This window comes from Molothrus aeneus, chromosome 6 (assembly GCF_037042795.1).
Source record: "Molothrus aeneus isolate 106 chromosome 6, BPBGC_Maene_1.0, whole genome shotgun sequence".
Classification (NCBI taxonomy): domain Eukaryota; kingdom Metazoa; phylum Chordata; class Aves; order Passeriformes; family Icteridae; genus Molothrus; species Molothrus aeneus.
This window is the reverse complement of record NC_089651.1, coordinates 4,358,787-4,617,157: the sequence shown is the minus strand read 5'-3', so window position 1 is coordinate 4,617,157 and position 258,371 is coordinate 4,358,787. Positions and strand designations below refer to the sequence as shown.

General features: G+C 41.2%; 3 protein-coding genes across 4 annotated transcripts; 2 read left to right on the top strand and 1 right to left on the bottom strand.

The window, feature by feature from the left end:
* The first annotated feature begins 37,496 nt into the window (after window positions 1-37,496).
* On the top strand, window positions 37,497-106,538 carry HIPK3 (homeodomain interacting protein kinase 3). Of its 2 annotated transcripts, none has more exons than XM_066551824.1 (16): window positions 37,497-37,623; window positions 52,444-53,530; window positions 83,819-83,942; window positions 86,762-86,881; window positions 89,132-89,218; window positions 90,092-90,276; window positions 91,045-91,204; window positions 91,610-91,733; window positions 94,054-94,175; window positions 94,310-94,434; window positions 94,534-94,695; window positions 96,199-96,477; window positions 98,615-98,755; window positions 100,204-100,439; window positions 100,708-100,835; window positions 102,485-106,538. In XM_066551824.1, exons 2-16 carry the CDS (start codon window positions 52,446-52,448, stop codon window positions 102,959-102,961), a joined length of 3,555 nt encoding a protein of 1,184 aa, XP_066407921.1. In that variant the 5' UTR covers window positions 37,497-37,623; window positions 52,444-52,445; the 3' UTR covers window positions 102,962-106,538. The 2 variants fall into 2 exon arrangements, with proteins under 2 accessions (XP_066407921.1, XP_066407920.1); XM_066551823.1 differs by having other exon boundaries at window positions 94,307-94,434.
* Window positions 106,539-108,967: 2,429 nt separating this feature from the next.
* KIAA1549L (KIAA1549 like) lies at window positions 108,968-242,631 on the top strand. The gene is made up of 22 exons (XM_066551595.1): window positions 108,968-109,043; window positions 109,964-110,947; window positions 169,393-169,725; window positions 172,575-173,189; window positions 174,504-174,616; window positions 177,312-177,531; window positions 179,073-179,206; window positions 181,453-181,615; window positions 184,520-184,579; window positions 186,069-186,220; window positions 187,623-187,794; window positions 191,001-191,164; window positions 197,049-197,239; window positions 200,913-201,040; window positions 210,172-210,350; window positions 212,277-212,494; window positions 217,011-217,140; window positions 223,285-223,632; window positions 230,496-230,593; window positions 231,409-231,554; window positions 235,327-235,475; window positions 238,974-242,631. The coding sequence occupies exons 1-22, from the start codon at window positions 108,968-108,970 to the stop codon at window positions 239,253-239,255; spliced, it is 5,055 nt and encodes a 1,684-aa protein (XP_066407692.1). The 3' UTR covers window positions 239,256-242,631.
* Window positions 242,632-249,822: 7,191 nt separating this feature from the next.
* On the bottom strand, window positions 249,823-252,390 carry C6H11orf91 (chromosome 6 C11orf91 homolog). The gene is made up of 2 exons (XM_066551330.1): window positions 252,036-252,390; window positions 249,823-249,890 (listed from the first exon to the last, which is right to left on the bottom strand). Exons 1-2 carry the CDS (start codon window positions 252,388-252,390, stop codon window positions 249,823-249,825), a joined length of 423 nt encoding a protein of 140 aa, XP_066407427.1.
* Window positions 252,391-258,371: the final 5,981 nt, after the last annotated feature.

Genomic DNA, 258,371 nt, shown 5'->3' with positions numbered 1-258,371 from the left:
TCGGTGACTTCCAGCGGCTCCTCGCCGGCGCTTTGCCTTCGCTGAGGCAGCGCCAGAGGCGGCTGCCAGCCGCAGGGCCGTCCCTTGCAACTCGCAAGAGCTTTTTCTAATCAAGTTCAAAACACAGGCTGAGATCGCGGTCACAAAAGATGTCAAGGGCACAGGAGGGAGCTCCCCCTAAAGCTACTTAGTTTTTGTGAAAAATGCCAATCACTTGTTTTTAAAATTTTAAAAGTTTAATAGTAATAAAAATGATATAAAAATAGTAATACAATTAGAGTAATCATAATTTGGACAATCTGAATTAGGACAATATGAGACAATAAATACAAAGAGTTACGGACGTCCAGGTACCTTTTTCTGGGCAGCACAAGCCCGAGAAAGGACCCACGTTAACAAAGGATTAACCCTTAAAAACAATGACCAGTTGCATATTCATACATTTCATCCATGATGCATAAATTCCATTCAAATACAGGATTCTGTCTGGTCATCTCTTCCTCCGAATCCTAACAGCACCTTCGAGGCAGGAAGAAGTTCGTTCCTTCTGATAATGGAGCAATAAATTCTCTTTCTCTGAAAGATTTAGGTGTCCTGTGTCTGCTATCTTGCTGCGAGTCCTTTCTTTAAAAAAGTATCCTACATAGCATCGTTTCTATTTTAACATTTTTATAACTATAAAATTAAACTTTAAAACTATATTTAACACAGTACTTAAGAGAATTAATACAGCATAACTTTGTAACATAACACATATAATATTCATTTTAATATTTGCAAAAAGCCAGTCATAAAATACACATTTTTCACAGTTTTGTTTACGAAATACCCACCAGCCAGAGAAAAGGGCCTTGAGGCAGCCACTGCAGGGAAACTCTGCTATATGAAAAAAATAAAAATCTTGGAGGAGGCTTGGCACATACCAAGGTGATTTAGCTGCCTTCACAACAGCAGTGTAAGTGATCTTGAAATTGTGTAATACAGAAATATATGAAGTAACTCGGTGTTAGTACTGGGGTTTCCTTTCTGCCTCATCTTGCAGAAGTCACTGTCTTAAACCACAGAAATGTGTGGCAATGGAACATAAGGAAAATATAATGTGCAACCTTCTGAAGCTTCACCTGGGAAAAATAAAGGGAGCAGAGAGTGGAGAGTTACTTGACTAATTGTGCAGTAACATTTCTCAGAATTTTGGTTCTTTAAAAGTGAAATACAAACGTGTCTTGGCTGATAAGCTGTGCTGTCCTTGGAGAACAGGGACTTTGTGATATGAGCCTCATCTGTTGAAAATATTTGAGAAATAAATACAACTCCTATTCAAAAACCCTGCAATTTTCCACGTAGTTCTTGTAATGTTTTTCCACTTCCTATACAGGAACTAATTCCTTCAAAGTAATTGCTTGAAGCAATGCTGGTAAAACTTCTAATTAGACAACACTTGTGTCATTCCAGGGCTGCAGTGTGTCAGCTGCCTCCCTGGCCTGGCTGAATTTCTTTTTTTTCTGGTTCTTCAGGTTCCCATTTTGTTGTGAACGCCAGGGCTCCCAGCCTGAGGTACCTGGGGCAGCGAGGACATGATGACAGGCCTGGCTGCTTGGCAGGGCTGCCCTTCAGCTTTGGGGTGGTTTGTGATATCCGAGCAAGAGCCTGTTGTTGATGCCTGCTGTGCTGTGGTGATTCATGCTCAGCTCAGTCACTGATGGGGAACTTCATGAATCAACAAGGAAACTCTGTGGGTTATAGTGCTCTGGGAGGGAATGGGGCAGAAACCAAAAATCCAGAGCTGCTCAGGAATTAAAGACTGCTGTACCTGCAAGGACTTGGAACTGGAAGAAAATGAGAACCTAGATAGATGTTGAACCTTATAAGGCTGCCAGGCCAGGATCTTGGTGAGCTGTAAGCAAAGCAAATTTGAAAGGAAGCTGCTTTCAGAGAGCTGGGGCAGTGGTTATCAAACAGACCTGACACACCTGCCTCCCAAGGCATTTTAGCAGCTAGTTATGAAATTATGGGTTCTGTGCAACTAAAACCACTAAAAACATTGTTTGCAACCTTATTCTCAGAAGGATTCAGTTACAGATGTAATTTTGTTGATTTTGTCTCCTCAGTGCTGGAGAGACAGTTTTAGCCCCTCAGATCTGAGCTGCCCTGTTAATTTCTGTGTGCCAGTGCTGAATCCCACCAGAGGGCAGAGGGTGCTAAAGATTGTCACCAGTGTCACCACACTTGTTGGAGGCTGTGGGCTGTCTCCCCTCCTCTGAGATGGATTTCAGACACAGGGTGAAGGTGAGAACCTGGAAACTGAGAGACCCCATCCTGCTCTTGGCCAGGGGTGTGGTGGGACCTGGTGTTTGCTCAGCTGAGACTTCTGCAGTGCCTGGGTGCCCTACAGAACCCATAATCACCCCTTTGGTGTTTTAAATTGACAACACCCTGGGGATTCTGTGAACTAAAGAGGAGAAAGCAGCCTAAACTTACATTCTCATAGATCATGATTAAGAATTAATCCTTCCATCTTCCTGCCAGACTGGTGTTGCTCCCCTTTTGACCTCCAGTGAGCTGTGTCTCACTAATCAGATGCATCAATGAGGGAGGAGGCAAATCCCAAACAGGCTTTGCTGAGTTTATTTTCTTGGGTTCTGCACTGGCACTGCTGGGCTTTGTAGTCAAGAAGGAAGGAAGCATCTGGGGGGGATTTGGGTGGTGAGGAGGAGAAGGCAGCAATAGGATTGAAAAGAGTTTGGGAATTTAGTGTATAAGCAAGAAAACAAAGCTGAATGGGCCAGCGAACAGCTAGGGTGATCAGTAAAAAATAATTACAGCAGATTACATAGTTGCAGTAATGTATTTTAATAGTGTAATAAGATGTTAAAATTCGGGGTTGAATTCTAGCCTCCTCACCATCAATTCATTTGCTTGAATTGCCTATCACTTAATGCTATTTATTACATTGTTGCCTCATTTATCTTTTGTAGGCAGCTTTTTTAGTTTTTCTAAGGAAAGTATAAATAATCATCATGTCAATAAAATCCTGTTCTGTTTTCAATGCAGAATTCTTTCCCAGTGCATGTAGTTGTTACCTTCCTATAACACTTCTTGCTGTTGTGGAGCATTATTAGTATTCATCAATGTTTATTTATATTGCCTTGTGGATTCTTTGGAAAATTTACCATAATGAAATTAAATCTGAAGCTGGATTTGTGTGCATCTCTCTCTCTCTGGTCAAAGGTATATTTTAAGGATGTAACACTAAGCAGTGAACATAGTGCAGTAAATTGTTTAAGCCAACACCTGGGTATCCTCATGGGCAGGGTTACATTGCTTTTTTCCCTTGAGATTTGTGGTCAGATATTTATGTATGTCAGATATTTACCCTTTATAGTGTACATACAGTGGGGTCTAACATGTCCCAAATGCTTTGGGTGCACAGTCTGTGAGCAGATCAGCTTCCCAGGATGGGCACAGTCAGCCCCCCATGCCCAGCAGCCATTCCTCTGGCATTCCTGCAACATTGTCCAAGGCTCTGAAAATCAGAGAGGCCGATACCCACCAGCTCTGCCCGGGCCAAATTCATAGGCAGAAAAAGAGTAGAAATCCAGAAAACCTCGAATTACACAAGGAAGTTAAAAAAACCAACACACAGAACATCCTGAACCAAAACAACAAAAACCACCAAGCCAATAACAACAACAACAACAACAAAAGAAAACCAACTGAAAAATGCTATTCTGGATGAAAGTGGAGCCCAAATGAAGCCTTGCAGCTGGAGGGAGAAAGATGAGGTAATGTACACAAATAGCAGCGCAGTTCACTGATTGCAATGTTCTCAAACTTTTGAGTGTTTGTAACCTAAGTATTTTTGAAGTCCTTAAGATGCTCCTAGCGACCACCGGCATGTTCACACGTGTCCCTGTGGCTTGTCGCTGTCCCGGCGCTGTGACTCACCCGGGAGGTGGCAGACAAACGCCGCCGGCTGGGCTGCAAGCGGGCGAGGGGACGAGCTGCACGTACCTGGCACCCGCCCAGCAGGGAGAATGGCACGGCACCAGCTCGGGGGGTTTTATGTCTGGATTACGGGATTTTTTTCCTGCCACATTGCTGTTGGACATCACGAGCGTCTTTCTGTGAATCCTGCTGTCGAGTCACAGCTTGCAAAGAGGAATTGTTTTGGAAGTGTTTTAACTTTACCTTATTTTAGGAAAAAGTCACGCACATTTTGGGTGTAAGGGTTTTAACAGTTAATAAGAAGGGCAGAAAGTAGGAGCATATGGAAGAAAAATAGAGTCATCAAGGGATGATTGGAAATCAAAGAGGGAACTTGCCAGTAGGCAGCATAGAGATCACCCAGCAAATAAAAGGAAGAACAAAATGAGGTGGGGCAGAACATACTTACTTGTAATTGGTTTTATGCTTTTGCATACAAGTATTTAGCCTCAGGTGTTTTCTAGTGTATACTTGCTTACTCTGGTTGCAAATACACAGACAAAGCCCTGTAAAAAACATAGTGGTGATTGCAGTTATTTCTCTCTTAAAGCCAGTGATACAAAATTTAGTGTTCATTGTGATTAGAGGATATAGTACTTCCAAAAATGCTAGTGATTAACAATAAATAATTGACTATCTAAGCATAATGTTGCTTGCACTCAAATGCCTTCTACTTAGCTGAATAATCCAATCATCATAAGATGATGTGTAAGAGTCAGTTTATAAGACATAACATGCTGTTCATTTTCATAATGTACTAGAGAACATGAACACAGAACATCACAGGTTTCCACCTCGGGGTGTTTTGGGCAGAACTCTTGTTTTCTTAAACACAAGTTGTCCACAGCCAGGAAGCTCACCCTGCCCACATAAATCCTACCTGTGCAAGCACCGTGTTTGTGCAGCCTGGAGAAACAGGAAAGGTGGAACTGGCCACCCGGTCCACCTGTAATGGGGGTGGGGAGGTTGCTATGCAACTTTAGTGTTTGATGTTTTGCTTGAAAGCTCAGCTCCAGGAAACAAGGGTTTACATAAGAATCAATCTTTCTTTCTTCTAAGTTTGTTTCCTTCTATTATGAAACAAAGCTTGTTTGTGTGATTCAAGTACATCACAAGCTTCCAGAAACCTAGAAGCAATGTGAAAGAAACCAAAGTTTGGGATTGTTTCAATCTCCTTGTTTTAAGGCAAACTTGATCTTCAAATCCTGGAAATGCCAGTATAATGGAATAGTAACCACCACCTCCTCCTGTATTCACGGTGTACAGCTTGATCCACAAGATACCCCTTGCTTCAGTTCACCTTCAAAACCCATGGTGACTGTGCTGTGTGTCCCACCTTACGCCACATTTATGTCTCTAATGCCATGATTGTTCCCAAAGCTAATTTTGATGAAATGACTGATGTTCCTGACCTGTGTGAACCTCCTGCACCGCTGATGTCACCTCGTCCAGACCTGCATGTGAAATCCCAGCCCCCTACGAGTTTGTGTGAATTTACCTTGACAGATTGCATGCACTTTGAATTAAGGACTGTGTTTTCATATTTATCTCTAAAGCATCTGGGTACCATGGTGACCACACCAGACAAGCAGACAGACACACTTGTGCTTAATGGTAAGTGCAGTGCTGGGGTCCTTTCCTGTAGGAAGCTGGGATTCATGTTAACAGAGCTGTCTTCTGTAGTTAAACCAGTGATTCCAAGTTTTCTTGTGTGCCATTTTTTAGTAAATTAATAAGGACACAAAGCTAAGGAGGTGTTATTATGTTCTCTTTACTGGCTAAGCTTATACTGCATTTGAACTTGTAATGATACCCCTGCCGAATCACCACATGCTATAGTAGAATTTGCTTTGTTGTTGCATTTCTGAAATAGTATAACACTGCACTTTGAAATCTCATTTAAGAGAAATGTTTCAGCCTAAATATAAGAAAAAGCACCCTTCAGGTCAACAGTCTGAAAAGTATTGCCTCTTCCAGGCAGCTCTAATTATGTATTGATTGTACTTAAATCTTGCATTACAGTTAATTTCATGTTACATGTTTGCATTTGTTATTTTTTTTCCTTGTGTTGTTTTGACAGTTTTTAAATAATAATACATGGGTGAGTGTTTACTCTGGAACAGCCATTTCATTTTATTAGCATACAGAGGTCAATGAGGCAGAAAAGGGAATGTAATGCTTATATATTAGTTAGTACTTGTTCCACATAGCATCTTTCCAAAGACTGGGGACAATTCCTGGGGAAATGACTCAAAATGTAATGATCCTGCAGTGATTTAACATGAAAAAAAATGAGGTGCCTTGGATTTTTATTATATTTGTTTGCTCCTTGACCAGAAATTATGTGTCTTTATTTCTCATCATTCAGGCTTTCTGTTGTCACTCTCATTGCAGTTGTTTGTCATGGGAGCAAAGAACTAGAGCTGCTGTATATCAGAAGTATGCATCCCTTATATGAAAAACAGACTTTCAATGTATGTTTGAAAAATGAATGAATCCCACAACTTTCATTTTTTTTTTTTTATGTTTCCCCCTTTTTTTCCCCTGCTGTAATTCGTTAGAAACCATGAGCACAGAAGGACGTGTGTATCCCAGCATAGTTTGGAAGTCCATCCACTCAGACATGACAGTAGGTTTGGGAACACTGTTAGCACTAATTACCTTGTAAATCCAGGCGCCAGTTGCTAGAACTGCAGCTTCCCCAGTTACAAACATATTGCCGGGAGATTTGGAGCAATTAAGCAGCAATTGTTCTCACAGAATGGGAGAAACAGGGCTCTGGGATGTAGTTTGGATGCTGCAAGGACCAGGGCACTTTCTCCCACAAGCTGTGGGTCTGCTGGTAGGTAAAACTAGCACTGGGAGATAAAAGAAACAATGGGAAGGATTCCACTGATTGATGAATGGAAAAGGATATTTGCTTTTACAAATGAACTTTAGGTTTGCTGATAAATGAAATTAGACATTGAGAGATGAAAGAAATAACGGGGAAGAAAAACCTCTAAATTCAGTAAGAATTAAAAATTTAAAGGGAGGGTTATACATTAGAGGGAAATCTTCTGTATCAGGGAGTCTGCACCTCTCAAGTACCTCAGCCAATGGGGAAAGAGAGAAGGGAAATGCAGCCGGGAAATTGGGATAAAAAGGAGGCTGCGTCCTCCAAAAATTTGAGAGATCCCAGGGGAATGCCCCATGGCCTCTCCCTTTATTCCAATAAAGTAAAAGCACTCCTCTGTCTCCTTTTTGGACATAAATCTCTGGTGTTTGTGGATTAATTTTCCTGACACTACCATTAAGAAATTCTTTTCAGGAGCCTCCTTTATTTAATAACCCCCGAGATGAATAAAATTATTCCTTAATTTCTTGAAGGTGCAGTCAAGAAACAACCGTGTGCTGCGGTGCTGTGTGAGCAGGAATTCTTGGGATACAGAGCCGGGCTGCTGTTTGTGTGTGTGAGATCAGGGCATGCCAGCAGCGTGGAAAGCAGCACCAGGGGTGTGGTGTTATCCAGGGATGTCCCAGCAGTGGTGAAAAACAGGGGCAAGTTACTGCTTGGTTCAGGTAATGAAGACAATGGTAAGGCAGTATGATAAGTGAGCTGATAACTGTGATAGACTGAAGGATGGCACCTTTCCAACCATTCCATATCTATACATGAAAACATACAATTCCAAAAATTTTTACCAAGCTCGAAAAAAAAATTAAATAATCTGTTTAGTTAACTAAACCTTACACCATTATAAAAAAAGAAACTTTAAAAAATAAACCACAATTATCATAGTATTTATATCTCATCTACTTCAAGTTGCTCCTTGGTTCAGGTAATGAAGACAATGCTAAGGCAGTATAAGTGAGCTGATGACTGTGGGCATGTGATAGACTGAAGCATGGCACCTTTCCAAGCATTCAGTATCTATTAATGAAAACATACAATTACAAAAAAAATTACCAAACTCAAAATGAAAAAAAATCATAATTAAATAATCTGTTTAGTTAACCAAACCATACACTATTATTTAAAAACTTTTAAAAAACCCCCATAATTATCATAGTATTTATATCTCATCTACTTCAAGTTACTGCTTGGTTCAGATAATGAAGACAATGTTAAGGCAGTATGATAAATGAGTTGATCACTGTGGGTGTGTGATGGACTGAAGGATGGCACCTTTCCAACCATTCAATATCTATACATGAAAACATACAACAATTACAAATATATATTACCAAACTGAAAAAAAAATTAAATAATCTGTTTAACTAAACCTTACACCATTATTAAAAAAACTTTAAAAAGTAAACCATAATTATCATAGTATTTATATCTCATCTACTTCAAGTTACTGCTTGGTTCAGATAATGAAGACAATGTTAAGGCAGTATGATAAGTGATCTGATCACCGTGGGCATGTGATGGACTGAAGGATGGTACCTTTCCAACCATTCCATATCTATACATGAAAACATACAAAAAAATATGACCAAACTCAAAATTAAAAAAAAAATTAGTTAAGTAAACCTTACACCATTATTTAAAAAACTTTAAAAAGTAAACCATAATTATCATAGTATTTATACCTCATCTACTTCAAGTTACTGCTTGGTTCAGATAATGAAGACAATGTTAAGGCAGTATGATAAGTGAGCTGATAACTGTGATAGACTGAAGGATGGCACCTTTCCAACCATTCAATATCTATACATGAAAACATACAACAATTACCAAAAAATATGACCAAACTCAAAATAAATTTAAAAAATCATAATTAAATAATCTGTTTAGTTAACTAAACCATACACTATTATTTAAAAAACTTTAAAAAGTAAACCACAATTATCATAGTATTTATACCTCATCTACTTCAAGTTACTTCTTGGTTCAGATAATGAAGAAAATGTTAAGGCAGTATAAGTGAGCTGATAACTGTGGGCATGTGATGGACTGAAGAATGGCAGCTTTCCAACCATTCACTATCTATAAATAAAAACATACAATTACAAAAAAAATATTACCAAACTCAAAATTAAAAAAAAAATCATAATTAAATAATTTGTTTAGTTAACCAAACCATACACTATTATTTAAAAAACTTTAAAAAATAAACCATGATTATAATAATATTTATACCTCATCTACTTCAATTACTGCTTGGTTCAGCTAATGAAGACAATGCTAAGGCAGTATGATAAGTGAGCTGTGTGTGACTGAAGGATGGCACTGAGATAACCTCTTGTGAGTGAGTTGCTCATCAAAGGCCGTAATTGTGTTTAGAAACGGAGAGCCAGCAGGTTGGGCTGGTTGTGCGCAGTGCTTACAGCACTGAGTGCATTGTGTGTGTTATCTAGCTCCATGTGCTTTTCCCCAGCCCTGTCTCTGTGCTCTCGCTGCCTTTTGTTTCAGCCTTTGCTGTGTGACTCATCTTCATAAGACGCATTTGCTACTATTATCTGCTGGGTTTCGTAATGAGTCCCACTCCTTCCTTTTGCCTCTCTTCTTTTCAGGCTTGCTTTCAGAATTCATGCTTATAAATTCACGAGGTTTTTTGGTTTTTTCTTCACAGGAGGTACCAGTTACCAGCGTTAAAGAACCACGCCTAAGCTATGTGCTAAATCATGACATATCTTTTATTTTCAGACCAAATTCAAGTCTGTAAGGAAAAGCACTGCTGTATGCACCAGAAAAGGGAGAACGCTGTGAGGAATGTTAATACCAAGCAATAATGAGGAAAAATGCCACTGTTTAAAATACAGTGGTAAATGACCCTTACAACTATGATAAATTTCAAACCCATATCTGCTCACATTTTCAAAGGCTTCAGAAGAATACTGTGGATTAAAAAACTGTTAATGATTGCTTTATCCCTCTCTTTTGTACTTAAAAGAAGAGCAGCTGTTACCAGCACTCACACAGAACCACTGCTATCTGAAAGAATTAACTGCTTACACTAAATACATTTAAAGTGTCACTACAGCTTTTTAAAATGCCTATGTCTATGTGCATTATATTAAATTGAGTAAACAGTTTCTCTTTCCCAGCTGAATTTAATTTGTTCTGAGTTTTGCCCTTAACTCTTCTTGAAAAGGACACCCAGCACAAGACAGTAACAGCATAGACAAAGGTATATAAAGGTTTATAAATAAAGGCATATAAAGGTTTATAAATAAACCCCAGACATAAGGTGTCTGTGTTGAAAGGCAATTTCAGTCCTGCATCTGGAAGTTCTGATTTTTTTTCTAAATCAATTTAAAATATTTCATATTATTCAAATACATCTTAGCTAAGAATGGCCTTAGGAGCTATTTTTTTTGGTGCTCTTGCATTGTATAGTCAGGGCATTGCTTATACATTTTTGTCATCTCTTGTGTGCTTGACATAGGGTTCTAGAACATGAACTGGATTGTTACCAAATGTAGGCCAAAAACTACATTTAGGGTGATAGAGTGTGTTGTCTGACAGCCATCTGACAGAGCTTTCTGGTGGCATTGCCATCTATTTCAGAAAAACATCCCAGTGACACAGAACAACAAATGACTGAGAAATTCCAGCAATGTAAGAAAGAGGAATGAAAAACAAGCAACTATCTTGAGAGGAGCTAATTTATCTTGTATTTTTGTGAATTCGGAAAAAATATTATTCCTAATGATTATCTTAATATATAAGATTCAATTCAATTAATTTGTTTTGTATTTTAGAAATATTTTGAATAAATACAGTTTCCCATTGTAAGCTGAGAATAAAAGGGTAAGTGAATACTTTAGGTGCTTGTAAAATGACAAAATTCAGAGAAACATTTGTGTTACTATTTTGTGGTCAGGTTTGAAACAATATTTAGAATGCAGTATCAAAATGTGTAAGAATTAAACCTGCCATAGACTAAAACAGATACCCAGAACTTGAGTTGGACAGAGTAAGAGAAGTGTAGTAGCCCTTGGCTTTCTCTTCAGCCAATTCTGTAAATAAAAAGTTGTAAGATACAGAGCTAAAATCTTCAAATCCTAAGCACCCTTGAATCAGCACTGAAATTTACTGTCAAGTTCATCTCCAAGGAGTAACGAATGCTTAATATTGGAGTGCATTTTGAAAGATACTATAAAAATAAAGAAAAAACAGACCTGGCTTCACTATTACTAAAGGAAGACCAAGTCCAAACATGCCATCTGGAGAGTTTTGTACTTCCCACATGGCTATCTTGGAACTTCATTTCTTCTCTTTAGATTGTTCTTGTCTTTGGATTAAATTCTGATCCTAGAGAAGGTAGTTGTAAAGCTCACAAAGACCTTATTATCTTCCTCTAAAGAATCATCACTTGCTGGAATTTGCAAAGGTTCAGCTCAAAATGTGGTACGTATTTGAGGTGGCCATCTCGTTTCCGAGTGCAATGCTGTTTTCTGCACATCAGCTGTGTCAGATCCTCTAGGCTGTTGCATTTGTCCCCTAATTGCAAGAATAATGTCTTGTCCCTAGCAATTACTATAAAAATGTGAAGAGGTGCTGTAGTTCCTGAGCAAATCGTTTCCTTGACACCTATTGACCCTTCAAATCCTTTTAGGAACTGGCTATCTTTGGGAAAAAAAAAAATCACAAAATCCTTATTGAATTTGCTCTTTGGCCTCTATCTTTTCTCTCTGCTTGTTTCCTGGCCAGAAAAGCAAAAAGGCATTAAAAAGAGGAGAGCTCAGTCCAGACTGGTCTGGCAACTCTAGGCTGTTTGAGTAGGGGAAAAGTAAACAGCCTTTATAAGAAAGATTACAATTGAAAAGAGTAAAAAGGTAAACCCAGAAGAAGACATATTAGCTTGTTTATTTGCTCACCATTTAAACTTTCCCTACCAGCTTTTGAGAACCCTGTCACATCCAGGTCTGCTATTCATAAAGCATCTGTCCTGCTTTTTTTCATTGCTGTTTCTGCTCCCAATGGTGTGCTTGGAGCTCATCAGCTCTCCTTTGTAGGAGGACACAGTATGGGTAATGTAGAATGTAATCTTATCCCCCAACGAGTTGCAGCTGGACCCTGTTACTAAAGATTAGGAGCAGGCTGGATGATAACAGGCAACACCTGTAGCCAATAAGAACTAATGGCATAAAAGAGTGGATTGGTGGGAAGAGGAGTCAGATGGCTGCTGCAAGGACTGGGAACAGTTAGTGCTTAGAGGAGCTGCCTGCGAGAAACTTCAAGGAGGTACGAAACGCTGAGGATATGAAATCCTTGCACCATAATGATAATAGCACTGTTGTAATATATAAGACAACACTCCTTTACTCTAGGCGAGCTCTCCTCCAGAGGCAGCATGTGAAATCCAGAACAGGGATTGGGTACTGTAAAGCATCTCTAATCTAATGGGTGCTGAGCTGGGATGTTTTCCTTACAGGGTCCAGGATCTTCCCTGTTCCATCTCTAGGCTAACACTTTTTTTTATTTGTTTGTTTTTTTCCCTTTTGTTTAATTTTTTGTTTCTCTATTCTTACAGAATATTTGGTTTAATAAATTGCATTCAGACAATGTTAACAAAAAAGGTAGAATGCTTTTAAGAAAGGACTGCAAACCCAGTATTTTGGTCATTTGTCTGGAATAACTTCTGCCAGTAACTGTGTCACATCCTTCTGCACAGCCCTGGGATTTGTCCATGTGTCATGGGTGACATAGTCTGCTTCATATTCTCTTGGAAAATCTGTCCTGCTGTTTTCATTGCTGTTCCTGCTATCAATGGTGTGCTTGCAACTCATCAGCTCTCCTTTACTCTAGGCTAGCTCCCTGCCAAAGGCAGCATGTGAAATCCAGAACAGGGTTTGGATACTGTAAAACACCTCTAATCTAGTGGGTGCTGAGCTGGGATATTCTCCTTACAGGGTCCAGGATCTTCCCTATTCCATCTCAAGGCTAACATTTTTTTTTTCCCCTTTCATTCAATTTTTTTATTTCTGCATTCTTACCGAATATTTGATTTAATAAATTGCATTCAGACAGGGTAAAAAAAAAGTAGAAAAAATTTGAGAAAAGACTGCAAACCCAGTATTTTGGCCATTTTTGTGGAATAGTTTGTGCCAGTAACTGTGTCACATCCCTCTGCACAGCCCTGGCATTTGTACATGTGTCATGGGTGACACAGTCTGCTTCATATTCTCTTGGAAAATGGGAAGGTAAGGAGTAACCTGGCTCGTCCCAGGCACTGCTGGAGTAGCTTTAGGACTGCAGAGTATGTGCCATGGTACTCATTAAGTTGTGCCTTGGTTTCCTCAAATGTCCCAGTGTAGGAGTTGTTACTGAGGCAATGCAGGGACTGCTGTGCAACTCCTGTGAAAACAAGTCACTGGGGCGTGTCAGGAGTCTACATGTACATACACAGGGCTCTGCATTAACATTTGCCTCCTTTGTTTATCCAAGTTAAGCAACTAAGAAAAGCAAATGGAGATGGAAATTGTAATTTAAACAGAATACTTGAAGGATTTTTCAGTATCTCGATTTTATGTTACTTTTCTGTGTTCAGCTTTGGGTAGGAGAGAACAAAAGTGCTGTTTGTTGGCTGACCTCAATCTTCGTGAGACAGATGGGTGGGTGGCTTTACCAAATGGCATTTGTCTTCTCTGTCAAGTCTAACCCTGAGGGTTGAGCAGAATCACTCTAGGTTGGACTGGGAAGAGTATTTTCTTCATTTGATATGGAGAGCTTTCTCCATGGGGTGTTTTGTCCATCGTGGCCACACCAAGGATGTGACTGTGTTGTTCTAAACAAGCGTGGCTGTGGTGGTTGGAGTGCTGTGCTGGAGCCACATCTTTTCCATTTGGCTGGAAATAGAAGGGGAGCAGGAACCTGTCCACTTAGCCCCAAAAGGGAGAACAGACCCTAGAGCCAGGCAGCAGACACAATTCTCTCACATTAAGTCACCAGTTGCATATAGTAATTTGCCTAACCTTTTTGGCCTTTTGTGTCTGTAGAGCAGATGCTAATGCACCCGAAAATAGAAAGTCTGAAAGTTATTTATTCACCCTTGTTTTGTATTTTAAAGCTTGTGTGTATATTTATATAGGTATGCATAAAAATATGTGTACAAATATGTCTGATAGGAGCCTTTCATGGTGATCCCTGACCTGCTCGTTTGCATCATGCATAGCTGGCCCCAGGGATCTCCAGAGCCCATCCAGCACGGGAACATCCATGCTGCTTTTGCTGCTAGGCTGAGCACAGACTGTTTCTGCAATTACAAGGCACTGGAAGGCTTCCTGCACGTGCCATCCCTTGAAATAAAACTCCTGTTTATTCCCATCCTCCCCCAAAAGCAGACTATGTGTAGATACTGTTCTGTGGTGGCCCTTTGGAAGTCCTCTTGAAAATCTTTGTCAAAGGCAGGCAAGCCTTGCAAGTAGTTGCCTAATACAGGTGTACTTCCAGCTGGGTTTTCTGCTCAAATCCTGCATTCTAGGGCATCTTTTTTTGTAATAGCTAAATGTCCTGATAAGGGGAAGATAGGTGGTGTGAGATCTTCATGTGGTGGTGCTTGTTGGGTTAGCTGATTTCAAAATTGCTTGTTTTGGCAAGCTGCTCCATGTTGCCTAACTCCTGTTCCACAGGTGCCACAAGCAGATCCCAGAAATGAAAGATTCCTTTGAAATCCACCCAGGGTTTTGTTAGGAGGATTTAGAGGAGTTTGGGAGTAGCTCAGTGTGTGGTGATGAAGTATAAGGGCATCTCTGAATTTAAGACTGGCTTGACAGACCTGGGAGGAAACATGTTTTACCGAGTGCTTTGACTGGTATAAATACCTGGTGGGAAAGGCCCATCCCAGGCTATTTTTCCACCTGCTGCTGGGTTTCCTTACCAGTTTAGTCAGGCAATTCACTTCAGACTGTAGCCAGATAATAAGATGGCATGTAAGCACTGTGATTGCAAAATCATGATTAATTTTTTTTTTGTTAAAGGGTGTGAAGTGCTAGAAAGTGGAGAAATCACTCTAAAGACTGAACTACTGATAGTCTTAAGACTAATTAGGCTGAAAATTACTTTCATGATCCTGAATGTATACTTAAGATACTGAGACCAGAAGAGCGTCAGGATACAGACCAGAAGAGTGTCAGGATACTGACACGTGTTGGCAGCATCCATGTGTTTGGAAAGGTTGTGCAGAAACAAAATGTACTCTACTCAGGAGAAAAGGAGCACAAATTAGGGCATTATCTTAGTGGGGTGTCCAAGACAAGTCTGTGCATCTCCTGAATTTTTCTGCATGGGTTTCCACATCCATTGATCTCTATGCACAGGTTTTATTGTACCAGCATGGAGGTACTGGGGAAAGATTAGCTCTGAAAAGCAAGTTTTAAAATAATTGCTTTAGAGCAATTTTGAAAGATGTTTTTTCTTTTATTCAACCATGAAATGGAAGTGTCCTGCTGATGGCTCCAGCATATTTTTTAATTGAATAATTAGCATGGATAATAGGCATTCAACAGCGTTTTTGTTGATAATCACTGGATTTACTAATCTCCCAGAAGGTGGGATGATTCAGAATCTTTTAATGCCCCAAAATAGAAGATAATTAAAACCCTACACACACAACTTGAAATAGAAATGAGTACAAATGGTGAAGAGAAATTAGAAAATGAGCTTGAGGGAAAAGGATGGTGGTGGTGGGGATAAGAGTCCTAAGTACTAAGAATAGTCAGGATAGTTATGGATTGACACATTTAGTACTTGGAGTTTTCCTTGCTGTGCCACATTTTGCTCTCAGGAAGGCTGGATACCATGGGGCTCAGCAGGGACTCAGAGGTCACACACATTCACAGGAGTGGGTATTTGTCTTGGTTTGAAAGGACAGGTGTCTGCTAAGGAAGGCAGGAGCCTCCCTTGAAATGGAAAATGTAAAACCCCCCTCCCTCTGAATTAATATAATTTGGAAATTAAGGGGCTCTCAGGCAAAGATAAGGGAGTAGGAATAACAGTTCTTTACCAGCAAAATTAAAAAGAAATACAAATGCAATAGTACAAAAAGAAGCAAACCACTGCCAGAGTCAGATCAGGCCCTGTCCCCCTGTGTGTCAGGGGGGTGGCACAGCCCCATCCCATGGGGGCTCAGCCCTCCTGCAGTGCCAGCTGTGGCTCTGCTGGAGCAGGGATCCTGCACAAGGGGGGAGTTTTCCTCTGCAGCTCCAGAGCTGCTGGAGATGGGCCTGGGCTCCCTCTGGCCATGCAGGGCAGCAGAAAGCTGCTCCTCTGGGAATGCAGTGGGCAAAGGCTGCTGTGCTGTCCCAGCACCTCAGATTGTATCCAGGTAGGAATGCTTGGCTCCTCCCCTGGGCGGAGCATCTCCCCATGGGATGCTGGAATTGGCTCAGCCATGCAGGGACACTCGCTGGCCACGGACAGAAGGAATCTCCTGGAGAGAGGGTTGGCTGTGGGAGAGATAAAGAAAAAACTGCCCAATGGACAGCAGAGAACTGCCCCAGCTCTGACAGATGGGAATTGAATACATACCCCCATTTCCAACCCAAGACAGTGTTGCACCACTCAGCTGCTGAAAATTGCATTTGCAATCATCTGTGGTGAGCTGGCCACAGTGAGAGGAAGCTGCAAGGGTTTTGTGGGGAGGGTTAGCTCATCTCATCACTGATATGTCCTTCCCAAAGAAAGTCCAGCAAGGAAGTGCCCACCCTGGCTGGACTCCTCGTGCCTCTGTGGGTGGGGACAGGAGCTGGAGCCCCAGAGGTGCAGGGGGAACATGCAGAGTGGCAGATTTAGGTTAGGCTTTGGTGTGAACAGTTTAGGTTAAGCTTGGTGTGACACATTTTCTTGCACTAACACCACTGTGCGTGTAGCCCAGTGCTCCTGTTCCGTGGATCACTTACCACATATCACTTACAGCCACTTAACAGCAGAGGGGCTGCTGTGTGCTCTTGGAATTAATTCTCACAGGAATGAAGAATTGACACAAAGTGGACCACTTTTTCTCTCACATGTGCAAGGGGTATTGATTTAACCTTAACGTTTCCTCCTCTGGAAGAGTTGGAAAAAAAACCCCTGCAGTGACAATCTGCCATTTACTTGACTAGATAGAGACAGTCATGCTGAGGTGACTGGGCATGGGATGGAACCCAAATGGAATAAGGGATTACTAATCTTATTTCCATAAAACAAGGCTATTAATTAACCTGTTTAATCAGTACTGTTTTTACAGAGGCACAGTGGATACTTGAGACTTGACTATTCACTTTAAAGAATGAGTGATCAAGTTCGTATTGGCACAAGCTGGGCAGGGCTGGATTTCTCTCCAGTGTGCTTCTCTGCCAAATTCTGTCTATTAAAATACATGAGTGTGAGTTTGAAACATCCTTTTCAGGATGTTTGGAAAAAAGATGCCATTCAAAGGCAAAGGTTTTTTGCTAATTTGGAGGCTCCCTTTGGTTTGTGGCAAGCATCTGTCATGAAATCGGGAATCTCTAGAGGGGCCTGGCCTGCTCCATGCAAAAATTTCTGCTCCAGAAATGTTTACAGTCCAAAAGACTGACACATGGGTGGAAGAGAGAAAAGAGCACAGCAGTGGGCAGGGCATTCCAGTGTAACCTTAAATTGCTCTGACCCTTCCCAGGCTGTGCTGCCTTCCCAGTGAAGACTCAACACAGACATTTGCTGCTCAAGGAGCAGTGAAAACTGAAGTCTCCTCCTGCCACTAACCAGTTCCACATCAGATAAAACAATGGATTTCATGGAGTAGCCCTGATACAATGGGAGGATATTTGCATTATTGTGCAGTGTGGCAGAGCAGCCTGCATGGGAGCTGTTTTGGTGACAAACCCACATCACTGTACCAGGATCATTTGGCAGCCCCTCTGAGTCAGCAATGCTGTGCACTGGCAGAACTTGGAGGAAAAATGAGGCTGTGGCTTTGGAATTCTGCTTGCCTCTAGCAAGTAGCATTGTTTTCAGTCATGTACCAGGACTCTGCTGCAGACAGATGAGCACCAAAATGAAGCGGATTTGGAGCATCGCTTTCCAAGAAAGGGCAGACTCTGCCTGCATTTTGTGTATCAGGCAGTGTAAGAGCCAACAAGAGCATCGTGTACCCTTCACACAGCAAGAAAGCAAAGAAAAATGTCATTTCTCCAGCTAAGTATGTCCACCTGGGGACAAATTTTGCCAGGAAGGGAATGGCCAAGAGGACCAAGATGATTTCATTCCTCATTAAATCTCTACAAGACACAGAAAGGAGCTGCAATGCCTTCTATTCAAGTGGCAGGTCTTAGGAGTCTCTCCTCATTTCAGTGTAGCTGGTTTGGTTTTGGTTTGGGTTTTTCTTTAAAATCCTGCTGGTCTTGAAAAATAAGTTCAGTTAATATAGATTTTCTTGAGAAACTGAGAACAAAAACAAAGTAGTGAGCTTTAAAAACACAAAGACTGGAATTTAAACGAACACAGTATTTATTTATTATTATTTTGAAGTCTTTAAGATGCCTGACTCTAGTTTATAGGTCTATATCATGCTTTCACACACATTATTGTACCAACTGTCTCTGGGAGTGCAGGTCTTGGTAGAAGCACAACTTTTGCCCCAAAACTCCATGGGGTACTATAGCATTTTACCACAGCAAGGCCAAGAGGGTTGGCATCTTCCTGAGTATAATATTCATTAAATACTTAAGAAAGGTTTGATACTACAAACTGGATCCCAGAAGATTATGTGGGGAATTACTAAGCAGTCATTATTCACATAACTAAAAGTTGTTAATGTAAAAACATTTTTACGGTAATAAAATCATGTAGCCTAAATATTGTAAGTTATTTGACACAGAGTTCTGAATTAAAACTGGGTTTTGTTGATAGAATACAGTTATAATCACTGCTGAGCCTTCCTCCAATGTCTTTTGTAAATTTCCACCCTCGTGTCTTTTCCTTCTTTCAAAAGCTGAAATCCTGGAATAGATGGTTTAGAAACTGAATTTTAAATTTCAGGCTTGTATAAACTAAGTGGTAGAGCTATTTCAGAAGCTTTGAATTCACTTTGGGTTGTTCTGTGCTCCAAATTTTGATTCATTTGGTGCTTTGAAGTACAACTGGGATCAGAGAACACATTGTCAATGTTAATAAAATCAAGAGACCTCAACATTATCCATCCAGTTTTGAAACAGAGGAGGGATGGTGCCTGTATTACTTCACATAATCAAAAGAATAGTTGTTGATTAGTAATTAAAATTTCCATTCCATACATGCAAAACAATGGAAATTTCAAAGATTTCCAAGATGCTTTTAATATACTGAGGGGTATTGTTTGTCCATGGGCTGGTAGAATTTTTGGGAATTCAAATCTCTGCTGGTGTACCAGAGTTCACTTTTCGTTGTAATCACAAGACATTGTTTATGGATGACAATCTGCTTTTTTTGCCTTTTTTTTTTTTTTTTTAGCTAGGTATTACTATTTTGAGCAGCTTGGGATTTAAGAAAACATTCTGTTTAATGTACATTGAATCTGTTCTCATTTTCAGAAGGCTGCTTGTCCCTTGTGTGGCTTATTATAGTCTTGATTGATTGAATGACATTGAATTGTCATCTGCTGTCTGAGCTGGCCTTCCTGTTCCAATGGCTCCTCACTTAAGCATCCAGAAATTTGGAGTGAAGATTGCATTAAAAGGTAATGCTGTCCTCTCCTTTGCATGTGCCAAAGATGCTGCTTGGGAGACAAAACTCTCCATGTATATCCCAAGAGTGAGTGCAAGGAAGGGAAAGGAAGTTGTGCCTTGGATTGTCCCATCTTCCAGCTCCCCTGGCAAAGTGAAAGAAGGAAGGTGGTGGGAATTTTCCTCTTCTCTTGTCCTGTGATTGGAGAAAAATGCAGATTAATCTTTAATCTAAAAGGTTATTTTCCTAAATAACCTTTGGGTAGGGTACTAAGCAGCATTTCCCTGTGGTTTGTTAAGGAGTCCATGATTGGAAAGAGAAGGAAGGTGGTGGGGACCCCCCCCATTACCATTGCTGGGAACTTTGTAGTGATGCTGCTCATTTTTTACTCAAACATTTTTTTTCCCTAATGAATTATTGCTTTGGTCAATATGAATTATTTCATGCTATTAGCAAATGCTGGTAAAAATATTTATCATATAAGAATGATAAATAGCTTATGCACAAGGTATCAGGTACAACTTAAATTGCCTGGATTATCCAAAGAAAAGAGTGAGTACAAGTGGTGATATGGCATCAGAGACTTGGCTTGCTGATAACTTTAAGTATCTCCTTCCACTTTCAAATATTAAAACTCAGGCTAAGAAAACCAGTATTAAATATTTCCTTTTGTTTAGTTGCCCTGGTTCACTTTGTGGTTTTTTTGCGAGTTATATATAAAGAAAAATCTATTTTAAAAGCTTTTTGAGAAGTCTTTGTCTTCCATCTGGCATGAAGAGCATTTCTGGAGGGGAGAGGAAAGAAACAGAGAACTGTCTGAGGTAAATTTGATAGTAGAAGATGGGATAAAACAAGTGGCACTTAGACTAATTTAATTAATGCCATGGTGGATTTAAGAATATGCTGTTCTCTACAAGCATAAACATAGATCAGTAGCTGAATTAAGGAAGCAGTATTAGACTGCACCTGTTGGGTTTCAAACTGAATTCAGACCTTGTTTCAGTATTGCAGTTGGGACTGGCAGTTGCTGAAGGGATTAAATTATTTAAAGCCTTCAGCTGGCTAGTGTAGGCTAGCAGTAGCTTATAAAACACTTAATCTATTTTTTTAATCTCTTCATATGTTTTCTTTACTTAGACAGTAAAACTATACATGACACACACCTGCCACACTCTGAAGAGTCTTTGTCAGACATTTTACATTTATCAATTAGAGCAGCCTTGAAACTGTGGCCATTTGGGTTTCACTGACAATACTCTTCTTGTTAGCCTGCAATTTTCTCTGGTGAACTCAAACCCAAACATGAAGTATGCAGACACAAAGTCCTTTTTCCACAATTTATTCTCAAAAAAGATGTTCCCTTCTAAAGGCAAATGCTGCTCTCCAAACAACTAATGCTTACTGTTACCTTTTGGGCTGCCATTTAAAAAAGAAACAAACACTTTGGAGCTCTGGAACTATTTTTGCAGTGCATTAGTTAACTGCTTACACGATAGTACAGTAAAGCAGTTCAAAAATAGGTGATACTGTTTAGCTTGTTATGTGATATGTCCCTTGTTTCTAGAAAGCCAAGAGTCAGTAAGGAATAGCAACAATATGGATTGGACAGAAAAGCCATTTGGATAGCTGAGCAACACAGGATTAATTAGGCAAATCCTCTTAGGTTTGATAAGCCATTGCTTAGATCTACAGTTTATTTTGTCACTGGTTGCTCCTATTAATGTCTTCTTTCTGTCAGAGTTTATTACTCTGATTGCAGTTTTGTATCATACCTTTTTGTGTCAAAGTGAAATGCCACTTCCAACCTTGTAAGTGCAAATTACAACCTTCAAAATAATAAGCAGAGAAATGCCTGGAGTCAATTCAAATCAATGCTGGCATCCTCTTCAGAGTCTTAAATAATGAACTTTTTATATGGATAATTTCTGTTCAGCAACTGGTGTATGACATCTTTTAGATTTGGCCTTCCATGTTAAGTTACAGGACAAGCAGGCATATGAGCCTGTTAATGAGGATGAGCAAGTGCTAATTCATGGAGATGAGTTGGTTTCTGCAGTATGCTCTTCATAAAAAGCATATGTTTTTGATATTTCTGGGCAGCCTTTAACTTTTTTCTTCTTTATGACATTGCAAAACCATAATTTCTGTAAAAGAGGTTTTCCTAGTACCATCAGGACAGAATAACTTCACTGCTTGAGCTCCACTAGGTTGGGGTTGTTTGTTTTTTTTTTTTGATAATGTGTAGAATATACTTGAAAAATATAAAGTACATACGTTAAAGTAATTTTACTAATTGGTGTTCACACTCTGTCTCAACCTTTTTTTTTAAACCGGAGAATGTGCTGTTTTTCAGAAATAAGAAAAACCAGCAATTTTACTGGAAATAAAAAGTCTTAAGCCCCTGCCTGAGAGACAGAGACTAACGAGCAGACACCTCAGGACTGCAGCAGGATGGCTCAGCCAGCTGGGTGGGGGGAAGATATGCAAAAAGGCACGGGGAGAATTGGGCATTTCAGTGGGTGGTAATCAGAGTTTCATCAGCACTGGGATTTCATTTTGTTAGACAATGCTTTGTACGTGTCAGGGCTCGTGGCTGCTGTGTGCAGGGAGCACAAAATGTGGGAGAACACTTTTCCCAGCTCTCCTTGTTAGGCAGAATTTTATTGCAAGTCTTTGTTCAGCAGTCACCTGAAAATGTTTTTTTTTTCTGTAAGAGAGGGTATTGCATCTGAAATTCTGTTCCACCTTGAATGAACTGGGAAGCTTTTCATGTATGATTCATCTGATGTGATCTGTGAATTAGGTTAACCTCTGTCATGGTCCCAGACCAAACCAAAATAAATCTGAATTACTGTAGAAATTTAACTGTGAGAATACAATAGCCTTTAATAGAAAATCAATTGAATATCACAGCTGCTTGTGAAGGAAAAAGGACAAACCAGGAAAAGACAAACCAGAACGCTGGCTGGAAAAGTGGGACTGAGTGATACCTTTGGGTTTTAGTCTATGGAAGATGAGAACTGGTCCAGTTTGCTCCTGTCTGACAAGCTCCCCAAGGCCATTCCAGCAGGGGATGGAATCCTGTGTGTGTGCCCTGGCACAGGTCTGGTGGCACAGGCACAAAACTCTGTCCCCAGAGCCAGCTGGAATTACAGCACAGGGGGAGAAAGGGAAGGGTCTGAGCCTCTGTGTGTGTGGGAGAGAGGGCTCTGGAAGTGGGAAAATAATCATACAGCCCAGGAAAAGCATGCTCTTAATGCAGGATAAAAAATTACTGAATGTGGTGGAATTTAATAATGTTAAATGTATATAATTGTCAGAACCAGGACATCCCTCTGGCTGTCCTGAGCAGCCAAGACCCATGCCAGGGGCTCAGAGACCCTGGCACAGAGCCCAAATGCCTGTGTGGTTTTGATTATGACCCATGGAGCAAATTACCAACCTCAGATGAAGATCTGCAAGCCATGACAAATTAAGTAGAATGATAGTGAATTTATCACAAGATGAAAAAGTAGATTTTGGGGTTTTTAGATGGGGGTTCAGGGGGCAAGAGGGAGGGATCTGGGCGTGTCCAGCCTTTCTCCTTCTTCTTGGCCTCCATCTTCTGCTGTGATGGTGGCACTTTTGGATTGGTTTAGAGTAGAGGCTCACTGTCTAACATAGGTGATAGGTGTTGGGAAGTAATTGTAAACATTTTATATGTAGTTTTTAGTATAAAGACATAACATTGCCCTGGGGCAGGCAGAATGCCTGGAACTGTCCTGCAGGATGGACCTCAGCAGGGCAGGAGAAAATTCTTTATAGATAAGAAACAATAAACAATTTTGAGACTGAGAAATGAAGAGCTCTGACTCCTTCTTCAAGCACTGGGCTGGGAAAAGAGCCTTTCTAACTCTTCTTAGGGTCACTCTGACAAGCTAAAGATCCCAACATATAACATTTATAACATTTAATACCGTCTCATTTGAAGAAAATGAAAACCTTGCTGATATTGCAGCTGATTTTGTACTTCCTCACAGAGCACTACCATTTCCCTCAGCTGGAAAGTGAATTTCTTGGAAAGGTTTGTGATGGCAAAAAGAATAATCTGATTTTAGCACTGTTTCCCTTTGATTCTTGGGCTGGTTTTCAGTCCTGCCCCATGTTTCTGGGACCATCAGGGGCATGCAGTGACACCATGGCTGCTGTGGACACCTCCATGGGTGCTTTAGCTCTGCATCAGGGAGAGGAAATTCTGCAGGGAGTCCCAGAGGTCTCAGGAGACAAACTCATCTCAAGGGCTTTAAAAATAAGGGAGTGATGATCAGTGGAAAAGGAAGCAGCTTAGCAACTTTAAAAAAAAAAAATTTTTTCTAAACCAAACCACACAGTTTGCAATAATTGTGTATTCCCAATGCCAGGATGGGGTTATATTGGTAAGGTTTTCTTTAAAAACAAAATATTCAGTGAGTTTCGTTTGAATTAATATCTAGATTAAGTTCAGCAATTTTGCAGTGGTAACCATTCTTTTCTGGGAAATGCTGATTAAATCTGGATCTCTACTAAGAAAGACTGATTTGACTCAATTGGAAGAATTCATGGAAGTGTAATTTTATAGATATCTGCAATAAATAATGCCAACATGTTGCAATGTAATCAAACTGTTGAATTTAAATCATGATTTTCTTGCAATGTAGTTCAGCTCAGTTCCTTCTGTGGGCTGTCTTGGTGTGTCTGATGTGGAAGAACCTCTCTACATTTGTCAAGGCAAACATTTTAGAGGATGTGTTATCCCTTATTTTACATACTCATTAGCAGCAATTAAGCAAGAATAGTATACAGAGAAGGATTATGGAGAGGCAAAATTATTTTAAAAGTGTCTGGGCAAAAAAACCCCCATGGATTTCTCATTCTGATTCGTGGAAATGAATTATTTTTAGGCAGCATTAGTGATATTCCCTGCAAAAGGTTACTTTTAATGGTGTAATATATGCTCTCTGGCTCAGACAGAATAATTTTCTGAGCTAATATTGATTTAGAATTAGAGTGAAAAATAGATCTCACTTTTTCATGTTAAACTAATTCCAAATTAAGATTTAAATTAAAAGGTTAGAAAGAGGTCTCAAAAATAAATCACTTTGGAGGCCCCACAACTCCATTATTGTTTGTCTAATAAACATCAAGCTTTAAAAATTATACTCTGAATAGAAATTAACTGAAAATTATGATTCAGAAAGGAGCTTTGCCAAAGATGTTTTAATGAGGAAGTTTGATTCCACAGTCACTTAGTGTAATAAGGTACAAAAGGCAATGTAAAGTTGTAAATAACATAAATGCAAATGATATTAGAAATGACAGAATTGAGTCTGCTGGAGCAGGAGGCATTTTGGAGGCTATGTGGAAAATGTGAGATACACTCACTGAAATGAAAGGGGCAAAGAATAAATGCCCAGGTTGTTGCCATCAAGACACTCCACCAGTGATCAGAAATAAAGTCAGGAAATGCACTTTTTGCTTAGGTATAAAGCTTAACTTAAGGGACATGAGTTAACCAGCTCATTTTTAAGTATGACTTAGTGCAAAAGCAACAGACAGTGATTAAATTAGTTTTCAGTACCTTCCACTAAGAAGTACATTGTTAAAGAACTAGATAGCTAGGCAATTTCCTATTGTGTTTTTAATTAAAGGTAATATTTTGTGCTTGGAAATGAAACACAAAGAAGTTAATTATTGAATTAAACTAGAGCTTTTCAGTATTGTCTGCTGAGTGGAATGATATTCTGCCTTAAAAGCCTCATATAAGCAGCTAAAGCAGTCTTTCACACATGTAACAGATACAACTATTTAATAAAAAATGAATGAGAAGCTACTCATACCCTGCTGTGAAATAGTTATTAGTTTCTGCTGTAATACATGAATTTGCTTCTCCTGAAGAAATGCATTTAAATGGTGAAGAGCAGTTGATGTCTGATTGTTACATTTCATGTGTTAAACCAAAAATATTTATACTGCTTTTAAGTTCAGGAGTTGAATAGCTGTCATCATGCCTGGCTATAAAAAGCTGATTTCCATGTCTTTATGATGGAATGTAATGATTAGTGGAACCACACTAACAATCCAGGTTTGTTTGGGGGGTTTTTAATACTTTTCTCATTCAATTGGCATCTCCAAGGGCTCACTTTTGAGGGGGGATGAATACATGTCTCAACAGTACTTGAAGAAATTGAAAATATCTGAGTAAAATCTTGATCCCAGCCATGCTACTGATGTACTTTTTGAAGATCTCAGTGGGACTTGCATTATATTTATTGGGCTTTACACAACACACAGGTTTTTGTCTTTCAGGAGAGAAAAAGTGTTGGCAGTCCTACAATAATGAATAAAAACTGGCACTGGCAGAATTTCTTCCTTCAGGAAATAAGGACTCCTGAGGCAGGTGGGCAGCTGGTGCACTGATATGATGTTCCCTACAGTGCTGGCCAAGGTTGTCTCCTCTTTCCTTGTACACTCCTCTTTTTCTCTCTGAATCCATCTGTTATCTCTTGTCTGATACTTGGATGGCAAGCTCTGGAAGATTTCATTTGGAAGCCATCTTTATTTATTGTATGTATTATATGTATTATGTTTATTATATGTATTATATTTATTGTAATATAAATATATTTATTATATAAATAAACATAAATATTTATTACATTTAAATACATTTTAAATAATATAAATATTTATTATATTTAAATTTATTTTATATTTTTTACTCCTGACCAGAAAATTCTGGTCCATAATTGAGGCTATTTTGTTAATACTGCTGTTTCTATATCTATTAAAATTAATACTGATATTCTGGGTATTTCCCCTAAATGTTCATTAGTAGTTTAATACAAGCATTGTGAGATTTTGATTGATTTTGATGTAGTTACAACACATGAAGCATCAGGAGATATTTCAATGAAAATGGAACTTCTGCTATTATTCCAGTATTAATCTTACACATAAGAAAATAAATAAAATACTCAGTGTGCAAATTTTCTTTTTGAGTATTCAGTAATTTCCTCTTCAGTTTCTCCAAGTAATGACACCACTTCCACATTCTGGGATGCTGCTTCCCAAGACCTGTGACATTTCCTTTCCCTGTTCTGTAATCTCTGCTTAAGCAGAAGTCATAAACAAGTGAATAAAAAGAGATATAAAATTGTCTGCACGTGTGTACGCAAAGCAGTGCTCAAAAACAAACAACTTAAAACACAATCAGTGTTTTAAAATGATGTGGCTTCTCCTCTGCACACTGGCTGCTTGAAAAGCCCATCCCTGTTGATTCAGTAATGCTTTTTCCTGCTCTTTTTCATGCCTTAATTTTGAGGTGTTTCAATCTGTGCCCTAACACTTGCCCTTTTAGCCATTGCCTTCTGCTGCTTCTTGGTATTTTTGTGGAATATTTTTGTGAAGTATTTTTGAGTGACAGGTGATACCTTTCCTCACAGGATGCACTTTTATCACATTTTGAGGATTGTCCAGAGTAAGAACTATCAATAACAGTGTCCCACATTTATGTAATTAAATAATAAATTAAATTGATTAATAAAGCATATGTTAAATGAAAATGTCTTTACTCTCAGATTTGTATTTTTTAATCTCTAAATTATTTTATTACATGCCTATAGAAAAATAATGAAGTCTATACAGATGCATTTTGTCATTGAGGTAGAAAAAGTATAATGTAATTTGGACATATTAAATTGTTGTTGTCAGGAATAGCTGTACAAATTTCCTTGGTAAGATATGGCACAAGAGGTATGAATGGAAGTACTTCAATCCCTGACACACGTAGTATTTATGTAACATGTACCACTTCATTATCTTATTCTGAGATATGCAGTTTGTATTTAAAAAAGAAAAATAAACCTAAAAATGATCTGCAGGTTCAGTGCATATATTAGACCTGTAGAAACTGTGCTTTTTAAGTCACAAGTCTATATTGACAAAAATAACTTAGTTACAGAAGGATCTCCAGTTTTCTTGAGAGCTCTATTGAAGGAGCATCTGAGCCTGGAGCCGTGGGCCTTTCCTTGTGCCTCTGTGTCCTGATGGCAATTCATCCCTTCCTTGTGCTCCCCTCTGTGGTATCTTCTGGGGTCCCCATTGTTGGAAGGAAAGCTAAATCTGACTCCATGTTCTTAGAAAGCTAATTTATTATTTTATGATGTTATATTATATTAAAGAATGCTATACTAAAACTATACTAAAGAATAGAGAAAGGATACAGACAGAAGGCTTAACAAGATCCTAATTAAAAACTCATGACCCTCTCCAGAGTCCGACACAGCCTGACCGTGATTGGTCATTAAATTAAAACAATTCACATGTTGGATAAAAAAATCTCCAAGCACATTCCAAAGCAGCAAAACACAGGAGAAGCAAATCAGATAATTATTGTTTTCCTTTTTCTCGGAGGCTTCTCAGCTTCCCAGGAGAAGAAATCCTGGCAAAGGTATTTTTCCATAAAATATGATAGCGACACCCCTCCAAGGGAAAATCCAGCAAAATCAGGGGTGCTGCTGCCAAGCTCTGAGGGTGCCATGAGAACCTTTGCATGTACATGATTTTGAGTCAAATCTCACCATGATCTCCCCAGGCTCAGTCCTCCTGGGCTATTGGCAGTGTCTTGTGCTCTGCAGTTTTTGTCCTTTTATTTTCTCACCTGTTGAATCTCATTGCTGCTCATTTGGGTGTTGAGTATGATGTGATGTTTATGACCATGTTTTTATTTATGACCATGTTTTTATTTATGACCATGTATTTTATTTTATTTTATAATATATATTTATTATATATATTTATAATAAATATTATTTATTTTATTATTTCACCCATTCTTTTCAACATCAGCCCATAAATGTGTAAGGCTGCACTCCCTGTTTCAGTAGCAGAGAGTGGTAATTATATCAAAATATGAGAAAGCCACAAAACCCCACTGATTTCATGTCTACCTTTGCACAAAATCTAATTAAAATGCCACGTGGGTACACATGATATTTTTGTGTATTTCACACCAAAACATTTTAAAATTAAATTTGTTTCATCAAGAGTGCCTGTGAGTCAGAAAACAACATGAGCTTTACGTCTAACTAGCAAAGAGGTGTTTAAAAAGTAAATTAAAATATTTATAGATAGAAATTTAAATATAAAACAAATATAAATATATAAATATATATAGATACATAAATATATAGCATATAAATATATAACTATATATAAAAATATATAAAATAGAAAATATATATTATAGAATATATTTGTATATAAATTATAAATATAATATATTTTTAAATATAATAATAATAGTAATAATAATAGTAATAATAATAGTAATAATAATAATAATAATAATAATAATAATAATAATAATAATAATAATAATAATAATAATAATATCATCATCAAAATTCTCATTAAATGAAAATGCTATAGGTCCAAGCACCACCACCAGCACCAAGTGCACATGCAGTTAGGTCAGAAGTGTTACCTGATCTTCCCCTGCATTGTCAGAGGAGAGATTGCTCCGAGGTGAAGGGGCTTTGAGGCCGTAGTGACAGCCTGCTGCCATTGTTCCTGCCATGTGACACTTTCTGCCGAGTGTCTCATTACCAGGAGGGGTCACCGTGTGTTTCACTGGGTCAAAACAATTCATTAAACTGCTCTCGAGCATCACCTTTTCCTTTGGAAAGGATTTGGGCTCTTACTGGTTTGGACAGGAAAATAAAAAATAAGCACGAGTTTTGTAACTTTTGTAAGAATCCTCTCAGAACACATGAACTCATTTATAGGGAAATACGTTCTTTACTAAAGAAGGAAATGTTTTTTTCTTTATAATGGTTTGATCTGTTTTCATAACTCATGTAATTAATGTGCCTTTTCTATTGTTCATTCTAGGAGGAGAGTCCTTAATGTGGTAATTTACACCTTTAGAAGATATTTTTAACTAGTTTTCCATTAAGGATGTCTCCTGGGGGATGGGGAGAAATAAGGCTATCTGCTTTTAAAAGGTAGGAAAACCCATGGAGAAGTTGCTGATGTATCAAACTGTTAAGGGAGGGTGCAGGTGGACATGGATTGGGGTAAAACTGCTTCTCAGGAGGGATTTGTGCCACAGACAGATTAGTGACAGGGCCTTACCCCAGTGCCACAAAAGGGGCTTTTTGTGCACTTCGGGTTTGTTTTTAGCTGGTGACAGCAAAGCCCTGGCTCAGTCCTCAAGTGCTTTCACAGTGAGGCTGGAGAGAGCCAGGTAAAGAGGTCATCTTCCATTTAATTCTAAAATAGGCTTGGCTGTGATTCAGTGCAGAGTTAAAGCAGGCTCCACTCCTGTGGGGCTGGCGGGGGAGGCTGACAAATCCTGCATGAGGATAAAACTTCTCTTTGCCATGGGAAAACATCAGCCTGGACCAGCAGCCAGCTAATCAGACTATTTACTTTGGAATATGCTGTGTGAAAAATGCCAATCTCTTGTATTTTTAAAATTTTAAGAGTTTAATAGTAATAGAATGGTTATGAAAATAGCAATATAATTAGAGTAATAATAATTTGGACAATTTGGATTAAGACAATGTGAGACAATAAAAACAAAGGGATGCCAGGTACCTTTTACCTTTTTCTGGGTAGCACAAGCCCGAAGAAGGACACACATTAACAGAGGATTAACCCTTAAAAACAACAGCCTGTTGCATATTCATACACTTCATACATCATGCATAAATTCCATTCAAACACAAGATTCTGTCTGGTCAGTGTCAGCTTCTTCCTCCTAATCCTGAGGCATCCTCATGCCTGAGCGAGGCAGGAAGAAATTAATTTCTCTTGATAAGGGAACAATAAATTCATTTTCTCTGTAAGATTTAGGTGTCCTGTGGCTGCTATGTCACTGTGAGTCCTTTATTTAAAAAAAGTATCTTACATAGCATAGTTTTTATTTTAACACTATGTTGTAACCTAAAACTATATTTAACACACTACTTAAGAGAATTAATACAGCATAACTTTCTTACATACCACATATAATATTCATTTTAATATGGCAAAAAGCCAGTCATGAAATACACATTTTTCACATGCTGCAAAAGCACAGCCCCAGAGACCTTTAGTGCTGTCAGTATTTTCCCTGCAGTCAGTAGACATTACTGCTAATAAGCACAGACCCACTGGAGTAATGCAGGATTGTGTTTGAATTCTGTCATTCCACTGCCTGACTGTGTTCAATGATGTTTATTTGAAGGAATGATGAATTTTGGAAAGTGAGGTCAGCTGGAAAATTTGTTGTGTTTTTCACCTTGATCTTGCAATGTATCAGTCACTGAAGATGGAAGTCATTACTCACCTGTAAAAATGAAATAATTCTAGTATTAGTGGGTGGTACCCTATGGATATTCTTAAATGTAGAGTCCTTATTGATGCTTATTTCAAAACAACAGGAAAAAATGGCAATATTTGCTATGAAAGCTTTTTAAAATTAGCACAATATCATTGGAATTTTAAGTTTAAATATGCTTTTTATTTTAAAGGTAATTTTTCTCCTCTGTAGAAAAAGTTTTTCAGAGTTTTTTTTTACTTTTAAGTAAAGTAAACATTTTTCCAGTGTTCGGATATCATTAAATTGGGAGTGGATTACCTAATTTTTTGTTGATTGCCTTGAATATTATCATTCTCAATTTATATCCAATTTTCTCTATTTTATGTTGTAATAGTCAGATATTGTAAAATATATTTGTCCTTGCCAAACACCTCAAAAATAGAAACATACTTTAGTTTTGTACACATTTAAAATTCATTAACCCTAACAGTCACTTCCAGCTCTTTTCCTGCTAAGAGAGAGTGAGCATTAAAATGTACTTATTAAATACACTTCTGTGAAAGGTACTCAGGCACCACAAAGGCTAATGACTACATGAAAACAGTAAAGAAAATGCAAGAAAATTTACAGTGTCAGACTAGAAATGCACATTATTGTGACGCATTTCCTGAAGACAAACCCTTTCCTTGTGGATCTCCTAAGGTACTTGAGTGAGGAGTGATCTATAGCTCTAACAAAGAGGAAAACCAGACTGAAAATGAAAATACAGCCTGAAAAATACAATACCATGATACCTTAGCATTTACGTGATCCAGTAAAGATATTTCAACTGCCCCAAAAATATTGCATTTCTTTAACTCTTTGTTAAAGAAAATATGTTAATATGAACAAGATCTTAGCATAGGTTAAAAGACAGCAATGAAGCATCTGTCAAATCTTCACCTATTGATGTAATATGAACACAAGCAGAGAAATAAATATCTCACAGTGTCCCTGAGCAAAATCATCTGTGACAATTAGCAGGGGGTCATATTTTTAAATTATAGTTGTCCCAGTTAGCTGTTTCAACAACTGTGGCACTGAAAAGAACAAGAAGGTTGAAAAGAAACAATTTTAAAAATTAAAAAAAAAAAGAGAGAGAGAAAAGTTCTGTAAAACCTAAATAGAACTAGTAGGTATTAATGTAATTTCAAGATAAATTAATTGTATTTTTCTACTTATGATTTTTTCCCTTTGCCTTGTACATAAACATCACTCTTCTATTAAAGGTTGGACTCGATGATCTTGGAGGTCTTTTCCAATCTAAATGATTCTACAGTGTAGTTATTCTGCCTTTCTCTGGTGTCAAAAGTTAGGGGATTCGTGTTTTAGTTTGGATGAAGAGTGCATTTCATCTCAAGTCAGCCAGCTTTTATCCACATGATAACCAAAAAGATTTTAGATTCCTTCTCACATTTTCTAAGAATTACCATTTTAGTCACCCTATCATTACCTTTAGATAGCAGACAAAATTATTTCCTAAGAGAAAATTCCATCATTACCTGGCAGAATTTGAAATAGCAATGTCAGGATGGTGCAGGAGGTTTCTTGGAGCTGGGCTTTAAAGGCTGAGGAAGGAACAAGTAGAAAGGGAGGCAATCTGAAGAATGCTTTAATCTGATTTTCTTCTTTGGAAGAGCCCCAGTGGATGGAGATGCAAGGGACCTGTGGTGTCTTTGTGAACAAACAAAGCCCCAGAAACTACCATGAGCCCATGGAAAGCATTTTCTGTCCCTGGCAGCTTTTAAATCTTTCCAGAGGAGCCAGGCTGTTGAATTTGTAAGTCAAACAGCAAACAACAAACAAACTTTCACCAACTTCTGCTCCACCCTGTCCTTTTTTTTATTTTTTAAATCTTTTTAGTCCTGCATTAAATCTGCAAATTTTATTTGTGCTTATTTTTGCAAATGTCTCAGTGGAAAATGCATAGAGAAACCTGTGTGGTTTTTAACTGAGGAAACACAGTGCTTCTCAACTGACCTTCCAGTTGTTGCAAAAGGAGCAAAGTGTATGTTTGCTTTAAATTTGAAAGTAGTTTTCCATTTACACCCAGCAACAGAAGGTTGGATTTTGGGTATATCTAGTAAACATATCTATGGGGAGGTGAGATGGGGAACTTTGAACTGTGCTTGGCTGAATATGATGGTAATCAGTGGGAAGTGTACATTTAAATTTTTATATTTTAAAAGAGCACTTTTTATCAGTTTAACTCTCAGTTACTTTATCAGTTTAACCCCTTTACATGTTTCCACAGGAATTTGGATCTTGAAAAATTTTGATCCAAATGCAGAATATCGAATGCTTGTTTCTCATAATACAAGTCATACTTAAGTGACCATAACATCACTTAAAAATGCTTTAGATAAGGAATTGTGAGGGAAAAAAATTACCTAATTTTGCCCTGTCTTATGTCTGATTGGGAAGGATAAATACTGTAAGCATAAAATACTACAGCCAGTTTGAAATACCACACAGCACATAGTACATACTACACAAAATACTACACAGTAAATACTGATTTCAAATCCTATAATTTGAATCCATGAATTAATTCTCTGCTTAACAAATTATTAAATACTGTGGGAAAGACTAAAGACTGCGGCCTGCAAGTTTAAAAAAAAGAAAAATTTAAGTGGGACCTTTGCTTGTTCCACGTGTGAAGGCCTGGACACCCGCAGGGGTCACAGCACCACATTGCCAAGCAGCTTCTGGGTTGTTTGGATTTCATAATTTCTGCTCAGGAAACTCAAGTCTCCCATCCAGGTGCCAAGGAAAAACCCTGCCATCCTCTTTGTGTCAGCTCTGACAGTCACTGAGTGTTTTCCTGACCCAAGGAAAGCCTTTTCTGCTGGGTGAGCTGAAGCTGCAGAATGGGATGTTCAGTGGAGAGCCAGCACTGGGGAAATGGAACTGCTGAGGAGAATTGTGAGAGGCCAGTTCTGTCCCTCTGCACTGGGACTGTGCCTTGCTGCTCCATGCAATTGCACCTTTGTTCTTGGTGTCATTCTGAGCCTTCTGGATGGAATTACAGCCCTGTGGTCTTGCCTTCTCCTGTGATGGCAGAGCCTCATTCAGGACTCCAAGCTTGTTCAAAAATTAAGAGTCCAGCTGATACAAGCGACCCATAAGCTGATATGAACAACTCATCCTGGCTGTAAAAAGTGTTTTGATGATACAGCTTATTGCAGTTTGAGGAGTAAAACAAATTGTTCTAGCCAAAGCATTTTCGGCCTGCATCTACACTTGAGATTTTGGTAACAAAAATAGCACAAAATGTCACTGGGAGGTGTTCTGCCAAAAGCTTCTAGCCTGTGTTTGTCCTCAGATCGTTTCTTTTTGCTGCATAATAGATTACATCTGTTGGAAATATCTTCTTCTTCTAACTTGTGGGTTTTATTTTCCACTCAGAGCACTCACACCTAACTAGTGCTTATCCTCTGCAAAGGCTTGCAGACAAGGAGGAACAGGAGCCCACGGGGGTGTGTGTTTCAGTGCTGAACTTCATAAATGAATCTAAATGACACAGAGCCTCCTTCCACCGAGTTACTTAAGCACTTTGAAACAAAACCCTCCCCTCCAAACGGTATCAGGAGCCCACAGCACTTACAGGTGTAACAAGAGTTTCCACATTAACCCCTCTGTTGCCTACCAGCACAAATGTACCTGCCAAGAGAAAATTAGGACAGGGAAGTGTTTGCTGTTTTCCAGGTGACAAAAAAAAAGTCATGTGAGGGCATCTCAGACACAGTCACAGATTTAACCTCTGATAGAAACGGTGATCAGAGCGTTTAAAGCTTGCTGATACATCTAATGTTGTTTTATTGTGCTTTGTGGGCACTTCAAAACTATTTTGTGGCCAAAGTCATCCCCAGGAGTCTCTGACAGAGGAGGTTCATCACTCCAGCACTCACTGAGGCGAGCCCTCAGCCCCAAGGCTGAGGAAAGCTTTAATTGAAACAGCTGCCAAAGAAGGCAGCTCCTTGAGGGGGCTTGAAAGGAAATAAGGACAAACAATGGATCTGCAGAGGGGTGCTGCGCTCCACAAAAGCAACTGAAGGAGTTTCAACGAGATTTGAGAGTTTGATTACACGCTGGTGATACTCCTGTTGCAAGGTGAGTGGGAGTCTAGCTTGATCTAATTAGCAAAAACTGGAACATGAGGAGAGAACTGACAGTGCTGGGATGTTTCAGGAGGTGCTGTCATTTAGCAAACGTGACCCACCCAAAACTCCAGTGAGAGAACAGCATGATAAGAGAGGTTAATGAGCCCAAAGTCACCCCTTCTTTTCTAAATCTAAATTCAAATCTGTTTCTCAAAGTTGGTTAAAATTGTGCAGATGTATCCGTGGAGCACTGGATTCATCATTTTGCCTGTTAGTAGAGGATTGGTAACATTCAAATTTACAACTGTATTTGGATTGTTTTGGTTATCAAATTGTAGAGAAGGTGCATGGTGAAACATGAGAAATTTGCTAGAAATAGATCCTAAAAAACAGCTGGAAAAAATATGTTGAGATTCACAATTTGGGATGATATACAATTTATACAATTGGAGTGATACACCAATTTAAGTTTGCAGATCAAGTATGGATTGAATCAGCATATATTTAATGTACTTTTTTTTTGTTAAGCCATTTTAGAGTTTGTATGGTTAAGTAATCAACAAGAATGTTTATCAACATTTACTGTCTATTTATATATTAATAAAATGTGTAGAAATAACTCTGTAGGATGTTATTTTTTAGGAGCTTGATTAATATTTCTAAAATTAGTAAGCAATAGATGTTATGAGCAGCTCTTGAGTGCTATAATTTACTACCATTGACACCCACCTATTTCTTCCCCAGCCCTAAATTATATGGCTCATTACTTACAAGACTGAAAATTGGTGGTGTTGTGGTAGTAAAACCAATGTTAGGTTTTAGCACTTCCGTACAATAAGTCTGGCTTCTCCAATTAATTAATTCAAATTCTGACTTCACATCCTAACAATCTTTATTACAAGGATTGGTCCTAAATAAAGGTTAAAATCAAGCAGACACGTGTTGAAAATACTGGAACAAGTAGTGAGAAAAAATAGCAGAGTACGTGTAGTTGTGCAAGTAAATAAAGAAATTCTTTGTTATTTTTGGCAAGAGGTGGAGAAGCATGTGATGTCCAGTTGTAGCTGTAGCCAAGGATTTATCTTGGGGCTAAATACTTTATAGGCAAACAGTAATTCCTTTTTTGCCCCACATCAGCTGAACACTATTTTGGGTCAAGAATGCTGTTTGCAGAAGCTGACCAGTCCTACAAACCACTAATATTTAAGTGATGTACAATATTAGGGACATGTTGTTACTGGGGGTGTATCCTGTTATTTTGTGAAGAGTTGAGCAAGGCAAAATGCTGAACTGTAATGCAGGATGCAAACTGGTCAATACATTTGCTCTGCCCTGCTACCTCTAAAGCTGGTGGTGTGTCTGAGGGGTTCCGGCTAGCGTGGCAAGGACTGCGAGCCAGGGAAGGATGTCAGACCAGATCTGGAAGGTTGGTGCTTCACAGTTGTTTTCAGGGCTGGCTAGGGAAGTCTCTTTGTCTTACGAGGCCAGAGCACTCATTTAAATGAGTTAGGAGTTGGTACGTTTATTCTCACCTTGTCATCTTCTAAGCTCCAGGTCCTGAGACTCAGGCCTTTGTCCTGGCACCAGTTTGCTCATCGTTAAGCACGTTGTGTGTGTGTGAATGAGTGTTATGGGAGTTGGCAGCTAATTGAGAGCTGGGAGGGAGAGCTCACCGATTCGGGGTGTGGTGATTGGGATGGCCAGCACCGGAGGATTATTGGGGGTTTTACAGGTGCTCCTGGCAGAGTCCCCACAAAGCACCAGGTTGCCTTCCTCCAGGTAGTGACAGACCAGGGCGGGCACAGAGGCGAATTCGCGGTAGGAGCATCTCAAGTTGTCGTCCCAGGGGAGACTTCCCGGGGGGACCATCACGGCAGTTCGCGGTAGGAGCATCTCAAGTTGTCCTCCCAGGGGGGACTTCCCGGGGGGACCGTCAGCTGGCGCTGAGGAGGCTCCGCCGCCGAGTTGCTGCCAGGGGTGGTGATGGCCGCACAGCAGCCTCGGCCGGTCGGTGCGGGAGAAGCGAGCGCGGAGCGGGGTCGGGGCGGCGGCGGTGGCTGCGTTGCGCGGCGGGGCCGGGCGGGGGCGCTGCCGGCGGGCCGGGCCGGGCGGAGCGGAGCGGCGGGCGGCGGGAGCGCCCCGCAGGCTGCGCCCCGCGGGCTGGGCGGGGGCCGGGGAGCGCCGGAGCGGGGTTGGCCGGCGCCCCCTCCGCAGCGCTCGGCGGGGCCGCGGCCCGCCGCTCCGGGGCGATGGGCGGCGGCGGGCGCCGCTAGGCCGCCGCGGGCAGGGCGGAGGCGGGAGGAGGCGGAGGCGGAGGAGGCGGCGGCCGGGGGCGGGTTGGGTCCCTCCCCGGGAAGATGAGGCGGAGGCCCGGTCTGTCGAGCGGGCTGAGCCGGGGCTCTTCCCTCGCAGCCGCCAGGACAAGATGGCAGCGGCCGAGGCGGCGGCGGCAGCAGCAGCGGCGGGGCTGAGCGGCTGAGCCCGGCCGGAGCGGCGCTTCCCGGAGCGCTCCCGGACATGCCCAGGGCGGCGGCGGCAGCTCCAGCGCGGACGCCAGCGCGGCCCGACCCGTGAAGGTGAGCGGCCGGCGGCGAGCGGGGCCGGCCCCGCGGGCGGCGAGCGGCGCCGCCTCTGCCTCCGCCGGCGGCGATCGCGCCCTGCCCGCGGGGTGCTCCGCGGCACACCCGACCCCCCTGCCCGGGGCAGCGCCGCCGGCCTGGCCGAGCGCGGCGGCGGCGAGCGGGCAGCGCCGCTTCCCCTTCCCGCTGCCCTCGACGGCGCCCGCCCCGCTGCGTCCCTGAAGTTTCCCGTTCCGCGGCGCGGCCCGGAGCCGCCCCGGGTGCCGAGCGAGGCCGCCGCCGCCCGGCGGGGGAGGTGTGGCCGCCCCTCGCCCGCTCCCGGCGCTGCCCCGCTCCCCTCCGGGCGCGCCGCCTCCCCCCGTGCCTTGTATGGAGCGCCGGGGCCGGCCGGGCTGCGGGGGGTCCCGGGGCGCGGCCGCGGCTCCTCCCGCTCCGGGTGCTGCTCGGCCGCCGGCGCGGCCGCTCCTGGCAGTCCCGGCGGGACGCGACCCTCGGCCCTGAGCCCCGAGGAGAGACCCGCGCTGGGGGGAAGCTGGGGCGGCAAATGGTGCCCGGGGCCGGCATCACTAACAGCAACTGGAAAGGAAGTGGACGCTTTAAAATTTGGTCAGTTCCCAAGAACGAGCTCTGTAAAAACAGAGGGGTTTGTGTGCCGGAGGCTTTGCCGTAATGGTTGCGGCAGGGATTGTGCGGGGTTTGTTCTGGATTCGTCGTGGTATCAATTGTAAAGCTGGCAGGTGCGTTTGCATGTGTTTAACGCTGTAGGAGATTGTGATGAGTGTGTAAAAATTATTTTTATTTAGATCGAGCCCTCGATCGTCAATGCTATGTGCTTACACGTATATAATAAAGAGCTTTCTTTTGAGGCTATACTTTTGTTACTAACTGTTGCATCTGACTGAAAATGTCAGAAACTGCGGTTGTTTGTTTCTTTGTTAACTTAGTTTTTGGCACTCCAGGGCTTGACTTGCTAGAAATTATGTGGCGCTCTGATGTTTTTGCATCTTCCTGCTTGTGTATTTCGCATCTCCCTACTTGTGTATTGCCTTGTTTATTTCAGTGTCTTGAAATTGTGGGAAAGTATGTTACTGGGAGCGACGATTACATTAGGTGAAGCTGTATAGTTGTCGATAACAATGCATGTTTGTGTGATTATTCATTTTCTACCCAGTATTACCTCTCCGTGACATCGTTTGCAAAAAGTTTAGGCTCTGATGATGTCGCACCGAGTAGGAAAGCTGGGATGGAGTGCGAGGACTGACATAATAATTCCGTAACAGACTTAATTTGCTAGAGCTTTCTATAAACTAAAGTTTAAAATACACACCAGTAACTGCCTAACAAGCGTGGCAGCCAGCAGAGAGATTAATTAAGCACCTGGAAAATAGGTCAATACTGTATTACGAAGCGGCATGGTGAGATGGCAAATAAATAGAGCAAAGTGTTAACGCGGACTTACCGGGGGAAAACTGATCCCGCTGGAGCCGTGGGGCGGCTTTATCTGCGGACCTTTTATGGTAGCACATGCTGAGAGCCCTCGGACTTTTCACTCCCTCCACGTCTTCCTGGGGGCTTCTCTGCTCGGAGCTCACTCAGGGTGTGGCACCGCTCGTGCTTGTTAATTAATTCATTTTTTTCATAGATAAATTTGGCTGGGTGTTCCAGTTCCGACTGCGGTGGTGGTGCGTGGCTCTCCGGGCTCGGGGGCGGTGTGGAACTGGATGGGTTCCATGAGCTGGAATAAAGTTTCATTGAAAAATTGCTCGGGAAGCTGCCCCTGCCCTGGGGTCTCTGCGGCGCTTGTGATTTTTCTTTGTTTCGGGCTTTTTTTTGTTGTGTTTGCGCGTTTCCTCCCTCGTCTCTTTCAAACAACTACCTATGGAAACAGGGAAATGAGACAGGCTCCTGCATAACAAGATAGCAGAGACAAAGACAGGGTGTGGGGAGGGAGACTGAGCTTGCAACTCATCTTTCAGAACTAACTGATAAAAAACCACTAGAATTTATTTGCATGTGCTGCTTTTCTGCTTGTGTCCTCCAGTTTGCAGCAGTTGCTTCAAAACAAATCGGTGATTTTTTTCCAAAAGCATCTGTGGGATTGATGGCATCTGTGCAAGGGGATGGGAGGCTGAGCAGCACTTTCAGAGGCAAAGGGTTGGTTAGCTCACCAGCCCCTGGGCGGAACAGAATTCACTGTACTAAATTCCTGTGGAAACACCAATCCAGAGGTGTAGCAATGTCAGGCTGTGTTTTCCCAAGCTCACGTGTTTAGGTGTGTGTAGCCCTCTCTGAAGGGATTGCACACTTCCTGTTTTTAGAGCAGTTTTCTTTTTACCTCTCTATAGGATCTCTTTCTTGTATTTTCCCTTTTGCCAGTGTGCTGATCACTGCAACAAAGGCCCTTTTGACAAAGCGGTGCCTTTGGAACGGGAATTTTGTGGTTGCCTTTCTTGTGTGTGAGGGGGGAGAAGAGCAGCGTTAGTAACGGGAACAGCACTGTCATTTGAGGCTGGACATGTATTTTGGAGGAATGTTAAATACAGAAGGAGAAACTGCTTTTAGTGGAGCTAAATTTCGCTGTTGCAGTGTGGGGTGTCGTGGCACTTACAGAGCAGTTCCTGCAGACAGTGCTGCTTTCTGCACAGAACTTTGGGGAGTAAAGCAGAGGACAGAGAGGCCTTCCTACATTTTTTTATTAGATCAGCCTCGACTTTTCTGAATATATGAAATAATTTCATCTGATCTGTAGAAGCATTAGAGCTGAATTAAACTGCTCTGACTGACAGAAGTACAGGTTTGGTAGAGCAGGCCTGATAATCACCTGGTGATCCTTGGTTGAGGGAAGAAGAAATGTGGAAGTGTCATGGTGGTGCTACCAACATTCCTCTGTCATGAGTTGGCTGTTGAATTTTGTGGAATAGCATCCACCTTTCAGACTTCAGAAAAGCTTGTTTGTACCATTTTGTATTTTCCAAGTTCCTAAGTCACTGAAATATTCTATTTCTTGAGATCCCTTCACTGACAATCAGAGGTGGAGTGGAAAATAATGAATTACTTTTAATAGGTCTTGAAAGAAAAGGTCTCCTCTTTCCTTTTAATACCAATTTATTTTGTAATTTGCAGAATTAGTTGGTATTTACAAGATCTTGGAAAACAATGGATTACTTTTAATAGGTCTTGAAAGAAAATAATTAATTACTTTTAATAGATCTTGAGTACAGGATGGGACTTCAAGTGTCTGAAACTGTGCTTCAGAACCGTGGCTGGGCTGAGCACAACATCAGACATGGGGAAAGGAGCCAGGATGAGCACTGAGCATGTTCCAGACCATGCTGTGAGTGCAGTGCACCTGAAATGACCATGTAACTCCATTTAAAGCAGCCTAAAATAACTGATGCTATGATATGGGTTAGTAATGGGTTACCTTTTCTGACTTCTACAGGCACTGAGCACCCTCTGTTTAACCTGAAATAACCTATAATGAAGGATAAAGCCTGGAAAATCCTGTTACCTGGTCTTGGCTTTGCCCATTCCCCCTTTAGAGAGTTTTAATTTAGAGCCTCTACCTCTTCTACAGAATTTTAGAGAAATTGTAGCTTTTTCTTCAGAGTTACTGTGCTTTGAGTGACAGGTGAGCAGGAGAACAACATGTAACTGTGAAAGTGGATTTTAGTTGGTGACTTTATTAGATAATGTATTTCCTACATGCTAGGTTCTTCCCCCTAGTTCTTCAGTTGTTTTATTTCAATATAGTGAATATTGAAAAAGATGGCAGGAGTTGGTGTGAGTCTTGGTTTTAGATGCAGTTTGGGGATAATCTTTGTAAAGCTTTGTAGTATTTTTTTCATTGCATATCACTTTTTTTTTCCATATAGCATTTTAATACTGCATTTTGGATAGTGGGTAACTTTCTAACAATCTCTGGTTTAGCAATTGGGCTTGGAAAAGGAAGAAGAGCCAAATAACAACTGTTTTTTAAACAAGTAGACTCAAGTAGTTTAGTTTTGTTTTTTTCCTTATGCTGAGACTTGGAGTCAGTGTAATTTCAAAATACCTCTCTGAATATTAACTGTACATATTTATTAATTCCAGCATTATGTAAACTTTTTGTACAGTATGTTATGTTTTTAGAAAAATATTAGGAAATTATTCCTTTTTGTAAGTAAGGAATATAATCCTTTTTTTCCCTTTTATCCAGCTTTCTTATGCTCTACAGTATTTGGGTATAACAGGAAAATGCAAAGTTCAAATTCCAAAACAGAGCAATAAAAGAAGATGCAGTCAAACATCCAAAGAGAAAATAGACATAAGAAATATTTTCCTATCTTTTAGGATGATCAAAGCTACAGCAACTCCCAATATTAAAAAGGTAATTGGATTCTTACATGCAGAGAACTCTTTTTGCATGTTAGGAGGGGCACTCCCATCAAAAAAGCTATCTTTAACACCAGTAATCTTAAACTCATGCTTTCCATTCTTGCTGAAATAATGTAACAGCTCTAGAAGACTTTTTAGTGCTTTTTAAAGCACATTACAAATGAAGTACCAATAAGGTTTTTAATGTAAAAAGTCAGCTTTTATTTGTATGATCACTTGCTGGATACATGTGGTGGTCCCATAAACACCCTGAAAAGAGGAGGTTTTGGAGATGATTGGAGATGCCCATGGCCACTTCTCCAGGCCTGTTGGATTTCATAATCCATTGGTCTGAGTGTGTCTTGTGCTCTCCTGTGTTCTGGAGGCTGCTCTGGGTCACCACACTCCACTGTCCTGCAGCTGTTCTTTGTGTCACCAGGACACCAAACCTCCAAGGAACTTAAATTACTGGGTGAGGCAAGATTTTTATCACCAAGCTTGGCTTGGCTGTTCGCTTGCCTTGGGGCAAGCAGCCACCAGTACCTGAGAAAACCTGCTTTGGGTTATTTTAGGGGTTTTCTCTAGTTTTACTTGGCTCTGAGCTGTGAGATGGGAGTGGATCTCTTTGCCTTGTGCTGACCTCATCTTGAGATGGCAAAACTGGTCCCTGGGCAGGAGAAAGTGCCAGGAGAGCAACTTCAGCTGGGGCTGCAATAAGTGTGCAGCTGTGCTTTGTGTGGGGCTGGAGTGTCCTCATTGCAGAGATGTTTGCTGCTTTTATTAGCGTGACCAGATCCCTGCAGGCCTGCTCCCTGCCTCTCTGGCTGTCAGCTGACACCTGAACCTCTCCCTCTTCCTGCTGGAATAGACTGAAACAATCTGATGCCTGCCTGCATCAGATGGGACCCCTAATGCATGCCCCCCTCAAGGGCTGCATGAGGAAGCTCACCTGTCAAGGCAAAATGCTGAGAGAAAAGGACCTCAATACTTTAGAAAGTTTTATAAGGGAGGAAAAGAAGTTTTTCTTACTGGTGATCTAAGCTCCCTTTGGAAGACATAAGTAACTACTAGTATCAGGTATCCATAAAAAGTGTTTATATACTCGTTTTTTCCTAAAGCTTTATTAATTCACTTTTGCAAAAGTAATTTACTTTTTCATATGTAGATAGAATAAATATTTCTTCTCTTGTGTTTCCACAGTCTCAACATGTTTACTGCTTTGTTTTGGTCCTTTGTCAGCATTAAAAAAAAAAAAAAAAAAGCTATTTAACTTTTACCAAATTCCACTAGTTTGAATAAAATATATTAATTTTTCCCCTCTTTCCTATGGTGCAGGTTTTTTTCTGTGTTGGCACAATTGGTGGAACTTACACAATTTCCAGGAGGATTTGTAGTTGTTTCTTGTAAGATGCCTTTCTGCCTTTTGGACTGAAGCTGTTGATGTCCATCATTGTCTTATCAACATCTTCCTTCTTGAGTTTTTCTTAGAAACTTTGGTCATCTGATACTTCTTACCCCTTTCCTTTCAATTCTTCTCTTTTTTTTTTTTCTTTTTAACTGTTAGACTTGGTTGCTTGTCTGCAGTCTGTATGTTCCAGTTGAGAAGTTTTTTCCACAGCTTCTCTTTGAAGATTATTAGGGATTGTATGTGGGTAGAAGAGGTACTCAGATAATCTTTATTTTTCAGCATTTCAATCTGTTAAGTATGGGAATTTTGGTGTTTGAGATCTTGTGAAGCCCTTTAGAAGGAACCAGATTTGTTCCTAAGAGGAGACCAAGTGCTTTTTTCCTTTTCATACCAACTTATTTTGTGATTTGCAGAATTAGTTGGTATTCAGCCTAATAGGAGCAGATTACTTTCATGAGATTGCTTTTCATAAAGACTGATTTTAATAACTTTTCTCTATGGTTTTTGTAATGATGCTGTGGGCTGGCTTCTTCCTTTGCACCGTGTCAGCTCTGAGCCCAGCAAGAGGCCATGGTGGGAAGTGTTCCCAAGAAATGCTTTGGGAGCTCTTTGTGACAAATGCTGCTCGAGACTAGATGTGTTTTTAAAACTCTGTCACAGAGGTGTCTAAACATTCTTGTGAAGATTAAAACAAGAGTGGCTGTTAAAGGTTTATTTATGCTACAAGTGGAAAGATTATTAAACATGGAAGGGAATACAACAGAGAAAAAATGTATGCACATTTAGCAGTATTATTATGTCCCCAGGTAGTGGGTTGTATGCTGCATATAATATTTCTTTTCACATGGTTTCTGTTTAGTTAAATCAGGAAGTTTCTTTGCACAGGGGAGGGAGAGACATTTCTTGCCCTGGTGGCTTTGGGAAGCATTATAATATGTGTTATAACAGTTACTGATTCATTAGGAGGCAGAAGGCTGATCCTTCTGTGAGAGAGAATGGATTTCTAGTGCACTGATATTTACCTGTAGGAAATACTGCATCTCTACATCCTTCGAAAGCTGAAAGTAGGTATAAACACCTTTTCCCTCTCTTTTTTTTTTTTTTTAACTGTTCTACAGTAGATGCTATGTCCACTTTATACAGCTGTTTTCTGCAAGCAACCAGTGCTATTTTCATGATGGTGTTGCTTACAAGGAAAGAAAAACACCTGTTATATAAAAGCAGAATATTCAAACCACTTTTAAATAACATTTTTTTATTATGGGAAGAATACTGGGACTTCACAGAGGTTTTTTTTTTTTTGTTTGTGTATGTGTAAAACTACCTTCCTGCTTAATGTGTGTGTGTATGTGTGTGTTTACCTCAGTCTGTATATGTTTGAGAGTTGTTACTAGATGTAGCTGGGACAACTGACCTGAAAACTGTAAAATAATCAAGGCAACTAATCCCACACACTTATCTTGATTGATCTTTTTCTGCTGCAGTTAAGTCAGTTTTAAAACAAATAAATGCTAACGTTCTATTTACTCTGACATTTTTGTTGCAGAGGAAGCTGAATGTGCTCTAGGTGTGTTTGGTTTCACAACTCAGTAACCACTTGATAATGACATTCTTGTTGGTCTTCTTGGAAGAGGGACTGATTTTTCCATGTATTTGGGCAAAGTTGTAACTCAAATATTGCTTACTACCAGGTGGTTCTCAATGTGTAGGAAAGTTTTATTCACCCCCTTGGTACAGGAGAGAGAGCCTGATTTGCACATTTTTGCATTGCATGTCATACAATGAGCTCAACAGGTTTTTTTGTGTGTGCTGCTCTAGACTTAATGTGCAGGTCCTGTGGGGAGAACAGGAATTTTGTGTTGTTGTTGTTTGGGCTTTTTTGTTTGCTTTGGTTTTTGTTGCTTGTTTGTTTTTGACCGGGTGAAAATCTTTTTTCCTGAGAGGGGGAAAGGTAATTTTGGATGAGTTTCCTCCTCACTGAGTAGTTGAGAGGACTTGATGAACTCTATGTAAGTAAGACCCCTTCCTGGGCATGCAGATGTGCTGCCTTACTTTCTGTGAAGTGGCAACAAACATTTAAATGAATATTCTTACAGGAGCTGCTTTTGGTATTGTCTAGAGCTATTTTAAAATGAAATTTCAAAATAAATTGCTTAAATGGGTTGATCCATTTCTAGTTCTAGCAAACACCCAGCATTCTAAAAAAATGCAAAATTGAGCAATTGCACAAAAATAAAATGACTGAAAATAAGAAAGGACTAAGAAGGAATTTTTTTTTTAAGTACAGTGGCATTTGAACATGTGATATACCAACATGCAGTTTGGGCTAATCCTCTCTATCAAATTTTATTTCTGCTTTAGGCAAGGTGGCAAAATCTTTTGGAAATACTTAGGGCAATGGAAGAAGTGCCCTGCCTCTCTGCTTGCCTTGGCCCTCCTGCTGCATCGAACGGTGGCAGACAGTGGTGGTTGGGATGGATCCTCCAGCACTTCTGTCCTGCAGAAAGTGTGGGCTCTCCTAATCCCCACTGCTAGAGACTTTTATTTGAGTGTGCCTGCTGTTTCCAGGTTCAAAAAGAATTAGTCTTCTAAAAGAAGAGATTAGGCTGGTGAAGCCCTGGCTGGTTGAAATGTGCTGTTTCTGTTGATGGTGGCACATTCTGATTTGGAGGGCATGTTCTCCCTGGGGCTGGTGGCCAAGGCTGCACTGCTTGTGCCTGCTTTCCAGCTTGCCCAGGAGAAAAAGAAATGCTTCCAGTACTGTTTCGTTTATCTTTTTAGCTATGATTGCAGTCATATTGGTATCACAAGATTTAGCTTTTGATATTGGTGGAAAATATGAATAAAGCAATTGTGTTCTTGAGGGCTGCTGCTGGTGCTATGGCAGTGTTGAGTCACAGCAGTTCACTCTGATATTTTATGTAAAATATGTTTGTGCTCAGTGTATGGTGTCAGTTCTGTTTCCAAGGATGGAGACAATGCTGCAATTGAGACTGGCTTGTATCACACTTAAACCAACTGATATTTTCAATTTCTGCTATCAGCGCAACATTGTGGTGTCTGATTAAAAATATCTCCGCTGTTGCACAGACCTTAATCAGCCCTGTAACATTTTTTTGGGTGGTTAGTAACTAAGTTCTACAAGGGCAGAATTGGATCATTGTATCCTTTGCTTCCCACTAAAACTTGGAGCCAACCTTTGGCCTTTCAGCCTGGACCTGTGCAGGACTGAGGTTTCATGTGGGGCAAAGGCTGTGTTGGCTCAGCTGAATGCTCCTGGTGAATGATGGGCCAACATCCCTGAGCTTTGGAATACATTTTTTAGTCAAGAATGGTAATGATTTCTTTTGTCATGAAATTGCATCTCTGGTTGCTGCCCCAGAGCTGGGTGTTGGTTTCTTTGGTGAGATATCATCAGCAGCTGCTCCTGCATCTCCTGGTTCTCTGTAGGGCAGTGTGTGTGCCTGTGCAGTTTGTGTCCAGAATTGCCTCTGTCATTGAGGAAACCATTTATAGGGCACAAGTTACCTGGAACACCTCAGTGCTTTCTGATTTGCTCTGCTCTCCCTTCTGTGGGTCACAGAGCTGGTTTTGAGGTGGCCAGAGGGTTGGGACTCCCTGGGCTTGTATTTCTGGAACTTTGCACTCTCTGTAGATATGTTTTCCTTTATAAATTACATGAAACCTCAATTGCCAGTGCTTTGTTATTAATTGTCCAGCTGGAGTGAGGGAATTCCTCAGGGTGAGCAGGTCATGGGGTATGAAAGTACTTGCATCAGTACAGCTTGTTCAGCTACATATCCAAAATAAACAGTAACGTAGCGGTGCTGCTACTACTGGTAATGGACTTTCATCTGTGCTGAAAGAGAGGGCAACTATTTCAGCTTTGTACTTGCTGAATAACTTGAGAAGTTGGGTGGCACCTAATATGAAAAGAACAATTGTTTTACCTGGAAAAAATGACAGTTAGTATCCTTACAGTGTTTCCAAAGTGATGCATGATGTAAACAAAACATTTCGTAAGTGCCACTGCTCCAATTGTGCATTTGCTGGAAGTTACTGAATGTTTAGAAAGCCTCCCTCGATGCCCAGCTGCACTGTGAAGAGGATGTGAGAGTTTTGGAGCTGGTTTTTGCCCATGGAGGCCTGAAAGAAGTTGGAAAACAAGTTTTCTTGGGTTACAGTTTAACTCTGTTATTAGGTGGCTGCCTCTGGCTGCTGGGAATTTACTACACCAGAAGCAGCAGGGTGATTGCAGTGCTGGGGGAAGGAGTTGTGCATTTCACAGACAAATGAAGAGAGCACTGTGGCAATTTCTCCTGAGCTCCCCTGCAGTGGCCTTATTAACCAGTTACTTTGCCACACTCCCCCCCAACTCAGCCATGTGGAAATGTCACTGTACAGTTAATTATTAATGGTGCTCAGGCCTGGAACAGCCTGTGCTGCTCCAGGTTGTCACAGTGTGCCAAGTGGGTTGTGCTGCTGAGTTTGCCTAGCCCCAGAAGGCTGCAGATGTAATTTTGAGAAGTAGAGAGCATTGTTACACCTAGGTGAACATTAGCAAGGTGTTAACCAGAGGTGCCTCGTTTTGCTGAGATGCATCTGCCTGGTTCCCTGCTCAGTTTCTGTACAGAGAAGTTTGGTTGTGGGGGGACAAACTGAGGTGCCTCCTGTCCACTGACATTACTTTGTGAAAATACACTTGTTAATTTATTTAAAGGAATAAACAATGAATTTACTTAGGTGAAATACATTTGCTTTGTTACTTTGTTCATACTTTTTTCAGAAGCCCAGAATTCACAGCCTCAACTCTGGTCAGAAGTCACATGTTTTGTCTAGTTTCATGTTTAACAAGCCAAATTTTCCTAGTTCTCTCTGCTTCCAACCAAGAGGACTGGTTCCTTTGAAGGAAGCCTTTCTAGAGGTGCTAACAGTTAGTAGGCTGTCCCAAAACTCCTTTCTTGTGCACATTCCCTGCACTATTCCCCAGCAGTGAGGTGGGATGCAGCAGCCTCCAGCTGGAGAACGCAAGCTGCAGAGCTCCAGAGCCAAATTCAGCTTGTGTGTACCACTGCCTTGGGGCAGGCACTGTGCTGAAGTGGCTACACTTGCTTTGCACTCAGTGAAGGAGAAGAGGACTTTAAAAATATGTGTGGAGCAATGGACTAAAACTGAAAGTCAAGTGGGAGGTTACTCTGAGGCTGCCTGTGGTACTGTCACCTGGAAATTGCACTTTTCAGACCTTCTGATGCTTTGGTTTGCATCCTGGGGGGCTCTTGTAGTGTGCAGTTTGGTTTTTATTTTAAATTAAATTTAATTAGGAGATGTGCACCAGCTCCTTATGTGTGTTCAGACTCGAGTAACTCCCTGAAATGAGCACAGATGATTTTTTCTTTCTTTTAGCACTTTTGGCTCTACACACCCCTCTCTTTTTCTGCAGCTGGGCTTGTTAATGTAGGTGCAGTCTGACCAGCTTCAGTTTGTATGAGGAAGCAGGAACAGTCTTATTAACAAGTATGCAGAAGGATGTATGAGCTCAGTGAAATGTTTTGTGACAGGGGAAGAGAATGATCCACTCTCTGCTAGGTGAAAATGTGATGTGTATTTTTTTCTTTTGCTGGGAGTCCTGGTTTAAAAAAAAAAAGGCAACAAAAAGCCTGCAGCACAGTAAGTCTATTCTTACAGGTGTAGCTATCCATAGGATTGTATTGTAATCCAAATACCTCAAAATAGTTTAAAAAAAAGCTTCTGAACCCCACAAACAAATCAACCCAGTAAGAAAAACAGAACCAAAAAACCAAACCATCCCCAACCACAAAAAAACCCATAACCCCAAACCAACAAAAAACCCCTTAAAACACAGCAGTGCTGTTACAGTAGAAGTGTTGTGGTATTTTCCCTTTCTCTTCAAGGTTTGTTGCGCAGCTTTGCTGTGTGTGGGGGTTTGTTTTCCTCTGGGTGGGGGGAAATCAGTTCTGTTTATCAACCTAGCTTCTCAAAGGCCTCCAACAGCTGCTTGTATTGGATAGGTCCATGCTGTTCTGGTGGGTTTCATTGCATGTAGGTTGGTTAGAGTGTGCTTCTGTGTGAAATGCCTTCTGAACACTGTGAGTGTGTGGCAGAGGTCTTTAAGCAGTCTCAGGTGTAGGATGCTGCAGGGTTTTATGTGCCTGTTTCACAGGATTCACTGGTTATGTGAAGATACTGTAGCTTCTCCAAATGACATTGGCATCTAGAAGTGTGTGTTTAGAAAAAGACAAGCAAAATGATGGGAGTTGTAAAGAAGTGTTTAGGGGAAGGTAAGAAATAAGATGATTGTACAAGTCTGTTTTTATTTGTGTGGAGTAAAATTTTATTTTATTAGTTCAGTCTGTAATGATTGTATCAAAGGCTGTTCTAGGATATGTTATCTGTTCCATTTAATGGTCAATTTTCTTTTTTTTAGTGGTTTTTTTTTTTTTTGAGTTGCTAAAAATGTTCTTGTAATAACTCAGTAAACACTTCTTATCTGTGAACAGAGCTGTTACTGTGGTTGGAGTTCAGGGTCGTGGAGTTAGTCCTGTAAGAAACACACTAACCCCAAAAGATGATAGTCTAGTTTTTCTTATCCAACTGAAATTAGTGTTGAAGAGAAAACTGGGACTGTGTTCCTCCAGACCTTCTGGACTGATTTGAACAGCATGAACTCTAGAAGATTTACACATTTTTAAATGCCAGTGGTGCTCACAGGCTCAGGTGGGGATTTGAGTGAGCCTCTGGTCCCTCTGGTTCTCCTTGTGCTGGACTGTCCTGTCTTCCAAAACCATCCTTAATTTCAGTGTAGCTTTTTCAAAGTACTTATAATCATCATCTAGTGCCCTCAGCTTTGGTGACATGCTTACACAGGAAAGTACCTTCTCCAGAAGTTCAGCGGAGCAGATTTTTGCTGTTAGGTAGATCCAGGGCAGACTGACCTTGTGGGACTGCTGCAGCTTGGCCAGATTGTCACCTGTGGGCCAGGTGTCCTCAGTCTCTCCTGCCTGGAGGTGCATGGGACCTGTTCTTGCCCTGGGGCTTCGTGGTGTGGCTGTGCCTGCCCAGCATTTGGGTTTGTCTGTGAGTCAGGAAAGTGATTCTGGTCATCTGAACCCCCCAGTCAGCAAACTGGGATAACACACTAGCGTGTCCTTGAGAAGTTTCTTTGCTTTGAAGTGTAAATGATTTTTGAGTTTGAATATCTTACTTGTTTCAAGCACACGTGTGTCAAAAAGTAAGAGGATTGTGATGAACAAGCAAGCAGATCATTTTGTAGTGGGAACCTCTGAAAGGTTTTAAGAAGAAAACCCCCAAGGGTTATTTTGATAATTTAGTGTCTTTGGCAGATGTGATATTTGAGTCATCCCAGAACTGGAGGAGTAGTAAGGTGCTGATAGAAGGTTTGGCTTGGCCTGAGCTGTGCAGGTGCCACTGGAAGCTCCAGAGGGGCCTTGGATGTATGTATTTTCTGGGGCAGGCACTGAGGCCTGAATTTTGGATATCGAAATAATATGATCAGGGTAAGTGATTTATTTAAATATAATTGTGTTAGAAAAGGCAGTAAGATCTCCTAGTCAACAGTAATGCTTATGCACCTTGTAATGGGGCATGTTATTTAGGAGAGAAGTCAAGAGCTTGAGGAGTTTTTTCCTGTGTTTTGAGGTTAATAGTTAGTGTTAAGTCCTTGGTGTGGAGCAGGAGGCCAGTGGCAGTTCCATCATGTTTGGTGGCAGAAGAGCCCAGCTGTTTCCTGGCTGTCTCCAGCTTTCTACATCATCTGGCTCTGAGAAAACAACTTTGGGAAGGAGAGAGCTTTGAAGTTTTCTTCTGCAGCTGGGACAAAACGCATTAGAGGATTCTAAACTGAGGTGTTGGTATGATTATTTTAATTGCTCTTAAGATATCTAAATGTTCATTTGCATAAATGAAATCACAGCTTCAGAATAATTACGCTGTGCTTTTGGTTAGTTTCATTTGATCAGAGTCACTGCAGTGTCTAGCTCAAGTTTTATGTGACTCATCTGCAATTTAAATACCTATTACCAGAATTTTCATGTGCTTGGTGTGATTAAGTGATCTAATTAAGGTATTATTGTATTGAATTTGTCTCTGGGAGCTGATCAGACTGGTATAAACCATAACTTCCCTGACACCTTGTAGTTCCACTGGGGTCCATCCAGAGCCTTTTTCTTAGTATTTAGCTTAACTACGTGACAGTTCAAGGCTGGTGTTTGGCAGGTCTGGAAGGGGACACTGGGTCAGTGCATAGAGGACACCTGGAAGGTAAATTCACTGCCTCTAGCCCCATGACTCTGTCACTGATACACGAATTTCTGTAGTGGGGTGAAGCAGAGCTCAAGGAAAGCACCTGCCTTTGGTGAATGGATTAGGTTACTGTACATGTAAGTTACTGGAACTTTGTCGTTGTTTATGTGTATATACCCATGCCCCCTGAGTTATTTTGGGCCCCAGCACATGGCTTGATCACTTTCATTTTCATCCCAGTGAAATTCTTTGGTCTGTGGCTGTTGTGACATTTGTCTGCTGTCAGAAGGTTGCTGGTGTTTACAGTGAATAGGTTGGATTCCTTGTGTAACGGGTAGCATTGACTCACAATTATCAACTCCTGAGTTATTTTTTGTCATGGTTGCTAAATATTTGAATTGGTTTTTCAGTTGTGTTACTGAGCACTGTGCTACTTTTGTGTGTAGAAATGGTGGGAGGTTTTAAATGAAAGTTGACTTTAACAGCACAAAGGTAGCACAAAAATGCCATGTGCTGCAGCCTGTCTCAGTCCTGTGCAACCAGCTCAAGCACTTAACTGCAGTAACCTGCTGCTGCTAAAGTCCTCCTGTGGGCACAGGCAAAGCGTGAGGGGCTTGTTCTGCCACAAGGAACTAAATATAAAACAACTTTAGACCAGCTCATTTGGAGAACATACTGGTGTCCTGATTTTTCTTTTAGAAGTTGCAGCGGCTGGAAAGCTTGGGAATGCGCACAATTTTCACTTGTTTTTTTCTTTTCCTTTCCCCCTGTAGGTATGGCCTCACAAGTCTTGGTCTATCCACCATATGTTTATCAAACCCAGTCAAGTGCCTTTTGTAGTGTGAAGAAACTCAAACTAGAACCAAGCAGTTGTGTGTACCACGAAAGAACCTACCCGCAAATCTATGTGAATGGTAAAAACTTTGGAATTTCTCCCCACAGGGTTAGTACTTTCTTTCAGACTAAAAACCCATTTGATAGACCTCGAGGACAGAGCTTTTGGTTGCAGTCAAATGCTGTTGCTTTAAAAAATACTGCAGGTGCTACAAAAGCGTTGGCAGCGTGGGTGCAGCAACCTCAGCCGGAGGGGGCCGGGACGCAGGGAAGCCGCTCGGATCTCCTGGAGGGAGCCCAGCGATGTGGATTGAAGCGTAAGAGTGAGGAGCTGGAGAACCAGAGCAGCACGATGCAGATCGTTGACGAGCTGTCCATCCTGCCTGCCATGCTGCAGAGCGGCGTGGCCAACCCGGTGACGGTGGTGGCCACGGCCGCCTCCAAGCAGGGCGGCACCGGCGGGGACGGGGATTACCAGCTGGTGCAGCACGAGGTGCTGTGCTCGGTGAAAAACACCTACGAGGTTCTCGATTTCCTGGGACGAGGGACCTTTGGACAAGTAGTCAAGTGCTGGAAAAGGGGGACGAACGAGATCGTGGCAATCAAAATCTTGAAGAATCATCCTTCGTATGTGCGCCAAGGGCAGATAGAAGTGAGCATCTTAGCGAGGCTGAGCACTGAAAATGCTGATGAATTTAACTTTGTGAGAGCCTACGAATGCTTTCAGCATCGTAACCACACCTGTCTGGTTTTTGAAATGTTGGAACAGAACTTGTACGACTTCCTGAAACAAAACAAATTCAGCCCTCTGCAACTGAAAGTAATAAGGCCTATTCTGCAACAGGTGGCCACTGCACTGAAAAAACTCAAAAGTCTGGGTTTAATCCATGCTGACCTCAAACCAGAGAACATTATGTTGGTGGATCCTGTTCGGCAGCCTTACCGGGTCAAAGTCATAGACTTTGGGTCTGCCAGTCATGTATCAAAGACTATTTGTTCAACTTATTTACAATCTCGGTATTACAGGTAGGTGTCTCCTACTTTGTTTTTTTTACCTGTTATGGAACAAGGTTTTAGCATTTCTTAAAGTTAATGGCTTAAATAATTGTTCCTCCAGGTAACTAGTAAGAATGATTTGAAACGGTAAAACCATCTAGGTATGTGAGAGTTCTGTAGTTGGTTGCCGTTTTGAATGTGAATACTTGCTTTGAATGTTTTGATAGTCTTGTCTTTTTCCTGGAAGTATGTTTTGTGTTGTTCTCTGAAGCCATCACTTACTGCTATTTTGAGACCTCTGAGACTGTTCAAAAGGAAAAGAAAAAAAATTATCTTTCACTTGCTTGTTTAGGATGTCTTTCCAGCCTTCCTAACATGATGGATTTTTTTTCCTGTAAGCAGCTGGACAGTGTCCTAAAGTGCCATGTTTCTATATCCTGTTGCCAAAGATTATGTAAATGCCTCTGTTTTTCTCCAGCACTTGTAAATATTTTCCCTAGTTCTTAGAAACTCCATTCTGTCTGAGTGCCTTCAGCAGCTGTGGAGTTCAGTAAACTTCTGGAGTTAGGGAGTGATAGGATGCTTAAATGTTGAGGGTGATAGCAAAAGGGTGTTTAAAGTGATTTTGGTATGTAGTTGCATTCTACTTTTGCCTGAAAATGGGTGTATGTTTTCGATAGTTTTGTTTGGTTATTTTTTTTAAGCTCTCTTTGAATAGTTACCCAATCTGCCTGGCATTTAAAAATTATCAATATTTAGTCCTTTTGTTTTCCTTATGAGCTAAACTTGTGTTGATTGAAGATCTTCCAGTTCTGCTTTGCATCACTGGCAGTAGTATGTGCTGTGTATTGCCCATCTGCTGGTTGAGTAAGAAGCTAGTAAACTAGGACAATGAGTACTTGGAAGAAAATTTTAAATATTTTACAGCTATTCATGCTGGAAAGGAAAACTTGTGCACTGCAATTCTAGGCTTGATGAAATTAGTGATTGGAGTTCATGCCAGAGGAATCTATTTTTTCACTGTAGCTTATAAACAAGAATGCTTCATGTACAGCGCTCACATAAAATATTCTAATTCATCACCTGCACTCTCTATTACTTAATTGCAAACTGCAGCAGAGGATTTTAAAACTTCATGAAGTTCATCAACAGAAAACTAAATAGGGAAATGTTATGGATTGATGCATGTTCACATTATACAAAAATATACATGAGAGGGAATAAAAAGTTAAATAACTTGGGAGTTCATTTTGGTGTAAAAGCTGTGATAAATTTTTATGTAAAATCAAAAGATACTGCGGTTTCGGGCCTCTCAGGACAGATCGGGCCAGGTTTGCAAAGATGGCAGGAGTTCTGAGAGGCTGTGGACAAGTGCAAAGGTCTTACCTTGAGTTGGTCTGTGCAGAATCAGAATCCAGCAGATACTCAAGATGCATGGTCTGAGAATGTTTCCCTACCTATTTTGGCTTTTTTATTTATTGAAGCAATTACAGATTATTGTGATCTATTGCCATTTTTCACTCCTTTCTCCCCAAGAACAGAGGGGAGACTGTGGACAGCCAGGCTGGGTGGTCTTATTGGAGTACTTCAGCCTCAACTAACTACTTTCAGCAGTTTTTTTTTTTTCTAGTTCAGATGGCTCAATAGACAAGATATTGTTGTTTTTCAGTTGCCTACATAAAAATGCAGTAGCTGTAGTTGTGTTTTACTTGGCTTGATGTTGCTCTGCAGCTCTCAATAGAATTCTGGCACACTTATGGGTTTGGGCAGGTCCATTGCTGGCAGGATCAGTGTGCAACTCCTTGGCATGTTGGATGCTTGCATTACACTCAAATGTGACTTAGTGGGGTTCCCTGTGGGTGTTAATTCAAATATATCATCCCCCAAGAATAAGATAAGATTTGTGGGTGCATATACTTGTCTTGCCTCAATGCTGTTGTTGAATGATATGGACTCATATGGTGTGTGCACCTAAAGTTTCCTAGTTATTAAGTTATGCTTAAGTGCTTTGTAAATATTCAGGTTTCAGTAGATCATATTCTTTGTTTGTTTTGTATAGTCTTATAACCCTACTATAAAGTAGCATCTAAGTCAGAAATGTTTTAAAATAAAAAGAAGAAAAAAGGTTAGGGTCCATCTACTTGAATTTTTCTTAATATCTAAATATTGGTTGAGATAATTTTGAAAAAAAAAAAAAAAACCAAAAAAACCCAAACCACCAAACAACTATACTTCAAAATTACTTTCAGCAGAAGTTTTTACTTCTGAACAGGTTTTCAACATACTGGATTTCATCATGGATGTGTAGCTCTCTACCAGTTGTGTGATTCAAACTAACTTTATGTAGATTGGCAGTTCGTCAAAATTTCTTTTTGTTCCATTGAAAGCACCAGACTAGTGCAAATAATAGCAGAAAATAGGGATTTGATTCAAAAACTTTAAAAATAGATGATGCTGGGGAAATTTGAAGTGAAAAGTCTTACAGAAGAATGTGAAGGGCCTTCAGAGAATATCTTATGTTGAGATGGCATTTGTTTTAAGAGAGGTTGTGCTTTTGGTCAATCAAATAAGGAGAAGTTATATATAAAATATAACTGTACTTAAATGCTTTTTGTATTAGAAGAACCTGGGAGTGATAGTGCAGGTTTCACCTGTTTGACTGTGACATGTCAAAACAAGTTTTACAAAACTGAGTAAAGAGAAAAAGTTGTTTGTTGGTGGTGCTTTTTGGTTTTGTTTTGTTGGGTTTTTTTCTCCCCTGGTCTGATCATTGCTTCTGTTTTTTTGTTCCTGGGACCAGAGTGAACTAATGATTGTGAGAATGGAGAATGCCCCAATTCCCAGAATTAAATAAATAATCCTATTTTATTTATATACAGCCTATATAAATAAAATAGACTGTTTCTTTTGAATTCTAGTGTCACTAATTTGCATCTGTAAGAGGAAGTGAGTAATGAGTTGGAAAAATGCGTAATAAGAGGATTAGGACTTAAGGAGGGGAACATTATGTAGCCAGGTGAATGGATAATGGGCTGGCTTACCTTGCCTATAGCAGCAGGAGAGGTGACCTAATGATAATTGGAAATATTAGGGTACTTTTGTATGAGGAGAGGTCCTAAACATGTGAGACTAACTGAATTTTAAAAGGGTATAAGCAAACACAAAAATGGAGACAAGACTGTATGGAGTGATAATGACTTGATGTTTTCCTGTTTCTGTTTCAGCTTTGACAAGCAAAGAGAAAATAAGAAAATGGTTAAAAGAAGTATGAAAAATAGATTTGACATTTTGTTACCTTTTGGAAGCTCCTGTTTGTTGTATTGCTAGAAATTGTTGAGTATGGGTATGAATAAATACTAGCTACGATTCGCTGTCTGAAGTCAGAGATGATTTTTATTTGTTTTAAAGATCTGATGTTATTCTCAATGCTCTTTCCCTGAAAGGCAGTGTCTGTGCTTACATGCTCTTTTTATGCTGGTCTGGATTTTAATAGCTGTGGACTAGAGAGATCTGGTATTTGAAGCCCTTTTCTGCTTCTGGCCTCACACATTAAGACTGCTGACCTTTTATGAGTGATCTAAGGAGGTAAATTGCTAAGCAGTGTGTACATTTTCAAAAGAAAATACCCTTACGTACAGCGTAGGTGATCAAGCTTTTGTCATTTATGGAAATGGTATGAGGAGTGTGTTGCTGTCCTTTTGGTCAACTGTGCCCCAAATCATGAGAAGGGGAGTGTTGCATCCCAAATGGAAAGCAGTGCAGGCTGTGGAGGAGGAGAATCAAAGCATCTGTTTCTAAGTCTGGTCTCTTGTGCTCATCTGGCAAGGCAGAAAGTTCTCCCAGGACATGGTTTCTCTCTGGAAATCATTTTCCTTTGTTTTTCCCTCTTTCCTGAGGTGAGATGCATTTGGGAAAGCAGGTATGAGAAGAGAGGCTTCAGAATGGCTGTCTGCAATTAGCAGTAGCCTCCAAGAGGAGTGGAGTGAAATGGTCAAGGTGGTGCTGCCCATCTGCTTCAGGGAGCCAGGTTACCTTCCTTTCTGTTGCCATGGGAAGCAGTGGCCCTCTCAGTGTATGGCACTCAGAGGTAACTCTTCAGGGAATTACTGCTCAGTTTTTTTTTCAAGGGGAATCACCTTCATATTGATTTAATTTGGGTTCCCTTCCTAAGGGGATTTTGAAATTGAGTCTTCAGTAAACCTCACCAAACTCATCATTCATAAAATCCCTGTCACACTGTGGATCTGACAGTAACCACTGAGTGTGCTACTTCATTGCAGGATCCTGCAGCACAGCCCCCAAAAGGAGTTCAACAGTGGCTCATCACCAGCCCCTGTGGCTGCCTCCATGCTTATTTCACCTCCTGTCTCCAAGGAAAACATCATCACCTTTGTGCTGTGTCAGATCATATTGCTGGTAGAATGCAGCTGGAAGCTTGACTGAAAATGTATTTTGAGGATAAATGATGCCTTGTGCAGGCTGCCCTAGAGCAGAGCTAAAGAATCAAGCAGGGATTGATTCAAAGCATCTCCTCCATGGATCCACCTTGGGCAGCACCAGAGCCCAGCCAGGCCTGCACCCAAGATGAACCAAAATGGCCCCAAAATGCACCAGCGCTCCCAGGCTCTCTCCCTTGGATCAGTTCTGCTCCATTTGCATCTTGCAGTTCATTGTCCCATTCCAGCTTTAGCCCCTGCAGTCCCACCCTGCTTGTTTTTCTCTCTCCAGCCCACGGTGTTTGTGCTCTGGGGCTGAGATTGGGATCATTTGTCCTTGGTGCCCAGCTGGAGCAGGAATTGTTTTGTCTCCCTGCTCTGTGCACAGAGCTCAGCATCCCCTGATGTGAAGCTTAGACCCACACACTAAAGCAGCACAGAATCTGAAAAATATAAAAGCTAAAACCTGAGGGATCATAAGCCCTTGGTTTCCTATCCAAAGGATGTTCCTTTTGGCATCCAGGGATCTGCAGGCAAACTTGTATTGCCAAATTCATTGGGAAAACAAAGTGAGTGGGAAGCAATATAAGTGATCTCCAGATTAAACTGGGCACCAGCTGGACCCTATAGGCTTCTGGGCAGCTGCAGTGGTGTGGCAGAATGGAAGGTGTCTGGTTAGTAAGAGATGCTCATAGCTCAGAAATGTTTTTCTGTTCCGCTGGTGACAGCAGTAAAATACGATCCTGGGTATTCAGCAGTGCACTCATAAGGAAAAGCAAGTGATGTGAGTAGATGCACTCAGTGCAGTCACCCCATTCCAGAGCTGGACAGTGATATTCTCCCTCCAGCCTTCCAACTAAGGGTAGTGCCTAATCAACAGACTCGTTCCAGACAAAATGCCAAATGTCAATAGTGTTGCAACGGAGCTCAGAGAGATGGAAAAATCGCTGTTGGATGTGTTCCTGGTAGCTGAGAGCAGGCTTTTCCCCCTCTCCTTCTCTTACCCTCCTCTCCCATGAAGATCAGAGAGGACAGAGGAAAAGCGATAATAATTGTGTTCTGTGGTCACGACACTATTTTCACTTGCCCAGTCAGTTCTGCTGCAGCTCAAAGAGTGATTTGGTCTGATATGGGCCCTTCTGTTTTAAAGAGTTTTGGAAGGAGAATAAAGTAGTTGAGCTGTGGGGTTTAATTACTACCCCTGAGCTGGGCTCAGTGAGGGCTCTGTGCGTGCTCTGAGGCCGTTGCAGCAGGACAGCTTTTTATTTATGACTTTTGCAGCTTCATGCTAAGTTTCAGAATAAACCACCCTCAGCTTAGGCTGGTTTTTTCTTCCCTCAACTTTATGTAATATACTTGACTTCTTGTTCTCCTTTCTTACATGCATTACTTCAAAATTAAAAAAAAATATTCTCATGGCCATAAATTCCCAGAGAGGCTTGTTTTCTCCCTGGCCTTTGTAACTTGGTCCTTGTCACTCCAGGGACTCCTGAGAACACAGAGTGACAGTGACTCTCCCTGGAGTGGGATTTGGAAATGGAATGTTTTCTCTCTGTAGGTTGGGCTTGTCAGCAGGATGGGTTGTTGTGGCTCGGTGACACAACCGTTACATCCATGCAGACGATTATCTTCCCCTAACGTCAGATCAGCATGCAACTTCTCTATGTTTCAAATAGCAGTTAAAAACCTATATACCAATAAACATATCTCTTAATACAGCTTTTCTTTAAAGCAGTGAGCAAGGGGAGAAACTGTGCAAAACTGACATCTCGGGAGGCAACTGCCTTTTCAAGTTCACCCATTGCTGTTGCATACTTGAAGCTTCTAAATGAGCTTTTTCTAGAGTGGGGTGTCTAAGGGTTTTGTCTCCTTTCACAATGCCTAAAATTCTTGCTCAGTGTTTATTAAATTTTGGGGTTGATATGTTTAAATTAGAAGCAAAGCTCTGTTAATCAATTGATTTTTCTGTCAGTTTGGGAAGCGCAGTGCGAGAACAAGCTAAAAATGCCTCTGTAAACAACTTCCACTTCAACATGCTAGCAGATGTTATTCTATCACTTTGAACTGTGCATCACTGAAGTGTATTGGGATGTCTTAAAATAGTCAGGGGTGGTGGCCAGGAACGGTAGACTTCTATAGATGGTGAGGCTGTTTCGCTGCTGCAGTGAAATAAGCCAGAAGTACATGCTGCTGAGGTCGTTGGCTTGCTCAAGGTCAGCCTGTTCAAAGTCAGCTGCTCTGCTGTGAGCATGCTTGCAGGCAGGGGTATATATAAGAGAGTCCTGATAATGTAAGGAATTGCTGTTACGAGTGAATTGGGACACTTCACAGTTTTTTTTCCCCCCCTCTTTAAAGTCGCAGAGCTGCGGCTGCTGGTTTATTTCCTTATCGGAGCAAACGGAACTTAATGTCAAGATAAGCCTTTGTGGCTTGTGTCTGTGAACAAATTGTTTTATTGATTTGGCAAGACTTTGTTTGTACTTTTTGCATACTGTTCATTAATTGTTTTATTGAATTCCCCTTTTAAACTTCATGATTAATAGGGCCGAACAAAAACCATTAAGAGTATCATCCAGGAGTGGCAATCTTAGCTCATCATGACTTCATGTTTATGTAGCTATTTGATAACAAATGTATTTTCAATTCTCTCATTATTTTCTAGTCAACATAACATGCTCTCTAATACCTTATTATTCTCTGTTCATAGAAGCAGAAAACCAGAGTAGATTTTTTGTAATGGTGTGGTTTTTTGGTTTCATGTTTGGGATTTTTTTTTTTTAATTCTGTAGAAAAGGGTGTCAGGGTTACTGTTATTTTGCAGGTTTTTTTTTTTTTAATCCTCTCTGAAGATCCATAGGAGAATCATGAGGATGGGAGTGGATGAAATGCCATCCAGCCTTCATGCTGGGTTTTTTCCCGAGCAAGAGATTCCCTGAGTAACATAAACTGGGATAACACATGGAGCATTTGAAGGTACCGTGTACCTGTTGGAGATTCTAGTAATGTCAGCCCAGATTTCAAGTTAATCATGATGACTGGAGCAGCAATGTGAATCAGAGTTCAGATGAGGGTTCTCTTAGTTCTTAGGTTGCTTCAGTTTAACAGAATGGAAATTCTTTCATGGTTTTCAAGGCAAAAGAGCTCTTGGTTCTTGCTATATTTAATTTTTGCTGAGCTTGAATGATAGACCTGTTTGCCCTGGCTAAAGTTTTGGGAAGCAGCTTTTATTTTTCACATATGAAAATAGATCTACTGAAATGTGATCCTTTTTTTTTTCACTGCACTGATATTTAAGTCCCAAAGATCTGTTCCTCATACGTGAGCGTGGCTATATCAGATATCTCACTTGCAGAAAATATCAGTGGTAGCTGCAGTGCTGCCATTTGTAAATGCTAATACTTGTAAATATTGTGACAAATTGCCCCCACTGTGGGGCTCCTGTGAGAATATGGCTTTCCTGGTGTAGCAGCAGGTAGTACTAGATGTGAACCAAGGTAGTGGAAAGCCAAGCCTCTGCTCCAGCCCATCTCCTCCACCTGACATCCTTGGCTTCAGGGGAGAGGTGTCCTGTGGGGGGAGGATCCTTCTGCATCCATGGCTTCCTCCAGGAGCGAAGAGGATGGAGCAGATGTGTTGGAAGTCTGTTGACTGGAAAATCAAGCAGCTTGAGCAAGTGCAGATGGATATGTGAGCATGTTTTACACTCACGTGGAGTCAGACCAAAACCAGCAATAAAATGCCAGGGAATTAAAAACCAAAACACTGACAAGAGAAGAAACCTCTTGTGAATTCAGGCACTGATTGGAAAGTAGTATTGGTGTCTAGGATAAAAAGAACTGTTTGGGATGTAATTAAGTAGAATTCAAGTTTGTATGAATATAAATGGCCTGAAATGCCTGGACTGTTAAATTTTACACTGTATATTTGAAAATTCTTGGTCCTACAGTGCTAGCTAATGTTTTCAAGGATTTTTTTTCTTTTTATTTGGATGTTAAAACAGCTTCTAACAAGTGAAATGGGATTAGAGGGCTGGGAGAAACAAGCCAAAAGCATTTCACAGATAAGATTTTCAAGCAGTTGCATTTTGAGACTATGGTGTTACCTTAAGAACATTTCCCCCTTTGTAAATACCAAGGATGTTTCAGTTGTCCCAGGCCAGTGCAGCAGTTTCTCTCAAAATATTATCTCTTTATGTGATTATTACCTTTTTTCAGAATTGCACTGTTGAATTTTCATTAGTATTTGAATGCTTTCTTGGAAGTTTTTGAGAATGATAGGGTCTTACCCTTGTAGTGAATCTTTAGGTATTCAAAATGTGAAAACCACCTAATACTTCACAATGAAATCTTTCACTAGAGTACACTTTGTTTCAAGTGTAGTGCACAAAACCTTTTTAAATGTTGAAGATTCAAAATTAGTGTGGATTTCAAATGTATTTTAATTGTCCCATATTGATTCCAGGAATTGAAATAAAACAGATTTTACCATTATTTTTGTTACTTTCTCTCAATAAAACTTAATTCTCTGATAACTTTCAAACATGTGCATTTCATGGCTTCTTTGAAAAACTGCAGGCACCACCTCACTTATGTAGAAGGCTTTTGTATAAATATAACACTATATGAAGCTTTTAAACTGCATATTACTGTTGTTTTATCAACTGAAAAACTCTTAGGGTGTGCTGTAGGTCATAGATCAGTACTGGCACTTGATACTTGCCAAAAAGATATGCTGGCAAAACCCAGCATATTTACACTAATAGTATTTGGATGTTGTTCTTCGTGCCTTTTTTTTGAACCCCAGTTAATGTTTAAATTTTTGAGCTCCTGATTTTCTCACTCTTTCACTGCTTGCCATCCAGCCAAGATCTAGTTGTTTTTTAAAATATAAATTATGCTTTATGTCTACACATATTTTGTTGAAATATCTTGAAGTATTCTTAAAGAATACAAAGATTACAATGTTTCCCCTGCACCTCTTCTCCAGGCTAAACACCCCCAGCTCTCTCAGCTGCTCCTCATAGGATTTATGTTCCAGGTCCTTCACCAGCTTTGTTGCTTTTCTCTGGACCAGCATTGTGTGGAGATGCAGCTGATTTTGGACATTTCACCTCCCTGGAAAAGTAGCTAGGAGTAGAGCAAAGGGCTTCAGCATTTTTGGTAACAAGAGCTGTAAAGCAGAACAGGAGGATGTAATTTGTAAATTATATGGTATGGCTGCTGACTGCTTTGGTTTTCATATAGCCTTGAATTATTTCAACAATTTCCAGTAAGAAAGTATTGTTAAATGGAAAGCTTTCCTGTGCACACAGAGGAGCTGGGACAGCTCTGGAGTTGATGTCTGACTATGCTGAGAGAGACACTAAAAAATGTGGAGTGCTTCACTGATTCTCAGCTTTATTTCTGCTGGTTTTTAACTGATCTCTTGGCCCTGCCATGAACTGGGAACCTTCTCTCACTGAGTTGACAGTGACCTGTTTTTTTCTGACCAACACCATTCACATCCCTAGTGTTTTCTTGCTTTATGTAATTTTCCTATTTGATGTAGTGTTTAATATAGACAGCAGTTGTTAAGCTGCTAAAAGCCTACAAAAAAAATAATGTTAGGAAACTAACTGATATTTAACAAGGGAAAAACCCTGCAACCCTGCAGGGTATTACATAGCAGGATAATTAGGAATTAGCTTGTGTCATTAGTGCCCCAGTACTCCACCCTGTCTGCAGAATGACTGTCTCACAGGGCTGGTTGCTTGTGGAATGCTGCCATGTGTCATTTGGGATATTCAATTTGTAGCCATGTAGTTGCCTTCCTGAAAGAGCAGCTTCAGGATTGCCAAAGACAAATTAGCACTAATTTTGTTCCATTTAATCTCTCTACACACCACTTCTTCTCAGGTTATGGTTATTAAGTATCTAGATATATAAAGCACCTTTTCTTCATGTGTCTGTCCCTAGAATCATTAGACTGTGTACAAAAATCATCAAATGACTCTCCACTGACTCTGGTCTAACATAGAGCTATCTGATATAAAATTAAAAGAGAAACATTGGAACCTGAAATACAAGGAATTCTTAGAACTTTGGGCTTGTAAGCCAAAGCTTAGAAGTAAACACAGGATTTGATTTGAGACCTTGGAAAAGGTTTCCAAACTTAGGTGTTAGAAGTGAGAATGTGAATTTATAGTTTGAAGTAGAGATACATTAAGTGGAGGAAAGTTTAGAGTTTTAGAGTTTAAAATAAAAGTAGTTGCAGAGGTAAACAAGGAGTTTAAAATGTAGCACTATAGGTTTGTGTGCCATAACATGATTGGTTAAGAAATCTTACACTGGAGTATGGGTCCGTAAGATGAAGTATTTAAGGATTGGGTCAAAACCATAAACATCCTTGTTGGCAGTGTTTTATTGGTCAATAAATCCTTAAATGTCTTGTAACTGAGGGTCTTGTGACCTTCTGAGCCATGCAGTGAAGATGTGAGCTGAACTCACCCTTCCTGACTATGCAGAAGATAAGAAAATAAACTGCACCATCTAAAAACTCAAAAGTCCTGTTTCTAACTCATTCAAAACTCCTTCAAAAATCCCCATAGAGAAACCTCCAAACTTAGTGTAATATTTAATTTACTAAATTGGATGGAGATCATGCCCATACGTGGTTTCCTGTTCTGCTGGTATTTTTTTAACACTTCAGCATTTTCATTCTCTGTGTATCCAGAGGACTGAAGTTATGTGAGACCACTGACTCTCTCCTGCAGGCCAGTATGAAATAATGCCAGTGAAATACCCCTTCGATCAGTTGTTAACCAATGTACATAGGTCACATTTCCCCAAATACAGAATCTGCATCAATGTCACCATTTCAAAGAAGGTGGTGTCATATGGATGTGGAATGCCAAATTCATAACAGCAACCTCAGCCCTTCCCTCTCCTTTACTGACACAACAAAAAGACTAATAGAAGTTAATCACTTTATAATTAGTGCTGTTCTCTCTCCAGACACAGGAGAGCTGCAATTTCCTGGTTTTGGCATGGCCTTTGTTTTGGGTTGCCATGTGTGTCTGATGGTGGGGGCCAGGCTGAGGGTGCTCAGGGGAGCAGAGACTGTGTGACAAAATGTGCACCTCTTGGAAAGCTGCTGTGTTCATTGGTGGTTGCTGAAGTGTGGCAGAAAGCTGCTTTACATGGTGGTGAGTTTATTTGTACATCCCACCACTGAGTATTGCACACATGCATGCTCTCAGTCCTTCTTGGTCATGAGTTGCATGGCTTTTGTATTTTAAATATGTATGAAATTGGATGTAACAACTCCTTTCTCCGTGCTGTTGTGCTTTGATTTTAGCTTTGCTTTCTAAGGTCAGAAAGATATTTTCAAATATTTTTCCCTTTTTTTTTCCTTGTGGCTGTGCCTTAAGAGAAAGCTCTTCCCTTTCTGAGACAAACCTAACATTTTGCCAAGCATGTGATTTACATGCTTTGAGGTGAAGGGCAGTACACAGGTCAGTGTGTTTTAGCAAATCAAAAAGTATGAGTGATTTAGTGGCAGTCATTGGAGTGGATTCATTCTGCAGTTTTTAAGTTACAGTGATGTAGGTGAATTTTTCTTCTGCGTGAGACAATGTCCATTTAGCTCATCTTAAAGATTCTTCAAATGTTTTGAGTTTTTCATGAGAGAATAGTTACAGATAAATTTCTGAAATGTCTCTGTTTATGTTGCACCTCTAACTTTCTAGTGGTTGAGCTGTGAGGACAAGCAAGAGCCCCTTTTGTGAAAATAGACTGTGATCAGCTTGTTGGAGGTGACACTTGGTGGCCTGCACTTGCACTTCTGAAATGGGTACTACAAGAAACTCCTGCAGTAAGAAATACTGTATTTTCTGGCTGGGTGTAATCTAGTGGGGATTTTTGGAAAAACTTGAGAGCTGACCTCTGAGCTTTTTTTGTCTGATTAATGTGCATAAAGTGTGCCTTTGTCCCAGTACCACTGAACCTTTGAGTACTTCAACCCAAATCTGACAGGAGATGAAAATCCCCAAGGTGCCAGTGCCAGAGGTACAAACAGCAGCTGCAGAGTAGAGAGAGGATTCAAAGTGACTCCTGCAGGGTGAAAAGGAAGAAGTTGGTAGTTGTCCTTGCTGTTTTGCAGTAGCTATTTGGCAGGTCACTGTGTGCATAGCTCTGGACTAACTCAATAACACGTGTGGTGCCTTTGTGTGCTATAGAAAACAAAACAGAGATTGAGGGTTGTTCATTGCTGTCTGGGGAGAGCAGTAGTGCAAATTTGAAGAAACAGCAACAGAGAAGTATAATTAAGTGCAGTGGTTGTTGATAGGTTTGTTTACATTTGTGTGGCATGACAGCAGATTCTCTTCTTCAGCAGAATGCGGCACAAGTGCGAGAGGCTTCCTGACTTCTGAAGTGGAAATAGTTTCCTGATGTTGACTAAGAGCCTGGGTTCTTAGTTCTCTCTCCAGCTCATTGCTCAACTCCTGCTTCTCATGGCACTGCCACTGCAAGAGGAACAAAAACTCTGCAGATAGAGCAGGGAACTTTATTTTAAAAAACAAAAAAATACAAGATAAAGCAGCCATACCCCCATACATACAAACAAAAAACCCTCCACCCAGCAACCAAACCAACCAAACAAAAAGCCACAAACCCCCAAAGCAAAAGACATCCCCACCCAAAAAATGTACTGGGGAATGGGAAGGGAGTGCATGCTCAGAGATAACTGTAGTGTATACACCTGTACTTCAAGGATTGCCTCCTCAGAGCAGTGTACTGCTGGATTTAATTTTTCTTCCCTTAGGTCCTTTGGTTGGGTTTTTAACCATCCTGTGAAGAAACAAATACTTTATAATGTCTTCCTTGCTTGAACTAGTATGTAGTATCTTATGCCAAACTTCTGTAGGTCTGAGCCTCTGAGTAAATAGCTGAAAAATTAAAATTAGCCCAGATTGTTCTAAAATACACTTCGATGCTTGACATCTGAAATATTGTAATGTGGGATTCCTCACATATTTCTCCTAAGCACTGTCCTGTAACTCTGCAGCAGCTTGAGCAGGAAGGAAAAGTACTTTGTGTCTGTAAATTACCTTCAGTGGGAGTCACATTGACCTTGTTGATAGAGCACAATTAGTTCTGTGCTTGGGGAATTCTTCCACCAGTTGGAATGGTGTGGGTCTAGCAGGAGTGGAGGCCAGTCCTGTTCTGCCTCCTGTTAAACACCCAGGGGTCAGCATCTCCCAGCTCAGTCCCTGGGCACAGAATGCACCTGGAGAGGCTGTGCAGGAGCAGCTCCCTGCTGCTCCAGGTCGGCAGCACTGTGCCTGGCTAATCTGTGTAATTATTTAGAGTGTTTAAGTATCTGCAGTTAAGCAGGCAGGCTTTGCTGCCTTAATAACATCTTACGCAATGGGACCCTTCCCACGCTCCTGGCGGCTCCAGGCTGGAATTTCAGAGTGCACCAGGGCTGGGAGTCACTGGAAATGGACTGTGTGCAATTAACAATATTTTCTTTTGCAAGTCAAAATATCTTTTTTTTTTTTCTCTAAAATCCCTTGTAAACAGTTATTCAATTTTTTTTTTTTTTTACATTGAATGAACTGTTACATTTTACTAGAGAACTGGTAGCTGAAAGGGATTAATACCCTAGGTGTTAATTTATGATGTGGTTTAATTTAACACAGCCTTTTTTATTTTTTGTCAAACTTAGCTTTTAATTTAAACTGGATTTTAAAGAAAATATTTTAATTTTCGTGCTTTCCATTTATAATCAGACTAAGTTTCCTATTTGTTTTTCTTTTTCATTAGCTATGGTTTTTTGCTTTATTGGACTCAGGTGTGGCTTGTCTAAGAAAAATGCAAAACATTTGTTGTGCTTTGAAATCTGATTTGTATAATTTGCGTAATTGACAACTGCATGCTTAGGGGTAATGGTTTTGATATATTTTAAAATAATAAAAATAAGTACTCGACACATGTCTGGGATCAACAAATGTATCTCAAGTAGACCTATATGTCATTACAATATAATTTCCCCTGTAAAGGGGGAATCTTCCTATGCTCAGTCTCATTATTTTTCCTGTGTCAAACACAGCCCATTCTGTAAAAGATGGGATGAGGCAGAGGGCTGTCTCTAATAACTTAGTGAAGAATGTAAACTCAAAGATGCAATCAGTGTCCAGCCTCTGTAGCACATTAAAGGTAGATTTTGCTGCTTCTTTTCTCTTCCTTTTTTTTTTTTTAATTAATTAATGACATACTACACTTCTGGCCAGTCCAGTTCTATTTTATGAAATAGGTTCTGTATTTGTTGTGTGAAAAGGTCCTGCTGAGGAGCAACAGGCAATTTATTGCATGAGTGACCAGTGCTTTGAAGTGTGATCAGTGGCTGCTGATGTTGCTGAGCCAGACAAGAGCCCAGGAAAACAGGGAGAATCGTGCTGGAAGGATGGGTGACATTTTCCAAGCAGCCCTGTGTCAGTACTGTGGGGTAGCACTTTTTGCCAGTGCAGAATGAGGAAACTGTAACTTGCTTTCCCAGGCCTTTGTGCAGCCAGCGCATCGGCCTGTCCATGTAACAAACGTGTTTTCTTTGGATTGTGTTCCCTGTGCACTTTAACCTTTCTGGTTATTCCCCTTTGGCCCTTCTGGGGGGTTTTGGGACCCTTCATTAGGAAGGCCTGTGCTCTGTCTCCCACCCAGCATTATCAACATCAGGAAACACAGAGTGGTGTTGGGAGATGAGGAAGGAAGGAAGTTAGACTTCAAAATTCCCCAGTTTGGAACCAGTTAGGTTTTTTTATTGTTTTTGTTCCTGTTGCTGAGCCTAACAACTTTAAAATAAATTCCCTTTATTTGAAGTACAGAAGTAACAAATGATGACACCACTTGCAGGGGTTTTTTTTCAGTTTCTTTCTGATTTTAGTTAGATGCTGCAAATGGAAATGAGATTTGAAAAAATGAGGGTTCTGCTTGTATTGACATTGTTGTTGACGATTCCATGAAAGCAGAGAGGTCAGAAGTTCCTTTTCCTTGTTTACCTCTGTGTTAGCATCCCACAGAAATGTGAGGGTGAGGGCTCTGCAGAGTTGAATGGAAAATGTGCCCCATTCTGTGCCAGTGGCATTACCCTGAATGCAACATCGTGCAGGAAAAGTTATCTTGGAGAAGGTTATTTCTGTTCTTTCCTATCTCACATCTCTGTGTAAAACCTGTGTATTGTGTGTGCTAAGAAATGGGTGGAGAAGTGAGTGTACATATCTGTGGGTTGCTTTTGATAAGAAAAAAAATGTAAACATTTTCATGAGAAGTATTTGCTGAGAATGCAGAGCTGGATTTGCTTTCCCTTGAAAACATCTGAGAGTTGATTTCCAGGCAGTAGTCAATTTTCACAGCATCAAAATTGAATCATCTTTAAACTAAAAAAAAATCACCAATGTTAAAATTCAGATGTTAGGTTCTTGGTTGGCTGCTAAATGTATTTAGCCTTCCAACCTGTGACTGATGTATGGTCTAATTTCATTAGAACAGGTAATCCTGTGTCATGCATCTCTTGAATGTTCTTTGCAGCAGTTTTTTTTAGAGTACTTTGGGAACAAATTCATGATGAGCTTGGTGTAATAGTTGCACACAGGATAAAGAAAATAGCTTATAGGTTTGTTCTGGAAATGATGACTTGACAGTAGCCTCTGGCAGTGGAATTTAGCTATCAATAGTGTGTTAATCCAGTTAAGTAGAGAGCCTTTCATAGGGAAATAAGAGTCATGTGTTCTAGCTAAATAATTACCTTTAAAGTAATCATGCAACTTGTAAACATTGCCTCGATATTTTTATGATTTCTTTTTTTGACACAGCTATGACACAGCAATAACTTCTTATTGAAGCAGTTGCACATGCAGAAGCTTTGGATGCTATTTATTTCAGAACATTCTTATCTAAAGCTGTGTTGATACGTGTAGGCACTGACTTCATCAGCTAGCTTTTGCCTGTTCCTGTTTACTGTTTAGAAAATACCAAATGTATGACAATTGTAATGACAACAGCTCTAAATCATAGCAAGCTTGTGTTGAGACACACTGCTGATTTGGAGTTTGTGAAGCCTGCTTTATGTGGTTAGTAGGTGTTCCCAGGGGTCAGTTTTCACCCCAGAGATCCCCCTGGATCCTCTTCCCCCTCTGGAGGTTGGGTGATGAAATCCCCTAGGAGGAAGAAGAGCCAGTTGAATGCATGATGAGTTCCTGCAGTTAACCCCTGCAGTGGAATTTTAATCACTCCATTAGTAGATTTTTAGCATAGTTTTGTTTTCTGTGCTGAACAGTGAAACAAAAACCACTATGATTTCACTTGTCTCTCATTTCAGTGGGTATAACTGGCACCAGTGGGGCATAAGAAATACACAACACAGTGAGGTATGTGCTTATTCTCTAGAACAAAGCCTATTTTTGGTAGTCAGCTTCAATTTGGTAGGCTTGATTTTTTTTTTTTTTTTTTTCTTTTTCTGCTGATGAAACTATAATCACTGAAAATTGAACACCCTCTCCCCCTGACCTTGGCAGATAAAGTCTAATGATGCTTGTTAGGTTGGTTTGTTGGTGTTCCTGGTAGTTCCATGCTGCTTTAAGGCTGGAAAGTTGATGGAATCTAGTGAGTGGAAGCCTGTCATCTGCATCCTGTCATCCACAGTTTGTAGGAACATAAAATGATATCAGGGATATGCATTTGAGTCTGTTTTTGTCAGGTTTAAAATCATAAAATTGATTTAGGAACAGGTCTGGCATCTTTGAGAAACCTTCACACCTATAGATTTATAAATCAGTCGACCTGTTTACATCAGGTTTAACTGCTGCAGCTCCATAAATATGTTGTGTAGTTACACTTTTAAATTGCAAAAATGATCACTTCTTACTCTATGGAGCTGTAACCACCTTGGGGAAAGCACCTAGTAATCATAATGCACTCTATTGCTACATGATAGTTAATAAGCCTTGAAGTGAATGCTGTAGGATTCCATTGGCCATCCTTAGAGGACCTGAAAAGGCAGCAGAATGTAATGTTCTCTGTTTTGTAACAAGGCCATCTTGCCTTTTATTTCCAGGGACACTTGTTTGAGGTCACTAAGGTAAAGGCCTGTTTCCTTGCTACCTCACCAAAGCAGCTTTCTGTCTTTAGGTACTTACAGTACCCTACAAGGCTTGATAAGTCAGTGCCATACTTTTTGTAAACTCCAGTGATTTTCACCTTCAGATGAAAATTTATTTCAAAAATGCATCTTTGGGGATTTTTTTGGATGTCTGATGCACTTCATGTCTTTCTCAGTTGGTTATTTCTGTTTATGTTTGTAAAAATATGTAATCTTAAATCATAGCATAAGCTGATTTGCCCTAAGGCCATTTCCAGTGTCAGAGACAGAAAATAATAATAAGAATATAGAGTTTGTCTAGTTCTGAAATGACTAATGAAAATACCTGCATTTATCGTTATGCTCTAATGGACTCTTCCTCTTAAGGTTATGTTACCAGGCTCTAATTCTCTTCTATTTTGATTTTGATGTAGATCTGATACTGTTCTTGTTTCCAGCTATTTATTCTCAAGGGTCTATTTCTGTAGAAGGCTTCAAGTATTCCAGCTTCTCAGCAATTGTCTGATAATGGATAATTTTGCTGCTCCTTTCCCAGCAGCATCATTAATGTATATGTTGTTTACAGAGCCATGACAAGGCTGGTTGACAGCACCTCTTCCTGGGTAATTGTAAACAAATTTGTAAGCCTGTCTTGGCAGTGGGATTACTGCCAAGGATTTATTTAGTATATTGGCCTGCTTGTGGTGGTTTATGCTACCCTATTCATGGATAATATAAATTCTTATTCTTATATAGTCAATACTGTTCACTGATGTCAATTTTAAAATTGCCATTTTGTGAGGAATTTGCCATTTTCCATTCAGGAAAACTGATTATGGGGAAAATTATGTTACATAGGAGTTCCACTGAGCTGATGATTTCACCTATAAACTTTGTAAGTGTCAGGGACCCAACAGAACTATAGCACCTTGATGAATCTAGAAGAAAACCACCGAGATTTCCCCCACTAATTGAGGTGTGTGTGTGTGTGTAGGGACTGCTCAGCCTGCAGGCAGCAAAGTAGGACATTGCTGAAATGGAGCTGGGGGTGGCTGCTTTTGGGAGGTGTTTTTTTCTTTCAATAAGACTTTTTTCCCCACCCCTCCCAATTTTAGCATATGCAGGTTACACTTATTTTTGTAGCTTGACTTCTTCCTAAAAGTGAAAAGCCCAATGTAAAACTGCTGGAAAACGAAATGAGCTTGACTCAAAAGGAAATATTAACTCTGTTAGCAAAGACACAGCAAGGCCAGTGCTAGGAGCTTTACTAAAAAGCAATGACATAATGCAGGGCTGGCCTTTGAAAGTTTGTCCTATCAATTTGTGGTGTGACAACATAATCTAAAAATAGTTCCTGGCACTAAGAAAAGGTAGTGCTTTGATTTGAGGATTTGTTTTTTCCCCCCATGGAAAATTCATATATGCTGGAAACAAACCAATGTGGAATTGTACAGATATCCAAGGAAATCACAGATACCTTTTAGTAGAGATTTGTCAACTGCACTTCAGTTTTCACCTTTTCAAGGAGCAGGAGCTCCTGGTAAATACTCCCAATGTGCAGACTCTCATAATCCCATAGCCTTTAGGGCAGTGTTCAGGGTTTGGCTATCACACACAAAATAATCCAACTTCACAATTATTTTATTTTTGCAAGTTTTGTTAGTTGTTGATGTTTTGAATAAATTTTTAGGTGGCATTGTCTTGGTTTTGTATTTTGGTACAAGTCATTTGAAAGCCGAACCCAGAATATCTCCCTGGCCTAGTATGGGACTTAAATGGATTGTGGGCTTTATGTAGTGTATATTTCTATTCTCTGTTGAGGACATATTTGAGATGTATGACATATTGATTTTATATTAATGCATGTTTATTAGTTCAAATGAAATGACAGTTGTGTTCTTGAAATAACTATTGCTGTTATTTTTTTAAGTCCAGGAAATGTTTATTGCCCCTCACATTTTTCCAGCAGAACTTGTGGGGGCCTTGTGAAATTCTGTGTAATTCTTTCTCAGCACTCTGAGAAGAGCAGGCAGTGAAGAAAACTTCCCTTTTATTTTCCTCTTGGAGACAAAAGTTCTTCAGCCCCAGCTCAGGGCACTGAGCAGTCCTTGTGCTTCAGCCCAATTTGAGCAGTAGCTCCTCTGTAAATGAGGGGAAAGTTCCTTGTCTGTTTGATCCTTGTTGCTTCTGTTATTATTGTCAACAAGTGTGCCTTTTCCTAACATGAGTGTCTGGCTATATTGGGAACAGAATGAAGTTTTTAGCCATAACTAATGAGCTACTTGTAATTATTAGTGTCCTGGACCAGACTCAGAGGGTTCACTCAGATGAAAGGCTCCCATTATTATCCATTTATTATCTAGATCTCAATTTTATATATTTTTTTTCCTTTAAACTGCATTACCTGTTTTTAACTTCCATTTGCTCACAGCAACATTTTAACATTCAGCACGATTAAAAAGAATTCTCAGTATAATCTGGTTACCCTGATTTCTTCCTCTAGTGTGGTGGTAGAGGGTCTGGGGTTTAATATTAGATATCAGGCAAGAACTGCTTTAAAAATATCACATTTATGTAGTGAGAAGAAGAAATGGAAAAAAATCCCTACCCAATGTTTTAATGTTTGGGTAGATCCATTTTTGAATGTAAATTTATTTCAAAAATCTTTGCAAAGCAGGGCTTGCAGAAATGCTGGGGCTCTTTGCTGTGGTCACATTCCTGTTGTAGCATGCTGGTAGGTCTGATGTGACATCAATTCTGAATGTAATAGATACATAGTTAAGCAGTTTATTTTGGGATCCAAAACTCTTCTAAGAATAGACAGGCTCTCCTTTCAACGGGAAAGGACAAATAAACTAAAATGGAATAACAGGGAAGGAAAAATAGGGGAAAAAAGCATTTAGGAGAACAATTAAAGAGGGTTTTTATTAGGGTTCAAGGCTGGGGTGAAACATTTGGAGGGACCATTGCAGCTGAATTCTTTCAGCAGGCTGTGGTGTAATGGGATGGGCTGGAAGGCCGAGCAGTCTAGCCTACCAAAATAGACTTGTGTAGTTTTCCTATTAGCACTCCCCAGGTTAAATTCATCAGGGAGGGGGAAAAAAATAACATTTAAATCTTCTATAGGAATTTTTTAGCTCTGTCAGGACATTACCAGGTGGTTTTTTGTCATGCCCCAAAGCTGAGTTGCTGCTGTGTTTCCCCATGGATGTGTCAGTGGGATTGCTAAGCCATGGGTAGGGATGAGACTTGTTCTGATGGTGTCATGTTTACACCACAGGTCTAATCATAGAAATTTTTATGGGAAAAACTCAGCCAGTCAGCCACTGAGTTCACTTGCCGGAGCATAAATAACTGCAGCAGAATTCCAATTAAAATTAAGGTTGTTAAGTGCTGGTGTGTACTGTGTGTTGGGTGTGTTTTTCTGCAGTGTTCTGTGGAAGTTACAGATTCCCACAGGACGTTGAGCCAGACATGTATGGGTATTAATACAACAGAACATTTAGTGACTAGAAACATTTAAAAATATTTTTATTCACCAAAAGGTCTCTACCTTGAGAAAACAGATTTCAGTGTAACCTTGAGAAAACAGATTTAATTTCACGTGTGTTAATTCATCTGCCCCAGTTGTTGCTCTGTAGGTTTTCTGTAATAACTTTCTTTTTTCTGACTACTCTTTCTAATTTTTTGTGTTTCATTTTGCAGCTGGCATAGGTACTAAGTGTCTAGATAACATTTTATATAGGGGAGTATCCACAGGGAAATGGATTCTGGTGTTCCATTTATGTAGTGAACAGGACATGGACTTCCAATGTGAAGCTGTGGCATCAATACATGACATTTTGCAAGACACTACTGATTAAATTGTATGTGCTTTGAATATTTGAATTCTAAGTGATCACATTGCTGTTAATAGATAATTTTTAACAAATGCTAGCTTCTCCTACAAGTCTGTTGCTTGTCTTTCAAAATTAAACAGTTTTAACAAGCCTACCATATCTCTTTATCCTGATGTCATGTTGTCAGTGTTGAATCTTGATTTGACAATGCTTTTATAATCTAGTGTCACTACATAAATCATCTGTAATGAAAATATAGATTTTTTTCTAAGATTACAATTTTTTTAAAACTTTTTTCACTTTTTTTGGTGAGCTTTCTATGACTTAAAATTTGAAGTCAAAATTTATCAGTCCGAGTTGCAAAATTTCACCAGAACACAACTTTGCATCACCAAGATGGGCAGGTATCAGCAGTTTAAAAAATCCTTTTCACAATGGACAAGGATGTGGGCAGATTTTCTTACTCTCTGCAGTTTTTTTGGGATGTGTTCATCTCCAGTGCAGAATTGCTGTGCAACAGCTTTGTGTTGGAAAATGATTTCAAATAGTTCAGTGGTTTCATGGTTTATTGAGCTCTTGGGCTGAGCTTGTTGCCCTGTGTTGGAGAGCAAATTCTGTTATAATTTTTGCTGAACAATCAAAGAAATTTTCCTTGGTGTTTTCAGGTTAGACTTTTCTTTGGTGTTGGGGATATTTTTGTGTGAGTGATTTTGGTTTTTTGAGGGGCGGATTGGTTGTTTTTTTTGTGTTTTGGTTTGGTTTTTTTTGTTTGTTTCTTAATAGCTGCCTAAAATAAAGTAATACGTTATGATACACTTGATTTCTTGATATAAGAGCAACATCCTTGTGTTTTCTTTTTTTTTTACATGAAATGTAAAAAAAAGCAGAGATACTTATGCTAATCAGTCATATTAGAAAATAATTCCTCTTTCCACTGCTGGGTTTTTTTACAGCAGGATCTGTCTGCTTGCTTCTTTAGCACCACCATACCTTTGTACCCTGAGCTCAGTTGTAGGACTGTTGTCATCAAGGGCTAAAACACAAAAAGCCCTTGCAGAAAACTGATTTACAAGGCCTTGGCATTCTTGACCAGGATGCTTAAAGCAAATATTGCTGTGCTTTTTATTCTTTTGTAGGAACTCTCAACCTGTTCTTCAGCTGATGTGTTTGAGCACTGCAAGTCCATAGGGTTAAGAAATTGTTATTCCCACAGAATCAACAATAACAAAGTAAAGTAGGGAGGGAATTAAACTCTGACATGTCTGAGCTGTGAGGCCTTGAAACATCCCACGCTGTGCTCTTCTCTTGTCCTCCTCCAGAGCTGGAAATGTGTGTTTGATCCTCTCCTTGGGTGGAGGTCAGCTCCTGGCTGCCAGCAGCCCCACAGCCCCTTGAGCTTGCCTTGACTGCAATCTCTGTTCCAGACAAGATCATTTCAAGTCTGGTTTTCTTCAGAAAGAATCTGGACAATTGAGCAGCTCATCTCAGAGCTTTGATGTGTACAAAAGCTCTGTGTGAGATTTTGGGTGTTCTCCTCTTCTGGGTAGAGGCAATGTCTGTGTGACCATCTCAGGGAAGGATAAAGCACTTGCAGGGTGGTCCCAGAGTTAGGAGTAAATCCTCCATCCACACAAACAGTACTGTCCAAATTCAATTATTGGTAAGTAACCTCATTTGACACTTAAAATATTGGCACTGCTATCTAAAATGTATTAAACAGCAGGCTTTATTTATCAATAAAGCATCTGAAGAGTTTATATCTATACCATTTTGTTCATTCTGTTGCTGCATCAGTATCTACTTTGCTTAATTTTCATGTAATTCAAAAACTGCTTAACCTATCAAGTGTATAAATAAACCACTCGGTAAGTCTTTTCAAGGAAAATCAAAATCATGAAAAGGCAGCAGCATAAACATCTGGTTTTAATAAAATCAACTCCTCCTTTCACAAGAGATGGTAGATAATTAGAAAAGAGCCTGCTGAAATCACTTGTTTTATTCTTATCTGAATAAATCAAAGAGGAATAACTAAATTATCTTCAGTATTTTTGGTATGTGGTTTGAGAAAGTATATTAGCTTAAAATTTGTGCTTGCTCTTTCAAAACAAAATTTTTTTCAGTATCAGGAAAAAGATCTAGGATAATTTATGTTTTTTTTATTATTTGAGGAAATTTCCTAGGATTTAATATTTTGTCTCATTTAATTTCTTGGTGAATTTTCTTTTCCCTGTTCAGTTATGAGCCGTAAGTTCTAAAGAATTTTTTTGCAGCGATTGCTTCTTTTTTTAAGTAGTCACATACATGGGCTGCTTTCTATATAAGAGTTTTAAATCCTTCTCTAGGGCAGATCAGGGTTCAAAGTTAAACTGGCAGCTGCATGTCAGTCTTGTATGTTATATATCTGTATATATATAGATAGATAGATAGAGATGTCACTGGGAGGCTCTGAGGGTAATTAGGTCTTTTCTAGTTGTTGAGCATGCATAGTCCCATGAAAATGTTTTATTAGGCAAAAATGAGGTTTTTCTGTAGAAAAACTTATCCTGTGGCCATAGGATTTTACGGGAGGTACAGAGACTGATTTGCCTTTGTCTTCACTACCACCTCCCATGCACCAAAGCTCTTAAGAGGAGGAATGATACTAGGAATGAGGGGGTAACTTCCCATATCAGCTTGAACATAATTATTTTCACCGTATTTTAAGGTACATGCCTTGAATTGCAGAGAGTGGTGAAATTGAGCCTTTGCTGCTACCTCAAAGACAAAGATACCCCTGTCCAGCTTAGCTAACGTTTCCTGAGTCTGTCTGAGCACTTATAGTTTTGATTTCCAAGTCCTCTTACATTCTTAGAATTTAAAAAATACCCCCCATCAGAGTCTGCTGCTTATGTACTTCCTAATGCCTAATCATGGAAGAGTTAAAAGAAGCCTACAAAATTATAGATTTATATTCACACTACTACAAAAGCCAGGAGTGTGAATGTAAATCTATAATTCAGTTTTTGATTTTTGATTTGCAGCAGTTTTCCTTCCAAAGAATGGGGAGGAAGGCTCGTTGTCTGGCATGGTGTACCATACTTGCATTTCTAAGATCAAATATATGTCAGCACATGACACTGCCAATCTGCCTCTGACATCTCAGCGCACTTAAAAGCAAGAGACAATAAATTCAACTATAAAAGTGTTCATAGGAAGTGCAGTTGAGTGGATTTTTAAAGTGTGTAACACAACTATTTTAAAGACACCTATAAATAATGTTGATAAAATTCTTATTTTAACAAAATGACATTACAAGTAACAATTATTCTGACCCTGAGGAAGATTGTCAAGACTAGAAGGTTGTACAGAAGCTTGTAGTTTGTGTCAAGGGATTTGCTTGGATAACTCATATATTTGTGCAAGAATAGTGATTTTAATATGTAGGAAATGTATGTTCTCAGATCAGCAGTCTATGTATCCTAGTCTTTTGTTGCTGCAGAAAATTTACTGTAGCACAAGGTTGCACTTCAGTGTCTTCTGATGCAGTTTTCTTACAGCTCTACACAGTTGATGGCTGTTCTTGTTCTACATGGATTCAACCCTTACTTGTGGATATTTTCCTGTCTATCCATTCTTAAATACTCCTAATATTTTTTATCTCAACAGTGACCTGTGATTTCGAGAGTAATTGCAATTCTGGCTTTAAAAATCCGCTTCTATGTTTACATCAGCCTTTATCTCAGAGTGGGTGGGGGATTCCTTGGTCTTCTAGAGTGAGGCAGGGCATTAGAAACACCTGTCTGCTTCTCTTCCCTTATTTATTATATAATTTGAGTAATGTTACTGATCATTCATTCTTCCTTGAAGCTTTATAGTTCTAACCAGGGTTTCTTCTTGTACCCAAATCTCTTCAAGTCTTTAATTTGTATTGTTCTTTTTTCTGCGTCTTTTCTATTTGATGTATCCTTTTTCAGATGGGGGTGACCAAAACTGAACCCAGAATTCAAAAGTGAACACACACTGTTCAAGGTGAGGGAATATCACTAGTTTTATATAAGGCATAATATTTTTTATATGTCTTTGTCCTTTAAAAATAAATACTGATATCCTGATTATTTTTGCTCCCAATTGTAAAATATTTTTCTTGAGTAATCTGTAAAGTTGTCTAGACTTTTCACTGAGAAGTTGGTTAATTTATAACATAATTTCTTCTGGGTAATTAATTAATGAATATGCTACATTGATTTTCACTATGGTTTACTATACACCACGTATGCTCTACTTCCTGTTGTTGTGTTGATGTAATTGCATATTTGAAATTCCTTCTGAAGACCATCACGAATCCACTGTAGAGCCAACTGATCTTTGTATCCTTCATCATTTCCAGGTTTTGTCATTACATGGTTCCTTCCCATTTCATTCTTCAGATTACTGAACTGTACTTGCCTAGGAGATTTTTCTGGGTGTTGCCACCTTGATTTTGATCCCTCCAGCCAAGAGTCTTTCCTGTCTTCTTGCAGATCTTGAAGTTTTGCATTCCTTCATGTACGTGGTAAAGACTGGTAGTTGAAGAGAGTGAATTGTACATAAGAAAACTCATCAGAATGCCCACTGCCATCTCTCATTAACTTACTCACTGCATCTGCTCCTTCTCCTAGGCCTCCTTTCTTTAGGAGAAGAATTGTGCATCTCACAACCCATGTGTGGTTATTCCTTTCAGGAGGGATATGTTTGCGTTGCGCTCACGATGGCAGCAGGGGCGAAGACTGGTTTTACTCAGGCTGGTAATCTGGTTTGACTTTAATTCTTGCAAACTGGATTCATTTACATGAGTGGTCCATACCAGGGCTTTCAACAGGTCATTAATAAAAAAAAATTATAAACATCCCGGCCTTTTGATGGCTTCCTTGTATTACTATTTCTTATCATTGTGTTGTGACCAGAGTAGGTAATTAATAGGCATTGTCAGCACAGTGGTAAATAGAGGTAGTAAAGTTTGGTAGTAAAGTTTGAGGGGAGGAAGGCTATTTCTAAACTGCCCACTCTGGAGAGCAGCAGGTAAATAACCAAGTTGATACATTGACCCTCCCACACTGCCAAAGAAATAGAAATAAAAATTACTCAATCTTTAGTCTCACTTCCTTGATCTCTGAGGGGGTATGTGTAGTGTGACTGTGTTATAGGACCTTCATTGGGAACATAGTTAAGAAATTATTCCTGCATTCAACTGAATTTTTCATGAAAGTGAAAAAGGGAAGCTGCTGTTGTCATTGTCTTCTGCTGTTCTTCAGTTGTTACTTTGTACAACGTCTTAGCTTTTTCATGTAACTTCTGTTCTAAATTGGATTTCTAACCAACCATTTCTAGGTGATGATCATCTGAAATGGTTTGACTTCTTACAGATTTTTTTTTATGACTTATTTTTGTAGTATGGGTAATTCTTGCTCTTCATTCTTTGTTCCCCCAGTTGTAAGGGTTGGAAGAAATTTTCTGTTACTATGCTGCAGTTTTGATTTTTTTTTAGCAAGTTTTTGCTTGGGGTTTGTTCATTTTTAATTTTTTTTTTAATCCTCCATCAAGGAATTATCTCATTTTCCTTCAAATTTGTTAATTTTGTTGCTTTATTCCAAGCTGGCTAACATGCTGAAGCTAAACTATTTTATGAAATATTCTGGTCTTTGAACAAGTTAATGGAACAAATTGTGTGATTTCTCATAAGCTTGCAAAAAAGTTATAGGATAGTATATGTATTTATGGTCTGTGATGTAATAAATGGAAATGTGACTATCCAAACAAGCAGCTGAAACAGGTATTCATTTGTCTTTCATCTTTTTAGATCTTTCTAATTGTAAAGTCTAAGCTGTGCTGTTTTATGATAACGTTTTAAATTAATGTTTAATTAACACTGGCAAGAAGGAAATAGGTCCTTTCTCTCTAAAATCTTGCTTTTAATTTAAGTACATTTAAGTAAGATTCAGTGTCCTTAAGAAGTTTAGAAAATTCTGGTGTTCTCCTTGATGTCTTGGTATGGGATAACAGGTGCTGTTTGCTCAGGTGGAGACTGTGGTGTCTTCCAGTGCATTGAACATCTTGTGATCTGCAGTAAAAACCAAGCAGGAGTGTGTGTGTGTGTGTGTGTATGTGTGTGGTGCTGTGTTGAGAGAGAGAAATACTCTAGTTACACTGTTTTTTGAGTAACCTGATATTAAAAGGACTGTTGGGACATCTGCAGTTCCTACCACTCTCATATCTATGCTTGTAGTTAGGAAAGGGAGTATCTTCCTTTTGAGGTGCATGGTGAAATATTCCTTATAGGAGAAAACAGCTGTGGGTCATCTTAAAAACAAAAATTGAAGAACAATTCTCTCCACTTTAACACTTTTCTCTCCAGCTCTCCAGACAGATTTTAACAGAAACTTTAAAAGAAGGAGAAACGGAAACTTTAAGAGAAGGAGAAGCAGGTGTTTTTGAGCATGACATTGACAAACTTCTGTTTAACAAAAATATTTGAGCTGGTTAAGACCACTCCAAACATAATCAAACTCAGTTACAGTTTTGCTGCAGCTTAATTTGCTGTGAGAGTTGCTCCATTTTAAGGATTAGCATGGTAGGTGCCATTGGCCCTGACAGAGCAGCAGCTCTTCATCTTCCTCTCTTCAAGCTGGCCTGAAAATATTTTTTTGTGGAAGGGTGCAGGTAGCTGTGCTCAAGAGCACATTTATTTCCTCTTCTTTCTGGATGGCAGGTCTGGTGTTGGCAAGTGAGGAGCGCTTCTCCTCTCCTGAAATACTTCCCTTTTCCTTTGACTTACTTATTACTGCTTTTCTAGTGGAAAAACTACCAGATTACTGTATTTTGAAACCCAGCAAGTATTCTGTCTTTTTTTTTTTTTTTTGGCATTGTATCTCCCCTCACAGTATCCCTCCTTTGGGATCCTGTCTCTCCACAGGGACAGCCAGACCGACGGCCTGTGGCTATTTTTGCACGGCGCACATATTAACCATTGAGTAAACCTAAGAGGTTTTACAGAGCTTATTTTAGCAGAAGCATTTGTTAAAGCCCCTGTATCCATAGGCTGTGTGTATATTCATTAACTATTCAGGGCTGTAACATAATACAACAAAAGGAAGTGTATTTTAGCAGAGATCTGTAACAACTATAGGCAGCCTGGCACCCAGCCAGGGGGAAAGGCAGACTCCTCTCGCTGCTATTTCTGTCTTGTGGCATCCAGAGATGTTGAATTGATTTCTTGGATAATGAAACTAGCTAAGACTTACTGCAGTGTCAGGATCCTGCATTGCAAAAATACATATGTTTGATCCCCAGAAGTTTATTGTAGTCAAATCTTTGGAGGCAGTGGAAAACTGAGCCTCTCCAGTTTCACTGCCAGCGTGACAAGATTTAGCCTTCATATAATCACATCCAAAATGGTTTGTGGCAAGGATAGGGAGAACTGAAGTGCCAGCATGAATGGAAAGTACGTAATTATTTGACAGAATATCCTGTCCTATAGATTCTCTCATCTAAAAAGTGTTGGATTTTCCCTGTGGCAGAAGCCCAAATTGTTTCACTGGTCAGAGATGGGGCAGAGCATTGGGAGTCCTTTCCCTGGCGGTGAACATTCACCCTTGGAGCTTGAAATGTGTCTGTGTACAGCTTCTACCAACTACCCCTTGTGAAAGGGGATGGAGATGCTTCAGCTCTTGGTCTGCTCTACAGCTACAAGATAGCTTCTCTGTCCCAATGTAGCATAAAAACAGGAATTTGTTCCCAATCCAGTACATGTCATTGATTTAAAGAATATTTTGATAAAGGCAAATGTCAGAGAAGAATGAGATGTGTAGGTATTTACTATGATCAGAGTCTGTTTTGTGTGTGGAATGTCAGTAGACTGTGTCAGGATGTCCTGAAGCATAAGATTTGTGAGCTTTTCCCCACGTGAGAGATCCCACATTTCCTGGTCAGTTGGATGCTCCCGTTCTGCCCAGCTGCATTGGGAATTACCCTCTTGGTTTTAACCACCTTCCTGCTCTCCTGTGACATGCTGAGCAAACAACAGCTTGTCTGCTTTAAAAGTGGATCCCTTCATAGTGTGATGCTTGAAATAATATTGTACATCTCCAGGCGTCTTTCCATGTTAGAATGCAGATATAGATCCATTCTTTTTCCTTTTGTTAATAGCTTGAATGAGCTGGGAGGGAAGGTTTTAAAAGGACAAATACAATGAAAATGGATATTTGTGAAATACTTGAGTTCCATTCCACATGAACAGAGATGTTAAAAGCCCCTTTAGCAGCTGTGTCAATACCAATTTTTCTGGTTCTTGAGTGGAGACATAAATTCAGATGGTGTTGGTTAAATAATTCACATTTGTTTTAGGTGAAAAATAACACCTGCTCTGTTTAGCAAATGCAATGCTTTCATTTAAGTGATTTAAAAATTGATCACATTCAACTGATTTGAGTTCATTAAGGGATTTGCAGTTAGATAATTAAATTGATATTTTAAATAGCTTTAACTGTACTGTACAGTTGAGAAGTGTGCAAGTGGATTTTCAGATAAAACTTCTAGTTGGGTTTTTTTTTGAGATGAAAGACTGATATGTTTGGAATATAGTTACATATAACACATTGAGTGGACAACTAATTTGAGACATACTGGAGGAATGGGAAAAGTTCTCAATCAGGGATATTCTGTTTTCTAGGCATATCAGTTATTTTCATGTACATAGCAAACTGGTATTTGTAGGGAAAAAAACATCTCAGAGCTGCAAAATACTAGCACAGGTTACTTAGATAAATAAAAATGCAATTTCTGATGCTGTGATTTTACTGAAATAATTATCAAGAAACATTGTTTTTTTAAATTTTTTTGTTTGTCATGTTGGATGTTGAATGAATTGTTCCTTCCCCAAGGAAAAAGCTTCAGTAACCATGTTTGATTTGCAGAGCACCAGAGATCATACTGGGATTGCCGTTTTGTGAAGCCATAGACATGTGGTCGTTAGGGTGTGTGATTGCAGAGCTCTTTCTTGGATGGCCACTGTACCCAGGAGCACTGGAATATGACCAGGTAGTAGAATAAATTTCACAAGCATATGTGCACTTTCCGCAGCTTAAGGCTTTCAGATCATTAAATACAGAATTTTTAATGCTAATAAATCCCCTATTATGTAGCATTTCTTCTAGTCTGTTCAATGCTTTTAGTTTAGCCTTATTGATTGTCCTAGAAACATAAATCCTGATTCTGACCCAGACTGTATATTGTGCTGCTTTTTTTGAATTAAGTTTCCATTTGTCCCCTCCATCTTATGAAATAGATGATGTTGGAAACCAAAGTTTGCAGCTACCATCACTGCATTATAATCTCTCTTTCATTTGCCACGAACAGGGTTGACTCTGGAATGTCTATTCAGATGTCAGGATTAATTGTGCTCTGAATACTTTCTGATGCTTTCTGGAAATCCAGCAAAGCTCGAAGATTTGAGAGCCTGTACTTCATGAGGAACAAGAAGGAACTGTCACAATCATTCTGTAGCTAGGCAGGGGTAAAGCTTGGAGCTCTTAAAGCTCTGCCCTTGCTTTGTTGGAGTTTTCAGTACTGACACCATGAGCATTAGTGAGCAAACTTAATAAAACTCCATGTTGTTTCTCATGAAAGATGTAGAACATTTTTATTTTAAACACTTAGAAGATAATGTGGAATTTGGGAGGAATGTAGTCAGCATCCTGAGCATGCCCACCTGGTTTTGAACTTTCTTGAAAACCCCATAAGGAGCAGCACTGGCTTCTTGCTAAGTTCTAGTCTTTGATTCAGCATTTAGTTCAGAGGATGTTGTTTAGGTTATTCAAGTCCTGCTCATGGAGTGGGCTTTTGGCTTCCTGATAGATCAGACCTACTTTTCTGAAAATCTGTTGGTTAGAACCATTTTCAGGGGATATATAAATTTTGTGTTGATGTTGGTAATGTTTCTATTTCAGTTTCCTTCATTTACACGAATCTCAGCATTTCACATGGGGAAGTGAGCTATGAATGGAATGTGGGTTGATGCGTTGATGCATTTAGAAGACCTTTTTGTAGACTATTGCTGTTAAAATGGAAAATAAAAGAGGAAACATCTAACAACCCATATAATTCACTGCACTTTTTAAGGATAAAGTGAAGGCATTTTGTTTTTTGGAAAGAATCTATAACGCTCTCTCAAAAATTTCCAAAAACACGGCAAATTTATTTACCTCTTACATATCATTCAAGTTTGCTGGAAGCCTCATCTAGCAACTTGCCTGATCCTTATGTTGGAGAAGTTGTGGTGGAAAAGGGGCTGCAACCTCCTCTGCACCATCAGGAATTGCCTTGTTGTAACTGTGCTCCAGCAGCCCTGCAAAACTCGCTTGGAGAAAATGGATTCAAGGTTTTTCTCAGTATCCATGAGTACAGCAGGAGCAGGCTTCCAAGGGAATTCCTGTCCTCCTGCTACGTGGTGTGTGTCACTGAGTAAACAAACAGGCTTTGTGCTGCATTTCCCCCCTGTCCCCTGGTGTGTGGCAGCCAACACACTGGCCCTTGAAAGGGGGCTCTTAGTTCTTCCATTCATTTGTGGTTAGAAGCAGTAACAGCTGTGTTTCTCAGTGGAAAACAGCCCTGTCTTCTGAGCTTTAATGCTCATTAGAAACAGGCACAGGCCCTTAACTGCTGAACTGTTGAATTAATGCACTGGCTTTTCCCCTCTACTTTTTAAGACTCTTTGTTTTCTGAGGACATTATAAATGATCTAGAAACATCTCTGGTCAGATGTTACTCCTTACTCCCTGAGGCTGGGAACTATGGAGGATACTAAACCCCAGAAGTTGTGTTTAGTTCCTCCCCACTTGGATGTCTCACTTTTCAGCAGAAGCCTCTCAGGTTCCTTTTACTCTTTACTGCCCATCAGTTTTTTTCTCCTCTCAGGTGCTCCCAGCTCTCAAGTCCTCTCTCTTCCATTGACTTTATCTTCTCATCTCTCAATTTCTGATTCGGTGTATTTGGCCACTCTCTCCTTTTGATTTTTTTCCCTTTCTTCTCTCTTATTCCCTGGCTGCTGCTCCTTTTCCAGGGGCTGGCTTACCCCAGCAGCCCCTGCCCTTCAGAAATTCAGTACCCTCTCCATCCCGACCTGCAGCAAGCTTGGTTTTCAATTATTGCCAATTCTACTTACAATTCCAAGGTGGTTTTTAATGATCACCAACTATGATAGATGATGCAAAATGCAAAGTAAATAATCTAAAATAAATGCATTTTGATCATTTCAGACCAAAGTTTCTTTCAGGCATAAAGCCAGTCTATTCAGTAGCAGATTTTCTTGGACAACAACACTACCTTTTGCTGCCTGGAGCTTGTACAGACACTCCCTTTCCACATGGAATGTTTCCTTGAAATGCAGGTGTGTCAGATGTGTAAAAGACTGATACACTGGAAACAGCAAATGGGAAGGATTTTTATCTAGTTACATAATGAGAACAGGCCAAAAAAAAAAAAAAAGGAAATTCTGTAAGCAAACAAAGCACTCCTACTGATTTTCCTGTTTAGAATTAAAAAAATACATTCAGGATTTGAGTGGGTTGAGGAGGTAATGACAGCCACTCTCCCCAGCTCCTCATTGCTGTGAAGCAACCTAAAAAGCTTGCTTATGTAGGTCACCTGAGAGGTTTGTTTGTGTGTGGCTTTCTCTAGAGATGGAGAGAGCAGTGCCAAGTGTTCAGGGTTAGGCTTCTCCCCTCTGTAAATGTAGCTAAGGATCTCTGAGCATGGTTCATTGTCATTTCTCAAATGAAATTACAAGTTTTTAACTGTGTGGGGATAACATTTTGAAAACAAGAGGTAAATGCTTTTCCCTGTTCTGTTTTTTTCCTCAGATTCGTTACATTTCACAGACTCAAGGTTTGCCAGGAGAGCAGTTGTTAAGCATGGGGACGAAAACTGCAAGATTTTTCTGTAGAGAAACAGATGCACCATATTCTAGTTGGAGATTAAAGGTAAACAGTGTAATGTAGTAAAAAACAGCACAATATTCTGTGAGAAGAGAAAGGAGAGAAGCCAAGATTCACTGCAAGACCATTACATCCCCGGTGCATCTCCTGTGGTTTTTAGCAGCTCCTGCTCTTTATCCCTTCCATTCTTTCTGTCCCCCAAGGTGCAGCTGCCAGGCTGTGCTGTGGCCAGTTGGGGAATTCAAATTAAGCCTTTTATCTCCAGAGGTGCTAAGCGGATGGTTTGTTTTCTTCTCTTTTTTGCTCTGTTACTGCTTTTCACTTCATGTAAGGAATTTGTCTCTGGGGCTCACACTGCTCTGACAACATTGGTCCAGAACTGGCTTCAGGATCAGAAGTTCCTAGGAGAAAAAGGAGATTAAGAAATAACATGGCTGTGTACAGCTCATTTCTTTTAGATCCTCTGCTAAAACAGCCTTTGTTGGCTGAAAGCTGCAATACAGTGAGCACAGACAAAGTTAAAATAAAATGTACTTTTGTGTTCTGCACACCTTGCTTCTCTCTAAGCAACATTATTGCACTGTGGCCATAAGCAGAGCCTTTGCTTCCCACGCAAATAATTTACTTTTTTTTAAAAATTGTGTTTCTCCATGGCCCAGCTTCCCTGGGTTTCCAGAGGGCTCAGGCAGCAGTTGGGGCTGACAGGGATCTCTGCAGTAACAAACAGCTGCCAGCTGCCAGCTCCCAGCACCAGTTGCATAAGATCCCCCCAGCAAGTTGGTAAATCCCCAGCAGCTCTGGGGTTATGTAACATTTCTGCAATTACACCCACACCTGGTTAATCCCTCCCTCTGCTTTCTCAAGCACTTGGGCTTTAGGTGACACTTTACATCTGCCTTCTCCATGTCAGAGCAAGTCCTTGGTGCAAACAGCCCTCCCCAGTTCCTGGAGCTCTTTGTTACCTTGCAGAGGTTAATTAGGGGTTTTGATATGGGCAATTGCTCATTACTTGCAGTTTTTGTCAAAGTTCATTTTGGAAGCTTTTCTGTAATCTGTGTGTTAAAAGCTTTTTTCCTGAAGTCCCACCTTGGCTCCAGGAGCACCAGCCTACAGGTGCTGTCTGTGTTGAGGAAGGAAAATTGTAACAGAAGGTACTATACCAACTCATAAACCACTCATTCTCTAGGGTGTTTTTGCTTCAAACTGAAGTATTTAAAATATTCACACTATTTGTTGTGTATGTGGAGGAAAAAAAACCCAAATAAATATAATATAAAAATGAATATAATAATATTAATAATAATAAAGAATGTAATAATAAAAATAGGAATAAGTATAATAATAAAAAAAGAGGAAACTAAGAAGTTGAACAGATACTGCCTGGTTTTTGGTTTATTTCTTTCACAGTGATGTGATATTGCTGCTACTCGAGGTTTAATGTCTGAGTTTGAGAAAATTGGTAAATTACAATAATAGAAAAGCTGTGATATATAAAAATACAGGAGTTTCATTAAACTGCTCTATGCTAGGCTTTCAGCACTTCTTGTGTGATTCATAAGCTATCTGTTGTAATCCAGTACTGATTTTTCAGATGTAAAACATTGTAGTTATTGTTTTTTGATTTAGAGAATGAAAGTAGCCAGTAAAGCAGCATACAAATATGTAACTGATATACTAATAATTTGGGAAAAAATAGTGTTTTTTGTTGTGTATGCAGAGGAATAAATATAATATTAAAAATAAATATACTATAAAATATAATATTAATAATATAATATAATAATAAAATTAGGAATAAGTATAATAATAAAAAAAAAAAAGAAAAGACTAAACCAAGAAGTTGAACGGATACTGCCTGGTTTTTGGTTTATTTCTTTCACAGTGATGTGATATTGCTGCTGCTTGGGGTTTAATGTCTGAGTTAGAGAAAATTGGTAAATTACAATAATAGAAATTGTGATATATATTTGATTAATAGAAATTTGTGATATATAAAAATACAGGAGTTTCATTAAACTGCTCTATGCTAGGCTTTCGGCACTTCTTGTGTGATTCATAAGCTATCTGTTGTAATCCAGTACTGATTTTTCAGATGTAAAACATTGTAGTTATTGTTTTTTGATTTAGAGAATGAAAGTAGCCAGTAAAGCAGGATACAAATATATAACTGATATACTAATAATTTTGGAAAAAATTAGTGGTTTTTAGGTCAATGAGTACATAAAGTCATTTTGTAGTTATAGGTGAACCTTTTTGACAGTTTCTAAACTAAGCTTTCCTTTTGTTTTTGTTGAGACATTGGAAGAACACGAGGCAGAAACAGGTATGAAGTCTAAAGAGGCCAGAAAGTATATTTTCAACAGTTTGGATGATATAGTGCACGTGAGTATTAAAGCCTCCTTCCTCTGCAGAAGGAATGTGTGGGAATGACTGGTGATTTTAAAACATTTTACTGGTTTGGAAAGAAATGCCTTTTAGAATATTATTTATTGTGCCTCAGTCATATTCAACTCTTCTCTGCTGCTCTGAGGAAAATGTCTGGCTCTGTCAGCCCTCTGAGCTTTTAGTAAAGATCTTCCTTTTCCATTGCTTGTGTTAAACAGTGAAATTTGGCCTTGTGGTGGGGAACCCTTGAATTTTGTGTAAATTGTATACTTTCTCTTCTACCTTATCTGCCACTGTGGCAAAGAATAAACAAAGAATGCATATGGAACCTGCTTTGTTTATTGTTTGATTTCCAGTATAATTCTGTTATCTTAACAATATAATTCTAAGTGTAGTTTTTAAAATTTTGTTTTTAAAAACATAACTGTTCCCTCACTTTTCTTTAGCTTTATGCCTCTCTAGTCAATAAGAAATGGCACTTTTTGTTGTCTTTCACATCCTAAAAAAAGGATCAAATCTTGTTGCAAGGTTGGCATTAATATGTACTTGAAATTGTTTTTTGAAGATCAGCTCTGTAGTTCGAGTTAGACCATAAAAAAATCTTTATTCGAAATCTTACTTCTTAAATTCCAAGTCCCAGACTGGAGTAAAGCCTTCAGCAGTTTTTAACTGGGGAGGTTGCAAGGGGGGAGTAGTGTGCATGCTTAAAAAAAGTCACCAATTCCAAGCCAGCTGTTTTGGGTTAAGACAAATCCACCGTACCCCACATGCTAAAAATGCTGACTATCAGTATTTTATAGCAGAAAACAGTACCAGAAAGAGTTAAATTAATATGCATATCTTCTATCTGACTGTTTTGTTCTGTGCCAGGTGAACATGGTGATGGATTTGGAAGGAAGTGACCTGTTGGCAGAGAAGGCAGATAGGAGGGAATTTGTCAGTCTGTTGAAGAAAATGTTGCTTATCGATGCTGATTTAAGAATCACTCCAGCTGAGACCCTGAACCATTCTTTTGTTACCATGAAGCACCTCCTTGATTTTCCTCATAGCAACCAGTATGTAACATAGAAATCTCTGTTGTTGCAATTCATTTGTATAAAAGTGTTGTTTTTTCTGCTATCAGAGAGAAAAAAACATCTTTCATCATTTCTGCAGTGTCTTAGAAAATTCTTTAAAGTGCTTGCAGTATTAGATACATCTCTTGGGTCAAGGAAACTGCTTGAATAACTGTGTTTTTCTCTGAAAGTAACAGTTAGGGCAATAGATTCCTAAGTTGGTTTTAGGTATGATTGTTAAAATTCCAGCACTGCAGAAACTTGGGTGTGATTTTTGGAAGCATGAGGAGCCCTAATTCCTGTCAGTCATTGAGGGCTAGGGTAGGCATTTCCTCTTGAGGTTAGCATCTCAGATACTTCCTTTCATGTATTGATTAATGTGGAATATATGGAAACTTTTCTTGCAGTTCTGGAGTTGTATATTTCACCGTGGATTTCCTAAAGTTGCAAACATTTCACTGAAAGAGCAAGCTTTTCCCATCTATTAAATTTCCTATCTTTCCTGTTTGTAAACAGCTGTTAGAAAATGGTGTTAGATGGAAAGAGAAAGAAACAGCACTATTTTTCTTGAATATGCATCAGAGAGCTTTGATGTGACCATAGTAACAACAGTGTTTCTGGTTTTCTACCTGTGTGGATGATCCCGTTCTGTGAAACTGGGAAATGGGGGGTTTGAACTAATTTTTTTCCCCTTATTTTGGGGAATTGTTTTTTACCTTCAACGGCATGCAATGGTGATTGAAGCAATTTATTTTCTGGTTTTGATAGAGTGAAGTCCTGCTTTCATATCATGGATATTTGCAAATGCCGATCAAACCTGTATGACTTAAGCAATTGCAATAAAACATCACTCATGAGATCAGTTGCCTCAGGCAGTGCAGCCAACCTGACTGCAAGCTTTACCAAAATTGGTCCAGTAAGAAGTCAGGTAAAATCAATGGTTCATGTTTTTCTTGCTTTGGTTTTGTTTTATTTTGTTTTGTTTTTATTATAAGTTCAATTAATGTAGTTTTTCTAATTAATTTAATAATTGAAAAAATTGCATCTGTTAGGTGGTAAAATCTTCTGTCTTTTACTTTGTTTTTTCCCTAATGTTTTCTTAGACAAGTAATTTAGAATATGTTCCAAATTAAGTTACAAGCTGGTGTTGCTAGTGCTGTATTCTGGTGCCCTCCAGTGGCCCAGTGTGATGGCTTCCTGTGAAATGGATCTGAAACGTTCATTTTTATTAGTTTGTTTTAGTTATTTGCTGTATAAAGTGGTGGGACAAGTGTGTGAGAGATGTAGTTTCACAGTTATAATAACCTTGCCTGTGTTGAATCTGTTCCCATAGGCATTAACTGCATCTGCCCACTCAGTTCTGCACCAAGGGATTCCACTGCAGGCAGGAACTGCTCAGTTTGGTTGCAGTGATGTTTTCCAGCAAGCATTGATTATATGTCCTCCAGCTATTCAAGGTATATTTATCTATAATTGTCACAGTTCCTAGAATATGACTGTTACTGCCTGGCTGTCAGCAATATTTGAGTTTTCTGTTATATCCACTTAAGGTTTATATTTAAACCAACTTAATTATGCCATTAAAATCAGCGTGTGAGTCAGATGCAGATTCATTACACCTTTCTGAAAAAAACAGCAAATCAGCACCTGCAAAAAATGATTTAAACAATCCAGAGCCCACCTTCATATATTACACACACGCAGAGATAAATTTATGTCTTTGATAAAATAGGAGAAAAAAGTGTGAAAGGGGAAGCAATAAAAGGAGGGTGTCCTGAAGTAAAATTGGAGAGGAAACAGGAAAGATGGAGTGAGTATCAGTGTCTTATCCTAGTAATAGTCATTTATGGAAATGGGAAGGCAGTTTATATTGTTTGCTTATTATAGTTTTTCTTCCAAAGATGTAATTTATTTATCTTGGTGATGTTCAGCATTGTGTTGAGATCAGGTCTTGAAGTTATGGAATTTATAGGGAGTAGTTTTTTTTTAAGAATGACCTTAGTTTCGCTTCTGCATTTTAAAGCTTCAGAAACCACCCTAGATGCACTCTGAAATGAAACAAACCAGAAATATTCAACCTAAACTTAAAGCCCAGGAAGTCTTAATCTCTATAGATAAAGACAGATGCAGCAGACTTTATCAATAATATTTTTTGTGGCAGCTGCATTTACCTTGGGTTCCAGAAACTTGAGAAAGGTCTGACTATTCACAGGCTGCTTCACACAGATTTCCTTCTGAGCAGTTAATTGTTTAAATTGTGTATGTTCTTTACACAATGACATACTCCATAATAAAAAAACCCCACTATTGTTTTCATTATTCCCAGATGAATAAAGTGATTTATAGAAAAGGAAACAGCACAGGCAGACACTTTATCTGTGATTTGTATACTGTATTCTTAATATGATGATAACTTTCCAAATTTAATTTCTGCTACAGTTGAAGTGGAGGGGATATATTGTTTTCATCACATAGGTGACGAGTTGCTGGCACAGATGAAAAGGGATATTAATGGTATCTGGCACTGCTTCAAAGTTTCCCAGCTTGGCTGCTCTGTGGAGTATCTGAAGTGCTAAAACTCTCTACTTCTGTCAGAGTTAAGATGCTTCTCTTCTAGATGGCTGTGGGGAAAAAAATCAGTCAAGTGCATTTCAAAATGAAAAGCTTTGAAGTGCGTGGTTATAACCGAGTATTGTGTTATGACATGAGAGAATTACATCAGATGAAAACTTTCTTTCATCCTCTACTGTAAAGTTTAAAAAAAACCCAGCCAAAGCACTTACAAACCTCAGTGTAGTAATTCTTTAGTAGTTACCTGTGAACACCAGTGCTTAATCTTTGAGTAAAGCACGAGGCACGAAGTGCAGTTAGAAGATGAGATCAGGGGTATCTTTTCCTATTTCCTAGCCAGTGTTTTCTTCAAGCATGGCTGTTCTGTTGCAATGTCTGTTAAGAAAAATTCCTCTTTCATTATAGTTTGGCATTATTGTGTAAAAAAAAAATGTTATTGTAGTAAACATTGCAGCATTGCTATACTTGTGTTAGTTTCCTGTAACAATAATGAAATCTATACAAGACATGAGATGCATCTGTTTTGTATTATGCTCTGGTTTGCATATTGTATATTGTACATTATATACAATATTATTATTTATTATAGAATATATTATAGTTTACTATAGTTTGCATTATTTTGATGAAGAGAGGAATAGGAGTATGGATTCTACTGCAAATATTTGATGAGGTAGACAGAAGATTTTACATTGTTTCCCACCAAAGAGATGGTAGCAAAGAGGGACATTATACATGTGGCATTGCCAGCTATAGAAGTTAAGAAGAATGTGTTTCAGCCTGCTGGAAATACAGAGCATGAGGTGTGCAGGAGTCCATTCTGAGAAGCTTTGAAATGCCGTTCTGCTTACTTTTGCCTGTTTCCTTTCAAATTCTTTTAATGTAGTTTGTGATAAGGAGTAAATGCTTAGCTCTGCAGAACTTTCTGCCAAAGTCATTCCTCTTTCTAGTAGTCTGTTTCCAACTAGTAGCTATTGGCAGTTTTTTCTGGAAACTACAGCTCAAATATTTGTGCAGATAAGTTATGGCACAAAAATCTTTTAGGTGTTAATTTGTTTGGCTTGGAAGTCTAAATTATGGAATCAGATCATAAACACATTTTAAAAATGGTAAAATGTTTTAAAATTGTCCTCTATGTTTGCTTACAAAATACATGCAAGACTGCTGTTTGCCTAAAGCTTGTGTATGTGTTTTTCTCCCTGCCAGGAATTCCTACAAGCCACAGCAAACCCACCAGTTTCTCCCTGAGGGTGGATAATGCAGTCCCACTGGTGACCCAAGCCCACGCAATTCAACCACTACAGATTCGAGCAGGAATCCTTTCTCAGGTTGGCCTACTTTAAAGCAAAACTCTTACTTATTGAGTTAGGGAATGTTTTGAACTGGTCTGTGCTGAGCTCCAAGCAGCAAGTGTAGCTTCAGGGAATTACCTGTGCCATAAAAGCTCTGTGCTCCCCAGCAGGCGTGGTCCAACCAGACGCAGCAGATCCTGGTTCCTGCATGGCAGCAGGTAGCACCAGTAGCAGCTCCACCAACATCTCTGCCCTCTGATCCTGTGGCTGGCCCACAGAGGCTTGGAGAATGGGGGTAAGTCCTACTTTTGTGCCAAGTGGCTGGGATTTAACAAGGAATGGGGGCGCTGGTGAGAAAGACCTGCAGTATAAACCTGCCTTTCCTTTTCCTCAGGAAGATGATTACCCAGGGCACCCGCTACAGCTCAATGATACCACAGCCTCTCTTAACACATCAGATAACCTTGTCTGCCCCTCAGCCAATTAGTGTGGGCATTGCACACGTTGTCTGGCCTCAGCCTGCAGCTACCAAGAGGAACAAACTGTGCCAGAACAGGTCAGTAGAATATTTCTAAGACAGAACATTCAAAGACAGTGTATCACTGGCAGGGTTCTGTGTACAAATCACCAACAGGACAGGACTGCTGGGAACGTGCCTTGAGCTGGTTTATTTTCCAGCATCAGCCTCATTACGTGGTTATGGCAATGGGAAGATGCCAGCAGCTCACATCCCAGGCAGCAGACCAAGAACTTACAAAGTTTAAAAGTTTATAAGTTTTTTGCCCAATCACACAAAGCAAAAGCACATTGACAGTAGTTCCATCCAACCACTGTAAGCAGATGTATCTTTGGTTAAAACAATGCCTGCTTATTGCAAACACGATACCTGCATGTAAGCCTTGAAACACAACGCACAGAGCTCCATTATTAAGCTTAGAACTTCCTAATATCTCGCAAGATAAACTTTTCTGTAGCTTAGGGAGTTATTCTAGACCAGCGTTAATACACAGACCATTGTTCTATTTGTCTTTACTTTTCTACTTTTTACATAATTTTTCTGCTGACCTATCTCATGGCTACTGCTTAGCTCTAATCACAGTTCTGTTGTCTCTGAGGCCTGCCTTTTGCAGCTTTCCCACACAGGTGGGATTCCCACACCTGTTATTGCTGTTTTGTGGGCAAGGGAACAACTTGTAGAAGTGATATCTTTGTTGGACACAATTCCTCTTAGTCTTTTGGGAAAATGTGTCCTTTCTCTTTAAGTTATTTTGGCAGTAGACTAGATGGAACAATACTTGCAATGCTAATTAGTTTTAATTATTTTTGATTAGTATGTGCCTATCATGGTAGAATGTTGTCTTTGCAGGCTTTGGGAAAGTGTAAGAATGTCCTGAGGTAGCTCTAATGAGATATTCCTAAGTTTACATGAAGGAGGATATGTGAGGTTTAGACAACTAAAAATAAAGAGAGGCTGTGTAACAGGGTTGCTGTGTGCCTTACAGTCACCTTTCACTGATAGCCAAAAATACTTCAGCTGCTTGCTGAAGAAAATATGCCCCAGTGCCATGCAAAAGATGCTCCATAAGTGGGAAAGTGTGTGGGTTATGTGGGCAGTGTCAGCAGTCTTGTATTAAGCAAGGGGTTCATCTGGAGGCTACCAGCTTTTGTTTTCAAGGAGAATCCTTGCAGGAAATCCAGCTGGATTTTATTTGCTGGTTTTTCACCCACATGGGATTTTCATTTGTTTTTACCTTTATGAGAACGTGGCGTTTTCAGTATACTGTATTCAATGTTAATGTCTTTAATATTACATACTTGGTATCTTTTTTGTCTGAAACTGTCCATGCCAAGTATTTTTGCCTGTGTTTATTGTTCTGTGTTTTTCTAAATTGGTGGTTTAGCCTACATTGCCTGCTTTTTTAAAAATTGGTGACTTAGCCTACGTTGCCTGCTTTTTTTAAAAATAGGTGACTTAGCCTACATTGCCTACTTTGGTTTCATTGAAAACAGCCCAGGCTGAGATTCACTAAATGCCAAATTGTTGTTTTTTCCTCCTCAGGAGCAACATGCTACAAAACACCAATATCCACAACTCAGCCTTTATCTCTCCAAAGATCCTCAACCTGAAGGCTGTCAAGAGGATAAGTTGTATAGAAGCACAGGACAATCTCAACTCGGAGGGGCAGGAGGCCTCTCTCAGGCTGGCCCCCGAGCCCCCTGTCCCCAGCAGCCCCCGCCAGGCGCTGTTCCTGGGCAGCTCCCCCAGCCCCGTCAGCGTCATCACCATCAGCAGTGACACCGACGAGGACGACGTGGCACGGACGCACTCGCTGAGGGAGTGAGCATCTGCCTTGGGTTTTGTTAGGCTTGACTTAGATGCAGCTGTCCCAGCCATTCAGCTTTTCTGTTTTTCCCATTCTGTGCTGCTTTAGTGTGTGGGTCTGGGCTTCACATCAGGGGATGGTGAGCTCTGTGCACAGAGCAGGGAGACAAAACAATTCCTGCTCCAGCTGGGCACCAAGGACAAATGATCCCAATCTCAGCCCCAGAGCACAAACCCCGTGGGCTGGAGAGAGAAAAACAAGCAGGGTGGGACTGCAGGGGCTAAAGCTGGAATGGGACAATGAACTGCAAGATGCAAATGGAGCAGAACTGATCCAAGGGAGAGAGCCCGGGAGCGCTGGTGCATTTTGGGGCCATTTTGGTTCATCTTGGGTGCAGGCCTGGCTGGGCTCTGGTGCTGCCCAAGGTGGATCCATGGAGGAGATGCTTTGAATCAATCCCTGCTTGATTCTTTAGCTCTGCCCAGCCTCTGCTCTAGGGCAGCCTTCTCAAAGCATCATTAGCACTGATGCCTTCAGGTTTAGATTTCATATTTTAGATTTTCATTAAATCTAAACCTGAAGGCATCAGTGCTAATGATGCTTTGTATTGCTTTAGTATGTAATTCTGAACTTCATATAAAGTGTTAGCAAGTTCTCTTCACAGTCTAGTTAGACAAAACAATCCTTTTCCAGCCCAAGGACACCATTGCAGCTTCAGGCCCAAAAAGTGTAAAACAGCCATGAATTGAGGAGAGGAAACTGGGAGGATGGGACTTCGTAACCTGAAGCTGTAATTGGACAATTAACCCCAATATTTAAATGGACCAAAACTTATAAAAAGTGTGAAAACTTGGGGTGACTTGGGGTCCATCTTGGGTGTAGCCCTGGCCAGGCTCTTGTACTGCCCAAGGTGTACCCCTTGAAGGCCTATTAAAAAATCCCTGCTTTATTCTTTAACTCTGTCTAGCCTCTGTCCCAGGTAGCCTCTCTAGGCACCAGCGCAGCTAATGAATCTGAGTTAAAAAAGGACAAACATTTTGCTCCTAATCAAGTTTCAGCAGAAAGTTAACTCTGTAGCACTCTGTTACTGAAAGGGAACAACACTGTCAAAAATCTACCACATTAATCTCTATGTGTTATGCCTTTTCAAACCATAGTTTTTTTAGGGCTTTTTTCATAATGCCATGCCCTATTTATTTGTTAAAGAACAGTATTCTTGCTGTATATACTCAACGTTACCATTCTAGTAGTAGCACCCACTAGATACTATTGCATACCTGTGGGTAGAAAGTACTTCTCTAACAGTGTGAAAAGGTGAACCTTTGGGTGCAAAAGCAGGTGCTGGGTATTGTCCTCCAGTGGAGTTTTCTTTCACAGAGCCATCACAGAAGCATGCAAGGCTTAAAAGTCTAATGTTTGTTTGACTTCCTGCTTACTTGTAATAATTCTGAGCTGGAGGAACATGCATTTAAAATCTGAGCTTTGTCAAAAGTTTCAAGGCTCTGAACTGCTGTAGTAGAACATTTTAATCTACTTGTTTTAGTATTGATTCAGTTAAAAAAAATTACCCATTTAGTAGGTTTCAAAAAAGAATACTGTAAAGGTTTAAAGCCTGGTTTGGATGTAACAGAAGGAAGGAATTGGATACTAGTTTACATTTAAGGGGTCTTTTGTAATGATGGGCTGTGACGGTGTTCGCAGGGGTCTCAGATTGAGGGAAGAGACTAGGATCTGACTCTGTGTTTCAGAAGGCTTGGTTTATTATTTTATAATATATATTACATTAAAACTATACTAAGAGAATAGAAGAAAAAGTTTCATTAGAAGGCTAGCTAAACTAAGAATAAAATAAGAAAAAATGATAACAAAGGCAGCTGTCTCGGACTCTCTCTGAGCCAGCTGTGCTGTGATTGGCCATTAATTACAAACAAGCACATGAGACTAATCACAGATCTACTTGTTGCACTCTACAGCAGCAAATAACCATTGTTTACATTTTGTTCCTGAGGCTTCTCAGCTTCTCAGGAGGAAAAATCCTAAGGAAAGGATTTTTCATAAAAAGATGTCTGCGACAATGGGCCCTTTTTAATTGCACAGTTTTACCTAGGTGAGTGGTGAATGTGTGTTTGCTGACTGTGTTTTTGTGTGCAGGTGTAAGGGGAGCCTGGAGTGTGAAGCCTGCCAGAACACCCTGAACATGGACCGTGTGTGCTCCCTGAGCAGCCCCGACAGCACGCTCAGCACCAGCTCCTCGGAGCACTCCAGCCCCTCTCCTTGCAAGAGATCCAACAGGTGAAAACTCAGCCTCCTTGCAGCAAAAAGAAAGATCTTGGTATACAGCAGGCCCAGTTGATACTAAAAAATGCACAGGTTTTGTTATGTTGCCAGCTGGTGAGGGTAAATGATCTGTTTAAAAATTGATTTGCTGGCCTGCAGTTGCACAGCACATACTGCTCTGTTCTTGTTCCTAACAGATCTGTCTTGCTGCAGTGGAAGCTTTCAGAATACTGAATGAATGGTGCTCACACAGAAAATATAAACATGTTGCATGCAGCTTCCTTTGGAATAAAAATCTTCTAGAGTTGCAGGATTAAATAAGCCTAAATAGTACGTGACAGATTTGGTCACCACGTATTTTTTAATTTTTGCAGTCTCTGATTTTTCCATTGTGTATCTTGTAATCTTTCATGAAATTGATGCCTTTTTTCTTCTATAAAAGTAAGGCTCACTTAGGGTGAACACTGTTGCTGTGAACAGCTTTGAAATGTTTTTATCTTCACTGCCTCATGTCTAGCTTGAGCCTTCAGCAGTTTCATGGTGAAAAATGAATTCTAATTAAGGTCCTAACGAAAAAAGTTTGTTTAGAATAATGAAAGATTCTATCAGAGCATGTATTGACAAGGAGGTGGAACTCTGAGTCTGCATCAGGTAGTCTTACTGGTTGGTAGTTAACACTGTCAGTCTTTTGATATTCTTTAATATCAAAACATTCAAAAATTCAGCTAAGTTTTTATAAAGTCCTACTTGATTTTAGGGTATTTTCTTTGAATTGTAAGGAGCTTACCTGTAATTTACTTCCTCTTGCTAATTCAACTTTGTCAATAGCAGAGGAGTGTGTTGGATTCTGGTTTCAGTAGCATTCTACAAAGTCATATAATTAGCAACTCTAATAAAAAGTTAATGATATAGAAGTACAATTAATTGCTCAGTAGTTGTCACATTATCACTGTTTGTTACTTGAAAAAACTACTCAGAATTACCTGATTCTGTTGGTTAAATCTTCAGACTTTTGTGGTGGCCCTCATAGTGTCAAAGTACTTTTCACAAAAAGTAATCTTCATAAGTGGTTTTATTTGTGATGTCCTATTTTAAGCAGCATGCAATTAGGACATGTTGCATGAGCTCTAAAATCACTAAAGGACTTGACCATGCATTTAAGCATTAGTGAATTCACTGCTGTTTCTTGTATGCTTAAAGTTAATCATGTATTCCATCAATTTTTAATTTAAAGGAGTTATCTCTTTTCTTTAAGCCTTGCAATATACGGGTAGGATGAGTTTGAATATATGTGCCTGTGTAATTACAATGCATCATTTTTATCCACCTTTGAGCAATTTCTATATATAATTTAACTTTAAATTATAGTAATTTCACTAGAAATTTAATGTGTTAATTTAAGAAAATGTACCTCTATCATGAAAATCCCTCTGCTTCATTGCAATACTTTTATTTTTTGACAGTATGTCAGATGATGAACAGGAGAGTGGATGTGATACAGTGGATGGTTCCCCAAGCTCAGATTCCTCAGGACATGACAGCCCCTTTGTGGAAAATGGTTTTGTGGACAATAACAATAAAAATAAGGAAGCAAGAGCCTCAGTTAACCCTGAAACCAAATCAACTGTTTGCACAGTAGTGGTACCACCCATGAGACTTGAAAACAGGTTACATCTTGAGGAACAGATGGTGAATACAGGTAAGTTAGTTCAGGTGTTTTTCTATGCCAGTAGATAAGAATAGATGTTTCAGTATTTATTTATTCAATATACATGAAGATTTTGATCTACTCATATAACTGCTAATCTGTAGTAACCACTCCTAAACAGTGCTAGGGTTTGACAAATAATTGGTGTATTGTATTATTATTTTCCCTGCATGCTTAAGCAAATGAAGCCTTGTCTAACTTTTGCCAGAAGAGAATAGTGACAACAAAAGCATAACATTGTTTGTTTCTTCCTTGGAAGACGCTCCGTGCCAGCCACTGAGGAAGGGTCGGTCTGTCCTGGGGAGAATAAACCAGTCTTGTGTGGTGGGGAGCCGTCAGCAGAAACTGACATCAGCATTCCATCAGCACCATGGGAACTTCAGTCAGGTATGTGTGCTCACGCCCAGCAAGCCCCAAACACTCAAGAAGTTGAGCTCCAAACTGAACGCTCGCAGTTTCAGTCGCTGTCTGTGGCAGCTGCAGGTTTTCAGCAGCTTGATTAAAGAAGTGTTCAAATCTTGCAAAGTGGATTTCAACTTACTGGGCAAGTCATAAGTATTTTTCATTTTGAGTAATTTGCTTAACATAGCTGACTTTATTAAAAAAAACCCCAAAAAACAGAAAAGCCACACTGGGAAAATTGTCAATGCTTGCACTATATCAAAACACCAGACAAAAACAAAAATATGTTAGCATTTATTTTTCCTACATCCAAATGCTAAAATACTCATAGTGTGCAGTTAAAATCTGCAGCTGTATCTCAGTGTTGTTCTGTCAGTAGTGTGCATGAAAATCTTTTAGTTTGAGTGTCCAGAGGTGAGATATAGCTCAGCAAACCCAACTATTTCTTACCTTTGCTGCCAGGTAGTGAAGCTGGAGGGGAGATGAGACTCTGATTGTAGTTCCATCCAATGCTGGAAGATACCTAAAGCTAATTTAAAAGTTACTTTTATCATTGCCCAACAACACAGCAAATGTGTCTGCTGTGACTGGGGACTGAAGTTGACACGTGACATCAAGCTTAAGCTCCTTTTAATTAATTATCTTGGAACTGTAGCTGCATTGAGCTTTTGGTTAGATAGCTGGAGGTGCATTAATGTTAGAGCAGTACCTGTTTGTGTAAGTCTTGCAGAGAAACTGTGAATATTGTCAGTTAAATGTTAAATGAAAGCATGCTATGTGTAGATAAGAGGATTTAGCAATAATGAGTTGAATAGTTTAGATTGAAAGAAACATTTGGGTGGGTGACACAGTCTCCCCTTCTGCATGATTATGCAAAAGGATTGGTTTAATTAATTCTAAGCAAACCTTAATATGATCAGCATGGTATTAATTTTTAATCTCTTCAGTGTCTGCAGCTCCTCAGCCTCTTGGCAGAAAGCGTAGAATGTTATTTTCATTACAAAAATTTATGCTGATCCTTCCTTCCTTCTTTGGTAGATACCCTGTGTAGTTTGAAGTCTGCATCGTTTAATGGGAGTAATTGATTTTTAGTCTTTTCTCTTTATAACTGTTAATGATTGCCACATCTTCCTGTGATCATAGACCTAGACTTCTGTTTGCCTAGTTGTCTCAGATATTTTTCAATCCGTTTATTATTTTTCCTGCTCTCCTCTAAAATTTCTCTCCTATTTGTCCTCTTTGTGCCTCATTATGGTGCCCAAACTGAATGCAGCACTTCCAATTGATGCCAAGCCAGTGCTGAGTAGAGTGGAATAAGCACCTTGCTCATGTGATACATGGTATTTCTGTTAAAACAGCCCAGCATGGCATTTTACCCTTTTTTTTTTCCCTTTGCAAGAGCATTAAAATAACTTGTGTTCTGTTTTCCATCTCTTATTGTCTGTGCTGCTGCCTAAATAGCTAATGTATCTTTTTTTGTTCTGTCGAAGCATTGATAATCCCCGTCTCTATATTCCTCCCGATTTTAAGTTGACTAGTTTTAGTGCATTCTCCTCCATTTTTCCCCTCTCTGTGCTCTGTGGATCTCTAAGCCCTGCCTGTTTCTCTGTGTGTGTGTGTGTGTGTGTGGCCAGGTCCAGCACTTCTCCTCGGGGCCGCAGGAGTGGAACAACAGCAACTTCGCCCCGCGCCGCCCGCAGCAGCCCCAGCAGCAGCAGCAGCAGCAGCCTTTCCTGGTGGGCACCGTGGCCAGCCACGCCTTCTCCCTGCCCCAGGGCAGCCCCAGCCACCTGCCGGGCAGCTCCCACCTGGGTGGGCAGCCCACCTTGCTGCCCTACGCCTCTCCAGCCCCCGTGGCGCACCTGCTGGCCTCGCCCTGCGCCTCCCGCGCGCTGCTGCAGCACCCGCCCTACGGGCTGAGCCACCCCGGCAACGGCATCGTGCACCAGGTGCCCGTGGGCATCAACCCCCGCCTGCTGCCCTCCCCCAGCCTGCAGCAGACTCAGTACAAAGCCCTCTTCCCACCCCACTCCTACGTGGCCGCCTCGCCCGCCGCCTACGCCGCCTTCCCGCTGAGCCCCAGCAAGCTCGGCCAGTACCCCTTCATGTGAGAGCTCACCCCGTGCTCAGGAGGGCTGGCTGGAGAAGAAACATGGTGTTTGTTACGTATTTAGCCATGGCACAACAGGAAAATTATTTTTTTGAATCATGTAGACTTGGGTGCAATTTAAACAACTCTGAGCTTTAAAAAAAAAAAAAAAAATACAAACTCACTTTTAATGTGTTTTGCACATTTGGTATAACTTGTCTTTGGTCATGTTATCTTCTTATATAGTAACTTTAGACAGGTGACTTATGGGAGCAGAAGTCTGGTTTTGCTCCTGCTATTTTTTATAAAATTGCCTTCTAACTAGTGCAAGACACGTCTACATTTGGGAAGCCATTCAGTGTACAGAACTAGAGCAACAGATGCACATGTGTCAGCAGTACAGGTGTAGAAGTAAACTCGTTTGTGTTGCGTATCTTGGTGTTTAAATGTTGAGTCACTTATCTAAAAGTTGAGCTGTTGTTCTTCACATTGCATGTGTCTTTTGCATGGGCAAAGAAAAAGGCCTAAACATTGCTCTTAAATGTTGTTGTCCTAATAATCTCAGCTGCATTGTAAACTGTTCCCACACATAGTGCCTTAAATATTTGAGGTTGTTAATGTTATTACTTATATATAAATGTTGAGGACTGCAGCACTTAAAAATTCAGATCTGCTGATTTTTTGATAGCGTAATGCTCATTTTGGGTTTTGTGTGGTATTATTTTAGTATTGGGTGTATTTTCCTGATTGAGAAGGCAGCAGGTTTTGCTGTAGCTGAATTTTGCTGTCTTTTTTTTCCCCCCCAGAATGATCTAGCTTCAAGACAGGACTTTAGTAGTGCTTAAGGAAAGTTGATTCAGTAGCTATTGGGTAGAAACATGCAAGACAGTATTTCATACTGGTAAATGGAACTGCAATACAACCTGAGTAGTTTATTTTAAAAGTGTTTGTCTAATTGGATATAATAAAATGTTTAGAGGTGAGGTAGGCATGACTGACTAGCTAATGAAAGGAGAAGCCAAGTGCTTGTTGATCCATGATGTGGTTTCATCTTAGCTTGAGCAAACCATGCAGTATTTAATAACTAGTAGCAGAATATTTACTGTTGAAGCTTGAAAAAGATGTGAGTTCTTTGTGTGCAATCTTTCATTTATGCATGGGAGAGATTTTAGTCTTTTTACATGAATAGTATTTGTTTTAGCCTGTTGTGGGTGTTTGCTTATTTAATACATTCCGTCAGGGACGTAAATTACATGCTTTTTGCATTATTATTATTATTATTTTTTTTTTTCTCTCCTTAGGAAGTGTGTCTTTTCGTTTTTTGTTTTGTTCAAATGAAGTTGCTTTTGCAGCACCAAAGACTTAATCATCCATTTCCTATAAAAGGTAGCTACTTTTTCATAGACCTCAAGTATACTGTAGTGTAGAGATGGGATTTATGGAAGGTATTAAGCTGAGGCTGTGTTTTAGCTTATGGGCAAGTAATAAATTGTATCATTTATCTTGAATGTATCATAGATAAGCTGCTATATAATGATTGCCACTTCAGATAGCTGTGAAATTAGGTGATTAACTAGTTCTTTCTTAGCCTTCTAATTTCTGTACAAGTCTAATTACATGAAATAGAAGCTGGGGTTTGGGTTTGGTTTATTTTTTTTTTTTTTTTAATTTTTATTTTGTTTTCATGTTTGAAGTGTCGTAACTACTATACTGTAAATGATGGAAGATGATTGCATATGTTTTTTTGGGGTGTGTTATTTGCATCAGTATTTTATCTCCATTAACTTTGAGCTCATCACTGCATATAAGTGGATGTATTAATGTAACTTAATTTTTTTATGTTTTCATATTGGCATTGTGTAGACACTTAAGAAGCTGCATCTTGCAGGCTTGACTTAACTTTTTTTAAAACAAAATCTGGAATACAATCCTTGCAATGTTGACTGGAATAAGAGTGCAAAGCATTTGAATTTAACTCTGTCAATAAGCTAATAACTGGTAATCTTTTTCTTTACTCCACTAACACAAGCAGTGTTTTATTTAATGAATGTCTGAATGAAATAAATGTGCCTACATTTGATTTATTTTTAAGTAATAACTAAAATACAACAGTATTAGAACAAAAAAAAAAATAGAGAAAATACCAGCAGTACATTTTTAATCACACTGAAAATTAAGGAACGTAATTTTTCCCAAAACTTTCAATGTTTTTAGTAATCAACTCTATGCATTTTGTACAAGTGTGTGTGTATATAAAGTATACATTAGCAACTAGGAGTATCCTGATGAATTTGAAATCTTACCAACACGTATGTAAAGCCTAAACATGGGGAGTCAAATTGGATGTCCACCTTTACCACTTCAAACTCGTGCTGCTTTTCTGTTCACTCCCTTTTTTTGGTGCTCACTCCATTGCAGGCAATGGACACACCAAGAACCACCAATGCAAGCAGAGCACATTGATTTTTGTATCGTGGTAATAAAAAAAAACCAACAAAGAAACAACAACAAAAAAAACCTGCTTTTTTTTTTCTTTTTTTTTTCCTGGGGCCACGGGGATCATCATGGGTCTGATGTAATTTCTCTACTTTCTTTTTACTGTGCTTAAAGTTTGGAGCTGATGTGCTTGTTGAATTGACACCGTTCTCTGTGTGTCACCACCACAGTGTCCTGCCCTGTGCAGGGAAAGGTTGCTGGAAACGCTCCCCCAGATTAGATCTGCTGCTCTTTCTTTGTATTATAATCTTAGAAACGTCTGCATTTTAAAGAATGAAATACTTGGGATCCTGTCACAGCTTAAATTCAACACCCCAGGTGACTGTCCCCCCTCCTCCCGCAATGTACTCTGAGAGAACAGACTCTTGTCACTGCAAGTGTCTGGGGCCCATCTGCAGAAAAAAAAAAGCTTTCAGGGTGAGGGCCTTTTCTGTGAAAAAAGTCATCCTCTGAGAAGCATTTTTACACAATACCGTTTTAATGCCTTTTTTAAATAAAACACTGCATGACTATGGAATTGCATATCTGCATATTACTTTAATTTGCAAGGTTTTATATGATGAATTTCTTGTGTTCAGTTTTTAACTTCAGGGTGTTCTATTGGTCAAATATGCTACTGTATTAACTCCTCTTTTTTTGTTTTGTTTTAATTTTTAAATTTTCTGTTTTTACTGCTAATTAACGTGGTTTGTGTTAAGTAAAAGTTAAATCACACTGCAAGCTGTAGGAAGACTTGTTCTAGAAACACCCAGTGATAGAGACTTGATTAATGAGGTTGAACTGTTACTGTTTAACAATTTGTAGACTTGTGGCTTTTTTTTTTTTGCTTTGGATTTCTCTGCTACACTAGTTGGCCATGTAGCAATTGCACTGTGCAATATTACAATATGAGGACTGGGAAAATTTTTTATGGATGTAATGTCTCTTACAGTTTGCGATAGTATTTCTTTCTAGTTCTCAGTGATTTAAATGTGACCAAGCCTTCTGTACTTTGTCACAAAAAGCGGGTTTTCCAGGTGACTATTTTGGTGAGTGTCAAAATAAGAATTTATGGTGTATTACTGTCAAGATTCACTTTGAATTAAAATATATATTGCAGCAGATGACTTCTGGTGGCTTTTATTTTGTTGCTGTGTTACATGAAGGCAAATGATGAAAATTCACAGAGAGGGCTCTAACATTCTGATGTGGTCATTCAACTGAACTTCTTTTTGAAGTTTTAAATTTGATTAGCTTGCTTCAGAGGGTCTTGAGAAGCCATCTTCAGTGCAGCCACACCTCGAAGGCTCTTTGTTCTGGATGTCCCACTTTTACAGCCTCAGAGGAAGGTGATCTGGCCCAGATAGCAGCAGACACCTCAGTGCTGCTGAGCTTTGTGCCAAGCTGGTGGCAGCTGCTGCTGGGCCAGCAGGAAGGTGCTCCTGCTGCCACAGATGGCCCCACATGGTCAGTGCCTCCAGATGGCCACCTGCTATGGACCAGACGTCCATGGAAGGCACATTTGGCCGTGCTGTTGTCTGCCAAATGTGCTCACTGTGCCCTGGGCTGCAGTGCTTCCTAAAGCTGGTGGTTGGGTGGGGGTTTCTGTGCCTAGCACTGTGTTTCAGGGTCAGTCAAAAATGAAGTCTAAAAGGCTGACATGACAGTACAGTGTATTTTTGATGCCAGAATAGTTCAGAGTTGACAGAAAGCTTTAAAGTGCTAAATGTGAGGATCAGGTGAGATCTGGTAAGATCTGATGAGGATCAGATCCTGCTGATGTGGATCTGTCACTGTGCTTCAGTGCCGTTGGTCGCAGTGTCTGCAAAGCTTTTCCTGCAGCTCTGTGCCTCAGGTGATGTGTAAACACCTCTGTCCAAATTCTGCAGATACCTGTGGCTTCAAAAGCTGCTTCCTTTCCCTTCTTTACAGCCACCCTTGTGTATTGTTGACTTTTAAATGCATATTGGTGTCTAGATCCCACTTTTCCCATAGCAAACAGGGCCCCTGGCTCAGAGCATTTCACACTCTCACTTCTGGCAACATCTAACAAAGAAGGAAAGGCAGCCTGAGCCTTTCAAATGAATTCTCTGCCTGTGAAGTCCTTTCTGTTAGTAATGATGTCCAGTTGTCCCCTGTGTTCTTTCCCATCCTGTGGACAGGCAGTTATGTGTAAGTCATCTTCCTCTTTAACTTTCTTTAGGGTGACAAACACTGCTTTAAAATTGGGTATTTTCCCTGTCACTAAATGCAAAGTACACGTTTGTACTGCAGTTAAGACGGGAAATTCATTCAAGGAAAACCTTCCAGAGTCAATGGGGCTGTCACATGCAGGACAAAGGGGTTCAGTGAATGAGCCTGGCTTTTCAGCTGGGCAGGTGATCAGTGTCTGGGAGGCAAGAAAGAAGCTCTGTTTGCTACAGCTCACAAAGCAGTGCTGGTGCCTGTGGTGGAGTCACACTCAGCCCTGCAGCTGTTGCACACTGTGAAGCTCCTGCAGGGGACTGAGGCAGCACAAGTGGGAGTTTTGGGAGGGCTGTGGGCAGTGCTGCTCCCCACTAGAGAGGGAAAGGTTCAGCAGGTGCTGTCTGAGCAGGGCAGAGCTCTGGGAGCGCCAGGGGAAGGCTGCAGCCCCTCCTGCCTCTCCCCACCCTGACTATGCCTGCCCTGCTGTGCAGGAAGGCTCATTAAGTCATGGGTAAGGTTTGAGGGTGATTAATGTTAATTATATCTTCCTGCCTCCCACCTGTAGGAAGGAAGTTGCATTTTGTCTCTCAGGAGGGGTGGATTTGTGCTCTAAGCAGGTTCAGATAATTCTACCTGCCCTTGTCCTGGGGAACAGCACTGAGTATGCTTTGTTAGAATAATAAAGCTTTATGCTGAGAGGATGAAGTACACATTTGGATGGATTCTTCTCAGACTCTGAAATGGCAGGTTGGGAGCATCTACAGCCTGTTGGCAGAGGTGCCTGGAGGCTGCACTCCATTCTGTGCTTGTTTTGGGGAGTGAGATTTTCATGAAAATGAAAAATGCCAACTGTTCTGCTGCAAAGAGATACCATGGCCTGCCACCAGCTTCACAGACAAGTCACTGTCTCGCCACAGTCACTTCTCATCCATGAATGAAATCCTCATCTTATGGGTTCCCTCATCAAAAGAAGCAAGACTTGGGATGCTTGCAGTAGGTCTAGTGCAAGCAAGGCAATTTTGGATCTGGAAGAAAAAACCCCACCCAAACAGGATTAGAAAAGTTAAATTTAGGAAGTAGTTAACTACAGTTGTTTGGTAAAACCCCGGTGATTTTTCACTAGCTGTAAAAGATCCATTCATCATTCTGGAAAATACACATTTTTAAAATAATTTGAAATAACAAATCAATCTGCTACTTGTATTTTCTACATAAAACATGCACACACACACTGTAATAGAAAATTAAGAGAAAACCATAATGCTTGAGAGCTAGACTGAAAAAAGTGCTGTGAAAATTAGCTTATTGATGGCTCTATTACAAAGTCGAGTTCTGTCAAAACCTAGAAAAATAGGAAAACGACGAAATGAGGTTTGTGCGGGGCTCCCTGAAGGTGCCAGCAGAGGGCCCCGCACTAAACGTGCTGGCCTGGATTGAGCAGAGTGATGAGCAAGCTCCATTTCACTATAATAATCATAAACTGCCATCTTTGCTCTGGATAATCGCTGGCACTCATCAAGGGGAAGCTAATTTTGCACGGAATGAATTAGTGATTTGGGGGGGGGGGAAAGCAAAACGGTGGAACTGGGACAGCATAATTGCGTTGGTGACACGGGGAGCGTGCTGAAGCAGTCAGATAAATGTGTAATTATGGGTTGTCAGGGCTTTGGATGCTGCCAGCGGCTGGGTACCAGGGTGTCAAGCCGTGGCTGGACCATGCTGAGGTTTGCTGCACCTCAAACCTGACTTCTAAGAATTTCTCAGCACGACAGCTTCCAGCAGAGCAGAGTTTCTGGGAGGCTGAGGCAGCTTTCCTGCGTGTAAACAATGCTGCAGCCTTTCAGGACCAGCTCTCAGAGTCCTGGAGCATGTTGTGCCCCAAAGCCACCTTTGCACTGCTCCTCCTCCCACCGTCACTGCCTGTTGCCCCCAGGCATGGGCTGGGACTGAAAGAATTCATGGATGCAGTTCAGGGAAAGAGACGATGCCAGGATAAAGATTTCCCGCTGCTTCTGCTGCAAACGGGACTTGGTGAAGACGCTAAATGGGCTGCCCAGTGCTGGGTGTGGCTGTGCCCGAGGCAGCAGCTGGGGCTGACCCCTTTGCTGTCCAGAACACATCCCCTGCGCTTCGTGTTGTACCCTAAAGCAAAACAGAGAGGATCCTCTCTGTCCTGGATCTTCCCTTCGAGTCAGGGTGTCTGAGCCCCATCCCAGCCCGGGAGGGAGTGATGGAGCGAGCACACGAGAGGGGCGACCAGAGAAGACCTCTCCTGTGTTTTTTGCTCAGCAAAAAAACGCCTGAGGACGTAGCTGCCGCTTTGGTCACCTCCTGCGGTACCCTCGAGCTCCTCTATCCCCAGAGCTGCTTCTGCACTGGCAGAAATGCTGCCAGGGGTGCTCGGGCTGCTTTGCCGGGAGGAGGTACTGGCTGCTGCCTGGGATAACGAGGGACATCTTTGGAGATGTCCCGGCCCGGCCACTCCCAGCTCGGGACATCAGTGAGCAGAGAGGCACTTTCAGCCTGCCCGTGTCGCAGCACCGCTGCGGGCGGGCGCACCTCCGTTCGCACCCAAAGGCGGCGCGGGGCGCAATCGCTTCAGCACACGGGGAGGTGACACATCCCCGGGACCCAGTGACCCATCCCCGGGAGCCGCTGTCGCCGGGCACGGGCCAGGACCCAGTGACCCATCCCCGGGACCCAGTGACCCATCCCCGGGACCGAGTGACACATCGCCGGGACCCAGTGACACATCCCCGGGACCCAGTGACACATCCCCGGGAGCCGCTGTCGCCGGGCACGGGCCAGGACTCGGTGACCCATCCCCGGGACCCAGTGACCCATCCCCGGGAGCCGCTCCCCGTTCCTGGCCCGGGGGGCTGCGGAGGGGTCCCCGTGGCCCCGGCAGCGCCGCCCCCTCTCCCGCCTCCCCGCTCTCGGAGGGCGGGGAGCGGGGCCGGCGCTGGCGGCGCCCAGAGCCCTTTGTGGGTGGGTGCAGCTCGGTTCCGCCGGAGCCCGAGCAGCCGGGCCGGGCGGCGCTCAGCGGGCAGAGCCCCCGGGCGGCATGCGGGGCCCCCGCTCCGCCCCCTCGGCCGCCGCCCGCCTGCGGAGCCGCCGCTCCAGAGCCCGGCCGGCCATGGGCAGCGCTGCCCGCTGAGCGGGGCCGTGCCAGGCGCGGGGATGCGGCGGGCGGCAGCGCCCGGCCCAGCGCCCCCGCGCAGCGCCCGGCCCGCGGGCCGAGGAGGAGGAGGAGGAGGAGGAGGAGGAGGAGGAGGAGCGGGCCCGGCCGTGCTGCTGCTCCTGGCCCTGAGCGCGGCCGGGCCGCCGAGCGCCCGCGCCCAGCCCGGTAAGCAGCAGCAGCAGCAGCAGCAGCAGCAGCGCGGGAGATGCGCGGGGCCGCCGAGCAGCATCACCCGCCCCGGTGAGGGATGCGGGAGAAGGCGAAGCGTGCCCGGTGCCCGGCACCGCCGGGAGCAGCGGGGAGCGCCGGGCGCTGCTCTTTGTCTGCCGCATCCCGTTTGTAGCGAGGCTCTCTGTGCGCCGGGGATGCTCGGGGTTTGTGCCTTTCCCCGAGACAGCCAGCGCTGCCTGGCGCATTTCCGATGGGACGGGATCCTCGGGCTAGGGCTCGTTCCTCGCACGGGCAGAGGCTTTTGTTAAATCGATTCTGGTGATTCTCTGTGTGTGTGTGTGTGGTGCGGAGGAGGGGAAGATAAGGAGGGGTTAGCAGAGGGCAAGCTGTGCTGAGATCTGAGCTAAAATCTAAAATGCAGCTGAAAGAAAGCTCCGACAATTTCTGGGTTATTTTTTTTTCCCATTTCCCTGGACTTTTTGAGCCGGGCAGTGTCCTGTGCTCTCCAGACTTCTCACAGCTGTGGAGGTACTCGGTGACCTCAATGCAGAAATGGTTACTGTTGCTGGCAGTTATTGTGTGTGCCAGGTAGAGATGCCAAATATAATTCCGAGGCTATGTAAAAGAGGCTAAAATTGATATAGGGCTCGATTATTTCTATGGATTTAAGAAAGGACTAGGTGTGTGAGTCCACATTTTGAAGCTGTTAACAAGAATGCTCAGTAATTGTGTACAATTGGTGTCAGTTTTATAGCTATAACATAAGAAGGTTTGTCATCTGCAGGTTGTAGGTTGGTGGAGCAGTGCCTCTTTTACTGCATTACTTGTGCTGGGCATGTAAATGCCACCGTCTGATTTACCTCTGTGGCACAATGTCCAGAGGAATGGCTGATTTTTTACCTTTGCTTGTCAAATCGGTCTGGATTTCACAGGATCTCTCGCACCACACCTGAGTTATGAGATGTGCTCCTTCCCTTGGAGGCAGCCAGGCTCTCAGAGCTCAGCTGCCAGAGCTGAGGTATTTCTGACAATGCAACAAGACACATCTCCACGCTCCAGGATGAGATTCAAGAGCAGGATGAAAAGTGTTAATAATATTCTGTTTCTTCCTTTGTGGTGTGCATGTATTTATGGCACAGCCATGATCTCATTTGTAAGTGAAGAAATCCAATAGAGTTGAAAAACTCTGTATTTGTAGGTATCTCATAGCCAACAGCTTGGAAAAGAGAAAAAGGGGTGAGAAGCAACAACAGCACCAAGCCAAAGTGCATCATCACAGTGTACACAGCACACACAGTGGAAAATGCTGTCACTGATAGGCTTTGCCTGGGAATTTCAGGTTATTGGGTAGTTACACTAAGATACTAAAGAGAATTTGTTGTACTTGATAGCTTTGAGCTTTACAGCTGAAATTGCAAATAAAACTTTACTACTCCTGTGCCGTGTTGATCACTAGATATGATTGCTGAGGTGCATTAATTGGATGTCAATTAACCTTGAAAGCTCTGCCTTCCAGAGCACATGCAAGGAGCAAAACGTGGTAGAGCCAAATTTTCAGTCAAGAACATTATTTGTGTCTAAGAATGTTTATAGAGAGCAGCCCGGGCCTGGATTTCTTTTAAGCAAATGTGCTTTTAGTCATTTTGGTGATGACTACAGGAATGTGTGTGATTAATAGAGCTGATCTACTGCCATGGAGTCCAAGGGGTGATACAGGATGCAGTAAACACCGGGAGCAGCCCTTGTCATGCACCATTTCTACTGCAGCTTCCTCCAGTGGCAATGTTTGCCTCTCCGGGTAAATTCTGTCTGTACAGATGCACACACTCGTGGGTAAATGCTCCAGTCTTCTTTTGGGTTTGTGTGCAGCATTGCAGTGTGTGGAGACAAAGCAGGGAACCAGGAGCATGGAGGGGACAACCTGTTTGACTCTGGTGCTGCTGCTTCAGAAGACAACTCAACATTTTCCTCATCTCTGAGATCAACCATATTTCCTCAGACTTCAACAAAAATTGAACACAAAGAGAGACCCTGGCAGGATGAGCATTTAATTTCCAGGTGTTTGGCTCAGAGGGATTGGTTATCTCTGTGTCAGGGGCTCAGGGCTGGTCAGTGCCCTGGGACTCTTTCACCATGGACTACAGAGTGATTAGGTTTCAAACATCAGATGAGAAGTTTTATTTGTAGTTTTACAGGTATTTTATGCTCCTCTAGCTGGGTGCATGCCATACTGCCCAGTGACATGCAGAGTTAATAATTTCCACAGCGTCTCACCCCCAGGACCACTGCTTGAGTTCAGGCTGAAAACAAAGTTACATTGCCCACCATAAATCAGGATTACAGAATGGCCAGGGCAAAAATGAGGTCAAACTGAACATAATCTGTCAAGAAAGAAAAAAGCAATGCACCAGAAATGGAAGGAGGGAATCTGAGGGTTTGGGTTGACTCCTACCATGCTCCAACCAGGTAGAACTCCCTCATGACCCAGAAGTGTGAGCTGTGGGCAAACATTTTCCCTGGGAGAAGAAGAAGAAGGACACAGGTTGGAATGGCAGCTGTTGAAAGGTGATCTGGTGTTGCTGGAGCATCTCTCAGCCAGTGCCACCATGGTTTGGGCAAAGCAGAGGGAAAGGCACATTGTTCATGCTTGTGCTGCTCATGAGATTGATCAGCTAATCAGAGGGACTGCAGTGGGGGGCCTGTGGAAATAAAGTTTTTAGAAACAATAAAACAAACCTTTTACATTTTGAATCACCCTTTATGCTTGCTCGTGGAGGCTGTTTGAACGATAAACGTGTCAGGGAAAGGTCCATTTCCCCCTGTGCTGGCTGAGCACCAGCACAGTGAGATCTCACCTTAATTAACAATGATTTCACAAACAATAAGGACACCTCCAGAGCCAGGGCTGCTTCTCCCAGCTGGAGCTTTGATTGAACAACTCACAGAGTGCTCTGTGCCAGCTGCTAAAGTGCCAGAGCCACCTCCCACAGGCCACAGCTCCCGATGGATGGCAGCTCCTGAAACTCCCCAAAAAGCACCAGAATTGGTGCATCTGGGAGTGCAGGGGCTGCTGTCCTCACTGCCCAAGGGGCCCAAGGGGTGAGGGCTGTGAGCACATGGGGCACCCATCCTTCCCTAGATCCAGCACTGTGGAAAGGGATAAGGACATGGGAAAAGGATGAGGACATAGGAAAAGGATGAGGACATAGGAAAAGGATGAGGACATAGGAGAAGGTTAAGGACACAGGAAAAGGATAAGGACATAAGAGAAGGATGAGGACATAGGAAAAGGATGAGGACATAGGAGAAGGTTAAGGACACAGGAAAAGGATAAGGACATAAGAGAAGGATGAGGACATAGGAAAAGGTTAAGGACACAGGAAAAGGATAAGGACATAAGAAAAGGATGAGGACATAGGAAAAGGATGAGGACATAGGAAAAGGCACCCTCCATCTCCTGTGGTCGCTCTCCACAATTCCCAGCAGTCCAGCATTTTGGAAGATCAATAGTCTCAGACTGGTCATGTTGCTCTATCAATGTTCTGATCACCCCAAGAGAGCAAAATGCATGCAGACACCTCGGGTGCCCTGTGAAAGAGCAGTGAAAAGTCCCAGTTCTGCCTCATTTTAGTCAAATCATCACTACAGCAAGGGCTGAAAATGGGCTGCCAGGGGCACTCAAGAAGGTGCTTCTTTGGCAGGATTTGAGGTTTTCATGTATGTGCTTGGCACAGACCCTCCAGCCATGAGTTACCCTCTCCCACTGCATTCCTGGATCTGAGCTGATAATAAATAATTAGCTGACAGTAAATAACTCTATCCATATAGCCAGAGAATGCTCTAAATTCATATATACTGAAACCATGCTGATGAATCTCCACAGATGTTTTCCGATGTTCTCCATAGATGAAAACAAGCAAGTAGCTCAGAGTAGATGGAGGGGTGTCCATGTTTTTCCTTTAGGGAATGCTGACTGGCTGTTTATGGTAAAGGGACTTTTAAATCTTATTTTCTGACATGTTCACTAACCCAGGAGTGTATTGCATCCTCCTAGTCTTCAGTGGGCTGATTTTTTCAAGTATTTCATACTTGCTTGAGGTCAGGCCGATGAACAAGAGGAAGGGGACTGTGAGTAATTTTCTGTTTATGGTATTTTCTTAGTCATGTGGGAAAGGTTGTTTCTGCTGCTGGTAAATACTGGGAATGTTTGCAGATGAATTTCATTCAATGTCCAAACATGTCAACATTTCATTAAAAAAGAAATAAGGCATTTTGGTGGCTATTTACTGTTCTCACTCCCTTCTGCTGAGTCCAATGGAGGAACTGCTGTACTTCCTGAAGTGACCTGCCTTTTACTGCTAAACCAGCAAGGTGGGATAGCACTGAGGGGCTTTGCACAGGGCATTTCTCAGCTCAAACAGCGCACAGAAAATCTCCCAGTGAGGGTATTTAATTATAAGTTAATAGATATTAATCTAGAATATATAATTATTTAATATATATATTATTTAATATATATTTAATATATGATTATTTTATATATAGTTATACATTTTAATGTAATATTATATAATGTATAATTAATATGAATAATATATTTAAATAGTGATTACTTTTTGGAGGTATATACAGCTTGTATAGCAAAATGTAACACACATATTTCTACTTGATCTGGAGGTTAAATCAGAAGAAATACTTTTCTGCATTCTGAGAGCAGGAAGAAAGAAGGAAAAATAAAAGAATATTCAAAGAGGAAAACAATAAAACCTCAGGCTCATAAGACAGTGCCCTTTCCATGTTCTCTCCACTGTGCATTGCTGTAGAATAAGAAAATGTCTACAACACCTTGTCTGTCATTTTGTCACCTGTTAGCAACCTTTTTAGGGAACTGCTCCAGCTGATTCCTACTGACTTTGAATGGGAGGAGCAGGTGGGAGAAATGGCAGCAAACTCAGTGTTAGGCTGTAAACACCCAGCCTCAGTCTGGGCCTCCAGTTTTCAGGTGTTATCATCAGGTTTGGTGCATCAGCAGGGGAGCAGCTGCAGCTCTTCTGAAATTTCTCCTGAATTGCCCTCATGTGCCTGCATTTTCCTTGTTATGGCTGGAAAGCCTCTGTGTGGGCTGTGGTTTGCTCTCTGGGAAAGCCTTTGTGCTGAGACAGCCACTGGGATGCGCTTTCCTGCAGATGGGTGGGGATGAAAACCTTCCTGGAGGGAGCTGCTGTGAATTGCCATCCATCTGTAATCCCAGGTAATCATAAAAAAAGCAGCAGAAGTATCCTGCACCACGCTGCTGCCCAGGGATGTGATGGCCTCACTGCAGTGTCTTCAGCTGGAAAGATGTGAGGAGACTTTAAGGAAATTGGTGCCCTGTGTTTGAGAGGTATGGATTCTGTAAATTAAACCTGGTGTCATTCCTAGCTGGGCCAACACAAGATTGGTACGTAAATGCACGTTATTTACAAGGTTAAGAGACTGATTTTTAAATGTTCCCAAGACAAGAAAAAGGCCAAGTGTTTAAATGCATGGAAATTAAAATGTCAAAAAAACCCAAACCCCGGATTCCAAAGAAATGGGAAACAAAGATGTGTTGGTTTTCTGTGCTGTTTCTTAAACAATGAAATAACTGACACCAGCATGATATTTTGGCAACTGATGTAAAAGTGTTAAGAAAAGAGTTGGAATATGGAAGTTTGTCTGAGGAAGCAGTTTCTTACCAGATAGTTGTTCTTTGTTTTGAAAATAATGAAAATGATTTTGCTTGTGTGATGTTCTTTGTCACTCAAGTTCTGAAAAACTGATTTAAAAGAAACTGTTACGGACTTGATGAGTTCTTCCTTTGTGTAGCTTTCTTTTAATCTGATGACTCGCTTTGGCAGATGAATGTGTCAGTAGTGAAAAATGGGATTTTTGTAGGGGTCATGGCTAATCAGGACAGTTTTCTGTCATAGTCTTCGATGAGAAGTCTTGAAGCTGAAATTTTTAGGGGTAGATTTTCAAAAATTCTTGAAACTGATGTTTTTGGTATTATTTAGCATATTCTGGTTTGGCCTTCCACAATACTGTAACTTTAAAGTACTTCTGTGACCTTGTGGTCTTGGCTGAGTGTTTTTAAGACTGCTGCAGGTTGGATTGCTGTAGCTGTCCAGTATTCTCTGACAGGTTTGTCTGAATTTCCTGGTGCTCACCAGTTCTGAAAGTCTCCAACCCTGATGTGTGGTTTTCTTTGTTTATTTGGTTGGTTTCATTGGGGTTTTTTTGTTTGTTTGTTTGGTTTTTTTTTGCTGAGTGTAGCTGCTGAATTATATACACATAAAAGTAGACTTGAAAAACACCTGTGTGCTGTTGGCTGTCAGTCCAGAAAGAGACAAGAGCTCTTATAGTGGATACTACAGGGAGGTTTTCAAAGCTGCAGCCTCCTGAATTTATCAGTCTGTTTCCCTGTGCAAGATTTGGTATCTAAAATGTGTTTGTTGTTGTTCAAAAACAAATGTTTGACTTTATTGGCCTAATAGAGCTTGACCTCTAAATTGTCTACAGGCAGTGATCTCTTGCTAAGTAAATAAGTGGAAGTGTTGATTAGACATTTTATGGAGTGTTCTTTGTGGCTCTCCTGCTATTAAAAAACTCCATTATTTTCTATATATACCTTTCTTTAGGCCATTGAAACACCATAAAAAGATCATGAACTCCTGTCACGTAATTAACGTGAAGTTAGTGAGTTATTTTCAAAAGGAACTTCACCAGATTATCACCTACCAAGATCTCTTTGTGTTGTACTGAGGGAAGTAAAATCTTAATGTTTTACTGAGAGTACAAAAATGCTGTTGACCAGCTGGGGTTACTCCTGAGCACATGGAGATTTTCCTCCAGTAATCCCATACCCAAGAGAATAAAGAAAGGCTGGAGAAGGAGTACAGAACACAGGAAAATGTTTTCTGGTGAAACATTTCCAGGCATTTAGGTCACAAAGGAGCCACTGGTGCCAGATTTGCCTCCTGAATAACGTGAGGCACAGGTTTTCTCCTTGTTTTAGTGACTGATGTGGTCAAGCCATGCCTGTTGCTTTGAGCTCCCAGAGGGTTCCATCAAAGGTGTATTTTCCACACCTTTCTTCATCCTGGTGACTCTGAGGTGTTTCCAGCCTGGCGTCCCTCTGGAGCTGCAGCCTCCAAGGTCTGGTGTCCCTGGTCAGGTGTAATGGAAATTTTTGTTGTAGTTCTGATCTCCCCATACATAAAAGTTGAATTAAGGCTACTTTTGTAGTGCTGCCCATTGATCTGATTATTCAACTCTGCTTCCAAGACTTACTTTTTTTTTTGGGTTTTTTTTTTTTTTTTTTGGAACAAGCCTACTCTGCAGACTTTGTAATTGAGAGAAGCAAGATAAATGACCCTGCAGCCCGAGGGCTTCTCCTCATGGAGGCTGCTCAGCAGCCACAGCCCTCCATCACTGCTGCCCCCACAGACTCTCCCACCATGGAAAATTGCTCTCCAGCCCTTATTTCCAGATGTGTGGTCTGGTCCTTGGCTGCATCTGCTGGACCTCGTTGTTCCTCACCTCCCCACTTGTCATCTGGGAGCTTTTATCAGATAGTTTTGACTTCCCCCTGACAGGAATGTTGGCTGCAAGGCTGTGAATCAGTCCCCACGTGAGTCTATTAAAAGCACTGCTGCTCAATTTAATCATTTAGAGTCTATTGCATAGGCACTGTATCAATTTTATGTTTTATTAATCAAAATGTGAGATATAAAGTCAAATGCTTGTCTGAAATTGAAGAATACTAGATCAAAAATTTAGTCTGATAGAAATGTAAAATGAATTTAAAGTGGCTCATTGTCCATAAAAATTCAGTCCTGGGCATTAATTATTCCATCTTCTTTTTGTTCCATCATCAATCAAATCCCTTCTCTGCTAATCCAGTCCATCATTGTCATCAATACCAGAATCTCTATCTGACAGTTTGCATTTACCCTGTTTAAATGTCACAATATTAGAGAACAAAGGTAAATACTGTTCTTTGTTTGCTTTGTCTCCTGGCACTAGCAATAAGGAGACAATCAACAATTGAGGAAAAAACCCAACAAACCCTTTTTCCAAACCAGTCAGTGATGCTCCACTCTCCCTCTGGCTGTAGGACTCTTCCTTTTGTGATAGTTTATTTGTTTTTTTGTGAAAGCTTTTTTCTCAGTTTTGCAGTGTGGGCCTTGGTGCCCTGGGTAGGAGACCAATGGCATCTTGATATTAATCTCCTTTTTGTCCTCCAAAAGGCCCCAGGTCAGCCTCTGCAATTAATGAAAGCCTTGGAATGCTGGAAGGGGAAGCACATTTAATGCTTATCTGAAATTACACTCCAGCCCTCCAACATGCTGCAGAACACTCATCCCTGCTGCATGGGCTCTGTGGGTTCTCTAAAAAAAAAAAAATCAGAATTAAAAGTAATAGATAATGGGAGCAGGACTGAGATAATAGTGTGTGCAGTATTCAAGGTTTATCAGATATTTTAATAGAGCTAATATTTTCAGTTTAATGCAGATAATTAAAGTCACCCCAAAGAAATAGTCTTAGAGGAGCTTCTGTTCTCAGAATTCAGTGTGTTTTCAACAATATTAACTTTAGGCTACAATAATGTAGCACATTTTGCAGAGTCTATGTAAGGACAGATTTCTGCAGCTATTATTGCAACTGTCCAATCAAAGAAGTCCCTTTGTATAATTCCTACAATTATTTAACTGCTAATTTGGTTCTAAAATTGTCTTTCTAGGCAATTATTGCTGAAATCAGTGCCATCTACTTGTGCACACAGAGCAAAATTCTTAACATTGTAGCCAGCCTAGATTCCCTGAATTGGTGGTGAATTAAAGTGTTGGGTATTTAATGACGAATTAGGTCTAACCAGGGGTGTCTTGGCTGGCCAGGGAAGGGATGGGAGGAATCCTGGGGACATCAGAGGGTGAGGAACTGAGTCTCTGAGCAGTGGGCTGGGTCTGAATTATGGGCTAAGTTTGAAGGGATCCAGCTAGGAGAGGTTTTCAGAAGGTTTTCAGGATTTTTCTTGTTTGTTCTGCAATAATGACCAAGGAAAAAGGTGAGACTAGTATGGAGAGCATCAAATGTAGAAGATGCTCCCCTGAAGTGCAGGCTTAAACAAATTGAAGTTGCCATTTTAGGGTGCCCAGCAAGTTGTACTGCTCATTTCTCGAGCCCTTCAGTGACTGGCACACTGGAAATAAACACAGTAAAGATTTATCTGGGAGAGGAATAGCTGCAGTGTGGTATTTGAGTTTGTCTGTGCCTTCCTAAAACTGCTTTTCCCCTCAGTAAATGGCAGATCTTTTCAGCAGATATAATTGTTGGCCAGACAGCAGAGTGTGAAGTAACCTGCATTAGTTAAACTGTAGTGCTGAGACATCTGCCTCTGCTCTATGTGAGCTTTATTTCATTTTCAGGAGTGCTGTGAGCTTTATTCCAGTTCAGAGCGGTGCACAGTTGCTGTTGGATACTGTTGATTTCTCTTTCCAGAAAGAAGAAAGAAATGCAGTCATATGTGTATAAGCCTTCTCACTCATTATTTTGTTGTTGTTGTTGTTGTTTTTAAATCCAAATACATTTTGGTTGAGAGTCAAGACAAGTGTATTGATTCATCCTTCTCTTTTTCGAAAAAGTTTGGTCCCTCTGTGGTCCCTCTTGTTTCCTTCACTTTTGTAGAAATCTAGTTTGGGAGTAATTAACTTGAAAAGTCCATAGATGTTACCTCACATCACCCACCACTAAGCTACCAGTTAAAGAGCAGGTCAAATTGTGTGCCTGAAAGCTGCTGTGAGCAGCAAATTCCACCTTTTCGGTATCTTTGTGTATATCTGGGTGTTTCAGCACATCTTGATAGAAATAACGTGGTTTTGCCTCTTAAGCACTCAATGTGTGCCTCTGCAAACAAAGATTAGTTAGCTACAGAGCACCTTCCTCTTTTTATGGAGTTTTTAATATCAGAATAATGTCATTGTTTCTCTTCAATACAAATTAAACATGGGAAATGTTTTAAAAAAATGATAGCAATTACATAATGAGAAGTGATGTCTTTCATTTCTCTGTGAAGTAAGCCCCATCTGAGTAACACTTAGAGTTCTTTTGCTATATCAGTACTTTTCCCTGTGATAATATTGGCATTTGTTCTTGTAAATAACTAGAGGATTGCTATTCTAGCTGTTGCCACAATCTCCTTAGGGAAACAACTTTTGATGGCTATTAACACTGCACCTTTGGTTTTCATGTCTAAAAGGGGAACATAATCTCAATTTGGATCACAAAAAGGCTTTATATTTAATACACGTGGATTCTTATGAATGAGGTGGCAATATGATTTGGGAAACTTTAGAATAAATGGAGTTTTATGCAAGAATTCATATTTTTATTCCTAAAATGAATACTGTCAGTGTTGATACAGTGGCATTTAGATGAGGTTTCTGGTGTGTATTTTTGCCAGTGAGGTGCCATAGGGATTCTTTTGAAATACTTGCCAACCTGTACAAATCCCATTGTGTGCTAAAAATTGTTCTTAGGACTATTTTTAGGCTCACTGGGTAAGCTGTCTTTGCTGGATGTAGCATTCAAGAGGAGAGACATAGTGAAATCACTCAAGGAAATGTCTCCTGTGGGTGCCCCAGCATTTGCAAGGAGTTTGTGTTCCTGTTTTGTGTTCCCTCAGCTGGAAAACCAGGGGAAGTTCTTCATCTGCTCAAGGAAACAGAGGGTTCACATCCTGCAGTCACACTGAGCCTGGCCCCAGCAGGGAGGGTGCGGTGCAGGGGTCTTTGGGTTCATCTGGAGATTTTCAACTCTTCTGGGGTTTCCATACTGGAAATTGTGCTGTGTGTGCTGTACTCTTGTTTCTGTGGGGCTTCTGGTGATGCCTTGTGCAGGCTGCCCTAGAGCAGAGGCTGGGCAGAGCTAAAGAATCAAGCAGGGATTGATTCAAAGCATCTCCTCCATGGATCCACCTTGGGCAGCACCAGAGCCCAGCCAGGCCTGCACCCAAGATGAACCAAAATGGCCCCAAAATGCCCCAGCGCTCCCGGGCTCTCTCCCTTGGATCAGTTCTGCTCCATTTGCATCTTGCAGTTCATTGTCCCATTCCAGCTTTAGCCCCTGCAGTCCCACCCTGCTTGTTTTTCTCTCTCCAGCCCACGGGGTTTGTGCTCTGGGGCTGAGATTGGGATCATTTGTCCTTGGTGCCCAGCTGGAGCAGGAATTGTTTTGTCTCCCTGCTCTGTGCACAGAGCTCACCATCCCCTCATAGTGTGTGGGTCCTCCCCCAAACCCACACACTAAAGCAGCACAGAATGTGAAAAGCTCAGACCAACACACTAAAACAGTACAGAATGTGAAAAATATAAAAGTTTATATTTTATAAAAATATAAACCTGTGGCATCACTGGTGGCAGGTGCTTCCTGCATTGGCTCCAAGCTCTCTGTTCCTCAAGTCCAGCATGAGTCAAACATTTCTGGTCCTCCCTGGGGTGTGCAGGAGCCTGAAAGGCTTTGGTTAAGCCCTGCCTGGGCCTGGCTGCACGGCTCTTTGTGGCAGAGATGACATTATGTACCAGAGATGACATTATGCACCCTTGTTCATACCATCAGCTCTGGAGGATTTGTGCACCCTAATGAGTGTCTGTGCTCACCACACCGACAGCAGTATTTACATCCAGTCAGCTCAGGCTTCTGCAATCCACACTATTGCACATTTTGCTTCCAAAATGTCCCAAATTGCAGGAGCATCACCAATGCAGAGTCAGTAATACACTCAGGTGTGGTATTTTCTGAGACCCCTGTTGTTGGGAGGAAATGATGAATCTGACTCCATGTTCTCAGAAGGCTAATTATTTTATGATACTGTATTATATTAAAGAATACTATACTGAAGAATACAGAAAGGAATCTGACAGAAGGCTGAAAGATGATAATGAAAACTCATGACTCTCTTTTCAGAGTCTGACACAGGTTGGCCCCAATTGGCCAATAAGTAAAAACAATTCATCATGTTGGATAAACAATCTCCAAGCACATTCCAAAGCAGCAAAACACAGCAGAAGCAAATGAGATATTTTTTTTTTCCTTTTTCTCTGAGGCTTCTCAGCTTCCCAGGAGAGGAATCCTGGGCAAAGGGATTTTTCAGAGAATATGATGGTGACACTCATGGCTCTTGCTGTGTTAACTCCTGTTTCTTTATGTATTTCTTGGGAAACAGTGGTCATGGCCAATAGTTCCTCTCTCTAAATCCAGAGGAGAGGGGAGGGCCCCAATCCATTTTACTGGGACGTATTTCCTTACCTGTGGTTGGTTTTGCTGAGTTAATCTCAGCGTCAAACATCACATTTTCATCTTCACTTTTTTCTGTTAGCTTGGCTTGACTCAGATCCGACAATCTGCGTGGTCCCAGTGCTACATCCCTGCTCCAAGCTTACAGTGTTTGCCATCCCAGTGTGGCAGCACTCTTTGGGGAGGATTTTGTTTCTCCCCAGAGCCACCTGCCAGCCCTGATGCTCTCTGGAGGCAGCAGACCACCAGCCTGGTGGTGTCAAACACCTCCAGAACACCCCGAGAGGCTGCTCCTTTCCTGGCATCACAGGGCTCCATCTTGGCTTTGTGTTTGTTCTTTGACTCAGGCACAAACCTGCTGTGCATTTCTGGATTGATGTTTTTATCTAATTGTTTTTAATAGCTGTTTCTTTCAGGCCAGCTGATTCGTGCACTCTCCCGAGCACTTAATTTGGTTTCTGCATTAATTCCATATCAGGGAGTAATTAGAATAGACAAAGAAAGAATAAGTAGGACTGAAGTTATGAAACAAAACTGCCATGTGAATTTATTGCCTGTGGTTCTTCGAGACCCAGTCATCTGCTACAACTTCTTTTAATAGCTCCTTCTGACTTTAATGTGATCAAAACAAATGTAGCATTTTGTTCTTGAGTTCCATTTGGATTCTGCTGCTTAGTGGTTGGCACAGAACCCTCGGAAAGGGTGGGAGCACTGACCCTGAATCCAGCCTGGAATCCCCAAAGCACAGGGGATGCAGTGCAGAGCCTGCCTGGAGCCCTGGGGTGAACACTTCTCTTCCCTCAGGCAGCTCCCTGCCTGATGCTGCTGGCAGAAATCTTTCACAAAAACCTTTCAGACTTCTCTGGGGTTTTGCAAATACGTTGACTTTTGATACAGTTTGATAGTGCAATAAGCACAAGGTAACATTTAGAAATATTTTGGTTGCTTTCCTAGGGAAACAAAACCAAAGCATGGATTTTACCTTTCTCTCCCCAGCCCATTTGAAAGACTGACAAAGTACAACCTTTCTCAGGAACTTTTGAATCCTTTGGCCGCTTTCCATCACGTTTGTCAGAGATAGAGCTGTCTGCTGTCTCAGTTTCTTGCTGCTTTCACACGATTCAGTGCCTGCAGAGATGGAGGGGAGCTGATAACAAGTGCTGGGCTGTTATCTGCCATTTCCTGATGCTCCCGGGCAGCACAGGCTGTGATGGAGCAGCTGGGAGCCTGGTCTGGGAGCTCTGGGGTGCAGTGGGGGATGCTGGCATGGGGAGGGACAGGCAGGAGGAGGGGAAGGGGCTTTGGAGGGTGTGGGTGAGCTGGATTCCTCTGCTGGGCATGACTTCCCCATCAATCCCTGTTTTATTGTGGCAGAGGGGCACTGCCTGTGCCTGACCCTGGCAGACAAACTTGAATTTGGCCACGATGCTGGGTGCAGGGACAGAGAGGGGTGACAAACATTGAAATGTTACCTTCTGCTTCTTGCACCATCAAATTGCATCAAAAATCAATGTATTTGCAAAACCCCGGAGAAGTCAGAAATGTTTTTGTGAAATATTTCTGTGTCCCCACTTCCTAGGAACCAACTAACCATGAGTGCAGCTGCAGACACATTACTGGCACAGTTGTTCCATTCCTCCAGCACACAGCACCAAGAAAATACAAATTATCTCTTAAAAGGTCTGACCTGTTTCCCCAGGCTTTTCTCATTTGAAACAAAACTCCTGTCAGCACTTGGTCTTGTTTACACAAACACATGTACACGTGCAATAATCCTCTTTTATTCCATGAGCATCATCCTGCTGAGTGCTCTCTTGCAGCTCTGGGTCCTGCATTTATCACTGGGGCAGAAATTTCAACTTTTCAGCAGTTTTTCATGGTGTAATTGTCAGAAAACCGCCAAAAACCAACCAACCACCCCAAACTCCCTCAGTGCACGTCTCAAAGACACAAAATTATATTTTGTCTTCCGAGATATCTTGCATTTAAGTTATCAAGTGTCAAACACTCAACAACTTTCTCAAAATAGGCTTTTCTTTTCCTCTGAGAGATTATTCAGGCATTGTTAACTAACTGGCATCAAGTTTTTGGGTAATCCCATGAAGAGGTGATGCAAATCACTGGTGCTCAGCCATTTCTTTGGGGAGAGGGAAAAAAAGAGGACACACTGCAGTGGGGAGTTTTCAGATCAGTGATTTACATTATCACAAAGTGTGATTTAAGCTTTTATGGTAAAACAAGATGAAATTAACATAAACTTTGGTGCAAAAATAGCAATATGTTCCAGTTGGAGCTTTCAGAAAATGCTTGGAAGTAAATAGCAAGTTGGGCTCTGGGAAGCTTCTCTTTCCTGCTCATGCCTGGAATGAAACTAAAACCTGCTCATCACTCCTGGGTAGCTGGGTCAGGGCTTGTGAAGGTGCTCCCATGGTTACAGGGGTGAAAAGGGAGGATGCCAGCAGGAAGGCATCCCTATTTTGAGTTTGCTGAACTCTGCCTGTAGTTCTCTGGATGTGGCAACCTAAAGCAGCATCCTGTATGGCTCCTCCCTGGCTCCTGATATTTGGTGTTTTAGCTGCTGGAGTGCTACTCCTCATTAGTGCCTGTAATATCATAGCCAAGATTTTCATCATTTCGTGAGCCACAAGCTGAGATTTTACAATAACCTATTTCCTGTCATTTTTGCCCTTTTGTCAAAGGGAAATTAAAAAAAAAAAACCCCATTCTAAGTACTCAGGCGTTTCTAAAGGCTCAGTTTTAAGCACCATGGGTAGTTCAGGCAGCAGGGCCCAGTGATTTTCAGTGAGTCAGTGGTACCAGAGCTGCTGAGAGTTACAGAGGCGTTTGGGTGCCTGCACTTGCAGATCACTGGAGGAATTGAGGAACTGCACAGGAACTGCACTGCCTCTTCAAGGGGCTGCTGGCTCCTCAAGTGAGTAGGTGTTAGCTGGCAGCTCCTCCAAGTCTTACGAGGCACTTACATGCCTCATTTGTAAATCTGCCCCTGAGGCACTTGTGATGAATTGTTCCAAGCTCTGTATTGGTGTTTGTTTTGCCATCCGTGCAGGCTCTGGTTTGTTTGCAAGGTTATGCATTGCAGGTCATTCTCTCAGCAGCTTTCACTCAGCTCCAAGTCTCTTTACTTGCCTTTAGTGTGAAACATGAAACACCAGCCCTTCGTGTTGCTGGTACTTAAGGAATTAAAAATAGCTGGCACACACCAGTGCTAATTTTGCAGTAGTTAAGCAGAGTTGATGCAAGGTGCTCGGGCTGTTCAGCTATGTGTGAGCAAAAACTGCTGCTTATTTCTGACTTGTGGCTCTCAAGAAGCACAAATGCCCTTTTAAAGGTGAAAGAATCTTTGCCCTGTGCATGTGTCCATGTGTGTTTCATGCTCTTTTATATGGGAAGGAGTGTTTTGGTAGCTGGCTAGACTGGAATATTAAGTAAATGTATTTTTATGTGAATGTATGGCTTGTATGCAAGTGGATGTGGTGAATCCCTGAATCCCTGCTTTCCCCCCATGTTTCTGTAAGGCCAACATCTGTTTATCTGAAGGTGATATCTTTAGAGCTGCTGTTTTCATGAATATTTGATCTGATATAGGGTGCCCAGCTCTGTGATTTATGTTAATGAACCAACAATCGCTGCAATTTCAGAATATATGAAAGAAATGGAAACTAACTCTCTCCCTATATTTATTTCCTCAAATTTGTATTCACTCCTGATTTGCATTTGACTCGAGAGCCACCCACACTGCTTCACACAGGTTGGTGTAGCTGGGGAGGCTCTGCAGCAGAGCAGAGCAGTCTCCTCCTCACTTGCCCCTGCACTGGGGGCAAGGCTGCCTGCCCAGCTGGGCCAGGCCATGCCACAAGGGTCACACCCAACAGGCTGCAGGATTTATTCATGATTTCAGGTCATTTAACCTCACACTTTGCAGACTTTGTCCTCCTTGCAATGTCCCCTTCATCTCCTCCAGGTGCAGCTGCATCAGGCACCTGCCCAGTGAGGAGTGGGCAGGATGCTGGGAATAATCACACCAGAGAGCCCTTTCACAAAATTGGCATTAAAAATGGGGAGAATTGAGCAAGGCTCCCAGTCTCTGCTCCCTGCAGCACACAGAGCTGGTGGAATAAGCAGCAGCACTGCAGCTGCTGCAGCATTTCCCACCAAAGCTGTGCCTGGCCACAGGAGGGATGTGCACATTTTCAGGGGGGTTCCTGTGTCTCCTATCACTGCTCTCCCTGGTGCTCAGCAGGGGAATCAGTGTGACAGGAGCATGGGAAGGGTGACATGTTTGTTAGAGGAGATGGAAGACCATTTCTGTTTATCCTGTCAGCTCTCTGCATGCCTCCATCACTGCCATCCCTGGCCTGCGCTTCATGAGGATGGAGCACGTGAAAATGCTTTAGCCTGAAAAAGATGAATGTTAATCTTGAATTACCATTCATGGAGGTGATCAAGGTAGTGAATAGAGACTCACTACTGGCTCTTTTCATTTATTTGTATTTATTTGCTACATATCTCTGTAAACCTGGGCTTCTTACCACTAACTGCTGTACAAAAGCCAGGCTCAAGGGTCACCTTTCCCCAGCAGCTCCTCATGCTTCTGTGTCCTGCTCAGCCCACTGCTGATGGGCAAAGCCTTCTGTACTGCTCTGCAGTAGTTTTCCTCTTCCATTCAACTTCCCAAATTACTCTGTGGGTGCTTTGTCCCATCCAGGCAACACAGTTCCTAGATCAGGTGTTCAGGAATGAAATGTGAGCATCTTCCGGCACCACAAAAACTGGATTTTACTCCCTTTCCCCAGACATGCATTCTTTGCTGATGAAAGCATTTGCAAGTGAGAAAATGTATCTTCCCCTTTTCCTAGCTGAAAGTACAGCCAATTTACTTCAGGGAGCTACACGGGGCATTTTTTAATTAATCCTTTCCCTAAATGTTGACATTGCATTACATGATTGGGATAATGGGTACTAAACTCAGTGGCTCAGGGTTGTTTTGCAAATATCATTTTGCAAAGATAAAGGAGAGGGAGTGCAGTCAGGTTCTCCAAAAATACCTTCTCTTACGCCAAGGTAATATTATTCAATCAAACCTCTTCCATAAACCTTCTTCCATTCCCTTATTTTCTGACATTTCTAATTTTTGGGAAACTACTGAATTCTGCATGGTTATTGTAAAATATGACATTAAGGTAGGCTGCTACTTATCCTCAAATCTGCTGGATTAGGGCTTGCAGGGTTATCAAACTGTATGAACACAGTTTAAATTTTGATAGTGAACAAGGTACCCTGAGCAGAGTCTGTCTGTCTGTCTGTCAGCAGTGAAATGGAGTCAGCATTTTATTACTTAGAGCACTGAAAGCAGCTCAATGAAATTAACAGAAAAAACCTAAATATATCAAATTGCTACAGCAGATACTTGGACTGAAATTGCAGTGTAATAAACTCACATTCATATCAAAATGGAAAATCACATGTAGTGTAGGGCTAATCATTAATTTTTTGCATTTTTGATGAGCTTGTTTCTAAATGAACACTGTGATTTCATGGCAGGGTTGATTTTCCTCACCTGCAGTGCACTCACTGTGTTATTAATGTCATTTATGAGCAGGATTGCACTAATGCCTCAAGGTGTGCATTGGCAGGGCTCCTGTTATTCATGGTTTAGTGCATCAGGAAGTCTGGCATTGATACACACACGGTAATTTTTTGTCATAACACAGGATATCTGTGTTTGTGCTCTGTTCTTTAAACCTCTCAGCTCGTTTCTCCTCTAAAGAGAATGGAAGGAGGATGTGGCACCTGAAGCATCTTCCAAGCAACTTCTCTCCAGCCAAAGTGTGCTGCTCATGATGGGGAGTTTCTGCATTGCAAGCAGAATTCATTTGCTATTAATTTATTGAGAATGGCTGAATATTGCTGATGAGGGTAGGAGAAGCCTCCATGTGGCTGTTTTTGTTGAATTGCTGTTGCCAGCACTCCAGTTTGGTCCTAGCACTCCAGTGATGCACCATGATTTGCTAACTATTACCTTTACATATTTAATTGCTGCAACAGAGAATTCTGCTAAATAAGTGAACATTATTGAGCCCCATATGTTGATAATTAAGTGATGAGGTGACTGAATTTCAAGTTGCAAGTGTAACCAGTACAATTACAGCTCACATTAAACCTCACTAGTTAGAGCCAAGGTAAGGAGTTTTTAATAGTTGCTTGGATAAATCATCTTTTTTCTTGCTTGGGCAATATTACCAGACAGCATTTCAGATTGTGGAGTAAAATGATTTCATGACCTGCCCCTTTATGGTGATATACTTGGAAAGACTCTCACCTTAATGAGTAGTAGCCAGACCTGGGAACCATCTGGGGCTGAGGGGAAGCTGTTGTTGCTGTTGGTTTTTATTGGTGTACAACCAGAGTAAATGCACTGACACAGCAATGATGCTGCAAGGAGTCTGGAAACAGGGAAACCTTGCTTTAGAATACTTACAGAATGGTCTTGAATTTCACAGTCTCTTTTCTTACTTATTTTTTAAGCCCTTGAAAGTTTTAATCTATTTCAGTAAATAATGGATCAAAACCTAGGAGTGAACCAGGGCTGTTATCAGTGAGAGCTCTGTCTCAGCTGTAGGATTTGGAAGATGATTTTTGCTGTGGAGAACAAATGCAGAAAGGGAAAGGGCTCTTGGGACAAGGCAGCAGCCATGGGCTTGGTGCTTTTGAATGCAAAGAGTGAGCACAAGAGGGTTTGTTCACAATGCTAATGCAAAATGTTTCAAATCGAATTTGAGTTCACCCTTTTCCTGAGTGTCTAGTTTGAGAAATCTAGGGCCTGATTTAGAATGTGTGTTGAGAAGAGGGAGTTTTGACAATGCTGCCAAATTCTAACAGGTCTTTAGAATGAGTGAATTGTCATTTTTCAGAGCCTTGTAATGAGTAGATTTGGCTGGATAATCATAGGGACAGTGAATGACACATTTCTGTATTTCACACTCCTGCTCAGAAGAATTTTGTATGCTTGTATTTCTCAAAGAAAGAGCTGCAGGAATTTCTGTGAGGACAGAACAGCAAATTTCATCCTGAATTTTCTTTTCTAAAAAAAAAAAAAATCAACAAACCTCATAATCTATTTTATTGAAAACCCACATCCCTTTATCTCCAGGTCTGATTTAACCATCATCTCTGTACCAAACCCCCTGTTGAATATTGCAGTTTGGGAAACAGGAGGAGGTGAAAATAGGGCCTTAGGGAGGGAATTCAGCAGGCTGAGCTGCAGGGATGCCTCCCTGTCAGATGGAGAGTGCAACAACTAAAGCTGCAGGTGAGATCTGGGAGCTGAGCTCACACCCACCAGCCCAGCACAGCAGCACTGGGGGATTTCTTGCCTTCCCTTCTTTTGAAGTCTTCAGTAGGGTGTGATTCAAGATGCTTTATGAAGAGGGTTTCACAGCATTAGCTCTGGTTTCAGAGGGAAATGCTCATTCCCCTCTGAAGGAGCTGCCAAGACAGGTACCTGGTGGGATTCAGTCTGGAAATTGTAATAAATATTTACAGCTATTCCTCCAGAGCTCCTTAGTATTGATAAAACGGGCAAGTCTAATTAAGGAGTGTTTGTTGAGGCTCTGGTGACTCAGCCACTGGTTCAATAAGAGGAGGAACAGGGACATTTTCCTTCCCTGCTTGGAAGGTGCTCCTGCTGTGGTTTTGTGGCATGAGTGACTGGAGTTCTCAGTCGCTCATAGGCTGCCCCTCACCTATGGACCTCCTGTTGCATCAAAAGCTCTGATCAGCCCTTTTTGAATGTCCATTAACCTGCAGCCAGGCTTAAGCAGCAATTTCTTTTGTGACTGTTTTGAAAATGTCTCGCTCATAGTGAACAATTCTCCAGTGGCAGTTTGCTGTGCTCAGATTGGATCATTTTGGTTCATTATTGGAAGAAAAATGAGACTATCACCTGCAGGGCTTGCAGGGATAGCCCTGGGGCTGATCAAGGCATTCTGTGCAGTCCCAGCCCCTGTTGGTCTGAGTTTTGGAGTGAGTGGTAGCTGAACATTGCTCTTGACCTGGATTTCTGGGATAACAACCCCAGGAGAACAGGCCTATAGAATTTTGGATGGGTGTAATTGGTAGGTTTTATAGAAATGAGACTTCCTGTAAAAATCTCTACAGCTCAGCAGAGAGCATTCTGTGAATTCCTCTAGGCTCATTCATGAGTTCCACAGAAATTTGTTGAATTTTGTAGTGTTTCACCATAAAAAATAGTTTATAACCTCAGCTTACTCATTGTGCCATTCTCATTGCAGCAAAACCTCTTTTTTACTGTGAGGGTGGATAAATATATACAATATAAATATACACAACAATATAAACATATACAAATATATTACAAATATATACAACAATGTAACTATATACAAGTATTTACAACAGTCAAATATATACAACAATATAAATATACACTGCAATATAAACATATACAAATATATTGCAAATATATACAAGTATTTGCAACAGTCAAATATATACAACAATATAAATATACACATCAATATAAGCATATACAAATATATACAACAATATAAATATAGACAAGTATTTACAACACTATAAAACTCTGTGCTGCAGCATTGCACAGAGGCCGAGGTGATGGTTTACAAAACCCCTTCAGGAAGGAGAAATTTTCTCATGCAGACAGGGGTGGTCTCAGCCATGAACACCCTGCATGGTGCCAGCATCTCAGCCACAGCAATGTGGGCTTCTGCTGCCTTGCTTGGAAGAAGGCAATAATGAAGAAACAGCTCCAAAGTGATTAAGGAGAGGGAGTGCAGTCAGGTTCTCCAAAAATGCCTTCTGTTATGCCAAGGTAATATTTTCCAATCCAACATCTTCCTTAAACCTTCTTCCATTTTACCTTCTTTTCTGGCATTTCTGATTCTTGGGAAACGACTGAATGCTACGTGGTTATTGTAAAACATGACATTTAGGCAGGCTGCTACTTTTCCTAAGGAAACAACCTCAAATCTGCTGGATTAGGGCTTGCAGGGTTGTCAAACTGTATGAACATAGTTTAAATTTTGATAGTGAACAAGGTACCCTGAGCAGAGTCTGTCTGTCAGCAGGGAAATGGAGTCAGTGTTTTATTACTTAGAGCACTGAAAGCAGTTCAATGAAATTAACAGAAAAACCCAATTATATCAAATTGCTACAGCAGACATTTGGACTGAAATTGCAGGAAAACAGTAGGTAGCAGGAGGTAGGGATAGGAGAAGTAGTTAACACATGGATAACACAAGTTTTTGTCTAAAATGGTGTCCTCTACAGAAGATTGCATCTGCCAGCAAGGGAGAATTGAGCTAATTGTTCAGAAACTTGGACCAGCTACTCATTTTTCCTTGCCCTGGCAGGAGCTTTTCCTTCTCCATTGTGGACATTGTGCCTTCTCCAGCTGGTGCACTGGCCACCACAGGTGCTGCTCTGCAGCAGAACCAAGTCCACCTTTCTGTGAAGACCTAAGATTACCAAATAGATTTTTTTCCCCCAAAAGCTGGGGGAGAGGCACTAAAGATTTTCCAGGAAGGTACGAGTCAAATACAAAAAGCAAGGTTTCCACTAAATGCATACGCCAATGGGAAATAGGCTTTGAAGGTGTGACCAGATTGTGCAGAATTTTTTATAAACAGCTTTATAAATTACAATTTGAGTTTAGATGTCTCTGTTGTAGCTGTGAGAAATCAGGAGCCTTTGGCACAAAAAATCCTGAAGCACTAGATTGTTCCATTAAACTCTATGGGCATCCTAAATTAAGCAGGTCAGCTCATTTCAGACTTAAATTTGTAACAACACACCTGAAAACCTTTGCAGATTTGGAGGTCACCCACAAAACAAAATGACACAGAGTGTGAAACTTAAAAATCACAGAATCAGTACAGGAGCTAAGCTTGAAAACCAGGGTACGATGAAAGGGATTTTGAATATGGAGCAGGTTGGAGGTGCATTTTTAGAACTGCTAGAGTGAAACAGAGATCTGAAACTGGGCATATCTGATTTTATTATTATGGGCTCAGCTTTTATCTGTGATTAGACCAAAGAAATGTAGAGTTTTATAGTACAGCTCCAAACATGATCAGGGTTTGCATTGAAATTCATCCCTTCAACACCCCTCCTAATGGTTTAATTCAGCTCACCTTGCATCCTGTGCAGTTCCATGGAGGAAAAATTTGGTCTTGCAGCTTCATTTTCACCATCCATATACATATAGGAATTATTCCACAGGGTTTCTAATTTACACTGGAAATATCCCTGTGTGGTTTGGCTGAGACCATTAGAAAGAAAGGTAGTGAAAAATTAAGTCTGAAACGAGCTGACCTGCTTAACTCCGAAACGTTATATTTATAAGCTCTGACAATGGAACAGTTAAATAAGACATAGTTTATTGTGTCAATCATTAATGAACTGTTTCCTAATGATTTCAACATGGGTCATTACATAGAGTGATCCAGTGGCACATGAAAACTATCATCAGCAAAACTGAGCAGGGAGGGAAGTGGATCTCGCTGCTGCCTTGCAGCAAAACACTTTGCAGCACATGGGCTCTGCTCAGCACAGGCATTTCGTGATGCTGCTCGCAGGATTCTGCCCACAGCTCCTTCCAGCCTGCTCTGAAAGGGCTCCAAAGGTTCAGTTGAAGGTACAGTGCAGAAATGTGACATATTTATTGGCAGGTGAAGCACCTGTGTTTAGAGGTTTTTGGTTGTTTTGTGGTTTCCTGAAGTCACTATTTCCAGTGGCAAGCTTGCATGGTTTGTGCCACAGACTCTGTCCTACTCTGGGTACTCTCCTCCACACATCAATGGTCTGCTTAATCAAAATCTAATCTTTACTTGCTGGAACCCTGGTTACTGAGAATTTCAGACTTTCTGTGCTGGCAGGCACTGACCCCCAAGAGAACATTGCATTTGACCTGAGGCTGTGGAGAAGGCTTCCAAAATGGAATGACAGAACTGGGATTGTGGGTGTGGAGTTTGAATAGAAGTGTGTAATATCACAGGGTGGTAAGCTTAGAGTTTAAGGGTTTAGAATATAGTAATAGATATAAAGCAAGATGGAGGTTTTAGGGTGGAGGCTGCTCCTTCTTCTTCACCTTCTTCTCCATGGGTCTGGGTGGTTTTGTGTAATTGGATAAAAAAGACCATGTTGCATCGTTGGTTATTGGGTTAAAAGTAAAAATAATTTAGGTGTCATTTCTTAATTGGACAGTTTATCCTTAAAAGGCCTTGTAGAGAGAGAGAGAGATGGGGTTCCATTTTGTAGCTTGGTAAAGTACAGTAGAACTCATGGTTAGTCAGACTGTAACTTCGATAAGAATAAACATCTGAGTCCCAACAAGAAATACCACCTCACACATTTAATCCTGACCTTGGCAGAAAAGAAGCAAAGAATGGACATTCACTGATCCTGCACACTTGGCCTGGTGGAAGGTTTGCATTTTCATTGTCCTTTTCCTTGGCTTCCATTTCTCTTTCTGTCCTGCTGTCGTCCTTTGGACGTCAAGTGTTATCAAGGGTTTTGCAGCCTGCAGGTCTCCCAGCTCCAGGGGCAGAAGGGAGCAGGATACCTCCCTCTGGTATCTTGCTTCCTGGTTTGACTTGCCTCAAGAGCCAAATGCTTTTTGACAAGATAAAATATGTCAGCTGTAATTCTTAAATCAACTGAAACATTGAATCAGTTGGTATTCAGGAGTAAAATTACACCAATGGGCAGAAGAACTCCAGCAGATGACAGAGAAAACATGAGATAATGTTGACCATCACATGCAATCCTGCAGCCTGATCAGGATGCCCTTTTCAAGCTGCACCAAGAACTTATCCAGCTAGACTTATTTTGAAAAGGCCTCATAATTTTGTGGTGGATAAGGCAACATAATACCTAAGATTCATTGGAGTTTTTCCTTGCATACGTCTGGAAGGTTGCAATTTATTAGAAATAAAATTCAGCTATTTGCCAGTGAGAGGTAATGGCATAATTTCTGGCCAGGACTGCTTACCCTGCAGCCAGTCACAGTGTGGATGTGTTGCCACAGCCTTGTCACTCTCCATCTCTCACAAACACATTCCTCTGCTGCCACAGCCCTGCTGTGAGTTAGACCTGGCTGAGACCATCACCATAACTCTCCTTTCTCCCATTTTCCCCCCCTCAATCTGTCAATAGCTACTGTGCTGCTTCAGTTTCAGTCAGAGCTGGCTGAGTCACACCTGTCACTTGTTATTTACTTGTTCCAAACCCCAGTGCTCTCAGTTGAACTGTGAGCAGCAGGAAAACTCCACTGGCAGGGCTGTGGGAAAGAGCATTGGAACTTTCAGTAACTCAACTAAATGTTCTCTGGGAGGACTGGTCTAACTTGTTAACTGTTTCATGCAGCCTAAAATTACATTTTCCCCAGGTGGTTCACATATTATTTCACAGTATTTGCTGACTTGAGGATGGGGATGAGGGGCAATCAATTTATAGCTTCTGTAGAGCTTGAGAAATCCTTGACTGTACCTGTCTTCACCACAGTTGCATTTGGGTTGATATCTTCTGGGAGGGAATCAGTACAGAACCTCAAATCTCATTCTCCAGGGTATGTGGAAGTGGTGATTGTTTCTCACTTGGTTTTTGTGAAATGGCCTATAGACACTGCAGTCTGATTCAGTCTCAGTTACTCTGAGAGCTTTGCAGAGGATGTAGTAGTTACTCCTTACTGACAAAGGAAATCCTGATTTAATAATTTGATATTACTCATAACATCCCTACCCATTAGTAGATACGTTTATACGTTGATGTCAACTGGTTTTAGATTTCATTATTAGTAAAATAAGTTCCAGGGAAATCTGCTGCATTTAAATGAGAAATGGAAAAATATGGCACATAAATTATAGTGCTGGAAGAGGAAGGATCTCCTAAGAAATTCTGTGCTGCAAATGCTTTCTATAAACTTAAAAAAAACAGTGTTGGAAGTGGAACAGGAAAAATGGATAAAACTTGGACCTGAAGCTGAGCTGTGTTTAGTAATCCCACAAAACCAGACTGTAAAAACAGTGTGTCATAATCTTAGCTTAGGTTACTGCTTCTATTTAAATACTTGTTGCAGCTGTTATGTTTCCTGACCTTATTTTGTGTTTTATTTTATACATGTATGTATTTGTTTTCAGTGTGGTCTTGCTGAGTGTGTCCCAGTCCTTGGAGAGACACTCAGTGCATCCATTCAGAGCATTTCCTGAGTCCCAAGCTTTGTCTAGGTAGGAAAAAATATTGCTGTGTCCTGTCTCCTGCTTTTTTGGGGGGGATTAGCTTTACTAAAAAATCCTTTGCCATCAGAAGAACCATCTCCAGCACTTGTGGTTCTCATAGCTCATGAGCTGACAGGAGCAGTGCATCTTCTGGAGGTTAACTCAGAAGTTATCAGGAAACAGCATCTGGGATAGGCAGAGCCTGTTAAATCAGCCCTGCAGATACTCCACAGCATGAAAAAAATTACAGATTGTGTGTGTGTGGAGAAAAGAAAAAGAAATAAATTTGAATGTAAGAGAGAGGGAGCCAACAGGGCTGCTGTAAGATCTGGGCTGTGAAGAAAACCATGAAGCTGCAGTTATGTTTCTGTTTGGATAGCGTGACAAATTCACTGGATTCTCTGGACAAAACCCCCAGAGCTTCTCCTGCTGCCAACATATGATGAGAAAGGTGCATTATTATTATTATGTCTGAGAGGGTATTGCCTAATGCTGCTTCTGCAGTTGTTGCCTGTACTAGTAATTTTGATAATGTAGAGAGGCTGGGAGAATGAATCAGTGTTTGTAACAGAACAAGCTGTTTTATTTATTGCTCTTGACTCCTGAGCCCTTCCTCAGCTCACTTTCATCTTACAGATGCATCTTCTGTGCTGTGGCTAACAGGTTTCTCCATCCCACTGTGGGTAGGTGCCAGTGCACCACAGAATGCAGATTTCTGACTGGATGGTGATTATGTTCTAGCCTGGGGACACAAGCAGAGCTCCAAGTCCTTTGGGGAAGGCTGACAAAATGTAACCAATATCTAATCTTTGCATTACACAGCTGCTGATGGAGCTCTAGTGGCACATCTACCAGCTCACTTGCTGTTGCCTGCTAGGCAGCTTCCCCCTCACCAGCCACCCTAGCTGTTAATCTGTGCTCCTGGGAAGCAGAAAAGTCTCTGTTAGCACAACTTTTTCCCTTTAAAGCCTTCTCTTGCTGCAGATTTTTTTTTTTTCCCGGCACTGAACAGATAAATACAAATTTGTTCTACCTATTACCATGGTTTTGTTTAGTGATGTAGATACAGTTGGTAATTTTCAGACAATATTTGCGAGTAGGGAGGCTTTATGAGTAGAAGGGCAGCCAAAACCAGCTCAGTGGTGTCATAAAACTTCCATTAATCCATGGACTAGGATTCACTGGCTTTGCTTCCTTACTTACCATGTTGAAACAATGCCTGTGTTGTGGCAGAAGGGCTGAGAGTACAGGTGAATTATGGCTCCTTCTCTGTCTGAACAGGAGAATCCGGCTGCACAGCTCATGTTAGGGTTGGTGGGGCCCAGACTCATTTCTTTTCATTGTCATCTGCAAGGCTGGCTTGTGCTGAAAGGGCTGAAAACTCAAAGCTCTTCCCCCAGAATGGCTTAATCTATAAAAATATTTCCTTAGCCATGGGACAAAGGCATGAAATCTGCATCTTCTTGACAGGGATGTTGACTCCATCTCTTGGTGGCAGCAACTCAGCAAAATGTAACAATTCAGTAAAAATGACATTACAACAAAGCCCCCAAAATAGCCATTTCAGAGTTGCTTTGGAAATGAAATCTAAAAAGGGTTTATTTTCTTTACTTATTCAGTATTTATTTGTTTAAGGCCATAAAATAAATCATTGCAATGCTGGTTGGATGTGGCATGCTGCAAAATGAATCCTTTTGTGTCTTCCAATACGAAATAATTACTCCCTTTCATCCAGAGCATGGAATATTGTTGCCTCAGTCACAGCATCAAGAGTTCAACTAAAAACTGATTTCTAAAATTTCTGTGTTGCAGTTTCTATACCCTTTGGTTAAAAACTAGTGAGGTTCATTATAGGAAGACCACTTCAAAGACCAAATTTACATTTTTTGACGATAGAAATGTTCTGAGCACAGACCTAGGCTGTTAATCCCATCAGGATAGACCTCCTGTAACCTCCTGCAAATTTGAGATGCTTTGGGCAGATTCTTTTTTGGCTGATGGGAGCTTTGACTGTTTGCAGTGGATTTATACCAGCAGCTCTAAAGCTGTGTGTGATGAGAGTGAATTTCCTGTAAGATCTGTTTACTTTGTGCCTTATTCAGCACCATGAGCTGTTTTCCAGGGAGCTGCATGGAAGTGTTTGCCGTGCTAACTGATCATCTGGGTCACTCTGCTAAACAGAAACCTTCTGGAATCAACAGATCACTGTCTGAGTTTTGTGCTGCTGAATTTTTATGCATCAGTGTTTCTACAGCAACTTTGAAAACTAATTATTTTACAGATTTAGGATTTTCTCTTTTTTTGCCTCTTTTTCTCGTTTGGTGTCTCTCCCTGTCACAGCCCTGGCTGGAGGGGTCTCCAGCCCACCAGGCAGTTAGCCTAGCTGGCAGAGCCCTCTCCCAATAAACCCCAGTCCTCAGAAATACCTCAGTCTCCCACCTCAGGTACAATTTGCCCTGAGGATGTATGCCAACCCCTTTATTCCAGAATTTCACTGCACTTCTGTAAATACGAATATCATTCAAATGAGACCACTGCCTCTCACGTGATCACTCTTTACACCTACTGCAAGTGGGGCACAAAAACATGAGGAGATTAAACATTGTCCAGAGGCTCACACAAGGAATTATTGTCCAAAGCTGAGCCCTGGAGTCCAAAATCCATTTCAGATTTGCAGGAATCTCTCACGCAATTCCCTTGGGTGCTGAGAACACAGGATGCACAAAATGAAAGTACCTTTGATCTCTTGATTTAACTACTACACACTTAATTAAAGCCTGTTTGTATTTCATAGAAAAGGTATCAGAGTTTTGATTTATGAGCCTCAGATTTGTAGGAGCTGATGTAACAGGGCAGGATTTTATATTTGCAGAGGCTGTTGCAGTACTGAAGCCTTCTGCGACTTTGATGCAGGAAAATGAATTTCTAAGACAGTTAAAAAACACCTTTTGAAGTGGAATATAATTGCAGCATGTGCACTTTTAGCTGGCAACATGCAGGTGAATATCTGCTTGGTCTGACTAGCAAAATGAAAATGCAAGCCAAGCTGCTGCCCTGAAAATCTTCATCTCACAGCCTGAGAGGAAAATCTGAGTCTCTTCACATTCTGATTTAGCTTGTATTTCTCTAATGAATATTTTAATAGGGGTTTTTTTGTATTATGTCTGTGCATTTTGTGAAAATGTCTACTTCCCTCTAGAAAGACTTGGAGTTTTTTAAAGGCTTTCTCACGTGCTTTGTCACCTGCTTTTCTAAGGTGCATTCAATTCAATGCTTTCCATGAATAACAAATCCATCACCTGGTGATGAGAGCACTCTAATTGTTTTTCAGCTTGCCAGTTTAAGTCTAAATCTTCCTTCTTTTATCACTGTTGTCCACCCAGTGAGGTTGGTTTTAGGGCTTTAGTGGCATGGTGCATGCAGGAGGGGTTACTCCAGCTTGTGCTCCAAAATGATTTGGATTAAATGTGTGGATGTATAATTTCTGACCCCACTGCACCAGTTCTTTTGTCACACTTTCCCTGCCTGCACACAGCACCCATGTGCTCCTTCTGGCCTGCCTGTCCCACCTGCTTTCCCCCTGCCCTGGGCAAAGCCTCCTTCCCTTCCCTGGGAATAGAAGAGGGACCATATCACCGGCCGGGGGCTATTTACAGATCACCAACAGGATGGACTGCTGGGAACGTGCCTTGAGCTGTTTGTTTTCCAGCATCAGTCTCATTACATGGTTATGACAATGGGAAGATGCCAGCAGCTCACATCCCAGGCAGCAGACCAAGAACTTAATGTTACAACTCACTTTATAAGTTTCTTGTCCAATCACACAAAGCAAAAGCACATTGACAGTAGTTCCATCCAACCACTGTAAGCACAGGTACCTTTGGTTAAAACAATGCCTGCTTATTGCAAACACAATACCTGCTTGTAAGCCTTAAAACACAATGCACAGAGCTCCATTATTAAGCTTTAACCTTCCTAATAACTCACTAGATAAACTTTTCTGCAGCTTAGAGAGTTATTCTAGACCAGCTTTAATACACAGATCATTGTTCTATTTGTCCTTGCTTTTCTACAGTTTAAATAATTTTTCTGCTGACCAATCTCATGGCTGCTGCTCAGCACTAATCGCAGTTCTACTGTCTCTGAGGCCTGCCCTTTGCAGCTTTCCCAAAACCCTCTGATTTTGTGGATTCCCACAGGACCACAACCTCACTGGCCATGCCATCAGTGCTTCTCAAAGTCCTACAGTCAGGAAAGAAATCCCTCTTTGCTCTTTTTTAAAACAACTTAAATAAATTCCAAAGAGGAATCACAAATTCTTCTCTTAATATTTTCCAAGCAAGGTGATCACAAGTGACAGCATCATTAAAGTGCTGGCTAATTGCAGCAGAACATGATGCCTTTGCTTCCATGGGGAATATGTACTTCTTTAAGGGATTATGAAACAATATTGAAGGGGAACCGTCTTTTCTTGGCATGCTTTGACCATCAGTGGATTTTACACTGATTTATGACAGATAAAATCTGTCCAGTGTTACCTAGAGGGAGTGACTAATACAGCAGCACTGATCCTACCTCCCTTGATCTCAGTGTGTGGAGTAGAGGAAGCTCTATATTCAATATAAAAAATTAAATCTCATCTGATGGCTTCAAGACAATTATAAACAAATAAAATGAGTACATTGATTAAAATGAAATTAATGGAAATATAAAGTATTAGTAAGTGTGAATAGCTTCTCACATTGTCACATATTCCAAATGTGCTGTTGGAATTTTACTTGTTTACTTCATAAACACTTTATGGTGATCCTGAAGTGAAAGAATTACTTGCACATGTGAAAGTCTTTTGAAGGGAGGGACAGCAATCACACCTCCTGGTTTAAGGCTGAGTATGGGTATGAGAAATGAAGCACACACATCAAGTCAGACTGCTCTAGGAAAGCACTGATTGCTGTAACTGTGGGCAAGCCAGAAATATGGCTATTCAGAGGCACATCAAAACCCACTCTGGAAATTAATAGCCTTTCCTAAAAATATGCCATTTGTCTCACTTTCTTCTGCAAAGAACTCATCTCTTACCCATGAATATTTCTGCTAAATGAGATATTTGTTGCATTCAACAGGAACAAAGGAAATACAAACACTAATGGTTTTTTAATCACTTAGCTATTTTTAACCCCTTGCAATCAATAGCTGACTTTTCCCTAATTCAGCAGAAATGTTTACAATCTTCCCATGTAGCACCAGCTTCACTGGAAATAGCTGTGGAGCATATTGCTCTCCATATTTACAATTTTAAGCCTTTTTTGTTTTTTTCCAAAGGATGCAAATCCTAAGATTATTTTCAATAAGACTTTGGTGTTTTATAATTCACAGACCAAGAGTGAAACATTTTTTTTTGCTGTCTGTACAGATCTGGATAAGTGGGAGTTTGTATATTCCTTCCCCGTGCCTTTTTCTTATTAGGGTTTAGAGTTTGTACGTATTCTGCTGGTCCTTTTGTCCATAAAATGTATGCAAAGCCTCTGGTGGAGATAAAAGGATGGAGGAAAAAAGATCATCTCACAAACTCTTTTTTTCTATGTCATGATCTTTGTGCTTTTTAAACTCCCCTCGTTGGTGGCAGCACTGCAACGGGGCTGGTGTAGGGTTATAGGCAGGACCTATAAAGGTTTACAGATGAGGTGTTTTATTGGGAACAACTTGCAGAGCTGACAGAATTCCTGTTTCAGATGCACAAGCCTTTCTGCATCTTTTAGATGTGAAAGAAGAGCAGCAGCTTGCAAAGCTAAATGCACGAATAGAGGTGCTCAGAGTATAGTTAGACAGGGATGAATTAGAACATCTTTCAGGACCTTACAAGAGAGAGAAAGAGGTGGATTGCTCTTTAAGACATGAAAAATGTACAGGGTTTGAGTCCTTTCAGTTTCCTCATACCATGTATTTAACAGATAAGTCAATTACATTTCTATTTATGTTTTCCTGTCTTGTTATTCTTTAAAAGACAATATAGAGAATGAATATTTAGTATCTGTTTTGAACTCTGACACCCCAAGAGCAATAGACTTGGAAAAATCAGTTTCTTGGGATTCCAACTTTATATCCAAAAGCAGCGAGGAGAGGAAGAATTTTGGCATTCATTTTCCTGTGCCTCAGATTCTTGCTGTGAAAACTCCTTTTTTTTTTTTTTTTCTTTCATTTAGGGAATGGCTGAGACAATTTTGTCAGGGACAGCATCCTCAGTGATAAACAGGAAACAGGAACTCATGACTGAAACATGGTGCAGGCAGCAAATATGGCAAATGTATGGTGTGAAGGGGATGATTAAAAAAAACATGAACTGACATCTTAATTCCTGATTGCTATCCAGTTCCTCTGCTGAATGAGGCAAGGATTTGGAGGAAAGGGTCTGCAATCAAAGGCTGTTGTAAGAGGAACATTTTCTAATTTTGGAACACTTGACTTTCCAATTTGAGTGACATTTATAACATCAGATTTTTGATTAAATGAGATATTCAGCACTGTTGTACAAAATCTTTGTCATGTCAGTAGAAATAGCAGAAAGGGAGAACAAGGCATTGAGCTGCTCAGACCCAGGGCTCTGAGTGAAGCCTCAGCCTTTGGTGTTGTCCTCTGACTTGTTGTGAGAAGTCACCCTGCCAGCTGTGTCAGATCCTGCATCACCAAATAACAGAACTTTGTAATGGTAGCTCATACTTTGAAATGTCCCCTTATGGAAGGGTCAGCTTGGTGTTGCACATAGAGGAATATGTTACTGGATTAACCTCTGCTTCATTTTGCACACAACATGGTTATTGAGTTCGCCACTCCATGATTTTCTTTGTGAGTTATCATTACAGGGTGTGTAAAAAAGAAAGGACCATTTCTGTATGAATTATGGAACCATTTCTATTAGGATGCTGAAGTTTCACTCATTTTTTTACGTACCTTAAATGTCACTGGTTTTGTTGTTTATGAGGATCACAATATATTTTTGCTGTATTTATCAGTTTGGTTTTTTTTTTTTTTAATGTTGAAACTGAATCTGTTGCTGCTGTGTTCTAAAGTTGGGATTACAAGTTCAGTGTTTGACTGGAGAGGTTCCTTTGCCGTGGAGTGCTTTGCTCTCCTTCTGGCTTCCTATATATTAAAAGTATTGCCAGATAACATCAGATGTATTGTTGAGAAGCTATTCAGACTTACTAATACTTTATATTTCCATTAATTTCATTTTAATCAATGTACCCATTTGTTTGTTTATAATTGTCTTGAAGCCACCAGATGAGATTTAAAATCCATTTTTTATCAGTGAGGGGAAGGCTGTTGTTAGCAGCCTGCTGTGTTTCAGAGTCTCAGGTTTTCCACAGAAAACCTGCCTTTGTGTGGCCTCTGAGTCTGGCAGACCATTAAATAAGTAGTAATCACTGAAAATCCCTAAAGTTCATCTTGTTTTGACCTAATTGGCAGCCCATTTATCAGATAATTGGGGAAGGATGATGTGATAATAAATTACTCACTTGAGTTGCTCATTCACCATCACTCTTCCTTCATGCTGGTCTCACTGACTGTTATAGGTGAGACACTCTGGGTGATGATGAGAGAGAGGGGGAGACTGTGAGATGGCCAAAAGAATCCAAATTTATTGTGGAATACCTGTGCTTATGTACTATTTTAAGAAGGCTAGTAGTGTTTTACTACAATGGTTGGGTTAATCATCACATAAACAAACTTATGCATTATACAACATCTCTTGCTTGCTGAGTTTGATTTCATTTTCTTTTTCTGGTAAATCAGTCTGATTTAATCTTCTTGCAATCTTAATTTAATCCTCAATGTTCTGCTTGCTCTTGCCAAGGCATCTTGGTTATCAAATCTCTTATGCTAACCAGGTCCAAGGTCCATCATCTGTCTTGTGTGTCCCAATAAAACACCTCCTAGAAAGCTCCCACTTGTTTGGCATTTCCTTCCCTTTTCAGGATTTGTGTTGGAAAAAAGCATCAAGCGAGCTCAAGGGAAATGTGTTAGGGAATATTGTGTAATGGATATCACAGTGCAAACTGCAAATCTGGAGATTTTCCTGGTGCTCTGTTACAGGGAGGGCTGGTGAGGTTGGTGTGAGCATGGGGGTGTCTGGGGCCAGAAGGGATGGCAGAAGAAAGGGGCTGGCATGAAACACATCTCAGGACACGCCAGTGAGGAGGGATTTACCCAGACTGAAACAAAGGACATGCTGCAAACAGGGAGTCTCTGAGCTCTTTGTCAAAAGGACCTCATCACACTCCTCTGGGCACATGTGGGTGTTGAGTTTTTTCTCCTTCTTCTGCCTTGGTCAGAGTTGGGATTAAATCACAAGACAATTTTTTGTGTTCAGACTCAGATGTTTATTAGTTCTTATCTGTATCACGGTCTCACACACTGTGAGTTCTACAGCATTTCACTCACAAACTACAAAATGGCCCCGTATCTCTCTCTCTACCAGTTCTTTTAAGGATAAAGTGTCCAGTTAAGAAATGACACCTAAATTATTTCTACTTCTGACCCAATAACCAACCACCTGTGCCCACAATGGGGACTTTTTATCCAATTACACAAAACCACCAAAACCCAAGGAGAAGAAGGTGAAAAAGAAGGACCAGCCTCTGCCCTAAAACATCCATCTTGCTTTATATCTATTACTATATTCTAAACCCTTAAACTCTCTGTGATATTACACACTTCTAACTTATTAGAAACTCTGTGTGATATTACACACACTAAACCTAACTCTGTGATATTACAGACTTCTGTTCAAACTCCACACCCACATTCCCAGCTCTGTCATTCCATTTTGGAAGCCTTCTCCATGGCCTCAGGTCAAATGCAGTGTTCTCTTGGGGGTTGTTCAGAGAAAGTCTGAAATTCTCAGCATCCAGGGTTCCAACCCGTGGCAATGTGGGCTGGAGGATGTGAGGGAGTGAAAGGAGTTTTGTTTTAAGATAAAACCACCTTGCAGTGGGGCTGAGTGCCAGGCTGTGGTGGCTGAGCCTGGTCCCTGCATTTGTGGTGTCCCCAAGGTGCTGGCATGGCACATCTGGTAGAGCAGAGCATTTGTCACATCTGGGGCTGTGTCCTGGAGAAAGAGTTACTGGGAGTGGGTCAGATGTGTGAGGGAGTGTTCCAAAGGTTTGGCAGGGGTTCAGCAGTCGCTGTGAGTCACTGTTCCAGTACTTTGTAAGTATTTTTAGCATTTGCTCCTTATCTTCTCTCATTCTACAACAAAGAAATGCACTCAGCACCAGTTGTCCCTTTTGCCTTCTGCAGAGCTGCTGTGGAGAGGTGGGGTCTTGGGAATGGGACCTGTCTGGTCTCTGTGCTTGGGAGAGGAGGGCAGTGACCACTCCCCAGCCCCACAGTCCTTCAGTTCCTTTGTCCTGCTCAGAAAATCCTTTGAGATCTTTCCCGCCTCTCTCCAGCCATCTCATGGAAATGTGAGGTGCAGCTGCTGAAGGACCAAGCTGTAGTTCCTCCAGAATTCCTGGGAGTCAGGATGGAGGAATGAGCTGAAGTGCCTGAAAAGAGCTGGTGTGCTCCATGTATGGTTTTTTTGAAGGAGGGAGAATCAGGGCAAACTCCAGCATCACAGAGATTTAAGAATTTTCATCCTCTCCTCTCTGGAGGTGAGAAGACCTGCTCTGTTGAAGGGCATCCCAGGAATAAAAGGGTTATAATAATGACCCAGGGTTATCCTGAAGTCAAATCACCATTCCACCTCACCTTACTCCTGAAGTTTTTATATGTTGCTATAACTACAAATTAAAAATGTGAAAAAATAATATTTAAAAGAGTGAGCCACCTTTTTGTATATTCAGGTCAATCAAGCATGAAGCAGACCATCCCTGCACCACAAGGTGTGTTTGATGCCATGACTGAGAGCTTCAGGCTGCCTGCCTGAAATGTGGCTGCTACACTTTAAACTCTCAGTGGCATTTGAGCACTTCAGGGGCCATTGGTCTAAGCACAGAAAATAGTTGAATTTCCCATTTTTGTTTGGATTGCTACAGTGAAAACTCTTCCTGGCATTGTAAGAAGCACCTGTGCCCTGCTGCAGTGTTGCTCTAGAGGCAAAAGGCAGAGGGGCTGCTCTTGAAATGCTGAGAGTTCAGATTTTTACAACCCCTTCACCCCAGGGTTTTGTGGGTTAGTTTGGCCTAAAGTTGCTGAGAAAAATGTAAACCATGGCCAAGATGCATTTCTGCTTCAGAGAGAAATGTTCTTAGGCCTTTGAGTGTGCACAACAGTCACTCACTGTGTCCAAAATTAAACTGCTTCTCTCCAGAAAAGCAGTTTCTGAAGTATTTCCTACATTCTTGTGTTTTGCCAATACAAATGGCAGATGATTTTTAAATTGCTTTTAATTTGCTAAGGAATCATGAACATGTATTCATGATGGTGGGAAAACAATCTCACTTCTGCCTCATGAGTTGGTGGGCTTTATGCCTGGTAAACTGAAAAGAAAGGACCAAGTTTTAACAATTTTCTTTTTAATTTTGATATGCTTTACTTATTTTCCTGATTTTTTTTTTTCCAGGAATTTGAGGGTTTTTTCTCAGGATGTGTCAATCTGCAGTTGTCTGTGGATCCACAGTAAGGTGTGCAAGAAATAGGTGAATTACATTTGCTTTTGAATAAGTTACAAAAAATTGTATTGCCATTTAGGAGAAAATACAGTATTGTAGTTGGTATCACTTTGCTCTTTGACTGATACTAGCTTTGGATGAGCAAACAAACAATGGCAGGTGATAAATATAAATGTATTTTACTTTCTCAGTACCTAGAGGTTAGACCTGTGAATTTTCTTTGTCTTGAATCAGAGGAAAATTTGGCTGCTGGCTCTTACAGATCCCTTTGATGTCATTTTGGTGTGCTTGTTCTGTGGCACTCTGCTGTGGGGTGCTCTGTAGAAGCAGGTGTGTGAGCATAAATGACTCATTTAATGCAGATTTTTATTGTCCTGTGGCTGCTTAGGTGGCTTGAAAAATAAAATAATGGTTATTAACTAATTGGAAAAGCGTGTTTTCTCTGTGCCCTGGGACTTTGGATTATAAAGAAAATCTCTCACACAGAAAATCTTTTTAATAATAACCTACTAAACCTATCAGTGAGCTTCATTGAGGCAAGAAGGTGAGTTGCCCCCTGAGGAGGATTCACCTTCAGCTCATCCTCTCCCATATTTAGCTGCCTTGTTGTAAATGTTTGCCATGGATTGTTGAGGGCAGGGCTGTAAATCAGGAGAGGCAGGAGCTGGGGCTGCTTTTCCAAGGTGACAGCAGCACTGCTCTGAGCTGCTGGGCTGGGAATGGCTGGGATCAAACTCCTCCCTGGGCCACAGTCTCCTCTTCTCCCCTCAAATAAATGGCCTGGTTTTAGTAAAGGCTGGATTTTCTGCTGGGTTGAAGAGATCAGGTTGTGTGGACCAGAGCTGGAGTAAAGGCAAGGTTTTATTGGTGTGACCTGATTTTCCTGACTGTTTTTTCTCCAGGTTTCTGGCTGATTGATTCCTGCTGGGGGTGTGGGACCCCCAGGTTTTGGCCAACCTGACAGCTCACTGAAGGGCTTCTGTGGCTGCTCCAGGAGCATATGTAGCATTTCAGACTGGAAAAGTGCCTGTCCTGGAGGAGAAATTTGTTTTGCAGCATGAATGAGCAGGGAAAAAAAATGGCCATTGCAGGGTGAAGCAGATGCTGTGACAAGGCTGGGCTGCATAGGGGAAAAGAGCTCCAAAACGTTTCTCTCTAGAGCCATGTGAGTTGTCCAGCTGTGACTTCACTCATGGCACAGTATTGGCTGTAAAGTTAATCAAAACCTGCACTGGAGAGCAGACAGATGAGAGCACAGTGCAGAAAAGGAGCAGAAAGCCTCTTAAAGCTGGCAGAACCAGCAGAGCAGATTGCTGCAGGGGTGCAGTGCTCTGTAAAGGCGTGTTTGGGCTCCTTCAGGGAAACACTCCAGAGGGCTGGATCTGCATGCAGGGCTCTCTCCTTGGCAGCTAAAGAAGACAATATTTTTTTTGCCCCCACGTGGTCCTGGGTAAAATAATTATCTTATCAAGTTAGGAAAAAAAAAATCAGTGTTTGGATAGGTAGGCAGGGGAATTGTCCCCCTTCCCCTGCTGAATCCTCAGCAAGCTTGGCCATGGCCACTGAAACCTGCTCAGGACTGGCACAGGCTCCAAATATCAAGGCTGGATCCAAATTCAAGCCAAGGATCCAGGATGATGCAAGGTCATGTGGGGTCAGCAGAGTGGAAACAAATCCTGTCCTGTTTGTGTTCCAGCTGTAGCTCCTTTTTCTCTTGAGTGAGATCCTGAGAGGCATTTCTTCATCTTGCTGGCATTTGGAGAATTTAGGAAAATGTGTATTTTATGCCCTCTCTATTAGTGCTGTGATATTTTAATGAGCAGCCCCTGGGAGTTGGTACTGTGACATTAGTTCTGGGTGAATGCCTGGTAAGATCTTGCCCCTCTGTGTGTGGAAAAGGTTGTTCTTGGTCTCATTGGAAATGCAGCAAATTTGTTACATTACTGACAGAAATAAAAATGTTTGTTTTCTCTCAGCTTTTTGAAGAATGATCTGCTTTTATTTCTGGTGTACAAACACATCTGTTTTCATGGTTTGTGATTTTCTAGTAAATTGTATCTGGAATGAGCATCCCAGTCAGAGAGTTTAGATATAGAAATAAGTGTTTGCCCTTCTGTGAAGGAAGGAGGGAAGGGTGAAGGGAAGGAGTTTTAAAAGATTTTTTTACTTCTCATTATCCTGCTCAGCTTTTGTCAGTAATAAATTCAGTTAATACCTCTAATTGGAGCCTGCTTTGCCTGGGATGGTATTTTGGGGCTATCTCCCCCAGACCTCATCTCAACCCTTTGCTGGAGTTTCTCTCCCCTGTCCAGCTGTGGAGGGGAGTGGTAGAGAGGTTTCAGTGGGTGCCTGGCCACATTCCTTGGCAGTTCCACAGCGAGAGGGTTGTCACCTCTCTGGGTGACATTCATTATTAACATTAAGATTACTTATTCTATAAGCAGGTCTAAAAAAAGAATGTTTTATTTGAAAATGAAAATTTGAAATACTCTATTTTCAGGAATATTTTTTGTGAGTGGTTTTTTTTTATAATTTTTTTAAGTCAAAATGCTCTAAGGGCTTAAGTAATTTACCTGCCTTTTATTTAATTTTAAATAATGCCATTAAAAATTCTTTCCTATTTTCTTCATCTGCATGGGAATAATTCTCTGAGGTTTTTTTCTGCCCTTATTTTAATTCTGGTAGCATTTAGACCAGCAAATGCTTGGAAATCAGGTGCATTTATTTCCAAAAAGTGGCACTCAGTGTTAAATTTCACTTTTCTTAAAAATACTCAGTTATCTACCCAAGGTAGTAATGTCTCCAAGACTTTTTTTTAGGGTAAAAACCCCCATAAAATCACCTTGAAAAGAAGAGGTGATTTTAAATCATAAATTTTTATACTTAAAAGTTTATAAAATTTTATACCTAAATAAATCTTTATATACCTAAAAATTAGGTATAATTTTTTACACCTAAAATTTATTTTCAATTTACTTTTAATTTTAGAGAGTGCAGATCACAGAGGGCAGATGTCCAGACTCTGCATGAAAATGTTGATTGCCGTGTGCCTGGCAGCTTGTAAATGCCAAGTGCTTATTAGATGTTTATGAAATTATTTTCAGGCACTTCAGCTGATGAGAAGCTTGCAAACTGAGCCTCTTTTTGAGGAAAAAAAAAAGAGTATGTGTGTGTATGTGTCTGTATGTGCATGTACATAAACCCCAAAAAGAACTTCCAAAGCCCCTGGAACTGTGACAGATCTCTGGGGATCCTTCATATTGTGTTAAAGTGTTTATGAATTTCAGAAGGCCAAGCTACCATGTAAATCTTTAATGCGTAGAATTTTAAATTACTGTTTAGTGAACTCATTGTAGAGGGAGGTGAGAAGAAACCCCACAGGAACGCAATATTGTTAATTTTAGCTTCCTCTCCTTATATTTTCATTTTCTTAGAAGTTAATGTGCCTCTGCTCAGCAGCAAATATACTTTAGGCCAAATAGCTGAAATGCATGCATTTGGGGGTCATGTTTGGGGACAGGAATCACAAATTTAGCTGTCTTTGTAAATGATTCTTGCAATCTTTGGTGCCTGGGTAATGAGCAGATGCACAGCTTGGGAAAACAGGTTGCTCCGGAATTTAGTCCACCAAGTTTGCAAATGTTGCTATAAATAAATAAAACTGCAGAAAGAAGGGGCAGGCTTTGGGCAGTTTCCCTCTGACATGTCACACAGCACTGTCACTCTGTGTCCCAGCTTGGTCCCTACAAGCTTTGGGAACATGGAGGGAAGGAGGGGAGGCTGGTTGGGCACAGAATTCAGTGATGCTTCTGTACAACCTCCTCCTTCCCACAGGGAGAATAAATATCTTCATGGAGAGCACTGCACAGACCTACACATCCTTTCTAAGGGAACATGTCCATGAGTCAGGAATTGTGGGTGAATGTGGAGATGGGATTTGCCCCAGCAGGGAAAGGATTTCAGCAAGAGTGGGTTTGGTACAAGTGTCCAAACCACTGCTCCAAACTTGTGCCTTGGTGGGGTTTGTGGTTCAGAGCAGCTTTCCTTGGAGGCCTGGCAGGCAAAGCTGGGTCTCAAACCCTTCCAGAGAGAACAAAGAAGGTAAAAAGGGAAAATCAGAGGCCACAGGAAAATAATGTTTGGGTGCTTAGTTAAAGAAGATACTTGATATTTTGGGTAGAAAGTTCTTGGTGATGCTTTGACTCACCTGGATGTTGATGAGGTTGCATTGCAGTTTACCTAAGCAACTCTGTCCGTATTATTCAATATATAATAAAAAAATCAAAAGAAACGTTATTAATTATCTACCTAAAACTGCAATGCTGGGTTTTTTTTTTCCTCATTTTTTAAAAAAGAAATGGCTTGTCTGCAGAGAATCCTGCTTGCTAAATTGTGAGGTAGTGTGTAGCCAAGCAGCAGGTCATTGATCACTGAACACAGGTTCTTCCTCTGCCTGTTTTTCCAAGGGAGTGGTATTATCTTAAGGATATTTGTGTAAATGGTGTGCTTTTGTTTATGGCATTATTTCTTGCAAGCAGGGAGCAACAATATTCTCAGCATTGGTGCAAACCTTACTGGGATGGTGTTTGCAGGGGTCTTAGGATGAGGGAAGAGATGAGAATCTGACTCCATGTTTCAGAAGGCTTGATTTATTATTTTATGATATATATTATATTAAAGCTATAGTAAAAGAATAGAAGGAAGGATTTCATCAGAAGGCTGGCTAAGAATAGAAGAATGATAAAAAATGTTTGTGACTGACCAGAGAGTCTGAGCCAGCTGAGCTGTGATTGGCCATTAATTGGAAACAATCAACATGAGACCAATCCCAGATGCACCTGTTGCATTCCACAGCAGCAGATAACCATTGGTTACATGTTGTTCCTGAGGCCTCTCACCTTCTCAGGAGGAAAAATCCTAAGGAAAGGCTTTTCCAGAAAACATGTCTGTGACACCCTGCCCCATGATTTATCTGTCTGTGCTTAAAGAGACCACATTTTCCTGGAGAAACAGTGGGCCAGCAAGGAGTGATTTTGTAATTAAATCACTGGTGGCTCTTCCTCCAAACCCCTCAGCAAACGTGGCTCAGGTCAGCTCAGAGGCTGAATCAGTGCAGAATGCCTGAGCTCTTACAGAAGACTAAATATACCAATATATTTTTAACCTTGGAGCCCTTTGCCACACTCAGGGGAACCACTGGAAGATATTTTTCACCTCCCAAATGTTGTTTTCACTTAGCTGGCTGTGGTAGCTCTTGGAAAACTGTAATGCAATACCTCCAGGCACATTGTGTGGTACCAAGTGCAGTGTGACAGTGTGACTAATGTGCATCCACAATTAAATAAAGTTCCTGGAGATTTATTTTTTTCATGTGATAGTGCCAAGAGACTTCAAAGACTTTGATGCTGACAGTTGCAGGAATTGTACTGCATCCATTCTGAATTTGCCTCAGCAGAGGTGCAGTCTCCCATTTTAACCTGTTGCCTGTAATCTACTCAATTTTGATCTACTGAGTATCAGATTTAAATTGGAAATTGTTTTTTCTGACTAGATTACTTGCAGGTGTATAATACATTTCATTACTGATTCTTCACCTATCTCATTTCATGCCTACCTGAGAATGAAAGTGATTAACAGAATAGCTTACAAAAAGGCTTGTAAAAAAGCGGGGGGGAAAGCTACAGACAGGAATTTAAATGAAAATGAATTTATTTCTTGTTGGAATTCAGAAAGTAAGACTTGCCTGTAGGATTATTCATTTCCTTTGCTTTTGCACCTCTTCTGACTGGGTGTGCTGCTGGGTGATTTCCCAGAAATCTCATTTCTACTTTCCTTTCCTCAACAGCCTTGGGTCCCTTGAAAAGCTGGGGACCAAGACTGAGGAGAAAAAATGAAAGAAAAAGGGTAAAAATAATAACAAGATAGAAACAATTGCTGATTTCTGGCATATTTTTATGCCAAATTTTCCAGAGCAGTCTGGATCTGAGTGCTGAAGCAGCAGGTGTGATTCATCTCTGCCCTGCTGCTCTTGCAGCTGTTTGCAGCTGTGAAAAGCAAGATCAAAATGCTTCCAGATCAACAGATGGGCCTTTATTCTTAGAAGGGATAGCTTTTAAAAACAGGAGCCAAGATATTTTAGCACTTCCAGTCCCTGCCTTGGATGAGATGGGATTAAGTGACTGCAGTTAAGATGAGCTTTACTAAAACTCAAGTGGTTCAGTAGGTTCAGGGAAATGGGGATTAGATTTGCCATGTGTGCAGTAGGTTGGAATGTATTTATGTAAATAACTAAAAAAAAAAGAAAAAAAGGTTGACTGAGGAGAAAGCTGGCTGTATTTCCATTTAAAGAGTTCTCTCCTAAACAAATGGAACTGATGTTTGTGCAAATGCTGCTGTGCAAGGCCTTGCTGAGAAGATAAGAGAATTGTGCCTTCATGGTAGAACACAACAAGTCACACACAGGGAGCCAGAGTTTAATCCCATCCTGGCTCACCCTGCAGTGTGGGCTCCCTTTCTAATCCATTGTTTCTTTGTGATGGGGATAAATGAGTGGCATTAATGTTTTAGCTTCTAGCTAAATTTTGCACTGCCAATGAACCATCTTATTTCATAACAGTGCAGGCTCATTGTGATAGCTGCCAACTGAGGTCCTGTGATTGATGCTATTAAGTCATGTAAAATACTGCCTTCTGTTGTCAAAATGTATTTTTGTTATTGTCAGCATTTTAATGTTTCTAGGCAGAGTTTTAAATAACTGATGCAGTAAAAGAAGCTTTTGGTTGAGAAATATGGTGCCCTGTGGTTGGCAGGAAGGGGATGTGACTGAAACATATTTCTGACTTTGAAATGGCAACTTCTGAGATGACAAATCTTTGTGGGAAATAGCTGTTATTTGGTTTTTTAATTGGAATTCTGGGAACATTCCTTGTACTCTTTTAGGCACCACCTGCTAATGAAAAAGCAGTAGCCAGTGAAGAATGAAATGAATTGTTAGTCTTAAGATTCGGATCGCTTTTGGTAAAACCATGAAAAAGAAATTAATGGGGAAAGCCAACAAGACAAATCTCTAGACTATGACCAGAATTTACAATCTCATTTCTGCCCTTTCCTGCAAATAAAGGATTTGGCTCCAGTTCAAGGTAATTCAGAATAGCACCTGTCTTTGAGCCCAGATGTCGAGGTAGGGACATGGTGTGTCCCTCTCCTTGTGGGGCCAGAGGAGTCTCCAGCAGGGTGAGCTGGAAAAGTGATGTTCACCATGTTACAGAGCTGCAAAGGAGCATTTTGGGCTTTGCTCCTGCTGCTCAGCTCTGATCTGGTCACAGCTAACTGTGAAACCAGAAGCTGTCTTGATTTTTCAGCTTTTCCCCCCACACCCCTCAGCTGCTTTACTTTGCTCTTTCAAGGCAGCTCCTTTGGCACTGTGCAAACCAGACTTTCCCTGTGGGTAACTTTGCCCCAGGGAACTCCAATTCTTTGTAAACTTCTTCCTGGGACCCTTGGAGAGTGACAGGAGGACAAGAAAACTGCAATAGGTGTGGTGTGAGAGCTGCTGGGGAGCAGGGCAGGTCCCACAGCTCATGTTCCTCTTGGGGCTTGCAGGGAAGGAGAGGACCCTTGAGGAAAAGCGACAAAGAAGCACCCTTCATTGGGAGGATTTTGAAAGTCATCAGGTAGATGCACCTGAGGCAAATAAATATTTGAAAAAAAAATTTAGATACTTCTTTTTTTTTTTTTTTTTCCTGCTGGTGAAATTGTAATGGGCATCTTCTGATCTTTTCATGTCCTGCATCCACACTGTAACTCTTTACTGTATTCACAGCTTTAGTTCATGGCTCACCCATGAAGTCACCAGTGTCCTGATTGATGACAGAAAGGCAGCAAACTTTGGATGGAAATTTCTTTCCATGAGTGTGGTGTGTCACCTCTGTGTTTGCACTCACCATTCCTGAGATGTTTTCTGACATCCAGGCCGGTAAATCTTGACAGGGAGGAAGAGCATGTGTTGAAAGAGTACCTGAAGTGCCATAAATCTGACTTGAGAAATTTGCTGATGCTCTGCCCTGGTTTGTGCAATATGTCACATGTCAGGAAGGTTGTGGGAAGAAGCTTTCACCTTCACCTTCTGGAGCAAAGCCTTGGATGGTCAGGGTTGCTTTTTTGTAGCATCAGGCACTTGGATCTTTGTGACTGTGGTCACAAGGGTTTTCAGGATGAAGAAGAGATGAGAATGTTGACTCCATGATCAGAAGGCTTGATTTATTATTTTATGATATATGTTACATTAGGACTATACTAAAAAGCTAAATAGAAAGGAAAAGGTTTCTTCAGCAGCTAGCTAAGCTAAGAATAGAAAAGAATGAATAACAAAGATCTGTGTCTCAGACAGAGCAAGAGCCAGCTCTGCCATGAGTGGTCAAGAAATCCAAACACCCACAGGAGACCAATCATGGGTCTACCTGTTGCATTCCACAGCAGCAGATAACCATTGTTTACTTCTGGTTACTGAAACTGCAGCTTCTCACAAGGAAAAATCCTAAGAAAGGATTTTTCATGAAAGATGTCTGCGACAGATCTTAATGCTGATCCTTTGACTGATTAAACTCTTGAGTAAAATGAATAATAAATGGCTGCATGACCTGAAAGTTTTAGCACCTTCTTCCCCCATGCATTTTCCCTTCATATATCTATTTAATTTTTAAGAAATAACCTGTATTCTTTAGTTCCCCTGGTTATCCCTATCTCATTTGAATGAGCTCATTTCAATAACAATACCAGCATAGAGCAGATTAATGGAAAACCTTCTTAAATACTACATAGTGCATGTGTTTGACAGTGTAGCAGTAAAGCTCCTAAAATCCTGGTTGGGCTGAGGGTTTTAAAATCCAGATATTCAGTTATACTGACATGAATGCAAAATGTTTCCACAGTGTGTGTACAAAGGAAAAGCCTGTCTGAGTATGGCATCTTCTTTCTCTTTTTGTTAGAAGTGACTGTGCATGTCCCTAAAGATTAACTGAGTGGCTGGGAAGAAATTAGGGTCTGCTTTTGTTGGAGGCTGTTTTTAGAAATCGCTCCCAGAAATTTTTGGAGAACAGAATCTTCTGAAACTTTAGCAGAAAAGAGCAGCAATCAAGTGACAAGAAATATTGTGGCAGTACCCAAAGTGGGTCACAGAGATGGGATTTTTGGGGGTTTAGTTCTGAGTTAAGCTAGAAGTCAAAAAGATGGGGTTCAGCTGGGGATGCAAGGGGAAGATTTTTGATTTCTGCCCTACCAGAGCCATGTTTGCCATTCAGTGTGATGGAGCATGTGAGTTCCACGAGCAAGCACAGCAGAAGGCAGCCAAGAAACTCATATTACTGTGGAGGGAAAAATGCATCTTCTTTGGTTTTGTTTTGAACTTTTCAGAGGGAATATTTTACTTACTCTCTATTCAAACCCTCAAATCTTTCTCCTGTACCTTGGAGAGTTGAATCAGGAGACCCAGCAACTTGTGCAGTGCTTTTCACCATCTGGAAATGGCATCATCTTTTCTTTCTAATAATGCCCTTTCTTCCAGGCAGTGTCTGATTTTTGAGAAACCAGCTGGTCACTGGATAATGGTTAACCATTTACAATTAAAAGTGACTTCAGCTATTAGTGGAATATTGTTGGCCCTGTAGCAGTGATCCTGCTTTTTTAAATGGTTTTTTTAGGGCTCCTGTCATTTCACAGGGAAGATGTTGTCTAATGATCTGACAGAAAATGCTAATGCCTTTATCTCAGGGAGAAGAATCAACTTCTTCACACCACAACACCCATTAGTTGTGACATTTTTTGTGCTTAGGCAGCCAATGCAAGCACAGAGCTGCTGCCTTTGGGTGCATCCACCTGCTTTATCCCTGTGTTCGGCTCTTCCTGAGTTTTGGGTTTGCTGCTTGGATACCTGGGAATTAAAATCCCAAATGATTCAGACAGATCCATCATTTTTGCAGGAAATAGGTGAGGAGCAGGTGCAGACACCTTGTCCTGGTGGTGATTTGAGTGTTCATTGCTCCCAGGGGAGCTCCCTGCAGCTGGGCTGGGAGCTAAAGTAATTCTGCAGCGTTTTTGTGAACCCCACAGTTTGCCAAGGTTCCTATTGATTTTTCAGATTAAAAAGCAATTCTCAAATATTTGCATCTGTGTGATGTTTCTTCTGGATTTTGGACTGAAAAGTGAGATTTGACTGGGCAGTTTTTTAACATTTTTGCCATCAGTGACTGGGCTCTCCCTTACTGCTTTTAGCCTCTTATTCTCTGTCCATGAGTGTGGCTGATTTTTTTTGTTCTGGACAGTAGAGATAAATATTTGGATTTGTTTCCAAGAGATGATAAAAGAGAATGAGGCAACATATTGTTAGAAACCTGAGCTATTGACACTTTTATGCAGCAAAGAAAAGACCCTGAAAATAAAGACTAATGGGCTGTGCACAGTGAAAGTCATAGAAAATAGAAATAACTTTTAAACAGCTTCATGATAGTTTCTAGCCTGAGCCAAGTCTTTGTTTACTGTAGAACAGACAAGGAGCTTAAGAATTAATTAGCTAGTTGATATGGACAGTTCATGAATGTGTAAAGATATTGTACTTTGTGTTGAATACCCACAGCAGGTCATAGCAAAGTTGCAGGCTGATTTGTTGTTCAGGAGAATTTTATTGCTGCCTGTCATCATGACTTGACCTCAGGATGTTCTCTGACTGCTTCCTGGAAGCTGAAAGTTTGCTCCACGTGAGAGTGTTTTTCCCTTTTTGAGACTGGGCCTTTGCTACATTTGTAAAAGGTAGGAATCAAAGGGCAATATTGAACTAAAAAACAAAAATCAGATTTTTTTTTTAAAAAGAGATTGCTTTAAAATGAATAATTTTTGAAAAGTCTATATGTAAGGAAGAACAAGGTGTTGTATTTTTCTTTTGTGTTGTATTATTGACTTTTTCCCAAGTTTCTGTCCTTTTAAAGTGGGGAGAGAGGAAAATCCCAAAGCCTTATAAAGCAGCTTTCAGTGCTGTCCCTTACCTTCAGTGCTGTCTATCCTGCTCCAGAATAGTTTTTCTAATCTAAGAAAAAACAGCATTTTATGTGGACTCTTTTCCAGCAACACCTTATGTTTGTAGTCCCATCCATGGTCATAAGGAGGATTCCCCTCCAAAGAAGAATGGCCCAAAATTTCAAGTCAATATTTGTCTATTGGATCATTGATATATTCAATATTTTAACCTTTCTCCCTTTTGGGGCTGTGCAATAGCCTGCACTTTTTTGGGTTCAGTAATCACATTGTATGCCAGGATAGGTAAACACTGTTTTTTTGGTGCAGATCTTGAAGAGAAAATGGAATTTGGATTTGATTATTTTGTTGCATTTTGTAAAAAATGGTATGTCATTTGCTCTTTTCTCACCCTCTCTTCAGTATGACCTGAAAGCTTTCTAATCTAAAAATCAATATAATAATTTTTTTTTTTTTTTTTTTTTACGGGCAGAGACTTCTGTACTTTGAAAGCATTATCAGTGGGGCAATATTGAACCCTGTGCAGACAGAGAAAGCAGGATACTTCTGTGTGTGACCTACATTTCTTTCCTGGTCTTCACCTCTTTATCCTTCATCACAGGCAGTGGAAAGAGCTGGAAAAGCAGCAAAAGGCATGGTGGGAACCTGGGTCCTTGTGTTGATGCTGTGAGCTTGGCACCTCTGAGATTGCATCTCTCCTAAGGCAGGAATAACTTCTCTCCTGGTTATCTGCTGGAACAGAGCCCAAACAGGATCTGCCCCCAGGGGAAGCACAGGGCTGCCCAGGGCACAGCCTCCCTGCCTGCCCTCCACATCTTGGCCTGAAATAGGCACTGAAAAGCTCACAGAGCTTGTGTGTGTGTGTATGAGTGTTACCTCCACAAACTGCAACTCCAAAGCTCTGAAATAAGTTGAAATTAATAAGAATGAGGGTGCTAACCCCTGAGCTCAGTTAGCAGCAGCAGTGGCTGAAGGTGCTGGTGCTGCCAGCCTGTTTGTCACCTCCTCTCTGCTGAGCTGTGGCCCCTCTGGCACCCCAGGCACGTCAGGAGCCATGTGAATGTTTGAATATACCTGCACATCCTTGTTTTGGTGTCCTGGTTTAGCCTCCTGCTGCTGCAGCCCCAGGCTGGGTCTCACTTCTGGGGGGAGGTGTTGGCTGAGCTGCTCCTGGTCCAGAGGGTCTTCTCTGCTCCTGGGCTGTGGCCTCAAATGTTCCCTTGAAGATGTTCCTGGGTTGGTGAGCAGAAAGCTTTTTGGCTCAAGGGAACATTCACAATTGCTCAACAAGCATGTCAGAATATATTGTATTATGTAATTTGGCCCACAGTTCAACCTTTTGGAAGCGCTGTCGTTTCTTTAGGAAAGTTCTGCAAACAATAGTTTTATTTTTTTCCTTTGGAGAATAATCTAAAGGGCTTTTAGTAGGAGCTCTCTTCTTTCTCCTTTTGTGCTGACTTTGGTGGGGAGTTTAAATTCTGAAAGCTTTATTAAAGGAGTATCTTCTAGTTAAGAAAATACATATTTCTGTTGCATATAATAATAAAGCTGTACTACTATTACTATTATTGGCTTCTTTGGCTCTGCCTAACTCCAGAGCCTAAGAAGATCAGAGTTTGCAACCCAAACTCTTCTCATGCTTTTTGAGAATTTGATGCCATCCTTTTAGTCTATCCTAGCTCTGAAAATTTAAAATAAGTAAAGAACTTTAACTAGTCCTGTGAAAATGTCATATGCTTAAAAATCATGTCATTTAAAAACAATTTAGCTTTCTTTTTTCCCCCACAATTTCAATAATTCAGAATTTCCATGTAAAGAATGAAAAATCAACTACTAATATAGTGTGTTTTACTTAATATTTTTTGGGCTGTGTTTCTTTTGTTTTTCCCATGAAAAGCCTCTCAAATAGGATAACAATGAAAACTTGTGAATCCTTCTAGAATCTCGACACTGATTGGCCACTGAGTGAAAACAACTCACAGCAGAATCCAATGAAACAATCTCCAAATTTTACCTTGTAAAACTCAAGGTAAAATAGCAGGAGAACTGGCAGCTTTGCTGTCGGTATGCTCCCAAATGACCTTGAAATTTTTTGCTACATTGTTCATTAAATCATTAATGCTGATGCTAGCAGTGTCTACAGCAACTTTCCTGAATAAACACAATTCCTTTGCAAAGGTTTGTGCAAATGTCTGTTTACAAATAAAGAGGTAAGCAGCATGCTAAAGCAGGTTGTCAGGCTCACAAAGGTATTGATCCTGAAAGTGTTGCTGAAAAAGCACTAAAAATTAATTAAAACTTAAAAAATAAATACATAAAATAATAACAAATACATACATGTACACATCATTTATTCACTTCAATCATTTGAAAAACCAGATCAGCTCAGGCAGAAATGATCATGGGGAGGTTCAGCAGGCTCAAGGGCAGAGCCCTTGGAGCAGGTTCTTGCAGGGAATCAGGATTCCTGGACAACTAGCCAATATGATTAAGCAGAAGCCATTTATTGTTTACATGATGCACTATTGATACATTCTAGAACTGCTGCACACGCATCTCCTGATTGGTGCCTCTGTCTTGTGCACAGGTTCTGCATGCACTCCTCAGAGTATGTGACTGGTTACAGGCCAGGTGCTTCACCACCCTCTTGTATCCAGTTCTTGTGGTCTTGGCATTCTGCTTCTCAGCCTTTTCTTTCTTAATTTTGCACAATTTATGTCTTGGTAACCTTGATGCATTGCAGAGGGCTCTGATAGGAATAACTACAAGCGGTTTGGCTGGGGCACAACGTGGCCTGAGTTGTTGAAACACGTTGCTGCAGGTTGTGGTTTCTGTGTGATTTTCTGCAGTTATCCCGTGGCATGGTGTGGTGATGAACCCTCCTCCCTTGCACTCTCATTTCCTAAGGATCCAGCTGAGCATCTGCTCTGAATCCAGCGTGCAGATGATTATTGTATTTGGGTTGCTCCCAGATGAAGGAAGGAATGAATCTGACTCCATGTTCTCAGAAGGCTAATTTATTATTTTATGATACTATATTATATTAAAGAATACTATACTAAACTATACTAAAGAATACAGAAAGGATACTTACAGAAGGCTAAAAGGATAACAATGAAAACTTGTGAATCCTTCTAGAATCTCGACACTGATTGGCCACTGAGTGAAAACAACTCACAGCAGAATCCAATGAAACAATCTCCAAACACATTCCAAAGCAGCAAAACACAGGAGAAGCAAATCAGATAATTATTTTTTTTCCTTTTTCTCTGAGGCTTCTCAGTTTCCCAGGAGAAAAATCCTGGATGAAGGGATTTTTCCAGTAAATGTGAATGCCACAGATGATGCTGCTGGGATCACTGCTGGCAGAGTTGTCCCCACTGCCACCAGAGCGTGGTTTTGTCACCCTGGCTGATCCATTGCACTGCTCAAAACCTCCCTCTCGCTGCTGGAGCAGATTAAAGCCTCCCAGCAGCGCCTCCTGGGTGGCAGAGGGGACACTTTGGAGCCCCAGGCCAGGCTGGCACTTGGGACAAGTCACAGCTGCCTGTGGCTTCCCAGAGCAGGGCTGGTGACAGTCGTGGAGCTCCCGAATCCCTGCAGCTGACGTTTGGGCCAGGCAAGCCAGCAAGACAGGCCATGCCAAAAGCTTTTTTGGCAAAAAGTGCATTTTCCTTGCAGCCCTGTATTTTAATTGATAGCCAAGAGGTTGTCCCTGATGTGGTGCTGGAGCGTTGGGACCCAAAGGGAACTTACACTGTGAGGGCAAGGAAAGTTCACCACCATCCCAAACAGAAAATTTCTGCTTTGGTTTTTAGGTGTATAAACACATGGCAGTGCAACTGAAATGATCAAATATTGTGCCCTAACATTTTTCTATTATTTGTTATGAAGTCCAAACTTTTGTTTGTTGAGAAGGAAACCTTGTGCAATGTCTCAATCTCCTCACAGAGATTTTCCCTCACAGTAAAACTGTTTCATTTCAACAGAATTCTGATGGTATCAGGAAAAATATTTTTTCCTGGTTGTCAAAAATAAATTAATAATAGTTTTCAGTTATAATTTTCTAAGATCACTGGAAAAAGGGCTTTTTTTTGATGTAATGGTTGTTTTTTACTGTCTGGCTCTTGTAGACATTGATAAAAACCTCCATTGACCCTAAAACCTCCATCTCAGCTTTACATATATTACTATATCCTAAAACCTTAAACTCTAAGTTTCCCACCGTGTGATATTACACACTTCTATTCAAACTCCACACCCACAATCCCAGTTCTATAATTCCATTTTGGAAGCCTTATCCACAGCCTCAAGTCAAATGCAGTATTCTCTTGAGGGTCTGTGCCTTTCAGCACAGAAAGTCTGAAATTCTTAGCATCCAGGGTTCCAGGAGCTAGCATGTAAACAATCTCAGCTGTTGGTAAAATAATCTGGGTTTACATCCATCAGGACAGAATTTTGGGTTTGGAAGGTCAAGATCTAATCTGGGAAAAGTTACAGCTGAAACAAATGTGAGAAGATGTCTGTTGAAACACTTAACTTTTCCTAGAATCTGCCTGAAAAAAATGGATATTAATGAGATACCTGTGAAGAACAGGATTTAGTTTTCTGGTTTCTTTACCTTCCCTCTTTTGCAGTTTTCTCTGGCTCTCCACCATCCTTTCCTGCTGTGGTAGCTGTGGGTTTGGCAGCTGCCAAAACCACCTTTGTATCCCTTCCAGTGTGATGCTGGTGCTCCCTCCAAGCAGATTTCCTGGAGGATGAGCACAAAGCACACTGACCAGAGGAGCAGGCATGGCTTGGCCTGTGGGAACCAGGACTCAGGATAGGTGTCTTGTAGGTTGGCTTGTTGTCAGGGCTAGAAAACACTTGTTAATTGTTTTGCAAAAAGCGTGTAATTAAGCTGCAAAGGCCTGTGGAATGATGAGATGTATGGGATACATAGGTTGTGATGTAATGATCTCATCAATGTATAACTGGGATAACATATGATGAAGGCATAGTTTTTGCCATTCTGTACAGTGAGCAAGATTTTGATATGCTACATAGCTATTTTTATAAATGCTTTGCTGAGCATTTGTATTTTTGTTCTTAGCATATTTCACATTCTTTGGCTCATGAAATCTGTATTTTTGTGCCATTTTTCCAATTGTAAACTCTTAATGAATAATGAAAAAAAATGACAGCATTAGGAAAACTCTGAAGTGGTGCTATCATCATACAGTGTAGGCTTAATGCTCTTCAATGGAAGTAAATTGCAGAACCCTGTGATTAGGGTGTACATTTTTCCACTGGTGTAAAAGAGATTACTGTTAATTTCTGTTAATTCTGTTAATTTTCTTATCGTATCCCCTACCAGTCATATCTGACCTTTGGGCACTCAATCTCTTGTGGTAAAACAATAGTAAGTGGGAAGCATCGTACTTTTGAGGAGGAGAACAAATGCTTTTTTTGGTATGTTAGTGGCATTGTTTTAAAGAAAAAGAGAAGGTGTAGCCCTGGGAGAGCCCTATCTGGTACTGGATAGAGTGGGGTAAAGTGCTGAAGGGTCTCTCAGCAATATTTGTAGGTGGCTTGTTGTTCCTCTTGAATCCTAGAATCATGAAGGTTGGAAAAGACTCCTGAGATCATTGGGTCCAACCTTTGGCCAAACCATCACCATCCCAACTAAACCACAGCACTAAGTGCCTCATTGAGCCATTTCTTGAACACTCCCAGGGATGGGGACTCCACCACCTCCCTGGGCAGCCCCTTCCCATGGTGGACAACCCTTTCTGTGAAGCAATTCCTGCTGTGTCCAACCTGGACCTCTCCTGGTGCAGCTTGAGGCCATGTCAGTTTAGGAAGGGCCCCTCAGGTTGGGAAGGATGTTGAGATGCTCGAGCACATCCAGAGGAGGGCAAGGAGGCTGGTGAGGGGCTTGGAACACAAACCCTGTTAGGAATGTTTGAAGGAACTGGGGGTGTTTAGCCTGGAGAAGAGGAGGCTTAGAGGTGACCTCATTGCTCTCTACATCTTCCTGAAGGGAGGCTGTAGACAAGTGGGATTGGTCTCTTCCACCAGGCAGCACTGACAGAACCAGAGGGCACAGGCTCCAGCTATGTCAGGGAAGGTATAGGTTGGATATTAGGAAAATTTTTTCACCAGAAGAATAATAATGTGCTGGAATGCTCTTCCCAGGGAGGTGGTAGAATCACCATCTCTGGGTGTGTTTAAAGAGACTGGACATGGCACTTGGTGCTATAGTCTAGTTGAGGTCTTAGGGCATTGGTTGGACTCCTTGATCTTAGAGGTCTCTTCCAACCTCATTGTTCTGTGATTCTGTGTGATTCTGTGTCCTCTCATCCTGTCACCGGTTGCCTTGGAGGAGAGGCTGATCCCCACCTGTCTCCACCCTTCTGTCAGGCAGTTCTAGAGAGTGATAAGGTCACCTCAAGCCTCCTTTTCTCCAGGCTGAGCACTCTCAGCTTCCTCAGCTGCTCCTTCAGACCCTTTACAAGTTTTATTGCCCTTCTCTGGACACATTCCTGAGGGGCCCAGAACTGGACACAGTGCCCAGTACAGGGGGACAGCCACTGCCCTGCTCCTGCTGGATGTTTCTGATCCACACCAGGTGCCATTGGTCTCCTTGCCCACCTGGGCACACCCTGGCTTGTATTCAGCTGCTGTTGACCAGCACCCCCAGCTCCTTTTCCCTTTCCAGTCACTCCTCCCCCAGCCTGGATCACTCCACGGGGTTGTTGTGACTCAAGCACAGGACCTCGTACTTCACCTTTCTGAACCTCATCCTGTTGGCCTCATCTCATGCCTCCAGTGTGTCCAGATCCCTCTGCAGGGGCCTCCTACCCTCCAGCAGTTCAACACTCCAGCCCAACTTAATGCTGCCTGTGAACTTCCCAAGGATACCCTTGATCTCCTCACCCAGACCATCAGTAAAGATAATAAACAGGTTGGTTTATTATCTTTAAATATTTTTTATTTGAAGATAATAAACACTGATCCCTAATGACTGTCCCCAGCTGGATGTGGCACCATCCCCACCACTCTCTGGGCCCAGCCATCCAGCCAGTTCTCAACCTTGCCCATGTCCAAGGCATGGCCTGCCAGCTTTCCCAGGAGAATGTTTGGGAGACATTCTCAAAGGCTTAGCTGAAGTGTTTGTTTGCAAGCAATTGTATTTCTCACAGTCTGATTTTTTATAAGGTATCTTTGGAGGTACTCTTCCTGAGGGCTAATTGATTTATGTTTGGATTGCTTATGTTTGGATTTCTGCTGTGCTTTATATGGCTACAACTAATACTATAGGTATTATTTTATTCCTAAAATTTAGCCTTTACAGTACTTAATAGCAGTTGGGGACTTTTTTGTAATTTTTTTGGGTCTTTTTTCTTTTAGTCTTTTTTTTTTTTTGTCTCAAAAATGAATAATTTAAGCAATTTGATTGGAAAATTGAAATTCTGTCCTCTGTATGCTGAAGGTTATGAAAAGATACATACTTGACATATAATGGGGAAGATGTCTTTGTCAGTCATGCAATAAAATTTCTGAGAGTGCTCTTTATCAGCTTCACTTTTAAATGTTATCAGTCCAGGTGATCTGTAAGTAATGCAACCAAAGTTGAGACAACAACAATCTTCTGCTGTTGAAGATGCCTTTGAGCTGATATTTTGTATTGACTCAGAAGTGGCAGAACAACATTGTTAGAGTGATGAAGGGTGATGAAGGTGATGAAAGACATTGAGGGCAAGATGTGGAGGAAGCGACTGAAGTCCCTTGGCTTGCTCAGCCTAGAGAAGAGAAGGTGAGAGGTGCCCTCGAGGCATCCAACACCTCCCTCATGGGGACCCTCACTTTATTAAAGGGGAGAGGTGAGGGTCCTTATCACGCCTTTAGGTGTGCACAGAAGTGCTCAGAAATGTAGAAAACATGGTTTTCTCCAAACTGGACTGATTTTTAACTTCCTGCTCTGGCATATTGGAAATGTTCCTCATTATTGCTAATGGAAAGGTGCCTCATCAGTGATGGCTGTTGTAATGAGGTTACTGCTAGATGGATTTTGGGATGGTTGCAGGTGGTGGTTCATCAGTAGGCTGAGATATGAAAGAATAACAGAGTAATCTAGAGGCAGGAGGAGCAGCTACTGGTGTGTACCAGCAGTGGCTCAGTGCACAGTGCATGCTGTGGGGAGCTCTCATTGTGGCTTTCCTGTTGATTTGTATTGGTTGTCTCCTCCTTCATCAAGTGTGCTCAGCTGTTGATAGATTTAGAAGTGCAATGTTTTCCTCCCTGCCCTTTTTTCCATGATGCAGTCCTGGTTTGCACAGTTTTTGATAGGGAGCTGTAGTGCTTGGGGCTATCCTAACAATTCTCAAGCACAGAGTACATCCTTCAGTTCCAACTCCATGTGTTGTGTCTGTCTGGTTCCTACCAAGATGCTGAATTTATGGCAGTTTGAAACAGATGCTGGCAATCAATATCTTTCCATAGGCATAGAATGAAAGAAAATCTGCTGCAGTGGAATGCAGCATCACACATAGGTTGCAGCAAATTGTGTAATTTTCTTAATGCTTCAGTAACTCGGGAGCTTGACTTCATTAATGGGCATGAACAGAGAAGCTGGCAGCTGGTAGGGAATGGAGGGAACAAGAACTGAAGGACTGGAATAAAGAAGTGGCTAGAGGATAATTTATTTGGTGTTTTATCTTCTTTGCAATATTTGAACTTTTCTTCACTTCTTGTCAATATGAGGTAACATCAATGCTTTTTCGAGGTTTATGTTGTCTCTTTGCTTGTAATCATTCTCATTAAACCAATGTGTGAAGAAATGTGTGAAGAATGGTGCAGACTGTGAGAGGATTGATGCTGACAGGTTTTGCTGTTTTGGAAAAGTAGAAAACATTGACTTGCTCAAGTCCCCTTTAGGACTTGTGCTAGATTAGTTCTAGGACTAAGTGCTAAAAGAAATCCCACATGAAGGCTTTTCAGTCATTTTTCAGTTCTGGTGAAACAAGACAGTCAGAGGTGCAACAGGTTGGGTAATGATGACTTCACCAGCAGAGATATTTAAGCTGCAGGTTGCCTAAAGTCTGGTTTTGCAAAGCACATCAGCTACTTCTTAATTTCAGGCATGTGTTTGAATCCATTCTAGCTGAGCAAAATTCATCTCATCGTCTTTCCTACCTTCTGTTAAAAATCTGCCAGACTCACAAGGAAGGAAAAGCCACCAAAACACAGTCTAGAACACAATGTGCCTTCCAACATAGGGTGGAGCATGGGGAGTATCAGAAACCAGGCCACACCAGTCTCCAGTCCCCCTGAGGACACATCAGCACCCAAGGCCCAAGTACAAAAATGTCCCTTCTGTGCTGCAAACCTCTCCTCGTGGGTCAAGTTCCCTGGTGGACTCTGCAGCCTCCTGTCCAGCCTGCTGACCTTCTGGAGCAGCTCCATAAAAGTGGATTGGGCTCCCTGTTCCCCTGCTTGTCCCTCCTTGCCATATGTGGCCCTGTGTCTCCCTCCCTTTGCTTTTCTCCAGATCAGCTGTGTACAAGTTAACCTGTGTCAAGTGGAAGGTCTGGGGACTTTGGTTGCTTGGAGGGCAGAGCTCTGTTCTGTTGCCCATCCTGGAGCTGCTTCTCTAAACCAAATTGTTTCTGGAGACTATAAGTATTCTTGCATCTCAGTGAAGGAGAGAGTAATGGCTGTTTTTCACCATGGCTTAATAAAATTCTTAAATACAGGGATAAAATGGGAGATCTCTCATTGTTTTGAGATCTTTTGAGAAAAAAGACAAAAGATTGTCTTTTTTTCTTTTTTTCGAGAGAGAAAATGCTGAACATAATTCCAGCACATTCCTGTGGAATGCACACGGGAGCCTGAAGGAGCTGGTTTCCAGTCATCTGCTGTGGCCTGTGCATATGGAGGATGGTGGTGTAAAAACTTAGGAGGAAAGAAAACTCTAGAAAGAAAGAAACTTAGCTTTAAATAGGTGCAGCATGACCCATTCTCCTCCCTTGTGCTATAAGGTCTCCTGCTGCTGGCTCCTGTCCATGTGGGCTGATCTCAGTTGGTGCTGTTGGGTCTGCTGACCCTTGGGTTCGTGGGTGGCTGGAGCCAGTGTCCAGCCCATTTTATGTGTCTCAAGATCTGCTCTGCTTGCTTTTCCACACCATTATGTTGAGTTATTCACGGGGCTGTGGAGGAGGTTGGCATCCCCTGTGTCTGATCCAGATGTGCTGCAGCTGGAGGGCAGGATTTAGCTCCATGTTTTCCCTCTGCTTGGCTATGCAAGGGGACACAGATTGGCATGGTACCAAGTGCCACGACTGAGGTTTGATCTATTGTTTTGATGTGGGGGAAGGGAAAAAGAAACCCCACCACCTTAAATTTTACCCTTGAGTGAATCTTAATCTTTGAATTAGTACAAATGTGAGTGTTCCCATTCTGTGATTTTAGGATAACTGTAATCATTTCAAGAAAACAAAGCCTAGGAACATTATGGTGTTGAATGCAGAGTAAACTGGTACTTGAAATGATATGTTGAGCATCTGCACATGTCAAAAAAAAAAGTGTTTAATGTCCTATTTTGTTTTGGATCTTGCCCCCCTCTCCTCTTGTTCATCCCTGTTTTATTTTCTTCCTTTTGTGCCTGTAATTGCGCGCGTTATTAGAGCTGGCAGGATGAGCACCTCCAGATGCATCCTGCAGGAACACAGCCAGTGCTGACTCTATTCCCATGTCAGACTGTATGCCAAAGCAGTGAAGCTTGCTTGTCAAAACCCATTCCCTTTCTGCACTGCTTCTAAACCCATCTTCTCATGCAGTGTTTTGACATAGGGTGACTCATGATAACCTCAAGAATTGTCCCAGGCTTAAGGATGTGTCTTTTAGTATGTTGAGACATCCCTGGTAAAAGTAGGATTTTGGAATAGCATGGCCAAGGCAGCTTTCCTTATTCTTCTGTCAGATGAAACAAGTTGAGGGGTTTAAAATCTGTTGTGTTGAACCTTTCACTAGGTTTCATGTTTGTGTTGTTATTTTTTTTGGTAAATCTTCTCTGAATTTTTATGCACTCTGAAAAAAACAACAACAACAAAAAAAATTTGTTTTACCAAACTTAATGCATTTTGTGTTGGGATTTGTAGCAACAAGATAACAACTCTTCATTTGGGGGAAGAATATGCTCATTTTACTTATTATTTTACAGGTGTCAGGCAACAGCATGTCAATGATGCTCCTTCTACAGGATCTTTTCCTAACTGGAGATCTATACTATCACCAACACGGCCTTCCACAGAAACCAAGACTCCCTCAGTAGCTGATCTTTCCCTGGGACAGACTTTGGAGAACGCAGACTTGCTTCAGATGATCAGAACAACGCTGACTGGCGCTCGTGCCAGGACTTTGGATCAGATGCACCTGTCACCCTCCCTGTACCAGGGCAGCGGGAGCAGTGCACCCCAGGAACCCGCTGAGGTCTCAGCTGAGTCGCCTCTGAGGCCGTCGTCTCACGATGCAGATGACACAGCTGCTCTAACAGGTTTGCCTCAGCTTGGTATGTTTGCCACACTGCCCACCACACCACCAGTGACACATTTGGGTACAGCTGTGCCATCCCAGCCAGTGCCATTAGAAACCACCCTCCATTTCCAGAGAAAGCACAACAGGATCAGACATGCTTGCCGCTGTTCCATCACCATCATTCTCCTCATTGGTAATCCAGTCACCTCATGCCATGAACTTTTCTAAACCAGTTGTACTGCCCATCCAAGTGCCTTTGTCTGCAGATCCTGAAGGTTTCCTCAGCACAGATTCAGCTAGCTCACAGGTTAGTGAAAGCAGGAATAGTGCTCTAAGCATGGTGCATTCCAGTGTGGTGAATCACAGAAGGGTCCCAACTTGTTTATGAGGGCCATGCTTTTCATTGGATCAACAACAGTGCATTTCACAGAGTTAGTGGGAAAGGACCTCTTTGTCATCTGCATATTCTGATATTCCTGGGTAAAAATGCATCAGTCTTCCCTGACAGTAATTTTCAAAAGTTTGTCGTGGTTCCTTGATGAGAGTATGTAAAATGTCTAATTTCCAAAAATTTGTCATGGTTCCTTGATGAGAGTATGTAAAATGTCTCTTCTACTGGGGCCATTTAGGGCAGCACTGACTGGCAGAATTAGTGGTACCACTCTTCTGTCATCATCAGTTTTTCAGGATAAAGCAGCTGTTCCCACATCAGTCTTCCATGCTGCGGGTACTCCACATCTAACACCGCCAATGAATCACCCTCAGTCTTTCACAGCACTGACTAATTCCACTACAGCCTCTCACCCTGCACCTTTCATGTCATCAGCCTCCAAGAGCTCGGCTGAGGTCTCCAGCTCAGCACAGAGCACAGAGTCCTCCCTTTCGCTGCCAATATCACTTTTTCCAGATGCAAAGCACGCTCGCAGTGCAGTGCTGCCAGTAGGAGAATTTAGAAGCAAAACAGATTTTCTCTTTAGAAATGCAGCACACTCCTCTCCAACAAGCCCAAGGTCTCCCTTGCTAATGGAGACAAACGAGGTGTTTACTGGGGCAGCACGCACAATCAGTCCCAGGGTGGCAGCAGCCAACCAGGACAGGCTGCAGATCCCTCCCTCTGCTGCCTCTGAATCAGAATTTTGCAGAAATTGGACTGATGGAACTTAACAGGCAAATAGCATGAGACTCCCAGCTGCTTCAGCCCTGACCTCCCATATCCTGGTGGCTTTCCTGTGGCAAGGACAGCTCAAGAGCCTTTCACAAGAGGAGTGACAGCAAAGATGTCCATGAACTTTAATGCTAATAATGTTCTGCATTATGGAACTCAGCTTCACAAAGTTTCTCCAGGTATCCAAACCTGTGCACTCCTCACAGGATCAAGGATACTAGACACTTTTGGAGATGGCCATGATGACTCTTGATCTAGCTGCAGTGCCATTAATTACTTCCCCTGTATGCCTTTCCAAACCTGAACCTGCTACCACAAATACTTCTGCCACCACTGCTTTTGTGACTACCCATCTTCCACCCATCTTCTCTTTGGAGATGCAGAAAGTTCAGATGTAACTGCAAATGAAGACAGAAGGATGAGAGTACCCACTCATGTGACCCCACGTGCAGAATATTAATCTCCAAGAGCTTGAAATCATTTAACCTCTGGTCAGGCTTTGCATTCAGTTGATAAAAAGCCACTCGCCTCTGTCATGCCTCCAGCATGGGGTATGCTGCCATCACTTGTTTCCATGACAACAGTGATGGGCAGCCACAGTTCTGGCTCTTCCAGGATTTTGAATGCAGACTCTGAAAGCAATTTAGATCCTGTCAGCCTTCCCAAAGTTGTAACTTCAGTTTCTACGTGGACCAATAAAGCATTGCTGTCTGCAGCTGGCATTAGTATTCCTTTGGTAAAAACTTCAGTCCAAATGGAATAAAGGGAAGTTACTCCAAGTACTTTTCCATTGGAAGATGAGTGCTATGCACCATACTCAGTAGTGTCAAGTCTGCAAAACAAAATTAATACAAATCACCAGCCTCTCTTCTCCACCTCTTCAGCAAACGGTACATATACATCCTATAGTCAAAACATTTCAAATTTACCCTTTCCTGAAAAGAATAACTTTTCAGAATTTGATGTAGATGCTCTTGCACTGAAAACATCTCCCGTTCAGTATTCATCCATTGCTACTGCATTGACAATGCCTGACACTCTGCAAAAAAAAGCAAGGAAACATGGCTGAAAACAGTGCTGATTTCTTCTGTGTTGGAGACGTTCCTATCAGTATACATGAGAAAGTACCTCTCCCTTTCCATGTGCCTCCTGTTAATGCTGCAGGTGCTTTCCCTAATTCTCTAGAATCCCAAACAAGTGATGCTGGAAAGATTACTGATGGTAACATTAGGCACAGCACCGATGTTGGTTTTTCAGCTCACTGACAGCTTGGCTGCTTCAGCCCCAAACAGAAGCAGTGTCACCCTCAGCACATTGCCAGCCCAGTCCCCCTTCCCTCTCACCAAGCCTTCTGGTTAAGAAGGCTGAACTCTCTCTCAACTCTCTTGAATGTTTTATCTGAGAAGACAGTGGTTCTGGGAATTTTCCAGAATTTGCAGATAACCAGTTGAGTCCCGTGGTTATTTGTTTATGGCTGATAAATATCCAGCCACATTCAGTGAGGAGGAGTGGGACACAAGTGCTACAAGTCATAGTCTAGCTCCCAGTAACATATCTAATAGGGCTACCAAGGGCATCCCATTGCAAACCCCTACCACCAGTGCTCTGCAGTCAAGTCATCATAACTTCTGTCCATGCATCACCAACACAGATAGAGTCTCCTTTTTTGTCAACAACCAACTTTACCCATTCTGTTCTTGCAGTGTTATCTGGAGTATCTTCTGGTGCAATACCTACAGTAGAAACTTCAGAAGCAAAACCACTAACAAGAAAATCATCTCCAGCTTCACCAGTGCCAGCTTCTTCCTTCTTTTCTCTAGGCACTGAAAACAGCCCTTTGCCATCCGTGATGGCTTTAAGCACACCGATCCTGACACTAACAAAAAATAACACTGCCACAAAACTGGCACCGGATCTGAGCTCAGTAGGAACACAGGCAGATTTTCCTTTTGCAACAAGAAATGTGACTGCCTCACCTCTGGACACGCCAGCTCTGCTCATAACCCCCAAGAGCAGCACGGCCACAGCTTCCACACTCGCACCCGCAGCCCACGTACCAAGGCAGATAGAAACAACAGTAACTGACACCCAGAAGTTCCCGAGCTCAGACATCACCAAAAGGCCAACCCCATCCCCACTGACAATGACAGCAGCTTTGACATCTATTACAGCATCAGCGAAAACAACTAGGCTCCCCCCTCCTGCCGTGGAACTCAGCCCTGCTCCTCCCGGCACCACGGCAGCCGCCGCTTTCGCTAACATGACGGCAGCTCCCTCCCTGGATTGCCGGCTCTCTGCCAACATGATGGTGAAAACAGGTACGTGCAGCCCCTGCTGAAGGGCTCCCCTGTGTCTGTGAGGTGTGAGACACACACCCCAGTGTCCAGGAATGTGGGGCAGCAGTGATTGATCTGCTGTGCTGACGAATGAGATGGGTATGGACAGTGTTGTTAGTTGGAAATGGTGTTGGCTTTGCTTGGGTTTTGACATGAAAGTGTCAAATGAAGTGGTGAGATCAGGGGTCACTGCAGGACCACCTGCAGTGGAGGGACAGCCCTGTAAGCCGGGATGGTTTGGTGCCAGCTTCACAGTGAGGAGTCTGTGCTGCTGGAGAGGACAGTGCAGTGACCCGCCTTGGTCCTCAGCCCTGCTTATGCACAAAAACCTAATTCTGTTCTAATATGAACTCCTTATTCTATCAGTACAGATCCGTGTGAAAATTATGTTTAGCATTTAGAGTTGCACACTTCAAAATGGGAGGATTTTGAGTTTTCCATGTGCCACTTCTGGCTCTGGCTTTTTTTCATGGGCAGCTTCTCCTTAGCTGAAAGAACTCTGAACTAAAGGGGCCTGGAGAGGTACCTTGCCCAGGCTTCTCATGGACTCCTTGTGGCAGCACAGCACCAGAAGATGTGTGTGTCTGGGAGATCTCAGCAAGGAATAGGTGCAGAAAAGAGTTTGTGACCTTGCATGATGCAGGCTACAGTGAAATAAGCAGCTTTTAGACCTGATGTGTGTTTGTTAGCTGCTAAATATCCCGATTTAGTGTGATGAGTACAACAGCTCTTTCTAAAGATAAAGGTAGCTTGTGTACAGTATATGATTGAAAGTACTCAAGCACAGCTAAAAAACTCTTCCTGAAAACGATAAGAGAAAAATAAGAAGATAGTGATAGGTTTATTAAAGAAAGCATAGAGATGCTTTCTAAATAGAAAATAATTGCAGCAGTGGAGCAGCAGATTTCTTTTATGTAACTGTGGCCATGAAGACGTGAAGCCTGCCTGTGCAGCTCTGGCTCAGTCCCCTGGGAATGCTGTGCCAGTCTGTCCTCAGGCAGTGAGTGGCCTCATGCCTCCTTGGAGAGGCAGCATGGCAAAGACTTGTTGTTGCTGCTAATGAAATTGCATTTGTTAGACCTTGCTCTGGAAATGTGGAAACAATGGGCTATTGCCATGGGATGAATAGGGAACTCAGGAGCTGCTGAGCCCCTGCAGTTCTTGTCTTTGGAGCTGCTGCTAATCCCGGCTGCTTTGATGATCCCTGCACAGCCAGCCCAATGAAAAACAATTAAAGAAAGCAAACAAGAGTGTGATGATGTCTCAAACCACTCTGTGGCTTTTGTTGCTCCACAGTTCTGTTTCTGAACACAAGGAGGATGATGATCAGCAATGCCTTCAGGGACAGTGTGAGAAAAGGCCTCAACCAAGTGCTGAGACAAGCTTTCAACCAGAATGTCAGTGCTCAGGTAAGGGTGCTTGGCTTTCCCTGCTTGATTTCACCAAAACAGCTCTCCCACCAAAGAACCACAGCTGCCTGCAGCCCCAGTGGTGTCCCTGGATGCAGTAAGCCTCTTGGAGGGGAGCTCTGATATTTTCCTATGGAGAGCAGGCAGAGGTGGCACCCATTCTGGTCTCTAAAAATATGAGGAATACTCCAAAGCTTTTAGCAGTTTATTTGATGAAGAAGAAGAGAGAAATGCAAACTTCTTTTTAGTGTGCTCTGGGAAATGACTACTGACAGCAGTTTCCTCTTCCCCCTGCAGCTCAGGAGTGACTTCTGCTCAGGGGCAGCCAGCTGCTGCTGTGCTCAGCCTGGATCAAAGGCAAGAGCATGGCTGGTAAATGGGATGTCAGTGCTGTCAGTCCACTCTCTGCTCTGCAAACCCAGTACCTGACAGGTGCAATTTCACAGGAACAAGAATCCCAAGCAGGGAGAAAGCATGTTTTATTGAAAATAAATGGAGGTGATGTGTTCATCACTTTGCAGCTAAATTGCATGGACCTCTGCACTGCTGTGTGTGGGAGCAGCATCGGGTGGGCTGCCAGGGCCCTTTTCCTTGGGACACAGCTTCCTGTGCACTCAGGCTGGGCTTTGTGTGGGGTCCAAGCCTCTGGGAAGGAAAAAAGTAATTTTTCTCAAAACAGAGGTTATCAAGTTGGCTTTGGTCCTCACGCTTTATTGCTGCAAGTGCGGAGGATGTCAGTTGCTTTGGGCATTGTGTGCTCCTTGGCAGCAGCAATAAACACTGCCAGGTTTAGTCTCCTACCTTTTTATAAATTGAGAGAAGCTGCCACCTTCTAACAGAGGAAACCATCTAAAACTTAGTAAGGAGGACCAGTTCCAGGGCTAAAGCTTTTTGGAAAATACTGAATTTTGAAGTAAAACTCAGCTCATGTTTTGAGTTTTGACACACAGTGTGTCCATTCTTGTGGTTTGGCATTTCCACTCATATAGGTCTGCTCATAGACTTAACCATCTGGGACAGTACAGAAAAACAGGAGATAAGAGACAACCCAACCAAATATTGGAAACTTTTTTCTTTTAAAAAGTCAGTGAACTTCAGGCACAGAGTAGGAGCTGAAAGCTCTCTGTGTTTTTCCATGTATATGTAAAATGTCCCTGTATCTGTGCATGGATGAAGGGCCAGCCTAACCTGGAGCTTTGCAGCTGTTGTAGCAGTTCTGCACTCCTTTAATTCGGAGCCCATGCTGCGTGGGCTGAGCCTAAAACTCTTTGAGCAGCTCTGCTAATATTGTGTCTGTCGCTATTGTATTGAGGATGGATGAATAAGGTGACACATGGACTCCAAAATCTCAGAAGGCAAAAAGCTATTTTATTAAAAACCAAGCACTTTTTGTAGACAGCTACAATACAGGTGGACCTGATTGGTCCTCAATCAATATCCCTCATACCATTGGCTAATTAGGCACACCACCCTCTTGTAAATATCTTATGAGAAAACAACACCAGCTGCAAAATCAAGAATTGTTTTAATTCCTTCTCTGGACTTTCCCAAAACTTCAAAGAGCGATTCCTGGGTAAGTTTATCTGAATTTCTTCTCTGACTGGTTCTCAGCATCCACACCATGTCTGATATGACACTAACTGATCCCACAGGGTTTATAGGGATTGCAGGATAAAAACTCTGCAAGGGACACATATTCAGGGTGAGAAACTCCATCAAACAGCTGTCACTGTTTAGTAAGAAATGACACAGAGTCGTCAGAAGGCTGAGTGGCATAAAGCACTCATCTTTACTTCTTTTATATGCTCTTTTATACACTGTTCTGATACAGGTGGACCTGCTTGGTCATTCAATCAATGCATTTCACTTGATTGGCTAATTAACAAGACACCCATTTATATAGACAATTTTATGAGAATAACAAGAAAACAGACATTAGGAAAACAACACCTGCAGGTTGTTTTTAATAATTGGATATCATTGTTTATCTTCAACTCCCTAAAGTCTCCCAGGCCAATTCTGGGGAATCTTATATAGTTTTCTTGCTCTCTGACCAGGCTGTCACATCCACAAAAACCATCTGAACTGCTGTTGGTTTCTCTGGGTCTGGATTGAAGGCACTTGAGACTATAATTCATGTTTGGACTCAGGTGTTTATTATTTCTTATCAGTAAAACAGTCTCATTAGTGTGAGTTCAGCAGCTTTTCATTAGAAGGCACAAAATGGGCAACAATCTCTTGTTGCAAGGTCTTTTAAGATTAACTATCCAATTAAGAAAGGACACCTAGATTATTTTCCCTTTTAACGCAATAACTGATCCCAAAGAGATCATGTTCCTGCCCATTTACAGAATGCCACCCAAACCCATGAAGAAGAAGAAGCATGAAGAAGAAACCCAGGATGACACCCTGTGCCTTTCATCTTGCTTCCATCCACAACACACTAAAAATCCCAAAACCTCAATTTCTCACCCAGTGATACACCTACACTACTCTCTATAATCTATTTCACACTTTTGTGGATTCCAGTCTATCTTGAAGTCTGGGAAACTTTCTCCATGAATGAGGGTCAAAGTCAGTGCTCCCCTGGGGGTCAGGCCACCAAATATTCCCGGCACCCTGGCTTTCCGCAAACAGCGAGCAAAATAATAATAATAAAAAAAAATTAAAAACCATGCTGCCCTGTGTGTTTTAGGTTGAAATCCTGGAGCAGTCGAGTAACCTGACCGTGGGTTACTATGTCACGCGGGGCAGGCTGGTTTACACGCCGGCTGCCGTCGCCGAGAAGCTGCTGGCCTACGGCCTGGGCAACGCCACAGCCGACATGAAGCAGCACGTGCCACACCTGCAGGCCCTGGTGGCCCTGGCCCTGCCCTGGCAGCCCCTGCCTGCCTACCACTTCCAGCTGAAGACAGGTGAGTGAGGGACACCTGCCTGGGCTGGGTGTGTGCCCGTGGTGCCTTTTCTGGGCAGTGGGGTGGCAGCAGGACAGGCTCTGCTGTGGGGTCAGGTGTCTGTGGGCACCCCTGGGCTCTGCTGCCAGGGCATTGCTGTGAGGATGGTGCCTTAGGGTATTAACTTTTATATTTTTCATATATTTGTAATATATGCAATTCTTTAGTGCGTAACTCTAAACTCCATATGAAGTGTTAGCTACTGTTCTTCCAGTTGGGTCAGGCAGAGCAATTCCTCTCCAGGCCTGGGAATTAAGGATACCCCGGTGGGCACCCCTATCCTCTGCTCTGCTGCCAGGGCCACAAGCCCTGCTGTGAGGATGATGCCTTAGGGTATTAGCTTTTGTATTTTTCATAAATTTGTAACCCTACAATTATTTAGTGTGTAACTCTAAACTCCATATAAAGTGTTAACTACTATTCTCCCAGTTGGGTCAGGCAGAGCAATTCCTTTCCAGGCCTGGGAATCAAAGACACCCCTGTGGGCACCCCTGTGCTCTGCTGTCAGGGCACTGCTGTGAGGGTGATGCCTTAGGGTTTTAGCTTTTAAATTTTCCATATATTTGTAACCCTACAATTCTTTAGTGTGTAACTCTAAACTCCATATAGAGTGTTAGCTATTGTTCTCGCAGTTTGGTGAGGCAGAGAACAATTCCTCTCCAGGCCTGGGAATCAAGGACATCTCACTGTCTCAGACCCCAAGAGTGAGTTGGGGGCAGCAAACTGGGGGGAAATGACTTCATTACCTGAAGCTGTAATTGGAAAATTAACCCCCAATATGCAAATGGACTCAACTTATAAAAGTATAAAACCCAAGACCTGTCATCCATTTTTTTTGGGTGTAGCCCCTGAGGGGGGCATTGTCTGCCAGAAATGTACCTGAAGGCCGTTCAATAAATACAACTGCATTTTTTCCTTTAATTTTGTCTGGCCTTTGTTTTTAGGTAGTCCCAAAAAGGCATCAAGGGGATGTGGCAGTGCAGAGTAATTGTGGGGCACTGTAAGATTAGAAGAGGGCAGAATGCTCTGAAATGATACATTAAATGATAAAAAAATATTTCCTACATGTGTGCTTACAATGTTTGTATACACATACTTATGGCAGTTACAAGTACATTTTTCCTAGAGTGAAAATAAAACAGAATGAGAATCAATATTATGATTGATTATATTTTGCAGGACCAGATGACCTGCAAGATTTAAGATTATAACTTGGTTTTTAGAATGACTTTGCTTATTGCCTGGCTCTGAGCAAGTATATGCACAGTGAACAGGCCTTACCATCTTCTACATCATTGCAGAAGCAATCTCCATTTGTTTTTGGAGAGTGTCAGGTCTAATAATGCAATTTAATTCTTACATTTTTTCTTAATTAAGGCTAATTTAGTGCAGTTCCTGAAGTGGCATTATCTTCACCTGCTTAATGTGTAAATTGATCATTTTGTTTTTGGTGCTGCAACAAGAATACTTTGTCCACGTGCTAATGCCTTCCTTTTTTCCAGAGCTGCAGTTTGTGGGTCAAACAGACAACATTCAGTCATGCAAATTTGTTCAGACCATGGAACAGCGGCTCCAGAGAGCATTCCAGGATGCTGAAAGAAAGGTCCTAAACACCAGCAACAACTTAACTGTTCAGGTACAGTTGTGTACTTTGCCTGTTGCCAATCTCTTCTGGTTATTCTTTGCCAGGTGTATGCTTTTATTCCAGCACAGTGCCTTTGCTAGCCACTGTGGAAGGAAATTTATGTTTTCATCTGCAATAAGATCGTTTATGCATTGCAGGAAAACTTACAAGTGCATGATTTATAGAAGGCTTTTCATGAATTGGAGTTTTACCGCTTGCACTTCAGTCATATAAATGAAATTCCAAGTATAAAAACACAGTCTTCCAAATTTATGTTTTTACTGAACATGTTATTCTGACACATTAGTTGCTTTCAATGAAGCTATTCAGGTATAAAGATGGTGCTAGGCACAATTGTTTTTGAGATCTGAAATAATGGAATAGATTTCTTTCTCTTGGTATGCATTTCAGTTTCATACTCACGGAGCACAAATTCACCACAAATTTTTACACACATATGTATAGTGGGTCAACACTCTTACATTCTGTGCCACACTTCAGGACTAGAGAAATTATCTTCTGGGCAATATTATATATGTTTTTGATTTTTTTTCATATGTTTTTATTTTTGATAAAACTCTGTGTATGGATTGTGCTCCTCAGAAGGAGAAAATTTTGTCATCAGCGCTCTGCTAATTATTTTGGTGCTGTCTCTTGTGAGCTTGAGCTCAAAGTGGTGGAGCTCAGAGAGGCAGCAAAGCACAGGGCAAGAGAGGGCCTACCACAATAGGTACAGGGATTATCAAGTTTTTCAACAGCTGGACCTGTGGCATTGAGGTGAACTTCATGGTGCCTGATTTGCTTGTGGTGGAAGTGGCAGATCTCACAAAACACCTAAGCAATTTTGGAAAGAGTCCTAGGAGAAGGTAGTGGCTGTTTTTGTGGATATTGCCAATTTAAGGAGAGATAGGATGGAGTCCTGGTGGCAACATATAGGCTGGGAAGTAAGAGGCTCGAGGGTGTGATCTTCATGATAAATTTTTTTGAAGTTATTCCAGTATCATGCAAAAGACTAAGTCCATGCGACAAAACACTGTATGAGAGTTTTGAAAACTAGGGAACAGTTCTGGAGCAGACAGAGCCAGTTCAGAAAAGGTATTGCTGCCCTAGGAGAGTAGAGGGAAGGTAGGTAAAAGGCATGAAGCATCTTCCATGCAAGGAGAAATGAAATTGGCCGTGGCTCTCCAGCCAGGAGGGAATCAGGAGTTGCCACTTGGAGTTTCCCATAACAGAACTACTCAAATTTAAATAAAAAGAAGCCTCCTTTCACACACTGTGCATAAAGATGTCCAGATGTAACTGGAGAAAAAAATATGGAAATTACAAAAAACATTTGGCTAAAGACATAGAATAAAAAGTTATCAACCCTTTTTAAACCCAGGCATATGATTTATGGCTCTGACACAGCTGTGGGATAATCTTACACTGTTGAGAGCCATTTATTCCTCTTGTCCTGTGCTAATTCTCCAACCCTCTGCTCCAGCCATTTGTAGGTGGACATTGGCTAGGCAGACTTTTAGTTTGACCTTGGGCTCTTCTGATGCTTCTTTTTTGTATCATGGATTTTCTTTTAACTTGGTGATCCAAACCATAAAAATGGGGTATTTAAATAACATTCATGAATGCTGTCAGGCCTACCTATCAGTAGCCAAATAACCCCATCCCTCTTGCCCTTGGGGATAAGTTTTTCAAGAAAAGATGTGGGTTTTATTCCTGGTGTTTGAGAATCTTGTCCAGTACTTGCTGAATAGAATTGGTCCTCAAAATGTAGTAATCAGATTTGGGCTCAGCAGGAGACTGGCACTGAGCTAGAGTGGGGAGGAGTACAGAGATTCATATGATATTAGGAACACAAAGACATGATATCCCTTAATTTCATATGGAAAATGTATGGGTCTATGAACCAGCAGTAGGAAGGCAGGAAAGACAGCAAGATAAACAGCACAATTTATCTGCATCAAGCACTGGATGGTTTTTCTGATAAGCATCCTCTCCCTCATCCCACATTCCCTGGTAAAAAGACAGGAAAACATTTTCAGTCCTGGTTGCACCTTTTCTGCCTGCTGCTGTCCTCCAGGAACCCTTCAAGTGCTAAAGCAGGGATTAAAGTATCACACAGGTAAAGTTGGATGAGATGTAGCTAATCCATTCTTCAGGTTAACATTTTCCGAGTTTCTTTGCATTGCCTTGGTGGTTTGTTTTTTTTTTTTGTAATGAGCTGAACCACAGCAACACATTATTTTTTGCCTCTGTTTCAGATTTTGAACACCTCCAATGTCTCCCAAGCTGTCACTCTGTTTTATGTAGTGAAAAATCAAAGCACAACTCTAAATGGCACTATTTCCAGCAACCTTCTTAATCAGCTGTCAGCTGAGCTGGTGGGTTTCTACCTCACCTACCCACCTCTCACCATTGCTGAATGTAAGTATGTGCTTCCCACCATCAAGATTAGCCAGCACCAGAATTTGGCCTTGTTGTCAAGATCAGGGATTGTAGGCAGCTTTTCTGCTAACTTTTTAAACTGTATTTTGTTACAAAAAAAAAGCAGGGGTGGGGGGAGAATTAGATTGTTTTTTTTCCCCTGGGTTCAGTGTTTATTTTGGCTGCTAGCAACACTGGCAAAAAACTAAGGAAAAAACATAAAAACTAAGGAAAAAACATATAAACTCTGTCATTAACAAAACAAATTCCTGTGCTAGGTTACAAACAAAATAAAATTGTAGTTTTGTGAAAAGCAAAGCACAAAAGGTCCCAAAGCCTTCATTTCAGGAGTGCTTAGCACAGCACTGATTGAGCTTCAGCAAAGCCCTTTGCTTCAGGGGAATCCTCAGCCCTGGTGGTTGCTCCAGGGGCTGGGCTGGGACTGTGTGTTTGGGTAGTGGGATGAGCTCCACCTGTGCTTCTATTTTAAAAAGCTCTTGGTGCATTTGCTGAGAACTGCATCCTCAGTTTGCACGTGGTCTGAGCACTTTGGCATCAATGGTTTTCTTGAGTTCCAGTTGCTATGAAGGCTCTGAGGTACAAAGAGCTGGAGACAATTGTGTGGGCAGCCTGTGTGGTGCATGTGCTCTCTGACTGCCTGCTGATTTCTTTAAAATGATTAAAGGGACAAGACACTTGATTATGGGGATTTCTGTTTAATCTGCTTGTTAATGTGATGTGTGAAATTAACCTTGCTGCAGACTGGAGTTCTCTGTTTGCTGGGAGTGAGAAGAGACATGCTGGGTACATGCAGAAGCAGACTGTTGGAAAGTGAGCACTGAGGAAAACACAAATTACTTTTTTTTTTTGCCAGTCCATTTTGTTTGCAAACAGCCCAACAGCTGAGAAATTACATGGTGCAGTTCACCAGTGACTTGCAGGATGAGCTTTCTGTGGGATAAGTGGTTTCTCTCTGCTGTGAGGCAGTCAGGAATCACAGCTAACTTAGGTGGGGAAAGGAGGTTTGTTTGTCCTTCTTGGGGCATTACCTATCATATTACAATATTTGCCAACAAATAGGTGAAACTGCCCTATAAGTTCTTGCACTGTGTTGGTACACTTTTGAATCAGAGTTTGCATCACAGGGTAAGAGACACATACCATCTTCTAAAACCTTAAACTCTAAGTTTTTCGCCACATGATATTACACACTTCCAAACAAACTACACACCCATAATCCCAGTTCTGTCATTCCATTTTGGAAGCCTTCTCCACAGCCTCAGGTCAAATACAGTGCTCTCCTGAGGGTCAGAGTCTGTCAGCACAGAAAGTCTGAAATTCTCAGCATCCAGAGTTCCAACAGTGGGCTTGTGTTTTCATAAAGTCTTTCCATAGGCAAGGGGAGGCAGAGGGAGGGAGGCTGTTGGTAGAGGGTGTGGTCATGGACCTAGAAGGGATGTCCCCCATTCCTCAATAGACAGGCTCCTTTTTGATGGCTGGTGTTCAGGATGTGCCTTTATGGGCCATCCAGGAGCTCAAGGAGACAGCTGGAGGAAGTTTTGGTGCTGGCTGTGCTCAGTTCAAGTGTTTAGCCTCCAAAATAGGCCTGTTGCATAGGAGGGGGATTGTGGTGCTTCTCACAAAGGCAATACAAGCACATGCTTGGTAGTCCGGAGCTGTGCAAGCCATTTGTCGCACAGCAAGTCTTGTGTGGTACTGCAGTTGTCTGCTGATCCCCACACATGATGAACAGACCTGATAAAGTCTTTAGCTAGTGTTTCTTTAACAACTAATGGCTTATATTTCATTTTGGAGCTCTTGGTTTTATTCCCAGTGCAGCAGCTGTACTGCAAACTCATGAACTTAATGCACGCGCAGTGTTTACGGCTCCACACTGAGAGCGTGTCTGGAAAATGTTTCCTTTGAAGAGTGTTTGATGCTTATTCATGTGGCAGTGTAGTTGTCTCAGTTTATCAAACAAAAATTGAGGTTGTTCTCTGAGCATGTTATTTCCCAGTAGGCTCCAGTGGCTCCTCCAGAGCCTTTGCAGTCTGTCCTGGAAATGCACAGCTCAGGGCACGCTGTGAAATCCTCCTCAAAAGCAGCTACTGTGTGTAATCAAATCCTTTACAATGTTTACTATTCTGAGCCACTTTGGGGTTTAAAAATCAAGGTGACTCGGTAGCAGCCTATCAATGTGCAGAGCATGGATGTTTTCTGAATTAAGTTCCTGGTATTCATCAATTGAACAAATGCTGAGCTGTGGAATGAATTAGCAGCATATTGAGCTTTACAGCCTAGTGCACTTTGGAGATGGAGGAGCTAACAAAAGGCATCACAACAGCAAATATCAGTTTCTCACAGATGCAGACACATATGGTAGTAATGCCTTAAGTGATGCACAGTGAGGGAGCACCACAATCCAAGGTGTGCTCACAGTTTTGTTAGTCTTGTTTGCAGTCTGTGTGGAGTCTGATCCTGGTATATTTTCATGTTATTTTAGGCTGAAACTATATTCTGGGCTACATAAGGATTAATCAGAGAATCATCATGGAATCTCATCTGGTTTTCTGCAGGGGAGAAAGCAGCAGAGATGAATACAACACCTATTACCTATCCTTCTTGGTTCTGGGCATTCCTGGGCTTCATCCCAGACTACTGTCCCAGCCAGTATTTTGGCAACAGGAGATATATGTTCTACTTTGTATGGCAGTGCTTCTTCTGTTTACACTTGGTGTTCTTTCTCAGACAGAAAAGAAATTGTAACCCTGAAAATTATGCTCTAGATCTCCTCTTAGGCCATAGTTCAATTTTATTTATTGTTGTCAGGGTAGCCAGTTTTGGGAGGCATAATGTGTAGGATGTTGGAATATTATGACATAATTTAATCTTCTGTTTTTAAAGCTTTGGAGTATCCAAACCTTGATGTCTCGGAATCAACTAGAGACTACTGGGTGATAACAGGTACTTTCTAATGTCCTTCCCTCCTCCAGGCACTCCAGGTAATAATTTGTAGTGCTCATTTATATCAACACAGAAGTGCAGTAATTTTACACAGAATAAGTGGCTGCCCACTGAACCTGCCTTCAGCTGGGCAAATGCACTTACAGTCACTCTGTGGCATAAGTGATAGATCATCTTCAACAGTGACATCTCCAGCAAGCAACACCCACCTCAGTATTTATAGCCCTTTGGTTGAAACAATCCTGGGAGGAGCACTATCTTCTGAGAGTTTTGAGACACAAACAGACCATATATTTATTTTTTATTTATTTATTATACCCTGGGACATGGAGTTAAATCTGAAATCAAAAGAGACGCATAGACATAACCGAGCAGCAGAGTTGAGGCTGTTACACCAAGGAGCTTTGTTATGATTTGCTGACTATCTGGGTGCAGGGATCTTTTGCATCTTTCACTTGAAGCTCTTAGGCTTCAAAACACTTCTTTTATCAAGTCATTTCACAGGTGCCACCTTCTCATGCATAATCATTTTGACTTGAGAAATGATAACTGGGCAAGAAAGAGACCCTTTCCCTCAGACATCTTTGAGTGATACCAAAGCCTTTCTAGTTGGTGTGTCTGTACCTGCAATTGTTTAATGCTCAGGAGAGCAAGAGCAAAGGGCTATGACATGAAATAGACTTGGTACCAGTTCCATCTTTTCATAAATTTAAAATAAAACATAAGTTTATGCAGAGATGATAATCTTCTGAAAGGAGTGGTGCAGCTCTTCCCAGTATGGACCCTGTGAACCTGATACTCCATTTCTTGCCTCTGCACACTTGCTGTGATGGATTATTATTGATATTACAATGGAAACTCTGTTTTCAAAAAGATCCTGTTGGTCTCAGAAGAATTTTTTGAAATAATGCTAAAAAAACCATACATATGTATGAATTGAATCTGCTTGTCATATTACTTTTTTTGAACTTTAGAATCCAGTGTCTTTTAAATCTTGCATTGATTTATACTTCAGATGCCTTCATTTAAACTTCAGAAATGTTTATTCAGATTTCAGTGCTCTCAGACAGGATATTTTGTTTGAGACTGTACAAAATCCAAACTTCAGGCCTCAAATCCTCAGGATAGAAACTGGTTAACAGGAGCATCTGGCAATAAGCATAAACCCAGCAGCTCTCAAATAGGCTTGAACCTAATTTTTACATTGAAGATCACAGAGTAGTAAACTGAAGGTAAACTGAAGGCCTAGAAATGGTGTTTTGAGATTTTATGAAGCATCATTGATATTCTCTGAGATGAGCTGCACAGGGACTGAAACAGAAGTGTGTTACATCCTCACAGGGAATTGCTGAGAGGGGATAACAGCGTCCAGGTGTTTAATTTCCAAGTTAGTCTGCACCTCCCTGTCCCAAACTGTCCCACAAACCATGTGTTACTTCACCTGTGGGTGCATGAAGTGCTGATCTGTGTTTTTTCTGTGTTCCCACAGTGATCCAAGGGGTGGATATTGCTTTGCTGGGGCTGAACAACCAGAGCTTTGCCAGGCTGATGGAGCAGCGCTTGGCCCCGCTGTTCATGATGTCCCACCAGCAGGGAAGGCGCTTCAGACGTGCCACCACCGTGGGCAGCTACACTGTGCAGGTGCTCAGTGTGTGAAAAAAGTCCTTGGCTTGCATCTGTCCTGCTTCAGTTCCTGTAAAAGATATGCCTAGCTGAATTTCTAGGCTGAGATTTCCTGTATTTCTCATGGGTATCAAAGCAGCGAGGGCAGAATGCCTGGCACTGCTGATGGTGCCTTTTTTTGCAGCCAGCCATGTTGGCAGGCCTGTCATCCTCGAGAAATCATCATTAGTTAATCAGTGTTCATAAATATTTTCTCTCTGGTTGCTATGAGGATTGGTACAAAGTACATATTTTAGCATATTCAGCATAATGAAGAGTTCCAGATTTTTTCTTCTTGATAAAAGTTTCCTAGGTAACTCAAAGCCAGAACTTCTTTTTTTTCCTCTTTTTGTTGGAAAAAAAAATGTACAAAGCAGCCTTTATTTATACAGGGTTAGTCATCAAATCATGTGGCCCCAGATCATGTTATGAAGTAGAGACTTGAGACCTGAGTAATTTATTAATCATCTTTCTCTTATTTACAGCGTTTTTCATTCAGTATTTTGAACTGATCATGTTTTGTTCTCTCACCAATTAAGCCAAATGATGCTGTGGGCAATTAAAAGATTTCTTCTTCAATCTTCAAAAATCAGTTATTTAAAAAAGTAATTAAATTGTTTTTCAGGAATTGTTTATTGTAAGGTATAAGCCCAAGTAATTGCATTTCCCATTTGCTCACACAATTCTTTATATTGTTCCACTGGAAGGATTTAAAAGAAGGAACACATTTTACTTGCCAAAGTGAGAACCTTTGTAAAATTTTAGTCCATAACATAATGGAGAAGAATCATAAAACTCCTTTTTCTTCTCATCATTAGAAATATTTGACATTTTCTCCACTCTCAGGAAAGGTAGAGGTACAATGGAAAAATTCTGCCAGTGTTCTACAGAATAAAATGGGAAAAGCATGATTCCTTTGTTATCAACCTGGGACAAAAATATAATAAGTATGGAAGGAAAATGGGAGGCTGTTTTTCAACTGCAATATGCCAGCAAAGTGGAGTTTTCAGTATTAGAACAGATTATAAGAATTCCCCCTTTACAGAGGACTGTAATGTCTAAAAATTTGATCCTTTCCTCTTTGCTGCATGCTTTTCTTAGTGTAGGGTTTTACCTTAGGATTATGTTTAATTTCTTTTTCAAGAAGAATTTTAGTTATTTTTCTGACTGACTGATTTAATAGCCTGGGCTCTGAAGGGGAGAAGCTCTGATCCTATGAGGATATTTGCATGGAGCTTATGCTTGTAGGTGGTCTTGAAGGAGCTCCCTGTGGACACTGCCTCCAAATAGCTCCTGGCAAGTTTTGCAGTGGTATTGCACAAACAGTTTATTTCTCTTTCTCTCCTCATTTATTTATTTATTTATTTTGTTTCCCTTAAAGATGGTCAAAATTCAACGTATTCCAGGACCCAAGGAGCCAGCTGAACTGACATATTACACTTTATACAACGGGAAGCCTTTGCTGGGCACTGCAGCTGCCAAAATTCTGAGTACAGTTGACTCACAGAGGATGGCCTTGACCCTGGGCTATGTCATCCAAGTTCAAGCTGATCGTAAGAGTCCTTTCAAAAATTCCATACTTAACCATTGCTTTATTCCATGATCTGAACACTATGGAAAGTCACAATTAATTCTAATGCTGACAAAACCATGACACCACACACTAATGATGACTGGGGCAAAGTTGCTGTTCATATAACTTGGCCAAAAAATGTAAAATGTTGTGGCTGTTAAGATGTCCCTTATTTTTGACTTCATCAAAATAGTATAGATTCTTTCTATCTCAAAGGGATTATTATTTTTTAAATAACAATTTTCACCAAGAAAACTACATGATTGTTAAAGATATTATTCAGACACAAATCAGAAAACTGAAGTGGAAAAGAGCTACTTGTGCACACGTGCAGTTTTCAGATTCAAGATATGATAGTATCATTCAGAATAACATAGCCAAAAATACTCCATTCTTGAAAAGTAAAATGTTTTCAAATTTCTCTTTCAAGACCTTCATCAGTTACTGAGTGATTGTGAACACAGGTTTCTTTAAATGTTTTTTTAGATATTCCTATATACTTGGCCCATAGTCATAAACCTATGGTGAAGCCTGGAGTGTTTTTTCATGCAGTTAAGATAATGTATAATTATGCTTCATGCAGTGTAGAAACCCATGCCTTTTGCTAACTGGATTTCTCCAACTTGCCAAAGTATTTCTTTAGAAGGAATCAAAATTATGCAGTGGACTCCTGCACTGGATCTCCTTACTGGTGAAAGAGCACCTCCCTGGTGCAATTATATCTGCCTGGAGCAGTGGTGGTACTGAAATAATTTCGTAAAATGGTGACAGGAAAAGAAGAGACCACTATAATAAGTAGTTTGTGTATAATCCATAAACATAGGATTGAGTAAGAAGACTGAAATATGATACAATTTCCAGAGAATGCACCACATACTGTATCTGATCCTTGATTTGATCATGGTCTGCTTCTGGCTTTAATTCAGCTGAACCCAAGGATCTCCATTCCATAAATTCCAGCATTTAAATTCCAAGTAATTTTGTTTTCCATGAGAATATTTCTTTAATGTATTTTTTTACTATAGAAGATATAGATATAGCAGTTTCCTGGCTCTTTGTGCAATCATGTGATTTATATTTATGTGGGTATTTAGGCAATTATGGAAGCTACTGCTCATCATCTAACTTTGTATTTCCATGGTCTGATAAGGCAGCCTCATTCATCTGTAGATTTTCATACCAGCCACGTATGCACAGAACACTGCAAAAATAGAAAAGACAGGAACTGAAATTGTGATTTGAGGTACCTGAGATTCTGAAGGTAGAGTATTTGAAATGTAGGAAGCAATTCCATCTTTATACCTTATTATGGAAAAAACACCATTTCTTTCCTTTTGGGCATGGTTATTTGTAGTCTGTATCGCCACAGAAAATACTTTGTGTGGATTTCATTTTTGCTCATTATAATTTCTATTCTAGCAGAATGAAAATTCTGTCCCAAAATACTGTGAGAAAAGACGGGTACCCTTGGGAGCTCATAGCTGGGTTAGATGATACAGACGAATAATAACACAAAAAAATGTGTTATGAGCCAGAGACTGAGTTACAACAGAATGAAAGGCTTGTTTCAAATTCCACTGAAATCTTACTGAGTTGAATGAAGCATGGATTGACTGTAGGTCACGTTGGAGTCTGGTAACTGAATTAAAGATGTAAATTAGGACTCCTAAATGTCTATGCTACTAGCCATAAGGTCATCATTTCCTCTGCATCCCTTAGAAGGCATAAATATATTTTTTCAACCATTGTTTGCCACTTCCACAGCGGCAGTCTATAATTAAAATTTCTGTTATTTCTTAAAATTCAGATTCCGTTTCCTTCCCCACAGCCCTTTCATCCCCAAACTAAATGTCAAAGTCAATAATTAAGAATTCTGCAAGTCTGTTGAAAAGTGAACCTTGAAAGTCTCCAACCTGGCCTTTTTGCAGTCTTATGCTCAAGCTCTGAGCCTAATGGGGCTGTTCCTACGTCACCCAACAAACTTCACCAGCTTTGCAAAACGCTGCAAATCTACAAAGAGAACAGGCTCAGGCTCCAGCCAGGCTTTCAGCTGGAGAACTGTAAAGTTCCCAATGCCTGCTGCAGAAGAAGCCGGTTTGCACTTAAGTCTGATCCTGAGAGATGCTGAGTGCCTCTGACAGCTCATAAGCTCAATGACATTTGAAAGCGCCGGTCCCCCAGGAAAGGGGAATGGCTGCTTTGTGCTGGTGTTCTCGCAATTGCCTGCCCACGCCAGCAACCAGTGCCACAGCAAAATAAACAGGGATAGCATGGGGAAGTCCACTAAATATTTCACTACAACTAAGTTCAGCACTATAAAGAGGTTGTCTGATTGTTTTTCCAGAAAGAAATGAAATGAGAGAACTGGGAATGTGTCACAGGAGGATCTCGTATGTGTGAACAAGTTGAAGGTTCATATCTAAGAGAGATTATTCTGATGAAATGGAGTCTAAAATGTTTTTGCATTGCTGCATTTCTGAAATGTACCCTTTTCCTGGTGCCATCATTTATGTATCTGCAAGTAACTCTTTTCAGCCTCATTATTTCTACTCCTTCAGAAATAATGAATTCTTTTTGACCTTAACTATGATAAATTATTTCTAGAGCACAAGAGAAGCATCTTCTTATTGCCTTATTGATATTGATAGTAACTATTCCAGCTAGTTTCATTGTTTTTTAAAAAGCTCTGCCAGTTTGCTCCTGCTGAGCCAGTCAGTCTTTGACACCATGTATGGACTCCATGTGTGTTCTTTTAACACACATGATATGCTACTTTGCTCTAAGCTGGGCTTGTGTTTGAAAAATAGTTAAGGATGCATTATTTGCACCTTTTAATTGTTTGTTTATTGTGTGAATGAACCATTGGAGTGATATCTCATATGGTATCTCTTTTGACTTTGGAGTGGATGTCTGCTTTTGCATATAACCAGGTAACATAAAACTAAGAAAAGAGAGGCAAGGGGTCTGTGAATTCAACAAATCAAATTCAAATTCAACAAAAAGTGTTGCTGATTTTCCCCTTTTTATTCCTACTAAAGTAATACAAGAGGTATTCCCTTGTACAGAAAGCTAGATTACTTAACAATACTTTTTATACTAATTTCTACATGGAGGCAATTGAAGGCTGGAAGCAGCAGGAGCCTTGCCCAGTGAAGCTCACCACTGCTGGTTTGCCTTTTTCTGCAGCTGTGGTGAAGAACCCCCCAAACAACCTGTGGATCATTGCAGCCGTGCTGGCTCCCATCGCAGTGGTCACCGTCATCATCATCATCATCACCGCGGTGCTGTGCAGGAAGAACAAGAACGACTTCAAACCAGACACCATGATGAACCTGCCTCAGAGAGCCAAGGTCAGTGGCCCAGCCCCAGATCCAAAGGTCCGTTTGCCTGCTGAGGTTGTGGCTCTTGGATAGATGCAGTTGAAGGATGTCTGGAACTGAAAGGATTGGTACTCACAGCTTGGATTGGCACATCTCCTGTAGGACCTCAAACCTGACCTGTTCCTGCCTGCTGAAGGGGGGAAATGTCTGAAGTTTGGTAGCAGTTCAGACCTGGCCCTAACCAAAGTTCTCCTCCCAAATTGCTAGAAGGTCCCTTTCCAGAGTACATTTCCCCTTTCCGGTTTATTTTGGGACTCCATAAAATCCAGAATAGACATTCTTTGATTTTTTTTTTTTTTTCTCCTACTGCTATTTTTCTTTTTATATTATAAAGTGTTTTGGACTTTATAATATATGTATATTGCTGGTCAGGTTCAAGCAATTATGACTTTTTTAAAGTTACTAATCCATATCAATTACAATATTTTTTTTCCCAAATCAAATGCACTTCCAGTTTGATCCTCTGACAGGAAAAAAAAAAGTCACACAGTACTGTTTTATTTCTGTAGTGAAAAAGTCTGCCCTCTCAATGTTGCTATTCAATGGCTCTTGATCAGGTCCACCCAAAGATAGGAGTTTTTAGCCTATGGAGGCTGTGTGTAAGTCAGGCTGTTCCTTTGCCCTTTTAGCTGGTTTTGTTCTTCTCTGCTGGCATGGGCTTCAGATGATGAATTTTTTCTTTGGTTTCTTAATGCTACAGACAGCAGGATTATTGAGATTTCAGCTCTGTTGCTTCTGCTGAAAAATGTAGATTGGAAGAAGAGTTGAAGGAAGGCATGAGGCATTTGACAGCTCTTTTCTCCTTATCTTAGGTTCGTTGCAGATGGGTGCAGCTGGTGCCAGTTGGAAACCAGACATTTGTATCAAAAATGATTCAGAAAAGACATTTCCATTTTGGTTCCAGTGTGCTCATCTATTTATCCACTATTATCCATCCAGTGTTAAGACTAGATCTGTAAAAGTGCAACATACAATATCACAAACACAGACAGGAATTAATATCACTGCAGTGCTATTTGACGCCCCATTGAAGCCCCTAAAAATGCAAATTATGCTTTATTAGGGGTTGTTGCCAATGCTATGCACCATTTGATTGCTTTTATGTGTAATCTTGGTCTCAGCTAAAGGAAAAAAATTGAGCTAAACCTTGTACATTGTTTTGAACTGCCCATCAATATGGGATGCTTACCAGCTGAAGAAAGTTGTTATGTAAAAAAAAATCAAAACAACCTACTGCTGGTTGAAATTATAGCACAGGAAAAACTTGAAAATATTTTCATATTTTAATCCATTGTTTTCATTCCAAAAAGAAATACAAAATTGGATTTTTACTGTTCCTGAGAAAACAGATTTAATCAGGCTGTAAGATACGCACTCAGGTTAAAGCCTGTTCAGCCAGGTTACATTTGCATCAGCCTTCAATGCATCAGATGGGAGCTGGATCTGCAATTGCTGGAATGAAACAATTGGTGCTGAGCTCCCAGCACCCACACCACAGCCCTTTTTCCTGCAGGTTTTTTTTCCAGCTTTTCCTGCAGGTTTGTTCTCATTGCAGCTGGCGTGCAGAAGGTCCCCTTCCAGAGTGCATTTCCCCTTTCCGGTTTATTTTGAGACTCCATAAAATTTAATTTAATTAATTATCTGAAAAGTGGTGCATTTCTAAATGAAAGCTAAATTGCTTTCCATTTAGTTTCACAATGATGGCTCCATCAGAAAGGTTCTGCCAGGTCTAGTTTCGAGTTTATGCTGCTATATGGACTGTGGAAGATAAATCCTGCAGTGGGACTGGGAATGGACTGGTTTGGTCATTCCTGATTTCAGCATCTTTAATTAAAATAAGGCTAAGAAACATATTTTGAGAAGATAAGGAAAGAAGGTAATTTTGAAAAGAAGAGTTTTATTTTTAATTCCAGTGTTAGGGCTAGTGGTAATTGTTTGAACATGCAGTTTGGGAGTACAAATGAGCACATATCCGTGTCACATTTAAAATGAGTCTGTTGTATTTCATGGCTGAGGAAAGTGCCCGAGACTGCTGATTAATGCTGACTCTGCTCGAAGTGGAGTCACAGTGGAGTGATTTGTAGTTTAAGCAGCCGTTTTGGTATTTTGCCTCCGTGCATCCGAGATCGGCTGTAGAATCACCGGAGCACTTTTGTGACCCCTTTTGAGCAGCCGGCAAGCCGCGTAGGGAGCAGAGGAGGATCCGATGTGCCACCTGCCTGCTGGGATGCCAGGTGCGTGTGCTGGCTCCAGCAGCCCTGCTCCAAGGGGACCGGCAGGGCAGAGCTGCTCGGTGCTGCAGTCCTGCGGGAGGGAGGGATGGAGGGAGGGATGGAGGCTGCGGGTCCTTCCGGAGCGCAGCTGCCACATCCCCGCATCCTGCGGCGGGACAGCGCCCAGGGTAACGACACATTTCCCATCAAATACCCGTGTGCGGCAGCGGGAGGGGATCAGGGCACGGAGCAGAGCAGCGGGGCTGCTGCCGGAGCCTGGGAGTGAACGCGTGACTTCTGTGTTGTGGCAGACTGAAGGGTAAATAAATGAAGTTTGCAGAATGACCTCTCGTACGCAGCGTAGTTTGTAGGAGCTCTCCTGGGAATTGTGGTGCTGTTCTGAATTGCCTCAGCAGTCGGGGACATCTGGATGCAGTTGCAGGGAAAAGGAAGATTGAAAAATAGCATTTTTTCCAATTTTCTCTCTAGCTGTAAGATGAAAGAAGTATAAATTCAAATTGGTGAAATTCTGATGGGATTTTATTTTAATGTTTTTATTTCAATGCTGTTTTTATCTTAAGCAACTGTTTTTGCTTTGAGGTTTTGCATAAATGTTAACTTTTGCCTTCCTTGCTTTCTAATTCACAGCATGCTTTTTTAAAGTCTAGAATCTCATTTGTCCCCTCATTTTTTTTTTTTTTTTAGACCATGAAAGAATAAGCTTGCAGGTAAAGTGAGATAAGATCTGTAGGTAAGACCCACAAGCAAAAGCAAGTGCTGCATGCCGTGGGAAAACAAGCCTTATCAGTTTGATAAAGGGCACAGAAAAAAAAGTCAGTCAGACTGTACCTCGGTATACCAAGAGAGGGGAGGGGCTGATTCCTTTTCCTTTTCCTTTTCCTTTTCCTTTTCCTTTTCCTTTTCCTTTTCCTTTTCCTTTTCCTTTTCCTTTTCCTTTTCCTTTTCCTTTTCCTTTTCCTTTTCCTTTTCCTTTTTCTTTCCCTTTCCTTTCCTTCTTCTCTTCTCTTCTCTTCTCTTCTCTTCTCTTCTCTTCTCTTCTCTTCTCTTCTCTTCTCTTCTCTTCTCTTCTCTTCTCTTCTCTTCTCTTCTCTTCTCTTCTCTTCTCTTCTCTTCTCTTCTCTCTTCTCTTCTCTTCTCTTTTCTCTTCTCTTCTCTTCTCTCCCCTTCCTCTCCCCTTCCTCTCCCCTTCCTCTCTCTTATTTCTTTCTTTTCTTTCTTTCTTCTTTCTCTTCCTTCTTCCCTCCCCCCCTTTCTTTCTCTCTCTTTCTCTCCCTCCCTCACTTCCTTCCTTCCTCCTTTCCTTCCCTTTTTTGACATATTTTTTTTAAACATCTTTAGTGTCTTTTTCACAATCATTACAAGGAAAAAGAGTCCCAGAAACAACTGTATTCAGTCTGCCCTTTGCCAGGCAGTGTAATCTAGTGGTCTCTGTCTATCCATTTATTATTTCAAAAGCAATATTAGAATCTCAGTCCTTCAGTCCTTGTCAGTACTTCGGATGTATTGGACATCTACATTTGCAGTACTTCAGCTGTGCCTGGTCGTGATTTAGCCTTGCCAGTTCCCTCCAGGGGTGGCAGAACCATCTGCTCCTGTGGGCTTTTACAGAGCAGGGATCCAAGAACAAATTTTATTTAATGCAATATGTCTGCTGATGAGGATGACTTTCTCAGCTCTCCTTTTATTGCAGTTTGTTACTGGACATGGTGGTAAGTAGAACTCTGATGATTAAAATAATCCTTCATTTTCTTCCTGTGGCAGATCTGAGCTGGGACACTGCAGAATTCTTTAGTAATTCTCATGTCCTGCAGTTTCTGGTTTGGTTTGTTTTTTGTTTGGAGAGGTGGGGTTTTTTGGTTTTTTTTTTTTGGTTTTTTTTGGTTTTTTTTTACTAAGAGATGAAGTTGAAATTATTTGACTCTTTCAAAGGCATGGAGGGACAAATAACTGATTTAATCGCCTCTTTTCTCTTGTTACCTTTTTCTCAGAATATCTAGGGGTGTCTTAACTGACACTTAATATTTATAATGAGGTTGAAAAGCAATATTTTAATTAACAATATTATTATTATGTAGGATGTTGTGCAGAATTTCTTCCTAACTGTCCTTCACACAGCTTCTGCTTCCCTTCCTTCATTTGCTGATGGCTGTTTTGTGATACCCTGCTTGCCATGGAGGGGTGATGGTGAATTAGCATTTCTCTGATATATTGCAAGTTCCATGGGGGTGATTTGTGGAGTTGTCTGCTCTCCCTTATCAGCATTAGCCTGCTCCTTAATGCACTGAAGCTTCTTATCAGAGGAATGCTGAAGGATGGGAATACATTAGGAACCATTACCCTCAGTCTGAGCAGGAGTTTGGGAATGCCATGCAGGTCCACACAAAGACAAAACATTTTTTATGTTTTGAAAAGTGAAAAACAGCCCCATTCTTTTCAGACTGAGATCACCTGCAAAATGTATCAGAATTTAGAGCTGCAGCCCAGATTTAGTAAGGATACAACAAGAGAAAATGCTTTTCAGTGCTTGTCCTTTTTCTGTGCCAATAGCAAATTTTTTTCTCATGCTGAAATATTCAATGATGACATGACAGGAACCTGGAGTAATCAGTCATGAACTAATTCCAAAGTATGTGTGAGGTTTAAAACCTCCATTTTCTCAGCTTTGAAGTGTTTTGTGGTCCTTTCTTAGCATTTTGTCAATACTCTTTTTAATTCAGGAAGACCAACCTTCCCATTTTTGGTAAGTTAGTTTTTATTAGTGTAGTAAGAACACATTTTCTAGAGGTGGTCATGAATTTCTTTGAGCGATTTATTTTTCATATTTATTTTCACAACAGATAATGCGGTTTGGTTTAGTTGTTGTTTTTGGGGTTTTTTTCTTTTTTTTTCCCATTCTCTTTTCCTTCCAACTGAAAATGAAGTTTGGAAAGTCAAGTTTTGTCTAAATGTTTAATTTTTCCATTGAGAGAATCTACCTTTCCTTGGCTGCTTTGCCCAGAAGGCATATGTTAGTTCTGCTGGGCAGGAACTGCCTTGCTGCAAGGCTCTGGTGAAATGCCACTTCCCAAGAGAAACAAGTGAAGTCAGTAATATCCTTCCCAGTAGGCAACTGGCAAGCCAGGGGAAATCTAATTTCACTGATCTGAAAAAGATTATTTTCTGGAAAATGTTGCCCATGAAACTTTCTGATGTGTGCCTTTTTTACTTTGGCTTGACTGAGAATAAATTACTCCCACCCTCTTTGGAAGCACAAGGGTTTTGTCAAAGAAAGTTTTCTGTAGGGTTTTATTTTTTTTACTCCTAATTTTTTCTTCCACATCCTCGTTCTCCCACTGTCTGTCAAAGTAATTTCTGGGGGTGTTACAGCAGGGTAAGAAAGGTTAGCCAAGGTCAATTTTATACTAACTATTCATGTTTAAAATGTGTGGAATGGAGATCTCATGAAAAAATTGGTTTCCTGTTGGGTATTCACATTGTAATCTATGTATTTTTACCTGTCACTTATGTAATTAAAAAAGTTAAGGAGTAGTAAAAAATTTTACATGGAATTTGAAAAATTTACATTAAATCTAATACATGTTGGAAATTTCTTTTATTTCCCCTGGTTTTTTTTTTTGCAGCCAGTACAAGGCTTTGACTATGCCAAGCAACACTTGGGCCAGCAGGGAGCAGAGGATGAAGTTTTACCTGTGACTCAGGAGACTGTCATCCTTCCACTTCCAGTCAGAGATGCTCCTGCCTCCCAGGAGAGGGAGACGACTCAGGATGGGAGCACCATCAAAACTGCCAAATCCAATGAAACAAGGAAAAGGTATGGGCTGGCAGCTGGTGCCTTTCCACACAGGAGTTAAACAGGATATGTGCTGCTGGTTGCTGAGAGGTTTGGCACTGTGTGTGGCAGGTGGCTCCTCTCCATGATGCATCCTTGGCATGACACTGCTCTGTGCTGGGTGTGTAAGGTTGCTGTAATATTTGAGATAAAACCAAGTGAACTGTTACCGAGGAGGTGAAAGGGCTTTTGTGTGCATGTAGGTGCTCCATAGAGATGAGCCCAAATGACACATGTAACATGAGCACTGGTAATTTCTCAAGGAGCCAAGAGACAGGTCCTCAGCCACTGTAAATTGCTGTCACTCCACTGGCAGGCTCTGCCACTTCAAAATTGGACCCAACGCCTTCACCAGAAGAAGGGGAAACCCCAAACACCCACTAAATTATGGAAGACCTCCAGATCCAAAGCATCTACAGCAGGACAAAACTTCAGAAGTGTAAGAATAGCCTAGATAATGTCAGTGTCTAGGGTGAAGTGTCCCAGGTTTGCACTCTCTTCATATGAAGTCTCTAGGCTTGTAGGATCATGGATTCAAGATTCCCAGGGAGCTATATGGCTCTTCTTCTCTGCTGCAGGGTCCAACACCCCCCTAACTCAACTTTATCTACCTTATTTTAAAGTCTTCCACTGGTGGGATGATCACAACCTCCTCCAGCAATCTGTTCTCTCCTGCCTTTCCTGTTAGGAAGTTTTACCTCATGTCTGCCCTCACCCATCAACAGAATAGCTGAATATTTCTTGTCTTGGTCCTTGCAGGCAAGGAAAACAGATTATCCCTTTATCCCAGCTGTTTTGCATGCTTTGAAGCCAGTTTTTCCTTGATCCACTCTCCTTGGCATTAAATGAGAGCGGAGCTGAGGATGGATACTGAAGGGAAGAGAGGAAAACAAACCTGTTAGGCAAACAGCCTGAATAGAGGTAACTGTTGTTGTGTGGCTCACAGGCATTCCACGGGCCTGGCCTCTTGAAGGGATTTGATAACATACAAGAAAAGCAAGTGACTAATGCAGAGAAATTCTAGAGAAAATCAAGCCTTCCTAGCTGAGTCACCTCATCTTGGCCAATATTTCCCCCTTTGGAATAGTATGAAAGCTTGGAATACTCAGTGCAGTGTTGCTGCACACTGTGACAGGAACATGCTGAGAGGGAAAGGTTTCAGCCAGCATGGTGTGGGGCTGGAGGATAGCAGGGATGGGTAGATGATCCCCAGTGGTCATCAGCTGAGGTTTCCCTGCAGAAAAACAGACAGAAGGATCCTGGTTTATCTTGTTCCTTTGGCTGTGCAGTAAATCACTGGAATTGTGAGAAGGGCTGTCTGTAGGGTGTACCAGCAGAGAGGAGCGAGCCAGCTGCAATTGGATGTAAACTGTTGTTCTGTCATTTAATGCCAGTGAGGTGTTGTTCAGGCTCCAAGTTATTGCAATATGAGGGTTAGGTCTATGTGGACCAAACAGCACCTGTCCTTTTCAAAGCCTTCCATCCTTTGAAGAAATGACAACTGGAAGATGACCGTGACACCCACAGTGGTTGCTGGTGCTGGGCAGGTCAAGTCTTTGCAGGAATTGTACTTTAAAATGTTTTGAAGCCTTTCCAAAGCCATGTGTAAATACACACACACAAAAAAAGTAAACTAGCCCTATTAATTAATCCTCTAACCAAAGTGATTAAACACTTCACTCAGTCCTTTGAGTGAGTGCAGAAATCCCCCACTTAATCTGCACCATTTTAAACAAATGCTGATAAGCAAACTTGATCCAAGAAACTTATTCTCATTATAAAATGTGCTGAACCTTGGTGCCCTTCTAAGCAAATAACTAAGAGTTAGTTTTCCCTCCTTCAGGGTGATTACTTGAGTAAGTAAGAACATGTAGAATTTCAGTATTTTTGATTCCCAGGAGCTGTGTCTGGAAATGGAATTTAATGGTTGCTGAAGATGAAGAAATATTTCTTGCCCTTTATGTATTTGCTCTTTCATTCAGGGTACTTTACCAGATAGCCATGAAGTGGCTGGTAACTGATCAAAGTATCTCTGCTATCACCACTGACAGAAACTTCTCAGTTAATAATATGAGGACCACTTAAAAAAGATGAATATTTGGATTAGTGTCACCACAGAAATCATTGTGCAAGCTATCCATGCTCACTTCTTTTCTGTGTTCCCAAGTTGAGCAGATTTTCTGCAGGTGTTGGTCTGTCCCTGGATAGATCTTTTTTACTGAGCTGGGATTATCCATTTAGCAGTGACAGACAGGTGTATAGGGAGGAATCCTGCTTCTCAAGAATATTTATTTTCAATAGAATTCCCAAAGGAAACCCTCAGGCTGGACTGAGTGGGGTTGCATGCTGAATTCTCCTAGAGTCCTGTAGCTGGAAAAAGCCTGTCTCAAATTATACATATTTCCACTTAGGCTATCTTCAAAAGGGAATCCCCAAGAATTGCTTTTCTCATATTTGTCCCTTGCTCTTCTGACCACAGTAAGTGCTTTCTACTTACACCGGGCAGGGTGGCCAGACCTGGAGGTAAATGAATGTTTCAAGCTGATGATACAGTATTGCCAATGATTTACAGGATAGTTTTGACATTTGTTTTGTTTTAGTACCATTTTCTGCTTATAAAACCGTTGCGACAGCAATAGAATTTGATTTGATTTTTTTCCTCTGTAAATGGAAGCCTCTGTGCCTAGGCCCATTTTTTTCCTCTAATGTAACCTCTTTACATCACCCTGTCACTGCCCATGACAACTCAGTGGTAGATTGCAGATAGATTTGTGAACAACTACACAGGTCCTGTGGAGAGTTTTCATTCCCTTTGTGGCAGTTGCACATGTGAAAACCAAAGTGACTGTGTCTGGGTGCTGACCAGCACCAAATGTGCTTTTATCTACTGGTGGCCTGCTTTTGCCAACTTGTGTGTTAGGATTTGAGTGACTTGTCCACCCCAAAAAGCAGAGGAGCTGTGATGGGAGCTCACTCCCAGCACAGCCCAGAGGCTGCTGCTCATTTCTGTCCCTGCTCCTCACTGGGACTGAATGCACAGCGGTTCTGCCCTGCCCTCCCTCCTCATCCTGGGCAGGGAGCAGTTTCAGGACAAGGATGTGCAATTGCTGATTAAAACAAGCATTTTCTTAGGGGTTTCAGCCAATGAGGGTGCTGGTTAAACCAGGGTATGTGCCAAAAGGAGAAAAGGAGAAATTTCTTATCACATTGTGTGTGCATATGTGCAAAGTGAGTGAGTGTACTTTGCATTGTGGCTGACAACAGCTGACTGTAAATGCAGGCTGAATAATAAAGGCATCGATTTAGCCATGCATCCTAAAACAAAGGTCTACTTTATTTTGTCTGGGTTAACGACCCTGAATTGACAACGGGACTTTTTGTCCTCGGTGGTGCCGCTTTTATCATTGAGGGGCTTATGCATGAGGAGCAGTTGCATTCCAAGCCACCAAGATGCCCATCAGCCCTGAACTAATTGGGAAAGTCGTGCTCACCCCTACCTTTGCCGTGTTGCTGCGTGCTGTTTCTATTCTGTCTCCTTTTGGTACCAAATCAGAGCTGAAAACTCAGTGATGCAAACCGCGCGAATGAAATAACCTTGAAACGAGGTTGAGGAGGGAGAACTCACGTCCTGCCTTGTTGCTATGGTTACTTGCAGCCGCTCCCCGAGCCAGAACGGCTCCATCCTCAGCAATGGGTCGGGAAAGCCCAGCTCCGGCCGGAGCTCCCTGCAGAAAGTGATGGCACCGCAGAAAGCGGCAAAAGACGAGGGGAGGAAAAGGAACGGTGAGAAGGGTTCGTTGTGCTCACTCCCTCTGCCACACCCACGCAGGCACCACTTGAAACCAGTTTCTTGTACCCTCAGCAGTCCCTGGGCATTCTGTGTGTGGCTCATTTGTTGGGTTTTCTCCTTTCCCTTTACTGCTTTAACTGTTTCTCCAGATCCCATGAAACATCGTGGTGCTTGCTCTTTGCAAGTTTTCTAGCTTTTTTGTTTTTCCCCCTTTTTTTTTTTTTATTCTTGGAATACCAGTAAGCTAATGAAGACATGATGCTTCCTAGCAGGGTTTACGTTTTTTTTTTTTTGTTTTGTAGTTCCCTAAGATACTAATTTTCTCTGCTACTGCTGCTAAGCTGGCCCAGATCTGATGAATTAATTAGATAAAAATTAATTTGAGAAAGTGTGAAACATCCGGTGCTTTGGCTTTCCTCACATCCATGGCACACCTGTTTGTCATTAACATTTACTGTCAGCTTTTCCTGAATGCACCTGGGATGTCACACTGGATGTTTCTTACAAGACCTTAGTTGATGGTGGTGACCTTGTGCCTCAAGATGGATCAGTGATGATCCATGATGAATGAGAGAAGTACCCAATCCCATTTCTTTCTTGCTTTTCTTCTCTTTGCTTATTTTTCTCGAGTTATAGCTTTATTCCCATAGCTATGTTTTCCTTATGAATAGAAAACTGGCTAACAAGTTCTAAATTTCAAAGGGGTTAATTATTTTGTCACTGTATGAAATGTAGCTCATTTTACAAGACAACAACATTTGTGTTTCCCACAGTTAAAAGCTGTAATTTATGATGTCTTTTTTCTTACCCACCCAGGAAAGCCAATATTCAAACCAATGCTAAGTGCTGTTTACATGGGTAGACAAAATATTTTAGTGAAGGTATTTTGTGTTTTGTTAGGTTTTACATCTTCAAAGAAAATTGGTAAGAACTCAGTTTTGTTTGTTTGTTTGTTTTTAAGAATTGACCAGCACCTAACATACTTTCTTCTGATCTGGGCTGTAGTGCATTTCCAGAACATACACATGCTACCTAAATAAACCTCTGAATGTAATGGAAGGAAATAGTGACCCCTTAAGATTTTAAATCTTAATTTCCTTAAAATTTAGGAGAAAAAAATTTAGGAGAAACCTGTGCATGAGACACCTCATCTGCCCTCCTGGTAGAGACTTCAGCTCCTTCTGGTAGAACTCTCTTCACTTGACTCCCATGGCACTAAAAAGGGTCACCTGGCAGAGATATGAAAGGGAATAAATCCCTTGCTCCCTGGTAAAGAGAGAACTTTTTAGCTATATGCATATATTTTAATGTATGTTTAGGAGAGCTTCCTTAAACAACTCTTTCAGAACAGCTTCTGAGAAGGAGGACGTGGTCATGGCAGATGAAATGACCTCCCCTTGTCAGAATTAATGGCGTTTAGTTTGGAGTTGTGTGATCCCAAATGCCTATTGAAATTGAAATTAAAATCCAAAGCCTCGAGGCACCCATTAGTTCTCATCACAGAGCCTGCCCTTGGTTCCCCTGTGCTGTGATTATGAACATCATTGTCAGCTTGGACAGTTTGTGCTTTCTGTGGGGTTTTACCTTGACCCAGAGTGTTTAGCATCCACACAAGGTGGTGTCTGTTCTTCCTTCCAGTTTCAGAAAGAAGCTGCTTTTCTCCCAGTTGTTTGCCTGAGCCTGCTCCAGCTCTCCAGCCTGGCTGGTGGCTCTCACACAAATGTTGGCACAAGCAGCAGCAGATTTTCTTCTCTGAGAAGCAGCATCTTCAAACTGGAATGAATCCCTTGATGGTCACATGTTGGATTTGGGGACTCCAAGTCAGAATGGCTCATTAGTTGCCATAGTTACAGACCAATTTTAGATTCTATTTCTTGCTGACATTTAGTTGCAGGGAGGAATGACAGCACTGGATGTTACCTCAGTATTTAAATTCTATATGGCTTGTATCAAAATTGACTCCACATGGAGTGTGTCAGGGCTGTGAGTGAACGATGTGAAACCAGCACGGACTGACAGGCTTTGCTTCAGGACTTGATGCTTTGGAGGATCAGGAGAACTCTTCAGCTGAGCATTATTTCTACAGAAAACACAAAATAACTACTTGAATCAAGCAGTGATAAGATTTTGTAAGATAATGGCATGTTTTTTTCTTGAATAACACTAATTATTATATTAATAGGAAGTTTTCTTTCTTAAAATTAATGAGTTCTACATTCATTTACTTTAGGTAATTAAAAAAACCCAAGCATTTTTTTAAAGTGCCTAGTTATGTATGTTAGAGGACTGTAATACAGATGAATAGCCAACAGAGGTACTGGCAGTTTCTGAGGTGGGTTTGTGAGAGAATGTGGAAGAGAAGAACAGGATATTAGCAGTTCTGCCCATCATTTATCAGGCCAAACATCATTGAGGGAGAAGCAAATGGCTGAACCCACTCAGACCTAGAGAGCTAAAGCAGCCCACCTTGCAACCTTTCCTTTCAGCAGCTCCTCACTAAATGAAGCCAATGAAATTGATGTAGGTTGTTTTTCAACCTTTAAGTGCTTGATCTTGCAACCTTCCCATTAACACCTTTGGAAGAGTGTGAGTGTTTGTTTCTTTTTTTAGAGAAAAGCAAAAGTTTTGATTTGCTATCAGTTCTTAATGAAGCATGTGACTCCCCAACTTGTGGGGAACTTGTGAAGTTGAGTTAAGAACTTGTGTAGTTGAGCTCAGGTTTATACTTAAACATCACCATCACAGGTGGAGATGTACAAGCAGCATTCCTCAAGAGTCAAACTTCTTTGTGTAAGAAACCTTCCCCAGCTGGACCAATTTCTCATTTCCCAATCATTTGGACAATGTCTTTGAAAACAGAACATTTCAGAAGTCATTCAGTCAAGGGCCTCAATCCTTTTTAAAATATCAGTCTCTAAGACTATAATTCCTTTTGTCAAGGCAAGAGCTGTCTACAGGAGCAAAGTAGCAGGGGGAAAAGAATTGTGTTATTGGTTTAGCTAAAATCAAAGGGATTTTTGGATGTAACTCAGCCAAGCTATGATACATTGCCTCCTTTATTCTACAGAAGCGTGGGCCACTAGTTTTCACTCTGTCTGATGTGGCAGCTCAGCATTAGAGCCTGTTTTTCTGAATTTCTGAGCAGTTGTCTATGGTGATTCAAAATAAAGGGAAATATGGCCACAGCAATGTTGGCTGGTGGCAGCTTGGACACAGAGTTAGCTGGGGGAGCTGGTGGATCCCAACAAACACCCACCACCCTTCTTCTGCCTTTTTTGTGCTGAGTGAAGTACAAATCAGAATGGAAGGGGCTGCTTCCAGAGGGTTATGGCCAACTGGGACAGATTGCTGGAGGTAAGATCCAGTCAGAAAGGAGCCCTGCATTGGAGCAGCTGTGCAGATTTGGAGTGAGATGATTCCTCTTCATGATGCCTGTGTCTTTGAAAGGCTGAGAAATCAGAGTGCTGGGAAGAATTTGTGGTGTGGAGAAGGGAACCTACTCTTTTCATCCTCCATTCCCTCATCCTGAAGCATTATTTTCATTTGCCCCCAGATGGGTTTTAATTGGGGATTTCATCCTACTCTTCACCTCCTCACGGCAAACTCCTAGGCTTTTTGGAGTAATTTACTACATTTAACTAGAGGGGGGTAAAAACCTCAAAGAATAAACAAAATCCACCTGTTCAGCTGTAATCCTGTGTGTTGGCACCAGCTGCTGTTGAACCTCCCAGAAGCTTTACACATTGATTCCCTTTTCTCCCAAGATTTCAGCTTGTGTGACACAGACTAATTCTTCCCCTTACCATTTCCATTTCTTCCACTGCCCTTGGTTTTGTTGTTTATTTGCTTTAAATAGTGAGAGCACTGTGACCCTGCTAGCATCCTGCTGGTGACTGTCAACCCTTTTTTTTCTTCAGACTTACTCAATGTAATTTCTTTTTTTTTTTTTTTTGACCCTTTTTGGTTGCTGTTTTCATGGCAAGAAAATACTGCTTGCTGTGTTGCTAAGGTGCCTGTTGCAGCAGATCTCTGAGGGATCTGGGATCTGCAAGTGGTCACACAGTTAAATATTTCTTCATTCATATTTGCTTTCCCCTCTAGATGACTTTGGCTCTGCCACTAATGGAGTCTGACAGGAGTTTTCATCCAAGCAGCAGTGTAAAGAGCATGTGGATGTTCATGCCATCAGGCCCACTGGCAGTTTGGATGGCTGGGATTTTTCACTTATATGTCAGCACTGAAGAAGACAAATGTACAGTTTTATTATGCAAACAGAAAATTATTTTTGCAAAGGTTTTTAAAACTTCTGCAGCACTATTTCCTTGAAGAAGCTTCTGTTGTAGGCTCTCATGTCTTCCCTGCCTTTGTGTGTTCACCATCCTTGTCAGTTAAATAATTTTCTTTTAATTAGTGAACGTACCTACTTATTACAGAAGTGTCAGCCAAGAAAAGGGGCTGATGGATTCACTGGAAGCATTATGAAATATGTGGTCTTTTTTGGAAAGACTTTGATGTTTAGAAAGATGAGGCAGATGTGGTTGGAGAAGACATAACCAAAGAGAGAGAGAGATCCCTGCTTATAAGAACAGTAAACCTTCACAAAAAGGGAACCAAACAAGCAGCCAAGGGACAAATACTCACCCTGTGTACACAGTTTCATTGGAAACCTGCAAATACCACTTTGGAGATCTCCAATGACCTGCTCAGGTGGCTCCTGCTTCAGGCAAAGCCACGACTGCAACACTTCAGGCACATCACCAAGCATTTAGCAGAATTTACACCCAAGGAAATACTGTCCAGGAGGAATCATGAGCTGCTTCCATTAGTCTGTAAGCTGTCTGCTTCTGAAAATACAATATTTGTGCTGTTTCTGGGAGGTTTAGCATTGCAGTGTCTCAGAGCTGGGTGTAATTGTGGAAGGGTGTGTGTGTACACAAGTGTGTTTTCTGTTACACTGCAATATCTTACAGATGGGTATTTCTGTCCATATAGGTTCAGATGCTAATGTTGGCAAAGTTGTATTTTACTTATAGGCCTATAAACTCCTTCAGAAACAGATTTTTTTTAATTGCTTAAGCTTCTCTTTGTATCTTTCTGGAGATATTCATCTGACCAATGGAATAACTTGGATGATATAGAAAAAAGTCTATTTTTTTTTCCTTTATATAGAGATTTTCTCTAAAATGAAAACTAGTTCCCCATTATTAAATCATATTCAGGAGTCAGCATTTCTGTTTGAAATACTGATACCTGGGCTTTTTCCTAGGGAGCTTTTTTAGATAGGTGACACTGCTTGCTCTTCGTCAAACTGCAGGTATATACTGTAGGTATGGTTACAATGTTTGCCTTCCTTTCAACTAAAATAAATCTTCAAAAGTACTTCATTGAGTGATGTAAGAAAAGGCAGAGCATGTTCATCTTCTTGCAGGTGTTTCCCAAGTTATGGCTTTATGTGTTTTTCTCTATTGATGACATTCTTTTTCTGAGGGTTTCCAAAATCTTTCTGAGCAGGACAGCACAAACTTTTGTTTCATGTGTTTGGCTGGAAGGTTACCTGATTCACAGGCAATTTAAATGTCCTTATTTTTATTTATTTTGTTGAAGTGCAAGTATTTCAGTCCTTTTTTTTCTGCATTCCAACATATTTTGATGAGGGAGAGGGGAGGAAAGATAAGGTAGAGGGAAAGAGAGAGGAGACTGAAATCTTTGGCTGACAAAAGCATAACTTTTTTTTTTTTTTAACTCTAAATTATTAACTAGATAAAACCAGAATACTTCACCTGCCTAATTGTTTTTTAACTGCTCAGAGCTGCAGTCCCAGAGCCCCTTTTCCATGGGACCAGCTGGTCACGAGTGGGCAGCACCACCTGCTGGCACTGCTGGCTGGAATAGCTCAGAGCTGCCTGGAAATGGGAGGACAGCATCCCGGGGGCAGACCTCGTGTTCTGATGGCGGCAGAGGTGTGGAGACAGAGCTTCAGGGATGCTGCTGCTCCTCAGGTGTCACCATGATATTTTCTGAAAAATCCCTTCACTAGGATTTCTTCTCCTGGGATGATGAGAAGTTTCAGCTTCTCCATGTTTTGCTGCCCTGGAATGTGGTCTGGAGATTGTTTAGCCAAACATGTGAGTTGTTTTTAATTAATGGCCAATCACCATCAGCTGTGTTGGACTCTGAGGAGGCAATCACAAACTTTCATCATCATTCTTTTCTAGCCTTCTGATGTATCCTTTCTCTTTCTTTGGTACAGTTTTAGTATAGCATCTTTTTTAATATAATATCATATCATAAAATAATAAATCAGCCTTCTGAGAGCATGGAGTCAAATTCTCATCTCTCACCTTGTCCTGGGGACCTCACAACCCCACACTCAGGGACCCAGTGCCACCCTGCTCCTCACTGCACCTGGCACTTGACCTGTATCAATGATTGCTCTGGGTAGCATGTGCTTTCATCATGTGCTGCAGCCACAGAAAGATTAGGAGGAGTAATTCTATCTCAGTGGATCATGTGGCATGAGATGTCTGGCACGAGGTATTTCAGAGGTTGGAAAGTGCTGTTAAGTAGTGATTAAGTTGGGTTTTGCCCTTCTCTGCTGCTGAGCTTCTGAGTCTCCGTGCTCACACAGTGCAGGCGGGAGTGGAACTCCACAGTAGTGCTGGAATGCATCTGTTTGGAAACAGAAATTTAAAAGATCACTCTTAAACCATGTTGCCAGCTATAACAAGCAAGGGTAATTATTGTGAGTGACTATAAAGAATGTGTGGGCAGTCTCCTGAAGTTTCCCGTGCTGGCCACTTGCTCACCCATGGATGGACTGGCCCAGGGCAGGGATACACAGCAAAACCAAACACTCCAGGACTTCCCCAACATTTCTCTGGACTTCCTTTGGTTTGTTTTTCAAAGTTTGGAGGTTGTTATGGTTCAGTCATGTCATAAATGGTTGCTGTAAATTCCTTTGGGAGGATGGATAGGAGTAAAGGATGAATTTCCCAGTGCTTGCTACAGTTCCCTGCCCTGTTATAGCAGAGTGCCAGTGGCTGCAGATCACAGGCTATCTTTATCACCTACCAGTGAAAAAGGGGCAGTGGGGAAAAAACCTGAAAATACTTTTACACTATAAACAAGCAAATGCTAAGGGTAGGGTGGAATAAAATTCCAGTTTCTAGCCCCATTTGGCTTTCATTTCCATGCCAGTAGAACTGCAGTAGGTGCAGGAGTTGTGCTTACCTTTGAGAGAGCTGATACTGAGAGTGCTCCCCACCAGAATTAGCTGTCATCTGTGGTTTCTGATTCTTTTCAGAAAACCCTTAATTTTCCTTTCCTTGAATGAGTCCTAGAGGAATTCTCTTTCATTAAGAAAATCTCTGGGTTTCTGCTCCTGAAACGAGGCCTGAGGGGACACCCCATGCATCTGCAGGTAGCTGAGCTCTCTGTGGCTACCAGGTTTCAAAATGCCCCCAGGGAAGAGCATCCATGCTTCACCTTTATACTCACTGTAATGTGTAACATGTGGTCAGTGCCAGGAGAGGATCCCCTCATTCCCTGCTCCTGCTGCTGTGGTGTCCTGGTGGTCCCTGGCAGTCTGGGTCACTGTCACTGAGCTGGGCTTGTGAGCTGCTCATTCCACTGAGCACACACATCTGGAGTGGTTGAGCAACCCCAGGGACAGGGCACACACATCTGGAGTGGTTGAGCAACCCCAGGGACAGGGCACACACATCTGGAATGTTTGAGCAACCCCAGGAGGGACAGGGCACACACATCTGGAATGTTTGAGCAACCCCAGGGACAGGGCACACACATCTGGAATGTTTGAGCAACCCCAGGAGGGACAGGGCCATTGAAGACTCTCTGAAGCCTCGATGGTGTTTGGACACTTCTGTGGAGCTGCAGGGACAGTATTTAATGACACAGTGATTTAACCCATCTATTGCTCAAAAGCTCAAGTGGTGCCAACTGCAGTCACACTGAGCACAGACAGAGATAATGAGCTTACTCAGTGGGTTCATGTTTTATGTTACTGCTGTCAAATATTTTCTTACCAAAATCATTGGCTGTCTAAACTGCTGAGTTTATACAAGTCCATTGTAATTCGTGCAGTGATTAAATATTAAACTAGAGTTTATTTTCAGAGGAAATAAATTTAGAGCAGACCACTTTGTTCTTTAGCAGAGGATCTCTGCTCCTGTCAGCTAGGAGATGGAGGAAGCATTCTTCCCTCTAATAGCATAATTATTCAGAAATGTTCACAAGGATCTCTTTGTAGAATTTGTGCTTATGCTTTACTGTCATTCTTTTATTTCAAAATGTGGGTAAGATTTTTCAGATTCAACAGCTGACAAAGTGATGCAGGTTTGCAAAGAAAATTTGGAGGAGAAAGAGCCCAATTGCATGTGGGAGAGTTATTAATTTATATAGAAATCTAAAACTAAAGATGCTTTGCCATGCCATTTAATTTTAAAGACTTACAGAAACCTTTTTCTGGTTCTTAAGAAATTGTAACAGTTTAACTTCACAGAGACCTGAGGTACTGCTTGCAAAGCAAAAAATTATCATAAGATTAGATACCATCAGTTTCTTAAGCATTTTTAACACACAGCAGAAAATGCTTTTATTTTAATAAATGGTGGTTTTAGCATTAATAAGTTTTGAAGAAGAAACCTATTTATTTTAGCAAATTTTGAGTATGCCCTTGCTCTTGCAGCAAAAGACAGAAACAAAGCTGCACTCTTGGGTTTGATCAGGTGTAGCTACTGATGCCTTGGCACATGGGCACCATGTCTATGGTTTCACATGTCTATGTTTCCATGTGAAACCTAGAAAAACATCTACCTTAACTCTCACTGTCATTTTCATACCATTTCCTGTGTTCTTCTCCTTTTTCCCATCTTATTAGCATGGATTGAAACCTTCTTTGGGGAAGGGACAGACAATCCTTTGAATCCATAGTATTTCCTGTGCTCTAATGGGATGCTTTTCCCTGGTGTAAAGGTCTCCCAGGCCTGCACCTTGAGTGCACTGAGCACATCATTAATCCAAAGCGTGTGCTTGCTGAATTTCCCCTCGAGCAGGCAGCAGAAATGTCTGTGCCTTTGTGCTGAGTGAGTTTGATGTGCTCTAGTGGCCATGAGTGATGAAGAGGAAGGAGGGATTCTCTTTGATAATGTTGCCAAATCTGCCGTGGACCCCTTCGACACCTCCTCGGGCTCGGTGCAGCTCATCGCCATCAAACCCGTGGCCCTCCCTGCTGTCCATGCTGCTTCAGAGAGGAGCCAGGAGTCTGCCATCACCAATGGGGAGGTAAGGACTGCCTGAGAAGTGTCTCCAGGTGTTTCCTTGGCTACAGCCACAAGTGGAAGGATCTTAAGCCTGTTAGAGTTGAGGGCTGCTAGGAGCTTCTCACCTTTACGCTACATAAATTTCCATTAGCACTGTGAGTGCACAGACCTGAGAATTTAAGATCTGTTCTTTCACAATGCACCTGTGAATGCCTGCGACCTTGAAAGAGGTGATTTTCTATATTCCTACCCTCCCAGTGTCCCTCTCTCCTATTTAAAAAAATGAGTAATGAAGGCAGCAGAATAACATCTTTTCCTATGTGAATTCTGTAGCTGGGTATGAAAATATGCATAGATCATCTGGGTGCCAGGCTGATCTTTTTGTACTGAGCACTACATCTCAATCAGAGTGAGAAGGGGGGCACTGCACTCCTTGCTCTGCACTCCAGCCTGTGCACAGAGGGTGCAGTTGTTTGAAGGAAAAAAATGGGATGGCACAAATGTCTGCTCCAGATGTTGGCCAAAAACATGCTTTGACTGCAATACTTATACTCATGTTTTGATGTAGATTTAATCAAGACCAGTCCATTTACAAAGGACTGAGGCTTTTATGAAGTTGTTGAACATGATGGGAACAAGCCACAGAGATGCCTTGTTTACAAAGTCGCATTGCAACAGTCATTTAAACAGCTAAAAACAGTTTAAAAGCAGCAGGAAGGGCTGCTGCCAGAGATACTGTAAAACACAGAGGTCCCATGTGGGCCTGGATTATTGCAGCCTGTTGTGCTCCATTTCATACTTGCATTTTAAGTCCTGATGTGCCATGTGGCTTCCAAATTCGGAGAAAGGTTTATTTAGCATTCAGCATCTCTTTTCTGTAAGGCAGCAGGATGACACTGCTGGTGCTGTGTGCCCCCTTACACACACACTTCCTCTAGTTTGAAGAGACTGTGGAATTTGACTCTGGAAGATGAAGTAAATCCCTGATTTCCAAGTAACTTGCAGTTTGAAGCAGGAGGGAACTTTTTTTGATACTTAAGAGAAACCATGGGACTAAGCTGTACCAGGATGGACCAAACAGCCCTTTTTTAAAGGTTCCTCTCTGACAGGAGTGTCACAGACATGTTTTATGAAAAATCTTTTCTTTAAGATTTTTTCTCTTAAGAAGCTGAGAAGCCTCAAGAACAAAATGTAAGCAATAATTATCTGCTGCTGTGGAATACAACAGGTGGATCTGTGATTGGTTTATGTTAGTCATTTCTAATTAATGGCCAATCACAGTCCAGCTGTCTGGACTGTCTCAGTCAATCACAAGCCTTTGTTATCATTCCTTTTCTATTCTTAGCTAGCCTTCTAATAAAATCCTTTCTTCTATTCTTTTAGTATAGTTTCAATATAATATATATAATAAAATAATAAATCAAGCCTTCTGAAACATGGAGTCAACATTCTCGTCTCTTCCCTCATCCTAAGACCCCTGCGAACACCACCACACAGGAGCCTGTCAGAAAGCATACAAACAAAATAGACATTTGATGACATTTCACTGGAGTCCTTCCCCAGCCATCAGTGGTGACTTATTTCAGGTTTTGTGTAGTCAGGGGGGATGTCTCTGTACCCCAGCAGAGTTTTCACAGGTGAGCTGTGCCCCGAAGCATGTGCAGCGCTGGGTCACGGCGGTTGGCTGACACCACTCGTGTTTTTCCTCAGTGGGTGTCTCTGAGTCACTGTTGTAATGGTACACAGTTTTTTTAGGCTAAAATTATTTAACCATCTGCCAAGCCATAAAAATGCAGCGACTCTGTTCACTTGCAGTTCCTCGCTGCTTGCAGATGGCACGGTGTGCTACAGAGGGATGACACACGCGGCGCATCAAACACGCGCTGACGAGATCCTTTGGAGGTAGCCAACCCACCAGCAGCCCCTGAAACATCTTCTTGCCTTTTAGGTGAACAAGGCTTTGAAGCAGAAGTCTGATATAGAGCACTACCGCAACAAGCTGCGCCTGAAAGCCAAGAGGAAAGGGTACTATGATTTCCCACAGGTGGATAATAGCAAGGCGCTGACAGACAGAAAAAGGATGTATGAGAAAAACCAGAAAGAACTTGACCACATTTTAGATCCAGATGCAGATGTCTCGTCTCCATTTGCTGAGCCTAAGAACAGGTGAGACTTTTTATTTGCAGTTCTTCATTTGGGAGGAGAGTTGATGTCCTGGGAGTCAGGGGGGCCATTTTAATGAGCCAGGTGTTTGTTGTATCTGGTCACTGGCCCCTTCTGCTTTATGAAGAAAATTCATACAGCCCATGGAAAACATGTTCTCTGGTAAAACTGCAGTGTGGATAAAAACAAACAAATGGAAAGAGAAAAAATAAGGTAAGGGACTGTTGCAAGTTCTTGTGAGTCATTCTCAAAGGTAAACAGAAAAAGTGGTAGTAATGTCATTGGTGGTACTCAGAGCAGACTTTAGGCAGGAAGCTAGCATCTGAATTGGTTCTTTTTCAAAATACAGTGGTGTTACTATTTTGTCACTATTTTAATCTGAATATAACTATTGCAGAGGGCCTGAGATAGCCGAACCAGTGCATTGTCCCTGTAAGTCCTGCAGTGATAGTATCTGTGTGCCTGTTATTGGTGATCTTCCTGTGCCTCTAACAGAGAAATTCATAATTTGCTCATCTGTCACGTGAAGCTGGCATGTTGTGTAACATTGCCAATGTTTGATTAACACTTCACTGTCTCCTGAGGATGGCATAGCAGTAGCATTCAAAAGCCCATTTTAGAAATGAGGGGGGAGCGCAGGTGCTGATTGTGCCTGAGCTGCTGCCGTGGGTGGGTGCTCTGTTGCTGGTGCTCTCTGAAAAACAAACTGGCACGTTGGAAAGGGGAGATCACACCAGTCCTACCCCAGGAATGGCACAGTGGGCAGATTCCTCTTCCTTTTAAGTTCTGAAGGTGTGAGGGATGGTAAGAAAGTGTGTTTGCCATTACACCTTGCACCGGAGGGCTCTGGCTCTTTCTGTAATCAGGGACTAACATCAGTTGATCCATGAGAGAAAAAGGGATACTGAAGCACCTTTCCCCTAGAAATGGCCCTCACACCTGGAGGTGCAATCTTGCATCCCATCTCCTGGAAAGCTCAGACCAGAATTTTCCTATGAGCATGAATGGACTGCAATCAGAGCATTACTGGTGACACAGGCATTGCACATAGTGCAGCTGCAACAATTACCCTCGAGGCACAGGCATGAAAAAGACTGTAATGGGAATTACAAAACCACTGTTGCCTCAGATTATGGGCAAAAGCTGAGATCAGATGTGTTTCTGTAGGTCTAGAGTTCAGTGGCTGAGGAATACTGCCCTGGAAGAGCTGTTTGCCAGGGCTGCAGAGGTCACTGAGGAGAAAAGGCTGACTCAGCTGTATGTTATATTGGATGTCCTGGGGCACCATTTCCTTGTGCAGTTTTCCAATTTATTGTGCACTGAGAGGGTAAAAAATGGAGCTTGTCCTTACATGGGAGCTCTGCACACTCTGTCCAGGAGGTACAGACAGAGCACTGGGAACCTGTATTGAAGAATGCATTTAGTCCAGGGAGCTGGAAAGTCTCCTCAGCACATTGGTGTAGCTGTGACTGATTGAGGCATTAATTTGGATGCTAATTATGTTTCACATGGCTCACAGGAAGTGTTTAAAACTTTAAGGTGAAGCTTTAACACAGCCACGTGCTTTTTGTTAAATACACTGATGTTTGTTCACATGCCAGAGTGTGGGAAGATCCCATACATTTTTTCCTGTGTGTTGTGTAAATTTGCCACAGTCTATTTCAGCCAGGGATCCCTGGAATGACAGAAACTGCTGAGAGGGGGTAAACTCCTGTAGAGGAATGATTCCAATGATTCCAGCTGCACCATGAAACTGGCTGCTGGACTTGTTAAATATATGACTGTATCCCCACATGAGGAGAGAGAATCGCTTCTGATGCACTTTCTGTGAAGACACAGAACACTTAATGAACGTTACAGATGCTGCAGATGTTTACAAACAAACCAGTTCTGAATTCTGTGCTAAAATTTCCACACTAAGACTTGGAACTGAATTTGGTATGAAAATTATTGTCCTCAGTTTTCTAACAAAAATAAGATGGCTAAAATATTACACTGCTGGAGGAAAACCTTGAAAAATACCACAAGGTAGTGTGGGGTTTGGTTATTGATAAATGAATCAATACTATTGCATTTCTGTAATGAGATAAAATTGCTTTAAAAGCAATCTGGGTAAGCATATAATTGAAAAAAATTATTTCTATCCTTTTCTGTTTTGAATCATTGTTAGAGCAATTAAAACTTGAAAAAATTGCAATTTTTAAAATGATATCACTAAAAACTAAGGTAAAGATTTCAAAGTTTCTTGGGAAAAGGTCTATTCTACTCTTTTCTGTTTCATATATTTTCCTCTAACTTAAGTCACATTGTTACAGCACTTCCAAAACATATCAGAAAATAGAGACACAGTTGATTACTTAAGATTACCTTTATATTTTGAATTAATTTTAAATTGTATTAAAAAGTGATTTACAAAGCATTCTGCTAAATGATTTGATTTTTTTTCCAGAACAGAGCTTTGTGCTCTAGGTACCTTTCAGTCATCAGGACCATAATCCTCATGTTTTAAAACATTCCAGCTGTGTTCCCAGAAGGCACTTCCTAACCCATTTGAATGCCAGTTGTTCCTGTTCATACCTCCTTTCTCATTAGTAAAACTCTCTTAAATGAGGTAATTGGCAATCTCAAGGTAATTTTTAAGAGCCTACTGATGAAATGCACTATTCTTGGATTTTCTTTAATAGTTTGCAATCAGGTCAAGAATCTGCACGTTTTACAGAATCCCTTACAAAATATATCACAATTGCCTCAACTAAGTATTTATAGACCTATTGTAAAACATATGAAATTTTGGAGACCTTTGATGTAAGAAGATGGAGATTGTCAGATCTGATTACCCTGTGCATAACCCTGTTTTCTGTTAATACCAACAGTATAGTCAGGGAAAGACTATATAGGAAGAAAGAATTTCCTCAATATTGTTTTTCTAGGGGAAACTTATTCCAAAAGCTCTGCTTGCCTTCTGCTTTGGCAGTGCATTTGGGACTTTGAAACACGAGCATGGTGATTTGTGATCAAGGGTCACACAGAAGTTTTGGAAAGTTGTCTTAGAACTAAGTACATGCCTGAGTAATTTATTTAATCAGAAGCGTGAAATTGGGTTTTTTTGTCCTACCTTTTATCCTGTCTGATCATGTAAATGTCCTACTTTCTGGATTTCTGCAAACCAGTTTCTGCTGCTCTAATCTGTCAAGGCAAAAAGTGTTGTTAACAAGATCTGGAATAACTGAAGAATTATTTATCAGTGAATTAATTTGGACTGTCTTGTCTGTTCATTTCATTGATGGTTCTTGAGATGTTAAACCATGGAGTGACTTGAAAGTCTGACTTCAGACATAATAGTGCAACTTGTCTTACTTCACTATGAGCATTGGCAGGTCCTCTGTGCGAAATAAGCAGCACAGAAACATGTTAGATGACCTGATCTAATTTTAATATTCTGAATGGAGTAATTGCACAAGGCAGAAAAATAGCATGGCTAGGCAAAGATAACTTTGTATCAGGCTCTAGCAGTGTAATTGCTATGTTAATAAATGAAGCTGGCATGCCCTTATTTCATGTGTTAGTGATCTACTTCAGGAGCAGTGCTCCTCTGGAGTGTACAGCAAAATGAGTAATGGCCAGACACAGCATGAGAACAACTCACAAACTCGGCTGGTGTAGAAGTAGTCTTCTTAAAAGATGCAGTTTGATGAAGCATAAAGTTCCTGTACCACCATTTCGCAAACCCTCCTGCAGACACGTACAGATATGCTCTGTATTTCACAGGGACATGCTGCATTTGTTTTTGTATAACCAGCAACAAGGGCAGAAATGGTTTTGTTGGAGAGATTACTGGGTATTTTGGATATTTAGTTTTATTCTGCCTTTCTGCATTTGCTTCCCCTTGGCTTGGAGCCCCCAGCAGTGGAAGCTCAGTGCCCAGAGATGAGCAGCATTTTGTCCCAGTGAAGCAGCTGAATGTCAGGAGGGACAGCTCTCTGAGAAAGCTGTGGCCAGTTACCAAACTGGCTATTTAAAACCAGCATCTTGCAACAGTTTCCTCCCACTGCTGTGTCTCTTCCCGTTCCCTGTGCTGGGGGTTTGTTTCAGTGGAGCTTTTTCCTGCTTCTCTCTCAGTGCTCAGGATCAGCAACCAAAATCTCCGCTCCCCATCTGTGTGTGTGGGAGAGCCTGTTATTTTTTAATATGTTTTTTTTTAATGAGTTTGAATCATATCAGCTGAAGTTAAAAGGGTCCTGATATCTTCTTGGGACATATTTCATCTGACAAGCTCCCACATACAATGTCCATGTCTTTTACATAACTTTTATTTTCCTTAAACTGTAAAAAGCAATTAATCATCTCTTAAAAAGGTTACTGATTTCTAGCACTTCATGTATATAGAAAGAATATCCTGTAACAAAGTGGCATTTTTATGGGTGTCATAATTTTAGAATACAGGTGAGTATTGACAATCACTGTCTGTTGTTATTTTTTCTTTTTTCATGTTACCATTTTCTTGTTTGGTGTTTTCTAGGCAGCCCCTGAAGAACTCGGTGTACAGAAGCAGGCAGTCCCTGAACAGTCCCAGCCCAGGGGAAACGGAGATGGATCTGCTGGTGACTCGAGAAAGGCCGAGGCGTGGCATCCGGAACAGTGGATATGATGTAAGTTTATTGGGTATAGGCAGAGAAATCTGCTCAGCAAAGCCTTGACTTGCTCCAGGCAACAAGTGATAAGCCACAAGACACATTGCCATGAGATATTTAGTGTTACAGGAGTTTATGTGCACTCAGCAACCTGAAGAAAGCTCAGACTCTTTTGTGTACTTTATCACTCTACATCATTTTACAGTCTGAAATGCAAACAAAACCTTTGCTCAAACCCCGTTATTTGCCAAAGTATTAAATCTTGAATTTAGATAGTTCTTCTAAGTGTGTGGCTACTTGACAGTGAGCTTTCTTCATTGCAATTAAAATCCTCTCTTTGTTCTGAAGAGCAGCCTGGAGCTGCTCTCTTGGTTCAGAAGAATGAACAGCCATCTTCTGGGATTTTCATCTAAGTCCCAATGGCAGTGTTTTGTGGAAATCCCCTAGGGACAGGGATTGTTCTCTTGCTCCCATCAGAACTGGGAGAGTTTTGTGTAGGTAAAAGTCAAACCCAGCTAGAGGTGATGCTGCTTTATGGTCCAAGGAGCTCATGCAGCCAGCACAAGGCAGAGGAGTTGTCTTGTGCAATCTGAACAAACACTGGGTGCAAGTTGATGCTGTGTGAACCCAGAAGGAGGATTAAAAATATCCCCTACTCTAGAGTAATGTTGAGTTTTTCAATTCATTGTCACATGTCCAAACTACTGTTGCTCAGCCAGCCCTGAAGATCAGTCCTAGAGAGGGTCTAAACCATTCTGGAAAACTAGGAAGTTCACCTGTGGTTGCCCATCCTCTAAACATTTTAGGTGAAAAACATTTTTTGTGCGGGGGTGTTTCATTGTCAAACCCTCTCTCTGCCAGGAATGTGATTTTAGCAAGGAGAAAGAAAGTACCAAAGTTGGGGGGATGTGTTCAGGAAAGTTTAAACCTTTTACAAAATTCTTCAGGGCAGGTTGCAGTTGTCAGATTTCTGAAATGATTCCCTGCATTTGGACACTTCCCATCAGACTGCAGGAGTCATATGGAGCTGTGTGAGTGGGCTGACTGGTACATTGCTTTCTGAGGAATTAGGATGCCAATACAATGCTAATAAAAGCTAGTTTTTTACAGGGGATATTTTCCTGGAAATCAGTGTTGAAAACATTCTGGGAGCAGGCACGGCAGCAGATTTTAAAAATATATTTCAATATATTGTGTATGCTATATATAAACTATATTTTAAAGAAAATTTATTAAAAACCTTGGAAGTAGATTAATGAGTTTATGCAGATTCTGAAGTGTCCTCAGAGTAATTGTAAGCTATGAGATGTGTGCACATCACAGAAAAAATTGCCTTTACCTTTGGTGCTGCAGTTGGGCAACCTGTCCCTGGCACAGTGCTTCACTCATAAGTTACATAAAATCCCTCAGCCCGATGCACTGCAGATTCACTGCAGTGCACCTCTTCCAGCTCTGAATGCATTTCCCATCTGAAAGCACAGAAATGCTGCTGGGAAATGGGACAGGATATTGAAATTTAGCTGCCAAGCCTGAGCCTGCAGCGTGGGCTGGTCCCCCTCTCCTGTTTGAGGCTCCTCAGAGCTGTGTCTGACAGGCTTCATCTCCCAGGATACCCACTGATGGCTGCATCCATGGAATTCATGGATCTCACCAGCTAAACACCTCTGGAAATCTGACCTCTGAAAATGGGTGAGAAAGGGCTGCTTTGAGTGCTGACTTGCGTGCCCTTTCTGTTTCATACAGCAACACCTGGCACCCATTTTCGACACCCGATTTGTCATATTAAATGTTCCAGCCTTCTCAGAGTGCTGCTAAACTCTTCCTCCCAGCATGTTATTTAGCAGCAGGTCCTGCCAAAGAATAGTGACATCTGCATTTTATAAGCAGTGCCAAAAAATTCAATTTATGAATCAAATAGTTGGTATTGCCTGAAAAAGTCAGGAGACTTTTTTACAGCATAAAAATTTGTGGAGGGAATTTGAACTGTTACCAGTACACCCAGGTTATGTGTTGAGGATTTTCTTCCCAACAACAATAATGCTTTTCTTTTTAAGGAAAAGAGATTGAGATCTCCCAGATTCTTTAAGAAAACTGCTTAAGAATTCACCATTCATTGGCACAACCACAAGGTTTCCTTTCAATAACAAATTTCTAAATGGTTTTCTAAAATACTTCATTCATACTTTTCTAAAAATACTTAATTCATGTATAATTAATTTTTGTGATATTTCTCTGAATCATGGTTCTGTTTCTCAGAGCTAAAACCTGCTCAGGATATGAGGATAAAGATACAATGTTTTACATTTGTCCTTATGGAATATGTAGCTTTTAATATTATTTTGGAGTATACGTTCTACTGTTTGATGTTCTCAGTATACTACTTGCCTTCATAGTGTCTTTTATAAATGAATTATTATTGAACAGTATCTAGCTTTCCATTTTAAAGAATCCCAACAGGTTTTACTATCATCACCTTCAATTAGGAATTAGACTCAGAAAACTTTATTAACGTGTTTATTATTTTCAACAAGTTTATTAACAACTCTGTGTAGAGTAAATGCCGTAACAAAAGATTCTAGAACCTCTAGACTGCCCTAATGAGATTTATACCATGGCAGAAAATATTTAGGCTGTTTTTGCTATCAAAGGAAGAAAATTACCTTATTATGCGTCTAAGAGATCAGTATACAAAAGAACTCATGGGCAGTATTTAGTTGATATAGCTAAATTAATGCAATGCATCCCAAAGGTTATAGATTAATGTTCACATAAAGAATTTTACTGATAATGTTGCAGCAGCAGAATTATTCAAGAGGTACAGAAAGTCTGTCTCTCACTGCAGGGTTTTGTTTGCTTTCTTCATGTACCTCTAGTCCCTTCTCTTATACAGTACGTGTGTATGATTTTGTGTAATGGTGGCCTCTATTTAGGATAGCTATGTGTTTCAGTTGAAAGGATAACAAACAAAATAACAAATAACACTCAGAAAGTGATAGGATGAATTGAAATAGATTTTAAAATATGAGGAAAAGAAATTATTATTGTTTTTCTCCAAAATCTACATGTCAGCTTTTATATTGATGATTCAAAGCTGCCTTAATGTTGGCTGCTAATATGAATCTTGTATACATGTGATATATTTTAAACATTCTGTGGGGGTCTAATGGCTTCAGCAGTGAGTTGTAGTAAAAAACCTGATTTATTTCAGCATTGGGTACTAATAGGTCTGTGTGGGATTCCACTCACATTTTTGCAGGCATGAGCAAATAGAAGAACCATGGCTGTTAATCATCCAGTCAGGATATTATGATTTCAGAGGCTCTCTGGCTGCACTTACACAAACTACCATTGCATTTTATAGTCAGCTTTCTAAAATGTGTCTGATTTTTATTTATTGTAGCAACACAAACACCAATAGAATCAAAATGAAGGAATGAAATTAAAGAAGAGTTTTTAGTTGAAGATTTCCTATGAAGTTTTTCCATTTAAGATAATTTGGTGCACTTGCATTCCCCTTCGCCCAATCTGATGTGTGTACCACTTGGAAAGCCTGAATTTGAGTTTGTGGTTTTGAATTTAGATAATATACTGTGTAACCATGACTATGTAAATTATGGTTAAATTCTAATGTGCAAATGTTTAATTTTTATCCTAATTTTTCTTTCTTTTTTACTGCCATACTTTCCTTTGATACAAAACATAGCTATGCTTAAAACAGAGAAAGCAAATTAGTATTTTACTTAGATTTGTTATCAGTTTTCATTACCAGTGTAACTCTTTTATGAGTGGCTGATAACAGAAAAAGAACACCAGTTTGGTATTTCCCTCTGAAAAGGAATAAATATATTTTATGATTGTCCTACAGCTTACAAAATCTTGGGGGCACAGTCACTTATCTGTTCAGGTGTAGAAAATCTCTATTACAGATATAAAAAAGATATGCCACACTAGGAGCTACAGAACACTGAAATGATCAGGATAGTGCTGGAATTTTTAACAAGAACATCCTGTTGTATTCTTTTATTTAGGGCTATTTTAAACGCTAGCACAGTTTCTAAGCACATGCTATATATAGAAGGAGGCACAGGTCCTATTGCTCATCCCAGTTATCCTTCACAGTCAATGAATTTTACAGGTATTTAAAGAATTATAAATTATAATTATATATTTATTATTATATATTTATATATTATATAATTATAGTTGCTGGTTAAAAACATATATTTTTAAAACTCTGGGCTGTAAAATTGATCTTACAGAATACAGATGAAGTGTGGTATTCCACTTTCAACTTCTTGCAATGTGGTGATTGCTTTCTGTCACGGAGTTACAGCCAAAAAAAAAATGCAGGGAGGTAATTTCTGTTTGTACTTATCTGTACAGAAGGAATCACCCTGGGAGTAGCACTTCAAGCTAAGCTGCCCAAGCACTGTTTGCTCGTGGGAGAATGTGCTTCATTCCCTGTACCCAGGTTAACTTTGCATAAATACCTGTGACTCCTGTTTGGGGGCTGGGTAAGACCCCCACGGTGTTCTCTGCAAGGGCAGGGCTGAATTTGTGGTGTCATTGTGGAAGTTCAGAAAAACTCCTAAACTTTAGCTCTTCTGAAATCTTAATGTGAGAGCCTGAACAAAGGAATTTCAGTGTCTCTAGCTGTAATAATCTGTCCCTTGTAAGGGGTCCTTCACAGTAATGGCACTATTTGGGGAACCGTACTCTTCCTGGCACAGTTGCACTGCCATTGATACCACAACTAAGACAAGAATTCTAACATTAATTATAATTGTTTTTAAGCAAGCCATTGACAGTTTAATCTGCTACAGAGTGTCCCTGCTACTTTTCCCAGCAAAGAATGTAGAAAATAAAGGGCTTTTATACTCCCCTGCATCGTATGATTTCTTTCCAGTATTTGTTGTGGGTCTATATTATTATTGCTGCTTTAAGTAAAGGGATGGGACCACGGTTGGGCTAAAAAGTATTTATTGCTCAGATAAACATCAGTATCAGAGGCTGTGAGATTTAAGAGAGCAAGCAGTTGGCCATAGAACAAAGTAGTCACAGGTTCTTTGTTACAAGACAATATATAACTTTTTAATCCAATGGACAGTTGCCATAGGGTTTATTTTGCTTTTCTAACCTATCACCTTTACTTCTACTGCAATGCAGATACTTTTATCCAATGGGCTACTATTACACATACACACATATGCTTCTATTAGAACATCTAAACTCTTAGCTTACTCTATACAATTACACCCCTGCATTATAAAGCCTTCACCATCTTATCAATACCATTTTTTACTTACTTAAGGCATATTTTTACTTACAACTACAGAAACATATGTTTATAATTTTTCTGCTTAATGTCTGTGCATTTTATTTTTACATCAACCCAAGCTTCTCCTAAGGCTGCACATCAAACCCTCCTGTGTCTGTGGAAATTTCTATTTTTCCATTTCCCATGTGTCTACATGGTTACAATTCCTGACTGTGTGTGCGTTACGCCTGTGTGCGTTACATCTGTGTGTTACTGTGTGCGTTACGTCCATGTGTGTTACGTCTGTGTGTGTTACGTCTGTGTTATGTCTGTGTGCGTTACATCTGTGTGTTACTGTGTGTGTTATGTCCATGTGTGTTACGTCCGTGTGCGTTACGTCTGTGTGTGTTAATGTCTGTGTGCGTTACGCCTGTATGTTAGTGGTTAGGGTTAGGGTTAGGTTAGCCTGTGTTATGTCTGTGTGCGTTACGTCTGTGTGTTACTGTGTGCATTACGCCGGTGTGCGTTATGTCCATGTGTTAATGTCTGTGTGTGTTAATGTCTGTGTGTGTTATGCCTGTGTGCGTTATGCCTGTGTTATGTCTGTGTGCATTATGTCTGTCTGTTACTGTGTGCGTTACGTCCGTGTGCGTTACGTCCGTGTGCGTTACGTCCGTGTGCGTTACGTCTGTGTGTTAATGTCTGTGTGTGTTAATGTCTGTGTGCGTTATGCCTGTGTGCATTACACCTGTGTGCATTACTGCGTGTGTTAATGTCCGTGTGCGTTACGTCTGTGTGCGTTACGTCTGTGTTTGCGCATGTCGAAGTGGCACAAATGCTATTTGTAAATGCTATCAAAGCATAAGTAAGGCCTGTGACATCCACTTTTATTCCCCCCCCACCAGACCGAGCCTGAAATTATAGAAGAAACCAACATTGACCGCGTCAACGAGCCGCGGAATTACGGCAGGGCCCGTCAGGCCAAGGGCCACTCGGAGACGTCGACACTGAGCTCGCAGCCGTCCATCGACGAGGTGCGGCAGCAGATGCACATGCTGCTGGAGGAGGCCTTCAGCCTGGCCTCTGCTGGCCATGGGGGCCAGCCCCGGCAGGACGCCTATGGCTCGGCCCCACACCTGCCCTACTCCGAGGTGGTGACCAGTGCCCCTGGCACCATGAGCCGGCCACGGGCGGGCGTGCAGTGGGTGCCCACCTACAGGCCGGAAATGTACCAGTACAGCTTGCCAAGGCCCGTAAGTGGAGCTTCTCTTTGCCACACTGTAATGTCAGAAGGGTGCTTCTGTTCTGAGCCACATTTTTTTTTTAAAGTAGTCCCATTTAGGTGCTTAAAACCAGAAAATAAGTATGTGTAGGGTGACGTGTATATATACATCTACATGTGTGCTTGCCTAGACACCAACCTTTGCAGTTGGGCAACACACACACACCATGAAAGACTCGGTATCTATTTCAGCAGCAAAGTTGTCTTGTCTAAGTTGTACTAAGATTTAAAAGAATAGGCTGCAGAATAGGTTGAAGATTTAAAATAGGCTGTTCAGCAGATCCCAAACTGTTGGAACCCTGGCTGCTGAGAATTTTAGACTTTCTGTGCTGATAGGCACTGATCCCCAAGAGAACACTGTGTTTCACCTGAAGCTGTAGAGAAAGCTTCCAAAATTAAATGATAGCGCTAAGGTTATAAGTGTATTGTTTGAATAGAAGTGTGTAATATCACATAGTAGAAAACTGAGAGTTTTAGAATGTAGAAATGTATGTAAAACAAGATAGATATTTTAAGGCTAGTCCTTAAGACTAGATAGACCTTTAGAAGCCAGTCCTTCTTCTTCATCTTCTTCTTCATGGGTTTGTGTAGTATAATGTAATTAGATAAAAAAGTCCACATTATGAACCACAGATACATAGTTATTAAGTTAAAAGTAAAAATATTTTAGGTATAATTTCTTAATCAAACAGTTTATCCTTAAAAAGCCCTGTAGAGAGAGAAATATGACTCCATTTTTAGTTGTTAGAGTGAAGTGCTATACAACTCACTCCAAACTTGTTTGCACATCTCCTTCTGCTCAGGTAATGGATATTAGGAAGCAATGTGATTTTATAGATTAATTATGGTGACATCTGGGTAGGGAATACCAACTCTTCTGCATCACTGGAAAGGTTCAGCACTGAAGAGCAACATGAAATGTGGGCTGTAATTAGTAATCTTGCACTTACAGCTATTGGCTTGGGTCTCTAGAGAAGAAATCTAGAGAAGATTTAATTCCACAGGTCTCTTAGTTGACCTTATAACTGACTTTATCCTTAATTTTCTACCCTCAAGCAGCAGCTAACACGTCCTCACCTTGCAGAAGTAATACATGAATTAGGAACTTAAACCCAAGGGTGGAAATTGTTAATGGAATTTTGTAGGGGTCTAGACAGCAGTGACACTAGCACTGTGCATACCCTCACGTGAGAAACTGCCCCTGAATTCCCACATATGGTAATGTGAAACTCAACAATATATTTTCTTTTGTGTCAGATACAAATCTAAACCAGAGGTGATTGCTTTCAAATAAGAAATAGCCCATCTAACAATATCAATGTGATAAATTGTTCATTTTAAGGCCTTTTTTTGGTCAGAATATTTTTTTAAAGAATATATTTCAAATTGAGTCCTGAACTCTGGCTAGAATAAGAGGATAATGCAGAAAAATGTCCTCCGTTCAAAATCACCCTTACCATGACTTCCTTGACAATAAAAAATACATTTAGGGATGCTGCTTCTGAACTATTCTGAACACAGCTGAAAGCCAGTGGCATTGCCTGCAAAGGTTCAGGTTTGTGCTATTTAAATCATGCTAAGGTTATTTCTGGCACTTTGAAATTGGTCCGATGAAATTCGTACAGCATATAATCATTTTTTATGGTTAGAATTCAATTAAAAGCTTAAGAGACAGCTAATAGGGAGTCAAAGTACCTTGACCCTTCAAAGAATCCTTCTAAAATGAAATTAAAAATACTATATGGTGAGAGGTTTTTAAAAAATATAATAGCCACTCTTCTCATGGTGAATGATTAACTGTTGTCTTTCTAAGACTTATTACTTTCCTAAATCATCTGCATGTTTGGGACCTTTTGCTTATCTTTCTGGCATTCTGAAGACAGAGTTAAATAGCTAAATTCCCTGAAGATAGTTGATTGCCAGAGAGGAGGATAGGCACAGACTGCTGGGCTTTGGATAAGGGCTGGTAATTCATAGTTTTCTGCATATCAGTTTCATGAATATGCACTGTGCTTCAACCACCCCATTTCCTGGTTTGTTCTCATGGGCATGGAGGGTTGGAATTGAAAATATCCCCAGCTTTGGGGATGAGAGGTACCTGTGCACTGGGATGTTTGTTACCTCTGTAAACCAAGAATTAGTCATTTTTTCCCTTTCTTAAAATTCAGTTCTGAGTGGCAATTAGAAGTCAACATCAACAATGCTGTTACAATTCAAAACACTGAGCATTTTGAAAATGAAAATTTCATCTTTGAAATCTCAAGGACATTTTGTCTGCTTAGATGGAGCAAGTGCAGAGGGGTCCAGAGCCACTCTTTAGTTCTGTGTTGCTTTTGGTGTCCTCCAAATTGTGGATCTTTATTTTTTTGTAATCAATTTCTTGGATAGTCCCACCATCAATCATTTGTGTATCTCTCCAGAGTATGCACACTTTTTTTTTTTTCCTTTTCCATTTTCTTCTCCCTTTTGAGGCCTTCTGCATGTTTTTTATTTGTTTGGTTGGGTTTTTCTGTACATGCTGCCATTAATACTGAAATTATCTGAGCTCTCGTGAGGGAATGCCTGTTTGCCAACCTGCCTGTTGAGTGACCTGTGAAAAGAGGATTCCTCCACACAGGGCTCATGCCTTCTCCTGGCAGAGGAAAGCCAGTGGAATACAAACTCTCCCTGTTGTTCTGGAGCTTCCAAAACATGGGTAACACTTGGCTAAGTCCTTGGCACCCAGCTGGTGTGCTATGACTGGAGGATGGAGTTAAAGGGTTGAACGTGTGACACCAGCCCAACCGCCAGCTTGGTTGATCTTGTTTGGAAATTTGCTTTGGAAATGTGCTCAGCTGAGTCAAGTGAGAGCTAAGAACAGAGAAGAAAACCTTCTCCCATCACAAGGCTGGACCAGTTTCCATCTCTCCTCTTTAGTGCTCTGGAAAGAGGAGTGAGAGTCACAGAGCTCTGGGTCCCAAGGTGAGAGCCAGCACCACAAACAGGCACTGATGACCAGCACTTACAGCCTGAGTGACTGGTGACTGATCCCTGTCCTCAGAGCTCCCCTTCATTTAACAGGGGTAAAGTGGGAGTATTTTACCAAAATTCAGCCACTTTCAATAACAGCTGCTCAATATGAAACAGGACAGCTATAAAGGCAAAACCAAATCAATAAATTTGCATTATTCCTGGACTGCAATTTAATAAACAAATAAGTTAAATCATTCCATGAGTTCACAAGGACACTGGCCTTTTAATTCCTATGGTGAGATGTAAGGAGATGGATATTTCTGTAATTAGAAGGCAACATAGAATACTTTCACCCAGGACCAATCTGTAAGTGCAAGGTGGTAAAAATATTTAAATATTTGAACTAGGGAAATATAGCCTTAAAACTAACTGCAAAGTTTCTGCTTTGGACATTAGTTATTTTGTGCTGGCCTGTGAACACAGGCTTGGGTTTGTTCAGCCTGGAGAAGAGACAGCTCCAGGGAAAGTTTAGAGCACCTTCCAGTACCTAAAGGAACAGCAAGAGAGCTGGAGAGGGGCTTTTTACAAGGGCAAGTAAAGTGGGAATGCCTTTGAACTGAGAGAGGGCAGAGTTAGATTTGATATGGGCAAGGAATTCTGTACTGTAAGGGTGGTGAGGCACTGGAGTAGGCTGCCCAAAAATTTGTGTATGGCCCATCCATGGCCAGGCAGGATGGGGCTTTGAACAATCTGGTCTAGTGGAAGGAGTCCCTGTCTGTTGCAAGGGGCTTGGGCCTAGATAATCTTTAAGGTGCCTTCCAAACCAGTCTGTGATTTACTTTTCTACATCCTGACAGGTGTTACCTTGGGCTCTCGTGGTTTGTAGGAGACAATGGTGTCTGCTGGTGGCTGGACTTTATCCTCCAGAGGATTTATTGCCCTTGGCCCAATGGCTGCTAAACTGCACTTCCTACTTTTAAAAATTATTTATTGGTTTGCTTTTTAAATTGTCAGTGTTCTAGCCACAGCAGACTCCTTCACTGGCATTTCTTACTGAAAGGGAGGCATGGGGTCTGCTCTCTGCTACCTGTGCAGTCTGTCCTGGGTCTCAGGTGGGATTGCTTCTGCCTGATTTATAGCCTTTGTGTTACAGACTCTCTCATTTTTCATAAAATAGAGTTTGGAACCCATGCAGAATGTTTTCCTTAAGATTTTTGTCTTTTGTTCTTTTTTTGGCTTTTGGTTTGTTTGTTTTTGTCCGGTTGGATTTTTTGTTTTCTAAAAACCAAGAGATCATTTAAAAAAAATAAATATTTGAAAAGTAAAATTAGGCAAGTCTGTGAAATCAGCTGGGTTATGTTTTCTGTTTGTTGTTTTCCTCTCTGACTCGTTTCACAGTGGTGAAGTGACTTTAATTCTACAATCAGGCCCATTGGCCAAGAGCCTAAGGGCTCATAAAAATCTTTAACAGGCATCTGTGGTAAAACTTTGGCTTCATTTACACTCTTCTTTCCCATTTATATGTTGCCTGCAGGAAAACACTGATGCCCCAACCCATTAGAGAAACTCTAGAAATTTCACTGGAGTTCCTTCCCACAACCAGGTTGGTGTGCGGCAGCTCAGGGCAACAAGAGCTGACTCCTGTCCCCGCTGGACAAACAGTTCCTCAGCATGGTGGAGCAGATCTTTTTACAGGATTTTTCACTTTAACAGGATTCTCTCTGCCCAGCCATTAGCAAAATATTGCCACTCACTCAAAATTGCTCATCTCCCGTGTAAGCAGCAAAATAAAGGTTTAGATTTTCTATTTTATCTTTTTCCCCAAAATTTCCAGTGCAAGTCACAGCATATTTGTGAACTGTGATCCCTTAAAATACTAATACCTCCTTTGATGTCCATATTCCAAAGCACAACACACAAGAGAAACCCCAAATCTACCTCTGAGTCTCTGCCTACCCTGCTAAACAGTGTCTGGAGTCGCTTTCCACTCCCAAACATTATCCCATGTGCTGTTCCTTTAAAACAGGGGGAATAAAAAGGATTTCATGCTTGGCACAAATGCATGCTGAGAGCAAGATGTGGGATGAAAGGCTTGTGGAGCCAGAAGGGAGAGTTCAGGCAGCCTGTGAGGGCACTGCCAGCTTTTGAGATGCAGAAGAGGCACTGCAGACCATTCCACATCCAGCACTATCAGGAGAAATATAATTGAGGTTTTCTTTGGTGCAAATAACATTTGTTTTTTCCTTACAGTTCCTTCATTAAAAATCAGAATTTCTGACCCCTGGCTAGGAAATGTAGCAGTGTCTTTTTAGACTTTTTTTTTCCTCCCACTTAAATGTAGAAATGCTTTAAATATCATGGTAGCATGGTGAAAGTAAATATTAGGAGACTTTGTAGGTGGCATGCAGGAAAAAATTATTTTCAAAGACATGCCTTTGAGGGTTTCTAACCTGCTTTAAAAGGGGTGGCAGTGAGAGGACAGAGAAAGATGCTGGGTCTGTACTGCTTTTCCCTTGGAGACACATCAAAAATCAATTTAATAAGTTACCTTTCCTTTTGTTGACCTAGTTTTGTAGGTATTTGAGAATGAAGGCATTTGGAATATGGTTTAAATGTGTAATTTTACAAGATGATTACAGAAAGACAGCGTTTTCTGATATATAGTGTGGGATTTATATTGCCAAAATCCAATCTAAATGTAGGTGGTAAGTCTGAAATAATCATGTAAATCCTGTAGGCTCTTTCTCTGGGCAGGAGACAGAGTGTGACTCATCCCATGTGTTTTAATTTGCTTTTAACTTTCACTGCTGTTTGTGAAGGAGTTTCTCTGGGTAAACCAGATTCCTCTTGTTTAGAGGACCAAAGTCCCACCACTGGACCCCTTTTTTATTTTTCAAAATGCCTGTGTCTTAACAGCGTTTAGCCTTCCCCAATTTTTTTATTTGTAATTCCTCTGATTTTATCTTTATTCCCATGCATTGCTTTGAAGCATCATCATGCAAACCACAACTGAAAAAAGGCACAACTAAATAATAAAACAAAAAGCAATAGGAAAATAAAACCCTCACCCATGATGCAGTGAAACATCTAGTGAGATATCATTCCTCTATGTGTATTTGAAAAATTATGGCTGCTAATCTATAGCAGTGCAAAGGATTTAGGAGGAAAATTTTGTCCTTCATGTCATTTCTTGGGTGCCCTGAGTTTCATGAACATAGTTACTCCTCCTTCACATGTATTGGTAATGAAATTCAGAATTACTGCAGGCAAGCTGCTTAATTTTGTGATTTTGTGGGTGGGCTTGGTGTTCCTCTGGATCAGTCTGCCTTTTCAGAACTGTTTGAGGTCCTTGTTGCTGTTTTGGAAAGTTACCGAATTTGGGGTATTTTGGGGAAAATTTTCTTTTCATCTCTTGAAGGCTGAAAGGAAGAGGTTGAAATATGGGTTGCTCACAGGAGGCTTCACCGCAGTATGCACTGCTCTGAGAGTTCTTTCTGAAACTTTGAAATGCTTTTTTCCTTGAGAAAGTGAAAATACTCAAGTCTTTTCCCCATGATCCAGAGCAGTTGTTGAATCTCACATAATCACAACAGATCTACTTTGCCAGCAGGTTACAAATTTCACAGAGACAGTGTTTAATATGTTTTATTTTGATTCAACTTCATCTTGTCTCAGAGCTAATTTTCAGACTTCTTCCACATTCAAAAATCACCAAAGCACTGTAAATTCCCAAATAAATGCGATTATTGTTGATGCCACAAAAAATTAGCTTCCAGTTGACTGGCATACAGAGCAAGTATTTAATTTCTGATTTTGTTTTGTTTTTCAATTTGACTGAGATCTACTGGTGTTTCAGAAAATATGTATTTTTCTCTGTTACAGGCTTATAGATTTTCTCAGCTTCCTGAGATGGTAATGGGTTCTCCTCCCCCTCCTGTCCCTCCCAGAACGGGTCCTGTGGCTGTTGCCTCTCTCAGGAGGTATTTATCTGTTATTTTATTTTAGGCATGGTCTCTAAAACCCACTGTCATAATAAGAACTGGGGCAAACCCTCAAGGGGCACTTAAAAAGATACATTCCTGAAATTAGAAACATGTTGGTTTTATTTCATTTTAACACAAAATGAAATAACAATGAGTGTTCTGTTAGCCAGTCTGTGTTAATAAATTTAGGAACTGCAGTCTCTTGTTTGCTTTAAAGCATACTTTGCCTCAGTTCTCATAATAGTGTGCTGGATTGAGGCAGATAATTCACACCTTCGTTCTCCTGCTTTCCTGGACTTGCAACATTTCCAAAGACCTCAGCACTTCCCAAGTGCAGTAATGTTATTTACCACAGTGGCCTCCTACTGTATGATACTATGTCATGGACACTGTTGTGACTGTCTGTAGACTGTGGTGGTGAATTAATTATGGTAAAGCTCTGGTGAATTATGGTAAATCTCTGGTGAATTTATGGTAAAGCTCTGGTGAATTTATGGTAAAGCTCTGGTTTTAGCGTTGAGTTTCACAGGCATTTGTTTGAAGCAGCAAGCAGAGGCCCTGTACGATTCTTTGGTAAAAAGAGCAACCAGGGTAGAATGCTTGCTAGAAGGGTTGCAAACTTCTCCAGACTTCTCCAAACTTCTGTTGTGCAGTTGTTTTCCAGGCTTCTGTCATGCCAGAGCAAAGTTGGGCAGATTGCTCCTCGCTGGCTTGTCCTGCTGGAGGTGATAGGTGTGTGTGTGTGGCTACAAATCACATCTGTAGCTCAGAATGACAAAAATTTATATTTTTTTTTCTTTCTGAACACACAGGTCTACATCAGATATTGGCAGCAAAGTGAGAATACCTGAGTCCAGTGGAGCAGATCAAGCCCAGCACCATGATCAGACACCTTTTGCACCGGGTTCGAGAGCTCCCATGTCTGTCGGTCCACTCGATCAATCTGCTTTTCACTCAGGTGACAAAATTGGGCAGATTCAACTTTGAGAGCCTTAGAAGTTATTTTGGATAGAAATGAAAGTATGGGATATAGCAAATAAGGATGATTATTTGGAGAAAGACTGTATTAGGTGGGGTTTTTCCTGGTGCAGCTGAAGGAGCCCTCCAGAGGATGGCCTGTCCCTTTGTAAGTGCAGCACCAGCTGCATCCTGAAATACTCATCCTGCAGCACCACCAGGAAATGGCCTTTTCTGAAGGTAGGATGCAGCAGTAATGTCCCAGATGCCCTGTGTTCAAGAACTCTGAATTATAAAACCCAGTAAAATTGTTCATCTGTACAGCACAACGCAGCAGAATTTTTAGGGAGGATATAGAAGGTGTTGGTAGCAAAATAAGTTCCAGTATTGGGACAGCTGTGTGACTTGTTTGTGTTCCACTTTGTACCAAGCAAGCAAAGTGGGAGAGACAGGCAATGGGGGAGAAGTGAGTTAGATCCTTGCAATATTTTGTCAGTCAAGAATACTGATCCAAGTGCTTGAAAACTTTTTTAAGGCTCCCTATTTGCTCTTGAGAAACTTTACCCCTACTCTTGTCACAACAGTGGGCTACTGAGGAAGGCAAATTGAAGGTACATGGCCCTTTCCCTTCAAAACACAAGGCAGTGGTGCTTTTGCACAGCCAAAGGTAATCTGTTAGCTCTTCACCCTTCCTGTTGTGAAGAATAAAGTTTCTGCCCAGAATTTGTTTTGGGTCTAAAAGTCCCAGTTTTACTAGTCAGTTCCTGGTCCTTTTGATAGGAGTTGTATTTACAAATTAGTTGATTTAAGCATAAGATGAAATTGATATACTGTTTTGATGGTGTCTCTACAATATTTAGCTGGAAAAAAAATACTTCAAATGGCTTTTTATTGACAAAATGTGTTTTCTTGAAGAGTTATGGAAAAGAGCTTCCAATATTCAAAAGAATTTTCCATTAGTTCAAACCTTTGAAATTAGTAGTTTGTTAGATATTGCTCTGTTAATCTCCCAGAAAAAAATTCTTTCTTAGCTTCTTCAGAAGTAATAGAGAATTATCTGCATTGTCTTTGATATTACTGACTAAGAATCATAATGTGGCTAAGCAAATGAGTTGTCAATTAATTAAATAGAGTAGGTTTGCAGGATCCATTCTGCTCTCACTTATTGTCACACCTTCTGCACATGGTGCAGCACCTGAAAGGAGCAGATGCTCACCCTCCCATTTCAAAACATTTCAAGCTGTGAAATGTGCCACACTACCTAGACCTCTTCTTTATGTATGCAGTAATGGGATCTCTGGGATACACTTTTTGATTGGATCCAGACATGGGGAGATTTTATTACTGTGTGTTGCTGAAGGGTGGCTGCAGTTCAGAAGAAACAAAATGATGTTGTGGAGTTTGTCACAATAATTCTTGGAGTAGTTGAAGGAAGCTTTCATATGTCAGGTGATACAAAAGGCTGTAACACAGGCAAGTAAAGATATTTGTGAGAAATGGGCAATTACAAGGTTTCTAATGTTCTGATGTGAAAATAAGTTTTTATAGCCTCAATACATGAAGAAACATTGCTGCAGGTGCTGGTTTGAAATGTTAATGCCTAATCTCACTCTCATGCAGCCCAGCATCAGCTCTAAGATAAGGATGTTGCAATAATAATTTAGGATAAGGTATAATATCAGCCAATTGAGTATTCATTTTGACTAGTAGCTCCTTTTGCTGTGGTTAAATAAAAAGTGTTTTGGTGTAGAAGCCATCTACCACGTACAGGAGCAGCACTTTCTTCTTTGTAAATGTATGAAGAATGCTCATTTTCAGCCTTGCTAAGTCATTTAAAATTGTGCTGTTTATCACCTGGAAGGACAAATGATTGACCACACCTCTTCTCTTAGCCCACCCTCTTCCAAACCATAGGGCTGGAGGAATTGGGATAGAGGTGGTGTGTTTCTGCTCTGGAGAAAAAAGTGCTACAAACCATATTTTACTCCTCTTCTTTTACCCCTGATTGCATCCATAGCAATTCTGGCCTGTTACTGCATGAGAGGTCATTGAGAAACTGTAAATATCTGGGTTCATGGAGACTGCTTTGGGGATGGATGTCACTGGTGGATTCTTTCTATCTCTGTGCACCTGTCCATGCAATGTCCCAGCATCTGTCAGAGTAGGCAGCAGAACCTTCTCGTAGATTGTTCAGGAACAAAAAATGTGCCAGGGCTGTAAATGAGATTCTGGGGGATGGAAATTTGAAGCAGCCAGTAATTGATGCTAATTCAGTTATACTCCATATGAATTTCATGGGCCTTCCCATGTCTTTGTGATTTTGTCAGCATAGTGGTATCATAGCTACTGAGAGCAATTAGTAGCAATATTCAAATGATGTGCAGTTGGAAGGGGGAGAAATTTTATTTTCTCTGCATTAATTCTACTACAGAGAATCTGCCCAGCTGTGTAATGCTACTGTGCTTCCATTCCTCAGTGAAAATGCTGGAGTTGTACTTTGTTGTGTTTTTAAAGGGTTTACTGCCCTTCTGCTTTTATGTAAATGGTGTTATTTTTGCTACCTGAAAAGTAAAATACACGTCCATGTAATATAACTGAATAAATTGAAAATCTAATAACTGATGAAGGGGATATGCAGCTGTCCCATCCAGGATTTAGGGATGAGGATTTCATGCCCTCAGTGTGATGTTGGTGATTCACTGCTGGAGTCTGTCTTTGCATGTAAATAGACACTAGAGGAAGGAAGACTTAACTGGGCAAGAAAGTTGTTTGTAGTCTATTTTTAACTAGGCAAATACACGGAGTTATGATAGCAAAGGGAATATATCAAGGATATCTCAAGGGAAATATGCACATTAGGATGCTGGTCTTCCAGACAGCCCAGTGGATAATCTCTGTACCAAACTGTTCTCTGCATCTCTGTGGGCCACAGGAATCAACCTTCCCTGAAAGCAGATGTGACCCTACCCAGAGATTTGGCTGAAACTGTGGCTCCTTCCAGACAAATTGGAATGTGAAAGTGGGATTTTAATCCAGGAGGCTTCCTGGATATTTCTATGGCATGCATCTTAATCAAGAGGTGATAAGCCAGATTTGGAAATTATCAAGAAATATTTCTTTGCATTGTAGCTGTGTCATTTATGGCAGCCATAGACTGTTCTTGGCAAAGGAACTGAACAGGTAGAACCTTGGTATTCTTACAGAAGCATTGAAGTTTTGTGATGGAATTGTTGAAAGTACAGCCTGTTAAACATACCAGTCACTCATTTTTGCAGGTTTTTTACCTGCATATAATACAATAATACAATATAGGTATTAATAATAATATTAATAATATAGCTATTAAGAAAGACTGGGTAAACACTGAAAAGAGAGGTGCATTACACTGAAACCCATGGTAACAACAGCTGAAAATTGAATACAAGGAGGCAAACTTAAGGAAAAAAAATCCTTTTCTCTAATGAGTCAAAGTCTTGACAAAGATCATTTGTTACAAGGATCAAATCCTAGGGAGTCTTTACCTGAAGGCTGTACCTGGTTATGAGGACAACTGCAAATCTTGCCTTCTCCAGTATTTCCCAGCACTATGAAGTTGCTCTAGTCACATGGTAGGACAAAAAAAACCCCAAAAACAAACCAAACCCAAAGCCCCAGACAAAAAACCTCAACAAACAAACAACAAACAAGAAGTCCATATTTCATAAGCACTATCATCTGATTTACAACTGAAAATCTCAGCTATTAATGATGTCTACTCTTTTTTCCTTTGCCAGGAAATACGGTACCAGCAGTGTTTGCCATTCCAGCAAACCGACCTGGCTTCACGGGCTACTTCATCCCAACTCCTCCCACTGCCTACAGGAACCAAGCCTGGATGCCCTATGCTGGAGAGAATGAGTTGCCAGGGCAGTGGGCAGACTCTGTAAGCATCCTTGCTTTTCTAACTACCTGTTTTTTTCTGTGTTTTCAACAGGAGGGATTTTCAGCAATTCTTCATTGGTCGACAAAAGAGCAGAAAAGGATAATTTTTCCTTGAATGGGAATAATCTCTAGCAGTGAAAAGCCATAAGAGATGGCTTAGACATAGATACTTCAGCTGTTCATAGCATGAACCGTGAGCAAGATCTTTAGAGGGTGGAATCATTCACTAGGTTAGGGCCTGGCACCTGTATAAAGTTGGTGGGTTAGATGTCATTCTTCTTTCCTGAAAAAGGTTAAATTTTTTAGATAGACACATGTCAGGAGAAGGTGATGCTGCCTCTCAAGGCAGTCCTGAGTTGTTTGAAAGTTGGGGAAGCACCTTCCTGGAGGTTTCTCTCAAGACAGCCTGGCTCCCAAATCTTATCTCCCAGCATCGCTGCAGCACTGCTGCACAGTGTTTCAAATCCTCCCAAAGCCTGCAGTGACAGATCATAAATTAAATAATTAATTGCACAATCCCAGACTGGAACAGATGTAATTTTTAGCCCAAAGTAAACCTACATTTCAAAGAATTGAAGTTGAAACATCCTAAAATGAATTGCAGTAGTTTATCATGTTTGAAACAGTTTCTCAAATGTAGGGCTTTTTTTACATAAGGGAAAAAAAGATAAATTCTTCTGCTTGAGCTCACATCTGGTATCTATGCAGAACCACTCTGGCGAAAAAACCTGGAAGACAGATTCAATTTCCTTGTGCAAATCGTCAACAGAACATTTTAATGAATTGCAGTTGAAATCTAAGTTGGCTTTGAGCAGATAAGCAGGAGACAACACAGTCATATAAATGTTCCTGGGGGCAGCTTTTTTTGTTGTTCACTCTTTATTACTGCTCCCAATGCCTGTGAGGAAAACAATTCAGTATGACTTTGAGGTGCAAGCCTGAATTTGAAGGCTGAACTGTCCAAAAAAAAAGAAGCTGTTCATTTGTAAGCTGAGCACACCTGCTGATGTGCCCCTGACACCTGGAGGCTTGTGATGCTCTGGTATAAATTTCCTTCTCAGAGCTGCCTTTTAAAGCATGAAAAGCTTTATTTTCATTTGTTGTTTTGGTGTTTTTTGGTTTTGTTTATTTATTTATGTGTGGTTTTAACCCTTCTTACATCTTAAGTAAGATGTAAGATCTTAAGTCCAGGAGGCCCATTGTATCTTAGCAATGATTTTAAACTTTTTCTCTAAGGATGAAAAAAGCCATGAAACAAATAAGGAAATTTTACTTATCTCCCATTCATTCTTCCTTCTGTATCCCTACTCTTGATTGCAGTCCTGTGGAAAAAGAGTCAGGTATCACTTGTCAAAACTGAAGACTGAAACAAACAGGTGAAAACTGCAAACCAAGTCTCCAGCCCCCAGCTCCTTCCTCTGGAAAGTGAAGAGTATAACCCTGTTGTGGCTTTCCCTGTTTCCAGGGAGAGGGGAATGGAGAGGGATGTAAAAAACTGTCTGAAAAATAACCATGGCAATATAGAATTCAGAGGAAACAAATGTCCCTTTTCACTTACCTATGGCAGAGCTTTAACAATTCCTTGCTAGTCAAATATTCAACCCTCCAGTGGCCTTGCAGAAGGGTTAAAAATGTAGAAACTACTGCAGTTTCTACAATGAATTTGCAAATCTGCAAAGAAATTTTCTTTATTTGAAAATCATTACTAGATGAGCTAGTAATAGCATTAGCAATATAGCACAGTCAGAAAGCCTGAATAAAAGTGAATAGCATAATGATCTGAAGTAATACTCAGATTTTCTCACTAATACTCAGGGCTTGAATTTCTGGACATGTCTTAGTTTTTGAGCCTTTAGATTATAGCTTGATCACACTTCCAAGATTTTCTTAAAATTATTGAGAACAGAGGTTTAATATCTATAAGACTCTTCATTTTTCACACATTTCTGCTAGCCTCGAGTGTAAACAAGGGAGGAAATGGGAAATTTGACAAGAAGGAACTATTTTATAAGCACAATTACTGTAATATATTAATCTCTGAGACAAATGGTAAGTATTAAAACACTAAGTTTTGTGGGACAAGGAAACTGTATCCACAAAGCATTTATTTTCCCAGCTGGTGGATAATGCTTAGTGAAAACAGTAACTTGGTGGCCTCTAGTGGTGTGATCACATGTTGTTCTAGTACAATCACCTTTTGAAGAGCCTGTTGTAAACTAAACAGAGGTGCCTACATCTAATGATCACTTTCATACCATACCTGCTTCCTACACTTGTCTCATCACACCATAGTGAACATGTTTGACATTCTCTTCAGCATTTGATGGATACCCAAGGCTGTGTAGAGGTCAAGCTTCAGGCATATAGCCTTCTTCAAAATTAAGGCCTGTAGATTCCCGTTTTATAGACATTTGGAAATTACAAATATTCTCTTTTATTTGATGCATTAAAATCTTCTGAGTGCCAAAAAGATTGGCGAAAGAAATTTAATCTCTCACCATGACTTAAGGGCCTATGTTATTGTTCTAGTTTTAGCTAACATGGGGCTGAAATCTGTGGAGTTACAAAAATTATGAATCCTTCATGTAATTCTGTTAGACATGGCCAGAAATCCTGACACTTCTGAGCAGTCAAACATCCCTTTGAGCCTTGAATTTCCAACCTGGCACACCTGAGCTTATCCCTGGTGTCTGGATCTAGTGAGTTTCTGTTAGGACCAGTGAGGCCAGACACTTGGCTGGCTTGGATTAGATAGAAATCAGAAATCTGCTTTTCTGTTACAGGTTTTTGGTGTACTAAAATCATGCTGTTTGTTAAAAACCAAAATGCTAAGCAGAGTGCTCACTTCCATAAAAACCTTTTCCCTTGGACTTTTGGAGGTGATGATAAATGAGGACAAGCAGATGTTTGTGCTGCCACAGCTGGGACATGCACAAATGGCACATGCCAGGACAGGCATTTGTAGGCAGAAGCTTGTGGCATTCACATTCTCTGAACAGAGAGAGACATAACTCTCTCCCAGAATTTTTCCCGGAGAAGCACAGAGAGAAGAAGAGAAAACAATTCTTAACTCTATTTGCTGCTCCTGTTGTTTTTGCACATGTGGAATGTGTTATGGAGATTGCTTACTGAGAGTGAGCTCTTAATTGGATTCTGGTGATGGTTGTTTATATTAATTGGCCTATTAGGTCCAAGCTGTGTCCCGACTGTCTGGAGACAGTCATGGGGTTTTCTTTAGTATCTCTTTAGTATAGTATGGTATAATGTGATATAATACAGTTTTAATAAAGCAGTTGCTCAGCCTTCTGAATCATGGAGTCAGATGCCAATCATTCCCAGATGCTGGGGTGACCCTGTGTTCGATAGAAGCTGGGAATTCATTCTGAGGTTTGCATTCCCTTCCTTTGGTGCTCTCTGTCACCTCTGGCAGTGCCCCAGGGAGGTTTCTGGGGAGGATCGATCGTTCCGCGTAACCCTCTGCAATTCCAATTCCCTGCAGGTGCCTCTGCCTGGCTACATCGAGGCTTACCCGAGGCCCCGTTACCAGCACAACTCCCCCTCCAGGCTCCCCAGGCAGTACAGCCAGCAGGGCAGCCTGCACCCCAGCCTGGAGCAGGCCCCGCTGGCCTCCGCCGCTGCCTCCCAGCACAGCCTGGCCGACAACGACCCCTCCGACGCGCCGCTCACCAACATCTCCACGGCTGCCCTCGTCAAGGCAATAAGGGAAGAAGTGGCCAAGCTGGCCAAGAAGCAGACAGATATGTTTGAGTTCCAGGTCTAATGTATCTTCTGTACATGGTGTTTGTGTCTTGTGACCTGGGGAAGCCAAGAAAGCAGCTCCTTTAGTTTTCGGCTACAAACTTTCTGTGAATTGTGCCAAAGCGATGGCAATTTAATCTGTCTGAAAAGTCAACACTATGAAATGACTTAGAGCAGAGCAACAGGGCTCTGAAGACATGAAATTCTGCTTTCCAGCTAAGGAAAAGCTGCCAGGAAACTCTTTCATACTGATGAGATCAACCATATGCAATTGTTTGTCACTTTGCTCTTGTATTATGACCCATCCTCACTAAAGATGCTGCTGAACATGTCTGTGCCACAAGAAGTTTCATTTACAGGCCCAGAGGCAGAGCTGCTGAAAATAACTTCTGCATGCCACAACTTTGATTAGAGAAGAAAAAACCTGCAGAACAGGGTTTGCTGAAGGCCACGGCTGGTGTGGCAGTGGCCGTGCTAATTGTTTGCTGTGAGACATTGCATAAGGGGTGCTGATTTCAGCAATGCAGAGTCATTTCAGCCTTTTCATCCCAGACACTGTATTCAAACCAAAAGAATTCAATACGATTAAGAAATACAAATAAAAGTCCTGTAAATAGCTCAGAGTCTCTTCATCCTATTAACAGTGCAAAGAAGTGAAAGAAGAGAGGACTGTGGAGAAGGTGAATGACATTTCCATGGTTGGTGGCTACCTTGTCATTCAGTGCCACTGATGAATTATGGAGGAGATGTTTTTTTTCAGCGTGAAAGAATACAATGCATGAAGAGCCAGCAAAGGATATTGGTGCTAAAAGCTTCCCAGAGAAATGAAAAAAGGTTTTTCCTCTTTGCTCTATAATCGGGCTTTTCACTCTGAATGCATGTGAAGCTGGTAAACCTGAGACCTTTAAATCCTTCCAACCTGGAAAAATGAATACACCTGCTTGGACAAGGAAACCTCTGTTCAACACAGTGCTTTTTTCCCTCTTTCTTTAACAATGCTATCTACTAAAGTGATGCCAGAAATTGCTACCTGAAGCTGCAGTTGATTTTGATTGCGCTGGCACGGTGAATGCGCACCCAGGAAGTTCTGAATGTAGAGGACCTAATTACTATATTAACATGTAAATAAGTTAACAGCTACATGGATTAACAAAAATATGAATGTTCTGTGAAAAAGAGAGCATTGCCAGAAATGATGTTGACTTAATATTGTGCAAGATAAAGGTCACTGATTGTTACACTGCGTTGTGGTAGGAATCCGATCCCAAAAGAAAATCAAACCGCTTGGGATGGGACAGTAGTTAATATTTTGCAGTTGTACAAACTAGTTGGAGATCATGAGCAGTTGTTTTCAGTTCCTTCAGCAATTAGCTTCAGGAACTGAAGTTGTTGCAAAATTTGTTGTGTTGGGCGTGTTTGATGTCAACTGGAGTTAAAGGTAATGTCCTTCATTTCAGTGGGTTATTTAGTTATCCTCAATTACTATTTTGTCTGATCATTTCATTTCTCTGAGTTTCTTTGGTCTTAACTGATGTGAGAAAGGGAACTTGGTTTAGCTTTTTTGGCCATCAGTAAATTGAGAGAAGGAGAGAGAAGACTAGAATAGGGGATAGAAGAAGAAATTGATGAAGCACAAACTTTTAAAGCAGAGCTATTTCCCCCCCTAATAATTATATTATGAACCCTGAGACTGTGATGCGTAATTATCCTAGAATATACAGACATCCTCTGCTCCAATACCTTGAATATTGCAGAAGCATTTGGAATGCTAGCTAATCTTTCAATAAATGTCAAATTTCATTTTTATTATTTAAAATCAGATATAAATAAAATGTATTTTTGTAATTTCTATGTATATATGTGCTGTATATTTATATAAGTGACTAGTCTGCTATAGTCAGAAAATTTCCATAAACTAAGTGGAAAAAGAAAAAAAAGAAAGAATAAACCCCTGATAATTTTACTGATCAGTATAAATATCCTATGTCTGGAGTACACAAATATACAATTGGGTGACTTGGATACCAAACAACCAAAGAAACTCAATTTTTCATATAAATACAAGTCTAGTAAAGGCTGACTGCTGTCTCAGTTACCTGTAATACTGATATTATCAGTGTAATGCAACACAACCAAATTGGGTTAAATGAATAGCTGGCTAAGAGCATCACACTTTAGAATAACAACTGAAAAATACTGGGCCAAACTCAGTGTACCACAGAAAGACAGGTTCTTGTTGCCTTCAGTGGGAATTTCACTCACTGAGAGCAGGGTTTACTTTCTCTACTGGGCTTTGTCTATAAAAGCAAGTTTCACTAGACCCCTCACACAGAATTCTGTTTATTTTTCAGTCAGTTGGATCACTGTAACATGAGTGCAGACATAATGGAAGAGCAGCTGATTTTATTTGGCCTAAGCTAGTTCACAGCTGGCTTGAGCTAACCTGGGAAGTGAAACCTACACCAGGTCGTGCCAGCCACATTCTGCATCAGCTTTATCATCTCAGTTTTTGAATGATTCTTCTATGTAGCCCAGTGAAATTTTGCAAGTAATTGAGCCCTTTTAAGCAATGGGGGTGAAATGTGCTGTGTAATAAATTTCTCTAGCTTAGACTCCAGTTTTGCAGAGTTCTCCTGAGGCTGAAATTGTGCAAGCAGCCATTGTCCCATGGGTCAGCACGCTGAAGCCATAGAAGTGGGAAGGGTAATGTAACAATGTATTCCCAAAAAAGTCACAGAAAGCAGGGCATTCCAGTTTTAAACAGCATCTTTTGGACACTTAACTCTGTTTGTAAGTCTGTTCCCATTCTTAAATTGTGGCAATTTAATAGTTCTGTTAAAAATGTGTGAGGGTAAAGTCTCATACATCTTACACAATGAATTTTGTATCTTGCCATACTGGAAACTAAAAATTTTGGAAAATTTAGAGATGTCCAGGGTTTAGATGTCTGTAGAAAATGGAAAACCCCCGAACAAAAGCATTTAAATGGCCTTCTAGAAAGAAAAAACATTTCAGTATAGTTAAACAAAGTACTCTTCATACTTCTGATGAAGACCTGTTAGAGATTCAAAATTTATTTTGTTTGGTATTATTATGGATGATGTGCAGTCTACTGAATATTTCCTGAACCATCACTCTCAAACCATTGTGGTGCACTTTATTCAGAAAACCATCTTACATTCTTCATTCATGATGCCTTTTTATCCTGTTTGTAATATGTTTCTGTAATTTTTTTTTTAAAGTATCGAGTAAGATTATATCAAGACAGTTAGGACATTGCTGGGAAAGAAAAATCATGCTGTAATATTTATACTGTCTGAGCACAAAGCAATGATAAAGTGAAAATATAGTGTACAAATAATTTGTAATATAATAAACATTTTGTATGGCTACAAGTACTATATAGTTTTTCAATACTGATTTCGAAGAAGAAAGTATTTGTGTTTAAAGTTATAACCTTGTCCAGATATATCCATACCATTTTTACTGAGAAAAAAGTAGTAATTTAGCTTTTTCTACTCAATGCCCCAATTTTCTTTAAAGATATGTTAAATGTTTAGGTGAAAGTACTGTTTACCGTGTACACAAAATGTTGATGTTCTGACCACTGTCTGTCTTCAGATTTGTAAATCATCAGTAGAAACAGTTGCAAGTGAAACAACAAAAAAATTCCTTCTTGGTATGTGTGTCCTGACCACTTTCACTTGGAAAACCCCTTGTGACATTTATTAGTATCAGTAGAACAGTAACTTTAAACAAAGGATAAAAGGGAACTTGTTTGCAGTCATTTCTTGACTTGTTGGCAGTCATTTCTTGACATATAATCTGTGCTGGAGAGAAGCTCTAGCACTCAGTCTGGAAATATGAGTAACATTTGTATGTCATAATACTGTGAGTAGAACTTGATAGAAGTGCATGCAAGCCTGCATATAGAAATGAGGATATTATCTTAAACTGTGATCATTTCTTTTTCAGACTCTCTTTGAAAGAGACACATGAGAAGTGTGAGGTAAAAATGAGAGGCAGGTAGAAAATGCAACATTGGGTTGAGTAGCAGAATTGTTTTGTTTAAGGGCTGATATGTATCAAGCTGACCACAGTTTCCATTACATTTGAAGATGTCTGACTGTTAAAGAATTAATCACATTTTAATGTGGGGTTTTTTACCCCTGCATTGCCAGTATAAGAGCTGACTGCCAGCTTCTAGAAGTCAGAGGGAGCTTGAAAGCAGCAAGTTGTCTGAGCTCACTGCATTTTGCTGCCCCTGTTCATCCTGTGCACGTCCCAGCAGTTCCAAACTCTATGTCCAACCAGTTATTATCCTGCTCTTGAATTTCCTATACGTTAACAAATCCCAGTGGCTTCCCAGCCCACACTGACATGAAATGGCAGAGGGAGAGGGATCTTGCATGTTGCTTATACCTACTAGAAAATTTAGCTTTCCCTTCATGGGTTAATTTTTAACTCCAGGAATGAGCAGCAGATTTCTTTTTTGTTTATCAAAATAATTCAAATTTGTTGGTCTTTCGCCCCCCTCATTTTTTAAAGAGAAGAATACTCTTTGAGAATGCTTTTTTTGAACTTTTGCCTTTCTCTCAGAAATAAATAATGCAAAACTCAACATGTGGAAATGAGATTTATATATAGATGAGTAAAGAAATTGCATACTGACTTGCTCTTTAAAAATCTTTCAAGATGGCCAGGTCATAAAGGAAAAACTGCAGAATCTCTCCTGAGAATAACTGCATTGTACAAAGTGGTTTAAGTGCTGATTTTAAAAATAGTTGAAAGGCCCCCAAATCATATAATATTTCCTGCTTTTAAAATCACTTTAAGACTATATTCTTATGAAGATTGTATCATATTCATGTGTATCTATATATCTGTGTGTCAAAAATATTTAAATATTTTTTCAAAACTGGTTCTATTTGTCCATCAATTTGTCCCCATCCATTTCAGGTTCCTAAAGGGATGGAGAGGCAGTAATGAAAAGATAAATCTCAGAGTTGTTCTGTTATGAAGCTCATGGAAGATGAGAAATGGGCTTTAAATAGTTAGGTGGTCAAATGTATCATAGATGTGTTGAAAATAATTACAAGTATCATGAAGAGGTGTTTCAGGAGTTTGATTTTCTTTTTCTTTTTTTGAATTTGTTAAAAACAATTCTTGTTTTAGGAAGTTTGACTTCATGAATTTTCTGCACTCAATTCATACCCAAGGAGTAAGTTGTTACTATATTGCAGTCTGTAAATAATTTTGTAACTTTAGAAACTCACACTTACCCACTGGGCAATCAATAATGGGTGCAAAGGACTGTAAATCACAAAGAAAGGTGATTCCACTGAGTTCAATATTTAGAGAGCAGGTGAATTTCTCTTCCAGAGTATTCCCTCTTCACTGGAGCCCAGAGCATTTCTGTGCTGTGTAAACCAGTCCAAACACCATAACCAACTGTGGCATCAGTTAAGGTCTTGTGTACCTGGCAAGGAGATCTGGATGTAAGTAAAATTGGAGTTTATTCTTTATCCCTGTCTTTATCTCATACTCTCCATGCTGCAACGAGGAAAAAAACCTGAATACTTTATTTTGCAACAAACAAATTTTAATATTTCCTTCTATGACAAATAGACTGGGAAGGCTTTTTCATTTCATCTTGCTGCTGACTTCTGCAAGCTGCATTCAATGTCATACTTGATAGAAAAAAAATGAGAGTGAAGCCAAGGATTTTGGAAAATATGATAGAACCCATTTTTGCTGAGGCTTAAATTTTGATGCAGGATTTAGCAACCCAACAGAAACAGCTCAGGCCTAACAAAAGGGCAGTTCTTTGGATTCATCAGAAATCATATTTGTCCAGCACAGATATTCTTATGCTTTTTGACTTTTTATTTTCATTTGAAGTCTTCCCTGCCATGGCTGTGCATTCTGAATTTGAGTTTGACATGGTGTGCACAAAGAAGTGCACTCTTTACCTCGCTGATAGCTGGTGTGACAGCAGCAGTAACCAACAGGACAGAATTTTTAAACAGCCCTGGCACTGCATGGCTTCAGCCCACTGTGTGCTTTGTGTGTTCTCCTTTTAGTTTTGAGGCAAACCACAGCTGCAGGTAACATTTTCTGCTGCAATGTTTTGTTTACTGGCAATTTTTTTTGGTTTTGTTTTGTTTACTGGCAAAACACCTGCTCCCTTCAAGGAGAACAGGGTTGAGCCAGTAGCCCCCCAATAAATTAGCTATCACAAGTGTCTTAAAACTGTGCCAGGAGAGGAAGGATGCTGTCTGGTTATGGGTGGCTGGAAACTGGGAGTTGGAAGGTCAGTTTGCTGCTCTTCAGGATTTTGGATTGGTCCAAGATGTGACTGTGCCTCAGTGTGTTGGGGAGGATGAAGGAACTGCCTCTCCTCACTGCTCTGCTGAAACTCAAACCTGGACTGCAGTGACTACTTTGATAAGAAGCACCATTCATTACTTCATGGAGCTTTGGGAATTGTTCAGGACTATAAAGTACCTATTCCTATGGTAGCATTTCAATAAATGTGAATTTACAAGGGAAAAAAACCCACCTCTTGAAAATATTTCAGTATGTTCTAGGAAGCCTTTCCAATACCAACCTCTACACTTTTTTACAGAGATTTACAGAATTTATATCAATAAACTATCTCACTTCCCAGGCAACAGATCTCACTTTCCAAGGAAATGAACTTTTCTTACATCTTTGAATTATGGAAAGGACTAGCTCTGCATGATTACAAAAATCCATGTTATCATTGGTGTTCACAGCTTGATTCAACTGAATTGTAATGGCTGTGTCTGTGAAACTTGCTCAAAATTTATGAGTGTTTCAGCTGTAAGTGGGAAAATTAATTTTCTGAAGCTGCAACATTGAGAGCAAATTTAAAGCCAAGTCTAGGGATTAAATCGAGAGAATAAGAAATAATTAAAATTTTATACTATGCAAACAGAAGGAAAATCTCCAAGACCTGTTACTTAAAAGTACATGCTGATGGTAGAATTTTACATATGACTGAAAAGGGGGGACTTAAAATGTTCTGGGTCACTACCAAATTCCTATGTTTTTACTCTAAGCCATAGGACGATTCTAGAAATAAAGCTTCTGAGTACATAGAATAGTTCCTTTCATGTTAGTGGCTTAGCTGAAGTTGTACATGTGTTTTCCTTGGCAACTTTGCACATGAAATAAAATACGTCTTAAAATCTGTGTTTCTACTTATTGGTTGTTCCTGCTGTCTCCTTCTCTTTAGATCCAATTTTTGTGGTTTTTAATATCATTTACACAGGCCTAAGTTTTGTGCTGTCAGTCTGAAGTAGAAGGAAGAGGAAAATGCAGCTTTTGACAGGGCTGCTTTTGTATAATTTGTGTTGCAAGAAATTTGAAATAAAAAATTCCTTTACTACTACTTTGTAGTTTCAGAGGAAGAAAGAGGCTGGAAAGGATCTTCCAAAAATAGAGGGTAAATGAAATTCCTAGTATAAGTATCACTAATAATGGTCTAGACAGATGGCCTAATTAAGATAGAATTTTTAAAATGCATATATGTGTTTATATATTTTATATACATGCTGTGACTGTGAGTACTTACGCTGCCTCGAGGGGTTGTTCTGGCTTTTCTCAAGATATACCAAAATCCGAGACTGTTTCACAAATGTTGACAAGTTTTCAAAAATGAGGACAAGTTTCCCAGAGTTAGATGCTTCTCAATTTCCCTACCTCCCCTTGAGATATTAGCTCTGAATTTTCAGGGCAGGTGAATCCAAAATGCAGCAGACGCTGCTGAAAGCGGAAAAAATCATTTCATGATGGCTTACTGCTTTTGGATCTCCTTTCTAATCTGTCCCTGAACTAATTAAGGCAGCTTGACTTGAAGATTAATTTAAATTCTAATGATCCATTGTAATAAGGCTGAATATCTGTTTGGAGAATTTAATGTGGCAAACTCAAACACAGCAGTGTGAAATTTAATGGACCCAACCATTTGGTATAAAATAATTTAAAGTTGAAATGCATTCTGGTTTTTGAATAGCTTTGTATCTCATTTTGCCCACCATAAGGCAGCCAAGGCCATTTGAGGTTTCAGAAGTGAGACCTGAGGCTCTCCTTGGGGAGCACCTGGGTGTCACTGCAGGTGCAGGCTCAGGCTGGCTGGGAAGGTGTGACACTCTGCTTTTTGAGAGGCTTGCCTCGTTTGGGATTGGAAATGGGAGCAGCCTACTGAAGTTTGGAGATCTCTGCCTATGAATCAAATTTGTAGCCTAAAATTTCTGTCTTGAATGCAACAGGGATAGATTTGTTGAGTCACAAGGCAGCTACATGAAAGAGATCTGAATTGTTCCTGCATCTGAATGCCAGGTTTAGCCTCTCTTGAGCAATCTCAGAGAACAGAAGCAATTAAAAAATGAATGACACATTCTTTGTGAATAAAAGAAAATGCGGTAAGAATGCTGTTCTATTTTGTCTAAAACATGGCTTAATTTTTACAAAAGGAATAATAAACAGACCAGCTTTGAGATGAAACCATACGCCCTCAGATGAGAGCAAATTACTGGATTTTAGAAGATCAGGTGGAAACAGAGCAGAAAAGTAAAGGTAAGTAAAATGTTTAGGGGCAAATGGAAATCAGCCTATGTGCCATTATGTACCAATAGCTTTATTTTTTCCCAAAGGAAAGGTTTTGACCAAAGCATCCTGATGGAGGAGTGCTGTGGGTGACACTGGCCAAGGGTGACCACTCTGCTAAGTGCCATGATCCAGATGATATTTTCAGGAGATGTGTGATCCCAGGCATCTCTAACTGAGATTATACATTAACTGTTTCCTTGTGTTATCACCCAGTAATTAAACCCCAAGTGTTGTTTCAACATAAAGGCCATATGAAAAACAGAACAACAGATGGAAAATATTTCAACTGTGTGCCATGGGAAGCAGCTCTGTTTAAGCCAAGAAAACAAAGCAATAAAGAAAAAAAGTGAATAATGGCTGATGAGAGCTGGATGTAAGGTGAAAGACTTGGTAAAAGCTGAGAAGTAATTGTAAGAAAGCAGCAATTCCATTTAATGGAAACCTCTGTTGGCCCTTGCAATAACCTTGGAAAATTTAGTGTGGTTTAGGAACTAAACTGATCTGGAGACTGGGAAAATGAAGATAGTTCCTCTGTCACCTAACTTGATTTTAAAGCCCTCACTTGCCCACAAAGCCTCTGAAGGCCTCTGTGTAATGGCCCTTTTTGTCCAATCCAAATTTGTTTTCTGATATTTAATTTGGATACTAACACAGTTCTCATTTTCATAGTAACCAACAATTTCAGCTTCACATTTTCACAGCAGCTGACCATTTCTGCTTAAGCCTCAAAACCCTTTGAGAGAGTTTTTGCCCTCTTTCTGCAGAGGGAGCAGTGAAACACTGCAGCCCAGATTTCTAATGTTCATTTGTAATCACATTAAAATGTGATGCCTGTAGTCTGATGATTGACAAATGGGAGTTATAGATTTTTTTTAAAAATATAAACTCTGTGTACAGTAGATCAAAATCTGGCCAGAAAGATTGAGGCAGTATAAGGATGAATGCTGCAATAAACAGTAAGAGGAAATAAAATTTTGATATTGTATTGTATTAAAACATTTCACAGCTGAGTAATTTGAACACAGTTTAAATAAACAGAGGTTAAAATATTCCTCTGAAAAATAAAGCTCTTTGCCAAAATATTGCAGCTTCAGGGTCGGTAACTTTATTATTTCATGCTGCCACCTACTGCTTTGGAAATGGAATAGGAAAAAGTAATCAGTATTTTTTTATCAGTCTGATGAACCTATTTGCTGCTTTGTGGTGTTCTTAATGGGTGACATTATTTTTGAATGCTGAATGCTGTCCAGATCTTCAGTCTGCCATCCCTGCCTCTGTCCATTTTTACTCATGAAAGGATGTGCCTTCCAAACTTAAGGATGTTGTCACTTCAAAAACTGCCATAGGCTTTAGCCTAAGCACTGTTACTCCTAAAACAATGGTAAAATATCAGTTAACACTCAATGTCATGTGCCTGCTCTGTTAAAAACCAACTCAAGCCACAGCTTCTGTAATTTTATGGTAATAAAGGAATACACTGTGATTATAAAAAAGTTTTTTATGCTAATGTGAAAGCAGTTCTTTAAGCTGGTTTAGAGGCTTAGGACTTTTGGCCATACCTTTTTATTCAAAACTGCACTTAATATACTTAGAATTAAAACAAAACCCAACCATATTTTATATTGCCATTTCTGCATTTCCCAGCTGCAGATATAGACGGCTTGGAATCCTGACAAAAACAGTGTTAATTTCTCAGTGTTCTTGAAGAAAATATTATATGCTTCCTGCATAAAATAATTGGATAAAAAGAAAAAGGTTCAAATACACAGTAGTGTTATCAGTAACTAGTACCAGGCAAATAATACACAAAAGAAGTCAACAATATGCTATATTTTTAAGAGGAGGAGAAAAATATAGTGAGTAGAAACCCAATATTAAAGACCCATTAAAACAATACACAGTGATAGTGGCAAAATATCCAGCTGAAATAATCCTCAGTGTGTTGGAGGACATTACTTCATGTTCTGCATTGCTTTCATGCTTTGTATCTTCTTTTCTTCCAGTGCCTTCAGGATTTTATCTAAATAGGAATGAAACACAATTTATCATTAATGATGTCATTAATAATTTACAATACTTTTAAGTAAATCAAATAATGTATTAAGCAAACTAATAATCCTTACAATGCCTGAGAGTTTCTCAAAATAGTAGGTATTAAAAATGCAAAGTGGTGTGTATTGCTATAATGAAGGGGAAAATACATGCAAACTACCAAGTGGAATTTCTTTTGAGATCTTCCTTTGAATGCATATATCTGATGGGCATTTTCCCTGTGTTCCTGTAACTCTTGCACTCCTGAAAGTTTCCTGTGACCTTGGAAGAAAAAATGAGCATGAAATCCTTACAGTTGTTGGCCTCACCACCTGAGCTCTCAGTACCACTATCATCTGCTGAACTATTTTATTCCCTGCATTTTCTTCATGGCCAGCAGGCTGCAAAATTAAAATGCCAAGCTCACTTATAATTTAACAGGAGTGTTTCTGTTTGGTTGGTGGTTTCTTTTGGTGTGGGTTGCTTTGAGTTTTTTTGGGGGGGAGGGTGTGTTTTGGTTTGGAGATTATTTTATGCCTCCAACTATCCCTGGCCTTTATTTTACATCAAATCCTCAAAAAGTTAAAAACTTTTAGGACAGTGCCTTCCTCACTTCTTTTAACCAATGCCATTTCCAGAGTTTACTGTGCCCTTTCAAACACCCATTCCCGACCCAGAAATAAAACCGATGGGTTGAAGTTTTTTGGGGGCATGGGTGTGTTTTGGTTTGGGTATTTTTTTATGTCTCCAACTATCCCTGGCCTTTATTTTACATCAAAGCTGATGCACAACTACAGGGTCTCATTGCTACTCGATACATTTTGCATGTACCAGGTCCCTCTCGCTTGACTGATGCCTGTGTTGGTTTGTTTGACCTTGGAGGAAAAAATGAGCACGAAATCCTTACAGTTGTTGGCCTCCCCACCTGAGATGTCAGTACTATCATCATCTGCTGAGCTATTTTATTCCCTGCATTTTCTTCATGGCCAGCAGGTTGCAAAATTGAAATGCCAAGTTCACAGGAGGATTTCTTTGGGTTGGTGGTTTCTTTTGGTGTGGGTTGTTTTGAGGTTTTTTGGGGGAGCCAGCTGTGTTTTGGTTTGGGGATTTTTTATGCCTCCATCTATCCCTGGCCTTTATTTTACATCAAAGCTGATGCACAACTGCAGGGTCTCATTGCTACTCGATACATTTTGCATGTGCCAGCTCCCTCTCGCTTGACTGATGCCTGCGTTGGTTTGTTTGCTGTCATTTAACAACTTTGGGGGTTTTGCGACTACGACAGTGACTACACCCGTACTTTGTGTGACTCCTTAGGTAATCCTAAATTTCTTAGAGGATGGTAAGGATTATAGGGGAGATAGGAAGGAGGATGACGGGCATGGTGGTTAAGATGGCATTTATAATGCTGATTGGCTTGTTAGTGCGTCATTGTTTTATGTGGTTTGTGGTGTGCGGGGGGAGTGCCCTCAGCCGGCTCCCCTGAGCGCTGACGGGGCTGACCCGGGACAATCAACGCCATTTGTCCCCGCGGTGCTGCCCCGCAGCGTCCCCGGTCTGGCTCTAGGGCGCTGCGGGGCGGAGATACCCAGACCCGCCCCACACTCATTCCGCCCTGTTCAGGGCTCCCTGCCGGGGGGACCCGGGCCGGGCTGCTCGGGGCGGGTCCGGTGCCGGTGCACAGCCGCAGGGTCTCATTGCTACTCGATACATTTTGCATGTGCCAGCTCCCTCTCGCTTGACCGGTGTCTGCGTTGGTTTGTTTGCTGTCATTTAACGACTTTGGGGGTTTTGGGACTACGACAGTGACTACGCCTGTAGTTCGCGTGACTCCTCTAAGCGTGCCCTCAGCCGGCTCCCCTGAGCGGTGACCGGGCTGACCCGGGACAATCAGAGCCTTTTGTCCCCGCAGTGCCGCCGTGCTCCCGCACGCATCTGCGCTGCCCCGGGCTGGCTCTAGGGCGCTGCGGGGCGGAGATACCCCAAACCCGCCCCACACTCATCCTGCTTTAGGGCTCCCTGCCGGGGGGACCCGCGGCCGGGCTGTGCGGGGCAGTGCCGGTGCCAGTGCCGGTGCCCGCAGCTCCGCCCGCACCGCCCCGCGCAGCCCGGGCGCGGCGGCCGGCGCACGCACACTGCCTGGCGTCGAAGCCGTCGCCGATGAGCGCCGCCAGCTCCAGCTCCTTGAGGCGGATGCCCAGCTCGCACATCTCCTCCTGCAGCTGCAGCTGCGCCAGCTCCGGGGGCCGCCGCGCCGCCTCCCCGGCCCGCGGCGCTGCGGGCGGGCAGCAGAGGCGCGGCGGCTCCGGCACCACGGGCGCGGGCAGCGCGGCGTAGCGAGGCGGCCCGGCCGCGGCCGGCAGCGGCTGCCACGGCCAGCACAGCGCGGCCAGCGGGGCCCAGGCGCCGCCCGCCGGCCGCGGCACCGGCTCCGTGCCGTGGAAGTGCGGGAAGTACAGCGGCGGCCACGAAGGGCGCTGCACGGTCATGGCACAGCCGAGGCGCCGCCGCTGCCGCCGGCCGTTGTCCCCGCGGCGCCCGGCACCGCCCGGCGAGACCGGCGGTTGTCCCCGAGGGTCCCCGGGACAGCCCCGCGGTGTCCCCGGGACAGTACCCGCCGTTATCCCCGGCACAGCCCCGCGGTGTCCCCGGGACAGTACCCGCCGTTATCCCCGGCACAGCCCCGCGGTGTCCCCGAGGCTCCCCGGTGTGAAATACAAAGCTGTGTTTCGTGCCAGGTACATACAGGCAATGTGTGTATTTGTGATTGCGATATGTGTGGAGACCGCCCATGGGACAGTTATAAAGACGAATTCTAATAATTGAGGAAAGAAAAGCATGGAAGAAGGCCTTTGAACCTATCTTTTGTTCGCAATTAACCTTAGTTGATTTATGTGAAAAACGCCAGTCACTTGTTTTTAAAATTTTAAAAGTTTAATAGTAATAAAATGCTTATAAAAAATAGTAACACAATTAGAGTAATAACAATTTGGACAAATTGAATTAGGACAATATGAGACAATAAATACAAAGAGTTACGGACGTCCGGGTACCTTTTTTACGGGCAGCACGAGTCCGAAAAAGGACCCACGTTAACAAAGGATTAACCCTTAAAAACAATAGCCTGTTGCATATTCATACACCTTATACATGATGCATAAATTCCATTCAAATTCAGGATTCTGTGTGGTCATCGTCAACTTCTTCCTCCGAATCCTAACAGCGCCTTCGAGGCAGGAAGAAGTTCGTTTCTTCTGATAATGGAGCAATAAATTCTCTTTCTCTGAAAGATTTAGGCGTCCTGTGGCTGCTATCTCGCTGCGAGTCCTTTCTTTAAAAAAAGCATCCTACATGGCATAGTTTCTATTTTAACATTTTTTATAACCTAAAACTATATTTAACACAGTACTTAAGAGAATTAATACAACAGCAATTTATAAATACAATTAATAGCACCACTTTCTAACACAACACATATAATATTCATTTTAATATTTGCAAAAAGCCAATCATAAAATACATGCATTTTTCACAATTTAGGAGCATTAAAGCGTTAAGGATGTTGCTCTTTGCTTGTAGTTAAGCCTTAAAGAGTTCTGCAATAATAACCTTTTGAAGTATAATTTTAGAATATTGCTTGCATCCTTGAAACTATAGCTTTGGAATATATATAAAGGAAACATGCTTATCTCACAACTTAACAAAACAGAGAAAAGCATCTTGAGAAAGGAAGATGAACACCAACTCAAGGATTTATAGTTTCGACCAAGGCAAGCTGGATATCACTGTTATGAGATTTATAATCTTTGCAATTAAAAGGTGGACCCACATCTGGGTCCCACCAGATGGGATTTGTCTTTCTTCTTTCGGAAACTGGACCCCCACAACTGGGATACTCCTTTTGGGATACATCCTGAGAAAAAATCACAATAGTAAATCACAATAGTAAAAATTGGGACTAGAAGCTGCTGATGAGTAAAAATTTGGAATAGAAACTGCTGAGAAAGCTTATGAGTGCCCCTATAAATACCTGAAAGCCTCAACTATGGGTGTGCAGTTGGAGGGAAAACTTCCCCCACTGTACCCAGCGCTGTATTCCTGATGCTTTACCATATTAATTAATAAATTGATTGCTGCTTGAATATTGGCCTAGTCAAGCTTCTTATTTATAGCACCAGCATCTTCCCAGTTTTCCCGTGGAAGGGCAGGAGTGGAGCTGGGTTAGAGGAGTCACATGAAGAACGGGTGTAGTCACTGCTGCACAAAGGAACAAATCCCCCAAAGTCGTGAGGTGACAGCAAAAAACCCAAGGCAGACACCGGTCAAGTGAGAGGGAGTTGGTACATGCAAAATGTATCGAGTAGCAATGAGTAAAATAAAGGCCAGGGATAGCTGGAGGCATAAAAAAATCCCCAAACCAAAACACACCCACCCTCCCAAAAACCTCAACCCACTGGTTTTATTTCTGGGTCGGGAATGGGTGTTTGAAAGGGTGCAGTAAACTCTGGAAATGGCATTGGTTAAAGGAAGCGAGGAAACTGTCCTAAACGTTTTCAACTTTTAGTTGAAAAGTTTTCAACTGTCCTAAAAGTTTTTACCTTTTTGAGGTTTTTCTTCAAGGCTTTATGTGAAATAAGCCAGATACTGATGATGGAAGGGCTTTGGTGATGAAATGAAGGAAAAATTCATCTTCAGGTGGTTGTGCATGGGTGGCTGATGCTCTGCATGTCTAGTGTCGAGGATTCTGGGGGTTTTGGTGGGTGGGGGATAGCTGTTCACCTCCTCCCCAGAATTTTCCACTTTGCTTGTTTTTCTTTGAGGATGAGACCTGTCATTATTAGTGGTTGGTGATTATTTCTTCAGCCTGGCTTCTTTCCATTAAATATGACACCCCTCCTCCAGCCCTAGGCAACAAATGAGGGCACTGCTGATTGCTTTTGTGGGGCTCAGAGCAGGCCAAAAAGATCCTCTCAGGCTTCCAGCAGGAGGACTTTTGGCATGGATTTAAGCGGATTTGAGGTATTCTGGACAGCCCTAGTAATAGAGGTGCTGTACCAGTACTGTTGATAAAGTATTGGTGACTGCAGGGGCTGTGGAGGTTATTCAAGATCAATAAATTCACTTAAAAAGGGGTGAAAATCCCACTGCACTACTAATACAGCCTTGAGCAGACTTCAACAGTACCCTAAGGGATTGCTGTGTACTCTGGAGTAAATTCCATTTTTCAAGCCTTCCCTTGAATGAACCAAAAAGATTTTCTAGAAACAGAACATCTGTGCACTTCTAAGTGCAGTGCTCTGAGCCAATGCTGATGTGAATGTTTTGGAACTTGTCAGATCTACAGGTGCTGGCTGTCACCAGAGTGACAGTCAGTGCCCTGAAAAGGGGTGGGGACAGAAAAGTAGTGGCAGGAGTCACTCAGTATTTTATTTTAAAGCACAGTGTTAAGGATTCGAGTTCTAAGTTAGAGTTTATGCATGTTGTGATGCATGAAATGTGCCTAAATAATTAAAATTCCAGTACCAGTGCAATCCCAATAATTAAAATTCCAGTACCAGTGCAATCCCAGTACAGGTGGCATATTTTGTGAATGGAACACAGGTATTTGAAATAAACACTGATCAGGGCAGAAGTCTGATAACAAGATTCTCTCTGGGCATCCTGTTCCAGTGCTCAGTCACCTGCACAGTAAAGAAGTTTTTCCTCATGCTCAGGGGCAGGACCACCTCCCTGATGTGCTGGCAATGTTTGAGGGTGGAGAGAGGGAAAATGCCCCACAGGGTGCCATTGGCCTTCTTGGCTTGCAGGACACACTGCTGGCTCAGGGACAGAGTTTTTTGTCCACCAAGACCTCCAGGTCCTTCTCCACAGAGCTGCTTTCCAGCAGCTTGGCCCCCAGCCTGGGCTGGTGCAGGGGGTTATTCCTCCGCCAGGTGCAGGACCTTTTGGCCCTTGATGAATTTCAGACAGCTCTTTTCTGCCCATCCAGACTGCCATGCTCTGAGAGGTGAGAAAATTCTGCTTTTAGCAAAGATCCATGTGCCTTATTTATAGTGTCACACACAGCTCTCACACCTGCCTTCACCTTTGGCATTGAAAATTTGGTACCAAAACTGGGAACATGTAACCCTGGGCTCTGCATGTAGACAGACATAAATGACTCAAAGAGCAGAATTTTGAGACAAAAGTTGCCTGTGTGTGTTTTTTGGGTGCAGTTGCAGTTGCTCTGCATGTAGACAGACATAAATGACACAAAGAGCAGAGTTTTGAGACGAAAGTTGCCTGTGTGTGTTTTTTGGCCAGCATTTGCCAATGCTGGGGCCATCACAGCTACACAGCTGAGATCCGGCAGAGGGAGGCAGACACTCACTTGTGGGTGTGTCACAGTTTGTCACATTTGGCACCTTCATCCCCCTCTGTGTTTAGGCGCTGATAGCTGAAGTGCTTATGAGAGTGTTTGCTCTGGAAAAACAGATCTTCTGCTTATCTAGCCAGCAAAGTCTGCAGTGACAGCATTGCCTCCACTACTTCTCTGAATACAAACATAACACCTCTTTGAGAGGCTTTGTTGAGATCAGTGAATTGAAGTTATGAAGTCTGAAGGCAGCTAAAATATTCTCATATTATTGGCAGTTGTAGTTGGACTGCAGTGTTAATGACAATAACCATTGATACTCAGAAATACTGAGAGTGTGTGTGTGGGAATTCATTTCATTTCAACCTGTTTTCACACAGGTTGCTCCAAATATCTGTAAAAGCCACTAAAGCTACAGGCCTTCCCCTTTTACAACAAATTTTCATGTCAGATAAAAAACCCCAGATTTTCATCACTGATGTATGGTGAAAGGTTATAGCAAAATGTTGGATTTAACATCTAATGTGTTGTTTAAAATGTATACCAATAAATCACATTGTTGCACACGGTTGAGAATTGTGTTGGTGTTCAAGCATGAATATTCTGCCATTTCTACTTTTAGTTTAGTTTTATTTTAGCTGAGTTGTCTTTTTTCCTGCCTTTTATAGTCGATTTCACTGTATTGGAGTTCCTTATTGGTCAAATTTCCATGTTTCATACCAACTTCCCACTTTCAGCTCCCAAGTTCCCAGCCTTTTTTCCTGTCATTCAGATTCTCCAGCAAAAATTGCTGTATTTTCTCCTTGCCATAGGAAAAGCTTCTCAGAACCTCTCCAGGAGCTGCTGTGCTGTGCTCCCAAAGCCTGTGTCTGCTGCTGTGACCCTCCTGCTGCCCTCCCTCCTTTCTGCTCCCAGTGCTCCTTGGCTCTCACATTTGTGACATTTTCTTGGGTGCTGTTTCTTGATAAGAAGCAGGAGAGCCCCACTCTGTGTGTGAGCAATGGTCCTGCCTCTGTTTTGTCCCTTGTTTCTGTTTGAAGAGGTGTTGGTGCTGTTCCACCCAGTCCTGATTTAGACATGTGACCTCCACCACAGTGCATAACAGAAAACAGAATAATTTTATTAATTATCAATTACTAATCATTCATCACAAACAGAAATTTCATTTGCTGTTAAAAACATGTAATTGTTTTTCCTCATGTAATTGTTTTTCCCCAAGCTCCTCCTGGTTTCACTTTATGACCTGCAGGATTTTTCAGTGGAGTTGGTTCCAGAAGGATGCCACACCCTACTTAAGATTAACAGAGAGCAACTAATTAACAATGAAACATTTTGAAAGAGGAGCTAATTGAAACGTTTTTAAAGAGGTGAATTTTCAATTGAAATACAGAATTAACCAGAGACGTAGTGCCTGAAATAGAAATTTGGACTGATTAACAAAAATGCAAAAAAAAAAAAAAAAAGTGCTAGCTGTGTAAGAAATGAATGTTTAATTTTCTCTTCAGTGCCATGTTTAGGATCTGAAGGAGATGCGCTGTTTTGGCTAGAAGGTATAAATCAAACTATTTTTCAGTAGTGTTGTTTTAGTCTTAGAGTGTTTATGGTTGTCTTCAATCACAAAAATTGGAGATTTTGGCAGAGGAGCCGTGACTCTGCCTCTCTCTCATGATTTCTGTGCCACTGAGTTCAAAATGCCTGCCTTATTTGAAGAACACAACAGGAGGTAAGAAATGAGAAGTTTTCTGGAAGACAGGAGTTGCTTAAAGGCATTCAAGTCTGGTAATTTTTATGTTCTGGGGTTTTTTCTCCTCTTTGCCATTCCGTCCTGTTCTGGGAAATGGGAATCTGGTTGCTCCAGGAGTGGGTGAGATGTTACATTTTTATCAAAGTGGAGCAGGGTGCATAAATGGAGTAAAAGCAGCATTAAAAAGTGATCTACCTGCAGGCTCTGAAAATTTCTCTTGAAATTCTTTGTGTTGATGCATTTTATCTTCAGCATGAATAGGTGTAGGGTGATGGAGAAGAAATGAGGTTATTTTGATAGAGCAGAGTAATGTCTGCATATTAATTGAGCATGTAAATGCTTTGATTAGCAGTGTTTGCATCTGAGTTAAT

What these genes read in the sequence shown, in the direction of transcription:
- KIAA1549L (XM_066551595.1), top strand. Translation starts at nt 108,968, where the DNA reads ATGAGGTTTGTGCGGGGCTCCCTGAAGGTGCCAGCAGAGGGCCCCGCA. An exon ending in CAACATGATGGTGAAAACAG is followed by an intron (nt 173,190 to 174,503) that starts GTACGTGCAGCC and finishes GTTGCTCCACAG; the next exon opens with TTCTGTTTCTGAACACAAGG. An exon ending in TTTGCTGAGCCTAAGAACAG is followed by an intron (nt 212,495 to 217,010) that starts GTGAGACTTTTT and finishes GGTGTTTTCTAG; the next exon opens with GCAGCCCCTGAAGAACTCGG.
- HIPK3 (XM_066551823.1), top strand. Translation starts at nt 52,446, where the DNA reads ATGGCCTCACAAGTCTTGGTCTATCCACCATATGTTTATCAAACCCAG. An exon ending in ATGTCCTCCAGCTATTCAAG is followed by an intron (nt 91,734 to 94,053) that starts GTATATTTATCT and finishes TCTCCCTGCCAG; the next exon opens with GAATTCCTACAAGCCACAGC. An exon ending in CAGAGGCTTGGAGAATGGGG is followed by an intron (nt 94,435 to 94,533) that starts GTAAGTCCTACT and finishes CCTTTTCCTCAG; the next exon opens with GAAGATGATTACCCAGGGCA.
- C6H11orf91 (XM_066551330.1), bottom strand. Translation starts at nt 252,390, where the DNA reads ATGACCGTGCAGCGCCCTTCGTGGCCGCCGCTGTACTTCCCGCACTTC. An exon ending in CGGCTTCGACGCCAGGCAGT is followed by an intron (nt 249,891 to 252,035) that starts GTGCGTGCGCCG and finishes ATTCCTATTTAG; the next exon opens with ATAAAATCCTGAAGGCACTG.